This window comes from Ostrea edulis, chromosome 6 (genome assembly GCF_947568905.1).
Source record: "Ostrea edulis chromosome 6, xbOstEdul1.1, whole genome shotgun sequence".
NCBI lineage: Eukaryota > Metazoa > Mollusca > Bivalvia > Ostreida > Ostreidae > Ostrea > Ostrea edulis.
The window spans coordinates 45,995,621-46,283,978 of NC_079169.1; the positions used below are offsets into that span (position 1 = coordinate 45,995,621).

Below are 288,358 nucleotides of genomic sequence, written 5' to 3' on the forward strand. Positions count from 1 at the left end.
AAACTTGAAATTTCAGGTTACCAGGAATCAAAAGGTATAAGTAGCTGACTTCGTTAAGTATGATATCCGAAAATTGTTGGCATATCAAGATATCTAATATCACACCACTTCACGTGGGTAGTTGTAAATTAGTCAGATATCTAATACAAATACAGAGTTCCTTAAGATATTTGCGAAAAACTTGAAATTTCAGTTTACCTGCCATCAAAAGGTATATGTAGCTGACTTGATTAAGAGTGATATCTGAAAAATGATGGCATATCAAGATACCTAGTACCACTCCACTTCATATGGATAGTTGTAAACTAGTCAGATATCTAATACAAGCACAGAGTTCTTTAAGATATTTATGAAAAACTTGAAATTTCAGGCTACCTAGAGTCAAAAGGTATAAGTAGCTGACTTCGTTAAACCTGATATCTGAAAATTGATGGCATATCAAGATACCTAATATCACATCTTGTCATGTGTGCATTGGTAAATTAATCAGATATCTAAAACAAACAAGGAGCTCCTTAAACTATCTTCTAACAACTTGAAATTTGAGTTTACCTGCAATCAAAAGGTATAAGTAGCTGACTTCCTTAAGCGTGATATCTAAAATTTGATGGCATATTAAGATACTAAATATCACTCCACTTCACATGGATAGTTGTAAACTAGTCAGATATCTAAAACAAACACAGAGTTCTTTAAGATATTTATGAAAAACGTGAAATTTCAGGTTACCAGGAATCAAAAGGTATAAGTAGCTGACTTCCTTAAGCGTGATATCTGGAAATTTATGGCATGTCAAGATACCTAATATCATTCTTCTTCACTTTGATAATTGTAAATTCGTCAGATATCTAATACAAACAAGGAGTTCCTTAAAATATTGATATAAAACTTGAAATTTCATGTTACCTGCAATTAAAGGGTATAAGTAGCTGACTTCCTTAAGGGTGATATCTGAAAATTGATGGCATATCAAGATATCTAATACCCTTCCACTTCACATGGATAGTTGTAAATTAGTCAGATATCTAATACAAACAAGGCGTTCTTTAAGATATCTACGGAAAACTTGAAATTTCAGGTTACCAGGAATCAAAAGGTATAAGTAGCTGACTTCGTTAAGTATGATATCCGAAAATTGTTGGCATATCAAGATATCTAATATCACACCACTTCACGTGGGTAGTTGTAAATTAGTCAGATATCTAATACAAATACAGAGTTCCTTAAGATATTTGCGAAAAACTTGAAATTTCAGTTTACCTGCCATCAAAAGGTGTATGTAGCTGACTTCCTTAAGCGTGATATCTGAAAAATGATGGCATATCAAGATACCTAGTATCAGATTTTGTCATATGTGCATTGGTAAATTAATCAGATATTTCAAACAAAGACGGAGTTCCTTAATATATTTTCTAAAAACTTTAATTTTCAGGTTACCTGCAATCAAAAGGTATAAGTAGTTGACTTCCTTAAGCGTGGTATCTCAAAATTAATGGCATATCAAGATACCTAGTACCACTCCACTTCACATGGATAGTTGTAAACTCGTCAGATATCTAATACAAGCACAGGGTTCTTTAAGATATTTATGAAAAACGTGAAATTTCAGGATACCAGGAATCAAAAGGTATAAGTAGCTGACTTCCTTAAGCGTGATATCTGGAAATTTATGGCATGTCAAGATACCTAATATCACTCTTCTTCACTTTGATAATTGTAAATTCGTCAGATATCTAATACAAACTCAGAGTTCCTTAAGATATTTGCGAAAAACTTGAAATTTCAGTTTACCTGCCATCAAAAGGTATATGTAGCTGACTTCCTTAAGCGTGATATCTGAAAATTGATGACATATCACGATACCCAATATCACTACTTGCCATACGTATCGTTGTAAGTTAGTTAAATTTATGATATAAAGACGGAGTTCCTTAAGGTATTCACACGGATCTTGAAATTTCATTGTACCGATAATCAAAATGTATAAGTAACTGATTTCCTAAAGAGCGATATCTGAAAATTCGTGGAGTACCAAAACACCATCTATCACTTCTTGCCATATGTATAGTCGTAAATTCGTCAGATATCTAATACAAACATAAAGTCAAACATAAAGTTTCTTACGGTATTCACACTTATGTTGAAATTTCAGGGTAACTCGAATCAAATTGTAAAAGTAGCAGATATCTCAAAATGGATGGTGTATCAAATGATTGAAGGTCTGAATTCAATCCGTATCACTTTTAAAGTAAACACTCAGTTGAAAAAGTTTATTCATATTTTGCATTGCAATGTTATGTAATTGGGGATAATTGAGCATGAAATTTCATACGACTCCTCGTCCTCTTTAGAAATAAATCTGATAGATAATAATTTTCAAACTCATTAACTTTTATCTGGTAGCGAGCTATCAGTAATTATAACTTTTATATTTTGTAGTAGCTGGCTACGAGTAGCTAACTTTTCATACTTTTAGTAGCTGGCTACTAGTAACTGGCTACTAGTAGCTAACTTTTCCTGGTTCAAGTAGCTGGCTACTAGTAGCCAACTTTTCTCTTTTTAAGTAGCCAGTTACTAGTAGCTGGTTACTAGTAGCCAACTTTACCGATCTGCGCGCTAGACCGCTCGACCATCTACTCGAAGGCAAGTAAAAAAAAAAAACTTGCTTTGATCACAATGGAATTCGTGACACGCTACACGATCATTGAGAATGGAAATGAATGAGAGAGAGAGAGAGAGAGAGAGAGAGAGAGAGAGAGAGAGAGAGATATCAATGTTTAGACATGTGACGAAGCAACATCGTAATGTTCTTTTGTTGAATCAGGAAGATGCTGGGACTGTCAATTGTGAACGCACAGACGGTCCTCGTTGCTTTTGTCGTTGGGCTCTTGGTATACTACATGAGAAAATGGTTCCTCTATCGACTACCCCCGGGACCGTGGTCTTTCCCTCTAGTCGGCAACTATGAAGGTACTTGATCGAATATTCAATTCTTGGAATTTTACGCAACGTATACATTTAGAAACACTATAATTGTATGTACAATACTATTAAGGTAATTCCACCCTTCTAGAATTATAGGTTCATTGAATTGATAAATGCTGTGAAGGTGTGCATAATTATTAGTACACTTCGATTCTCTTGTACTGAAAATCAAACTTTCACTGAAAGATTCAAGTTGTAATGATGAATGTACATGTTTATACTACAATTGGTCCGGTTTTTATTTTCTGAGGCTTTCATTACTTCACATTACAATTCAATGAACTCGTGAAATTGAAGTTTTGAGATACTTTATATTGAATCTGTTATAAGTACAATATGTGTTTTATATTGAATCTGTTATAAGTACAATATACGTGTATCTATCCGCACACAATTTGTTTTTAAAACACACAACACAGATCGTGCGGAATTCTTTTTCAAGAAATGTTTACGGAACCTACAGTACCCTATGAAACGCTGAAAATCCCACTTCGTATGCTCTTACTCTCGTGGTTTTTTTGTTTTTTTTTTGGTCACAGTGTATTCCAAACCGTTATTGCACAGAGTACTTCTCAAACTGTCCAAGAAATACGGCCCAGTATTTCGCTTGTCGTTTGGTAAGTCTTTTTTAAAAGAATGAAATAAATGATATTGTACTGTCAAAATCCTTATACTCTGTTATAATATATGCTACTGTGTTATAGATGTAGGATATGGATCCTGTCATTTTAGTTATTTTTATTACACATTCGTAAAATCTGGATGGGATGTCTTCCATATTTTCAATATAATGTATTTTAATTACATAGGTCACGTTCCGTTTGTGATTTTAAACAATTATGAAGTTGTGATGGAGGCAATAGTAAAGAAGAAAGCTGATTTTGCAGGAAGGCCATCCTCCACAACGTGTAAGTACTTACTATTGTCAAAACAAGAGCGAAAGACCTTCTACACTTCTAATTTTTATCCTGCATGTTCATGAGGTCCATATTTTTACATTTTGTGGGTGAATGTTCAGTGTAAAACTTCAGACAGATGTAGAGTTATTGCCTGTGATGTAGAGTATTGAGAATTCTGTAGAATCAATGCTTTATCTATTGACTTTCAGTTTCTCTCCTCTCTGAGGGATATAAGGACATTGCTCTGGCTACGTACTCCCCCATGTGGCAGTATCACAGACGGATAGCTACGAAAGCTCTCAGGTACATGCATCATTTATATGTAGGCCACTCAAAGACCTATTTTCAACAATATAATAATGTTGCTGAGACCATGCCATTTACCTAATTTATACTAATTCATTAATAATTTTTGATGAAACGTAATTTCACTGATAATTTCATGTACCAATCAACTCAATATAATTAAAATTAGATCTTCCATCCGCTCCCCAGTCTTCGATCACGCGTGATCGAAAACTGGGGAGCGGATGGAAGATCTAATTTTGATTAGATTGCAATCAACTTTGTCTTGGAGAAAGAAAACAGCATTATAGCAATTTCTGTATTGTTTTGACTAAAGAAAAATGGAATAGTGTGATTTTTGTGCATACATAGATATAACTATCTTCTATCTATTTACTTCTGCTACAACCCTGTCAGTGTATTCAACTCGCTACCTGCAGATCCGTGTGAGAGAGAGAACGTTCGCAAAACTCGATATGTTTTGCAGATAAATTCGAAAAAGAAAAGGTCGCTGAATCAAAGTCTTTCGAGATATACGTGATTTACAGTAATGTCTATCTATGTCAGAAATACGTGATTTACAGTAATGGCCATCTATTTCACAAATACGTGATTTACATTAATGTCTATCTATTTCAGAAATACGTGATTTACAGTAATGTCTATCTATTTCAGAAATACGTGATTTACAGTCATGTCTATCTATTTCAGAAATACGTGATTTACAGTAATGTCTATCTATTTCAGAAATACGTGATTTACAGTAATGTCCATCTATTTCAGAAATACGTGATTTACAGTCATGTCTATCTATTTCAGAAATACGTGATTTACAGTAATGTCTATCTATTCCAGAAATACGTGATTTACAGTAATGTCTATCTATTTTTAGTAATACGTGATTTACAGTCATGTCTATCTATTTCAGAAATACGTGATTTACAGTAATGTGTATCTATTTCGGAAATACGTGATTTACAGCAATGTCTATCTATTTCAGAAATACGTGATTTACAGTAATGTCTATCTATTTCGGAAATACGTGATTTACAGTAATGTCTATCTATTCCAGAAATACGTGATTTACAGTAATGTCTATCTATTCCAGAAATTACCTACAAGGCGACCTTTTGGAGAAACTCACACAAGATAACATGACAAAAGTGATGAACATGATGGCAGCAGAGAAAGGGCCATTTGAACCCAAGTCTCACCTAGACAACATAGTCTTCTACCAACTATACACACTCTGCTTTGGAGAAAAGTAAGTTTTAATCTACATGGTTTTAAATTAATGATTAAGTGTGTTTTTGACATACTGCTTTCCAGTGGAATTACTATTAAATCTTCATAACCTTAGGAATGTCGGTGAATTCGCTGCTGTACCGCATGGAGTTATTAGAATTAGAAGACTATTCGTATATACCTGTATATTTACAAAGATCCTTCATTGTATGTACTCCTATTTCAAAGTCTACATCAAAGTCTACAGCTTTTAAAAACACTTTGTACCTAATAGATATTATTTCAAAGCTGTTCAGGAATTCTTTATCCTATCAGTTTTAGAATATGCTTTAAGAGTTGGTGTAATATGGGTTTAAGAGTAAAGTAGCATCCATTCATATTAAAACCTATAACCTCTGATATGACAAAACTATCCCGCGATATCCCTCTGATCACGCTAACGGTTCGAAAGTCATAATGGATAGAAAAAAGGATGGGTTTGTATACAAAAATCGAGGTACAGAACTCTTGGGAGTTGAACTTCTTTGAAACATTTATTTTCACTGACTTTGCGCATTTAACATTAGTTACTTTATGCAGAGACTCGGGTATGTTACAGAGTTTGTCTTAACCTTCATCCTCTCTCTAATCAACAATAAATTCGTCTATATAGCGCCTAGCGTGCAACCTCTCTCTAATCAACAATAAACTGGTCTATATAGCGCCTAGCGTGCAACCTCTCTCTAATCAACAATAAACTCGTCTATATAGCGCCTAGCTTGCAACCTCTCTCTAATCAACAATAAACTCGTCTATATAGCGCCTAGCTTGCAACCTCTCTCTAATCAACAATAAATTCGTCTATATAGCGCATAGCGTGCAACCTCTCTCTAATCAACAATAAACTCGTCTAAATAGCGCCTAGCATGCAACCTCTCTAATCAACAATAAACTCGTCTATATAGCGCCTAGCTTGTAACCTCTCTCTAATCAACAATAAACTCGTCTATATAGCGCCTAGCTTGCAACCTCTCTAATCAACAATAAACTCGTCTATATAGCGCCTACCTTGCAACCTCTCTCTAATCAACAATAAACTCGTCTATATAGCGCCTAGCATGCAACCTCTCTAATCAACAATAAACTCGTCTATATAGCGCCTAGCGTGCAACCTCTCTTTAATCAACAATAAACTCGTCTATATAGCGTCTAGCGTGCAACCTCTCTCTAATCAACAATAAACTCGTCTTTATAGCGCCTAGCGTGCAACCTCTCTCTAATCAACAATAAACTCGTCTATATAGCGCCTAGCATCCAATCTCTCTAATCAACAATAAACTCGTTTATATAGCGCCTAGCATGCGATGCTCGTTTACAAATATAAAAAAAAACCTCATGTGAATCTTTTCCCTATCATTTTGTAAAACGAACATATATATTTATATTGTGCTCATAGTTTGAAAGAAGCTCTTTTTCCTTTAAGTTTTAGTTTTTGAATTAGGATTATATTGTTTGGAGAACATTCTCTGGGACATGCGTTCTTTCACATAAAACGATTACAATATATTAATGCATGCAGTGCGTGATGGCCTAGGAAAGTTGAACAAAATTCAACTCCCAAAAAGGAAAGACGCAGCATTTAGCAAACGTATGGGATCTTACTACATTCTGTGTTCATAAAACGACTAGTATATTGTTATTCGTGTTTGTAAATAATGGAATAAAATGCTTTTGTTTCTTAAAAGGAAGGACATAGGTGATCCAGAAGTTGAGTTTCTGATAAGAGAGAAAGACTTGGTGAACAAAACTATGGAAAATGGTATCCGAGAGGATTTGTTGCCATTCCTAAAGGATGTATATCCGTCTAAACGTTACACCATCATAAAGAAAGCAGTCGACAAAGCTTTTGATTTTCTCTACAGGAAGTTAGAGGAACACAAGGAGACATTTGATGCCAGTAAGTTATGTAAAATCACTTATTTTCGTGGGCTTTTTGGCGTGTTTTGTTGCATTGTCGTTTTGTATTGTCGTGTTTTCGCGAATGACTTAATTTCACAGTCATAAAATAAATAATGAACAATTTTAAAACCCCACAAAACTGCTTGATTTCATATTTACAATAATTAGAATATAATTTGTTTTTGTTAAAAACAAAGGTCTCCCCAGCTTCCCAAATTGAAAGTGTTCCAAATTACACCCTCCTCCCCTTAATGTACCGCATGGTATGGAGGAGAAAGCATGAGCAGGAACATAGGCATTATGATGTGCACTTTATGCATTGAAGAAAACGACAGAGAAAGGATTCAACTTTGATGTGATCAATATCATTGCTGTATATGCTCTCTCTCTCTCTCTCTCTCTCTCTCTCTCTCTCTCTCTCTCTCTCTATATATATATATATATATATTTATTATATACTTTCAATTTCATCTCTTCTTTTTTCTTTAAAAGTTTGCGGGCATATATCACACGATATATGCCCGGAAACATTCCGGCCCGCAAACATTACGTCACAATCAAATTTCTACGCCGTTAATTTTCAATTTTTTTGGTGTTTTTCCATATTTTACTCAGTTAAACCGATAAAGTTATTGTTAAAAATAAAATTATTGTTGGTTTCTAAATGAAATTGAAAGTATATAATAAAAAGGTTATAGACTTTGTATGGGAAATATGACGACCTCGTTTTTTGTCGCGAACGGACCTCGCAAGCTCGGTCCGTGTACGCGCCAAAAAAACTCGGTCGTCATATTTTCCCATACAAAGTCTATAACCTATAAATATATTTCTCTCATATCTACGTATGTAAGATATATAGAATATCACACTCTAATGTTGATCTCGGACCTGGAATTGGCCCCGAGAGTTGATCTCGGCCCGATATTGTTTATATCATATACTTAAAACACAACAAGTTGATAAACATTTTTTTTAAAATGAGGGGGGGGGGGGTATTGACCCAAACATAAATACATGGTATACTGTACAACGATATTTGACTATTTCATTCCTTCAGTGAGTTTACTTTAATGATTATGTTTCCAGTACTATTGGCATTGTGAAACATGCTAAAGTCTGGGTTTTGTAGCTTTATTCCATTGCTGGTCACAATAATCATGGACATCCCCTCATGTGGTCTAGAATCTGGACGTTTCAATTAACTGAACTGCTTGACTGAGAAACTCGTCATATCTATCGCTGTGCTGTTCATGTACATGTATATACTATTAAGCAGCTCCTAGGGGCTTGCTAATGAATACTAAAATTGGAAATAAGTGAATTATTTTTATTTCTTTTTTCGGATTTACCAAACTCGCCCGTTTTCATTATTTCATATAATTTGTAAGAGTTGTAGAACTTTGTTTACGTGGCGTCATCGTATGAAAGGGAATGTTTACAGATTTGATGCTGCTATTTATTTGCTTAGGGAATGTTACCTTATACTGAAGTAAGTTTTTTTTTTTTACCGTTTCCCATCTGTTTAGCATCTATAAGTCGTTGAAAAACGTCGGAAGATATTGGTTTTGCTTTTCTCGTTTTATTGCCAATTAATTCCTCGGGATTTTAGATTTCAGAAATCGTTCATTAGGACCGGGAATTTCTGAAAATGCTTCAGTATCACCCTCCATAATCCTCCTACTGTTATCTGTCGCCTAGAACGTTGATTGTTTTGAAATGAAGTTAAACGTGTTATTGTTCTAAATAAACAATTGTTACTTGGGTTACCCCCCTTTGCTTAGATACTCGCTACAATTTAGCGCTGTTTTTGAAAACGTTTTTATTTAATTTTTCTGCTTAAATTAAAATTTTGTCGTGGAAGAAAGTATTATATTTGAAAAAAAAATTGTGTCTAACATCATTTTTTCATGTAGTTATGTTAGATTTCAAAAGATTAAAGAAGAAATAGCCATTTGAAATTTGAGGGCGAGACAGCCCCTTGACAACGGGCCGAGACAGATATATATCATATACTTAGTAGTGTATCAGCCCTGATACACCTATCTTGGCTAGGGTGAGACAGCTGCAAGTAGGTAGGGCTGTCTCGCCCTAAGGGCCGAGATATCTCTGTCTCGGCCCGTTGTCAAGGGGCTGTCTCGCCCTCAAATTTCAAATGGCTATTTCTTCTTTAATCTTTTGAAATCTAACATAACTACATGAAAAAATGATGTTAGACACAATTTTTTTCATATATAATACTTTCTTCCACGACAAAATTTAATTTAAGCAGAAAAATTAAATAAAAACGTTTTTGAAAACAGCGCTAAATTGTAGCGAGTATCTAAGCAAAGGGGGGTAACCCAAGTAACAATTGTTTATTTAGAACAATAACACGTTTAACTTCATTTCAACACAATCAACGTTCTAGGTGACAGAAAACAGTAGGAGGATTATGGAGGGTGATACTGAAGCATTTTCAGAAATCCCCGGTCCTAATGGAGATAAAATGTTAATTTACAGCAATTTTGATGTAGAAAACTGTTTTAAAACGATTTCTGAAATCTAAAATCCCGAGGACTTGGCAATAAAACGAGAAAAGTAGAACCATTATCTTCCGACGTATTTCAACGACTTATAGATGCTAAACAGATGGGAAACGGTAAAAAAAAAACTTACTTCAGTATAAGGTAACATTCCTTAAGCAAAGAAATAGCAGCATCAGATCTGTAAACATTCCCGTTCATACGATGACGCCACGTAAACAAAGTTCTACAACTCTTACAAATTATATGAAATATTGAAAACGGGCGAGTTTGGTAAATCCGAAAAAATAAATAAAAATCAGCAATGGAATAAAGCTACAAAACCCAGACTTTAGCATGTTTCACAATGTCAATAGTACTGGAAACGTAACCATTAAAGTAAACTCTCTGAAGGAATGAAATAGTCAAATATCGTTGTACAGTATACCATGTATTTATGTTTGGGTTAATGACCCCCCCCCCCCACCCCCCCCCCCCCACCCCCATTTAAAAAAAAATGTTTATCAACTTGTTGTGTTTTAGGTATATGATATAAACAATATCACACTCTAATGTTGATCTCGGACCTGGGATTGCCCCTCGAGTGATCTCGGGGCCAATCCCAGGTCCGAGATCAACATTAGAGTGTGATATTCTATATATCTCGGCCCTTAGGGCGAGACAGCCCTACCTACTTGCAGCTGTCTCACCCTAGCCAAGATAGGTGTATCAGGGCTGATATACTACTAGGTATATGATATACAGATATTCTATGAAAGAAAGGTATGTAAGATATTTCTATCTTTCATATCACGTGACGTTTATCTTACATATCCCGTGACGTCATAATCAATACACAACTAGCTTGCAACTTACCTCGCCTCGATTGACGAACACTAGCGTCTGCAAAGCTCTTGTACAAAAAATGACAGATTGTAATGTCCCTGATAATCTCCAGGTGTATGTGAACGGACACAAAAATACACATTCCTTGAACAATTACCACACACTCAACAATAGTCACAAATTCCCCATACACCTATGTCATCCTGTGCATTAGGCCAGTTCACAGAAACCCAGCCCACACGGTCTATTACTTCTAGGCCTACCTCCACATTCACTCTGTCAACGTCTACTGTCCGTGTCTCAGGTGAAATAAGTGTCTTCAATGTCCATGAGACTCGAGTTCTTGCATGCGTGGAAAACGAAAGTCTATCCATGTCCATAATTATATCCATCAACAAAAACCACTTGGAATCTCTCTTCACACACTCGTCATTAAATAACTGCTCAATTAATATCAATATCAATGCTTCTCTAAGAAAAAATCGTGCAGTTGTGGATTCGTATTCTGATTAGGTCTGTCAAAATGTTTCGCGCTGATGGACTGTCGAGTTAACGTCACGCATCACCCTGATTATTGATTTATTCAAAGAGGAATAACTCTAATACAATTCACATACACTCGTTGGCCGATTTTTTGTCGGCAACGTAGTTGCCAAAATGAGAGTCGTAGAATTATTTTTAATGTACAACGAAAAATTAATTAATTGGGAATTTCTCAAAATGGCGTCGCTAGGCACAAGGAAAACGGAAAATCTAGAAATATGAGAGAAAAATACTCTCTTATGAGTTGCCATGAAATATTAAGGTGATTCCACCCTCGGGGTTGCAAAAAAGCAGTAAAACCCTCGGCAAAGCCTCGGGTTTCACAGCTTTTTTTGCAACCCTTGGGTGGAATCACCTTATATTTCATGGCTACTCATAAGAGAGTCTTATAATATATAATGTCAAAAATGAATAGAAGAAATCGGCACAGTTGTTAAATAGTTTAAAAGAATAAAATCCAAAATGATCACATAATAATCAATGATCAGTTCCTTTGTGTGTATATATATATATATATATATATATATATATATATATATATATATATATATACACATGTAGGACTCCAAAGTGCGATGGTCATGCCAAAGTGCGATGTCTTGCCAAACCCCGATGGTGTGACACGCCAAAGTGCGATGGTCCACACTCATGCGCCAAAGGCCGATGGACTGAGCGCCTTTGAAGTGCGATGGTGTGATACGAATGCGTCATAATGCGATGGTGTCGACACGACAAAGTCTGATGGTGCATACTAATGCGCCAAAGTGGGATGGAGTGACACGCCGAAGTCCTTGGGTTGTAAACGACAGTGTTTTGGTATAGACTGTACCAACCGTGTGTTGTTTCACCAAAATATCAGTGCAAAATCCATGCACAAAAAATAAGGATAAGGACTTATTTCATTACCATTTAGTTGTCGTGTTATTAAACACGACATTTTCCAACGCGAAATCATATAGAATTTTGCATACTCCCAGGAATTTATTACGTGTACATCACAAGTAATAAATGATCGTGAATTAACGAATGTCTGGATGAAGTAGATAGATCGACAACAAATGTACAAGTTTGCCGTTCTTACAATCCTCAACAGTGTAAACCTTGCCGTTGCTGTCGTCCATGTCAATCTTAATCACCCTCGCCTTCCTCGAATACATCCCGAAGAAGTTGGTGTCAGCACTTTAAGGCAAACTGATGTTGCATTTCTTTTGTTTTATTTTGAAAGACGTTAAGAATGACGTCACAATGATGTGCCGTCACAAATGTTACTGAACCCTGCACCATCGGACTTTGGTGTGACCATCGCACTTCAGCGTCCGTAACGTTAACAAACCATCGCACTTTGGCGCAGATCATCGCACTTTGGCGTGACCATCGCACTTTGGAGCGACCATCGCACTTAAGAGTCTTACAAATGTATATATATATATATATATATATATATATATATTTATATATATATATATAAAGTCAAAAAATAAAATCCAATACTCAAACTTTTATCTATAGGGTTCGTCAGTAGAATTTTAACAAATTAAGCGCTTTCATTTTTAAGATAATTTGTTTTCATAATGTAAAACGTCTGAAGAATTTTAAAAATGATAGCGCTTAGGTTTTACAACGTGTTGTCATATTTTATTTAATATTTTACCTATTGATTACCGGATACTGAGGCAATTTTTCACACACACACACACACACACACACACACACACACACACACACACACACACACACACACACACATATATATATATATAAAATGCATGTATTGTCCTTGTTTGTATGTAAGGCTCATTATTATCATGTGTGTAAGGTGAAGATAACGAACAGTGATCAATCTCAACCCCTACAAGCAATACAAAATAGATAGTTGGGCAAACACGGACCCCTGGACACACCAGAGGTGGGATCAGGTGCCTAGGAGGAGTAAGCATCCCCTGTTGACCGGTCACACCCGCCGTGAGCCCCATATCCTGATCAGGTAAACGGAGTTATCCGCAGTCAAATCAGTGTGCCAAGAACGGCTTAACAATCGGTATGAAACACGTCAGACAGCATTTGACCCAATGCGAGGTTGTATTGACGAACTAGATCGTTATAACGACCACATAATTTGCGAAATGCTGACTTCAATCGAGACTGTTGAAATCTCTGTACCATCAACTTGTTTGTCAGTAGCTTACCTCGATTTAAAAACTGACTATACCCAGAACAAGCTCTTGCATATCGAATCAGTTGAGATATATAAACACCATATGCAGGTGATAATTGTATTTTAAACGAACTTGGTTTTAATTCCACTTTTGGTAATCGTACTCATATTCCAACCTCCTTTTCAAAAGATGAAATTCTTCAAAACTGCTTCGGTTTTAGACACATTTAATATCCCAGTCAATGGGTCAGATTAATAGGAGTTACCGCACATATACTGGATTCCTAAACTACATAAAAAAACCTACAAACAAAGATACATTGTTGGATCCAGTAAGTGCTCTACCAAGCCCCTATCTTTGCTCCTCACGAAATTATTAACATCTGTGAAGGAGAAACTTTAAATTCACTGTGCGACTACATATGCCATAAGTGGTGTAAATCAAATATTGATTCTAAAAAACTCTAAAGAACTTTTAGTAAACCTGAAATCGCAACACCTTTTTTCAAATCAACAACATCAAAACGTATGACTTTTCAACACTTTACACGACCATTCCTCACGATAAATTGTGTCCGGTTGACGGAATATGCTTACTCCTCCTAGGCACCTGATCCCGCCTCTGGTATATCCAGGGTTCGCGTTTGCCCAACTCTCTATCTTGTATTGCTTATAGAAGTTATGAGATTGATCACTGTTCGTTATCTTCACCTTTCAACGAAAAGGAAAACGGAAATATTCATATCTAGTGATCAGTCATCCAAAATATTACTTTGTTAACCAACACTCTGATTCCATGCACAAGTACTCTGGAGTTGAAATAAACAATATGCTGGAGTTCCTCATTGACAATATCTTCGTGGTCTTTGGTGATCAGGTCTTCCAACAGTCTGTTGGAATTTCCATGGGCACGAATTATGCTCCTTTGTTAGCTGACTTGTATTCCTATGAATCAGAATTTATTCAAAAACTTCTACGTGAGAAGAAAATATCTCTTGCTGCGGCCTTTAATTCGACATTTAAATATATCAACGATGTTTTACCTATCACCAATAATAGCTTTCACTCGTATGTCCATTCGATATATCCATGTGAACTCGAAATAAAAGACACCACAGAGTCGTCCACTTCTGCTTTATACTTAGATATTTTATTGAAAGTAGATACTAACAGCCAACTAACAACTCAACTTTATAACAAACGGGATGATTTCAGCCTCTCCATTGTCAACTTCCCATTTTTATTGAGCAAAATTCCTTTATCACCTGCATATGGTGTTTATATCTATCAACTGATTCGATACGCAAGCGCTTATTCTGCGTATGGTCAGTTTTTAAATCGAGGCAGGCTACTGAGAAACATGTTGATGGTGCAAGGGGATTCAAGGTTTATAGTCAGCATTTCACAACTTCTATGGTCGTTATAACAATATAGTTTGCCAATACAACCTATCATTGGGTCAAATGCTGTTTGACGTGTTTCATATCGATTTTTAGACCATTCTTGGCACACTGAGTTTGACTAGGGATAACCCCTGATCAAGATCTGGGCTCATGGCGGGTGTGACCGGTCGACGGAGGATGCGTACTGCTCCTAACCACCTGATCCCACCTCTGGTGTGTCCAGGGGTCAGTGTTTGCCCAACTCTCTGTTTTGTGTTGCTTGTGAGAGTTATGAGATTGATCGCTGTTCGTTATCTTCACCTTTCATGCTACAAAATAATTACTGTTATGCTGAAATACCAGTAGGAAAGTGAACATGAAAAAAGTGAGCTACAAATCACTCTTCTTTGATCCACTGTAAATTGTAGGAAAATATTTTAGATCTCTTGTTCAAAACACTGTCAATATTTCATGATAATGAAGTATTGTTCAAACCGATAAGTAATATTGGAGAAGTGATCACAAGTTATTCTACATCCTTCACCCCTCTTAGATCCACTATATTTTGTTTGCTTCGTAACCGGAAGGTCGTGACTTAGAGCCCCTCTCGTGCCATGGCCGCGTCAAACGTAAGACTTTAAAATAGGTAATGACTGCTCCTTCACCAAATGTTCGGCATTTAGAAGTTAGAATCACGGGTCTTTTGGATATGACCTTAAAACGGAGGTCCTATGTCGCGACAGGCGTTGGCGCGATAAAGAACCCTCACTGGTACGTCCCTGAGAGCTAAGCATAGGTCTGTGTGGTACTTCACCTACAGCTGGTGACGTCTCAATATGAGTGAACAATTCTCGACGGGATGTAAAAACAGTCAATCAATAGATTCACTATAACTTTTAGGAAAATAATTAGATCCTCACGTTCCGACGATATGCAAATTTACAAATGGCATTGAAGCATTGTACAAAGTTTCAAGTCTATCGGATAAGCTATATTGGAGAAGTGTTCACAAGCTATCTTACATCCTCCACCCCCTTAGATCCACGATAACTTTTATGAAAATAATTGGATCCTCACATCTTGACAATGTTCACATCTACAAATGGCAATGAAGTATTGTACAAAGTATCAAGTCTATCCGAGAAACCACATTAAAAGAGAAGAAGCGTTCACAAGATTTTGTTACAAAGAGATGGTTGGACAGACTGACAGATGGACAGAAAGTAGAAAAACAATATGTCTCCCCATGAAGAGGATGGATATAAATACATATAATGACATTTCCTTGGTACATGCATACCGTTATATAAATATATTTTATCAGGAAGGATTTTATCCGTATCATGTAAAGAAGAATTCTTCAAATAAAATGTAATAATGAAGTGTACGTAATAAATCATGATCAATAAATCAATTAATCAAATAATCTTTTCTTTTATTTTAAAAGACAACATCCGTGACCTGACTGACCATCTGCTGATGGCGAGATCTGAGGTAGAACGGACAGGCGATGAAGAATCCCTGCAGAAGTTAACAGACACCTACCTGTTACAGACTATATCCGACATATTTTTTGGTAAGTTACAATTAACATATGTAAATATACAGGAATGTAATACTACTTTTTTATTTCTGAAATATTATTCATAAATTGACCATCTACAATGTACGCTTATTGTGTATTAGCATATTTTGAAATAGAGATAAAAAGTTGTATCAGAAATTCAGATTTCGATTAGCCATACGTTGTTAGAATGAATTCGATATTGAAAATATTTTTATCATTAACATTTCAAGTATAATTGCATACATACAGGTTTCAGTTCTGTGAATAGAATTGTTAATGTCATCTCTGTATGTTGTTGCAGCCGGTGTAGACACAACCAGAATAACACTAGAGTGGTTCCTATGTTTCATATCTGGACTTCCAGAAATACAGGCCAAATGCCAAAAGGAAATCGAACAAAATATAGGTATAAAATGCATTTATTTCTCTATTAAATCAATATCTAAAATTCTTAATGTATAATTACCTGTATTCATTTCACAAGTCGTTAGTTTTCATCAGTTCTTGAATAAATAACTGACCCCACAGATCCGGGTGAACACTCTGCAGCTCAAAGGAACGAGAAATCCACCCAAATGTGAAATACGTAAAATCCGAGGTTGTTTTGTACACATGCTTTGTTATACAAAATGTTATTGGACAATGGTTCGTGGAAAATGACCAATGACGTGCCAAAAGACAAAATGCTTGATTAAAAGAAGCCTCGGACTGTGAAGATTCTTATGGGTCAGTTCTACGGTGGATTACTCGCTTTTATTGACTAAAAATATATTCCTTAGATTGCTTTATCAGGATCAGAAGGGTTTGTTGAATGCACAAGTTTAGACAGCTCAAAATATATCAGGCTAGAAAAGTTCAAAATGAATGCGACTTCATTTCACATATTCTATACTGTCATAACACAGTAGCGAGAGCGAGAGAGAGAGAGAGTATATCGCGCGCACATCTGGCAACTATACGCTCATTTCTGGTGAACTGTTTAAAGTCAGAAAGAGGGCCATCTGCTTTAAGAATACCGCGGTTATGATACTTAATGCATGGCAAGATTATTACCCCAAAATGATTAACTTCCCCTAATATACTACAAGGATTTCAAGAGGTTCCTTTGAAGTCAGCTTTTCGCAAATTTTATTATCCTTATAACGATCTAATTCACCATTATAACCTGTCATTGGGTTCATACCAATTGATAGACCGGTCTTTGCACACTGAGTTTGACTACAGATTACTCCTTTTACCCGATGGAGATATAGTGCTCACGACGGGTGTAACCAATCAACAGGGGGTGCTCACTCAGTTTCTTTTAGGCACTTTTTTCCCACCCCTGGTGTGTTCATGGGTCCTGCTCACTCAGCTCATTTTAGACACTTTTTCCCACCCCTGGTATGTCCATGGGTCCGTGTTTGCCCTAAGCTTACTCCTAATGTTGTATTCTTTGTGAGAGTTATCATGAGATTGATCACTGTTTGTTATGTTCACCGTTTCATATTTCAAAATCTATCCACACAATTTTTAGCTCTTCTGAGCCGAAGGCTCAAAGAGCTAATCATATGGCCATATGTCTGGCGTGCGGTGTGCGTCAACCTTTTGGAAAAAGGGCTACATGTATATCTTAAAAACCTCTTCGCCAATTTTTGTCAAATTTGTCACAGGGTATCCTTGGCCCAAGGGTTTTCATTTGTACTAAAACTAGGGTTGTGACCCTTTAACAAGGGGATATAATTAGGAAAATGCAAATAAAAGTAGTGGTTGCTAAAAAATCTTCTTCTGAAGAACCACTGGGCAAATTATCACCAAACTTATGCATACGGATGAGGATAGGTTGTAGATAAAATATTGTTCAAGGCATTATCATGGGGCAAAGGGTGTAGTCTCAAGGTCACTTCAAAGTTGACCTTAAATTTTGTTTTGTTAAAACTTTGATATTTTGCTTAGTATAAGGACTAGGATCATCAAATTTTGTCAGTTGATGCATCTTAGGACCTAATATGATGTTGTCTCAAAAGTAGGTCATGGTGACCTACTTTTTGAATTTCGCAGGTAATTATTATTAAATGGATTTTGATGCATATCTTGGACACTTTTGAGCCTATGATAATCAATGGTTGTCAGTTGATGGATCATGGAACCCTAGAAGTGCGTCATGTGAAAAGTATGTCACCATCACCTACTTTCTGAATTTTATGGCTAATCATTTATGAATACATTTTAGGTTGTTATTTCAGATACCGAGAGGTTTAGAATCATCAAACCTTGTAAGATAGTGCGTCTAGAGGCCTCAAAACATATTTATAAAAAAAAAAGGAGGTCACAATGACCTACTCTTTGAATTTTGCAGACATTCAATTTTCACATTTTCAAATTTAGATGCATATTTTGGACACTATGAAAGCTAGGATCATCAAACTTTGTCAGTTGATGCATCTTGAGTCTTCATAGTTTTTTTTTATCAAAAAGTAGGTCACCGTGACCTACTTTAGGAATTTGACAGCTATATTTTAATATTTCAGATACTATTTGACTTACAATTATCAAACTTTGTCAGTTGATGTATGTTGAGTCTTCAGAGTGTGTTGACTAAAAAGTAGGTCACCGTGACCTATTTTTGGATTTTGATGGCTATATTTGAATATTTCAGATACTATTTGACTTACAATCATCAAACTTTGTCAGTTGATGGGTCTTGAGTCTTCAGAGTGTGTTGACATAAAAAGTAGGTCACTGTGACCTACTTTTGGAATTTGACGTTTATATCTGAATATTTCAGATACTATTTGACTTCAATTATCAAACTTTGTCAGTTGATGCATCTTGAGTCTTTGGAGTGTATCGACCAAAAGTAGGTCACCGTGACCTACTTTTGGACAGTTACATTTAAATTTTCAGGTACTATTTGACTTAACATCATCAAACTTTGTTAATTGATGAATCTTGGATAGTGAGAATTTTTGCCTGTTCTACAATGTATCAGAAGAACGATTCTAGGCCCATGGGCCTCTTGTTTATTTTGGAATTAACCGCATTTTCCTTAAAGGGAGACGTTGTCCATCAATAGCGGACAGACAGAGTTTACCTTACACTGAGGCGTGTATATACGAAACAATGAGAGCAGGAGTGATAGCGGCATTAGGTCTTCCTCATCTTACCATATGCGATACCAACGTTGGTATGTATAGTCGATAACGTCAATTCATAGACGTGTCTCTGGTGTATTTTAGATATATATATTTAAATCGATTTTGATATTTCTATATACATGTAGATCAAAGAATTGATTTGATACTAACATGCTTTCATAGTAAACTGAATTCATTATATTAAGTTTTATTGGGAGTAAGAAGTAGATTCTTTCGATTTGTAACAGGTGGATATGACGTTCCCAAAGGCACAGTAGTTTTAATCAACCATTATGCTCTGCATCAGGATACGAATTACTGGAAAGATCCAGAGAAATTTAATCCACTTCGATACCTAGACGAGAACGGCAAAATGGATCCCAAAAAACTTGACAGTTGGCTGCCTTTTTCTGCCGGAAGAAGGGTATGTCTAGGAGAGTCTGTGGCTAAACCGGAAATCCTGATGATGTGTGTGCATCTTCTACAACGCTTCCACATTTCATTACCAGAGGGTGTAAAACCGAATTTCGTCGGTGAACATCGTAATGTATTCGGAACAGAAAGTCCTGCTGACTTGGAAATTGTAGTTACAGAACGTTCTTAGATTTAAACAAATTGTTCCTGTTAGAACTTTCTTAAACTGGCTGTTTAATATCAGCTGTAAATTGATAGTTTTCTTGACTTCTTTTTAAAAGTACATTGTATATTTTATGAATTTCTCTCTTCTCCCTCAAATACATGTATGCATGTATACATTAAAGCATTGACTGAAATTTTCATCACTTTTTATTGTAAAAATTGTGGATCAGTTGATACAGCTCTTTGATTCTTAATAATGTAAAACTTATACGGTATAAATTTTGATGCACCAGATGCGCATTTCGACAAATAATATCTCTTCAGTGATGCTCAACCGAAATGTTTGAAATCCGAAATAACTATGAAGTTTTACAGCTATTATAGGGGAAAACAGTGTGCCAAAAAGTGGAGTCAAATTCGTCTAAGGATAAGAGCTATGCGTGAAGGAGATAATCCTTGATTTTGAAATGAATTTCTAAATTTTATCACAACAATTAAATATATATCCGTATTTTCAAGCTAGTAACGAAGTACTTAGCTACTGGGCTATAGAGACCCTCGGGGACTAACAGTCCACCAGCAGAGGCCTCGACCCAAGGGTCATAATTTAAAACTTATACGGTACCAATTTTGATGCACCAGATGCGCATTTCGACAAATAATGTCTCTTCAGTGATGCTCAACCGAAATGTTTAAAATCCGAAATAACAATGAAGTTTTAGAGCTATTATAGGGAAAAACAGTGTGCCAAAAAAGTGGAGTCAAATTCGTCTAAGGATAAGAGCTATGCGTGAGGGTATATATAAGTCTGATTATAAAGGATAATTTGATTTTAATAAACCTAGTGCAATTTTACATTTGAGCAAATTCATGGAATATTTTGAGTGATGAATTACAATGTATCCCATTAGTTTGAAAGATGTGGTTTTGTTTTTAAGATCTGCGCACAACCGCGCTGTATATCTTCGGTCACTCATGGACTCGATGAATTGAACAGTAATCAACATTGATAAATGGTAACATTGAAAGAAAATTCAGGTTTTTTTTTTTATTTTGAGAAGGATGAAAAAGAGACAATGAACTATCACATATCTAACATGCTGAAGTAATATCATGTGTTCATAAAATATTTTCAGTTTGGACCAACACTTTTCCAAATGATTTCATTACATTTAAAAGAGGAAAAATATCCAGCCAAGGCTTGTGTTACTTTAGTCACAATATAAGTCAATATTATAATCCAATGGAGGTGTTTCGTTATTATATCATTTGTTCATAGAATATTTTCAATTTGGACCAACACATTTCCAAACCATTTAATTCCATTTAAAACAAGAACATTACCTTGTATATTTCTACTTACAAAATCGTATTTCAATCCAGCTGGTGTTTCCCGGAGGTACCCACTTCCTTTCATGACACCGAATGGTGTACCAATGATAGAGTATTTATCGCAAATGTTTTCATAGCAATACTGGGTCTGGTGATTTTATTTGATATTCATTTTATTTATATTTCTGCAATTTTTTAAAGTCTAGATATCAAGGACCTGGGCCTTTCCTATTGGGAAAAATAACAATATTTGATTGAAATTGGAAAAAGCATTTCATACAAAGAAATGGGAAAATATCAAACCAGTGCATTAAGGTACACCCTGTACATGTATAATAGTGGACTCCTTGTGGCTTTGAACTTACCCCATTTACATAATTAGAGAAATACATTGCGATTACTTGGAGATTTTGAGGCAAAACCTTTACTGTGTGGGCCTCTGAAGGAGATTTATAAACAATAAGGCTACCCTGCTTTGATATGTTTGCATTATTTGGGAATATTTGAGCAAAAATTGGGGGGGAAATACCTGCATTTTAGCATTGGGAATGGACCTTATTTCGCCCTGCAAACTCTAAAAAACGTTGTTCTGACAACTATTCTGTCATAGTGTATGCAAAATGTAACATTACTGTAATTATATTATTGGCTATCAATATATTTTTACCAAAATTTCAAAGTTTGGCTGCCGTTAAATGGCTGAAATATTGCCAAAGCGGCGTAAAACCGCAATCAATAAATCAATCAAAGTTTGGTATTTGACGTTTCCACGGAGCAAGGGGCAAGTACTCCAAATTTGTTAAACTTTTCAAAGTTGATTAATGCGGTTATTTTAGACGAGATATCGATTATTTTGTTATTTTACTTGTGCATATCATCAAAATGGCTATTTCTGTGTTAGCTGAATGTTAGAACAAGTTTTCTTTATAACGGAGTTATATTCATTGGTAGCAAACTTTAGCTGAAATAAATAATTCATCTTAAAGCTGTGTAGAGGTTCAGTGGACAAATGAGCAGCATGTTCGCTGGAATTGAACATCGTACTGTGATCAAGACGAGACTTGGGCGACTATTTTTCTGCATTTGCTTTGATTTACTTTAAATGAAAAGTTTTAACAAGACAAAAAGTAAAGACACACAAAATAAATAGCAATACTAGTAATAAATAGCAATACTAGTAATAATACAGAACACTGTACTATGCGAAAATAGTAAGTATCGAAAATGTACAAAAAAGCTAACAGAAAGTATAATGATTTACATTATTACAGTGTATATGATCGAATGATATCATGCTTTTTGATACAGCAACCTAGAAAAATAAAACATTATGTTCACCTGCCCGTACCTTTGAGGTATATATAATATTTGATTTCTTCATCATCGTGCCAAAAATAAATTTGGGCATTCCAAAATTGATATCATGAATCAATGAATGTTTTCTTCTCTATTCACTTCCGACTATCTTACACTACAGTTTTGAAAAATGATCAATCTCGTTTACTAGTTTACTATAAATAACATCGAACCCAATCTAAATATCGTTAGGTAAGGTCTAGTGATGGTAATGTAATGCATTACATTACTATGCAATTGACCCAAGGCCTGGCAGGTGCATGTATCGGTTCATAGACTGTTTTAAATTATTCAATCAAATAATGAAACAAGTAATCGATGTCATTTTCCGTCAAAGCTAAATCATTAAGTATACAAATGATTATAACTTTCTTCTGGTGTCTGATGTTCAGGTTGTGGTATTGCAGGTTTTTTGGTTGTGGATGTGTTAGTGACGTATACACTAATATAGTCTCAGTGAACTTGAAATAAAAGACACCACAGTGTTCCATATCTGCTTCACATTTTGGATATTTAATTAATCATAAACATTGACAACAAATTAAACTAAGAACTCAATTTTATGACAAACGGTATGACTTCGGCTTGTCTACTGTAACCTTTCTTTATTTATGGAACAATATTCCATTATCACCTGCATACCGTGTTTATGTCTCTCAACTGATTCGATAAGTGGGGACATGGTTTGCGTATGATCAATTTTTAAATTCAGACAAGTTAATGACAAATAAGTTGATGTTACAGGTATGTGAACAGCATTTCGCAAATGTTAAGATCATTATAATGATTCAATTAGCAAATATCCGTCAATGGGTTGAATGTTGTCTGGTGTTTTTCTTAACAATTGTTAGACCATTCTTTACATACAATTTCGAGTAAGTATTACTCCGTTTACCAGATCAAGATATTGGACTCACGGCGGATATGACTGGTCAACAGGGGATGTTAACTCTTCCTATACACTCGATCCCACATCTGTTGTGCACAGGTGTCCGTGTTTGTCCTAGTATTAATTTTGTATAGCATACTTCGATTTTTCAACATCAGAATATAGACTGAATTAAATGATTATGGATGCTGTCCATCAAAAGCTCTTTAAACTACCGCGCATTATTAACAATAATCATATTTCATTCATATGTCAATTCGATATATCTCAGTGAACTCGAAATAAAAGACATCATAGAGTCCTCCACATCTGCTTCATACTTAGATATTTTATTGAAAATTGTAAATAGATAAATCGTCGTCCATACATCAAAATGTCGAGTTGAAGGCCGCAGCAAGAGATTTTTTCTTCTCAAGTAGAAGTTTTTACTTGTTACAAGCTCTTGCGTATCGAATTATTGAGAGTTGAGAGATATAAGCACACTAATGGGATATTGCAACATAAATACTCGTATGGTAAGTTGACGATGGAGAAGCTGAAATGATCCTGTTTGTCATAAAGTTGAGTTGATTTGCCGTTAACATGAAGGTGGTGTCCTTTAGATGTGCAATAATGTTTGAGAATTTTCAATTTTACTCTGACGGCAAAATGGGGGTAATAATGATGATTGTTTTAGAACTCCTCATTCATTTTACACAATAGGCAAGTCATATTTTGGAAGATGATTTGTGGTGTACGGTAGATGTGAAAGAAGGTTTTGGAATTTCATTTTCATTCTGGAGACAGAAAACGACGTATTTTCCTAAAAGAAAACCTTTGGTTCCCAGAATTCCTCTTACAATTTACGCTGTAGCCAAATAATCTTTTGTGAGATGATACGTGATGTCCTTTAGATGTGCATTAAGTTTTCGGGCATTTATTTGTCACGTAGAGGGGTAAATGGGGTGGGGAAATGACGAATAAAAACCTGGTGCTCGTTGCATAGTGTCATGTGCAACAGGAATACTTTTACATTTAACCATTTTAAACTTTTATCAAACAAACAAAAAAATGATGGGTGTTGGGTTGACCCTGAGGCACTTGCCCATCATAATACTTAATGCATCTTGATATGTGCAGCAGGACTATATATATTTGACTTGATGTATATTTTAGCTCATATGGAGACGTCACCATTGCTGGTGAAGGGTTGAAAAAATTAGACCTATTCTGATGGTTACGGCCTTTGATTAGAGAGAGATGTTTATCGTGTCACATCTGCTGTGACACGGGACCTCGGTTTTTACGCCTCAGTTGCTTTTTAATATATATTTTAAAATATCATGGGATAGGGTTTGGGGTGATCCCACGTCACTACTCAATGTGCCTTGATGTATATGCAACAAGAATATATGTGGTAATGGGTGAGGATTTCATCTGTTTTGAAGATATTTGAGCATTCTTAGAATAAGGGAGGGGTGACCTAGGGGCGCTTGCTGAACAGAATAATCAATGCATCTTGATGTCTACATTGCGAATATATATTTCTGGCAGTGTACCTGTAATACATCTACTTTAACAATTTTAACCATCTCATGCCGAAAAATAAGATTGTGTTATAAACATCATAATAGTAAATCTAAAAATATTTCAATAATATATGTTGCTATATAATTTGCAATATCTAGGCATCATTGAACGCCAACTTTTCGTGAAATGATCGGATCCGCGCCGAAACGTTCAGTTAAGGTTATTGCATTCTAGTTTTAAACAAAGAAGCGGACCAGACGCTCTGGAACATGTAACCGGTTTCGATGTTTAAATATATTCAACTATCTCATTTATCAATGCAATTACTACATGTATGATATTGCACCCATTAAAATTCTTGTGCCAATAATATATTATTTTTTTTTACAATGAATACGTTATACTCATAAAACAACATGAAATATATTTTAGCTATATGCTAAAAGAGTTATTGAACTTTTATTAGTGAATTTTAGCTCTCTTTGGGTGAAAACATTCAAGAACATATATGCATCTAACAACTCAAATATCGTGAAAATGTATGAACAGGTTTTTGACGATTGATATTAATTACACAGTGCTATCAATCGATATAACAAGCACGATAATGTGCGACTACGTGAGGGACAGCTACATATACGATAAGTCTGTAGGGGATACAATCTTTAATCAAAGTTGCATCGAGATATTTCGACTAACGTTTTATAAGTAGCAATACTCTCATTCATATGTCGATTCGATATATTCCAGGGAACTCCAAATATAAGACACAGCAGAGTCTATCATATATCTGCTTTGTATTTGGATATTTCATCATACGCTGTAGACATTGGCAAACTAACAACACAACTTTATGACAAACGGGATGACGTCAACCTCTCCATCGTCAACTTCTCATATCTATGAAGCAATACTCTATTATCATCTGCACGTGGTAGTTACATCTTTCAATTGATTCGATTGATTAATTGACGGTTTCTTTTACTTCACTAATATTGAGACGTCACCAGCTGTAGGTAAAGTATCATAAATTTAGACCTTTGGTGATGAGGGTTCTTTAACGTGTCAACGCTTGCCGCGACCTCCGTTTTTAAGGTCATGTCCAAAAGACCCGCGATTCTCACTTCTCACTACCGATGTTAACGTCTTAGGTTTGACGTAACCATGGCATAAGCGGGTTCGAACTCATGACCTCCTGGTTACGAAGCGAACGCTCTGCCACTGAGCTACCGCGACAGATCACTGATTCTATAATTATGCAATAGTATAGACCAATCTTTAAATCGAGACAGGCTACTGACAATTAAGTTGGTATTACAGAAATTTCAACAGTCTCGTTTGAATTTCGAATTTTAAAAATTTTATGGCCGATATAGACCCTATGATCTAATTTATCAATACAACCTGTTATAAGTCGAATGATGTCTGACACATTTCATGCAAATTGTTCATTACATACCGATTTGACTGCGACGCATTCTGTTTACCTTATCAAGGCGCCTGATACAATCTCTGGTGTGTCCAGGGGTCCGTGCTTACCTTACTCTGAATTTGTATTCTTTATTGAATTTATGAGATTGGTGTTAGCTCGTTATTTTGAAAAAGTGAAGATGAAAAGGTGAAGATAAAGGAAACAGGAATTGGAATGTGAAAAACCCTGGTTTGTCGTGAATCTGTTCTTAAATGCACCGTGTAATGGAATTTTGAGATGGGATATTTTTGTCTGAAGAGATTGAGATCACATACATGTACATTCATTGGGACTTTCAATATTTAGGTTATCAACTAAGAACTTTAACGGTGCAAGGTTAAGAACAAGTAGATGAGTCTACTTATCGCATAACGAAGTATGATATATCTGATATATGGGTCATGTTTCAGTCTTAAGTACATAAGCTTTAACGTGTCGACTCCTGATAATTCCCATCTAGTACTAAGGTGTATGCATGAACCTTCACAATGTGCCACAATTTAAAAAAACAACAACACGGATTTCCGTCGTATATTGTTGCATATATTACAAATGCACTGCGTATGGAATCGAAAATTTGTCGTCATGGAGACGTCAACCTCAAACATTTCCAAAAGAATGAATAGATTGGATTTCAAAAACGTCGTAAATTTACACCCTATGACACTAAATATGTCCTATATGAGAAAACATACTTTAGTTTCTTCGCTTTAAAAATATGCACAGTAATCTGGCTTCTAAATTTGTCACTCGAAACTTTTTTAGATGCTAAAAAAGTTATCGTTGGACTTAAGAGATTTGGTGAAATATATTTAGACCATCCTTTTATCACTTCGTAGAAATAAATGTCTACAGTTGCATAAGAGGTGAAAGTACACCAATTACATCCCGAGCAACGAGACGCTGTAGAAGAAATCTTGTGACTGACATAATTTCCGACACCAAGCTGTCTATATTGATATCTAATATGACATGGACGATCCAAGTCGTATATATAGTGTAAAATAAGTTTTAAAAATCACTTCCTGTAATATTGCATCTTAAAACAGCTGCATTTGCGACTGTCAGTGCTGATTTAGCGGTCGCTTAGTGATTTTTACATAGAAACAGCCATGTATTAAAAATGTGGTTTTCCTTGAATACCACATTAAGAAGCTGATCATAAAAATTCACTTTTGTGGAAAAAAAACTGAAATCTCAAAGAATTTTCACATGTTGGAGGAAAATTAGGCGTTCATTCATAGCTTTTCTGCAAAGTTTGTCCTTGTAGTGCAGTTCACATACAATGTACACACAATGACAAACAGGCGAACATAGACATACAATAATGTATCATGACATACAAAAATGTATCATGACCTTCAAAATAATCATCACATGAGCTAATTTGTAATGACTTACGTCAGAGGTAAACCTATGTGACGTTAGTAATAACACATCATGTTTATGTACTCGAAAGGACGTAATGATTAAATTATAAAGGTGTGGTTGCAAATATTTTGTTCTATTCTTGAACGTGGATAAAAATTTTCATTGCATCTTTTCAATATTCAAAATTTATGATGCGGTGACCTACTGTTTCGGTGGAATTTACATGGATATGTAATGGGAAAACATTTCTTTCAGATTGGAATTGAAAATTAAAATTATTAATCTGTCAAAATGGAATGCATGTTTTCCTAACACGGAATTATGATAAATTAGATTGTCCCCGATGCGAGCGCAGCGCCATTTGTTTTCGTAGTTAAGTGGAAAATGTTCATAACGTTAACAGTTGCCAACAGAACTTCTTCAACTACTGATAACCAAGCTGTATACACGGTACTGATTGTGTGTAAACAATACACACATATCCCCTTTATCGCTGTCATTCATGGGTACAAACAATTAAGGAACAACAGCAAAATCTCCAAATAACTATCACTATCACCGCACAATACAAATTCAGTCAAGGGGGTCCTGAGGAAAAGATATGAGACTGAAAGCTGTTAAAGTGGATGACTCAAAATAAGATTTTATTAAGATTGTTCTGGAGTAAAGTTAATGATTTCACTTTCATTAATTTATCATTCATTTTAGCAAGTGTTGGATTTATAAGCAAACGCCTTTCGTATTTGCAAAAGATTAAGTAAAGGCGACCCACCCCTACTCACGTGAAGACCTTTGATAATTTGGTGAATTTGACCTCATTAATTAGTTGATATAGAGCGAATTACACCACGCATTTATCATCATAATTAACAATATGTATGTTCACTTTCATGATCTTATTTTTTCCGAGACAAACTCGTAACACATTGGAATTTAAGTAAAAGCACTGCAACGATTTTCACTAAACAGATGGATTGTAGTAATTGTAAGCCCCCTCCCCTAATAAAATCCAACCTTATCATCGTTTTCATAGACCAGGTGGATTTAAGAATTGGAAAATCAAGATTAACATAACTGCAAGAGAAAATAGTTCAAAGATTTTTAAAATTATGAATCGAATATTGATATTTGATAATAATTAATTTCCCATCACCCTGTTACTATGATGCCATATCGTGTGCATACTTTCGTCATAAAATCTTTCTTATGGTGTTAAATATATGAAACTTTACAAAGTTAGAATTAACGGAATTGCAGTACTGTGTGGCTATATAGAAAGTACCTATCGTTCAAGAACGCAGAGTCTAAAGGCTCGGAAAATAGCCTTTTATAGAAGTCTATTTTTGTAAAAGGAATTAGAAAATGGAGATTTTAATTAAACAGATAGTAACTAGATTCAAAATGGGTGAAACTCCCACTCCAAACAATTAAACTCGCATATATTACAGGTACTTCCTATAAAGTAAATACCTCATATACACGGAGATTTGACTGCATTACTGAAACAGAAAGGTTCAAAGCAAAAGTGTTTTAAGAATCACAGACATTTGACCTGCTACACTATATTAATCTTTTCTTCTACTTTTTGTCGACACAGTAAATAGTTCATTATTCTTTATAATATCTAATTAATTATTCTGTATACATGAATATCGTGATATTTTCAAATTGTCGGGAAAAGTGAAATCAATAAATTGTCCTTGTTTCCATAGTAAATTGTTTTTGTAGATAACTTGTAATACTGAACGGAAAACATGCATCTCACAAAACGGAATCGAAAATAGTTTGTTCAGTGCATTTAGTTTACTTTGTGGCTTTTTACGTGAACGACAAACCCCACTGCCATCAAGGGTAGGGTGTTTACAAATACAAATAGTTTTATGTTGACATACCTCGACCACAACACAAATTGGAGAGGAATTATTGTTTGTTCATCGACTAGATAAGACATGTTTATCAATATCTACTTGTAACATTTTAGAACAATAACCAACCAGGGAGAAATGACGTAAATAAACCGTGTCTTCGCTCACCTCTGAAGGTGCAGATTGTGACAAAATGTTGTCAACAAGTACACTTTCAGTCGTCATAAAGACTGTGTACCTTAAATGTTTAGGTACTAAGCAAAAGATGTCATTGACATCTGTTAAAAATTCTAAAGATTGGATAATGAACAAAATGTAAAGGAAGCCGTATGCTGTCTTCGTAATTCAAATACTTTTTTAGACAGTTACATATACTATTATATATTCTTATTCTTTTCAATTCCAGATATCATTCACCCTAAGTTTAATGACGTAAATCCTAATCAAAATGCTTCTTTACTGTGGGATATCTATCAAATATTATGATAATGACACAGGAAAGCTTTCTGAGAAATAATTTTCTCAAAGGATAGATTTTGCTCACATGGTTAGGGTAGTGGAAAACGCACTTGCTTATAACCGTTGCGGCCCTGGTTCGATCCCCGTGATCGGCAGTGGTTGTATTTAAGAGGGCACTGTGGTCGCTCACTTCCTCCAGGTCCCCCACCCCACCCCCAAATCAATAACCCCTTTGCTCCAATATCTGAGGCGACGATAAACATTAATATACATGTAGTTTAAAAACTTGATTGTTCATCATTGTAAAATGAATAAATTTTTAAAAAAAAAACAACACCTTAATGCAACAGTAATGAGTGAGTTGCTACTGCGTTTTGTACCATAGATATGAATTAATGGTGGAATAGAAGAGAAGGAAGAGTTGAAACAAGAATTTGTCGCAAAATACTTGATGTCAATTATACCGAAAATCTATACAATTCATTGAATGACATTATTATAATTAGAAAATAACAGTAGAGTTACTTACACACTCACTTTTGTCTATGGCAAATTTTGTACTGAAATTGCCTGTTTTAAAAAATTGAAAGAAAATCAGGTCGTCTTAGTTACAAATGTCATAGATCGTGGTAGGATTAATTGAAAGTGCATTTTACTCTTTCATTTGATAGTAAATTTAGTTAGTCTTAATAAACCAATTTGCATATCATGATGAAAGAATCAACAATTGGATTTTGAAAGGTGTTACAGTTATCTTCGTAACAGCACTTCGTCAGTCTTTCGTAAAGAATGCTTTGTTATTTCAGATACATGTCAACTTTATAATAAACAGGGTGAGTTCAGCTTCTCCGTCGTCAACTTCCGATATTTATGTAGCAATACTCCATTACCACATGCATATGGTGTTTATATATCTCAACTGATTCGATACACAATAGCTTGTTCTGCGTATAATCAGTTTTTAAATCGAGGCAGGCTACTGACAAACAAGCTGATGGTACAGGGCTTTCAACCGTCTCGTTTAAAGTCAGCATTTCGCAAATTCTATGGTCGTTATAACAATCTAGTTTGCCAATACAACCTATCATTGGGTCAAATGCTGTCTGACGTGTTTCATACCGATTGTTAGGACGTTGTTGGCACACTACTTTTGACTACGGATAATTCCGTTTACTTGATCAAGATATAGGGCTCACAGCGGGTGTGTCCGGTCAACAGGAGATGCTTACTCCTCCTAGGCACCTGATCCCACCTCTGGTACGTCCAGGAGTTCGTGTTTGCCCAACTCTCCATTTTTGCATTGCTGATAGGAGTTATGAGATTGATTACTGTTCGTTATCTTCACCTTCCATGTACATGTATTATTGCTATCAATAGACATATTTATACAATTCTTATTGCATATTCTAGACAAGGCTTTATTTCATAGATAATCAATATTCTTGATTAAACTTATTCTCACATAAGATAATAGCACAGCTACTCTGGAGAGCTATTTGGTGTTTAAACTTCAAAATTATTCACCACCAAAGTCTAAACTCCTTCCTTTGTAGTGCAATGGTATATTCTTTAAATCTTCAATATATGTTTTAAATATGTTAGTAGCAATATTTTGTGAATGTATCGATGATAATTTAAAAGGCAAATATGGTGCTATGGTCGCCATAGTAACCATCATCCTTGTCATCCTTCCTTGAAACAGATATCTGGACCCAGTTGCATTTTAATGAACGTCTAGGTATTACAAATGTAAGAGTTCTTGACAAGTTAACAGTCAAAGTTATGTTATAAGTGAGAATGAATACATATCTAGTTTCCCCATAAGAAAGATCTAAGATTTGGTTATATGATATACATGTTTATTATATACTCATCAATGTATCGTTCGTTGATACTGTGGATTTCACAGCGTGTGATCCGGTTTTCCGGATCACCACACTGTGGTTTTCTGATTCCGTATCAGTATCCTCTGAAACTGATGCCGTCACAATGACGTCACAATGCATCAACGCAACGTTATTTGTGGAAAATATTGACCGTGTCACAAAACAAAACTACGTACACAAAACATAATTTCATGGTATGTCTGTTTTTGATAATTTGGATTACATTTATCATCTTATAAATGTGGATTTAAAATGCAGAAGGGGGTATATAATAAATTTATCATTACTACAGTAACTTGATCCGAAGAGTTGGATCACGTCTCGTTGACAGGCGCGGATCATCAGATCAAACTCGACGCTTCGCGTCTCGTGTGATCTGATGATCCACGCCTGTCAACTCGACGTGATCCGACTCTTCGGATCAAGTTACTGTAGTAATAATATATATATATATAGATCATATCAATATATACTTTGATGTCAAATTAATTACATGTACAATTAGAATCACAGCCCTGTTGTTTGGGAAAGTATTGCATTGATTTACTTTTAAACTATTCTCCTCTAAATGTAATAAACATCCAGTATTTGCTATCCTGTTTGTCGTTTTGCTGGACTTTGACAATACACAAGTAAATCACATTTTGAGGTGTAGTTGCATGAATCTATGTACGGAAAGACAATGCGAAAGTGCAAATATCTTCAATACCAAATAACAAATGAGTTTAAATCGATTCTAACTGCATGATAACATAATGTAACTAGTCCTTGACGGTACATCTAAAGTGTACTAAGTAACATGTACTAAACCAAACTGTATCTAATGCACGATATGACATGTAACATATATTGCAATGACAAATAATCTATTACATAATATTTTGACATCTTTACGTAAAGATACCTTTCTTTAAAAAAACCAAAAACAAGTCTTTACTCTTATTATAGTTCGCTAGAAAATGGACTTCAGAATGCATTATTTTCTTTCTGAAAGTGTTCGATTGCAAGCACAACACTATATTCAAATGTGACCCAGACATAAATATGTCCGAGTTAATTCGTTCGTCATAACCTCGGTTACCCCCAGTTCGAATATTTCTATCACACGAGATAAGAGAGAGTAACCTCTGATAAAATGATTTCCATTCCAATATAAATACCGTCTCTCTAGATACGGTACCGGTAAATTAATTGTGTCTTCTGAATGCGCATGTGCCTTGAAGACTTATAAAAGGGTAAAGTTCTTGAGACTTAGTGCCACATCGTCATCATGCTGTCCACTACTAACCTCGCTCTTGTCTTCGTTGCCGTCGTGGGTGTTTATGCTGTACCCGGGGTAGGTCTACTTTTAGTGGCAATATGACTGTAACTTTGCATTAATGTATAAAGGCAGCATTTTTGTTTAATCGTATTCATCTTAATACTGTTTCTCGTATCCGCATTTTACATTGCTTTGAATGGTATACATTCGAGATCATTTGGGATTCATCTATTGTAGAACTTTTGGACGGTTTCACCAAAATGATCAAATGCTCACTGTTGCACCTTACTATCGTTTAATGTTACTTGTAAACTTTAGCTATTTAAAAGTCAAAGATCTTTCAAGATTTTTTGACGTTACTTGTTAAACATCGTGGAACTCAAAGATACCAGTCTCCGTCGTCCTATCGGACATTAGTTCTTGTCCCACCCTAAAAATTTTAAATTCTAAAAGACAGGTGTTTGGTATTTTGCTTGTATATTCCATGTGTCGGGGTACTTTGATATATACATTTAATAATGTTTATTGAATCTAACGCTTAATATAGCATATATAATTACCATTTTTACATAGTTTACTATATTCATTCACGCATTTTGCCCTTCAAAGTTGTATACTTTCGACGTAGCCGAATTGTGACCCATATATTTCTGCTGAATGCAAGGTTTCTTAATATAGACAGAAAGGTTAAGTTTAGAACAACGCACACCGTTTTGGTGGGTACGTAGTAACGAACCGAGTACGTAATAGTCAAGCCACTACCTGGTTGTTAATGTAAAGATCAAACGCGCTTAGTTAGATACACAAAAATTGGACAAATTGACATGCCATTTAAAGCTCTAATATTTCGATCGCTTTACGTCTTGAAAGATAGAATCTAGGTCACGTAAAGGCAGCGTGTTCTGACTGACCTAGACGCTTAGTCACTCTGCCTTATCACTTTAAGACTTTTTTGACCTAGAAAGGATTACAATCGTACTTGTTGTAGGAAATGTTGATGAAATTATATTTGAAATAATCAAGGAAAAAAACTTTAGCAAAATAGTAGATTTTACGCTGACGTCTATATCGGGTGATATTCTAAAAACTAAAAACTTTTCTGCACATTTTGATAGATCCGTACTGAATATATAGGTACCTTGAGAGAGCAATTTTATCACAAATCTAATTCTTAAATGGATATTTTAAGAACGCAATCAAAGTAAGACTATTTGCTAAATGTATTTTAAAATAAGTCAAATGCAAAAGAATTTTAAAAGATGAATTTGTAATTAAGAAACTACATGTACATTATTGCCATCTACATGTAGCTTTAATTTCTCTTCAAATCAGCAAAAAAGAAACATCATAACAGACAGTAGCAGGCTATGGTCAAACAAAATAATTCCTGTGGGATTCGACTCTAGTGTTGGTAAGTATATCGTTAGAATGACAATCTCGACGATGTAAAGCTGTGGCTTGGCATCTTTGCAAATAAATCTGACTTCGGTTAGTATCTCCTATTTCATAAAGTACAAATAAATATAATAATCTGCTTTTGGACGTAATAAAGAATACAAGGAATAAGTTTTTCAGATGTATTTTGTCCGAATATCTTACTTCAGTTAGGTGTCTCCTATTTCATAAAGTACAATGACTATAATAATATGATTCTATACATAATAGGGAATACAGGGAATAGGTTTCTCAAATGTATTTCGTTAGAATATGGCGAATTATCTCTTTATAACATATTTTAGATGGCTCAATGAAAGAGAAAGTTTTAGCCGCCATGCAGGAGATTGCTTTTTCAACACACGCCCAAGGACAGAGTTGTATCCAATTCGTACCTAGAACAAACGAAAAAGACTACGTAGTGTTTACCTCGGTAGTATAGTAAGCACCCACATTTTCTCTGAAAAACTTTGTTATGTAATCAAATCTATACTGTTATCATTCATTGACTATATACGTTGCTGAAGTTAAAGTACTGACTGGTATGGTAGTTTACAATTACTAGTTATTGCCAAAAGAATCATAATGTCTCTTTAAGGATTTCGTCATTTGTTATAACCCACCCATAGAATGCACTGCATATGTATATTCAATAAGAATGTGTTATACATTAACACGTGTTTGTGTAAAAATAGGTGTATGTACATGCTTGTTGATATATAAGCCAAATATTTTATGATTTTAGTGGATCAGGAGACAGTTTGCCTGGCCGTCTGGGCGGGGTTCAATATGTGCATTTGTACCGTGATGCAGCTAAAGCTGATATCATGCAGCTCATCATGTACCTGTTAGGATTCTTCAATGAATTCCGCCGACCTGATAGAGACAGCCAGGTTGTTGTTCATTATGACAACATTGCCCCAGGTGAGAAATTTCTTATTAAAATAAATTCTTGTCAGGAAATAATGAAAGAAGCAAAGGTGTTTTTTGCAACTATCCTTTTACAATAAAATGCATCTGTTCAAGCCGAAATTTACAAACTTATATTGACGATTTTGTATATTTTCAGAATACCAAGGATTTTTCGAAATTACCAATGATACCACATTCTTCAACTATCCATTCGACTTCGAATCTATCACTTTCTTTTTCCCATACGCCTGGGCCATTGATCCTTCCAGACCAACAATTACCCCTAAATATGACGCTGTCACTATCCCATACAAACTATCTCTCAGCAAATACGATATCCTTAACATCCAGAGGGAATACAAATGTGGAATTGGTATGCATGTCTTGTCAAATAAAGAAATGAGCAAATAATTTGAAACTCCAACGTAATTATGAAAAATTTTCGTCAGGAAGTAAACTTTTTCTTTATTTCAGATAACGGAAACCAGATTGACCTCTTGGATGGTATGTCGTCTATATTCCATCTTCATCCATTTTCTAATTGATGTTTGGTGTCAATTTACGTCAAATGAACAATTATCATCAACAATAATTTCGTTCACAATGATATATATATATATATATATATATATATATATATATATATATATATATATATAATTTCTGTTTTCGAATTTTTTAACTGATTATGAATTCTATTTTCGTTTCAGGAACTGTCTCTTATTGTAACTTTGAGTTTGATCTTTGCGAGTGGACTCAGTTGACCGATGACGATTTCGACTTCCAAAGAAGGAAGGGACCCTCTCCTCGTAGTAATGTGACAGGACCAATGGCCGATTACAGCAGTGGCAATGGTAAGAATTGACCAAAACAAAAGAGCTAGCTCTATTAAGGGATACATTGATTAATGATAATGTAATGGATTAGACATTTTAAGAATCTAAAGATGATTGTTTTTATAGGTTTCTATGTATATGCTGATGCACAGGGCGAACATAACGAAGAAGCACGAGTTATTTCTCCTACTTTGAAAGCTGGCGAATACTGTCTCCGATTTTACTACTTCCTTTATGGCCAAGATATCCACAAATTCAGGGTTAACACGAGAGTTGGTGCAGTGGATACCGTCCTTGATTCCTTGGAAGGCAACCAGGGAGGCAGTTGGCACACGTACACACAAGCAATTAGCATGAACGTTGATTTCCAGGTTTGTTTGAGTCGCAGAATTTTTAAAAAGTAACAGTCCGCAATACGGAAAATAAAGATAATCCAGCAACTAAAGATACTCCAGAACGAATAAAAAACACAAGCAAAATACATCTCTCGGTTTATAAAATGAATATTTATTCTCCTCATGAGTGATGCAATTTCTTGAAAATACATGATTATGATTTCTTTTATTTAAGATCTTCTTGGAGGCCATCATTGGAGGTACAGACAACGGCGACATGGCTTTTGATGACGTTTACATCTTCCGTGGGCGTTGTATAGCTTAAACTTTATTACACTCAATAGTGTTTTGGGATTTCTAAATATTTGAAATTACATAGACTTCCTTAAAATGATCAAAGTATCTACTTTTCACTAACTATCATAGAATGCTTGAATCTTTGTGTTAAGGTTTATCTGCACTACTGTGATAGTATAGGGTTGTAATACGTCATTATATCGTGTACATTTTCATCAAATACTATTTTGTACATACCTTTGTTTTAATAAATGAAAGTGAAATAGAAGTGATGTTTGTTTTTTTTCATTTGCCTTTTGACTGTGGATTAAGATGGATACTATATATATATATATATATATATATATATATATATATACTGTAGGAATGGAACACGAAAATGTCCATAATTAGTGCTCAGTCATCCAGTGAATTATTTCGTTAGATAACACTCTGGTTCATTGCAGATATAATCTGAGGTTATGTTAAAAAGATGATGTAATCTTCATTAACAATATCTGCGTCTGGTTTAGCGATTGGCCTTCAACCGGTGTATTTTATCATACCGGCTGAAGACCCGGGACAATCTCTAAAGCTTACAAAAAGCGTTAAATGATTTACGGAAATTAAAATTCGGATGAAATAAACAGGGAATCTACACTATTCGGAGACATTATAGCCGGACCCCCCACCCCAGAAAAACAATATAAAAGCAACAAAACAATCAGAAGGAGGGTGGTGGTAGTATTCATACTTCAGGTGCCTGTGGTATAACTCGCATACCATCAATGAACTTTATCATCATTGTTATTATTGTTTAGGCATGGTACGTTTTCCAAAGTCATGGGGTGGGGGTTACTTCCATCTTCAACTCGCAATTACTTGGTCCTATACTGCTATAAGATGGGGTCGGGTTCGGGATGTCAAAATGTAAAGACGTGTAAAAATGCTTGTGGAGAAAAACCATGTAAATTGTAAATTTGTACGTATACCCACGAAGCGAGGGACCAAATCGAGTGGCGAGGGAAAAGTTTAACAACACACTTAGTTTATGTTTCACACGAGAAATTAAAAGTCTTAAAGGACACAACGCATGTTTCTAAACTTTTTCATTTTTTCAGCAAAATTAACTCTTTTTATGCCTAAAACTACTTTAAATGTGTTTTAAATGAAATATTTTGCGTAGTTTTCGAGTTTGAAAGCGATGAAATTCAAATCAAGCGATATGCATATTTTCTTTCGCTAGTTTACGCGCCATTTTGTGTGACGTCATAAACAGATTAGATTTAATCGACAAAAAACCAATTGTCACGTTAACGGCTTGTAAATAATAATGCATTAAGATGTTTTGTGCCGTGCTCGGGTGTACTAGTTGTCGGTAGAAAGGATTTAGACTGAGTATTTTTCAATTTTTCGAAGGAAGGTACGAGAAAAAAGACGTGGATAATTTTTTTGTTGGAGCAAGAACTTTACCTTAAAAAACACACCCAGTCACCTTTTCAAACATCGCTTGGACAGAGACCCTGATAAACTGCGAGAAAATGGATATATCGAAGCTATAAGCACTGGTAGGCCTATAGCATACATTCTGTTTTGCTCTTCAAATTCAATACACACTCGAATCAACTGACCTTCACCTTGTAACAACATATATCGACGATACAATGTAACTTCTACCAACTGGTAGATTTACAACAACAAAAAATAAAGATACAAAATAATTGAACTTTAAATTATACAAATAATAGAATATTGTATTTCCTAACTTTAAATTGAATTATAAAATTATTTCTTTATTGAACTCGTAGCATCTTGAGTGCGTCAGTAGGCTATAACGCCGTGCTCCCACTTCGTACTTCCTAAAGACGTGCAGATCACAATTCAAAAATAGTAATAAGATTGCTTTATCAAAATAAAATAATGTGATTACCACTTTAAATTTGAATATTTTTATTGATTTGTGTGTGTGTTGTCTTTTTCTTTCTTTCCGAAATGCACGCGTGACAATAGCTTGGCATAGGGCCTAGTTGTCAACAATTTAACGTATCATAATTTGTCTAATCCAAAAATAAATAATGATTGCACTGTTTATTTTAGAAAAACAGCGCCAATTACAGATGTATAAAGGAATAACATCCCCAAACAGTTTGTAGACAGCGACCCATATAAACATTATTTACTCACAATTTTGCCGATTTCATACACGCTTTACTCGCTATATTTGGGTATTTACATAGATCGGTAAAGTTGGCTACTAGTAACTGGCTACTTAAAAAGAGAAAAGTTGGCTACTAGTAGCCAGCTACTTGAACCAGGAAAAGTTAGTTACTAGTAGCCAGCTACTAAAAGTAAGAAAAGTTAGCTACTCGTAGCCAGCTACTACAAAATATAAAAGTTATAATTACTGATAGCTCGCTACCAGATAAAGGTTAATGAGTTTGAAAATTATTATCTATCAGATTTATTTCTAAAGAGGACGAGGAGTCGTATGAAATTTCATGCTCAATTATCCCCAATTACATAGCGTTGCAATGCAAAATACGAATAAACTTTTTCAACTGAGTGTTTACTTTAAAAGTGAAAAGGATTTAATTCAGACCTTCAATCATTTGATATACCATCCATTTTGAGATATCTACTACTTTTACAATTTGATTCGAGTTACCCTGAAATTTCAACATAAGTGTGAATACCGTAAGAAATTTTATGTTTGACTTTATGTTTGTATTAGATATCTGATGAATTTACGACTATACATATGGCAAGAAGTGATAGATGGTGTTCTGGTACGCCATGAATTTTCAGATATCGCTCTTTAGGAAATCCGTTACTTATACATTTTGATTATCGGTACAATCAAATTTCAAGATCCGTGTGAATACCTTAAGGAACTCCGTGTTCATACCATATATTTAACTAACTTACAACGATACGTATGGCGAGTAGTGATATTGGGTATCGTAATATGTCATCAATTTTCAGATATCACGCTTAAGGAAGTCAACTACATATACCTTTTGATAGCAGGTAAACTGAAATTTCAAGATTTTCATAAATATCTTAAGGAACTCTGACTAATTTATAACTACCCACGTGAAGAGGTGTGATATTAGGTATCTTGATATGCCAACAATTTTCGGATATCATACTTAACGAAGTCAGCTACTTATACCTTTTGATTCCAGCTAACCTGAAATTTCAAGTTTTTCATAAATATCTTAAAGAACTCTGTGTTTGTATTAGATATCTGACAAATTTACAATTATCCATGTGAAGTGGAATGGTATTAGGTATCTTGACATGCCATCAATTTTAAGATATCACCCTTAAGGAAGTCAGCTACTTATACCTTTTGATTGCAGGTACCATGAAATTTGAAGTTTTCTACCAATATTTTAAGGAACTCTGAGTTTGTATTAGATATCTGACTACTTTACAATTATCAAAGTGAAGAAGAGTGATATTTGGTATCTTGACATGCCATAAATTTCCAGATATCACCCTTAAGGAAGTCAGCTACTTATACCTTTTGATTCCTGGTAACCTGAAATTTCAAGTTTTTCATAAATATCTTAAAGAACTCCTTGTTTGTATTAGATATCTGACAAATTTACAACTATCCATGTGAAGTGGAATGGTATTAGGTATCTTGATATGCCATCAATTTTCAGATATCACCCTTAAGGAAGTCAGCTACTTATACCTTTTGATTCCTGGTAACCTGAAATTTCAAGTTTTTCATAAATATCTTAAAGAACTCCTTGTTTGTATTAGATATCTGACAAATTTACAACTATCCATGTGAAGTGGAGTGGTACTAGGTATCTTGATATGCCATCAATTTTAAAATATCACCCTTAAGGAAGTCAGCTACTTATACCTTTTGATTGCAGGTACCATGAAATTTGAAGTTTTCTACCAATATTTAAGGAACTCTGAGTTTGTATTAGATATCTGACTACTTTACAATTATCAAAGTGAAGAAGAGTGATATTTGGTATCTTGACATGCCATAAATTTCCAGATATCACCCTTAAGGAAGTCAGCTACTTATACCTTTTGATTCCTGGTAACCTGAAATTTCAAGTTTTTCATAAATATCTTAAAGAACTCCTTGTTTATATTAGATATCTGACAAATTTACAACTATCCATGTGAAGTGGAATGGTATTAGGTATCTTGATATGCCATAAATTTTCAGATATCACCCTTAAGGAAGTCAGCTACTTATACCTTTTGATTCCAGCTAACCTGAAATTTCAAGTTTTTCATAAATATCTTAAAGAACGCCTTGTTTGTATTAGATATCTGACTAGTTAACAACTATCCATGTGAAGTGGAGTGGTACTAGGTATTTTGACATGCCATCAATTTTCAGATATCACCCTTAAGGAAGTCAACTACTTATACCTTTTGGTTGCAGGTAACCTGAAATTTCAAGTTTTTCATAAATATCTCCAGGAACTCTGTGTTTGTACTAAAAATCTGACTAATTTACAATTATCCACGTGAAGAAGACTGATATTAGGTGTCTTGATATACCATTAATTTTCAGATATCGTGTTTAAGGAAGTTAGCTACTTATACCTTTTGATTCCAGGTAAACTGAAATTTCAAGTTTTATCAAATATTTTAATGAACTGCATGTTTGTTTTAAATATCTGATTAATTTACCAATGCACATATGACGAAATCTGATATTAGGTATCTTGATATGCCATCAATTTTCAGATATCACGCTTAAGGAAGTCAGCTACTTATACCTTTTGATTCCTCGACACATGAAATTTCAACTTTTTTGATAAATATCTTAAGTACCTCTGCTTTTCTATTAGATATCGGACTAACTTACAACTATCCACATGAAGAGGAGTGATATTAGGTATCTTAATATACAATTAATTTTCAGATATCACCCTTAAGGAAGTCAGCTACTTGTACATTTTGATTGCAGGTAAACTGAAATTTCAACTGTTTAGTATATATTTTGAGGATTTCCGTTTTTGTTTTAGATATCTGATGAAATTACTAATGCACATATGACAAGGAGTTATATTAGGTATCTTGATATGCCTTCAATTTTCAGATATCACGCTTAAGGAAGTCAGCTACTTGTACATTTTGATTACATGTAACCTGAAATTTCAAGTTTTCAGAAAACATTTTAAGGAGCTCCCTGTTTGTTTTAGATATCTGATTAATTTACCAATGCACACATGACAAGATGTGATATTAGGTATTTTGATATGCCATCAATTTTCAGATATCACGTTTAAGGAAGTCAGCTACTTATGCCATTTGATTCTAGGTAGCCTGAAAAAGTTTTCCGTACATATCTTAAGTAACTCTGCGTTTGTATTAGCTATATCATTAATTTACCATCTCACACATGACAAGGAGTGATATTAAGTGTCTTATTATGCCATCAATTTTCAGATATCACGCTTAAGGAAGTTAGCTAGCTACTTAGAACTTTTGATTCCTGGTTACCTGAAATTTCAAATGTTTTGTAGATATCTTTTAAGGAACTGTGTGTTTATATTAGATATCAGACTAATTATATACTATCAACCTGAAGAGAAGTGATATTAGGTATCTTGATATGCCATCGATTTTCAGATAGATATGTTAGATATCTGACGAATTTATCTTTGCCGATATTACAGGGCTTTATATGAAGTGTCTTGATATGCAATCAATTTTGATATATCGCGTTCGACGAAGTCAGCTACTTATACCTTTTGATTCCAGACATCCTGAAATTTTAAGTGTTTTGTATATAGCTTAGGGAACTCTGTGTTTCTGTTAGATCTCTGACTAGTAAACTACTATTCACGTGAAGAGGTATGATAATCGGTATAAAGATACCTAATATCACTCCACTTCACGTGGATGGTTGTAAGTTAGTCAGATATCTAATACAAATGCAGAGTTCCTCAAGATATTTACGGAAAACTTCAAATTTCAGGTTACTTAGAATCAAAAAGTATAAGTAGCTGACTTCCTTAAGGGTGATATTTGAAAATTAATTGTCTATCAAGATACCTAATATCACTCCTCTTTATGTGGATAGTTGTAAGTTAGACAGATATCTAATACAAACACAGACTTCTTAGAATATTTGCTAAAAGCTTTAAATTTTAAGCTTCTTGGAATCAAAAGATATAAGTAACTGACTTCTTTAAGCATGATATCTGAAAATTGATGGCATATTAAGATCCCTAATATCACTCCTCTTCACGTGGATAGTTGGAACTTAGTCAGATATCGAATATAAACGCATAGTTACTTAAGATATATACGGAAAACTTGAAATTTTAGGTTAAATGCAATCAAAAGGTATAAGTAGCTGACTTCCTTAAACGTAATATCTCAGAATTGATGCATATCAAGATACCTAATATAACTCCTTGTCATATGTTTACTGGTAAATTAATACGATATCTAATACAAACACAGACTTCTTAGAATATTTGCTAAAAGCTTTAAATTTTAAGTTTCTTGGAATCAAAATATATAAGTAACTTACTTCTTTAAGCGTGATATCTGAAAATTGGTGACATATTAAGAGACTTAATCTCACTCCTTGTCGTATGTAAGATGGTAAATTAATAATATTTATAATACAAAGACAGAGTTCCTTTAGATATTTGCGAAAAGCCTGAAATTTTAGGCTACATGGAATCAAAAGCTATAAGTAGCTGACTTCCTTACTCGTGATATCTGAAAATTGATGGAATATTAAGATATTTAATATCACTCCTTGTCATATGTGAGATGGTAAATGAATGATATATTTATTACAAACGCAGAGTTTCTTAAGATATGTACGGGAAACTTGAAATTTTAGATTACTGGAAATAAAAAGGTATAAGTAGCTGACTTCCTTAAGGGTGATATCTGAAAATTGATGGCATATCAAGATACCTAGTACCACTCCACTTCACATGGATAGTTGTAAATTTGTCAGATATCTAATACAAACAAGGCGTTCTTTAAGATATTTATGAAAAACTTGAAATTTCAGGTTACCAGGAATCAAAAGGTATAAGTAGCTGACTTCCTTAAGCGTGATATCTGGAAATTTATGGTAAGTCATGATACCTAATATCAGTCTTCTTTACTTTGATAATTGTAAATTAGTCAGATATCTAATACAAACGCAGAGTTCCTTAAAATATTGGTAGAAAACTTCAAATTTCGTGTTACCTGCAATCAAAAGGTATAAGTAGCTGACTTCCTTAAGGGTGATATCTGAAAATTTATGGCATTTTTAAGATACCTAATACCATTCCACTTCACATGGATAGTTGTAAATTTGTCAGATATCTAATACAAACAAGTTCTTTAATATATTTATGAAAAACTTGAAATTTCAGGTTACCAGGAATCAAAAGGTATAAGTAGCTGACTTCCTTAAGTGTGATATCTGGAAATTTATGGCATGTCAAGATACCAAATATCACTCTTCTTCACTTTGATAATTGTAAATTTTTCAGATATCTAATACAAACTCAGAGTTCCTTAAAATATTGGTAGAAAACTTCAAATTTCATGGTACCTGCAATCAAAAGGTATAAGTAGCTGACTTCCTTAAGGGTGATATCTGAAAATTTATGGCATATCAAGATACCTAATACCATTCCACTTCACATGGATAGTTGTAAATTAGTCAGATATCTAATACAAACACAGAGTTCTTTAAGATATTTATGAAAAACTTGAAATTTCAGGTTAGCTGGAATCAAAAGGTATAAGTAGCTGACTTCGTTAAGTATGATATCCGAAAATTGTTGGCATATCAAGATACCTAATATCACACCTCTTCACGTGGGTAGTTATAAATTAGTCAGATATCTAATACAAACTCAGAGTTCCTTAAGATATTTATGAAAAACTTCAAATTTCAGTTTACCTGCCATCAAAAAGTATATGTGGCTGACTTCCTTAAGCGTGATATCTGAAAATTGATGGCATATCAAGATACCTAATATCACATCTTGTCATATGTGCATTGGTAAATTAATCAGATATTTAAAACAAACATGCAGTTCATTAAAATATTTGATAAAACTTGAAATTTCAGTTTACCTGGAATCAAAAGGTATAAGTAGCTAACTTCCTTAAACACGATATCTGAAAATTAATGGTATATCAAGACACCTAATATCAGTCTTCTTCACGTGGATAATTGTAAATTAGTCAGATTTTTAGTACAAACACAGAGTTCCTGGAGATATTTATGAAAAACTTGAAATTTCAGGTTACCTGCAACCAAAAGGTATAAGTAGTTGACTTCCTTAAGGGTGATATCTGAAAATTGATGGCATATCAAGATACCTAGTACCACTCCACTTCACATGGATAGTTGTTAACTAGTCAGATATCTAATACAAACAAGGCGTTCTTTAAGATATTTATGAAAAACTTGAAATTTCAGGTTAGCTGGAATCAAAAGGTATAAGTAGCTGACTTCCTTAAGGGTGATATCTGAAAATTTATGGCATATCAAGATACCTAATACCATTCCACTTCACATGGATAGTTGTAAATTTGTCAGATATCTAATACAAACAAGGAGTTCTTTAAGATATTTATGAAAAACTTGAAATTTCAGGTTACCAGGAATCAAAAGGTATACGTAGCTGACTTCGTTAAGTATGATATCCGAAAATTGTTGGCATATCAAGATACCTAATATCACACCTCTTCACGTGGGTAGTTATAAATTAGTCAGAGTTCCTTAAGATATTTATGAAAAACTTGAAATTTCAGTTTACCTGCTATCAAAAGGTATATGTAGTTGACTTCCTTAAGCGTGATATCTGAAAATTGATGACATATTACGATACCCAATATCACTACTCGCCATACGTATCGTTGTAAGTTAGTTAAATATATGATATGAACACGGAGTTCCTTAAGGTATTCACACGGATCTTGAAATTTGATTGTACCGATAATCAAAATGTTTAAGTAACTGATTTCCTAAAGAGCGATATCTGAAAATTCATGGCGTACCAGAACACCATCTATCACTTCTTGCCATATGTATAGTCGTAAATTCATCAGATATCTAATACAAACATAAAGTCAAACATAAAATTTCTTACGGTATTCACACTTATGTTGAAATTTCAGGGTAACTCGAATCAAATTGTAAAAGTAGCAGATATCTCAAAATGGATGGTATATCAAATGATTGAAGGTCTGAATTAAATCCTTTTCACTTTTAAAGTAAACACTCAGTTGAAAAAGTTTATTCGTATTTTGCATTGCAACGCTATGTAATTGGGGATAATTGAGCATGAAATTTCATACGACTCCTCGTCCTCTTTAGAAATAAATCTGATAGATAATAATTTTCAAACTCATTAACCTTTATCTGGTAGCGAGCTATCAGTAATTATAACTTTTATATTTTGTAGTAGCTGGCTACGAGTAGCTAACTTTTCTTACTTTTAGTAGCTGGCTACTAGTAACTGGCTACTAGTAGCTAACTTTTCCTGGTTCAAGTAACTGGCTACTAGTAGCCAACTTTTCTCTTTTTAAGTAGCCAGTTACTAGTAGCTGGTTACTAGTAGCCAACTTCACCGATCTTATTTACATCGTTATATGTGTGCACTGGTGGCGAACACATATAAAACTCGGACAATTTATCAACATCGATTTAAATGTTGCCCATGGTAAATTAATTAGGCCCCTAAAAGTTGAGTTTTTAATAATATCTCGCAGTACTTTCACAATCCGAAGGGCGCATGTGACGTCACTGTACCACGTGACTACCTACCTAATTAACTTGACTTTTTGAAATCGGGGCTTAGATTTAAGTCTGTATTGTGGTTAATTATCGCAAAATTTCGGCGAACGAACTATTAGAATCAATTACTATAAGCATAAAGAAGACAAAATGCATGTAATATTGTATACTTTGAAAACACGAGATATGTCCTTTAATGATCAGCATTTCTCTTCACGACGGATGTGACCGGTTAGATAGAATGTTCTATCGTTAAAATGATAATGTCCTACGGACCCGATTTGACCTTTTGTACTCTTTTGGACATTTTTGTGTATGTTAGAAAATATTTCCATACGTTTCCTAGATATCATATGTGAAAATAATCTTGAAAACAGACTATTTGGGTGACCAACAAAAACGGATTAAATAGGCTGATAGAGTGATATAAAACTGTCCCTGTGTCATTTGTTTCAAATGATAGATTGTTGGATGTATCGCTTTGTGACCGAAGATCATGAGTACACATCCTATACTGCTTTCCTAAAGTGTCAATTATGGGGCATAACAGATAACAGAGAGAGAGAGAGAGAGAGAGAGAGAGAGAGAGAGAGAGTAAATATATCTTAAATAGAAAATGTCAGATCTCTTGTTTCTGTTGGTCTCCCAAGCCATCAACCTCTTTGTGTTTTTGCTTTAATATTCAATGCTCCATACCAAGTCTGGTAACTGACATACCGTATTTGGAGATCGCGACGCCCTTCCTTGATTGTTACCAATCATTGGTAATTATCGGTTTACTAATTAGAAATACAATGTCACGGTTACCCAACCATGAGTCTTGGACTTGGGGTATACCAAGTTATTTGGTACACGCAAAAATCGTTTGTTCGAGGTGTGAAACATGTACCAAAACTTACTTAAAACTTAATTCGCATTTCCTTTGACTCATCCCTATTTTTATTTATGTAAAAGCAGGGGGCAAGTGTCAAAGGACTACATTTTTCACCAGCCTTGGTGAAAATTAAAAATACCGATCACTGATCAGTATTTTAAATTTATACCAGAATTAATGATGCATGCTAATACAAATTTATTTTGTGACTGTTTATTATAGTAAGTAATGGCAATATTATCTTTACTTTGGAGAAAATAATTCATCACAGTGAACTTTGTGGAAGATTATTATTGTTACTATTATATTTTTTCATCAATTTTTAAAGGATTTTAAATAAATGTCACATGATCATTTGTACAAATGAAATTGAAGGGATGATCATGAAAATAATTCGGAATAGAATAATTTCTACTACAAACAATAATGATTATCTATCCCATCACACCGATATTACATAGAAGTAATCATGTTAATCATATATGACATTGTGTTGGAGTTATCATCCTATATAATGCACACACGGGATATTTTCTCCCATTCTGGGTTACATTATTAGCTTAATAATTAGCTGACCTGTTTTTGTATTCTTGTGGGGCAGGGTTTGTTTAGATGAAATGGTGACGATAACGAAAAGTGATCAATCTCATAAATCCTATAAGAAATACAAAATTAGGTGTTGGACAAACGTGGACCCTCCCCCCCCCCCCCCTCTCTCTCTCTCTCTCTCTATATATATATATATATATAAGTGTGATTAGGTGCCTAGGTGGAGAAAGCATTCCCTGTTGACCAGTCACACCCACAGTGAGCCCTGCATTTTGATCAGGTAGATGGAATAATCCGTAGTCAAAATTAAAATGTAAAGAACGTCTTACTTAATAACACACGCCAGACAGCATGTGACCTAATTACAAGTTGTATTGGCAAACTAGATCGTTATAATGACCATAGAATTTGTGAAATTCTGATTTTAAACGACACTGTTGAAACCCCTATAATATCTACTTGTTTGTCGGTAGCCTTCCTCGATTTAAAAACTGAGTCATATGCTGAATAAGCTCTTGCGCATCGAATTAGTCGCGAGACATAAACACCATACGCTTCATACTTAGATATTTTATTGAAAGTAGACATTAACGGCAAACTGACAACTCAACTGTATGACAAACGGGATGATTTCAGCTTCTCCATCGTTAACTTCCCATATTTATGTAGCAATATTCCATTATCACCTGCATATGGTGTTTATATATCTCAACTGATTCGATATGCAAGAGTTTGTTCTGCGTATAGTCAGTTTTTAAATCGAGGTAAGCTACTGACAAACAAGTTGATGGTACATGGCTTTCAACAGTCTCGATTGAAGTCAGCATTTCGCAAATTCTATGGTCGTTATAACGATCTAGTTCGTCAATACAACCTCGCATTGGGTCAAATGCTGTCTGACGTGTTTCATACCGATTGTTAAGCCGTTCTTGGCACACTGATTTTGACTGAGGATAACTCCGTTTACCTGATCAGGATATAGGGCTCACGGCGGGTGTGACAGGTCGACAGGGGATGCTTACTCCTCAGAGGCACCTGATCCCACCTCTGGTGTGTCCAGGGGTCCGTGTTTGTCCAACTATCTATTTTGTATTGTTTATAGGAGTTATGAGATTGATCACTGTTCGTTATCTTCACCTTGCATGCAGATGATAGTGGAATATTGGTACATAAACATGGGAAGTTGACGTACAAATGATAACCGATATTCAGATATTAATACAAAGGTTTACACCATGTATATGTCGTATTGTTGAATGTTTTGAAAAGCTTCAAAGTCTTCTTTATAAGCATGAAATATTATATCCACACAACTAAATTCTGTAGCCATGCTATTAAATACACCTACCAGTCATTATGATACTACTTCACTTGTTATCTTTAAAAAACAATGTTCGCAGTAAAAAAAATATCATATATTTGCTTGTATGAGGATTTTACGGTTTTCTGTTGATATGATTTACGTAAAAGATAGAATTAAATCACACATATATATTTTACTACTAGTCATCCTCCTCATAAGCTTCCTATTCATTTCGTGTACAGTATTAAAACCACTGGCATCACTCAAATTTTATCAACAGCTTTATTGAATAAAACAGCTCGTATTTCACTTGCACTCGTGTAAATAATACACTCTACAAACTACCCAATATTACACATAGTATTAACTATTTTGTAATATACAATTACTGTTATTTAGGCTTTATATATGAAATCTATAGTGCCATTTGATATTTGCATCATCCAAGAAGTTGAAATGTTGTATAGAATTCATATTCACAAGGTTTTTTTCATGGCAAATAGAGAAATGATTGCGGTGGTTTTAATTTCGCTATGTTCGCGGTCGGGGATTTTCCCGTGAAATTAAAACAACCGCAATCATTTTGCAAGTGCGACACTATACGTTTTGAACAGTTACCAGTTATCAAAATAAAATTAGAATTCTGCGAAAATAAAGCCACCGCAATTAGACCAATATGAAAAGCCGCGAACTTTTAGCACCGCGAAATTAAAACCACTTACAGTATATAGACCATTTCAATAAGTTGGATAAACAAATACAAAATCATACTACTATTAACAATAGAAATTATATTTATCACACTCGAATTACGCAAGGTTCCGTGGTACTTTTGCTTGCCTGCAAAATTTTCCATCAAGTTTAGAATAAAACTATTGTTATTCACATATATATATATATATATATATATATATATATCCAAAGTCTTCAAAGGGTTCAACGTCAGTTGCTATGCATTTTAATAAACACGACTGATGAAGTCTGGTGAAAAATATTTCGAAAAGTGTATTAATGTTTTTTTTAGTATATATATATATATATAATGTCAAGAAATGAATAATAAAAATCGGCACATGTGTTAAATAATTTAAAAGAATAAAATCCAAAATGATCACATATAAACAACGATCAGTATATATATATGTCTGTGTGTGCAGAATGAAATAAACGAATTAAAGACATTCTGATTATACAGTCAATCAAGTTGGTGCAGACCTGGATCGGTTTATAATTTTAAAACTGTTCATTTGTGAGCGGTAACTTTTATTTCATCCGATGTTTGATTAGTTCCAGGAAAATAATTAAAGGAAACATGTGCATATCAAAGTTTCATTTTAATTAAATACAGTCGTACATATTATACATTTTCACCGTGTTCTAAATACCGGTAAGTAAAAACTATTCCTGTGACAAATATCAAAATACATCTCTCTAGTTTACTTACTTCAATGTTAAAGTTTTTCTCCCTAAAATTATCACTGCCAGGAATATATATTATACAGAGTAGTCAATTATTCGCTTCATAAATGTACCAACAGGAACATGTAAACTGTTTATATATATATATATATATATATATATATATATATATATATATACACTACATACTGTATTATCAGCAATCATTGCTTAAAGTATTGAAAAACGTTAGTAACAAGCATTTCAAAATATCTATTCTGAAAACATCAATAATAAACGATCACGATATGACTTTCTATTTCAAATACTTACAGAACAAAAACAACAAAATTCCAGCATGCTACATAGCAATAATTGTAAATGTTTCATCAGATGTTGAAAGAAAACTTTGAACAAGCATTTTGTTTAGATTCTCGTTGGTTGATTTGGGGTATGCATTGGGAAAAGTGATATTCAAACATAACAATGTACCAAAATTGAAAATAACAATTACAAACATCACGGTCACACATTGTGTATACAACCGATGTCTCCGTAGTATATCAAGGCCTCTTGTGCGACGCGAAATGTAAGGATCGAAAATGTCAATCAAGAGGAATAGATAGAATTTCAAACTTTACTTATTGCCAATAGCATAAATCCAAGTAAACTTTGAATTTTCTATCAAAATTAACACACACACTTTGTAATTACTGCAAACACAAGTAGAAATAATAAAAATCAATGTTCTGAAGGATGTAAATTGAGATTACTGTAACAAACAACGTGCATCAGCAAAAGATACCGCAGCATGCATGTCTTATCGCTTAGATCATTTTCAGATCCACTACACCTACTTTATAGATGATGGAATGGAACGTCACTAATAGAATTCAAACAAAAATTTTCAATACAAATTTTAAAACATGTATTCAAACGGATGTTTCACTGAAAGGGGAATGAGAAAGGGGCGTGGCGAGATCCTCATGGAAAACAACATCCTGTAATAAGGAGGCAGGTCCACTTTTGGCTCGTTCTGCTGACTTTGAACGGAATTTTTTCTTCTTTTCATTTTTCTTCCTTCGACTTTTGCGCTCGTCATCATCTTCATGTAACTCTTGAAGCTATAATACATTATTCAAAAATATATATTTCTAAAATATTCCTGTCTGTAAATTATTTTTAAAAAAAGAAAATTCTTAAATTCAGTCATGAAATTTTCAAAAAATGAAAGCTTACTTTTGGTAATATTCTTCTGTTCATCATCGATATTGGAGGTGTATGTGGTGGAATGAGTGACTCTGAATCTGGTGTCTGTATTTCATATGTCGTCGGGGTTGATATAGGCGATTCTTGCAAGCTCTGATCCCTGGATGAATACGACGAACTGGCATACGCATCGATATGACTAACATGCTTCGACCTGTCTCCTTCATCGTAACAGTGTCCCTTGCGGCCTTCTGTAAGTGAAGACGATCGTTTTAATGACGGCTTCAATCTGCGTTTCACAGCAGCAAACAGTTCAAAAGGAGACAAGGACGACGGAGCGCCGGGAGATATAGCGGAAACCCCAGCATCTGCTAGCGTGCTATGCACTGGAGAGCTATCCATGCTAACAGATTTTTTAAATAGTTTCCTTTTCTTTTTCGGCTGTGCTGACTTTGAATGCAATTCATCATTTCCACTTCTATTTAATCTCGGTTCGCTGTCACTTGAAGAACATCCATGTTTCTTGCTTACTTCTGCTGTATATTCCATACCTTCATGTTTGTTCGAATCTTCAAGTATTACAACTCTGTTGTTTCCTATCGACAAATTGTTCTCACTCATTGATTTACTATCTGAAGATTTTCCATTGACGTCCTCCAAATTTTCAAAGAATTTTCGACGAGCTTCTTCTTTTGATACCCGTGTACTATTGGACGAAATATTGATATCAGACTTATATTTCGGATTGGGAACGTCAAAATTATTTTGCGTGTGTGTTGGTGAAACACTTGGAAAGGAGGATGTTCCATCAGAGCTGTCGCTTAACACATTCAAAGATAAACTGTTTGGCAATTGCCTCGCAGAAGTAGTCGTTACCGTTGTTGCAAGTGATTTTGAGCTATGTGAGGTAACAGATACCATGTATTGCGATTTTGGTACCAAGAAAGATGGCGGGGGAACAGGGAATTTTGAAGAGACCCCCTCCTCGTGATGTACATCTATCATAATCCTTTGATGGCGATCACTCACAGTTCCAGGTTCCGGGTCAATGACCATCTCTGTATCTGAATCATCCGTCCTCACATCTATAAGATCACCAGGTCCATGGGAACATATATTCTTTCGCAATCTATTACTGACTAAATCATGATGTTTTGTTGGTGTGTTCCGCCTGGAGTCTTTCAGGGTCTCTATTTGGTGATCAACAACTGCTTCATCTTTTAATAGGAAGTCCAATTCTGAACTGGAAATACTCCTAAAATGGTACAAAAGATATAAGTTATAATCATTTGCCTTTTAAGCATGAAGTATGCTTTAAAACTGGAAAAAAGAAACAATTTTAAAGAATTGTGAAAAAGATATTTTCATATACTGAAACCATATGACTGTAAATGTAATGTACTACACAATTACACGGATGATACTTTAGGTGCATCCCTCCCTTCTCCCAAACAAACAAAAAACCCGAAAACTTTGCACAAATCTCGATTTTCATTGTGAATTATATTGGCTTTCTATTGACAAGGCCTTTTGTGAAGAGACAAATGATATATTACATATTCTACATGTGACATGTGGAATAATGGTTTATGTAAACAAGTACATTATAATATGCCTTAGCAAGTACAATTTGAAAGCTCCCAATTACGGCTCTTTATTCCGATATAGTGCAGTTTCAACACAGAGCCCTTTATTTTTTGTGATTTTCAAATTCCAGGATATGAAAATGTAAATTACATAATTTCTAAACAAGAAGCCTGTATTCCATGAGTCGACTTATTCATACAAAGACACTTGCTGTAATTTGTATGCAAAATAGAGGTAAATCCTGATTGATATTTTGTTAACAAATTACCGCGCCGGGTATTTCTATACAAAGTAAACGCATTAGGACACGCATTCTTCTATATGTACAAATGAAGATAATGAGCACTGTTTAACCTCATAAATCCTAAAAAAAAATTTTTTTTAAAAATACAAAATTAAGCGAAAGGTAAAAACGGACACCTTGGACATACCAGGGGTGGGATGAGGTGCTAAAAAGAAGTAAGCATTCCCTGTTGACTTGCCACTCCCGTCGTGAGCCTATATATTAATCAGGTAAACGGAGTAATCCGTAGTCAAATCAGTATGTAAATAATGGTCTTGCAGTTGATATGAAACATGCCAGACGGCATTCGACCTAGTGATGACTTTCATATGATTAAATGTACTTTCTCTCTCTTTATTCATATTTTACATGTATAACCTATTCTAATTCACATACGGTGCAACCTAGACTCTTATATTTTACTATGTGCAAGGTGCCGGATGTTCCAAATGTATTGTATACATTTGAATTGTATTATATATATTGCTTACTCCTCCCAGGCACCTGATCCCACCTCTGGTGTGTCCAGGGGTCCGTGTTTGCCCGACTATCTATTTTGTATTGCTTATAGGAGTTTAGATTGATCACTGTTCGTTATCTTCGCCTTTCAATGATGTTTGTAGGTCACCATATACATAATACACAAATTTGGAACTTTAAAAATTTTAAAATAATTTTAGAAATTGTGAACACATGGTTCTGGAAATTAACTTTTTCCCCTGTGTACCATATGAATATATTCCTCTTATTGTGGCCCATCCCTCTTCCTGGGTGGGGTGTTATGTTTTGCGCAAATTTAACTGTACATTGCATGTAGATAATTGCATATTGATTTGACAAATTGAGAAGAAACATTTACAAAACTTTCTCTATGGGAAACTTTAAAACCAATTGTGGACCACCTTGGCACTGTTGGTCATGGTTTGGACATGGTAGAGTCTTGAATATAAAAAGACATTTTCAGCTATTCTGGTCAAGTGGTTTTTGAAAATGTTTTAAACACCAAACCCTAGTTCAAATTTTCACATTAATTTCCCCTTGGAAAAAGCATAGTCCTTCATTTGAAGATATTTTAATCCTCATCTTACAAAGACATTTTCTGACAAAGTAAATGTGATAAGACAGTTAAAGTGAAATCTTTGAATTTTCTCAATTCCTGTAATGAAACTATCTATTTACTAACAAGTGATAAAGATTAGCAACTAAATCTAACAATAATACAAAGAAGCTTTTTAGTTATGGAAAATGCAGATTAAATATTTTACATTATCAACTAAGAAAGCAAGCTGCTGATTTTTTCATCATTTTCTTATTGATAACCCATCATGTAATCTGTGTGCACGTGTTGATGGTTATGCGGATAGTATTCATTACTTTCTGCAATGTCCTGCTTTTATTTCTGAAAGCAATTGGCTGTTAAATTGTTTACACGCACCTACTGATGTACCGACAACATTTCAAATTCAAAGTGGTTTATAATTTGTCAATAGATGTCAATGAAAATCTGTTTGATACTGTACATATATCTACCAAAGAAAGGGCTTTAATTAAACAATATTATTACTAGTACTCACATACTACCTTACTATTTTTGTTGTATGCATACAATATGTAGTTCGTAACCCCTTTGAAGGGCTACGAGTATTAAGCATTTTCTTCTCTCTTTATTAGTACATTTATCTCTTCATTATCATTAAAAATTATTTTATCTTTTGCTTTTTTGTGTGTCTTGTACAAAATATGTACCTTCCCTTTAAAGCTTTGTAATTATACATGGAGAGGACGTTTCAAAGCTCATAACCTGTTATTGAACCCTTTTCTATATTGAATAAAATATTCATTAAAATTCCAAGTGACATAGCAAATCCGAAACATCTGCGTTCACCTTTTATCTAACAAAATTGAAAGTAATTTTAGGGGGCCAAATAAATATAAGGCCCCAATAAGATACATTTTTTCGTTGAAAACCAGATCCGGGTTAGAAGAGGTGCTCAGTACCCCTTGCTTGTCGTATGAGGTGACTAAACGGGGCGGACAGTAGATATGACCGCAAAAACCGAGACCTTGTGTCATAGCAGGTGTGGCACGATAAAAATCCCTCCCTGCTTAAAGGCCGTAAGCGCCGAGCATAGACCTAACTTTTACAGCCCTATGAAAAATCCTCTAGAGGGACGTTAAACAGTAAAAAAAAATATCTATCAATCAGTTTGAAAAATAAGTCGACAGTATGTAAAATTTACAGGCGACATACACAGACGACGGATATGTTTTGCTCAAAGAAGCTCAACTCCTTACGCTGAAACAAGCCAAGAAGTTGCAAAAACGTCACAGTGACTACCTATACTCTATGTATGGCGATGCTGATATTAAAAAATATTTCATTCTTCGTCTACTTAAATCATTCAATTACTCTGGTATATTGAAAGGGGGGATTATATTAGTGTTTCGATTGCCCGATCAACACAATAATAAACGTAAGAAGGTCTGCAATAATTTCCAAATATATTTAATTATTTTTACTTCAGCTGTCTATCGATATACATATTAATAAACCGGGGTTGCTTGATGAAAGTGCTATTTTGAATATATTGTTATCTACCGCCGTAAGATGGCTGAAATATTGCCAAAAAGGCGTAAAACCGTAATCAATCAATCAATGAACATACTGGTCTAATATCTAATCACGACATGCTGTATTCATTTAATAATCCATACCTCCTAAGCCTTCGCCTTTCATCTTCAGAGGAACCACGAGAACTTGGCCTTGACAAATTATCCGCCGCAAAGTGAATTTCTTTCAAAGACTAAAAATTAGAAATAATTTTTTCATAAAAAGCTAAGCGGATTAAATAAAAACAATGAATGCAGATAGTTCTCGTTAAAAGGACGGCAAGTTTGACACTCAAAAATTGTTTAACCGTTATTAATTTACATAAGTGATAAAACAAAATGTAAAATTATATTCATATTATATCTTTTATTAATACCTCTTTCATATACTGCATCACAATCTACAAACAAAAATGCAAAATACTTATTTTCACATGGAAAATGTAGTATTTTAAAAACTAAATATATGAATAATTTACGTACAAATGTAGATTGAAATAAAGGCAAAAATGGATTTTAGCTAGTATGAAGGCTTAGAAAATGAATATCGTCCAAATCACCCACCTGACCGCCTGTATTTCCTGTGTTAGATTAAAAGCCAACTATGATCCCAATATCGCCCACAGTGTGAACAATATTGAAACTACACACATCATTCCTATGCCGTGGGGATCCGGGTTAGAAGAGATCCTCAGTACCCCTTTGCTTGTCGTAAGAGGCGACTAAATGGGGCGGTCCTTCGGATGAGACCGCAAAAACCGAGGTCCCGTGTCACAGCAGGTATGACACGATAAAGATCCCTTCCTGTTCAATGGCCATAAGCGCTGAGCATAGGCTTAAATTTTGCATCCGTTCACCGGCAGTGGTGACGTCTCCATATGAGTGAAATATTCTCTAGGGACGTTAAACGCTATTTAACCAATCAATCATATCACTCCTATATGTTCCTTTGTAAACTTAGAACTTTCTTGTGGTCGCGCTCAGACACCAAAATTCGATAGGTGAACTAAAATCAACACTACGTCATGATGCTTGCATATTCCTATGACAATTTTCCGCTTACATTGAGAAGTTTGTTATTATGCTCAAATATTCATTTCACATATTACATTATTTGGTTCTTGAGAAGTTTCAATATATTCCTATGTAAAATTTGGAATCCCTCACCCTGTTGGTCCCTAGTGTCAAACCAAACCGTCAATATATAAGGAAACTTTAACTTTCCTGGTTCTGTGATTCTACAGAAGATTTTTAACATCCTTACCCACTTAAACAACCATATCATAAGCATCTCTGGTCGCAAGGAAAATATACATGTACATTTGTTTGTATGAAAGGCGAATATAACGAACAGTTATCAATCTCATAATTCCCACAGGGAAAAGAAAATAAAGAGTTGAGCAAACACGGACCCTTAGGCATACCAGAGGCGGGATCTGGTGTCCAAGAGGAGTAAGCATCCCCTGTCGACCGGTCACACCCGCCATGAGCGCTATGTCTTAATCAGGTAAAGTGCCATGAACGGCCTAACAATGGGCATGAAACACATCAAACAGCAATTGACCCAAAAATATGATTTGTGCGTTATTTAGCTGAAATAGGTCAAGCGGTTCTTGAGAAGGGGAAAAACACGAGAAACGTTTAGACCAGATAGACACTGGACAGAAGTTGATAAAAAATCCCACTCAAGCCTTTGGTTCAGGTGAGCTGATATAATTTGTTATTTTACCATGAACATAAAATAATTTTTGCTATAATAAACACCAATAATGACCTCATTTATTTTATGCTTTAGATCTGTACTGGCATGGATGGACAGCCTTTTGGATTCCGAGGACGGTTTAGACAACTGCTCTAATCTGGAAATAATATCCTTCTCCATGTCTGGATGTTCAGAATCAACTACTATCGAGGCAAGCTCCCGCAGGCGTGTCAGCTGTTGGATACAATGTCAATAGATCATATGATGTACAGTCAAATCTTTGAGATATTTCATCCATTCGTAATTTTTCATTAAAACATGTATCTCATACTATCATTTTTCAAATGATAGACAATTAACGTTTATTTGACAGTAAAGCATTGTTTTTACCTCTGATAACACATCTTCAATTCGTCGCTGGTCTCTTTTGTGAATTCGTCGAAATTCTGCCAGGCGACGCACCAAATCAACTTTTTCTTTCATGGTTGAATCTTGATCTTTCTCAGAGCGACAACACATGTCCTTCAATTTCTTCTTTAATTCTTCAATTTCTTTCTTACTAGATTCAATCTAGAGAAATCTATTTTCATTGAATGTTTATCTTTAAGAAATAATTATCATCAACTTAGATATTGTACTTATCTTCATGATAATCTAAACTCAATCGTGAACACTCGGTTGCTTTTCGAGATGTAGGACTGGCAGCCGTTGTAATACAGAGAGAGGTTAAAATCAATGCAAAACGTATCGATATTAGTACTTGATAGGATCTTTGTTTAACTCACTAAATAGCTGAACAAACCTGAGTAAGTCTCTTTTCCCTCAACAGCTGTTCTTCATCAAGTTCCTTCCTAAGTTTTTTCAGCTGTTCTAGCAAAGCTTTCCGTTCTCGAGAATGCTCGTCGTCCCGGCATTTCAGTTGCCTTTGCAGGTCCATCGCCAATTCGTGTGCTTCATTAAGTAGTCTTTTTTGTTCTGCTCTCTCGGATTCCCATGCAACTTCCATTCGACTCTGCATATCTTTAGTTTTATATTGTGAGTATGCGATAGTATCCAGTTTCTCTTCCAGCTGAAATATAGTGTACAACGCTATGTATTATAAGTACTAAAATACAGTGTACAACGCTATGTATTATAAGTACTATAATATAGTGTACACCGCTATGTATTATAAGCACTAAAACATAGTGTACAACGCTATGTATTATAAGTACTAAAATATAGTGTACAAAGCTATGCATTATAAGTACTAAAATATAGTGTACAAGGCTATGCATTATAAGTACTAAAATACAGTGTACAACGCTATGTATTATAAGTACTAAAATATAGTGTACAACGCTATGTATTATAAGTACTAAAATATAGTGTACAAAGCTATGTATTATAAGTACTAAAATATAGTGTACAAAGCTATGCATTATAAGTACTAAGATATAGTGTACAAGGCTATGCATTATAAGTACTAAAATACAGTGTACAACGCTATGTATTATAAGTACTAAAATATAGTGTACAAAGCTATGTATTATAAGTACTAAGATATAGTGTACAACGCTATGTATTATAAGTACTAAAATATAGTGTACAAAGCTATGTATTATAAGTACTAAAATATAGTGTACAACGCTATGTATTATAAGTACTAAAATATAGTGTACAAAGCTATGCATTATAAGTACTAAAATATAGTGCACCACGCTATACATTATAAGTGCTGAAATATAGTGTACAACGCTATGCATTATAAGTACTAAAATATAGTGCACAACGCTATGCATTATAAGTACTGAAATATAGTGCACAACGCTATGCATTATAAGTACTAAAATATAGTGTACAAAGCTATACATTATAAGTACTCAAACGCCGATTAAGACATCAGATGATTAATATAACATTGAATGTTTTCTGCTTTTTTGTTTTATTTCCTCTTGAGCACACATGTTAATCGAATGATATTGGGCTTAAATTGTGAAAAGAGTGCGAACTTTATAGATTAAACAATTCATTGTACCTGATTTATACAACTTTGCATTCCTGATCGTTCCACTTCCCATTTTGAGCGTTCTGTAGTCATTCTGTTAACAATTTCGGCCCGTTCATATTCCTGGTCAGCCAGTTGTTGCTTCAATTCTTCTACTTTACCCTCAAGATCCATGGCCAGCCTCCGACTAGATTCTATCTGCATTAAAAATTTATGTTTCAAATCTTAATCCTAAGGCACTTGTACATGTAGCTTTAACATGTTATTTTGTGTCGTATTAACACTTTGTTGACAGTGCGTGATTTAAGAAGTTAAGGAAACATCAATTGAGCTTTTATTTTGTCTGAAGGTACGAGCGCAAAATGATTTTGGGAGAAAGTAGATGTTGCCTTTACCTCTTTGATGTGTTTTTCAAGTACATTTCTCTCTTCCTTCCAATGTTCCAGGTCTTTGGTGTATGTTTCCTTCATATTCCCCATTCCTTTTTGTACACCTTTTATCATTTCTTGATTCAGGACTTTTTCACGCTGCAGTTTATCTAAAACGCCAAGAAGTTTCATGTGCTCCTTTTGAAGGTTCTCTAATCTTGTTTCGTATCTGACTTTCATTGCCAGATATTCTGCACGGAGAACCTTTTCATGGTATTGAATTTGATAAGCCACTTCCTCCTACAAAGAGAATATTCAAATTTAGATAGTTTATATACTGTTATAATACATGTAACATTGTTGCATTGACTATGAAAAAAGAAAAGAAAAGAGAAGCATAATTTATCTACTGAATCACCCAACTTACGTGATTGACAAAATTATAAATGTAAATCTATTTCCATAAAACTCAATTCTGATTTACAACTCACTTGTGCTCTTAATCTTTCAAGTTCTTCTTTCATTTTATCATTTGATGTCATTTCAGCTGTGAGCTGACGTATTTTCTGTGTAAGCTCGTCCTGTAATTTAAGTTTTTCGCTCTTCAAAGTCCTCATATTTGCTTCATGTTCAATTTTTGAGACCCTAAATTCTGTCGAAGTCTTTTCCTTACTTTCTAACAACTTATGAGTCTCCTTACGTAGAAGAGCGACAATCTGACTTTCTTTCTTTGCTGCGGTCTCTTCATACATTCTTAACTTTTCCTTCGCTACATTGTAAGCTATTTCAATCTGTGATCGATCCTTGTTCCACAGGACCATCGCCTCACTTAGAGCTTGCTTGGTTTTCTCCAACTCTTCTTGTAATGTACAATTATCGGTGTGAAGTTTACCAAGATTGGACGCCATTGTTTCCAAATCACCTTTAAGTTGTTTGTTGTCCTGCTCCCATTCCGCTTTAGTAACATTCTTGACTTTTGAATTCCCTGACAGTTCGTCAATTTCGTTTTGTTTTAATTCAATTGTCTCATTAAGTTCTGAAATTTCTTCAGTTTGATAATTGATTTCATCTTGCTTTGATTCTATTATGTCCTTTAATGATTTTATTATATCATCCTTATCCTTTAATTTTTCATCTACTGGATGCAATTTCTCGCGCAAATCTCGAATTTCAATTTCCTTGTGCGAGATTTGATCGAGAAGTAATTGTAAGTCTTCCTCTCTTTGTTTGATAATCTCTTCTTGTTCGTTAATTATCTCTTCTTTCCGTTTTAATATATCTGAATTAACTGTAATTTTTTCTTCAATCTCCCTCAGTTGTTTTTGTTTGTTGCACACATCTTCTTTGAATCCCCTAAGCGACCCTCTTAGTGTCTCAGAATCTTCAGTTAACTCTCGTAGTCGCTGTTGGGACTCATTCTTTTCTTTTTCGATGGTGGTGCATTTTGATCTCCAGTGTGTTCCTACCTAGGCAAATATTCATGAAGCAATGATCTAAGTTAAATATGTATATATATATATATATATATATATATATATATATATATATAATTCAATAAAAAAAAAGCAGGAAAATATACAGTTCCAAAATATATTATGGAACTGTATATTTTCCTGCTTTTTTTATTGAATAATTTGACTGTGTGATATCAACTCTTTCTATTTGGATTATATATATATATATATATATATATATATATATATATATATATATATACATTCAATCAATAAATTATTTTTTCTTGGTATCGGGGTAGAATAAAGGTCAAAAAATCCAATCCAATCCAATATACTCAAACTTTTTATGAGTGTCTTGGATTTTATTTTATTTTTCGACTATATATATATATAATACTAATTATTAACTTTATTAATAGACATCTGTCCTGATAACTTCAGAAATGATTTTCTTTGTAACATATTGTATTGGACCTGTATGTATGTATGTATGTACATGTATGTATGTATGTATGTATATGTATATATAAGCTATATCCGTTCATTATTGTATTGGGCTTTAATGTGTGTATGTATAAGCTATATCCGTTCATTATTGTATTGGGCCTTAATGTGTGTATGTATAAGCTATATCCGTTCATTATTGTATTGGGCCTTAATGTGTGTATGTATAAGCTATATCCGTTCATTATTGTTTTGAGCTTTAACGTGTGTATGTATAAGCTATATCTGTTCATTATTGGATTGGGCCTTAATATGTGTATGTATAAGCTATATCCGTTCAAGATGGTCCTGTTTCATTATAGATGTATTTTCTCAATCGAGATATATAAGATGGGTCAAATTTATAAATTTATTAAATGGATTACCGGAGATGCCAAAATAATTTTGTGAAAGCGCATGGTATGTATTATTATTGGTGAGTAATTTATTACTGAACATAAATGTTAACTTGCTTACTTCATTCAATTGCTTTTCCAAACTTGCAATCCTCTCTCTGTAATTGGATATATCTGACGTGGTTTGGGTTTTAGACGCATCTTTCTGCAATAAACATATACAAACAATTATCTGCTACATATATAACCTCTCTAATTCCATAGTTCAATTATCTTATCGGCAGTAAAGACGCACTACTAATACAAGAAAATTAATTGAAATGTTTGTAAAAGCATGGCAAGATAATTAGTTAGAGACCATGTGCTTAGTAGAAAAACAGAAATGAGCGTATGCATTGCATTGTTCATTGATAAATATAAAGACTTTGTTTATAATTCTTATCAAAGGAGAAATGTTTTAATGAGATGATATCGTTAATTCTCAATTCATGAAAGACATATTATAAACACATTAATGAGTTCGTTTGGCAAATATTCAAATTCTAAAGATACAAAAACTCTGAACAACCAAAATTACATCATTATTAAATCATGCCAACAGTAAATTAGACATATCCATTCTATTGATTGTATTCTACCAATACATGACAATATTTATTGTTGAGAGTTGTAAAATGACTTATTCTATTTGGTACACATTTTTAAAAAAAATCACCACATACCACTGCCACGTCAAAGCTAGGTTTTTCGTCAATGTGGTAGGATGGTGTCTTTTCATTTTCTGACTCCTCACTTTCAACCTATGATAAATACAGTAAATTTTGATTAACAATGAATTACATTAAACATATATATATATATATATATATATATATATACGCTATAATTATTACCTACTTTGCCACTATATTACAACTGCATTTCAAAAACAAAAAATATCGGTTTATCAAAAGAGAAAATATGTCAATTATTTTTTGAAGGGGTTTCTTTTAGTGAAATATTTCATATCAATTCTGACACAATTTTGTTTAATTTCATCAATATCCATAGAAGTACATGCATTCATGTAAATGTAACATTTATTTCCCAAATTAATCAACCCAGTCAAGAAGACCATTGCTGTCTTATTGCTTGAGGTAGACAAAATCAAACACTAATTGAATAGAAAAGTTGTCATTTATTATGTAAATGGCCCAATAAAATATCATAAAGACGTATATTCCAAAATACAGAAAAAGTATATGTATGGAGAGCAGGAGACTAGTAAACATTACACATATCAATTTGGCAACATGAGAATATGCAAGCTGACCCCTTATTCCAACAAAATACAAAATATTCAAAAAAGTAATAAAAACATGTCACATGACACAAAATATCTGTCTGCCGACAAAAAAGTGGATAAAAACCAATAACAAGGTCCACTACAAGGCGTATTCAACAGGAATGGTGCCAGAAAGGGGTGGATGATGGGTCAATAAATGCAGGCAACATATCTATAGTGGCTCCTCTTTTGTGTTAACAAATCGATAATGGTCACATGATCTAATAAATACAACTGGTTGGTTGCAACCCACATCAAAATTGGTACCGTATAAGTTTTACATTAAGGACTAGTGTAAAACTAGGCTCCTTATTAATTCAAATTTCTGATCTGAATAACAGGTCAACATGCATTGTCGGACATCTGAATATTATTGAGTACTATACTAGTTATAAGTATCACTAGCCCCAAGTGCTATGAAATCTATAATAATTTTCCTGTTTAGCATATCTAAGCTAAATTCTGATATTCAGCAACAGTATAGTACAATATGTCTTCTTACAACACAAATGTATCCGCAAGTGATCATACTTATGAAATAATTACATAATATATACTATAATAACACTATACGACTATTTTGGACCCACCCTAGAGTCAGAACCCTTACCTAAGGGATCCTGAAATTTACAATTTTGGTAAAGACCTTCACACTCTTGCTGAATAATTATACATTCAACATGAGCGCAAGTTAAGAAGAAAATATTCAAACATTTTACAAATTTTGATATGGTCTTACAGATCTTTTTTTAAAATGCATTCAGAATTATGCAATATCAGGGACCAAGCGTGAGAAACATGACTACGGAGAAAGAAAGCCCTAAAAGCAGAAAAATACTGGCGTCCCGCTGAACAATATAAAGGTGTGTAACCAGTTGCTTTACAAACAGTACCAATTTCAAAAATCTATTTTCTATAACCTGTTAGATGTTTTGAATATATACCCTTCTGTCAGAACAAAAGTGATGTTTAGTAACATGACTGAAGATCCCTATCCAATGAATACACCCCCGTAAAATACAGTATGCCAAAGTATTTGATATCAATGTACATTATTACACACAAAATAGTTTGTTGATTCGACAACCTTGCTTCTGTCACACTTCACATGGATTTCTCGTAGACAAGCTGTTAAATTTATTAAGCATTAACATAATATGACTATATTTACCCTGTCCTTCACTAGATACCTCTACCCCTGGAGTTGCTAAATTCACAATTTTAGTATACCCCTCTCTCATTTTCCTAAAATGCATTTAGTTTTTGTTTTGTAGAATATCAGCAAAATTAAAAACTGGGTTCATGAAATTTAATTTTTTGGTAAAAGGCTACCTGTTCCTTCTAAATATCCATTTAGTATCAATAGCATAAAAGGATGTCATTTAAGGTGGATTGATCCTCATGTGACTTATCAATATTAATGGTTGAAAGTGGAAAAACTGTATTAATTTCCACTCAGTATAGTTTAATTTAATCAATAACCAAAGAAAATCTGTATGTTGCCACCTTTTTAAAGATGTCAGACATACAAAAACAGAAGTATATATCAACATAAAAAATCGCACATTTTCGTTAAACAGAATAATAAAAATTGATTAAAACTTGTTGAAATTACTAATTTTAAATGGCAACAGTTGAAGAAAACTGCTAATTCATAGATATATCAAAATTAATTGTGGATATTAGGGAAAGCATTGTGTCATAGACATGAAGTAGAGGAAAATCCAGCATAGGAGTTATTGCCCTTGACAACATTTTTAAAATTATAAATAATTGATTATCTATGGAAAATAAAAGCTTTTTCAGTATCAAAAGTTTACCAAATTTTTTATTTTATTCAGTGTACAAAATTCCTCTGAGAGATATATTTCTATCATGTGCAAAATTTAATTAAATAAAGGTTTTGCAAAAACCTATGACATCACACGGGGATCGATCGACCTTAAATGTTCTACAAATAAATACTATATGCCATGTTTAGGGTCGACATGGAATCAGAACATCTACCTCAGGGATCATGAAATAAACGATTCAAATTATCAAATTCCCTACCCCTGAGGTAAGGAAATTTACAATTTAGTAAAGGGCTATCCGCTCCATCTAAATATCCATTCAGTTTCAATTTGGTATCAATACACGTAGCATTAAAGAAGATGGTATTTAAATATTTTACATATATACACTATATACAAAGGTTGGCCCCGCCCTGGAGTCTGAACCTCTATCTCGGGGATCGTGAAATTTACAATATTGGTTGAGGCCTGCCTGCTTTATATGAGTATGCATTTAATTTTTCTAATAGATGTGCAGTTGTAGAGAAGATTTTTGAAAATTTACAAATATTTTGCAGTTTTGTTTTTATTTTACCTCGCCCCTGAGGCCTCAGGAGTGCAGGAATCCTGAAATTTACAGTTTAACCCCCCCCCCCCCGTACCAGATTTGAAAAGAATTAGAAGGGTAGTTATTACATGTACATGTAAGAAATTAAAAATGTTTAATTGTTAATGCATGGTGTACGACGGACGACGATAGACGCAGACCAATAGCAATACGTCACACGAGTGACTCAGGTGACCTAAAAAGACGTGGAAAAACGCACATGTAACTGTATCAATAAGAAAATTAAAATGAACCTACCTGTTCAGAGGCAAAGTTAGCTCGAAGACATCGGTTCTCTTCTTCAAGAGTGAACATTCTTTCTCGTAACCCTTTTATCTGGTCTGTTGCTATCTTCAAAAGTTTCTTTCCCTCTAAAATCTGTAAAATATACCATATATTTACCGAGCCGCAAAATACGTTTGTATTATGTCAACGATGCTGAAAATCTATACTAAGTACACGGATCATCGTTAGGCCACACGCACTACATAGGGCTGCTTTCATCATCCTGTTCTATTTACGTTTTCCCTCTCTGATATCTGTATTAAAGAGTTGAAAATGTTCCTGTTGTGATACGTTAACAAGACATCTACAGTAGCGGTACAGTGTGTGGAATTCAGAAGAAATACGACACAATTGATATTTAATATCAAAATGATATGAAAACACTTGAGCTTTAAAGTTTTTATTAAGAAACGCATAAAATGGCTTCTTTTAACATACTGTGGAATCATTAGAATTCGTGGTGGCTCAATTTTCGTGGAATTCGTGGGTACCCCATACCCAGTAATTTACATCCTCAACGAATATACAATATATATTACATATATACAATATATATTACAAATATATAAATCCAGGAAATTACGTCCCCACGAACCGTGAAAATTCAGCAATGCACGAAAATTAGCCCCTACGAATTTAAATGATTCTACAGTATACTTGAGAATATATCGTTAAATATCAGTACAGTTTTCATGATAGTACATGTATATCAGACAATGGTCAAGGTACGTACAAAACACAACATACCTCTGCTTGAAGGAGTTCCTTCTCCCGTGCGAAAAGTTTGGCGTCGTCTGACATGGCGGTGGAAATAGTCTCTGTCGAAACTAATGCTAATTTCTTTTCTGTTGCTGCAAGTTTTTGTCTCTCCTCCGCCAGTAGACGTTCCAAGCAATCAATCCTTTTGCGAAACTGGCTCTAAAACAAATAAGGATCCCGTTCTCTATATATTTAGAAACTGTCTCTACTTGTAAAACAAATAAGGATTCCGATCTCTATATATTTAGAAACTTGATAACATTGAAGTGGAATTAAGCATCCACATTTCAAAACCGCATAAAAATACTTTGAAACTAAACATGATAAACGAATAAAGGAATTTGTCTTTAACTCAAATGATAAAGTGTTCATTCTTGATATCTGATCATACTGGTGAATAGCGAGGAAAAGGAAATCATCTTTACAATAACTCCAGACATATCGAAAAACAAATGATCAAAAGCATAAATCATACAAAATAGAAGGTTACAAATTGTTGCTGTTTTTTCTTATTTCTGTACCAAACTGCACTCAAAATAGTTTCAAAAATCAAAAGATGACAGTGCCAGCTTTTAAGAAAAAATTGCTACGATGAAGATTATTACGGTTTTAGCCAGACCTTACCCTTTGCTTCACTGTGAATGTATAACAGGTTTTCACATTGGAATTTATACATGTGAATATCATTTGCAATATATTTTGTCATTCATTAGTTCAATCAATATAAAACAATATCATAATAACTTTCCTACTCTGAAAATGCACATTACAGCCTATTTCCAGGAGAGAGAAAACGGCGATGATTATGGGTGTTTACCGTTTAATTGAACATGACATTATAATTAAGGCAGATGAACCCTTCTCTATCGTCTGCCAGATATCAAGACCAGAAAAAAAAGAGTTCAAAGAATCAGAGCTTAAAAACTACAGAAGTATAAATATATCCACATGGGGAAAATAACTTCATTATTACTAAACAATCCTGAAAGCACGTTACAGATATCCGGTATTGTTGTTTTTTCTTTGTAAAAGCACTGCAAATTTGATTAATAAGATGCTGAAAAACGTGCTATGATAAAAGGTATGAAAGCGATATAATTACAGCCATACATTAAGAACTGCAAGCGAGAGAGGGATCTGTTAGTAGAGCTGACATGTTTTCAATAGGAAAAATATACATTCTAAGTTCACAAGTGTTTAAGCTTGATAATTGTTGGAGTTCATATTTTGTATTATCTAAACTGATTTTCATTCATATCTTTGTCTGCCTGCAACTTTAACCTTCGTCATAACTACTTAAGTATACAACAGAGAAACTTCGTACTTTGTGAACTGAAAGGTCAGAGCTATGTGAATGATACAAGTCAAGGTCATGCTTCGAGGTCAAGATATTTGTCAAATTGAACTTAGCCATGCTAGAGTGTAAATTGTTTCCAATCTTATTACTCTCACTACAATATACTTTATCTAGCCGCATCAAATACATGTAAACACAAAAGAAATTAATCTCCAAGCATTTAAACAAAGTGAATAGATACAAGTACTCATTTATCAACTGAAATATTGACTCACATCCCAATCTCTCTGGATAACTTGTCGCTTTAGTGGTGATTCTGGACTGCCGGGTAGTACAGGAGACAAACCGGGAGACACCCCTGGAGATGTCCCATCAAACACTTCGTCACTTCCGATGCTGACGTCACTGCAGGTGCTGATTACTCTTGCACTGCGTCCACTAATATCGCTAGCTACCGAAAATGAGGCTGCTATACGCTCCAATTCACGTTCTGCTGTGTCTGCTCGTTCTTTCACAATATCCAGTAGATTAGTGAGAATCTACAAGTTTAACAACAGTCAATCGGTAAGTGTAAGTCCCGCCGAAGCCTTACATCTAGCATACCCCCTAGTTAATGGAGATAACGTCATCAGCTATCAATGAAATCGACATCGCTTACTTCAAGATATCATACATTAATCAGAAACTAAGAAATGCTACATATATACAGTTCGCAACTTTCCCCAGAGTAACAGACGTACAATGCCGATACACTTTACTACAGGTGGTTCTTCATCGGTATGATCCAATTATTTTCTATTTTCTAATCTTCACGTTAGTGATACTGTGACTGAAGATCGAGACGATATTCAAGAAAAGTAAACAGTCAATAAGAATATTCCCTCTACTACAAGCAAATATCAATGATAACAAAGAGAACTCGAGTTGTCTTTGGCACTGTATCAGAAGTACTTTAAAACTGCACCATTGCTTTCTGGAATTAGTGAACTCCTATTTGATGTTAGAATTTCATGGACTTGGGTGCTTATCATTACTTCTAAGTTCTTGAAAATATTCCAAAAATAATTCTAGCAGAAAATTGTATATCTATTAGATACAAGATAGTAACTTCATGAGATCCCAATGTAGGAATTATTTGTAAACATTTACATTCATCCAAAGTTCTGGCCTTCTAAGAAACAAAACCTATCTGCGTTATGTTCTTGCAGAAAAATTCATGTTCTTTATAGATGTACATACAATGTAATTATAGCAATTATATGCTATTGTAATTGGTTAATCCATATGAAGGTTAGTTATAGGAAGAAAAAATACTTTTTAACAAGATATGTAAACTATGTAATACTTGTATAGGAATGTACGATAAGGGAAAGTTTTGCCAGCAATGTGGACAAAGTCTTGTTTCTATTTCAGTTTTCCAATTTTGCTTGCTATAACAGTTGCAAAACTGACTAAATGCCTTCTCTACAATTGGTTTCTTCTTTACTGTTTTTAGCTTCAATACAATGTCTGATATTTTTTAAATGAGCTAAATCTATGATTCTAATAAAAATGAAGTTGCTTTATTTGTTTTAAAAATAATGTTTCTATTCCCAGTTTCACTATAACGTACCGGTTAAACTTTTTGATGTATGATCGGTGACGAAAATACCTACAAAAGATTTCCAAGCTATGGCCATCTGTGAAATCTCTCATAAATGCACATACCTCATTTTTGTCTTGCGCAAAGTCCAAATCGTTGAGAAGATCGAGTTCCTTCTTGCGGTAGTCGTCTTCAATGTTCTCAATTTGTCTCCGATATTCTTTTTCTTTCTTTAAAAGACTGGCAGTCTCTTCGCCTCTCTGTTTTAGTTTTTCTGATAGAGACTCTGAAATGTACACACAGTTGAAAATGCATATTCCTCCTAGCTTCTGTTTGCTCTGTCATATGGTATACAATGTTTAATACAGCGCTATCTTCCTATTTCATATCTTCCATGGCTTTATAGTATATTAGTATTGTGCATAAAGGGTTTAGCGAAACCTCCTAATTCCTTTTTTCGCTTATGAAAATTGTTTCTATATGGTTGTACCAGATCGAATAAATACAGTGCGATGATGAATCAGTTAATAAAACTCTACTTTTCAAAATATTGATTCACTTCTAACAAGACTAATTGATAAAAGAAGATGGTTTTAACTAAATCCACCTTCCCCTTTTCCAGTGGCACAATGTCATTCAGAGACGTATAGATGAGATTATGGCTTTATGACGAGAAGTTTGAACAAATGATAACATGAATGTTACCCGTTATAGGTTGCTATACCTTACACTCTACTATATTATGTAATACTGTAATAATTTTCTATCGTTCTCCAACAACCCACCAGGAGACCGTCTGTACAATATAAATATCAAACTTTAAACAACTTGTTGATATTCAAAAGATATCAAACATTTTCTTGTCACAAATGCTCTGGATATTTGCTCATCTCAATATCAAATTCCTATATTCCAAACAACAACAAAAACCGCATACACTATCTACATGTATATCTTTGCAATTGGAATTTCCAAAATACATTTGATATAGAGTTTTAAATGGTTTCTTTTTTTGAATGAATGTTTATCCGCGTGTATTCTTTAAAAGTAGATAAAAACTTCAGTTTAAAGAACATTTACTCATTAGAAAAAAATTCAGTAGAGTACTTCAAACTATATTCAGAATTACTCACCAATACGCTTGACAAAAGAAAACGCTATAACTATGAAAATATCAGACACATAGCAGATCTATACAGTATACACAAATACACGCAAACAACCACGTTCTGACTATTGTTGTCAAAAATAATCATATTTGACGATTTGCCACAGCACAAGGAAACCATTTTCCACTGACATCATTGGTTATGAATTCCATGCACGAACACTAAAATGTTTTCAAGGTTAATGTCCCCATTGTTTCAATAGTTACTGTCTACTTTCGACAGAACGTGTGTTTCATTTCGACCTACCGATTTACAATCTACCTATTCTTAGAAGCAGCTGAGTACCTGGTCTGATGAGTACAGTTTGGAGTGAATAAAGAATGATCACTTGCTATCAACATTTCCTGATGGGCTTCCGAGATAGGAACTTAGATTATCATAAATCATTTCAAAATATGGCATCAGATTCACACATTTTGAAATTGAGAATCTCTTTAGTATCTTTTTTTAAGAAAGGAAATCAAGGTAGACTCGTAGTAAGACTTCACCATAAAAACACGTTAAAAAATTTTTTAAAAGAAGGAGATAATAATTGTTGTGTCGATAAATGTCGAGAAAAGACAACTAATACCACCTTTACCAGAGAGAAAAATTCTGATATTATACATCTAATATCGACAAGCAGTTCACGATGACGGTACAATATAATGGAGAGCAAGCTTTACCCTAATATCATAGTCATCACTGTTGAACCCTACCTTCCTCCCGACTTATCCGCGGCAAGATCACGAATAAACACTTTCTGCCAAAGTAGCATTAAGTAAAGGAATTTGCTAAAGACATGGTGAGCCAGCATCACGGCCACAGCCGCATATTTTTCTAACCTTAATTACTTCGTGATTAGGTTTGCATTTCAAGGATATCTCATCGAAGCATTATTCGAGTTTGCATACAGCATGCAACGTAACATATTATACTAAGTTGATTTAGTAATATATTGTATTTCTTTTTATTACTTTAATTCTGAATAGATTGGGTAGTCCATTTCTATTCTTTGCAGATGTCTATTTGACGTGCAAGATCTTTATAGTATTTTTAAGCTAGAATTTACTCAGGCGAAATCTTAAAATAAAACATATCATTTACAAGTATTTTTGTGTGAAGTGATAAGAGACACATACAATGTATAGCGAAATACATTGAAGATTTATCTATTCAAAACTATAATACACCAAAATGATTAATTCATTTACTGCATATACATGCTTATGTACCTTCGGTGTGATTTGAACATATCTTAGTGACAAATACATATGTATGTTTTCTTACAATTTTTTGTAAATTGAATATAATTGTTGAAGTTCCTGTACTATATCACAATGGAGAATGTTTAGATATCTTATCTCAGCGGTTACCAAGAGGGGTGTCAAAATGATACATGTAATCCTCTGGTTAAATATTCCTTATCAAAGTTCAAAGTTTCATTGATGCCTGATGAAATAGCTAATTCTTTTATATATAACTAAAAGTGTATACAAAATATGTATTTGAACAGAAGAACTTACATGTAGTACAGAGATACATGAAAATACTAGGATTAATATTTGATGAGGAAAAGTACTGGTCAACATGTTTGGAAATTTTTCTCATTTGTAAACAGGAAAAATACATGTAACTTATGGGAGTACAAAAGTCAAGTCACTGTTTTACAAATTGTGAGTTCATGGTGCATGGATCATACATGTTAGGTAGAATGCCTGAAAATATCTAAAAGATATTTCTTATTTTTCTTCCTTGAAATTCAATCAGCATATCGTATACATGCCGTATCTCGTCATGTTTACAGAAAAAAATGAACACCTCATAATTATTGATAAATAACCATTAACTATCTAATAAAACACCAAGCAATGGAATACCTGACCGGTCACGATTCTGACACTTATAAACGACCCGAACAATCGCTGCAAGCATGAGGTGGTGAAAGATACAGTCATTGTTATGATTATAGAATGATCTCTAGAATCACCCATAGAGGAGGTGAAAAATCTTTAATCTGAAATGGAGCTTATTAAATCATTACATTCGTAACCGATATGTTAGTCCCGCAGTTCTGTATACTTCTGTGAATAACATAAACAGGTGGAGAAAGGTCAGGGGTCATCACCGTGCCACCTCCAACTGCAATATAGGACATCGGCATCATCTGAAGAACACGCCCTGTTCACTTCGCGAAAGAACGGTCGCTACTAACATGTACATCTTACGGAAGTACACTAAGTCGTCACAATGGCTGACTTCCTTTAGAAACAGGAATGAAAATATAAATATCAGCAATATTTGCATGTTCCTTATAGAATTTCTTTCCTAGATGGGTAATTCGGTCGGTTAACGCGTCAAATACTGATATGTAGATGCGGGTTCGGGTCCAGCAGGAGTTAAAATTTATTTTAAAGACTACTTTCTATCAAAACTGCATTTTTTCAATGAATAAAGTAAATTTGAAAGTTTTCAATTTCAAAATGTTATTATACATTTCCTCCGGTTTCATCCATATTGATTCTCTGGTGTGTCGTTCATCCTTAGTGATTCGCGTCTGCTGCGGCCGGGGCTCGAATTTACCTTACAAAGACAAAGTGAGTGATATACCACTACATGTATAAAATACCGAGACCTCTGGGAGATTCGTGACTTTCACTTCTAAGGCCGAGCGCAGAATCGAGAAATGACTGAGGAAATTACCATGGTAGGGGGTGTTTGAAATGAAGGATGTAATTCACTGCAGATCGTTATGTGTTGTAAAAAGTACAAATATGACCTATAAAAGCAACGGGGTCCTATATAATTTTTGTCGTTTGTTGTTAACACTTGAAATGAACTTTCAAATGTTGCCGGTCATTTGCCTAAAATTAATATAGTTTATTAGTGAGAGGGCTAAATGTTAGTATTATGGTCTATAGGAAATAAATTGGTTTTCACCTGCCAAAGATACACGTACCCAGCACGATATACGTACCCAGCACGATGCTGCATCATTTACGGGGCATAAAATATATATAGCAAAACGATAACGCCAATGCATTATTGATTTTAACAAACTGTAATGGCATTACATCCAAAAATTCTTATTTTTTGGGCAATTAAACCTTAAATGGCCCAGGACCTCCATTTTATCATATATGTACATCAATTTGATGGACATGACTTCGGTAACATGCATCGTAAGATGTTTTTGGGTGGGGTGTATTGGGGGATTGTATGTTGGTATTTTAGCATATCATGGTCACGTAATACTGTCTATCTGATCATACCAAACTAGGATAATTCACAAAACAACCATATAAAATAATGAGATGAGCGTTTTCGAGGTCATTTATTTCGAAAGATCATTCCACAACTCCTATTAAAAATTTGATGTCCTCGATCTGCAAATTCTTATTTACATGCCGGTGGCCTATTGTATCCTGTGTAATATTTACATATCCAATGTTTTTGCCTTTAATATCTTTACAAATTGTAATGATAGCCATTTTATCATGAATGCGCCGCAATTGTGAACGCTTTGTGAAGTTTACGGGCGTGAAGCATCGCAGTTCATGCCCTCGTGTATTTTCAGAATTGAATTTTTTTCTACATTTACATTGAATCTACTTTCATTTCTTTCGGAATTCCCGTTCGTCAAAACAAATGTACTCTATTTATCAAAATCCACGCTTTCATTGAAGAAATGGCTATCATTACAATTTGTAAACGCAAACACATAGACACATTTTGACGTTACTTTCTTTTAGCAGGATCTTTCGTTACGTCATATTGCAATTGTTCCTCGAGTGCTGGTTCACAGGACCAGCAGACATAAATGAGAGAACAGGTCACTGCTTATCTTTAATTCTCAGAGTAACTGTTTTCATGAAGATACCCAAAGATACCAGTATTTCAGTTCTATTTTATATCAGTTTTTTGTTGCCATTTCAATTTATTTTGTTGTAAACGCTGCCATAAATATGATAAATTCATGAAATTGCTGGGAATTGTTTTGGGTGTAACTCCTCTATTCCTTAATGATGTGTATTCAATATAACAACACTATCGTGACTTCCGATACGTAAACCCACGGAATCGTTCGAACAAATACTTTCTTATCTTCTAGAAATGATGAACGGAACGTTTCATACTCTTTACATCTTACTGAACATAAACTGCAGATCGAGAAACGTCAACAGCGCAACACCTGTTGGAAGGAAAGTATCACTTTGTAAAAATGAGGAACAAGTCGGATGTTTGGGGGTTTTGTTTAGTCTTAATGAAAGAAACATCTATCTCCTGGAGATTCGGTTCAAGGAATCGTGATTAAATGTATTTGTCTTTCCCATTGATAAGACCTATGGTAGAATGTGTTGATGTAATGAAATAGAAATAATTTCATATTCTTTATCACCTCAGCTTAATACTGCGCAAATCTTTTTTTAAAAAAAGCTTGCTGGAGCAAAACATAAAAATGAAATAGTCTTTTACATGTTGCTGTCCTCTAAAAATGGACTGCAATGCGCAGACCATTCGCAAGTGAAGGAGTATAAACCCAGATTTTGTTGGGGTTTTTTGGGGGGGGGGGGGGGGGGAGTGTCTTTTTCTCGACTTGACGAAAAATTCTGAGAAATGTTCCGATTAATTCCGGTCAAAACGTACATGCGCAAACTGACTTTCCCCACCCATAGCACCTGCTTTAACCTCGCTTATACATGTATATGTATATTGTCTATATGGACTTCAGGGACCACACAATAAAATGAAAGAGTAATGCTTTAAAGATACATGTATCTAAAGTTATATCACCATTCAGATAACTTAAACCATCGATATTGCTTGTTTCATGTACACTTACATGTAACTATGTATTACAGAGCCCAATACTTTGAAACTGAGAGTGGATGTTTTGTCCGTATGCATGCAAATGTAACAAGAAGAATTTCAACACGAGAATTGTGCCGTGACAATTAAATCTCCAGTTGGGTACTCTATCAACTCCACCGAATGACCGCCACAACCAGGATCTCTAGAATTTTCCCCAATAATTGTGTGATATTGAACACAATACACAACATAGTCCAAACCTCTGCCCACCTTTTGTACATGTAATATTGATATTTGTATCGAGAAGTATGCAAATGCACATGGTCGGATTTTTTTAACCTATCTCGAAGCTCACATACTTGTAGGTTATGATTATGAACCTTCAAAGATAAACAGACTTACTAAAATCTTATTATTTTCCTACAGGAGAAAATGCCTTCAGGCCTTTTCCTGTATGATGGAAATCCATAGGTGATTTACATATTAGGATAATTATTTTCGCTTAATAGGAAGTAGAAGTAGGAAAAGAAGTTGAGGAAACGTTAAAGACCAAACCAAAAAAATAGTTCAAAAACAGTACCAATCAATAAAATGAAAGGGCTTACAATTGTCAATATGGAGTATTTAATACTAACACTTTTCATAACCCTACGATTATCTATTGTACATATAGAAAATTCCATCGTTTTCATTTTTTTCTCAGTACTATTATATGTATAAAAAAGGTAGCAAAAAGTATGGTCCAGAATTAAATGTCGCACGGTTATGCAAGTTCAACGGACAAGTCATGGCACCAGATGGTAAGGACAACGGACACCTAATGGCACCAGATGGTAAGGACAACGGACACCTCATGGCACCAGATGGTAAGGACAACGGACACCTCATGGCACCAGATGGTAAGGACAACGGACAAGTCATGGCACCAGATGGTAAGGAGGAGGACCAGACTCGGTGACCTTAAACTGAGAATTCAGTCGAAAATGCCAAAGTCATAGAATTCTACACCTTTCATATTTCTGTACAAATTTAGTCCGTGGCGCATTGATATTTCAATACCATTCAATGTTTCAATGACTTCTGCATGCGAGTCCCAAAAGATTGAGAATCTAATACTAGATAGAATGCTTGATTTAGCGTGCTCTTCGTCTATATAGTCTCCAGGTCAGGTTGTTGTTGGGGTGGGTGGTCAATGACGTTTAAGGATAGAAATGTAGAGGTCAAGCAAGGTCAATCTTCAGTGACCAGATGCTTCGGTATCTGGCACATGACTGGAGATCAAATGGTCCCGGGTTCGAATCCCGGATTAGTCAGTCGCATTTTCTCTTAAACACCCAATAAACAAATTATATTCAAATTATTATTATAGTATTTTACTATCATTGTCGTCTCACACCAATGCTTAATATAAGACATACACTCTACCTTGTATTTCAAGCACAAAATGAGTTGATTTTATACTAACGAATGAAATTTCAAAGAAGTTGTGCTTGTTTTAACCACCACATGCTCCATTGAATTTCAGATCGAATTCTGTATGTTGCCATGAAACAAAACTGCACCAAATAATTTGTTTAACTAGTTGCTTGATTCTTAAGAATGACCTTACCAAAAACGTTTGGTATTTCGGAATTTAAAACTTTACTTTCAAATTGGCATGAACGGCTCATTACATAACAGATGTGAGCTCACAGTTTCAGACACACACACACATAGTGCTTTCTTAATAAGATTAGGTTTGACATTTGTACAAGGAAAACAATTAGAATTTCATCTGTCTCTGTGTATTATAAACGCTATGCAAGTTTCTTTGAAGAGATGTATATATTGGGTTTAGGCAGTTTTCAATGACTGAATGTACATTTTCGTATATCTGACTCACCTCTCCCCATATTTTTGACTGATACCGTTTTTGACAGCTTCAGTCTAAAGAGTAGTTCTACATCAAGTACGAAAAAAGCACTTCACAAAATTGTGTATATTTAACGCTGTCCTTGGGCGCTTGTCTACAATGTTTGGGGTTTTTTTCGCTTTAGTTTACAGAGAAATGTTTAGTTTGCAAACATGATTTTTAAGTTGATAAACAAGTGCAAATTCTATAACTTGTTTTCGAATGTTTTGTCTGGATTATGGTAATTTTTTATGAATTGATTTTCAACATTTATGTATAAAATATTGTTTAATTAAGCATTAAGTGATAATCACGTTAATCCTCTACTCGACACGTACGTTTCGCAATCTACCAGGACCCTGGTTACTTGAGAAGAAAATGAATCTATATTTCGATGTAAAACCTTTATAATTTCAAATCGAATTTTTCAATAGAAAATAACTTTTAAAAAAATGCATTGACTTGCTTTCTCTCAATGTATTTTTTTCTTGATATTTGGCTGAAGAATTGCTTTAATTGTGAAACGCAATAGAATTGATGTTTTTTAACACCGGTCCCACTGCATGTTACACCTGTTCAGAGAATACACGCTTTATGCTTGAAATCCTCGCATTTGTTGATTGCCAAGAAATACTCTACCACCTATATTTTTGTTCAGATAGTTTATGACTGATGGTTCTGATTTTTTGTTTTGGCAAAAAAAAGATAAAGCAATTTCAAAGAGTTAACAGTGGGTTATCAGCGATAGTATTTCGCCACCTTTGCTCTTTATCTTTATTGCTAGGTGTGCATAACATTAGTATATTCCTTTTCCTCCTTTTTGTCTTGAGCCGTTGATCATATCTTATTTAACTATCATTGCCGGACTTGTATTTGCAGGTATACATTCATCATAATCTAGGGTACTAAAATTCTTTCAATGCTTAAATATTTTCGATAATTTTCCACTCAAGCTTTTAAGCCTGTCTGCTTCTATAAATCTATGAACTAATCCATATTGGAGATCTATTTCATGACCCACTGACCTAAAAGCAGTAACTTTACAATTATTTCAGTAAACAGAGATAAGATATCCTGAACGCGTGCCCGTCCAAGATCTCCTGAACTGATGCTTCTACAGACAATTTGTTTTTGAAAAATATGATTTCTTGGAACGGTTTCACTCAACCTGTGGCGATAATTTGCCAGAATGGTTGGTGCAGGGTAATAATGTAATGAAAAACCCAACCAACAAAATATAGAAGACAGCTTCACTCACCAATCTCTTCTTCCAGGTCCAAGATGGTGTCCATCAATTCTTCGCGACTCTCTCCTTCTGAATACGTTGCATCCTTCTTCGGCGCGTTTTCTTGTGTGCTGTTTACATTCTTCTGCTGTAGAATTTCGTTTTCTTTTATTAGTTCCGACACTTTCAATTGCAGATTTTGGTTTTCCAATTCAACAGCATTCAATTTTTGGTCAAAACTTTTGGTATTGTCATTTTGTTTTGCCATCTCCTCCTTTGAGATTCCTGAAACTGTGGAATCTTGCGAGTTCTTGTCAGTAATAATACTTATACTTGTTTGATCCGAAGAAGTAGGCAAATAATTTCCATCTTTTGAGTTTACAAACATTACATTAGCATCACTTAAAGATGTTTTTCCAATCATTTCAACATTGCTCTTTGCAGGCGATTGGCGGCTGCTCTCAAAAACCTGACTTTCAATTCGTATAGGACTTTTGCTTTTATGCAACCACTGACTTCGGTTTTCCTCCAACTCTTTTAATTTGTATTTGAGATCAGCGTTTTCATGAGTTAAATATTCTACGTGCTTTTTGAGATCCACAACCTGTGAATACTCACTATCAAAAGAATCCGTTTTTCTCAATTTGCTTGATTGCTTTGTTTGATAATTGCTTATTTGTACATATAAGCAGTTAATTTCCCGTTCTTTTTCTATAATCCTCCATCTCAGGTCATCTGTTTCTAGATTCATCTCTTTCAGTTTGTCTTCATAATAAGCATTGGGTGAAGACGGTTCGGGCATTACATGAAGCAATTGATCTTTTTCTTTAATCAATTTCTTCAGATTTGCTATTTCTTCTTTCAGTTTCTCATTTTCATTTCCATAATCTTGAATTTTCTTCTTGGATAAGAGCAGATCTTGTTCATTTAAATCCAGTTGAACCTTAAGTTCCACTTCCGTTTCAGTAACTGCACCTTGCGCGGGCTCTTCCCGTCTTGTGACATGAGCGGTTGACATTTTTTTCAATTGTTGACTAAGGGTGTCGTTTTCTTCTTCCAGTTCCTCTAGTTTCTTTCGCATGGATTTTGTCTCTTCTTCGGCAAACTTTAGTTGATCTTTGAGATCCGTCTCTCGTTCCATACTGTCGTACAAATCTTTCATCAACTGGGATATATCTTGTTCCTGGCTGCCCTGTTTTCCTATTCTTCCTAGAAGTTGCTAAGAAATAAAAATAATTGATTTAAAATTATAGTATGACATTTTGTGCTGTACGTACTGCATTTAAAACAGTATGGAAGTTTTGCCAAGCTTCAAGAGAAGTAACTCTATTAAATCTCCAATTCGAGTTTGGTACGTGAAAAAAAAATCGATATTGCATGAATTATGTCAAATCATTGGTCCATCATCACAGTAGACTGGTGAAGGCAGTGTGCACATTGTAACAGGTGTTACTACAGGTGTAATTTCATATCACAGAAACCAGTACTTTCATCTGGAAAAGCCAGTCATTCCGTACATTGTCTAGACGTCTATCAAATGTTCTCTAGCATGTTCATTGGGATTGTTGAAACCTTACCAAAATACTATAAGTTATTGTATCAAAACTTTGATTCACTATAAAAAAAATTATGCTCTTATCTACAATAACAAGAACTTTGTTTCTATGATTTACCATAATTAATACTTTTATACGTTGATTCACTAGTGAAAATGTTATGCTATCGTGTTCGATAATAAAAACTTTGATTTACTATAGCAAAACTTTCACAAATAACATTACTATAGAAATATTGTTACCTAGACTTATCTGAGTATGATGTCGTTGATATCTTGAATAAGTTTGTTAATATCATGATAGTTAATCTTAGTAAATATGTCAACAAAATTAACATTTACTGTAAGTATTGAATACCAAAAACAAAAATTGATACTTTGAGTTATATTAGCAAATATGTTGATTTACTATAATAAAAAGTTTGATTTGCAATATCAAAAACCACAGTAAAAACTTGAATACCACACTATGTTATATTATAGTAATTCTTGTTAGGGAAGCACCGAAGTGGATTCAAGGTATCATAAGAAACGGTCATGTCAAAGCTTTTTGGCCTTTTTGGAAAAACGACACTGAAAAATTAAAGTCATTCTATTTCAAATTCCTGCACGTGTTCGAGATGAAAGTGTTATCAAATAAGAATATATACTCCATTTTTTCACCCACCATCACAGTAGACTGGGGATGTATAAGTACATGTATTGATATTTCGTGTGTATCTTAAAAATACATCGGACTTGTGGCCTCTCTATCCATTAAAAATATATTAAAACAATTCTTTGGACTCTGTTTCATTAACCATCTACATGTATGATGATCAAGTTTTTTTATGCCATTGCCCTCTTATGGTTAGGATCTTGTTTACTCAAGATCAGTTATAGAATATAGAATCGGCGTTGTTTTGGTTTGTTATAAGAATGAGCAAATAAAGGACCCGAGTCCTTCCTCTCGTTAAAACTTTTATAATGTCTTCGAACACCACTAAGATTGTAGAACGTACACTGCATTGGACGTCCCAGAAAGGGTTATGAGAGTTGAAATTTCTAAACACACCATTGGTTGGAAACGGCTCTGTGCTATAAATAGAGTCTGAAATCAATCTGCGATATATATCTCTGGATGTTGAAAATTAAAAAACAAAAATTAAAATCAACCTTATCATTCTTTTACATATGTTAAAATAGAAGCTGAATTGATATGGAGGTGGCGGAAGGGGAGGGTCAGTGGTCAGCAAACTCATCTTCGTTCACTCCGCTCTCCACAAACACCTTGGCTTGGGAAGATGAGCAAAATTGGTGATAACTGGATACCCACTTCCGCCCCTATACCCGAGGTTGAACTCACGCCCTGCAGAACCAAATATCCTAGCAGCGCGTGACCAGCGCGATAGACCGCTCGACCATCTAGGAAATGGGATACCGGTTTGTTTTTTTACGTAAGACATATGCTTCAAAGTCAGACGAATGAAATTTTACTGCTTTTGAACACCTGTATCAACACTTCGTGCAAGTTACGTCCCTTGTCCGCCATCTCTCAGTGAAGAAATCGTACTTTTGTAATTTTATGATCAGCAGCTTTGACATCTGTTATTCTTCCATCATCGATAATCAACTACAATAATGTTCCTGGGTGGGGCAACCCATCAACTTGTATGAAAACTTAATTAGCTATTGACAGCTGTAACCTCTTACATTTGGTAGGGTAAAGAAGAAAACTAGGCTTTTCGTCGACTGACCTTTGGCAAATGGATGAATAAATAGAAAGATAAATAAATAAAAAGATAATCAAATGCATCTTGGGGGGGGGGGGGGTGTCCTGATGCTTGCTGTTTTATTTTGATGCTAACTATGCCTAGTCAAACCAAGTAAAAAGTGTCTACAGAGTGCAGAAGTTCTCCTCGAATCTTTGCAATTTTCTTCTTGTATTGTCAGCGATCGTAGAATACAACAGTTCTAAGCCTTTCTTGATAACACGATGTACAGTCGTGTAATGTATACTGCCAGACTGCCTTGTGAAATAAGGGTTGTCTATTTCACTTGCGTCAGACATAACCTTTGCTGACTGATTCCAGCGTTATCTCTCTTGCCATGTGTGTTCTAAGTCGAAAATCGTACAATGTAAATACATGATAGTCACACATCAGATGATATGGATGCAAATGAGGGACAATGACGTTTTTAATTTGTAAAAGAACGTCAAAGACGAACACGACTAGCAGATAACTTTACATAAGAAATAAATAATAAGGTTGTTATTTAAATATCGAAAGAATGGGATTGATAAAGCCGATTCTGCAGAAATTACCACATGATTTTATCGTGTATATATCTCTACAATACACGTATTAGATAACTTATACATTTATTCCTTATACATGTATTCATATTTTGTAATATATACTTGAACTGAAATCCATGACCATATGGACAATGTAAGAAACTTAAAAACACCTGACTGTCACCAGGCAGATGTGTGACACTGCCCAGCAATGCATCCATGGTTAGAAAAATAAATCTCTCAATCTCTCTCCCTCTCTCTCTCTCTCTCTCTCTCTCTCTCTCTCTCTCTCTCTCTCTGAGAAAGAGAGCTATAGCTATGAAGGACTGTAAACTCTTGCTGATGAAGTGCTGTAAAGGACAGACAACTCTTCTTGGTGCAGAACTGTGAAGGACAGATAACTCCTGATGCGCTGTTGTGACTGATTGAATGTTTGCTTGTTTTTCGTTCCGTCGAGAATTTTTACTTATGCTGAGACGTTGAGAGATTGAGATGTTTTAAAAATATTTTCCGTTGATTCCTTTGGTGAATTATGTGATTTTAACCCAAATTATAGAGTCATCTCTCTTTGTTTTGTCAAATAAATCAACTTTTATGAAAATTCATATAAATATCTATATTGGCATAAAAAATAATTTTAAAATTATAACTTTTAAAAATTAAGCTGAAGGTACGTGGTGAAACAATACTATCGTTCGCAATTCTTTAGACCTATGCATGCTTAGTGCTTAGGTCCGTAGCAGTGAGGGTTCTTTAACGTGTCACGATACGTACGGGACATCCGAAAGACCCGTGATTCTCACTTCATTTGGCGAAGGAATTTCAACGTCTTCTAGGTTTCATGACACGAGCGGGGCTCGAACTCACGACCTCCCTGTTACGAAGCGAACGCTCTACCACGGAGTTACCGTGAGCGGTGCAATACTGTAAAGGGCCGATAATTCTTGATGAGTACTATGAAGGGCCGACGATCTTTGCTGTGTACTATGAAGACAGATAAACCTTGCTGTATACTATGAAGGGCAGATAACTCTTGCTGGTGCAGTGAGGGACAAATAACTCTTGCTGGTGCACTGCTGTGAAAGGCAGATAACTCCTGCTAATGCAGTGCTGTGGAGGATGGACATTTTTTGGTGGATGCGCCACTAAGAAGAACATACAACTATAATATGGCAAAGTTAGACACCCCTCCCCCAAAGTCTCCACTTACATGACCATTAAGGCCATGAATATTGTCATTATGTAGTCATTACACACAAAAATAATTGTCACAATACGATTAATATTTGATATATTTTCACTGAACATTAGCTATATATAGTATATAGCCATATTGGCCCCGCCCTAAGTCTAAACCCCTGACCCGTCAAGGGGCAATGCATTTCACAATTTAAGTACATGCAGATTAAGGCTTCGTGGACACAATAAATATGCATTCAGTTTATCTTCCACTACTATGGAAGTAAAAAAAAAAATCTATGATTCAATACATTTTAACTAGCTGTATATGGCCACATTGGTCCAACCCTATGGCCTAAACCTTCAATCCAGGTGTCATGGTTTTCACATCTTATGTAGAGGGCCTCAGGGACATTATATATATCTATGCATTTAGTTTTTCTCATACATCTGTAGGAGGAGAGAAAATTTCATAAGCTTTAAGACATCTCACTATATGGCCATATTAGCCCCATCCCAGGGTGTGAATCCCTGACCCAGAGGTTATGAAATTCACAATAGCTTTATGGACATCATAACCATGCAATTGATTTTTTAAGAGTAAAGAAAAAAAAATTGTAAGATTTATTTTTTTTCACATATGTCTGAGAGTAGAGAAGAAGATTTCTAAAATCTAATATATATTTACTATATGGCCATATTGGTCCCATCCTAGCGACTGAACCCTGACCAAGGGGTCATGCATTTCACAATTTTGGTAAAGGGCTTTGAACATGGACATCATAACCATGCCTTTGGTATTTTCCACATGTGTGGGAGTAGAGAAGAATATTTCTTTAAAATTTGGCATTTTTTGCAGCTTTGGCCCAACCACGATTTACATTCCACTTATCCTAAAGAACTTTCACACCAAAATTGGTAACAATTGGCCTTGTAGTTTTCAAAAAGTTAATAATGTAAAATTGTTAACGGGCGACGCACGGCGACAGGCGAAGACCTACGGCACAGGTGACCTAAAAGGACAAAACCTGCAATCTTTTAGAGTATGCCAAATCTCAATATCAAAATCAGAATATCCAATACTAGGTATTATACGATGAGCGCTCTTATTCTAAAGACTGAACAGTTGTTATTGGGAAGTCTAGTTTAAACTCGCATTTTCAAAGTTAAGGACAATACATTGTAATCAAGTTCTGGATCAGGATTCGTTATCAAAGTCACGATGTCAAATACCTTAGTATATGTAACAATGGATAGGACTTGTTCACTATATAGAAAATATGTAAAGGGTATAAGCCAAAAACTGTCCATTCTGTGAGAGAAAGAACTGAGGTCCGCCGAGATCAGTTTTTTCTCTCAGAATGGACAGTTTGAGGCTTATATCCTACTTAAAACATTACATCTTTTGTTCTAAGAATGGACAGGCTCGGGTAAACCTATTGACAATGATAATTATGAATAAAGCTATTTTTGAATAGTCTGACAATATAACCAGTCTTGAGTGGAGGTCTGTTTCTTTTGTTCACTTATTGGACAGTGTCAGGTATAAGTAATCTTGTTCTGCAGGTTTTATATTTACAAACTCTGTAGTACTGAGCCATATCAACATGTCGTCCTCTGATGGGGAGAGCATTTTCATTGCACAATCAAAATTTAAGGATTTTAATGAAAGTACTGCGAATATTATCTTAATGAGTGTTATATTCTGGATAGTTATGGAGCCAAATTTGATCTGAAAAGCATTGTGTTTTCGAATATTTGGATGAGGAAATAATTAACGCCAGTCAAAAGAACCCAATACGCCCATCTCGTGAAGTGAAATGAAATCATTCATGAAAGCGATAAAAATAATTCAGAATTAGGATATGCTAATAAAGAAAACATTTGAAAAAGCGTTGTGAAGAAGTTTTGGAATGTGCCTCTGGATCTAGCGAAATTTAAATACAACATGGAAATATGTCTTTGAAATTTAAGTTTTGATGCGATATATTAATGGCCAATGGAATTTAAAAAATTGTGAATCTTAAAGTTGGAGCAGAGAATTATACTAAGGGGAAATATCGTTTAAGTGTTTCAGTGATTTTTCCGATATCTGTGTTGATTCTTACTTGTAGGGAATTTAAAATTAAATTTGTATATCTTTGACAAATGTATTGTCTTTCTCTTATTATCAACCTACCTGTAGACATGTAATAAGTTATTGGGTTTACCTGGCACTGTCCAATAAGTTGACAATTACTGTCCATTATTTTTAAGAACGGACAGTATCTGTCCTTTCTTAAAAATAATGGACAGCAATTGTCAACATTTTGGACACCTACAGGTAACCTTTTCACTACAAGTGGACTTTCTTCTATATAAAAGCCTTTAAAAAACCCAAAGGATTGCGTAACAAAAAGTTTTAAATGAGGGTATGAACGAAGGCGTTAGCGCTTCATGAAAGGTATGTCGACCTGAAGCGTTGCAGTTCACAACCTCTTGTATTTTTAAAAATTGAAATTTATCTTAATTCACATTCTGATAGACGTACTATATTATCAAGATTCAACGCGCATTATTCAAATCTGCAAAGCATTCGTGAGGAATTGACTATCATTACAATTTGAAAAGATATCAAAGCAAAAACATGTACATGTATATACATGTACCAGTAAAAATGAAACATTAATTTCGTCCTCAAGAGATTTAAGAATTCAAATGATTGGCACTTTTAAAAGTTGGTCAAAGGTAAAATTTTAAGGCCAAGATGTTAGTAGTATCAATAAGCTAAGAAAGGTTTTATCAAAATAGTATCAATGTTATAAAAGGTATTCACAAAAGAAATACACAAGTGAAATATAAAGCCGTTCTTCTAATAGTTCATCATATATAGCCAATTATAATGTTTTTAAGGTCACGCTCTTTATCAGGGTGATGCCTTGAACAAGTATAGATCTAATTCATATTGTGATTTTCATTTGCAAGGCTGATCAGTGACTGACAGAAGGGGGGGGGGGAATAATTTGTAACACATATAAATAAGCTGTAGTCTCTAAAAGATTTTGTCTCGGACTATCCCCTTTATTTTAGCATATGCTCAAACCTTTACATAATGAAGACTTTGGACCAAAATTCCAAAATTGAAGATATATATATATATTATAGACTAGTTTGAATTGCATCGTTGCCTCAGTGTGTGTGCAGGGAGGGGGTGGGGTCACCGACGGCCAAAACGCCATACAATGTGGATGAAACCAACCTCAACAGTCTAAATATATGCATGTACATGAAAAAAATATACATAGTATTTTATGGATATAGCAACTAATTTCGATTTCTACTTTTCGCATTTCCGGATAACCGCCACCTAATGCATGCAAAGTCTATCTCTCTTCTATCTCCCGATGAGACATCAGGTAAGAGACCACTCTAGCTTGATATCTTACGGGGATGTCGGGGAGGGGGTTTGCAGTTGTAGTAATTACCGTTAACCATTACCGACTAAACTCAATCTTACAGAAATCGGTTTCAAAACCCTGCGTCCGCATAAACGTACATGGTCTAGTATTTTTTATCATGTTTGTAATGACATGGGTTGCACACTTACATGTAGAACTGCTGGTAAAAAATACAGATATTGTCAGAGGAAAGCCATATTTCATAGCACTATTCAGAACTTCCAAATAGTTTTTATTACTTTTTCATACTGAAAAATACTAATATATTGCGAAATTCCAGGGCCCGGGTTTTGTACACCCTACCCCTCCCTCTTTCCCGCTGCTTCCGCTAAAGTATCTGGTAGAGTTTTACAGTTCTAACATTACCAAAGCTTATTGAAAATTTATCATCTATATATACCTGTTTAAGAGTTTATGAATTTACAAAAAACAGTTTATAAGTTTACGAAAATATGAGTGGTGCCTAGTCAAATCAAACATCGCTTGCATTCCACAAACTTATCTATCAACGAAAGCTGACCGAACATCTTTTCATTAGGCAGGAAGAATTGTTTACATCTTTTACGTTTCTTGCGTTTCTATGACAACCGAGTATGTACCTATATTTAGCACACTCAGAACTCGGTGTGTGTACGTGTGTTATTTATTAGATAGCACAGCACATATGTTTCGGATCTGTTTTGTTTTTGCGTGTTATGAGTATAATCAAAAGATGACGTTATCAGAACATCGTAGTGACAGTTTTACAGTGTATGTACAGCAGAGCGGAAAAATACTCTGGTCGCAGACCCCTTTATCTGATTTATTTATGTATCAGTTTACTACTTTTCTCATATATATATATATATATATATATATATATATATATATATATATATATACATACAAAGCACTAAAATGACCAACGGCACGAACAACTAGATTGTCAAATTTTCGGGATTATGTAATTCTTTTCGTTTGTCCTGAAGAAGGGACGGGTCGTCCCGAAAATTTGACAATCTGGTTGTTCGTGTCGTTGCTCATTTTAGTGCTTTGTATAATTTTTTGTATTTCACCTTGTATCCATGTTGTCGATCCGACACTTTTAGGTATCGGGTGTTGTTGGAACTTAGTGCTTTTATAAATAGTGCTTTTATATAAATACATATATGTATATATATATATATATATATATATATATATATATATATATAAAGCACTAAATAATCACAACTAGGTACTGACAATTTTCGCCCCAGCCCGGGGTCCAACCAGCGACGTACGGCACCCACCGCCTAGCAAGATTGTCAAACCAGTGCATAAGTCCACTCGGCCACAACGGAGGGAAGTCGTTGTGGCCGAGTGGACTTACGCACTGGTTTGACAATCTTGCTAGGCGGTGGTAAGTCGTTGTGGCCGAGTGGACTTACGCACTGGTTTGACAATCTTGCTAGGCGGTGGGTGCCGTACGTCGCTGGTTCGACCCCGTGCTGGGGCGAAAATTTTCAGTACCTAGTTGTGATTATTTAGTGCTTTATATATTAATTAATTGATTATCACATGTATCGTTTAGATCCTAGGGGTAAACGTAAGGTTGGGTGTTATAATTGTTTGTTTGTGCTTTATATGTATATATATATATATATACATGTATATATATCTGTGTGTGTGTGTGTGTAATCATATTCCTACTTATGTCATACAATAATTTCATGTATATAATATTCCTACTATTATTTATCAAGATACCTGGTGGCAGTAACAAACAAATTTTAGAAATTACACCATATGTATATATATATATATATATATATATATATATATATATATAACACTTCTTATATATATTACAAATTTAGGTGCGCGCCTACCATAGGTAAGAAGTTTAATGATATCTAAATAATATTTCTGTAATATTTCTGTCATGCCCACTGGCTTTAATTTGTAATATCGATCTATTATCATCATCTTTAAAATATACCAGGACGGTTTAATTCCTAGGTTTATTATTTACATTCATCCAATAAATTCAAACCCCACAATATTTACATTGTAGAATCAAAATGAAGATTTGCTATTATATCTCCTGCATTCTTAAGAGTCGAGGTTGATGTTTTGAGTTAGAAAGTGATTACACTTTCGCATCTTTAGTTGATGTTTAAGTTTGAATTAACTCTCAGATATTATCTTAGTCGATGTTTAAGTTTTGAGGCAGAATTTAGATTATCTCTCACTTATATTAGTCGATGTTTCAATTATTTTTAGTCAAAATGTAGATATCCATGCACATAATTTAGTCGATGTTTAAGTTTTGAATCAGAATTTAGATATTCGATCATATATTTTAGTAAATGTTTAAAGTTTGAGTCAGATATTCGATCACATACCGGATATTTTAGTCGATGTTCAAGTTTTGAATCAGAATTTAGATATTCTCTTATTTATTTTTTTGGCCTACATAAAATTTCCCAAAATCGTCAGTTAATCACTACCGGTAGACAAATGAAAACTTTCTAATATATTGAATAAAGAAACACGAATTAATGCGACAGTCTGTTTAATAAGATAGCAGTATTTGTTTTCTTTTTCTATTCAATCATAATCAACAAATTCTAAAACGTTATTAAATGCAATCCAGACCACCCTATCTTTATATTATGTACAAGATGATGCTGAATTGTGATAAGCTAGCGCTATCTCCCTAATGACCTTGACAGGGGTGAAGTAAACGGTTCGTTCTGATTTATCAAAACAAAAACCTCGACAAATCGTTACAGCTTAAGGTCAATCCTCAGAATACGCATAGTTAATGCCCGTTACCTTAGAGCCATCTTACTGTTTTACCATCAGGATCATATATTGCAAACATATGGTGGAGTATTTACTGGTATTATAACAGTTTTTCCCCTTGAACATCGCATCAATCTGATATTCAGATATATTTTAAATGTTAAAATATAAATCATGAGTTATGATAAATGTACACATTTGGTGCTTAATCAGATCACTCTCCTTGTAAATCATAAAAAGTAATCCGAAGTTGAGTCAAACACAACGTCTTTATTAACCAAATGGAATTTTCAAAACATCAGTTGAGATACATATAATAACACACACGCAAGCTTTGCTTGTTGCAAATGATGCTACGAAAGTACACCCTACCTATATGATTGCATGCATGAAACCACATTAAATGTCATGCATGTATTTATTGATGAAAGGAAGTGGCCCTTTGGGCCCGAAACATGCAAATCGTTCCGAGCATCCAAATTTTACTTACTTTTAAGTTGATCTAACAATGACAATAACGAAAGCAAATGGAAGTAAACAATTTTATTACACAACAGCTTCGGTTAATAGGCATTAAATAAAAGCGTTTTCTTAAAATTTGGCAAATTATCGCGAAAGCTGCTGAGCAAGAAAACACACGAAAAATATGAATTAAAAAGAGGTGCCATGCGTAAAATATAAACCAGCGTGAAAAATATCTTTAATTTAAATCATAGTCATTCACAATTACTTTCAGGAGAGAAAAATGGCTCTGATTTAAGGGTGTTAGACATTGTCCTAGAAAAAGCTCTTTCGAGATCGTTGTTCGGAACGATTAGCACTTTCGGATCCACTCTTGGCTCTACCTTCCTGGTGTGTATAGACTGGATGCAAGACAATGGAATGATTTGCGGAATCCCTCTATCCTTATCCTGAACTCCCCACTCTACTCCATTCTATAGTTCTCATTCGTCAATGTAAACTGTATAAATTGACTGAAAATTGATAAACACGTAAATACAGAAAATAGCTTTCTTTTTGACTTTACACATCCAAAGTTACATATAATAACTGCCATATAAATTAAGCAATCTTACATCGCAAAAGTGGTTTGAAGCTGATTCTCGTATTCATACTATGTACTAGCCTTTAAATATCTTCTTACTATAATATCTGTTCTTATCTTATTGTTGACTAACTAATTAAACCCCTTTCCCCTATGTATAAATTTACTGTTATTTGGAAATGAAATGAAGTATCTGCGTGCATGGATTATCTACATGAATCGATGAAGCAGTGAAACGTGTCAAATTAACACAGTCAATGTAATTACCTTGCGATCATTAGCTTCTTCGGTGGCTGGGGTGCCAGCTTGCGATCTTTCTGCCACTTGCCTCCGTAAATCCGCCATCTGGAAGTAGAAAAGTTTTAATCTAATATTTATTTCTCTTCACTGTCAGTTTATGTGCATTTTCAAAAGTTTTGCAATCAATAAGTAAAGAAATCAAAATTTTTGTAAAATATGTGAAAAGAGTAAAGATGTAAAATTAAAATGCTAACAGATAGAATTAGATAAGTTTCCTTTAAGAATAATTCTTAGTAGTGATTTTGATAATAAGGACACGCATGTACAGCTATGGCGCTTGCTTTTATCATGTATATGTACTCAGCTTGAGCTCTATATCTAACGGAAGCAGTTTGCGTACATACACAAAGTGCCCGTTTTCTTTACACACGGTCAGATAGAAAGATAAACTTCTCCTTCACGTATTATTCTGATTTCCTGTTACTTGGATAATTGAGTTTAGCGTTACGGTTATATTTCTCTTGGATTGCGGGCTTTTGTAATGGACACTTATCTTATAGATACTATAAACAGTTTTTAAACACTGCCAGTCCGAAGGTTTTGTCCATTTTGAATTTAACAACCCTTATACAAACCCTTTTCCAAGCGAAAAACACATTTTATTTTCTTGATGTCATGAAATCGATATTGGTTATGATTAAATCTTTTCTATACGCTATATTACCGCCGTGGTGGTCTAGAGGTAAAGCGTTCTCCCCGCATGCGGAAGCTCGGGGTTCGAATCCCGGCCGCGACAGACCTAAGTCGTTAAAACAGGTAGTGACAGTTCCATCGCCAAAGTGTGAATGTCTTGGGTCCTCGGAGATGACCTTAAAAACGGATGTCCCGTGTCACATGTAACACAGTAGGTGTAGCACCCTCACTGCTCAAAGGCCGTAAGCGCCGAGCGTAGGCCTAAATTTGAAGCCCTTCACCGTTCTTGGTGACGTCTCCATATGAGTAAAATATTCTCCAGAGGGAGGTTAAACAAGATACAGTCAATCAATCTATATATACGCTATTTGCAAAGTCTGTAATACTACATGTAGTTCTACTAATGTTTGTCATTTTCAAAGTGAAAATAGTCCCGATCTACCATATACTTGCGTTATTTTTGCGTTAAACATTTTTTTGCCAATAAACATGCACTTATGTTGGGCATACAAACAAAACGATCTTTGGTTTTATCATCAATATGTCAATGGCTTGCTGCTTTATGGCAAGTTCATTTAGAGCATGGAACAATATTGGTTTGCTATGAGTGACTATGTGGATCTATTTTGTAGCTGTTTTAAGACGAAAAACAAAAGAAATTACATAAATTGTACGTTTGTACAGAGTAGTTTGAGGATAATTGGAAGGGGTCTGTCATTAAGCATGCAATAAATACCTGGTCACGAAGTTTGTCGACCTCCATTTCTAGACGGAACTGTTTCTTGTCGGACTGTTCCAGGAGCCGAGTAAGATGGCTGTTATCTTCTTCTACTTTCTGTCGTTTGTCGTCCAAAATGTCAAGTTCATCATGGAGTCTGACTGAAACCTCTTTTGCCATTCGTAACTCCTCCTCGATGCTCCTAATGTGTGCACGAGCATCTGCGTCCTCAAACTGATTTTGCAACAAATGAAGTTTCTCCTCATATGATTGACGATCAATTTCTACCTGTTCACTTCGTCTTTCAGCCTTACGTAGCTTGAATTGTAAAACGCGACAATTTTTTGCGGTCATTTCAAGTTCTCTTTGGAGTTCTCGGAACTCTTCGGCTTCCTGATCTCGAAAACTGTCATACATTTCTTCCATTTCTACCTTAAGGTCATTAATTTCTTGTTTAAGATCTTCATTTTCAGTCCTAATGTCTTCAATGTCATTTTCACTTTCCGATAATTTGACCTCCATATCTTCGATTTCAGTTTTATTAGCATCTGTCATGGCTTCTTGTTGCTCTTTTTGTTGTATCTTTACCTTATCAAGTAATGTCGAATTGTCTCCTTCAAGTTTGTTGCATCTGTTCTCCATAGATTGCAACGTGTCGTGCAAACTTTTAATAGCATTTTCGACTTCTGTTTTTTGTGTCTTTAAGCTACTTTCAACAACTTCTTTCTCTTTCAGTCCAGTTTTTAGGTTATCGTTTTCTTGTTCTAATGACTTGCATTTTATTTCCAGAACACTTAGTTGCTTTTTTACTGTTTCGAGGTCTGCATCAATCCTCCGCCCGGCTTCAGCAGAAGATTCATTGTCACCACTTTTGTCCTCGGACTGTCTTCTTCTATCCAAAGATCCAGACGATTTATCATTTTTATCAACTTTCTTTAATCCAGATTGGGTGAATCTACTGATTTTCTCATAAAGAGCAGACGACTCTTTCTCCTTACCATCCGTTGAGATGGTTCCTTTCTGGGTTGGCTCGGAAGTCGACTGATTTTTTATTCCCGATTTACATTGATCATTAGCAAGCGTTTTGGTAGCTGATTTCTCCTTCTTCTGGCGCTCCAAGCTATTAAATCGGCTCTCTTCCAAGTCAGATCCGAATGTTTTGGCGAATTGTCGAACTTTGCTCGTATCATCTGTCTTTGATTTGGGCGTGTTGTCTTCCTTAGTTAACGATGACGCGACTGGTGTCTTTACATTTTGTTCTTTCTTATCCTTATCAGTTTTGCTTTGAAATTTACTTGCTTTTTCTTCTACTTTATTTTTATTATCAGGCTTCGATAGCTGTTGTTTACAAGTTTGTTTGTTTTCCTCTCCAGATGGCCCTTTATCTTTTGATACTGATCTATTTTCATTTTGCTTCCATTTCGATAATGTGCTGGGCGCAGAGGCTACCTGTTTTTCATTATCTTTCGAACTTTCCGTTCGTTTGGTCTCCAACTTATTTTGGTAAACATTCTTTGGAGATGTAGAGGAGGAAATGTTTCCTTTAGATTTTAATTCCGCTGTCACCTTTGTTGGCGATAGAGGGGAATTAGTTTTGACATCTTTCACTTCTGGTGATTTGATTAATGAAGATCCTGGTTTCTTTAACGGACTAACTGGACTATAACCAATACTACTACTTGTATCTTTCTTGGAAATATCAACAGATAAATTCGGATTTTTGGATTTTGGTAATGTTTTTGGAGGCTCACCTTTCTTTTTGGATGTGTCCGTCTCAAATTTCTTTTTCTGCATATCATTAACTTTGTCATTCTCCAGCTTTTTGTCCTTTGTCGTCTTGCTGTCAACAGTTTCTTCGGAATTGGCCCCATGTTCATCTAGACCATGAAAACAGTTTCTACACATGTTCTTCCGCCATGCTTGAGGTTCAAAATTGGAGCACACTGGACATATCACTTCCTCTTTTGATTCCAAGGTTTCTTTTTTCCCCTCTACGTCTGTCATTTTGGCCAACAAAGTATCAGTTACTTAGTAAGTATGTTAAAGATGCGTCTGTATTTCTCAAAGCAATGCGTACGTAATTTATACTTCCCAAGATGGCGGATTTTTCACTCGTGTAGGGTTTAGATCATTTCGCAGTATTCTTATTTCGTATCCTCCTTTAACATGTGTTATCTTCATCTGTATGTGTATTTGCGCTCTACGTCATCGGATTTTGAGTTCCGATTTTCCAAATTCGGCTCTTGGGTGACGTAAACCCCAGTTAATGTAAACTGATCATGTGCCAGAATTTACAGCGAGTGTAAGAATGGGGGGCCGACGGGAGTATGTAATCAGAAATTCCTGGTTAGTGATTCCTGCTATTCGTCAAGACAATACGATTTACCAGGCTGTAGCCAACGCACAGTTTTACGTGGTGATCAATGAAATCTACACTACTCTTCTAATGAAGATACAATTATCTTAATTACCCACAGAGAATGTAGATGTATGTCATATCGTTCGATCGCATTCTAAAGCACCAGATTCATCAATGGGACAATAACACGTACATTCATCCAGTATATGTTTACTAAGAATCAAAATTTGATAAACTTCTATGCAAATATTTAAATAGAATTAACGAGAAAGATTTTCGTTTAGATGATATACACATCTGGAAACAGTTATCGCCGCAGAAATTACGCACGCCTCTATATTTAAAGCAGTATGCATGTATGTGCAGTGTAGCTTATTATTGCCTTTTTTCCTTCAAAAACACATAATAAAATAGTGAGCAGATGTAGAGTGATTACAAGTGAGAATAAATATGATCGTCAAAAAGTATATTTCTGGAGTTGACGAGATCTCCGAGTGCAGTCTTACTATGTATGCATTACGTGTACCTGTGTATTGTCTACTCCGTGGTAGAAAAATACCGTAGTAGTAATGTGTGATGTGTTCTTTCTAGAAACATACATCATGACACAGATGAATCGAATCGTAGCAGTCGTTCTAGAAAGGAATTGGGCTACTCGATGCATATTTCATTACATACAATGGGTGCTGTATGAATAGTGGAATTTACATTTCACCCAGAACAAATTTAGCTATTCTTATAAATGTACATTCCCAGAATTATAATGTTCAAAATCGAATGATAAATTAATGCATTGTAAACATTTTTGTATTTTGTTGTTTAGGAGATGCTGTTCTAAGTTTTAAAGAACTTGTGCCCAATCCTTTTGTCTTTATCATCTTGACAATAGAATATGTTCAATTCAATTCATAAATTACGCGGTTCATTTTCATTTTGAAATACTTTGCAACACGCCGGTGAAGATAATATGAATTAACACAAACTCATACTGTCAGATAGGGACACGAATTCACACAGGTAGGCCTCCAATGATTTCAAAGAATCAATTCATCTATATGTACATGAACAATGTGTATACTGATTAAGACAGCCTTGACACCACCCACCCCCCCCCCCTTTAATCATTCCTTTCTATCATACTTCCCATATGTACATGTGTCTTTTCCCTTCGCCACTACATATGATTTGCTACGTGTACCAGAAATGAGTAATTGAAATAAGATATTTTAATTAGCTGCAATGATTGACTTTTCTCAAACGAATGTGGTGTGAATTTATTTTCAATTACAAGTGATTTAATTTATTGAATACATTTTGCAATTGTTGGTAACTGCAGTTGTTTTCAATCACATACACTGTTTTTTGACTTTGTGTAATCCTTTTGATTTTTGTCAATAAAATTTGTTCAATTCAACATTCTTCTGTCGACAACACTTCAAGAAACTGCTGACCGGCGGGCGGTCAACAGAACAGTAGTTGAAGGAATTTGGGAAATATTTCTATTATATAGGGGGGCCTAACAGTCAAAATGACGTTTTGTTTTAAAATATAATGATTTTGTATTTGGAAAATATGAAGGTATGTGACAATGGCAGGATTGTGTGCAAAAATCTGGAAGCATGGGTTCTAGCACGCTGGTGGTATTTTTCGCAAAATATTTCGGGAAATTTTAAGGTGAAAAAGATACCTCACAGATGCTGCTCGAGTGATAGGACTTTTATAATATAATGAAAATTCATCAGCTTATTTCATAACCAGTATTCACACTCATTGCTTTCTTTAAATTCTCTATAACATCAGTAACATTAGACTCTTCACCTAAAATAGGTGGGTATATTGGGATGTAGGCTTTCTAACGCATATAACAATTATAGTTTTCCAATCCTCCCGATTATTTGTCGATCTCTAGCAGACGGACAGGCGTTAAGGTCGAGCTGGACCTACATGTACATATACGATACCCCTCCACATATATATGGGACCTACATGTACGCTAACCCGTCACTAAGTTGGACCTACGTGCGTGCTGATCAATCACAAGGCTAAACCTACATGCGTGCGAATCAATCACCAGAACAGACTTGCTTGTATGCTAATCAATCTCCAGGTTAGACTTACATGTGTTCTAATCAATCACCAGGTTAGGCCTTCATGTGTGCTAATCAATCACCAGGCTAAACCTACATGTGTGCAAATCAATCACCAGGTTAGACCTTCATGTGTGCTAATCAATATCCTAGGTAGACCTACACGTGTGCTAATCAATCTCCAAGCTAGACTTACAGGTGTGCTAATTAATCTCTTGGCTAGACCTATAGGTGTGCTAATCAATCACCAGGTTAGACCTACATGTGTGCGAATCAACTTCCTGGCTAGACCTACATAGATGTGTGCTAATCAATCTCCAAGCCAGACCTACACATGTGTTAATCAATCTCGAGCCCTAGGCTAGATCGACAAGTATACATTTCCCTTTTCTGAATTGAATCTCTATTTTATCTATGCCAAGCCTGTACCTACATGACTGAACGTTTACCCCTTACCAAACTGGAACTACACCTACGCTTACCACTCAGTTCGTCTGGTTGGACTACATTTACGCCTACCTATCCCCCAAGGCTTTACATCAATGTGCACATGTGTGCGTCCTTCCTTATGCTGGACAATACATGTACAATTACCCCTACGCAGGCTTAATTAACCTACATCTACGCTTACCTTTCATAAGAGCTACACACTACAATGCGATCACATTAAAACGTGTATAAAATGTATGAAAATTGAACTCTAAAATCCAGAGTTAAATTATTGAAAATTGATTTCATTGATTGATTCCATAATGTTTAACGTCCCACTCGAGAATGTTTCACTCACATGGAGACGTCACCATTGCCGATAAAGGGCTGTAAAATTTAGGCCTATGCTCGGCGCTTACGGCCTTTGAGCAGGGAGGGATCTTTATCGTGCCACATCTGCTGTGACACATGTTCAGGGCCTCGGTTTTTGCGGTCTCATCCGAAGGACCGCCCCATTTAAGCACCTCTTACGACAAGCAATGGGTAGAGAAGGACCAATTTTAACCCGGTGAAAATTACACACACACACACATACACACATGCAATATTGGTTTAAGACTCAAAGTGCAGGAGCATGCTAATTGACCAAATCCAGAATACGGTCGTTAACAAGGTTAAGTTGTTGTGGATGGTACAAGCCGCTTAACGCTGACCAAATGCGATAATATGAAAGATGACTGTAGTTTGGGAACAAAACTTAGAGATTGCCAATTGCTTGCGAATGACATTGCACATTATACAATTAGGATAATTACAATGCTAGGGGATAGCTGAGAGAGAGAGAGATCCAAGTAATGTTGACCCAATTGATACAAAAAAATCAATTATTGAAACTTACATTGAAATTAATTTATTAGTCCTATGGTCTGTTGTCACTGTCATTTGTCATCGAAAATTCTAATTTCGCTTCACCCTGGGTAAAATCCATCATAGGTATTGCTAACAATTTGATCATTATTATCATATGCATGTCAAGATGAATGTGAAGATGAATGACGTTTAGCAGAGTGCTACATGCAGTTTACGTTGATTTGCCGTTGCATCAATAACCAATCACATGTTACATGTAAGTAAGATATTTAGCAATAAACGAATTTGAGGTACAAAAACCTTAAATGCGGTCATATCGTACCCTCAAATAGACTTGAACACTGCGAATGATGGCAGCAAGCTCACATGTATTAATAGTCATGAAGACTGTGGCAATGGTCACTCACTAACATCCTTGATGTGAAAAAGTTGGCAATATAAGGATGACTCATGTGCTCATACGAGCTTGCCGTTACTTAATCTCTATCATTGTTATGAGATATTAGTTACTCTAAACACAAATAAATAAAGTGAGTAAAGAACTGTATACGATACGGGCTCTTTGTTGCCCATCAAAACTGACAGTCGCTCTATTGCTTTAAAAGTCCAAGAATTCCATTAAGATTCACCTGCTATTCTGAATGAAAAAGAGAAAATAACGAATAGCGATCAGTCTCATGGGTAGGGCAAATACGGACTCCTGGACGCACCGGAAGTGAGATCTAACCTCACGAACATCAACTGAGAAATCTATAGGCTTTTGAATTAATTGTCATAAACGATAAATTTCCAATATATGTTTACATTTATTTATACTTTATAAACCAGTTTTTTTTCTTCAAAAACACCTGTGCTAAATAAATATCAAGGTACCGGTAATAACAATTTTGACTTAAGTCTATTCTCAGTTTTTAAGGTCAGGTGCTTAAGGGCAGTAGGCATCCCCTACTGACCGTTCACACTCACCGTGAGCCCTATTTCTTCATAAGATAAATTAAACTGAGTAATTCTCAGTTAAAGTTAATATTTGTATAAAAAAAAGAAGGAAAAAAAAGAATGGCCTATATTCATACGCAGAACATGTTCTTGCGTATCGAATCGAATGAGTTGCTCAGATATTTAACACCATACCCTGGTGCTAGTGGAATATAGAATTTTAACATATTCGTTTAAGTGTTTGAAAATAAAATATATAGGATTTTTATTTCTATAAAGGAATTTTCATTCCCTTAGAAGAAAAAAGTTTCTGTACAAAGTCTTTCCATATCAAAATGTTGAAATCCCAAAGACATCTATTTTCTTTTTAGGAAACTAGGTGAATTCCCGCTCAAGCGCAGGAAATCACAATTGAATAATATTGCATAGAGACTTTTTTAATGCATGTTTGAATTCTTGCGCACATGAATTTGAATGTCAATAAAACTTGATTATTAGGAAGTCACTTGGAGCTCTGAATCAAATGTTCCTTGTGTAACATACATGATCTCTCTCCGTATTGAAAATTAAATAATGAACTTACGAATGCAACTGTACATGTAATCCGTTTGCCGATAGTTGACCAAAGACAAAATGAAAATAAACGGTCGTTCATAATTTGAGACTCAGTATTGCAAATGTGTTTATAATGGTACTTTTTGTCCAGTGCGACAATTTAAGGGCAAAATTATGAATACACGTCGTTTCTTCTCGTCAAACGCAATAATCATAAACATAATGCATTATATAAATGCAGGGGCGGATCCAGGATTTTTTTTAAGGGTGGGGGGTTGGGGCTACCATTAATTTTGGTTTTAAGAGGGGGGTGTCCATCCTTAAAATGTGTGACTATACTCTTTTTAAACAAAATTTTCGGACGGAAGAGGGGGGGGGGGGGAGTCTGACGCCCGAAACCCACTCTGGATCCGCCACTGGAATGACAAACAGAAAAACTCCTATATTGTAAGGAGTGGCCTGATTTCTTGGACATTGTTAGGTAGTGTACAACCTAATTTCGGTAAAATGTTTTAAGTTGTACGGCGCAAACTTCCAAGAACAGTCCCGGCCGATATCTGACATATTGGAGAGTTTTCGACTTATTACTTTCAAGATTTGTGTCTTCACAAAACATGTTCAATCAAAATATACATAATATATATTCATCAAAAACCAATCTTTTTAAATGGTGTTCTAGCCTAGGTCCACTCTTTCTCCCGACTTGATAGCAGAACAAAGTGAGATAATATAGGGTTATTGAACTTATATTGGTGAATATTGGCACGAGTGTGAAAATGCACGAGCTTGCGAGTGCATTTTGACAGCCAACGAGTACCAATATTCACCTATATAAGTTCAATAACCCTTTTATTATATAGCTACAGTATTTAGTTGTTATATTATATCCCTTTTCACTCAAAATACTCCAAAATAGACGAGAATTCATCAATATTGGCATCTAAGGTGAAGGTGTGCAATATCGGCATGCATTTCTTAACTGTTCAATATTCAACCCGTCATTAATGCATGAAGCAAAGTGATTTTGTGAATGGGGACATTATAATTTATGTACAGTAAAAATGACCATATTTCATATCTAATAAATGGATGGTGGAATATTTGTAATCATGGTATCATTTTGAAGGGTTCGTCAAATAAAAATAATAATCCACCATAGGAATTTTCAAAATTTTGTTTACTGCTTGATTTATTTCACTTAGAATTTAACATTGAAGTATATGGGAAAAGCATGTTTTATTACAATATTTTAAAAACAAATTATATATTCATACTAATCTCTTGGTAGAAAGTTGCATACACTTTCTTTTTATGAATTTATGAAATAAAATTAATCATTGACCTCACACATTTTTAGAAAATTAGATTTTTCTTATTTTTACAAAGGGCAGACAACTCTTCCAAAAAGTCTTAAGTGCAAAAAGGTCAGATTCTAATCATTTACCAGTCATGTGAATTTCATCTGCTTCATTTTCATCATTATTTAACAATAAACTTTTTTATTATATAGCTAATAAATAGTCTAATATAAAATCTGCGTAAAATCTAGAGAATGTTAGCGTTCAATATCCTGAGAATTTATTGAACGCTAACTTTGCATTGCGTAAATTGTATGCGCCCGAAACATTCCGAGTATGAGCGTTCAATATTGACGTTACCGTAACAACGTAAACAAGGCAAAATGGCAGACGACGGTCCTCCGAATTTGACAGAGCCGGTATTTAATATTTACTTAAGCAAAATGTTTTATTGTACATAAATTATGATGTCCCCATTTACAAAATCAGTTTGCTTCATGCATTAATGACGGGTTAAATATTGAACAGTTAGGAAATGCATGTTGTTATTGCACACTGCCAATATTGATGAATCCTCGTCTATTTTGGATAATTTAACAACTAAATACTTTAGCTATATAATAAAAGGGTTATTGAACTTATATAGATATACTTATATAGGCCCCTTCTGTCGAGTACGTCTAAACCGTGACTTGCGACGATGCATGTATATCATACTTTATGCAGTTAGATAGCTGAGTAAATGCTCCCATACTTATATAGATGTAAATCTTTCAACCAATCATTGTTTTATTTTCTTGCAATACAAAGAAGCAAAGCACTGAAAAGAATATTAATACAAATATTACAAAACAAAACAAAAGCACACATGCGTGAAAAAGTTACTAAAGAATAAAAATGAATTCCAGACCATACAGCCCATTATAGCTACATGTAACTGTATCAATGAAGAATATCTGTAGTACTTTGGAATTCTGATACGCTTCAAATAGCAGTTCAGGGTATGCAATACGATATGGTATATCTTCTTTCACACGTGTTTCAAATAGACTAAAGAGCATTTAATTTTAATTTTTAAAACAATCTTTCCATTGTGAAATACAAAAACGTAGAACTTTATTGATTTTCTGAAAATGAGCTAGCTATCCGGAGAAGAAAGATCTATGGTGTTATTTCAAAACCTACCATGAACTGATTGTGTAAACAACATTACTTTCAACCTAATTACGGTAAATATAATATCGTTGTATTTCCTCATTGTTTGATACTTACTTATGTAAACTATTTAGACATAAAGCTATACATGTATCTTCAAACTTTTCACAGGTTCTCGAAATGATTAGTAGCGCAATATTTCCTCATTAAGTGAAATAATTGATTTCATTATCCAATTTTGTTTATGGAATAGCAGTGACAAATCGTCAAGACGAGAATGGCATCCTCTTTTAATGTGGAGAAAATGAAAGAATTCTTGAAGTGTTCATTGTGTCAAAATACTTTCGATGACATCAAGCACAGTCCTCGATTTCTAGACTGTCTACATACATTCTGTGTACAGTGCTTAGAACAGAGATTTGTAGATGAGTCCATAGAGTGTCCAGCTTGTAATGCAAAGTACCAGGTAAACAGATCTGACGTTTCCAATTTACAAGTAGATCCACGAAGGGAAATATTTAAAAGATATGTTGAAGTCATTTCAGACCGACAGGAGATGTTGTGTGGAAATTGCAAATGTAACAATGTGGTGCTATTTTGCAAACAATGTTCTTACTTTCTTTGTAAGGAATGCGAGAAAGCCCACAATGTTTGGACTGATTTTCAAAAGCACTCAGCAATTGACATCGAAAATTTGAAAGGTGATGGGTCAGATCTTAACGTCTTTGCCAGATTCTCAAAATGTAAAGTAATAAATCATCGAAATTATGAGCAGAAATTTTACTGCACAAATGAGAGCTGTTGCAAGCCTATTTGTGCCGAATGTTGTCTCGCAGAACACCAGAGCCACGCTGTTATAAGTCTACAGGAACACATAAACTTGTGTCAAAGCCAACTAAAAGAGCAGTTAGAAATATTCGAGAAAAATGTCCACCAATATCAGAAAGAACGAATAGCACACACGGAGGAAGATGAAAAACTATCAAACTTGGAGTCCAAGTTATACAAGGAGATAGATGATGCATTTTACATATTCATTAAGCTGCTACAAGGAAGGCGGGAATACATAAAGGCCAATGTGAGAAAAATAGTGGAATCAAAGAAATCAGTTCTCCAGAATGCTATTGAGGAATGTGATAAAATTCGAAAATGTTACCTGCATATAAAGCATTTTGTGAGCACCATGAATAGTACAGGAGATCCTAGATGTCTAACTGACACCACCCCAATTGTCACTAGGAGGTTGATGACCTTGAATAAGTCTCAGTTGACTTTTCAATCTCCGAGCACTACCATTATTCAGTTTGATGCCGATATTTTCTTTAGTTCGATGAAAGCATTCATCAAAACTCTTGGAAACATAACAGAATTCTCAATTTCTTCAGAGTATTCTACAATGCAAATTCCAAAGAGGGTTTTTCAGAATGAAACTATTGATATATTCATTCAACTCAAAGATGTTTCAGGCACGCCTCTCTCCAACAAAATCAATGGAGTGACCTTAGATATCAATTACAATGACGACAAGAATACCAAGCTACCGATGGAATGGTTAGAAGACGGGAGGTATGTTGGAAAATGGAAACCTGGTGTCCCTGGACAGTATATCTTAAAAGTTCTGACACAGGAATTTGATTTAGACGTCAGTTCCGAAATTCTCATTGTGAAAGAGAGGACAGATCAAGTTTCACAGTCAGAAGATGACGAGCAATCAGAAGATGCAAATCCTAAAGAGTTCCATATTACAAAAACAGGTATCAGACATAATAGCAATTTCAATTTAAAATCAAATACGATATACAGTTTTCAATTACATCAGTGATTAAATTTGCACTGCTGCATGAGCAATGTACACGTACATGCAAATTCACCAAGAAATTTATATGCACCAATCAGAAAATCAGAATTATATATCCTCTAAATATTTGTTTAAGCGGTCATCCATAACATTTATATTTTCCTTTGCTAATACACTGTATATTATTTCTAAATAGTATTCAGTTATTACAAAACACTAGTTACATATAGTACTGAACCAGTGTCAATGATTGTGCACTGTATTGCGTGCAGTAGTTTATCATCCAGAAAAGTGTGTGACTAGAGAAGACTTTATTCACTGCTACTTTATTACATTCAAAGAAACCATTGAAATAGCAAATACTTAGAGAGACAAAAAAAAAAATGCAAGTCTGCAAATCACTTTATGGTATTATCCAAACACAGATTACCCTAACCACAAAAACTACATTGATATTTCTCTTTTTTTCCGGAAAAATGTATCTGTCTCAAAACGCTTTGTATTTCATTTTTTAGAATGATAAATATTTCAAGATTGGTCAACATTTTCATAAAGCAGGGGTACTTTTGATTACAACTTATCTGATAAAAACATTCACATACTGGAACTCTTCAATGTGCATTGTGTACAGGTTCCGTAAGAGATCACAGCTCTTTGTGAAATTTCAACGCCGTCTTGATACCTACAACTGTATTTATACTGCTTTCTTTCTAGAAGGGTGTTCAAACAAAGAAGAGAAACGGGGTAAAAATATGAAGATCGTCAGTATGCAGAAAGTTACACTACCAGCGAAACCAAAGGAACGGGGAACACATAAACCCACAACACAGTTAGAACCGATAACACAGTTAGAACCGGAGACACAGCTAGAACCGGGAACACAGTTAGAACCAGGAACACGGTTAGAACCGGGAACACAGTTAGAACCGGGAACACGGTTAGACCCGGAAACACAGTTAGAACCAGGAACACGGTTAGAACCGGAGACACAGCTAGAACCGGGAACACGGTTAGACCCGGAAACACAGTTAGAACCGGGAACACGGTTAGACCCGGTAACACAGTTAGAACCGGGAACACGGTTGAAGTATTCTAAGGAACTTGAAAGAGGACTTCGCCTCACAGACACAAATGTAGCAAATGGGAAAAAACTAGGACAAATAGGATGGAAACCTTTACCAAAAATTCAAGGTACACATTCTTCGAATGTAACATTCCTTTTTACAATGAAATTTTATAAACACTATGATTCAGTGAAATTACTTCCCTAAGAAAAGATCTATCTTACCGTATCTGAATCTGATTGTGAATGTGACCAAATTACTACAAAGGAACGGTTACCACACATGCCTAGAGACAACATGTATAAAACGAACATGTAATGCAAGCATATGGGTTGCTGTCACGTAATTCTATTTCAGTTTTCTATAATGAATTGTCATAATTATATATATATATTTCATCATTATCATATCAACAGGACCAGATTTAATCAATGCATGGGAAGCTGTTGGCCCAAAGAAACCTCTTCCTCCACTGGAATGGTTAAATCTTCCCTCGAGTCCTGAGGGAAAGGTTACTGAAAATACAGTAAGAAATAGCAGACCCAGTACCGCTACCGGTCTCATCCCACCTCGACAAGCACCTGCTGAAAAATCTCTGCCCGTTTTAAGACGGTCAAACTCTGATACGTTCCTCAAGTCTTTTGGACATCAAGACGCAATAAAATTACCTGTCACCAACAGAGAAGTTGTTCGCTTTCGTAAGAATTCTTCCTTTTTGATTATTGATAATGTTACGTTGAATTTCATGAAGTAATGTTTAGATATATTGATGTCAGTACGGCACGATTATCATCATGGTGCCCATGCACAAACGAATGTGTGCGCCACTTACAACTTCATTTCGTGGTACTCCAATTTCAAGGATTGAGTGGTTTACTTGATAACCATACTCCACAAATTCCAAACTACAACAAACACACAATCTATATGATGTCTCAATGTACGGAAACCATATCCACCACCTCCCATCTCGGTAACCTAGTGCTTAGGGCGCCCTCTGTGGGCTGGGAGACCTGGGTTCGATTCACGATCCCGGCGCCTCACGATTAACATACGACGTAGGTCCCCTGGGCCAAAACCTCGAGCGAGACGTTAAACAATATACAACCAACCTTGGCCAAGCGCCGGGTATTAGCAATGAAAATCACGGTTTATCGGATATGACCTTAAAAACGGAGGTTCCGTGTCACGATAAAAACCCTCACTGTTGCATCCCAAAGAGTCATCCATGGGTCAAAATGTGAGGGATTTCACATAAAACTGGTAAAGTCTCTGAATGAGTGAATAATTTTCGAATGGGACGTAAAACAACATAGCAATACCCCCCCCCCCCCCAATAAAAATCCCTGTAAAATCTTGACAATCCATGAAAATGCTACAACACGAATATGAAGTTTATATTATGAATCATTTTATTGAATCAGTTATTTAAGATAAGCTAATATATTTAAAAGTGTGATCAACTTTCATACGAATATTGTTGTTTTTTTCACAGGTCCTGCCGTTTTCTTTGATGTCACATCTTTGCACAGGGATAGGTGCATGTCTAATGATCACCGTGTTTTGAGTAACAAAGAAATGTGGGATATACCAAGGCATCTCTTGGCTGGAAAACATTTGAAAAATTACACTGGTTCCCTACTTGATTTAAAACTGAACAGAGACACAATTGTTTACTTCCATTTCCACGTAGAATACAAGATATTCAGGGACCTGAAATCTTCCAATTTAATTTTTGAAAGTGCCATCAGCAGTCGGCGACAGATTGACATTTCCGACAGTACGTTCTTTCGAAGTAGTGGTTGGTCTCTCCAACTCTGTCGCTGTATCGATTGTTATGATGTATGTCTTTTCTCCCATCACGATTCAACTTACGTTCACAAAAAAATATCTAGCGATAAAGCTGGCACTTCGCAGCTGTGTTCGTTTGGTCTTTGTATAAACGCTCAAAGAAGAATTATTCAACTCGTAGACATTAGTAGGAACCGGCTTTTGGGTACATTCATTGATGTCAACATTTCGGATGACGACGTGATTGCTTTCGGTGTTTACAATCCAAACCGTCTAGATGTGACCGTCACCTTGGAATCTGGTGGTGACATAAGGAAAATGCCATCTGGGATTCTAGATGTTGCGTAAAATGTGTAAATGAACGTAGCGGTCAAAGTCACTGTCACTTGCAAATACGTTTATGAAAAAATTATCATAGTACTAATTAGCATATGTGCATTTACCTTCCACGTCAAAACTTTTTAATGCATTGAAACGCCATAGCTGTCTTATGCGGTGTAATTTTTAAAATTGTATGTTTTCATAATTATATGCACATATATGATTTCATAATTATGTGGTTCATAATTTTATGTTGTGGTTTCATTGTATGTGTTGTTGATCAGTACCCGCATTGTTATTCTTGACATGATAAACGATAGAACACGATACACGCATGACAGGATAGGATACACGCACGATACGATAGGATACACGATAAACCTGATAAACGCAAAACCTGATAAACGATCTTTACGATAAACCCGATAAACGCAAAACACGATAAACGATCTTCACGATAAACGGAAAACTTGATAGAAATTTTGTAAATTTAGAAACAATTTAGACAGAACGAAATTTTGATACCTACAACATAATTGCATTATGTTGATAATAATATTGAAGGATTTCAATGTTCATTATATACCTAACACATATAATTTCTTTAATCCACGGTCGTACTTTCTTTTTAAAAAATTCTATTTATGTTTTTACGCCATCAAAGCTAAAATCAGAAAACTAAAATATACATGTATACGGTATTAAATTCATTATTTGATATTTATAAGAATTTTCTCAGCCAATGATTCTAAAACTTATATTGTCACCTAATGTTTAATATATAAATTATACAGAGAATTAACTAAATGTAATATAATGTAGTGATATAATGCTTCAGTAGCTCTCTTATTCTAATGTCTATTATTCTTGAATATGAAATGAAACCAAGTAATATTTTGTGTGTAGCGAGGAGGGGGTTATTTTGCATCAAGCTCTAAGTTCACCGCTCATTCAACAACTAGTTATTTTCATAACGACCGTTTTAAAAAAAATCAACTGCACTACACCATATGCTCATATGTTAGATATTTCTACACTTTGGGTGATAATTGATAGTCATGAGTAATTGAAAAAATTTATTTGAACTGATATTTTGTTAACAAAAAAATAGATAAACTATTTTTTTTAAAAATAAACAAACCCGGCTTGTTTTAAATTTGCAATTTTGAAACGCTTAAAAAAATTTGTGTTTAGTGTATATAAAAAAAAAAATAAAAACTTCAAATAATCATCAAAACCAGCATAAATTTCCAAGATCTACATGTATGACTATTGGTACATCATGTGTACGTGTACAAGTAAAAATAAACCAACGATGACAGCTGAATCGTGCCCAGTTGAGCAGAATTTTGGGCGATGCAACACCCTTGCACCCTTTTCAAATTTCATCTTCTAAATGTGTGAAATACAATGTCCCTGAGAATGTTTGCTGTCAAAACACGGGTAATACACAAAATCAGATATAACTGAGGACGCACACAAGTTCAGTAGTTGGTATATAAGTAGAATACAGGTGAAACAAGAGGTACTGTGAGCAATGCTCACTAAGAATACCCCCTGCTTACCCCAATCTCCCAAAGGGTGTTGGTAATAGGTATAAACTACCTCTTTTCTGAGTGTAAAAAACAAATGGCATGACAAACCGAACCATATTGCTACTTCGATGTCCAGTGCGCGTGATCTTTGACCTTTTGACCCCAAAATCGATAGGGAACATCTTCATCCCATGGGTAGTCCATATGTATGATATGGTGACTGTAGGTGGAAAGGATAACGCTTTAGAGCCCAGAAACCATATTGCTACTTCGATGTCCAGTGCGCTTGACCTTTGACCCCAAAATCGATAGGGAACATCTTCATCCCATGGGTAGTCCATATGTATGATATGGTGACGGTAGGTGGAAAGGATAATGCTTTAGAACCCGGAAACCATTGCGTCTACAGACGGACGGACGGACAGACAGACGGACAACCCGATTCCAGTATACCCCCTCCCCCCCACAACTTGTTGCGGGGGGTATAAAAATCGGAAGAAAAAGAACCCATTATCAATATATATGTAATAAACATTGTAATTTACTGATTTTTCCTTTCAAATCAAAACTTATTTCTCTGTTAGTGTTAATTACAAATAATTGTTTCTAGACATTAAGGAAATGTTTCTGAACTCCAGATAAAGGAGCTTTCAGATTTACTGTCCTCGACTTGCTCGGCAAACCACTGCCTACTTCCCAGACTACTTAGAATGAAATTGTGATAAATGTTCACCCGCTCTGGACAGACAAATAGCTCTTCTTCTGTCTTAAAATCGACAGCTTTATGCTCTCCTTCAAATATACTGTCTTTCCTCGATTCCTAAAAATAGTTTCTTTCACAAAACGAATTAAGCTAATTTCGGAAAGTATCGTACTTTTTCATTAGATTTGATATACGATCCCGATAGTTTCCGAAGCTACACGATAAACGATTTTAACGATAAACGGAAAACCTGATACACGCAAAACATGATACACGATAGACCTGATAAACGCAAAACACGATAGAAAACGGAAAATCTGATACACGATAGGATAGGATGCACCCACGATACGATAGGATACACGCACGATAAAGCACGATAGGAATGTCAAGAATAACGAATCTGTCTTATTTGGTATAATTAAAAATTGTATATGTTTTAATAATTATATGCACATATATGATTTCATAATTATGGGGTTTCATAATTATATGATGTGGTTTCATTATATGTGTTGTTAATATGATATGACGTGGTTTCATAATTATATTTTATATGATGTGGTTTCATAATAAAATGATATGGTTTCATAATTATGTGCTGTGGTTTTATTATTATATGTTGTGGTTTTATAATTATATGTGGTTTCATAATTATGTGCGGAGGTTTCAGAAAAGCTTGGGGGAAAACAGCAGATAAATTATCAGCATATGTGCGAGCTTCAGGAATCTCAAATACAACAAACATCACGAGACTAAAAAATGCGTGTATGAGGTACATGTATAAATAATCCTCTAATTGCTCAAAGGCATGGGGGTCCCGTTGGTAAGACATGCTTCCCGCCATTATTTCTAAGGGACCTTTTTCGGTTGCCATAACTTTCATATAATGACGAACTTCACAATGACAGACCTCGCAATAACGAACATTACAATGATAAAACCACATCATATAGGAATAAAACTACGACATATAAATACGAAACCACCATACAAAGCAACAGCGTATATCAACAGAACCACAGCACATAAATCTACACCACATAATATCGAAACTGTGTATAATAAGAGATTAACAGCATATAATATCTAAACTGTGTATAATAACAGATCAACAGCATATAATATCTAAACTGTGTATAATAACAGATCAACAGCATATAATATCAAAACTGTGTATAATAACAGCTCAACAGCATATAATATCTAAACTGTGTATAATAACAGATCAACAGCATATAATATCTAAACTGTGTATAATAAGAGATCAACAGCATATAATATCTAAACTGTGTATAATAATAGATCAACAGCATATAATATCTAAACTGTGTATAATAACAGATCAACAGCATATAATATCTAAACTGTGTATAATAATAGATCAACAGCATATAATATCAAAACTGTGTATAATAACAGCTCAACAGCATATAATATCTAAACTGTGTATAATAACAGCTCAACAGCATATAATATCTAAACTGTGTATAATAATAGATCAACAGCATATAATATCTAAACTGTGTATAATAACAGCTCAACAGCATATAATATCAAAACTGTGTAAACTAATAGATCAACAGCATATAATATCTAAACTGTGTATAATAAGAGATCAACAGCATATAATATCTAAACTGTGTATAATAATAGATCAACAGCATATAATATCAAAACTGTGTAAACTAATAGATCAACAGCATATAATATCAAAACTGTGTATAATAACAGATCAACAGCATATAATATCTAAACTGTGTATAATAACAGCTCAACAGCATATAATATCAAAACTGTGTAAACTAATAGATCAACAGCATATAATATCTAAACTGTGTATAATAACAGATCAACAGAATATAATATCTAAACTGTGTATAATAAGAGATCAACAGCATATAATATCTAAACTGTGTATAATAATAGATCAACAGCATATAATATCAAAACTGTGTATAATAAGAGAACAACAGCATATAATATCAAAACTGTGTAAACTAATAGATCAACAGCATATAATATCAAAACTGTGTAAACTAATAGATCAACAGCATATAATATCTAAACTGTATATAATAACAGATCAACATCATATAATATCTAAATTGTGTATAATAATAGATCAACAGCATATAATATCTAAATTGTGTATAATAGATCAACAGCATATAATATCTAAACTGTGTATAATAACAGATCAACATCATATAATATCTAAACTGTGTATGATAATAGATCAACATCATATAATATCTAAACTGTATATAATAATAGATTCACAACATATAATGAAATATCAACACCATAGTTAAAAAGAGAACCACAAAATCAACATTATATAATGCTATAAGCACAGTATGTGATTGATTGTTTGTATTTCGTTTAACGTCCCTCTCGAGGATCTTTCATCCATATGGAGACGATGCATATGAAACTAATTATAAACCAACAGCACATAATTACATAACAACAGCACATAATTATGAAACCACATCATATAATCATAAAACCACAGAATATAATTATAAAACCACAGCACAAGATTATTAAATAACTTAACACAAGACAGCTATGGCTTTCCATATATTTGTGTTAATTATATATACATGCAAGACTATGTTTAATTTATCATTATGAATAAACTGGAGTATTTTATTCAAATTGTACACGTACATCTACAGACCCACACATGTGAACTGATACTCCATTGAATTTTGGTTTCAATTAATATGATTCATAAACTAAATTTTCACATATTTCAGATTACTTTATTAACAGCTGACTTGGTACATTACGTAACCCCCAAACAATATGGAAGATATGACAAAATATCCTAGCATGGTTTCATTCATGATCAGTTGCGAGATACATGAAATTTTCATATCACGAAAGCAAATTGTAGATTGACGCGCGCCTGTTACATCGCTGCAACTCAGCGGAATAGGGGCGTGTCCTCTTTCTGTATTCCCAGGAGAATCGTTATATCTGTACATATAGGTGATAAGCTACACTGGGGAGATCCTGTGTCTGAACTACATCAGATGTTGGCTCAAACTGGACGGCGTATTCATGTAAAGAGTCGAGTGATAACCGTATCGTGTATTTCACACAGATTACTTATACATTGCATAAGAAGCTGTTTAGTAAACGGAGAAAACAGCAGTAGCATTCAAGGCCTATTAAATCCCTCGCTGAGAACTACAACTAAGATTTCATGATATTTCAATTATATTGAGATATAGAATAATAGGAAAATTCTCCATATACATATCTATACCACATATCAATTATATATATATGAAATATATTATAAATCGACTTTAATTTGGGGATCAATTCAAAGTTAAGGCATTTTTTAAAATTATCATTATTATTTTACATTAAAGGAAATAACTGATATTCTGAAGGATGATTCTCGGCAAAATATGTAAAAAGGACTTTGATCAAACTGTTGATGTATTGTACCCAGTGTTTCTTGGAAGATTAATTTTAAAAGAATTTTCCTAGAAATAAAGAGTCCGACGGTGCTTCGCCTTGACCCCGGGGCCATGATGAGAACAAACTCAAATCAGCACTAAACGAAAACACCTGCATGTTAATTTGACAAAATTGTACCTCACTGGTTCTTGAGAATACTTTCAAAGAATCGTTCTCAGTTTCTATCTATTCCTACATGAATATGTAAAACCTTAAAACCCCATTCTGAAATAAGAACCAACCTTTGAAAACATTAAAACTTGAATCTTCACCATATAAGCAGACTTACAGGTAAATTATGGATTTTCTAGTCTGATGATTTATATTTTTTTTAATATTACCAGTGGCGGATTTAGAGGGGGCGCAGCCGGCGCCCCCCCCCCCCCCCCCTAAAATTTTCAAATTTAAGGTAAATCGCGGCATCTTGTTTCGGAAAATGTACTAAACGATAAAAGCAATAATTTCTTCCACTCCCGGAGAAATAATTGACAAAATCCTTTGATTTCTTGAATTGCTTTATTGGGAGTACTTAATTTTTTCCAAACACCCCTTAAAATTTGGGTCATTTTATTAATTTCACTTTATTAAAATGATAGAAAATAGTACAAATGACTTAATAGGAGAAATATTTCAAGCCCCATAAAATATGTAAAATCCAGGAACTTCGCCCCCTTGACCCCACCAGGGCTTCGCCCTGGACCCACTGCCTCATAAAGTGGTGCCCCCGTAACCACAACTCCTGGATCCGCCCCTGATTACACGTTACCCTATTTTTATTTTTTAACTATGATAATCTCCTACTTGGGAGGTACACAAGGCATAAGTCCCTTAATTTTAATAAACCTGTATTATGTTTACCCAAGTTTGGATGAAATTGGTCTTGCATGGTTTTTAACAGCTTACAGAAGGTATAAACTGACGGACTATTCAGAATGACATAAACTGACGGACTGTTCAAAATGACTTATGTAGGTGATCGGTGGAGAAATCACATAATCTGGAACATGAATTGATTCTATATTGTTTTTCATTGGGTAAGGGGAAGGGGTATACACATAAGATCTATACACGCTATCAACACTTCAGGTGCCTGTGGTAAAAGGTGGTTGTGTACTGTTTCATATGGAAGACAGTTTCTCTGGTCAAACTTAACCTGATCCGCTTTACATACAGTAAATTGCACTGTTTTATGTATGCAAGTATGGGACAGAATAAGGGTACAGCCCTACTACCACTGTTACACATCGACACATCAGCTTCGCTCTCGCCCTATTTGGAATTTTCTGACCACATATAAACCATACCGGGTAATGGGTCAACGACAAACCATGTACATATACATTTTGTAACTAAATAATATAGGGACACACTTCATCTAACACATCCCCCTATTGTCTTTCATGCAGTTACAAGAATCTGGTCATTTTTGTCTGATATTTTGAAAGTCTGACTAGAGAGTATATCATTTATCGAACTGCAATACCGAGTTTCCCAGAGAAAGGAAACACAAGCAGGGCAGTTAATTCTAAATCAATGATCACGCTAGAGGAAAGACATTTTTAACAAATAGTCTAACATCATAGCGATATGTGTAATTTGAACATCCCAGAATAACATCATAGTGATAAATGTAATTTGAACATCCCAGAATAACATCATAGTGATAAATGTAATTTGAATATCCCAGAATAACATCATAGTGTTAAATGTAATTTGAGCATCCCAAAATAACATCATAGTGTTAAATGTAATTTGATCATCCCAAAATAACATCACAGGGTTAAATGTAATTTGAACATTACAGAATAACATCATAGTGTTAAATGTAATTTGAACATCCCAGAATAACATCATAGTGATAAATGTAATTTGAACATCCCAGAATAACATCATAGTGATAAATGTAATTTGATCATCCCAAAATAACATCATAGCGATACATGTAATATAAACATACCAGAATTATTTTACGCATTACAAAAAACAATAACTGAAAATGAGTTACTACATTCATGTAGTACTTCAGAAAAAGATGGTCAAAATAGAACTGTCTTTTTCACACACAGTGTGTCTTTTTACTTTGACATTTCCCTACTTTTTATTCTGTAATATTGCACATTTATCACAATGAATTTTGATTATCATGTTATTCCACACATGAGGATGTGTTGTGTGTGTTAGAGACAGGGGTATACAATCTGTATATAATTATGAAAAGCTGGAAAATATCTAGTATGCTGCAGCATATTGTGTTTCTACAGCATGTTTCAATTGATCACCGACCTAGACCTTGATCTACAACAATTTCATAGGTATACAATGTAAATGAATCTCAATATCTTCCTTTTTTTATATGTTGTCAAGGCAGCCAGCATCACTGTATGAAATTAATACTATGGTGTCCAAACCATTTTACTAGATGCACACAAGCACACTACCATACATATACCCACACATGGACATTTAGAATTTATAGTGATATCATTACAAAATTGTTGTAAGGAATAATTAGCTAATCATAGATATGGCTTGCATCAGACTGCATTTACCAAATTTTTTATTAATGTAACAAATCAAATGCGTATATCGAGAAAATTTAACAAGCAGTAACATAACTACATAAAGCATGGAGCATGGATCAGTCAAATGTATGTTGCACTAGACAATCTTTCATCCAATCTTCATAGGTGTATTTTTTGCTATGAAAATTTTCATTAGTTCATAGTTATCAAACAACAAACATGTGACCATCCAGAAGCACTCACAGGATTTATAACATATGTGTTTGATATACATATATTAATGCTTTCTATCAGTTGATTTATCAAAATCAGGTAAACTGCATCATGAAATCTTGTTTTTGTACATGCAAGCTACATTCAGTAAGTCCTCTGGCAAACAGTTTTAATTTTTGCTTTCTGATTGAAGAGGAAATCTCGTTGCTGCAATTTCGAACATTCTGATAAATGTCTGGGGATCTTGAGCCCCTGAGAACATCTTCTGGCCATTCATATAAAAAGTAGGAACACCTGTTGAAAAATTTTTAAAAATCTTAAATGCCACATTACTTGTTATATGAGTTCTATAATTTAGTAAGGTATGGATTATAATTATGAGTTAAGTACAAAGAAAACTATTAACATTATATACAGTTAGAAATTATTAACATTATATACAGTTAGAAACTATTAACACTATATACAGTTAGAATACAGTTAGAAATTATTAACATTATATACAGTTAGAAATTATTAACATTATATACAGTTAGAAACTATTAACATTATATACAGTTAGAAATTATTAACATTATATACAGTTAGAAATTATTAACATTATATACAGTTAGAAATTATTAACATTATATACAGTTAGAAACTATTAACATTATATACAGTTAGAAATTATTAACATTATATACAGTTAGAATACAGTTAGAAACTATTAACATTATATACAGTTAGAAATTATTAACATTATATACAGTTAGAAACTATTAACATTATATACAGTTAAAAACTATTAACATTATATACAGTTAGAAATTATTAACATTATATACAGTTAGAAACTATTAACATTATATACAGTTAGAAATTATTAACATTATATACAGTTAGAAATTATTAACATTATATACAGTTAGAAACTATTAACATTATATACAGTTAGAAACTATTAACATTATATACAGTTAGAAACTATTAACATTATATACAGTTAGAAATTATTAACATTATATACAGTTAGAAACTATTAGCATTATATACAGTTAGAAACTATTAGCATTATATACAGTTAGAAATTGCATGATAACGGGCTTTCACACGTGATGTAATGTCATTTCTCCTTCAAGTTATAAAAGGTTGTTGGTTGAAAATTTGTCTCTGACTGTAGTAATATAGATGTCATTCAGCAAATTAAGCAGCCCCCCCCCCCCTTCACCTCATTTATTATTAATTTTTTATTTTGTGGCTTCCTCAATTAAATGCATGTCAGCAACAGTAATGCTTTTCACAGCCATGCAATACTATGCAGAATTTTCCTATTATTATTACAAATTCCAGTCTAGTGTCAAAGAGTAATCTGCCCTTAACAATAGTGATTTTCACATTAGGATCAATGTTGTTTGTAAATTAATGTATAAAAACAATGGATAGAGGGGTAATTTACATATAAACAGCTATCCATCAGAAATTAGTATTACCCTGTGTTCCCATTGTTTTTATATTCCCATAATACAAATAGACCATTATTCCTTATACATTACATGTATTCATATCAAGTAGAAAAGTCAGTGTTAAAACATGAAATTAGAAATACATTGAAAGGCATAGTTTTATGTATGTTTTATTTTGTTTCTTGTCCCTTCACGAATTTGTCACTGATATCAAGACATCACCAGCTGTATGTGAAGCATCACATTTAGACCTATGCATGGTGCTCAGGACGGTCGTAGTGAGGGTTCATTATCATGACAATGCCAGCTGTGACAATAGACCTCAGTCTCTAAAGTCTCATTTGAAAGACGTATGACACCCCCCCTCCCCCCCCCCCCCCCCCCTCCCATGTCAATTCTAATTCCTGAGCAAGTAATACCAATTTCTACATCTTAGGTTCGACACGACAAAGGCACAATAGCAAGGCTCAAACCTCCAACCTCCTAGTCATGAAATGAATGCTCTAAGTCCCTAACCAATGAGCCAACTCAATAAGCATAGGTTTATCACGGTCAAAATATTGGTAAATGTAAATATCAAATTTAAAAATCAATTGCATATATCATATATGAGTATGTAATTCCAAATCAATTAAAACCAATTAATATTGTGGATTCCAGAAATTTGACGTGTCGTTCCCTGACTAATTTTCAATGGTTTTTCAGAAAACCTCGTAATACTTTTAAAAATTAATATTCTTTCTGCACTGATGGTTATCTATATTGATATGATCATGTCTATGATTGAAATATTCACTAGATGCCTTCATGTTCCAGTACCAAATAGATGATAATTTTATTCATGAAGTAGGCTACATGTACATGGGTCACAATGTCATATATGTTGCTATCATCATTCATCAGTACTAACCTGATATCCCTTTAGCTGACCAACTGGCAGCCTTGGTAACCACTTTCTCCAAGTTGTCAGGAGTAGTCACATAGTTCAAAAAGTTTTCTTTATTCAGACCAGCATCATTCACCACTTCAAGCAAAGTCTCATCGGCAAGTTTTTCTCCATCTGTGAAATATTTCTGTGTAAAGGGAAATTTTCAGATATATGTGAATTGTTTAATAAAAATGATACTGTAATACATTACTCTTCATCTACAGGCTGATCAACACCATATTTGATATTGAAAGGGGAATAACCTGTACATACTACTTCAATAGCATGCTAAAATGTGTCACAATCAGATCTTCTTTAATACTGATTATCATACATGTATGATATATTATATATATATATATATATACATACATTATAATATTCATTTATCCAATTTACAGTAAAATTCTATATTTCCATACTAGCTGTTGCATGTAAGTTATATTTTGGACATAGTTTTCAAATATGCAACTCCAGATTTTACCTTAAATAGTTTTTCTGCCACATCATTTTGCTTCACTCCATTTTCAACATCTTTTGCATATTCCATCAAGGCATGTGCTTTCAGTGTATTGGGAAATACTGGACACTTGTTCGTAAACTGCAGTCCTATTTCTGCTCCACTTTGGATCAGCGCTGCAACTCTAATTATTCAATTTTTATTGGTGAAAATATGGATCTAGAAACTTTCAAAGAATTCCTTAAAACTACATTTCTACAAGATAAGTCCACATCACAAACTGTCGACAATTTCATGCAAGTGTTAGATAAAAATTTTTACATACCATTTTAAAACAGAATCAAAACAAAGAGTTCCGCAAGACGGAACGTTGCAATATCTCCTCGAAACAATGTGTCTACTAGCTTTTTCTATTAAGTCCCATAGTGACCTTGACCTTTATGATCCCAAAATCAATAGGGTTCTACTTCTTTTGATAACAAAGCTACACGTGAAACCAGAAATATCAATTAAATAGAGCAACAAATATGACCTGCAGGATGTCTACAAGCTTTTTCTATGAAGCCCCATAGTGACCTTGACCTTTGACTTCATGACATCAAAAGGAGTCTTCCTCTCTTGATAATAAGTTAACATGTGAAGTATCAAATCAATCAAACACAAAATATGACCAGTAGAGTGTCTACAATTTAGTTACACTCACCCACGCACGACAAGTCCCGTTAAACCTACTACATGTACTATATGAAAGAATTGCGAGTGGATAAACACGCACACACGTGCGTTACACATCCACACCAAAAACACAAATACAATAATGTAAATGATATATATACATTACCGTGGGTTACTTGAATCTGTGTACGCCGCGGGTTTTGGGATTCCCTCTGGTGGAGTGTTGGGTTTGAGGAAGAAAGGCTCCCATCGCACATGGAAATCAAACTTGTCTTTCAAGGACTCCATGGCGAGTTCCATCTTCCTCTTCCCAACCCAACACCAGGGTCAGATGACATCGCTCACCACATCGATATTTATCCGTGGTTTTGATGCCATATTGAAATGCCTTCGACAGCTACGATACAAGGAAGGAAGATGCCGATTTGCCACTTTCGCTTTATAAGATTTAAAGTCCTAAATTTTGCACTCAAGTTGAAGCTGCAAAAAGAAGCGGGGAGAACCAGTTTAAATCAGTTACAGCAATCAGTTAGTAAACAAAAAGTAAATTTGCCATTTTATGAGAAACTTGCATCTAATCTAAAATCAAAGTGCCTTTATTCCAGAAAAGTAAAGTAAGTAAATATTTACAACGGAAATGTGAATATAACAGTAATTTAGGAGATCCGCTGAGACAGACTGATAAGTTCCGGAATGAAATTATTACTCGTTGGCGTTTTCAAGGCTTCCAGTGAGTTCCACATACGCTTTCCCACGCACGCACCCCACCCCCGACATACATACCAAAGAAAAGAGACCAAACATTCGAGGAAGGGGATGACCCATTCCCGTCAGGTTGACTTAATTACGGGTAAAATTTTGAATTTATTGAGGTGACATACGCAATATTCTGAGAAATGCACTAAATTCAAAGTAAGAAAATATATGATTTTATCGTTATCAATCTCGTTTCATTACTTGGATGACGTGTGGGTCTATAATCTTGCAATACACACCCAGCAACTCAGTTACATGTAGCAATGTGAAGAGGAGGGGATCAGAACCCCTTGCTTGACTTGGGAAGATGATACCACTTCTGTAGTTAACAGGTGGTAATGCTAAATCGCGGAACAGAACCAAAATTCGTCCAAATATGCTTTATTTTAATTAAACTAAGAATAATGAAGATTTCTTTACCAGCGGTCAAACGATTTTATATTAACATTCTGCACCATAAATTGACTTAAGCTAAGTTTAAAATATTTGTAAAGAGCTTATATTGTACACAGGTGCTTGGGTCCCTCCCCCTCCTCCGAATAAGCTACATGAGTTGATTTAATTATTGTTTTGTTGAAAATATTTCTAATACATGTCAACAACGTCTTGCATACTTAATTCTTAATGATGCTTTTTGCCATTTCGACTGAAATTAACATTGGAAAATGAAAAGTTTACAAGTAGACCAACAAACAGATGGTACAAGGGTTTTTAAAAAAATTGGTTTAAAGTATGCATTTCACAAATTCTATTTTCGCTATAACAATCTTATTTGCAAAATAAGATTTTGTCACTGGGTCAAATGCTGTCTGATTTCATGGCAATTGTTAGACCGTTCTTTGAATATTTATTTCGACTAAGGATTACTCCGTTTACATCATCAAGATATAGGGTTCACAATAGGTGTGACCTGTCAACAGCTAGGGAATGCTTACTCCTCCCTGCCACCTGATTCCACCTCTGGTGCATGGCCAGGGGTCCGTATTTGCCTTTCTCTTAATTTTGTATTCCTTGTGGGATTTATTGAATTAATAACTTTTTTTTATCTTCACTTATTCATTTAAACGTTGAGTTGAAGGTCACGGCAAAACATATCTTCAAACTATCTTTCTTATCAAAATATCGCATTTTAGTTAGAATCATGAATATGTATGTGTATGACCATTGAACGCGCACTGACCTGTCCTATCATAGTTATGATAAAGATGATAAACATCTTGCAATTTGTTTACATGGGAGAAAAGAAAAATGTGATGATATTTTGATAAAGACTATTTATTGTATTTCCCCTACATCACATGAAATATAGGAAACGCGTACCAATCCACAATCAGTTAAAGATAAATGAGTTGACGTAGGTGAAAAGTGGAATTCTAAAAATGATAAATGGAAAACACCAGTTCATGAAAGCGGTTTCAATACATTTTATCTATCAAGGATCTCTTTGTAAGTTCATGTGGGGTAATATATTGAATATTTATACAAAACCAACGTTCCCTTGGGTTTGAGAGAAAACGACTCTTATTGTGGACGTAACTGGCGAGGTCCACCTCACTGATATATTAACAAAAACTTGATATAATCGCAGAGAGACATTTTCACGCTTTTCAATGTCAAATGTCATATCACCGATCATAATGATTTTTAAAAACGGTTTCTATGCGAGATTTGTGTATTCCATTGAAATATATAAACTCTGAAGTTACATATTTTATCAAAAATACGTCCGAAATACCCAAGGAATTGAACATTTAAAAATACAAGAAGGGGGGTACCGGAAGTCCTGTCCATAAGCACCTGTGAAATGAAGGTGTGCAATATCAGCATGCATTTCTTAACAGTTCAATATTAAACCCGTTATTAATGCATGAAGCAAACTGATTTTGTGAATGGGGATATCATAATTTATATACAGTACAACATTTTGTTTAAATAAATGAATATGATATCAAAAACCGGCTCTGTCAGATTCGGAGGACCTTCGTTTGCCATTTTGGCTTGTTCACGTCGTTACGTTAAATTTACTCAATGCAAAGTTAGCGTTCAATAAATTCTCAGGATGTTGAACGCTAACATTCTCTAGATTTTACGCAAATTTTATAATAGACTATTTATTAGATATATAATAAAACATATTATTGCAACATTTTCATGCGACCACTGCACGATTATCACATGATAATCGCCGGAAGCAATTTTATGAAAAGGTGATAATAACGAACAGTGACCAATCTCATAACTCCTATCAGGAATACAGAATTAAGAGGTGGGCAAACATGGACCCCTGGATATACCAGATCAGGTGCCTAGGAGGAGTAACCATCTCCTGTCGACCGGTCACACCCGCCATGAGTCCAATATTTTGATTAGATAAACAGAGTAATCCGTAGTCAAAATCAGTACGTAAAGAACGACCTAGCAATAGGTATGAAACACGTCAGACAGCAATTGAAAAAAATTATATATGATGAAATATTATCCAAAAATTGCATGATTTTTGCGTGAATACTATTCGAATCAATTGGCATGATATACGTATGCGTAAATTTTCCTTGGGTAAATACCATTTTTAAAATAATATGCGCATTGGTCTTAGTTACCGTTGGGTAAAAGAAAAAGTGAAGACAGCGAACAGTGATAAATCTCACAAATCCTATAAAGAATACAACATTAAGAGTAGGGTAAACAAGTAGGTCTGGACACACCAGAGGAGTAAGAACCCCCTGTTGACCGGTTACAACCGCCGTGTACCCTGTATTTTGATCAGGTAAACGGAATAATCGGTCAGAATCAATATGTAAAGATGGGTCTAACTATTGGTATGAAACGTGTCAGACAGCACTCAATCTAATGACAGGTTGTATTCGTATTAGATCATTATAACGACAATAGAATTACTTATTTACCCGTAGCAAAACCTGAAAACTTCAAGCGATCATACAGTTATTCATCTGCATCTTTACGGATCAAATTGTCTCAAAATGTAAGAAAATGTCTTTTGAAAGCAACATATTTGAGGAAATATTTGAAAGAGTCAATGATTAAGCAAGCTACAACCACGTTGTAACCGAGAGTATCATTTTCTTTCGTGTTTCATTTGATGTATCTGATTGATTTTATCTTGTTTAACGTCTGACCCTCTCGTGAATTTTTCACTCATATTGAGACGTCACCAACACTGGTGAAGGGCTTCAAATTTAGGCCTGTGCCCGGTGCTTACGGCCATTGAGCAGTGAGGGTTCTTTAGCGTGCCGCGTGCTGCGGGACATCCGTTTTTAAGGTCAAATCTGTGGACCCGTGACATTCACACCTGATGCCGAGCGTTTGTCGATGGAACCGTCACTACCTGTTTTAACGACTTAGGTCTGTCGCGGCCAGGATTGGAACCCCGACCTTCCACTTGCGGGGTGAGCGCTCTACCTCTAGACCACCGCGGCGGTTTGATGTACATGTATCTGAGTGCAATTGTATTTTTTTCAATACCTTTTATTGTACTTCCTCATAATAAACATGCACACATGTCTGAAAAGTACATATACTGCGTTTTTATGACGTGTTTGATACCAATTGTTAGGCCGTTCTTGGCACACTGATTTTGACGACGGATTACTCCGTTTACCTGATCAAGATATGGGGCTCACGGCGGGTGTGACCGGTCGACAGAGGATGCTTACTCCTCCTACATGTAGGTACCTGATCCCTCCTATATGATATATCCTGGGGTCCGGGTTTGCCCAACTCTCTATTTCGTATTCCTTATAGGAGTTATGAGATTGATCACTGTTCTTTATCGTTATTTTTTATGTAGAATCAATGTAAAGTAGACTTTTGGTAAGTCCGTCATCCTGGGTAAATGAAGGTCATTACTTAATTTATCATCGTCATTATAGGGCTGGAGAAATTTTAGCATTCTTTTACATTAGAACATCTGTAATTTTTAAAAATGATATTTTGAGGCCAAGGTGTATGTAACTAATACTAACGATCATGTTTTTGAATTGTTATTAGCTTAATTCCGTTCAGTTCAGCTACAAATGCATATTCCTATATCAATGCTCACGCAATTAGTATGCTTTATGAAGTTTGTTTGCGACTCATTTCTGTTGTTACTAATGTTCACATAGGTTTTACTCCTTTACTAAACATTTCGGACGATAATTGTATGATCGTATCTAAATGTTTTTGAAAGAATGAATTATGGGCAAGTATTTCTTTTGGTCACAGTTGAAATGATTGGTCGGTGGTGAAATGAAAAACGAATTTTCATACCGTGATTGGGTACCATTATGAGCCGTTGAACCAGAGCGATACATGTATATAAATACCGACATACAGAACAATTGGCACCTTCGTTTTCTTGTTGTTGTCAGGATGAGACATTTGGTGATTCTGATAACCGTCATCGGCGCAGCACATTCAGTGACGTCAGCATATAGTATCAGGAAGGTAATACATGTTTATATATTACTTATTGCGGGAGGAAATACGAGACATGAAACATGATGTATTCTTAATTTTCGTATTGATTAATAACTGTTTAATCAGACGATTAAAACCCGACATGGATAAATTTGGAATGTGTCAGTGGATTGACGAAGCAATGTATTACATTTAGCAATAACTTTCATGCGCATATACATGTTAATGGATTTTGAAATTTACCATAAATAAAGGTTTTCGATTGGATGATCAAGGATGTGATACTGAATAAGTAAATAACCAAAATCAAAGTGTAAAAATGTTGATGTAGAATTTCATAAAATGTACGTTATGATAGCAATAATATCAAGAGAAAAAAAGTCAGGGAAATTTTTTGGTTATTTCGAGGTTTGTTAGAAGCTGGAAAAAACATAGACTAATAATAAAATGATTTAAAACCCCTTATTGACAATACCGACTTCAAGAATCCTTATAAATGCCATTGTGTAAGAAATCTTCAAATATGAATAGATGATTTCTTAATACAGGACTTAGGGTGATCAGACAGTACCCCGTGGGTGTCCGTTTACTGACCGGTACTACGTTATACAAACTATATACTTGTTTGAGATGGAAATTCGAGATACCAATTTGTAAACCGTACATGTAACAAAGGGCTATTTAAATCAGACGAGTTCACATACATAAAATCGACTGGTATCCTCCGACACGACAGATGGAACTATTAATCATATACAGTTATCAAAACTTTGAGCGTGTGATGGGTGTTCGTGCAGATAATTAAGCGACTTCTCCTTTCTTTAATAATTTTATCACGTACCCGTACATGATAAATTCTAATAGGAAAACATAATATATCACGGATCTGTAGCAATATACCACAATTACGATGACGGCAATTAAATCCAAATGCATGTAGATATCCAGATGAAAAATATACTTAACTTTTCCTACCTTTCCTAAACGATAGACAATTCAAAAACCACATATTCGAGTATTTTTTAGACCTTTTGATGTTTTATTTATCACAAAATTAAGCCAGTGATTTTTAATGAACGAAAAATAGCTACATCAAGAAGTATTTGTCATTAAATTCCATAACATTTTACAAATTCTTGTAACTAAGAGTGCATGAAGACAGTCAATGTCATATACTTAGTATCCAGATGGAACAGCATTTTCAACCCCTTTAAGGGATACGAAATTAGAGCTGGGCAAACACGGAGACTCATGGACATACAAGAGGTGGAACTGGATGCCTAGGAGTAGTCATCCCCTGTTGACCGATCACACCCGCCATGAGCCTATATCTGGATAAATACTACTTGCAGAACTAAGCTCTTTTGAGAGATTATTCAGTATTCTTTTGCATGCTTGCATAGGCACAGGTTGAATGCGTATATTAAATTATGGTCATAAATAACGATAAAATTTATGAAAGCGCGAATTGTATGTCTATAAGCCTGTGGTACGTGTATAAAATAAACTGACCACATCAAAAAGTTCTTTGAATTAGAATATTAAATTAAATGTGTATAATTATTATTTACTTCCTCTTCAACACGACATATATGATTGACAACAAAAGATAGCACACTGTAAATTGGGTCTAATTTTTTTGGGCTTTTTTTTTTAAATCTCCGATATACATGTACTTACTAAATTTTCTGTTTCTCTGAAATTCGAGTAGTTGCATATTAGCTCATCATTTAGACAATTTATGAACGCGTCGATGAGTATTTGTACCCATTGTGCGTGTCACTATAAGCAAGAGTTAAACAATGGGAAACAACTATTGGGCGACTCGGAAATTGCATATTGGTATAAAACACGTCAAACAGCATTCGATTTAACGACAAGTTGTATTTGCAAATGATATCATTCCAAGGACCATAGGATTTATGAAATGCTGATGTTAAACGAGACTATTAAAACCCCTGTAACATCAACGTGTCAGTAGTTTGCTTACGTTTAAAAATTCATCATACACAAAACATGCTCTCGCGTATCGAATCATGTGGGAGATGTAAACACCATACGCAGAAATAATGGTATATTGCCACATAAATATGGGAAGTAGATGATAGAAAAGCTGCAGTCTTCCTATTTGGCACAAAGTTGAGTGTTTAGTGGGGGTAAGAGTTCGTAATATTTTTTTTAGAATGGAGATTTTAGCCTCAAGAAAATACCGACAGATATTGTTGCAAAGTTTTGTTTGTATGTATGTAGTTTTTCACTCTGTATGTCATCAGGTGAATTGCCACAAGTTTTGATCTATGTGTGATGCCCAGGGCCGTAACAGTGAGGGTTCTTATTCATGCCAATACCTACCGTTACATGGGAGCCCGATGCTTTCACTTCTAATGGTGAGCACTTGTAAAAGGAAGAGTCATTATCTACATGAAATGTATTCAGTTTAAACACGACGCCGGGATCGAACCCGTGTCTCCCGGGTACGAAGCGAACGCCCTAACCACTACACTATCACGAGTTTTGCAAAGGATAAAAACAGCACAACTTTACGTCAATGTAGGTATTAGGATATTGCGTTGTTGAACATTTAACAATTTAAATTGTCTTGGGTAGATGACAATACTTCAATAGCTATTTTTTCAACAGTAGAGGGACCATATTAAATCACATCGATCAAAACGCAAACATTAATCCTAAGTTGGGTGGATTCAAGTTATTTACCCAGGGTAAGGGTGGATCACATTGGTGAGCTAAAATCAGGTGAGCTAAATCAGCCAATACAGATCACTTAATTTGTGTGTAAAAGTAAATATTAAAAAGCACTCTCATAAAAAGCGGGGGACAGTGTTCCAGCCACCCCGCTCCCTCGGTTCTACATGCGATTATTGCCTGTTAAACCGAATGTAAATAATGTATGAAATAAAATTATTGTGTTAGATAAAAGTGAAGACATACATTTGCAATAAGTTTACTCAAAACAACATTGATTAAATAATTATCATGTTATAACAATGCAACATACAACCTATTCTCCTATATTTAGCTGGCAACATGTAGGTTGTGTGTTTTACAAACCTAAATGATACATTACATCACACACTTCCATCATAATATTCAATTGCTACTCTGAATGTAAGTGCATCTACATTTCAACACAGATTGAACAATATTCATCGCGAGAATTGGGTCAAGGTAGATTTTTGGCTTTAAATTAGCACGAAACAGATTTATCACAATGCACATATACAATGTGATACATTTAAACAAAGAAATGCTGTCTTTGTTGTTTTATAGGGTGATGAAGGTAGCTAGCATAGCATGTAAATCAATAATGTAATTATAGTATTTTTATAATAACATGTGCATCTCATAATGCGATTACATATATATTATTTTTATTTGTAATTTCTTCTCCTCCTATCTTCCCCTGTCCACTTACCTGCTGTTTATCTTATACAATTAGATATATTGTGTATACAAATGTACATGTACTAGATGTATTCCGACGAGTTGTATAACTCAAGGACAATAAAGAATTGAATTGAAATGAATAAGCATTTCATAGCCCGTGTAAGCGGGTTATGCAAATTTTAATGCAATGATTGCTACCCTCATCACCCTATAAAACAACAAAGAAAGACATTTTATCGTTTTTACTTTTCTTTAGTTTTATAATATAGACTAGATTTAAATATTAGAATATAGCGTTCATCATTTCGTTACTTTAAACTGAACAGCCAATACCAATACCCCCTCCCCCAACCTTGGCAACGCTCCATATTTGGTAATGATTACGCGGACAGGTGGTACCAAAAAAAAAAAAAAAAAAGAGGATGAACTAGTTTGCAACAAACATGTATTCATTGTCTATGATGACAGCAATGTGTTATTGAGATGATTTGAAAACTGCCCATCTACATGTACCGCCACCTGCAATGGTCACTATTGCCATTATTTTTTATTTTGTTAATAATGCGCTGTAATCGAATATTATACGATTTTTTTCTGTATAGAAGATTTAGAAAACGAAGTCATTTTACATGTACATCAACAAACGTAAATCACGTGTTACACGTGCGCATATCACAATTAATTATTGATGGAAAGTTGTGACCAGAAATAAAATACAATGTCGTGTTACACCGTAGAGTGTCCAACACAACCACATAGACAAGTATATGTACATCACACAATAGAAATAGCACATACAATAAAAATAGCCTATACTATACAAAAAATAACATATACCGTAAATAGTACACACAATAAACTCCATACATTGTATGTAAAAATACCGAGAGAGAAATTCACATCATCTGTGCTTTTTAATGCAAAATGTGAATTACATAGAGGAATGACTGTAAAATGTGTAAATCTGATAATAAAAAAATAAAATAAAATCCCATCTGACCTAGACTAACAAATTCAATATTCCTCTCAAAAAACTTATTAGATAAAAATAAAAAGTACAAGATCATCAAATTGAGCAGAGAGAGAGAGAGAAAGAAATAGAGAGTTTAATAAACACTGACGAAAGATACACACCTGTACATGTAAATGTATTAGGCCTGCAAAAAATAGATCCCCGATAAGTGTGTGTGTGCGCGCGCTTCATTGATATTTTAGATAATTGCAAACGCAAAGACAATTTATCAAATAATTGTAAACTCAGTACTACTACATGTATTTGTTATCTCCAAAATAAAAAAAAGTTTTTGAAAATTCAAATTTCAGTATCCTCCAAGATATCTTTAATTCTTCAACTCATGATTTTTTTTTTTTATGTTTCCCCCTTAAACCGTGTAATAACATTAATAGTTTTCGAGAACTTCCTCATTTGAAGCTGTCTATTGGCTCTTGATTTTTAACTATAATGGCTTCAAATGTAAGACTGAAACTTAAAACTTCAAATTCTTCCTCAATCAATAATCACATTTAGTTAAGGCACATCATGACTAAGAATGACTTCAAATTTGCATAATTTGTGTAAATTTACACAAATATAATTGACATATTTCTGGATGGCATTTCGCGATTAGACCACCTTGTCGCCAGTCTTCCGTTGTAAAACATCCTCTCCATTAACAAATACTTTCTGGATATTTCTGCTGTCACCTACAAGAAATAGTGTTGGAGACAATTTCAAAAATACACAGTTTATGTACAGAGCCAAAAACAGTCTGTTAATTTTATGAGGCATAATTAAAACATTGCCATTCAAATTTCGAGAGTAAACTGTAAGAGCCCATAACAACTGATGATATAATATTACTGGACTGGTAAGTACTGTGTGTCCTAAATATACCACCGTATAATAGGACTGCAACAAGTATACAATAAAGGCATGACGTCACAACAACGCCTTTTAAAAAAGAAAAAAAATACCAGACAACAAAGTCCAAACTGCCGCAGTGGTCTAGAGGTTAGAGCGTTCGCCCCGCATGCGGAAGACCGGGGTTCGAATCTTGACCTAAGTCGTTAAAACAGGTAGTGAGTGTTCCATCGCCAAACGCTCGGCATCGGGTGTGAATGTCACGCGGGTCCTCTGAGATGACCATAAATACGGATGTCACAGTAGGTGTGGCACGCTAAAGAACCCTCACTGCTCAATGGCCGTAAGCGTCGAGCATACAGGCCTAAATTTGAAGCCCTTCACCGGTCTTGGTGACGTCTCCATTTGAGTGAAAAATTCTCCAGAGAGACGTTAAACAAGATATAATACAATACATAGTCCAACAGTATGGAAAGCCAACAGGGTCAAAATTATTTTCCTGTAACTACACTATCTGTACCATTTGCTCAATGTAAATGTAGCGATTTGATGTTAAATGTAAATGTAGAAATGTAAAATAAAACTTGACAGTTGCAGTACTTATCACCAGTGCAGTGTCATTTGGATTTGGACCCCGTTGGCTTTCTATACGTTAGGGTTGATTTGATTCTTTTTCTTTAAATATTGCTATGACGTCATACATGAGGGTATGACAGCAATTCTTCATGCCAGTATACTTTTCGGGAAGCGCTTCCGCGCTTGTGGAAGTTTCATTTGTATCACTGTTCTGATAATCGTTTGATTAATCGGTATATATTGGGGAATAATGGACGCGGCGTTTCTTTGATCTTTGCAATAGACAATAGTCGTGGTTATGAATGCAATATCAGACTGTTTCAGTATTGGTTTCCTTCAAAATCGGATTGTCTCAAATAAATCAATTATCGATTTAATAATTTCTTCCTCTTTGTTCTGAAATGAGCCACTACTTATATAAATGTGCAAGGGTTAGAAATATATTATTGTTTTATGGTGGTAAACATTTCATAAACTCTGAAACACAATAACACACTGTAAATGCAATGTAACATAAGTAAAAGAAGAAAATCACCTTTATTAGATTCCTTTTAAAAATTATATGTCAAATGATTAGCGTGTTGTTTACTAAATTGAAATTTTTCTGAATATTGAATAAATGAGATAATGTACAGACCTGTAACTTTAAGTGTTCTGAGTATCTGTTTAAACAGTTTTGTTCTTAACATATCGCGGTACACAATACAAATTATATAAACAATTTTCGTACCGGGATACGGTACCATTTTTCTTGTATTGCGGTGTATCGGTATATAGTTACACTCCTACATCCATTGTATAAACAGAATTTCAAATTTTCGCACGGAATGATTTTGATTGTATTAATGGCACGTGGTGAGCAGATCGACGCATTAGCTGTCAACCATGATACATCCATACCAACGTGGTTTAAAACATCAATAACACCACTGCTCAAACCAACTTTTATAAACTAATTTTTCTTTTCTTTACAACCATTAGTGGAGATAAATGTTTAGATACATATTTTAACTCACCGAGAAAGATGAACTTTTGTATGAGGTCTTCTGGGGTATCCTCCTTGAAGACATCGATCTGCGAGCCTGGACTATCGACTTTAATTAGGAGAGCGTCAAACTCCTTCCCAACCTCAAAGTTCCCCACCACGTGATCGATGGCTAAAGCTATAGAGTAGAAGCAGGGTAAAGATATTCTAATATCAACAAAATTGATTGTTATCACATAATCCTGACCTACCCTATGTCATATATAGAGTAAATATTTTGAATGCAATTTTGGCACTAAACAACTCCCATAAATATTTCGACCACAATAAATGATTTAATCACAGATTTTCCTATTAAAGGATATGTTTGTTTAAACTGAACAAAAAGCTTGCTTATACATATGTACATGTACACATACTTTAAAATACATTGTAACAAGGAAACAATGTTTCTCCACACATACACAGCATATGTATGGTTTTCAAGTCTAATTTGCAAATTACGTGTTGGTATCCTTTGTTCAGATTAAGTGCAATATCTTATTTTGAAAATGTAGAGAAAATCTAAAATTTGTTATTATAAAAACAGGTTTATAGCGTGCATCAATGTTTCCGACAGGCAAAGAATCCCGGAATTTCTGTTTGTGATTTCAATTTTACTGTCAACAAAATTACACTTTGTTATGCCCCCTTTATCAATTAGCAAGCATAAGGTTGGGTTTTTTTTCAATGTATACCCTGACTTCCTCCATACGTGGCCATCATAAAGGCTTCTCTGTGAGTGATGGCTTTATGGGCGGGGTCCTTAATTGACCACATGTTGGATGTATGTATAGCTGTCCTCATCGCATCCAGCATCGAGGGGCTGTATCCTCCAGACACATCTAGATATATATAATCATAAACAGTTTAGTATTGTGTGTTTGTGGGTGGGTGGGTGTGTGTGTGTGTGTGCGTGCGTATGTAATAAGACAAAGTAGAAATATCCATGGATCAATTCATATTCCATGTGTATCTCTGAACATGCACTCTAGTTTCAGTAAACCAGCTCACAACATACCTGTACCAAGTCCTATTTTGATCCCTTCTGAAAGACATTGGCGGGCATTCAAAATTCCACTTCTTATCCTACAAAAGTACATTTTCAAACTGATTTGTTCCCCCAAATTTAAGATGCATTTTGAGTAATGACTATTGATTCGGACACTTACGATAAATTGGAGTTAGGACAATGCGATATAGATGCCCCTTTCTCCTTTATTTTCTTTCTTTCTTTATCAGACAAATAGATTCCGTGGCCTAGTACAGTCTGTTTCAAGTAAAAGAAAGTTGGGACTTTGAAAGTCACAATAATGATGGTAAACGATCTGAATTGGGTGTATGGGAGAAGGAGAGAGAGAAAGTGAGTGAGTGAAAGAGTTTCTTTTCTGGGACTTTTTGCACAAACCTTGTTATGGATGAGCCCGGCTTTGTCATAGACATCTAAATAGCTTTCATAATCAGGAAACATTTTCCGCACAGCTTCACATTCGTCCTTTGTTTCAGATATGTGTGTCTATGAAAAATCGTAAAAATGTTTAAAGTACTGTTTCAACTATATATTAATTGCTATTTACCAAATCCTACATTATATACTCAGCACATTGGTGTAAGAATGAATTTCGAAGGTTGTTGATCTACAACCAACGTCGTGTGTTCCTTTAATTATGTTCGTCTTCTTCACTTTTTTCATGATAACGTTTATATTACTGCTTCAAACATTAAACAGATGGTTTACCAGTATATAATCAACGTGTGAACCCAAATAACGAAAATCTCATGTTACCATCGATCCACTCCTACGTTGAACACCTAAGGTTTCTGAACTATACATGTATAATGCCTACCTGTACATGCAAGTCCATCTCAATGGAGAGAAGTCCTAGGGCATCCAATAACTGTTGGCTGCAACTGAGGGCAAAGCGTGGCGTAATAATCGGCAACACACGGGAATACTGGAATAAATTAATTATTTAGTAATTAGCGATATGATTAAATAAATGATGGGTACATCAAATTATTTCATAATGGCAATCAGGAATGTAGAGCGTTTTGATGTTGTGGGGTGGGTTAATGCGTGGAGCTGAGATATGGGCCATTTTGAACTAGAATTACAGGTGTTCTTCACTTGTCACCGTTTTGTTAAAGAAAACAATATGGCTATTCATCAACATAATAAATTCACATGACTGTACAAACATAGCAATATTTCCTATCCCCTCACCCACTGAATTAAATCGTGCTCATACGATGAATTCACATCATGAAACTCTCTGATATGTAGATCTATATGATACATAAGATATAAACTTTTCAAGATGGCAATATCAAATCTGTTAAAGACCTCCTCTTTCTCTCCATCCGAGGGGACAAATCTTACCCGGGTCATCTCACCATCCAAGGGGCCGGTTTGAATAATTTTGAATTTTGTATATAAATAAGCATTCGAAGACACAACCAAAATACATGCAGTGTTGATTAAAATAAATGATATATGCATGTAGCGACGAACAGGCGTCAGAATATAACTTGCAATATTGTCTACATGTACATACAAATATCCTCATCATTTGAAATTACATTTTTTAAACAAATGACAAAATCTATATCTTTTTTTATTACCTTTTTATGTGAAACTGCATCAACGAACCTGAAAGTAATCATTTATCTATTTAATCTCATGCACGATAAATACGAGGGTCGTTCAATTAAATAAGTAAGAAATCCTATGTTAATTTTCTTTTATTTTTCTCACTTCAAATTACTACAAAACTTTGGCAGGAACGCTTTCCAAAATAAATCAAGCACACAACCAAGGTAATTGAAATACATGATAATAAAATTCTGTTACAAATTCAATACATGTATATTGTAAGGTACTGATCACGTCAAGTAGTTTGCATATTTTTAATCAATGGACTATGTTCTGGGTATGGACTATGTTCTGGGTATAGACCGTGGGTATGGACTATGTTCTGGGTATGGACCGTGGGTATGGACTATGTTCTGGGTATGGACTATGTTCTGGCTATAGACCGTGGGTATGGACTATGTTCTGGGTATGGACTATGTTCTGGGTATAGACTATGTTCTGGGTATAGACCGTGGGTATGGACTATGTTCTGGGTATGGACCGTGGGTATGGACTATGTTCTGGGTATGGATTATGTTCTGGGTATGGACTGTGTTATGGGTATGGACTATGTTATGGATATGGACTGGTGATGCAATTTCATGACAGCAAGAAAAGTAACATTTTTTCCTGCAATTTATTATGACCATCATGTAATTGATTATGTCATACAATCATTTAAAAGTTCTTAACTGTTTACAGAGAAAAATACATGTATCATCGCTTGCAGCAGAAACCAGGATCGGCGCTCAATGCATTATTTTGTTTTGTACACAATGATACGTCCATCTGAATCTAAAATGAGGTTGGACATAATGGGTTTTAAACTACATGTAAGTGTTTGTCGGGCATTGGTCTACGAATAGTACAATTCATTTTCGGAAGAATTCACTTACGAGGTTTCAACGTATTGAATAAATTCCATATGTATAATGCTTTCATTACTTGATAATTCTAAATTTACATTCTGTGTATATAAGGGTTTTCTAACAGTTATGTACAACAGACGAATTAAAAAAGATCGAAATAGGACAATTTTAATCAGGAATGATGTATCGGGGTGTCTTTGTAAGGTGAATTCATTGACGTAGGCTGTATCAGACAGATGTGAAACACCTTTCTCTAATGGTCCTGGAGACAATGAATCAAACATCTGGAATTGTGAAAATACCGAAGCTTGCTCTATCTTATATCAGATGCTTATGCTTTTATAGCAGTGTGGGTTGGCGTAACAACGTGGAAAAGAATGGGAGGGAGAAAACCCGTAAAAATAAACAATGTTAAAAGGGTAAGGGGTCGTCATACCATCACCAGGTATGACTGTTGTGAGTAGTTCCTACTGTTATGAGTAGTTCGTACTTAAAGAATACATCGTCATAATGGTTGATTTCCTTTTGAAACTTAAAATAAAATAGAAACATTTGACAGCATTTCGCCATGTATATTCCTTTTAAATCTAATTGCCTTGCATGGTAACTCAGTAGGTTAACGAATGTCGACTGCTGATCGTTCGTGCGTAAGAGTCTAGCAGGGGTTTTATTTCTATTCTGCATTTTTTAACTGAAGATGAGATGGGGGGGGGGGGGGGTCGAGCCATTAGAGGTCCGGAACTCTAAATCATTGAGACAAACTTCTACAATAAAGCAAACTACACTGTACCTGGAATCTAATATACACTGTACCTGGAATCTAATATACACTGTACACATTAATGTCTGTAAAAGTTTAATGTCCAGGTAACACTTCAATAAAAAAAGGAGGGGAGACATCCACCCACACTTCTGATAGCGAGCATACATCCCTATCTCTTTAGTTATGTCCATATATAGCTTATCTACGTATGTGTTTTAACGGTGCACTATACTTGTATCGTGGGATTACTTTATAAATACAACTGTACATATAATCAAATTAATTGCTTTTCAATTTTCAGACGAGACAAAAAATATTTGAAGCCTCACTTCCGTGTCTCGGAAACAGATTTATCCACAGACTCTTCTATATAGTAGTCCGGGGAGTTGGTATTCATGTTCACTTTCCCAACCAGTGCCCTCTGACCCCTCTCATCTGAAAATATCAACCATAGTTCATTAAAACAGAGAATACTCAAACATTGTGAAACGAAAACCGTCAGATGCATATATGCAGTAATCTAGATCTGACTGGAAAATGTGATTTGTATATAAAGAGAAACAAGAACAATGTATTAGTTCACATTCGTTGCTATGCCAATAAATGTACTGAATATACAGTACGAAAGCAACAATCTAATGAACCTTCCTTTCCTTAAAGGGGCATTTTCTGTCATTTTGTCACCAAAATTAAATTCAATGAAAATTGCTCTATATTATACATTTCAGTAATAACACCAGTATTTAATCATTTCAAACCCTTTTTAACCTAAAAGAGGCACATGAATGTGTAATTTTGGTGATTAAATAATTATTGTCTTACAAGCCAATAATTCATCCTTATATATTTCTTTACACTAAAGGCGGTTTCTGCTGTTTATTGTACAAAACAAATGTTTTTATCAGTCATAAATATATATTCTTATGATATTAAGAGAATTTGAGAAAAAATGGTTGCCATCACTTTCACAGGTAATGTCCCTTTAAATAGATCACTGTCTAACTTGAATATATATTCTACCAGGGTTATTGCAAAGATCAAAGGATTGCCGCGGTCATTATTATTCCTTCACACGTATTAATTGATAATGAGAAAATTGATACACATCTCGCTTGAACTTTGAGTTATGCTAATGCAACAATAAAGTCGATGACTGATAATACAATTTTAAAAATCATAAAAATCAATCAATATATGTTATTAAAAAAAATCATAAATGACTGAAGAACATTTGTCATTTAGTAAATGTCTGCATTCCAAGAGCGATATACATGTAAACATGGCAATGCACACACAAGTTTTTCTTGGACTGTATTCAAAGCAATTATGATTGATATATTAATTAATTCGTTAACATCAAACTAAATACTTGAAATATTTTTTTTTAAATAGATTTAGAATACCCCTACCATCTCAAATTTTTCATCAGCAAAAAAACAATGTAGGCCGTTTCGGAAACTGCCATGACGTCACAGAGACCTAATTCGTAGCTATGTAAGAAAATGATCGGTTGTATATATCTGTGCCGTAGTAGAATAGAAATGAAGTTCTTGTTTCGTGTATATTGCAGGATAACCTCTGTTGTTTGAAATATATAAAAGCCTCGGCTAACGCCTCGGCTATTATATTTCAAAACAATATTTATCGACCTTGGAGGTTATCCTGCAACATACATGAAAACGCAACCATTATTTCTTAAATATTTACACACTTTGCTCAAAGTTACTGCATGTATTTTGCATTGCTAAACTGATGAGGTTAATTAATATTTTTGTAGTGTTTTACTGGTGCGAAATTTACAGTATATTAGTACATTTTAAAGAAGGTGTTGTACGTTTATTGTCATTTCCCCTAAAAGTGAGGTAGATAATTAAGTTCCCTGAAATAGCGTTTAAACTCGTGTTAAGGCTTGCCTATAAGTAAGATCATATGAAAAATAATGCATTATACGAATTTACAGTGAAAAGTACAATTAAAATACATGAAGCGTATACAATAAACGCTAATTGGTGAATTCCAGTATAACCATTACATACTGTATGTACATGTAGAATTTTTCTTTTACATTGTACTTGGAATTTGCTATCTCTACAATTCTTCGGACACTCTGGCCTCACTCTGTAAGTTTGTAATTCTCTATTCGTCGGACACTCTGTAAGTTTGTAATTCTCTATTCGTCGGACACTCTGGCCTCACTCTGTGATTATGTTTGTAATTCTCTATTCGTCGGACACTCTGACCTCACTCTGTAAGTTTGTAATTCTCTATTCGTTGTCCATTCTGGCCCCACTCTGTGAGTATGTTTGTAATTCTCTATTCGTTGTCCATTCTGGCCCCACTCTGTGAGTATGTTTGTAATTCTCTATTCGTTGTCCATTCTGGCCCCACTCTGTGAGTATGTTTGTAATTCTCTATTCGTTGTCCATTCTGGCCCCACTCTGTGAGTATGTTTGTAATTCTCTATTCGTCGGTCACTCAGGCCTCACTCTGTGAGTAAGTTTGTAAACACCTTCTCGCTGAATGTATTTTAAATCTTTTTAATGTATAAGTATTAAAGTCAACACTTTTATCATTATGAATGTGCCAAAAACTTAGCAAATTTCATACACGTGTATATTCTCAAACGTTAGACAAGAGGTCCATGGGCCACATTGCTCACCTGAGTCACCTTAGTCCATATTCAAAGGTTTTCCCTATATATTTGCATGCAAAACTTTGATTTCTATTGTGGCCCAATGCTACCCCCAGGGGTCATGATTTTTACAAACTTGAATCGACACTCACTATGTCAGGAAGCTTTCATGTAAACTTCTATGGCTTAATGGTTCTTGAAAAGAAGATTTTTAAAGATTTTCTCAATATAGTTGTATGTAAAACTTTGATCCCCTATTGTGGACCCATCCTATCCCCGGGGGAGGATGATTTGAACAAACTTGAATCCGCACTATGTCAGGAAGTTTTCATCTAATTGTAAACTTTTCAGACCAAGTGATTCTTCAGAAGAAGACTTTTAATGATTTTCCCTACATATTTGCATGTAAAACTTTGATCCCTTATTGTGGCCCCATCCTACCCCCGGGGGCCATGATTTTAACAAACTTGAATCTGGCTTTCATGTAAATTTGTACTTTCCTAGCCCAATGGTTCTTGAGAGAAAGATTTTTAAAGATTTTCTCTATATATTTGTATGTAAAACTTTGGCCCCCCATTGTGGCCTCATCCTATCCCCGGGGGCCATGATTTGAACAAATTTGAATATGCACTATGGCAGGAAGCTTTCATGTAAATTTCAGCTCTTGTGGCCTAGTGTTTCTTGAGAAGAAGAATTTTTAAAGATTTTTCCTATATAACTTTGATCCTCCTATTATGGGCCCAATCCTATCCCTGGGGGCCATGATTTGAACAAACTTGAATCTGCTCTATATCAGGAAGCTGGGAGGGGGGGGGGAGGGGGCATGATTTTTAACAAACTTGAATCTGCTCTATATCAGGAAGCTGGGGGGGGGGGGGGGGGGGGCAGGATTTTAACAAACTTGAATCTGCACTATATCAGGAAGCTTTCATGTAAATTTGTAATTTCCTAGCCCAGTGGTTCTTGAGAAGAGTTTTAAAGATTTTATTAATTTATTTGTATGTAAAAAATTGATCCCCTATTGTGGCCCCTTACCCCCCCCCCCCCCAGGTCATTATTTTAACAAACTTGAATCTCCACCATGTCAGGAAGCTTTCATGTAAATATCAGCTCTTCTGGTTCAGTGGTTCTTGAGAAGATTTTTGAATGACTCCACCTTATTTTTGCATTTTTGTGATTACTTCCCCTTTGAAGGGGGCATGGCCCTTTATTTAAACAAACTTGAAAGCCCTTTACCCAAGGAAGCTTTTTGTTATGTTTGGTTGAAATTGGTCCATTGGTTCTGGAGAAGAAGTCGAAAATGTGAAAAGTTTACAGACAGATGACAGACAACAGGCAATCAGAAAAGCTCACTTGAACTTTCAGCTCAGGTGAGCTAAAAAACTATTTCTTTAAAGGCAGAACAGATGTTTTCCTTTAAAACCCATTCACCCCCACTAAAACAGTAATAAACAACACATTGCATAATGGAATTAGAACCGATACACAACACCTTTAATGTAGTAATAAAAATAAATATTGCTTAAATAATGTATACATACTTTTAAAGAAAACTAAGAGTTTACTGGTGTACAAGACTGAACAAAGAAACAGGATTTCAAATGGAAAACCCTGAATATCTAATATAATACCAAGAAATTGATTTCTGTCAAATGTTTTCCTCTGTATAGAAAATCAGAGTCTAGAAGGATGCAGTCTTAAGTTTAGAGCACATGTATCATGAATAAACGTATAGCACTTATTTATGTATTGAAACTCTCATGGAGACATGGCATTGCATATTTTGATATTTACATTTCCAAAGTATCTCTGCAAATTTTAAAGATGAATGCGTTGCACTTTTAAACAATGTGCGTATGAATACTGATAAATATACATGAAGCGCATCTGTTTGCACGCCTGGAAATTCCCACAGAAAGGAAAGAACGTCTGTAGAATGTAAACAATGAGGATATGAAATACAACGCTTTACGTTGGCATGCTTTTCATGAAGTACTAACGCGCTACGTGAAGTTAAATTGGCGTGAAGCGTCGCAGTTCATACCCAAAATGAAAATCAGACACTAATGGTTGAAATGTATTTTTAGATGAGGGACCCAGAGACTTTTAAGGATGTAACACATACATGAATGAAAAATATAGAATATATGTAATAAAGCTGTGATGTTAGAAATTAAGAATTTTGCCTCATGTAGCATTAAGAATAAGATACACGTATACTTCCTGTGGAACTCGAACGTACGATATTAATATACATGTAATATAGAATGCCATCTGAACACCCTTGTCTGCTGAGCTAATCAGACGCACCATGAATTTAGATGGGGTGTACATATATATTTTTTTTTAATTTCGCATTACCCGGTAATCAATGGAGTACTTATCTTTAAAAAATTGTGACATACACATGTATGTCATTCATTCTTAGTGAAATAATGAACAGTATTGGGAAATATCTCGCCCCTGTGCAACACCCTCTTTTGCACCATCCCTGTAAATTAAAATTTACAGACATTTCTACTGGTTAAGTGCCCTTTGCTTAGAAATTGATTTTGCGTTCCCGTACATCAAATGACTTACATGCATAAGAAAAGCCTCACCTATGATGTCACACAATGCCAGACATGCTTCTAGATGGATCGTCCCGTAATAACTGGCCATTGTTGTCCCATTCTCTAAAGTTCGCCCCTGTTAAAAGCGTGATTACCAATTACGGATTTCAGCAAGAGAAACATCAAAATCTATTGATCTCAAGTATTCCAGTCAAAGAATATACTTGTAAAATTAAGGAGTTGTTGAGCCAGTGGGCCGATTCACAAATATCACCACTAATTAATAGTTATTGGACCACTGTCATTTCTTTATAAATGCGATGAAGACCCCTGAGTGAGCAAAATACATCCACATGTATGTATTAACAATAGCTGCCAAACTGTAGCTTTCTGAGAAAATACTGGGAGAGAGAGAGAGAGAGAGAGAGAGAGAGAGAGAGAGAGAGAGAGAGAGAGAATTTAAATACATGTGACACCTAGCCTAATGAAAGATCTACTAAATTTGACTTTTGTTATGATTTTGCCTTTTACATCTTTACAAATTGTAATAATGGTCATTTCTTCATGAGAGGCTGCAATTGTAAACAACAAGTGTAAGGATCTTGATGAAAATACATGTAGTAGGCTGAAAATTTCGACAGAAATGAAAGTAGAATGTAAATGTAAGATTCAAATTATATGAGGGTATGTCTGGAAATATGCAACGCTTCAATTTTCAAAAAATTCAATTTATTTCTTAATTAACGGTATTGTCTTAAAAGCTTGGAAACGTACATCAGAATGTATATTTCTGTACATCTTTCGCTTTCCGTATAATAATTATTGTTCAAAATCCATGTGAACTGTATGGTATGTTACGGTATACATGTAGATGTACTTGCATTTAAAAAAAGAATGAAATTGGGGTGTAAATGGAGAACATATATCGATGGGTCTGTCTTTGCGGTCAATATTCACCGTATAATGACATTTCACAGTGATTTTGTTTCATTCAGTTAATTGTATATACATGTATGCATATTTCTGGAAGTAAATGCTACAATTATATATTTACTGGTCTGCTCATGAAACATAATGACGATAATGATATCCATAAACCTGTCGGCGGACAAACTACTGTGAAAAGTTAATGTAAACGGCGAGTATTGACTGCTAATATTGACCTCGATGTAAAATTACATTTGATATTCCACTCTCTTACGTGTCATACACAATTGTACCAAAAGTCCCTGGCACAATATAAATGGCAGTCACTTGCTATACAGTTGGCCAATTGTCCAGTTTTAAAACCAGTAGAGATTGTAACAACAGCTGAATCAACAGGTGGTCGGCAAAATGACCTTAATAACTTTAAAATTACATGTACTGCACGGAATGGAAGCTAAATATCAGTAGAAATAAGGCTTAAATAATGACCTCTTTAAAAAGTCGCTCCATGTACTATTCTATTCAATGACACGTTAGAGAAACAAACACTTGAAAATATTCTTTTGGGGAAGGGGGGGGGGGGCGTCAGCTTAATTGTAAAACAAAGAAATGTGTGTCTGTGATCATGTATATATGAAGTGGAAAGATTTTTAAAATAGACAAGTTACATATGGTTTGAAAATCTCGATATAAGAGAACGAGTCCATCTTAGATTTTATATTTGTATATGCATGGTTTAAGAGAGTACAGTGAACTGAAGTAAACATATTGACAGATGTACTCAGCATGGATTGAAATGCACAACTGAACATGCCTATAAGTAGAGTGTATGCATAGATGGTTTCATCAAGAATTTTGCTATAATCACACCACCTACATGTAGCTAGCAGAATACACAAATATCTACATTTTGATACAGAATATGTTGCAATTCTAATATCCTATTAAACACACTTAATGAATATAATTCAGTATTAGTATGCACTCTAACGAAGGTTGTTTTTTTTTTAAATTCAATCCTTTGCATTCTGAGCAAGTACAAATCCTTTAATATATGTACATGTATACTTTTCTTTTTATACCCACCGATATGGTGTGAGATGGTGTAAAATTTACAAAGGGCGACTATCATCGACTATAACATGATCTTACCACAACCCTTTTGTAGACAGTTTTAGCAAATTCAAGTTCCTGGAATTTGGCTTCCGTGGGGAATGTGTAAGACTTGAGCCATTCCAACAGGCCCCTATCCAGGCCCTTACCAGCGTTTGGATATTGAGGGGCATGGATATGAGTGTCAATCATCCCCGGCATAAGAAACGCACTGAAATAGGATACGATATTACATCGATATGTAGTTATCAGGATAATTAATAGGATACGATATTACATCGATATGTAGTTATCAGGATAATTAATAGGATACGATATTACATCGATATGTAGTTATCAGGATAATTAATAGGATACGATATTACATCGATATGTAGTTATCAGGATAATTAATAGGATACGATATTACATCGATATGTAGTTATCAGGATAATTAATAGGATACGATATTACATCGATATGTTGTTATCAGGATAATTAATAGGATACGATATTACATCGATATGTTGTTATCAGGATAATTAATAGGATACGATATTACATCGATATGTAGTTATCAGGATAATTAATAGGATACGATATTACATCGATATGTAGTTATCAGGATAATTAATAGGATACGATATTACATCGATATGTAGTTATCAGGATAATTAATAGGATACGATATTACATCGATATGTAGTTATCAGGATAATTAATAGGATACGATATTACATCGATATGTAGTTATCAGGATAATTAATAGGATACGATATTACATCGATATGTAGTTATCAGGATAATTAATAGGATACGATATTACATCGATATGTAGTTATCAGGATAATTAATAGGATACGATATTACATCGATATGTAGTTATCAGGATAATTAATAGGATACGATATTACATCGATATGTAGTTATCAGGATAATTAATAGGATACGATATTACATCGATATGTAGTTATCAGGATAATTAATAGGATACGATATTACATCGATATGTAGTTATCAGGATAATTAATAGGATACGATATTACATCGATATGTAGTTATCAGGATAATTAATAGGATACGATATTACATCGATAGGTAGTTATCAGGATAATTAATAGGATACGATATTACATAGATAGGTAGTTATCAGTATAAATAATATTCATGAATTCTCATTCGAATGGAACAGAAAACATTCTATTTTAATGCGATGAGTTGCATTGTTTAGCCTTGAAATACAGAATGACCAGTACTGAACATACCACACCTCTATAACTTTGAGTGATGTAAATGCTGTCAATTTTCATAGATTTTGATATCAATAATGCCCATAATGCTTGGGTATTATACCTACTTTTCACCAATTTCTATAATTTCATGCTCCTTTTCATTCGTTCTCTGTTGAAATTTCTCTATGTCTTCCACAAAAACAATCTGAAAAGCAATAAGAGAAAGTGTAAACAATTTTCATGGGTTATTTATGACATAGCAGTACACTACGATGTAAAACCTCCAGGACCATCAAATATCTACAGATAGATTAGATAACAATTAGCGGCCAATATTGAAAATTACATCATACATTATATAATCATTTATAAACATACAATAACGTTAACTCCAGTGTCTGTAATATTGTACAATACAAAGTCATAGTTAGTGAACTTGTACGTTAATTCATAGCAAACTTTCAGAAATAATTGAACTTTATAATACAAGGCAAGTGTTTAAATATTTGAACAAGAGGCCGACAATCCTTACATGTATCAACTGAGTATTAGTTCAATGTATCACTAGCCCGGTGGGCTACGAAGATGTTTTCTTGAAACCTATCTAAGCTATATTCTAAAATTCAGCAGCAGTATAGAACAAGATGTGTTCTTGAAACTTCAATGCCTCCGGGAATTGCCCTATTGATGATGATGATGATGATGATTACATAATACATGTATATGTTATATCCACACTGTATGACTATTTTGGACCCGTCCTAGAGTCAGAATCCTGGACTTGTGAAACTCACTATGTTGGTGCATCCTTTTTTTTCTTTTCCTTCATGTAAATAAACATTTAGTTTTTATACAGTCTCAGCAAAATTAAAGAATTTTTTCAAATGATAAGGGACATTAATTATGATAATTTTAACTCCACCCTGGTACTAAAAACCTCTACCCCAAGGATCATGAAATTTACAATTTTGGTAAAGGGTCACCTGGTCTTTCTAAATACCTATCTAGGTTCAATTTAGTATCAATAGCATTAAAGAAGTGTTATATACTTGTTTTACACATAAACACTATTTGCAAAGCTTGACCTCGCCTTGGTGTCAGAACCTCTACCCTGGGGATTATGAAATTTTAAAATTGTGGTGAAGGCCTTATTGCTCGATATGACGATGTATTTAGTTTTGCTTACAGATTCGTGGTTATAAAGAAGAAAAATTGGTCATTTTTTGGCAGTTTTTGTCCTGCTACTAAGGCTCTGAAGGTACAGAAGTTCTGAAATTTACAATTTATATCCCCTTTGTCCAAAAGATGCTCGTTAACAAATTTGAAAAGAATTGCATGGAAAGGTAGTTATCAAGAAGTTTAAAATATTTAATGACGGTTAACACGACGCCCGACAGACGATGGACGCAAACCAATAGCGATAGGTCACCTGAGTGACTAAGGTGGCCTAAAAAGCAACAAGAGTTGGTGAAACTACACAAATATCAATACATTTCTGTTTAATGATGTATTAATCATACAGATATATTCAAGAAATAAATAACGCAAAGCAACACAGTTTATGCCCCCGCGTATTTTCAAAACTGAAATTTACTTCTTATATTTACATCCTACTTTCATTTCTGTCGGAATTCCCACCCGTTAAAATGGAGGAACTATAATCATCAATATTCGTACGCCGCGTTGAAATTCCCACCCGTTGAAATGGACGGACTATATTAATTAATATTCATACGCCGCGCGTTGCTTACAACTGCAGTGCGTTGAAGAGGAAACGTCTATCATTACAATGTGTAAAGATATCAATGACAAAAACATTAGAAATGTAAATATATTAAAAGAATTTACATAACTGTGCACATGATATAACCACTATAGTAATGTAACAGCAATGTTCAGTATATATTATACATTTATACATGCATGCACTATCCACAAAAATCAGCAAGAAATGCTACAGAAGAATTATTGATCCTATTGATCCACTTCTGCTGAAAGTAGATCATGCACATTACATATGTACATACTGACATTTATAAATCAAATTTACAATCAGGTTGACAGATATAGAAGCGTTGATACAGGCATGCAAATGATACATTTGTACATGTAACGTTTCCGACATGCTGCACAAAATGTCTCTAAATTCACAATTCATCAACCACAGAAGTTATCCAAGGACACACAATCTTTAATCAAAGAATTAACATTGAAAAGCAATATCAAAGAACATATTTTTCCTCAAATCAAAAATGAAACGTATCTCTTCAATCTCATTTAATGAGCATTTGGGACAATTTTTTTTGGTGTGGATTTCTCAATCATGAGATTTGAATAATAACATTAGGGTATGAACAGCGACGCTTTACGCAAGCAGACTTCATGGAGCACGTTAGCTATCATTATGATTCATAAAGATATCAAAGGCAACAAGAGGTAATGTGAGCAATGCTCACTAAGAATACCCCCCGCTTACCCCAATCTCCCAAAGGGTGTTGGTAATAGGTAAAACTTCAGTATTATGATCCAAAAGGTATCTAGGAACACAGCATCTCCATGCGATGAAAAAAGCCATTAAAGAATTTAAATGGAAACCATATTGCTACTTCGATGTCCAGTGCGCTTGACCTTTGACCTTTTGACCCCAAAATCGATAGGGGACATCTTCACCCCATGGGTAGTCCATATATATGATATGGTGACGGTAGGTGGAAAGGATAATGCTTTAGAGCCCGGAAACCATTGCGTCTACAGACGGACGGACGGACAGACGGACAACCCGATTCCAGTATAACCCCCCCCCCCCCCACACACACACACACAACTTGTTGCGGGGGGGGTGGGGTATAAAAACAATGAAAATTTAAATAATAATGGACAAAAGACAGGCAAAAGGAAATAACTAAATACTAGTACTTCCTTAAAAGATGGTACATGAACATATTACATATATACATGTGTATAGTTACTAAAGCTATATGAAGACAATCGTCACATCCTCTTGTCCCCATCAAGCAGTTTGTAATATCTTCCATGTACATGTATATCTAAAGCTTATACATGTATATAATTGTATATGATTCGTCATATATAATAAAAGATAGACTTTGTAAAATAAACAATTAATGCATACCTCGAACTCGGAGTATCACTTTTGAAATTGTAGCTAATGAGCCCACCCCCTCCCTATACCACTGAAATATCAATTTTATTAAAAGTATATATCATGTATTATTATACACGAATAATCTTACTACAAATACACTTTAAACAATTCTGTACATACATCAAGTTTATCTCTAGAGTGTATAAAAACTTGTTTAAGGAAAATCGATTGCAATGATTTCATGACAGGTACGCTTTAAAACTTTTAACTATTTCTAAAAACATCTATTCCGTGTAAATATTAAAATTGATTTCTCAATGGAATCATCTGATGGCTGTACATGTATTATATGCATATTAAGTGTCCGAGACGTATATTGAATAGTGTTATATTTGACATACCAGAATCTTGAAATGTTTGTCAATTACATAAATGTGTTACACAATAATTACATTATATACATGTTCATCTGAATTTTTGTGTGGTTATTGAATGAGTAGATTATTGAATGAGTAGATATACTTTAAGTTCACGTTCGTTACAGCTAATGAAAATTGTCAAACTTTTCTCTGACAGGGTTAACTTAAATTAGAAATACCAATGTACTGTATAAGCACAATTTCTATTCTTTCTTGACCTTTATATGTTTTTAGATGGATTACATTGTGTATTATGTCTATAAGCTGTATTTGATTTTGACTAATAAACAACAACTGAAATAATTCTTGTATGCACGTAGCCTACATGTCATGACATCCTTCAAATAAATATGGGGCGCCAGTAGGGGACATACATTGCTTTTGCAATACTCTCCGAGAGAACACTTGCTTCAATGGACGTCTGAGATGGGATATAAAATATGTGTGGGTATTATGGTTTAAAAATGATTTTAAATTGAAATTATATTTAATATATTTACGTAAACATTAGTTTCCTGACTTTTGACGAGAGTTTTGAAAATTTAGAATTTACACGTATCTATAAGATATGTTTACTCTCTATCTATTTTAGTTTGATTTAAACATGTTCCACATCTTATATCTGTGATGTCTGTCGAAGGCTCAGAAACTTTGGTGTGGGAGGAAACGACTCCGAATATTCGGTGTAAACCAACGTGTCCGAGTGGGCGACCCATTCAATCCCGGATCGCCGCGGTGTATGAAAGAAGCTGCACTGTATATAGTGCGTTATTCTGTCATAGAGATCCAGGAAATGCGGGGCTAACTATAGGTGTAATTCTGCATCCTTACGATTCAAGACAAGTACCGGGATCCGTCTCATACAAGACATTTATATTTGTTAATTCTATCATAAATATCCAATCACCACCTAAAATACCACTAATTTTAGATATTCCAAACAAATCGAATTTTCGTCCCTCCTGTAGCGCAGGTATACAAAATCCTGCACCGACACGTGACTGTTAATTTCGTTTGTACAATACAACCCCGTATACAAGGTGCATGTATGTATATATATATATATATATATATTTGACAATCTTGCTAGGCGGTGGGTGCCGTACGTCGCTGGTTCGACCCCGGGCTGGGGCGAAAATTTTCAGTACCTAGTTGTGATTATTTAGTGCTTTATATATATATATATATATATATATATATATATATATATATATATATATACACACACTATTGTACTTCACAGTAAGAACAATCATTGTGTAGCATTTTATTCTAGTCATTTTCTGTCAAATCACAAGTGCGGACGATCGATTTAGTTACCTTGGTTGTATATATATACAAGATATAGGAGATTTGCAGATACTGCATGTACACTGTGTATATATTTTTAAATCTATTTGACAAGAAGGCATGGTATTGCACGCTTGTCCTTCGCCTTCGTGACAACGCCGAAATCCCGTTGGTTTCGCGATCTCGCTTCTCTTGGAAGTTTCTGACGATGCTGGGGACACGAGTCTTAAGACTACCAGTTAGTCCATCAGCCTGTCTGACGACACAGTAATATAAATGTATAGACAATCACTCTGCATGCATTTCCATCTTTGCAAACCACGGAACTCAACGAACAAATTCGAAATTCATTTATATTGACAAGATTAATCATCATATACTATGAGAACAAACACCAAACACATGAAGTGCATTATGTAGGTACAGCGTAACAGGGTTATACTACATATGTAAGAAAATCTTACATCATCGCTGGTTTAGTGGGCATTCTGTTTTCAATTGACCCCTAGAGAGTATATAAAAATTATCAGTGCATGTACACTCAGGCTTGATAAAAGCCTCGATCAATAAGTTTTAATACTTTTTTATCAACCAGGGCATATAACGAGGTACATGTAGTCGGTTGAAGCAAGATTAAAACTTATCGCTCTAGCTGTTATTTTATATTTGCACTTATTCAACCAAACTAAGCTATTTTATTTTGAACTTACTACAACCAAACTAAGCCAAAACAATATATATATAATGTTTTTCGCGCAATATCAACTTTGACGTTTATAATACTTACTGTTACGTCATAGTACTTTTGTGTATGTAGTCGTGCGTTACGTTGCACACGACTGAAGAAGACCGGTAACACGGTCGAAATATTTCTACAAAGTGTTTAGAGTTTTTTTCTATATTTATTTCTACAAAGTGTTTAGAGTTTTTTTTCTTTCTATATTTTACTCAATCGGAACTCCTCGAATGTCTCGCGCACTCGACATAGATCTCGGATGTAATACGATGGCATCCATGAGCGAATTTGATGCATTGTCAATTGTGACGTCACAGCAATGCATCAAATTCGCTCATGGATGCCATCGTATTACATCCGAGATCTATGTCGAGTGTGCGAGACATTCGATGAGTTCCGATTGATATTTTACTTCCAAAACATGTATACATCTCAACCCATGCTTAATTCTAATTTTGTATCAAGTACGTGTTCTTAACCCTCACTTGTGTCTGTGATAATAACAGTAGAGGTCTATACCATACCACCCTCTAATGAAAATTAGACCCCTATTATTATTACAGACACAATCACCGGTTCCTGAGATTGACCACGAGGTGTGTAAATACCTACGTCATGGACGTGGACGACCGGAATAGCGCCTATATTTTGATATAAATTTTGATAATTGTATTCTATGACAATGTAACTAGAATGTGGTATACACGAAGCACACTTCAATGCCTTATCTTAGAATGGTAACATCATCCACTTTACTTTTAATCTCTTACCTTTCCGTCTTTCACAGCGATTGCATGTTTCTGCAAGATTTGCATGCACTCGTCCTTTGTAGCATGTACGAGCACTCCACAATAAACCTGTACTTTCCCCATCTTCTGGTAATGGCGATTACTTTAAAAATGGTGATAAGGTCTCCTTGATAAAGCTGCCCACGATCAAATAAGGTGCTAATGAATGTTCTTGATCTTGTCAGCCTTGCCTGTCTATGCATAGATGCAATTATATTAATGTCACGTTCAAATTTGTGTTTACACTTTAGAGTTATCTGCCCTTGCTCGACGAAATTGCAAAGTGGTGGATCCTACAGACGCGTAAACAATAAATCAATACGCTCTCTCTCTCTCATTTATCTATCGTTATATCTACCTCTTTCTCCTCTCTTTTTTTTCTCTCTCCCATTAAAGTGCATAAACAATATATATATATATATATATATATATATATATATATATATATATAATTTAGCTGCGAGTTTTTGTTTATCATGGGTTTATAATGATTGTTTATTTTAAAGCAAGTGTAGTGGGAAAATATGCTAAATATTTTTAAGCGATGATGAAAGATTACAGCGTCAATCAGACATAAATCGTGACCCCCCCCCCCCCCTCTCCACCAAGCAAATATGCTTAAATAGAAGATGTGTTACACAAAATAAACATATACTGTACATATGTATTTAATCTTTATTTTTTAGCTTCATTCTTTTTAAGTACATTGAGCCACGTTGAAGTCTACCGTATTTAGTTAAGAATTCACAACGTGTTGCTGATAACGGGATAACAATAGTTACTATGATCTGCTAGGTAGTTAGAAAAATTAGAGGGGGGTGGGTGGGGTGGGGGGGGGGTGACAAAATCAATCAAAATGTAAAATAGTATAGCAGACATTGAACATTCCAGAAGTATTCAATTTTCATAATGATAAATGCTCATAGAGAGAGAGAGAGAGTGAATATGAAAATTTGAGTCAACTCGCACAAGAAAAAAAAAATCTGGAAAAGATTTATACCTTTTAAAAACGAAGGCTGAAATTTCCTTGAGAGAAAAAAAGCACTTTAAACCAACAACTTTATACATATACTCAAGGGTATCGGGTGAAAAATTATATAAAACACTACAGAATGACTAACGACACGAACAATGGTGCGAAACAATGTGGCCGTTGTCAGCAAGTCTATACCCGTGACTTTGTGCTGTAATAGACTTGACTACGTGGGACTGGGTCCTAATTATATGGAGTTGATAATGGCGATAATTTATGTACCGGAGTGTAGTTATTGCTAATGTAACTTATGCATGTAATTTTTCACGCTACATACAATCCACCCACAGACATTATGCAAAGGAATAACACGCGAATCATTTTTCTGGCACTACCTTTATATTTCAAAGAGGTTAGAAACTGAGTTTTGTAGTATTGTTAATTTTTTTAAAGAGATAGTTTTACTTTGAAGGGGATATATAAAGACAGAAAGAAAACTGAGCAGCGTGGTAATGTTGACGTAGAGCTAATCAATCACACTGCCTGGGGGGAAAACTGTGTTTAATAAAATTAGATTTCATCAAATCTACATTTTACATCAACTTCCACGTTTAATTCAGATTTAAATCATACTCGGAAGTATCACGGCAATAAAATCTCAACTTTACTTCATATCTAAAAATAAAATAAACGCCAATAAACTTGAAGTTGCAAGTATGGAATTTAAGTTTCAGGTAAAATAAATACGACAACTTGTTTGTGCACTGACAATGCAACGTTGAAGTGTTCATGCAAAGAACCAAACCAAATGCAATGCATTGAAAGGACAGCACAAACATTTTTTGTTGTTGCTTTTTTCACCTCACTAAAGTCCCAGCTTATTTTAGGTAATTGTTCATAGATTTTCAAAGAGGGGCGAAACCCATGTTTGTATCTTGACCATTCAGAAAGGAGTTGCTGAAGAGCCCAAATTGACTATTTCGATTAAAATGATTTACCAAAAAGAGAGGGGGTGCAATTACTGTAACCCTTCTAAATCTGCCACTATTCAGCAAATGAAACTTGTCCTGTTATGTCAAAGGTTTAATCGGTTTCAGTATGAAACCAGTCCTGCATGGTTCTACATTGCTCGAGATGTCACAATTGTCGATGAAAGGGTGCAAATTTTAGGCCTGGCTCAGGGATTACTGCTTTGAGCAAGAATGGATCTTTATCGTGCCACACCTGCTGTGACACGGACCTCGGTTTTTGTGGTTTCATCCGAAGGACCACCCCATTTAGTCGCCTCGGGCAAGCAAGGGGTACTGAGAATCTATTGTAATCCTGATCCCCACTGTTATAATCAAAGAAAGAATCATATTTCTTCAACCAATGATTGGATTGGAAAACAAGTTTTAATTTTTATTATTGCCTATGTCTCTTTTAAGCATAAATAATTAACAATATGATTTTGTCTTCAACATTTTGGGAAAGCATTTCTATATACATCTACACGATAAATACATGTATATGGTACATCCGGGAGATATATAATAGACAGCTGATCAGCTGCATGGTGATTTTTACGGGGTACATGTAACTGGGGAGTTGCCCATTGCACCAATTCAACTTAACTATTTTAAAATGTAACGCCTGAGGATTATAAAATGAAAGCGCTTGCGTTAAATTTTTAACTTTGTGTACTGTTTATTCTATTTCTTTATATATATATATATATATATATATATATATATATATATATATATATATATACACACACACACACATATATATATATATATATATATATATACATATACACATACATACATATAGATATACATACATACATACACACACACACATACATATACACACATACATACACATCATATCTATATATCACTTATTTGAGAAATAATGCTGCAAATATGCTGATTTAAAAGATGTAATAGAACCACAGCTTCTGACAGACTTGGGCAACTGATTCCATAAAATTGTGGAGGATACCTTAAAAGACCGTTTATAATATTCAGTTCGAACTTTTGGTAAATATAAAATGCCACTATCGCTACTTCTTGTTGTTCTGGAACTAACTTGGCTGACAAAATTAAAAACGTTCATATATTCTGGTTTCATGTTATTAAGAACCTTAAAAGCAAGCACTAGTTTTCTATATACAAAATAATCATGAACAGGCATCCATTTAAGAACACTAAGAATATCAGCTGTAGAAGTCTGAGTTACTTTCACCTTCAATATAATTCTGGCTGCCCTTTTCTGTAACTTAAAGAGTCTGTCAATAAAAACCCTGTTTTTGGTTGAGCACCAAACTGTGCAACAATAATTAAAATGAGGAAATATAACAGTGTTATAAATTTTCAATAATGCTGCATTTGACATAAAAGTTTGCAGACGACGTAAAATGCCTATTTTCTGTGAAAGTTTCTTGCATAAAGAATCAATGTGTACAGACCAGGTTAGACATTCATCTATTTGTACACCAAGAAGTTTGGCCGTTTTAACAGTATCTAAAACAATATCTCCTACTTTGATACACATTTTTCTACACTTTGAGAGTTTTTGTGCAGTGCCAATCAACATACATTGTGTTTTCGCTAAATTCATCGTACGTTTATTACTTTCCATCCATTTCATAGAGATTAAAAGATCATCATGTAACCTTTGCTCAATAACATCAATAGATTGATGTGAAACATCCTGAGATGTATCATCTGCATATATAGAGACATTTGAGTGCTTTATATAAAGGAATAAATTCAAATAATTTTCTGACATTACTTTTTTTAATGAGTTTTGTAGTATTGATATTTTTTGTTGTTTCTGAAAGTATAACATTTGATGTTTAATCGGAAGGGGATATAAAGAGAGAAAGAAAACAGGGACAGTGTGGATCTACTAACGGTTATATCTTCATTGTCTACTTTTGATTTTTTTTAAAGCATTGACCAAGTAATTAAAGTTTCATACAAACTTTCGACTGAATTTGATAAAGACTTTTTGAAAGACAGGGCCGTAAGTAGGGTTCTAAATCAGGGGAGGCAGGGGATTGGGGGCCGCCGATTGACTTTACGACTGAAAATGACACTTTTTAAATCCCAATTTATCATGTTTGTGTTTCATTTGTACTATGTAAAGAATCGTAATATGGTGTCAAAGACAAAGGTGCTTGTCTTCATTTTAAACATATATCCTATAATATAACATTTATATAATTTTATTTTCTTTTTTGCCAAAAAATCAGACGAGGCAGTTGCCTCGTCTGCCTCATCGGCAGTTACGGCCCTGAAAGAAGTGTTCAATTTGGGAAAACATATCAACCGATGTTGGTCCATTCGTGTGTAGGTAGGTGGTTTGGGAGGCATGCATTAGTGTGTAGGTAGGTGGTTTGGGAGGCATACATTCGTGTGTAGGTAGGTGGTTTGGGGGGCATGCATTCATGTACAGGGTGTTTCATAATATATGTTACATTTTTAACTTTAAATATCTTTGTTACTTATCATACTTTTTACACACACCATATCTTATCTTAAACATCAAATCTTACATTTTTATTCTTGTGAAAAAGTTCGGGAAATTATTGCGTCATTAAGCTTAATCGTGACATGAACGATGATGTCACAATTTTAATGCCTTTCAAAATGGATTTAACCGATCAACAGAAGGCTGAAATTGTAAAACTCTATTACCAATATAAATCACCAAAAATCGTTCAGAAGTTAATGAAGGAAAATATGCTAAAGGAGAAGAAGCTCTCTAGAATGCTCATCAGGGGGTTAGTGACAAAGTTTGAGAAGACAGGGACAGTATGTGATACAAGACATGGCAACTCGGGAAGACCAAGGACTTCAAGAACCGATGAATTTATCAGGGAAGTGAAGACTTTAGTTACAGAAACTCCCCAGAAAAGTGTCAGACAGGTGTTTACGGAAATTAATGCTGAAAACACAAGTATTTCCAGTGTTTACAGAACTTTGAAATATGACATGAAGTTGACACCTTACAAGCTTTCAGTAATGCAGCACCTCAAGGAATCAGATATCCAACACCGACTTGAATTCGCAAGGTGTTTGCTTCAGCAAGGAAATGACATTTTCCAGAAAATTTGGTTTTCGGACGAGGCACATGTTTACTTAGACTGTGAAGTGAATAAGCAAAATGCGATACTGGTCAACAGAAAAGCCAGACTTTCACCAAGAAAAACCTCTTCATTCACAAAAGGTGACAGTATGGGCTGCATTGAGTAGTCAGGGAGTCATTGGACCCTTCTTTTTTTAAGAAAATGGTGAAACAGCAACAGTAAACTCAGAACGCTACCTCCATTTATTGAGAACCAAATTTCTCCCTATCTTGTGAAGAAAATATGGATCTACAGACTGTTTGGTTTCAACAGGATGGAGCTGCACCCCACACTTCTTTTGCAGTTTTAAACTGGTTGAGGAAACATTTGTGAACAGATTTGTGAACATTATTTGTCGAAATGCGCATCTGGTGCATCAAAATTGGTACCGTATAAGTTTTACATTGATATCATACAGAACACAAAGAGTATGACCTCCGCATTCACCCGATCTAAACCCTTTGGACTTTTTTCTATGGGGATTCTTAAAAGATAGGGTATACATCTCAACACAACAGACACTGGACGAACTCAAAAGGAACATTAAATTTTATATAAGGACTGTCTCGGTAGAAATGTGTGACAATGTTGTAATTTTTTTCCCCAAAAACGGCTTTAACTTGTTGTTGAAAGAGACAGTGGTCATTTAGAACATTTAATGTAAAATTTGACGTTATGAGATTGAACATGATAAAAATGACGTAATTCAGAAATTTAATAAATTTCAGTTCAATGATTCAGATGTCCTCTTAAATTTGAAAGTAAGGTTCAGCATTAATCACACTGAGTTTAATGAATACATGTAGTTATATGATATAAACTTTTTTATTTATCTATTTCCTGTGTTTGTTCAATTATAGATTGAAAACGTAACATATATTATGAAACACCCTGTATGTACGTAAAGAAACGCCTTTATTCTGTAAACTCTGTTCAAACCCCATGCTTGATATTAACTGCATGGATAATTGAAAAAATTTAAACACAAATTATCATTAAGCACATGTAAACTAATTTTGTCAATCTGTTCATTGACTGTATCAGTAATTGTAATATCCACCATCTGTTTCGAATATTTCATTCATCATACGTTTGTCAGACAATGGGGATGCTATACATGCTGAAAATGAAGCCGAGTTTGATTTACTTGAACTTTGTCATTGGAATAGCCTTTTCTGCGGTGGGTATATTAATCAAGATTTTATAAAACTGTAATTATATCAACCCTTGCGCAACAGCATCCAAAATTATCAGGATTTTGTTTTGCATTTATAGATGAGCTTATAGAATTTCTTACTCTCAATCATTCCTCCAATTCTTTCAACGGTATATTTTTTAAAGGTAGAATGAAAAGTCAACAAGTTGTATTTCTTCGTTCATCGACAGAACTCTTTGTTCTTACGTGTTCGTTTATTATAGCTATGGTAAACTGGCACCCTTGCCATTCTGGGTAATACTCTCTCTGTTGTCAGGTGACTTATAATAGGGCTGAAGTACAAGAAAGGGACACATGCTATGCGCGAATAAGTAGCTAAGCTATCGCAAATTTAAGGTCCTGCGTCCAAGTCAAACTGGCCGAATACAGTTTCAGACCTTCTGAAACATCATATGCTACATGTATACTAAAACGTCTGTCATTTCATAAATTCAAAATGACTGCCAACTGGGTCAAGATCATGCGTTCAGTTCAGTTTCTTTCGCTCAAACCATGGAATGGTACATGAGATACACGAAACATATTTACATATATACAGGAATAGGGGTCAAACAGACGAAAAATCAGGATGCGCCAGCCTCCAATGAATGGAGACTATACTTGCAAACACTGACAAATATTCAAGAAATAGCAGCAGCGTTTACGATTATACTGACCATACTGCAATGCAGTGTCGACATGCAGCCACACCCTCACCATTCATCTTAGGGGTATTCTTCTTCACGTGCACCCAACAGGACTATTTGCAGGAGTTGTATGTATTCTGGCTAATTGTCTCCTATTCTCTTTTTTCATGCATGGTCCTACAATTCACCAAGACTGCTTGTACTTTGGTCCATTACAATCGAATACATGAGTACCTGTACATGCAAAGAATGATACCCTTATAGACGCATCCTGTTATCTCAAACAATCTCCTTTAATCACCATGTAGACTCTTGCAACGCCACTAACAGTTTAGCTACGTAAAATAATAAGTACATGTAGTAGTATTACGATACAACTGCGAAAGTACCGAAGCATACACTAAGGTATTTCAACGAAAGAAAAAGACGCCATTACCACGTGCATGCATCTCATATGCAGTGAATACGAAAATACCATAAACATCAATGGAGGTCATTTCAAACTTACTTTTCAACATGATTGTACATATATGTTTATTCAAGCAAAATGACTGAAAACGGAAGCAAAACTAACTACTTTAAACCTACATTAATTGTATACAGTGAGAAAGATTTGTTACACTTACAGACCTGTTGGCAATGCATCTTTAAGAACAGGTGAATCGAAACAAAAGGATGAACACTTTTGTATTGGCACTGACTTTTTTGTGAAAATACACATATCTATTGTTTTATTTCAGATTCATGTCGACGATGAGACCTTGCCTGCCGAGTTTTCTATTCAAATCAAAGAGGCATCTACCGAAGTGTGGATGGGTGAAACGACGTACCAAGTTGAATTCGAAACCAGAATTGAGCTTAAGTCTAAGGTCGCGTGGTTTTTGCATCATATGAATCAGAAATATCCTGTCGTTTGTAAGTACTTTTACCTAACTGATCTTTTGCACTGTAATGTAAGTCATCCAGATGTCATCTACTGCATCAGGCATATGCAATTCTAAACATACACAGACATTAGAAATGTCAGCATAGGAAACACCCCTAACAAGCATTATCTGAAAACAAACTACACACATTTTAAAACATGATGTGCATTATCCATAATGAAACTTGACAATGTACCGTCTGCAGGACAGACTTAAGGATGTTTTGCATGCTCCTCTATAAAATATTCATGCGAAAACGTTTGTTGAAGGTGTGCAGTTGTGTTTTATTTCCGGATTATGTTTGTAGTATGCACAACGTTTAGCTGGTAAGTTATCATCATATCTTATAATGATGATAAATAAAAAAAATTGCTGTCATGTCGGATTTTAAGTTATTCCAAAACATGCCAGATAAATAAATAAAATTCAGCGTGAGAGAAGAAGGATCAAACTACTTTAAGAAGTAGGGTTTTTCTGCGGTCAATTGCTACCAGTGTGCAGGGATGTGATTGAATTCCTCAGAAATCAGAGGCAAACTGGTCAAAAAGGGAGGAAAACACCTCACCCTACCTGGAAAAATATCATTTTCTGCCACTTTAAATCAAATTCAGAGTGTTTCATTTTTTCGAAAAGCATATCAGAGAATTTCCTCTGAAAAGAGGAAAAATCACACCCCTGAATGTGCTATTATGTTATTAATATTATTTGTAATACAACGGTAAATATTAGATGTTTACAGTAGATTGAGCTTGAAGTATTTATTGATGAAACCTCTCTTGTGCAGTTGGCGATCCAAATTTTTCTTCCTCAATGTCCTACCGTTGGCCGTACAAGAATCGGTATATCGCCAGACTGAGGGCCAGAGAACACATCGACACACTTGAGAAAAAGACAATAGAATTTGCAGTTAGTCTAGATCAATCTACAGTCATGATAACATTCGACGAACTGAGGAATAAAAACACCACAACATCTCAGACCTTTGATTTAGAACCTATGGTATACATGCGAATACAATATCTCCATGTAGTGCTATTTTGATTTTTGTTTAGGCTGTGTATAAAACGGGGAAATTATTTTATAATGTCAATATTGCATCAAAGTGAAGCTGTTTGTACTTTTCAGTTGCTATATTGAAAAGTTTTGACATATGTCATGTAATGAGCATGATGCTCTAGCCTTTAATTAATGAAAGGTGAAGATAACGAACAGTGATCAATCTCATAACTCCTACAAGCAATACAAAATAGATAGTTGGGCAAACATGGACCCCTGGACACACCAAAGGTGGGATCAGGTGCCTAGGATGAGTAAGCATCCCCTGTCGACAGGTCACACCTGCTGTCAGCCCTATATCCTGATCAGGTAAACAGAGTTATCCGTAGTCTAAATCAGTGTGGCAAGAACGGCTTAACAATCGGTATGAAACACGTCAGACAGCATTTGACCCAATGATAGGTTGTATTGACGAACTAGATCGTTATAACAACCATAGAATTAGCGAAATGCTGACTTCAATCGAGACTGTTGAAACCCCTGTACCATCAACTTGTTTGTCAGTAGCTTGCCTCGATTTAAAAACTGATTATACGCAGAACAAGCTCTTGCGTATCGAATCAGTTGAGAGATATAAACACCATATGCAGGTGATAATGGAAAATTGCTACATAAATATGGGAAGTTGACGATGGAGAAGCTGGAATTATCCCGTTTGTCATTCAGTTGAGTTGTCAGTTTGCCGTTAATGTCTACTTTCAATAAAATATCTAAGTATGAAGCAGAAGTGGACGACTCTGTGGTATCTTTTATTTCGAGCTCACAGGGATATATCGAATGGACACATGATTGAAAGTTATTATTGTTATTAGACAAAACGTCATCAATATATCGAAATGTCGAATTGAAGGCCACAGCGAGATATTTTTTCTTCTCCCGTATAAGTTTTTGAATAAATTTTGCTTCATATGAATATAGAAACAGGTCAGCTAACAAAGGAGCACAATTCGTGCCGATGGGAATTCTAACAGACTGTTGGAAGACCTGATCACCGAAGATTGAATAAGATTTAATGCTTTATTTCAGAATTCAAAATGTTTTAAAGTTATGTGAATTATAGTGTATTATACCTTTACCATTATAAAGTGTGTAATTTAACCATACATCCCTTTCAGTTCAAGGTTTCTGTTCACAACAAGACAGAAATGAATGAAACAACATACATTGAATATGAAGCAGGATACGATGTGCGAGGCAGCGGTGCAGAAGATCAACAGTTAGTCATGTAAGTAGAGAATATGCAATACAGTATTCATTTATCAGTAAACTTGCAATATATTTACTGTATAATTCACATCCACAAGGGACCTAGATCCTGTAACTCCCTCCCAAATTATTTATTTAGGCAAAACAAAACAAAATGGGTGTGTTTACGGCCACCCGACCGATCCTATTTTTTCGCCCTGACCCTTAACTATCTTATCGGAAAATATAAAATTTTCTGAAAATTTCGTCTCCTTCCGGAACCGAACCTGCAATTACTCCACTTCTAAAACAAATGGCGACTTCCGCCACTGGGGGTTCAGTGAAAACGGCGAGTGTCTTATCTCTGACCTTCAAAGAGTGTGCCCACATTATTGTTTTACCTATAAAATACCCCATATCCACTAGTTAGGTTGGAATGTAGGGGTTTGTAAATTCCTAACCCGATAGATAACATTTACTCACAATAAAAAAAGAATGCGCCCACCTGAAAGAGTCGATACATGTTATTGCACCATTTCAAAAAATCCACGGCATTTATATGTATTTTCAACCAATATCATGACTTCGATATAATGAACCCATAATAGGGATCCGGGTTAGAATAGGTCCTTAGTACTACTTGCTTGTTGTAATAGGCGACTAGATGGGGCAGTAGGATGAGACAGCAGAATCTGAGACTCCGTGTCACAGCAGGTGTGGCACGATAAAGATCCCTCCCTGCTCAACGTCTGTAAGCGCCGAGCATAGGCACCATTCACCGGCAATGGTGACGTCTCCATATGAGTGAAAAATTCTCGGGCGAGACGTTAAACGTAACCAAGTAACCAACTGAAGAACAATGAATGTAAGGTTGTTGGGAAATTGTTCGAGATAACAACACCCCTAGCAGTTGGTGAGGTTGTTTTAAACTGTCAAGATTAAGAGAAGTACACAAATAATAATCAACTGAATAGCAAAAAATATATATATAAAAATAATAAAAATCCGATCTACCGACCCTATTTTTTCCCAGCTAGTTACCGCAAACACACATATTCTTTTGGCCTAATCAAATTGCACATTTTTTAAAAGTATTTCTCTGCGGTTTCATACAATTGTTTTACAACCTACATGTACATGTATGTGTTTTAGTATAATCAGTCGTTTTTGTAAATCTATAAATCACAGCTATATGTTTGTGAAACACATTGGTCGTAGTAACAAACAAAAATACGGGGATGTAATTTGACAAACAATATACAAAATACATATGTTTGTAGAATGATTTAGAAGTTTAGAATAGTGAAGAATTACACTGTAAGTGATGGTAATGTTTGATTAAAACCTAGTTTCTTTATTTATCACCATCCCCCGAAAGTATCCCTGTATACGTTGCAAGATTTCTTCAAGCATTTGTGTACGACTGTATAATGCAATCAAATAAAGCAGAGTTATTATATACTTTCAATTTCATCTCTTCTTTTTTCTTTAAAAGTTTGCGGGCATATATCACACGATATATGCCCGGAAACATTCCGGCCCGCAAACATTACGTCACAATCAAATTTCTACGCCGTTAATTTTCAATTTTTTCGTGTTTTTCATCCTTTACTTAGTTAAACCGATAAAGTTATTGTTAAAAATAAAATTATTGTTAGTTTCTAAATGAAATTGAAAGTATATAATAAAAAGGTTATAGACTTTGTATGGGAAATATGACGACCTCGTTTTTTGTCGCGAACGGACCGAGCTATAATTATTGATGTATTGAATATTGATGAGGATGATTCTGTCATAAAGGATAACAGTGAGCTTTATGAATTGTTTCAATAGGTCCAGATATATTGTGAAGAAGAGCAACGATAGCGATGAAAATGAGGTGGAATTCATTAGTAAATCCATCAAGAATATCCCTAGTGACGAAATTTTATTTTTCGACTGGGAGGACAATAATGCTGCTCTATTTGTTGACGTCACAGAAATCAAGATGTCATATGGTGAGTTACGTAATGCTGCTCTATTTTTTGACATCACAGAAATCAAGATGTCATATGGCGAGTTACGTTTGGTTCAAAGTAATGTCAGAGAAAACAATTTCGAATTAAGATAGTACACTAGACTGTGATAACAACTGGCCTCTTTTCAAATTGTATTGCGTAATTAAATATCTGCCATGTACAAGTATTTCTTGTCCGTTTAAGTTTCGTGAATTAGGCGATAATCCTAGTGGATTAAGGTGTTAGTCAAGGTACTAAGGGTTGTCTCAGTGACATGTAGTTAAACTGCACTGTAGTATATATGTTATTGTAAATTGAATGTAGATCTACATATTGTGCTATTTAGAAGCAGAAAAAATATAACGTTTATTCTTACTTAAAAAGGACCTGCTGAAGTCATCAAGACGATGGTTTTGAGAACTGAAAATCATTTCTGGAACGGAGATCAAATGAAACCATTGTATGGCAAAGCCCTTTTCCAGGAATATGACATCATCAAGGACGATCAACGACCAATCAAAATTGCTCATTGCGAAGCCATTGGGGACGTTATCATTAGTATTGGTCTGCGTGGAAAAAACGGTATGGCGGATATACCGTCACATCAGATACCAGCGGTGCAAGTTAATTACGGTTACTTCCGGGAGGCGTTTGCTTTACTGAGATATTACCGAGGAAAATTGGGAGATTATGAAGCGTACTGCAGCCTTCAATAATTGTCGGTTGATATAAAGTACGTTCACACTGTGTCAAAATAAATGATGACAAAACTCTGGTTTAGTATTTTTTCTCTCTCCTTATACATAACTGATGTGATATCAAGAAAAAAACTGAAAACTTTTAGAGCTCCGCTATAATGTGCACTAGCCGCTACATGTTATGGTAATGTTAATGAAAAAGCAAGTAAAAGATGAAGTTTGAAGAAGTTCTAAAACATTCTGCTTTTATGATTTGAACCAGGCCTCGACATCAATTTCTCACTGCGGGGGTACATGTATTAGTGCCATTAGGACATATCTAGTTTATATTAACTGAAATGTGGGATTTATTGTTTGTTTTACGTCTTGTCGAGAATTTTTCGCTCATTTTGAGACGTCACCAGCTGGGTATTTGTGGAATTAACACAAATTTAGACCTATGATTTGCGCTCAGGGCCGTAGCAGTAAGGGTTCTTTAACGTGCCAACGCCTGCCGCGACACAGGACCTCTGTTTTAAGGTCATATACGAAAGACCCGTGATTCTCGCTTATAAAAGCCGAACGTCTGGCGAATGAGCAATTACAATGTACTACCTAATTTTCACGTCTTAAAGCTGACATGAATTAATAAATACGTACACATTTCTCATCTTATCCATGTATTTATTGAAGATACCTAAACACGTGTACGTGGTTATCATTTCCTAACATCTATTGGTTGTTAGCATTGTCACGTAGTCAGGTGACATTAATATTCATAGCACGGGCTGTTAGGGCCCGTGTAAGGTATTTCATACGGTTAAAATCCACCTATGACGTCATTCTTTTGTTCGAACACTCCATTATTTTTCAGGAATGGAGTGTTCGGAAAGTAGGTTAACCTTTATACAAGTAGATATAAATGCATGCAACAAAAGAATGAAAACCGTAAGACATGATGAAAATGCACAAAGTTTAGTTTTTATTAATGTGGATTTTAAGTGGGTCAATGTACTCGTATCACTCCATTCCTTAAAAGCAATGGACCTCAGCCCCTTCGGGGCCTCGGTCCATTACTTTTAAGGAATGGAGCGATACTCGTACATTAACCCTTACGTAAAGCCATTCGAAGGCTCTTTCTCGTGCAGTCCGGACGCTTTTACTAGTCTACCTGACATGGGCGATTCTGGAGATGAAATGTCCTTATTGGAGAACAACGACAGCAACACAGTGCCTAAAGAAACTCTTGGTAACCCTTCATTAGAAATTTCAGACGTTGTCAAGCTCGTTACGGGGGTGTTACACACTCAATTTCAAAATCTGTCAGGCCAGCTTAAATTAGAGCAGACCGAAATTATCGCAAAGAAATTTAAAGAAAATTCGGCACTTAAAATCAAATCCGAAGGGAATCGCGCACAATACGACTTCAACGCAGAAATACTCGACAGATTGGACAAATTAGAATTGAGAGCGTTCGATAATAAAGACAGCGAGTCGGTGACTATTATAGGCGATTTAAGAAGGAAACTGAAAACCCGCCAGAAATAGCCGATTCCTCGTCAGCAGGCTGGAGAACGGTTAACGAGTATCAATCAAGAGAAATAGCGGATAATTCGGATGACGAAAAGAAAATCCGAAGTGCTGAAAACCGGCCCTCAAACAAAAGCAGGGACAGAACAAGCGCTTCCATCCGTATGGAAACTACAAAACCCCACCAGCGGCAGCAGTAGGCTCGGCAGCCCAACTTGCTTCTTCTGATCCTTATTCTACTGCAGCGTTTCAGTCATTTCCATACCAGCAACAGCCCTTTCGTGGCAAACCTACAAGGCGTCAACCACAACCCAGTGACGTTTGCTTCAGCTGTTTCGCTACTGGACACTGGAAAACAAACTGTCCAAAAAACAAACCACAAAGTCAATGAAAAGTATACAGGTTGTACTGGTTATTTTACCCTTGTTGGCCAGGTTAAATTCTGTCAGAAACATTATACAAAAATATCAATGATAAAAAACAATTTACAAAAAAATATTGGCAAATGGAGAGAAATTGGTACAAATTCATTTATTTTGAAAGTTATTGAATCTGGCTATGAAATTCCATTTGTTTCAAATCCACCTCAAATGTTATTTCAAAATAATAGGTCTGCTATTCATAGTACTGAATTTGTTACATCCGAAATTTCGGACTTATTGAATAAAGGTTGTATAATAGAAGTTCCATTTCAGCCATTTATTTGCAGACCTTTGAGTGTTGCCGAAAACAGGACCAAAAAGAGGTTGATTTGTGATCTTAGTAGGTTAAAATAAATATGTAAAGTATGATAAGATCAAGTTTGAAGACTGGAACACAGCACTAGATTACTTCGAAAAAGATTGTTTTTGCATCAAATTCGATCTAAAATCTGGATATCATCACATAGACATAGCTAAAAATTATCAGACTTATTTGAGATTTCAGTGGAATAACAAATATTATTGCTATACTGTTCTTCCTTTTGGCCTTTCATCTGCTCCGTTTATTTTTACTAAATGCTTAAGACCAGTTGTAAAGTTCTTGAGGAAAAGTGGCATCAGGATCGTATTATATTTAGATGATGGTTTGGCGTTTGCTTCTACGGAGAGTCAATGTATTTTAGACTCTACTTTCATCCAAGAAACGTTGTCAGATACTTGACTCTTGGTCAATTTCGAAAAATCAGAATTTAAACCAACTCAAGTCATTGAATGGTTAGGTATTACATGGAATTCAAGGCTTTTTTCCATTTCAGTTCCAGATAGACGAATAGACGACACCTTTAGTTGTTTACAAAGAACAATCGGTCAATTTCCCAACATAACTGCAAGGGAACTGGCAAAAGTGGTGGGGAAAATTTTTTCCATGACGCCCGTGATGGGTAATATATGCAATATAATGACTAGATTTTCTTCTATCGAAATTGCCAAAAGGGAATCGTGGGATTCCAGATTATTATTTGATTATCAAGACCAAGTTCTTGATGAACTTCATTTTTGGATAAAATGTATTCATAGTGAAAATATAAGATTTCTACAATCTGTTAAAAAGAAAGAATGTTATCATTTATTCAGATGCCAGTGATTTGGCATGAAGTGCTTACACTGTTGGGGTCAATTCAAAAGTGTTTCATTTGATGTGGAAAGAACATGAGAAAAATAAGAGTTCGACTTGGAGAGAACTGAAGGCCATAGAGTTGGCATTAGTTTCTTTTCAGAAAGAATTACAAAATATGACAGTGAAGTGGTTTATAGACAATCAAAATTGCACAAAGATAGTACATTCCGGTAGCATGAAACATGACTTACAAGTTTTGGCATACAATATTTTCAGAATACGTGTCAAAAACAAAATTTCTTTGGATGTTCAATGGGTTCCGCGAAAGGAAAACGATAAAGCAGACTATATTAGCAAATTTATTGATCATGGCGATTGGGAGATTACTATAGAATTTTTCGAATTTGTAAGTTCCATGTTTGGCCTTTTCTCCGTTGATAGATTTGCTAACTTTAACAATCGTAAAATTGTTAGATACAAATCAAAATTTTGGAACCCTTAATCGGAAGCAGTGGATTGTTTTACACAAGATTGGATAGGTGAAAATAACTGGTTGGTTCCTCCCATTCATTTAATAGTTTCAACAGTAAAACATTTACAAGAATGCAAAGCACATGGTACACTGATCATACCCAACTGGCCTTCCACCGCTTTTTGGCCAATGTTGTTCGATTAAGATCTTTATTATAAGGTTTATGTGAAAGACGTGCTTTTGTTTAGAGATACTCGAGATATACTCATTCATGGTGAGAACAAAAACTGTATATTTGGTTCCATATATTTTGATTCTGGAATACTTGTTGTGCGCTTGGATGCGATCATATCGTGAGGGGGGTTGGTGTATTGCAGATGATTAGGTCCTGGTGCACCCTAGAGAATTATTAGCAGTGGCATAAGTGAGGGGTGTATTGCAGAAGACAAGTGGTCCTGGTCATACATAAGTGTATTGCAGACGATGAAGGTCCTGGTACACCTTATATAAATATATTTCTAGATTATACGTTAATGTTTTGTTTTAAAAAACACATTTTTCAGATATATTCAAGGTGGGCAGATGGAAGGAAATCGGCCGAAAGTTACAAGATTATCGTCTATCGGAACTTGTTTCTGAACTACCTAAATACTGTCTGGCATCTAAGGCGAAGAATACAACAATACATGTATGCGTTTAACACCTTTTGCAAATGGTGCAACGGCTTCAGTCCTGCAATTCATTCTCTTCCTGCTTCGGAGACCAACGTAGCACTTTACATTATTCACTTAGCAAAGGAATATAGGTCGTCCGCCAAGATACATTCAGCTACTCATGCTATTAGTTGGGCACATTCTCTAGCAGGTTATGTTGATCCTTGTGACTCTGATCTTGTGAAAACTATTAAGGAAGGGACAATAAGGGAAACATCAAAACCAGTTACCAAAAAGGAACCGCTTACACCTGAACACTTGAGGACTCTTGTGTCTACGTTGGGAAGAGATTTAAATTTGTACAATTTGAAAACATTGTGTATGTGTTTATTAGGTTTTGCAGGTTTTTTCAAATTCTCGGAAATAGTTAATATTCGCTTTTCAGATGTTCATTTACAAACTAGTTGTGTCGAAATCAACATAGTTAAAAGCAAGACAGATGTGTATAAAACTGGTCACAAGGTGTATATTTCTAGAACATTTTCTGATACCTGTCCTGTAATTATGTTAGAAAAGTACTTAGAATTGTCAAATGCTGATATGCAATCTTCTCAGTACTTGTTTAGATCCTTGTCCTTTTGTAAGAAATCCAATACTTATAAACTCAGATCAGACAATCGTCCGATTTCGTACATAAGGGCTAGAGAGATCATCTTGGATGCACATCAAAAGATTGGTTTAGACAAGGCTAAATTTGGCGTTCACAGTCTGAGATCAGGTGGCGCTACTTCAGCCGCAGCTTCAGATGCTTGCGATCGACTGTTTAAAAAGCATGGGCGGTGGCGGTCGGACAAAGCTAAAGATGGCTATGTCAAAGAAAATTTATTAGAAAAAGTATCAGTCACAAAAAATTTGGGTATTTTAGTATATATACATACTGTTCTTCTTGATCATCGAAATAACTAAAACTGCACATAAGAGCGCTTCATATCCTATCTAACGTGTTTGTGTTTATTTTATAAATGTTTTATGTTCGTTTGAGTGAAACGAATAAGAACATGAGCCATATTTCTCTCAGGTAGCCTAATTTACTCTACCCGGATATACCCCAAATGTGATTGTCACACCTGAGTGATTTTTCTAGGTGGACTCGACCAGTGCACATCTCCGATAGTAATATATAGGGAATGAGAAACAAATAAAATCACATTTTAAAACATTATGCTTTGCTCAAAATTACCAAATATTTATTGTATACCAATGCAACATTCTGAAAGTTTAGATAATTTAAACAAAAATGCAAACAAACAAAAAAAAAAAAAAAAAAAAACCAAACAAAATGTGTTTGTGAAACACAAATGCCGCTGATAATGGCCAATTCCGAAGATGGCCAAGGTCACAAGGGCAAATATCTTGGTACCAGTAGAAAGATCTTGTCAACAGAAATGCTCATGTACAATATGAAAGCTCTAATATTTACCATTTAGAAGTTATGACCAATGTAATAAAAAAAAAAAAGTAGGTCAAATGTCAAGGTCAAAAGGTTCAATACCAACGGAAAGGTCTTGTAACAAGGAATACTCATGTGAAGTATCAAACCTCTATCTCTTACTGTTCAAAAGTTATTTGCAAGGTTAAAGTTTTCAAAAAGTAGGTCAAACTCCAAGGTCACGGGGTCAAAGATGTTGGTACCCACGGAAAGGTCTTGTCACAAGGAATACTCATGTGAAATATCAAAGCTCTATCACTTACTGTTCAAAAGTTATTAGCAAGGTTAAAGTTTCAGACAGAATGACAGACAGGACAAAAACAATATGCCCCCCGATTCTTCGATCTCGGGGGCATAAAAACCCTTTTCTTGCATACTTGTAAGTATTTGCAGTTTCTTATGAAATAAATGCGGAGAAATCATTTGTCCTTACCATTAATTTGAAGACAAATGCACTAGCATTACATAACAAACAATTGTGATATCTGTAACACGCATGTAAATTGAACCTGTCATTTAGAGTTTAAATGACTCTTGGAAATATCGAATTACAATGCAGTGATTTGTTTTGGTTTTTCAAACTACCACCCCTCCTTTTGAATGGGGAAAAATTAGCGACATTTTCCTCAAATTGGGAAAAATCACTCATAGTAAATTAAAATGGTAAAGATGCATAAAATAATCAAATTTTTGTTTGAGGTTTATTTCAGATCTGATTTAAAATCATAAAATAAATATGTATTGGAAGTCACACCTTCTATAAATATCATTAACTTTTTCTAAGAAGCACTTATTGTCTAATATCATAAAGAAAATAATAAATTATTAATTCACCAGCAATTGTACCCATAATCTTGTAAATATTATATTAATAATCAAGTTTCCAGAATGTCTCTCCTGTTTGTATTTTTCGGATTTTAGTAAAACCCTATACTGTTGGCCACTTCCTGTTATTGGCCTGACCCTACATATAATGGCAGTCAAACATGAAAGTGTCAACAATATGGCTTAATGTGTATCTGGAAACTATATACTTCGCTGCATATCTGCTTATATGGATGCCTTCATTGTTTTACATATTCTTTACAAAAGCTTTTTGCATGTGCAGTGGTTTGGAGAATAAAACTGAAGAAGAAAACGTATTTACTCTTTGTCAGCAATATACGGTAACCTTTTTTTTTAAATGGCCAAATTTCCCTAGATTAAAAATTGGGGAAAACACATAGATATAATTGGGGAAAACTAGCTAATTTTTGTGAGGGGAAACAGCCGAATATCGGTGGCATTTTGGCCCAAAAAAATCACTGCAATGCATTTTGAACATTGGCATTCAAAATCAAAGAAATGTTTATCAAAGTGTAGCTATGATTAACTATGTTCCTTTCAGTAAGCAAATTATCCCGCAGCCTGAGTGACCGAAAACAACATCGTATATTAAACAAGAGGCCGCTGGGCCACGTCGCTCGCTTGAGTCACATTGGCCCATATTTAAACATTTTCCCTATATATTCGCATGTAAAACTTTGATCCCTATTGTTGCCCTAACCAACCCTCAGGGACCATGATTTTGACCAACTTGAATCTGCACTATGTCAGGAAGCTTTCATTTAAATGTAAACTTCTGTGGCCCAATGATTCTTCCGAAGAAGATTTTAATTATGTTCCCTATATATTTGTATGTAAAACTTTGATCCCTATTGTTGCCCTAACCAACCCTCGGGGACCATGATTTTGACCAACTTGAATCTGCACTATGTCAGGAAGCTTTCATTTAAACGTGAACTTCTTTGGCCCAATGATTCTTCCGAAGAAGATTTTAATTATGTTCCCTATATATTTGTATGTAAAACTTTGATACCCTATTGTGGCTCCACCTTACCCCTGGGGGCCATGATTTTAACAAACCTGAATCTGCACTGTGTCAGGAAACTTTCATGTAAATGTAAACTTTTCTGGTTCGGTAGTTCTTGAGAAGATTTTTAAAGAATTTCCCTATATATTTCTATGTAAAACTTTGATCCCCTATTGTGGTCTCATCCTACCCCCAGGGGTCATGATTTTAACAAACCTCAATCTGCACTATGCCAGACAACAGGCAATCAGAGAAGCGAACTTGAACTTTCAGCTCAGGTGAGTTAAATAGTAAACAAAATAGCGTTTTACATTTTCAACTGTTTTCTCCAATATAACACTATTACGAGCAATACGTATTTATCACTGTATAAATATCTATACGGAGTCAACAGAGGTCATAGCTGTGTGTATGAACATCTGTTAAAAGTAGGTTACCGGCACTACTTTTACTAAGGCAATACACATCTACATGTACCTATCTGTCTGTCAATAGATGAAATCAACATCACAAAATGTATTTATAATTGTATTTGTATTCCAAGCAGTGGGATTTCATCAATATTAGAAATATTTCTGTAAAATAAAAAAAAAAATCATCTGCGACACTGACCCCTAGTCACCGTTATGTTAACAATGGGTGTATTTGGCAACTTTGATATGGGTGATGCGGAATTATACCCTCTGCTAGACGATGACATTTGACCTTTAGCAAAAAGGTCATTCACAGGATTTATGGCCGATAAGTCGTCAAAGTGCATTAAGACCTACACACTGCACTACCTGCTTGCCACAGCAGCCATGAGTGGTGCCGGTTTCCAAGCACCCCAAATCATGTTTATGTCGGGGCATCGATCCGAGGCGTCGTTGAAAACCTATAACAGAATTTATCGAGTCAACAGAAGCGTTCAGTGAGCTCATCTTTACAAATCCAAATCAAAACCGTTCCTTACCTTCGTGCACTTTCACATCCTTTCCAGAGATTCATCTGCGTCCTATATCCTGTCTATAAATGATTTGCCTACACCGGACGACTGCTGCCCTTTCTTCATGTTCCTCCACCTCAATCTCCTGTTACCGTAATGTCCACAAAATATCTTCAAAGTCGGTCTTCGACAACTGCGTCTTCAACTTTCAAATATGAAAGGGCGCACCAAAACTGTAACGTTGCACATCCCCTTTCGCAGTACGTTTTTATAATCCCCCCCCCCCCCCCAATTATCAATTTAGACATAAGGAAGAGTTCTCAATTATATACTCTTGAGTTGATGTATGTTTTTGCTGATATACCTGCTTTTCAGCGTCTTAATAATTGATACAGTTCTTAATTTGATGGAACTTAGTTTTGTGTACGGCAACAATGTGAAATGTATGGAAACGTGTTGTTAACACAATTCAGCAATGGTTATCGATCAAAAATGTAAATATAAGTAATTAGTAATAATCTTTAAAATATCTATCGAGATATAAATACGCATACGGGTTGGTATGTAATAAAAAATTTATTACGTGCTTTTTACGTAAGCCTTTATGAAAGCCTTTATGGGCTTTATGAAATTTGATCACGTGACCAATCCGTATTTATATCCCGATAGATATTTCAAAATAATACCATATTTCTTTTTTAAAAAAAAAGATATTTTTATACTTTAATAAATCGAATATTTACTTGCTCTAAAACTACAAGCAGGGGTGTTTAAATGATTTAAATGCTGAAAAATGTGCATTTACCAGTTCTAACATGTTCATTAACCGCGTATCTACTATCCTACCCATGAACGGTGCAGGTGTTATGATTATTTTATCGTCCTCATTGGATATATTACATTCACTGAATCTTTTCTCTTCTATTTCTATCGAAATTGACATTGCTTTCAAATAAATGAATGTATGTTTGTTGCAAACTAATTCGATCCGGTTTTAAGTACCACCTGTCTGTGTAATCATTACCAAATTTGGAGCGTCATCAAGGTCAAAGGGTGCATTGGCTGTTCGAAGATCCGTTTAACGTACCAAATGGGTCAAAATATATGATATTTTAACACTTAAATTTACTTTATATTTTACAACGATGCATATTCATGTAAACATAAACAACAAAATGTCTTTCTTTTTGTTTCTTTTTGTTTCATCGGGTGATGAGGGTACATGTAGCATCATTGCAGATTTTTGTTTTTACATAGGGTAACCCGCGTAATCTGGTTATGAATTTTAATTTCTGCAATCACCCGATGAAACAACAAAGAAAGCATTTTATTGTTTAATTGAAGATAATGTTTACTTCCTTCTTGTGTATTTGAATGTCTAATACTGTTTTACATTGAGGCATTGACAGCCAAGATGAATCGATCACCCAGAGAAAATTGAGTCACCGATGTTTTTATGTCTTGGTAATATGTCAGGCAATACGACTATGAAAATCCATTTTAACACAAACGAATTAGTAAAGTCAGCTGTACAGTTAATGGGTATGTGGTGTAGATTTAACATGTAGTTTTAGTTGTTAAGTATATTCAGCTTTTTTTTAGCCTGGTGTGCAAACGCTGCAGTTTATCCCGAGGATGTTTATTTCTTGAATAAGCAAAGGCGGATGTTTACCAGTTATGCTAAAGATTAAAAGACAGATAACCTCTTTCCTCTCAAATTTGCCAAATTCATGGCAAATCAAGAATTAAGGTAGGTAAATACTATTAGAAATTTCTGTCAATCAAATTTTTTTTCCATTTAAATAACTTTAATAACTCATAAACTAACTAGAAAGCCCATATAAGACATACCTTTGCAGGTTTATTTTTATACTATGTGCTACAGAGCACATATACCCCCAAATGCAAAAGCCAAATTCTAACACAAGAATGCATTATCTCATGTTTTATTAAAAATATGCACCAAAGCACATCATATTAAGCTATAATATATAAAAACCAATAGCTATTCATTTACTGAGGGAATTTTTAAAGATATTCAATTGAAAACATACACAATTGCTGTTTAATCTGCTCACATCCTTCAGAAAAAAATCACAGAATATCGCAATTTTGAAAAATTCTCAAAATCTAAATTGTTTACATGTCAGTTTTTCTTTAAAAATATTTAGAATTATATCTAAGGTTAACAAAAAAACATATTTTACCATAGTTGACCAGAGATATTTTGCAAAATGGTCTCTTGAATATGTAAACCCCCATTTTTAAATTTAAGTTTTACAATTATTCTTTGCACACTTTGAAAATAGTAAATTGTAACAGCAAATACAGTCTTAAAATCAAGATTAACAGAATATGACAATATATATATGTAAAACATACTGAAATTTTTTTCCTACCAGACAATTAGAACACAAGGAGTGGGGGGGGGGGGGGGTGCACCCCCTCCCCTTCCTTTTTCTCACAATTTTTTTTGGTGTGTGTGTTATTCTTTTTTTGTTTGGCTATCAATCATATAATGCATAAAATTACATACATGTTATCTCATACTTATAGAAAAAATAAGTATAGTGTAACATATATGTAGATTCTAGCAACTACAGCTCATGTACAAATAATTTTGTTTCTTGAAAGTACTTGTGAAGAAGAGTTCAAATATTCAACAACTTTGCTGATGATTTTCTGAGGATTTATGATTCTGGGTTTCTTTGAACCAAACACACTCCCTAAAATTCAGTGTGAATTCCACTGTGAGGATCACGCCTATGTATGATTTTTAACTTGTTCAGGCTTAGATTGCAAGCTATGAGCCTTTTAAGCCTATGAGCCTTTCAATGTAGATATTACATTGCTTTGTACCATTGGAGCTAGTGATGACTGCACACTATAATAATTCATGGTAAATATATCTAAGATTCACATTTGAATGCTAAATTTGACTCGTACAGTTCTCGTAAACTACAAACATCAAACAAAGAAGTTATAACTGGAACTTTCTAGTCGGTGTTTAAAATTTAAAACCGGATACGTAAAAGCACGGCCTTTCCTTAAAGTGCAATACAGTGTTTTAATGATTGAAATTTTCAATTTATCAAGGAGTGGATTCATAGCGCACCATATGACTTCTGTACCGTTAATAATACATGTAAGTGGACGATATTGACATTTAATTGGTAAAAATGCTTTTTATTCAAAGAAATCAATTTCATACATGTATAATTTTAATGTATTTAAATGATAGCCGTATATAATGGCATTACCCAGTAAAAGTAACCATACAAGATCGACATCGTTCAAAAGATGTGTTCAGCACATCGATCGGTGCTTTTACTTGCGATTGGAATTACGTATTTTTCAAAATATGGAAATGGTAAGATGAAAACGTGGATTACTATTATGAGTAATGTTATGGATTTATATTCAGACTATCATTTAATCAACTCAACATGTTAAGAGAAACAAGTTATATAACCTTTACAAAACATTTTATAGGACAATTCTCGATCAATTTACCCAGCAAGGTAATCTTGCCTGAAAATACAGCTACAGGAACAACAGTATTTACTGTTGAAAGTGCCATTCTTCAGGAGGGTGGCTTTATTCGGGTCGTGAGCATGTTTCCTTCAGATACCGAGAAAGTATTTCAGTTCGATACGAAAAGTATGTCTCTTTCTTTTAATTAATGTATTTCATCATAATCTTTATAAAACTCACTACGTTATTTTCTTGAGGTATTTGTATCTAAATATAGAAATATGTATTTACAGATAACAGGGTTGTGGTAAAGAATGGCAGTCTGTTGAACTTTGAAGGATTGAATAAAGCCTACGTAATCCGGCTAGAGGAGCAAATACAGGTCCGAAGAAAACGTCAAGTACCGATTGATTTAACGTTACTCATAGAACTACAAGATGTAAGGGAGGTGTCCGACCTTATGCCGTGGTCGTCTTCTGGTACTTGTTGTGATGACGTCAGAAAGATAATTTGGCTGACTCCCGTCTGCTCTGTTCTAGAACTTCTTGCAGTTGTGATTTGTTCCGTCATTGTTGCAATATGGTATGTTTCGTTTAGATTAATAACGATATTTGGTTTCTTTTCTATCGATCTACACACACACACACACACACACACACACACACACACACACACACACATATATATATCCAATAATAAGAGTTAACACAAAACTCGTTATAGTTATAAATCAAAGTACTGAAAGTACTGTAAAGCGCTAAGCTGACTTCATGAATTCTGTATGTAATGTTAATGAGCAGGAACAACATTAAAAAAAGGTTTATGCATTATTCTTTATTTTCGCATAACTAAGTAGTACATTTTCTGTAAGAAAATAACAAATATGGATTGGAAGCAATGTCCTGAAACTTTTCAACACGTTGAAATATAAATTTTATATGATGTTGTTAAAACAATGGTCACTATGATAATTTTGATCCCACACTAAACTAAAACCCTGTCCTTGGATCATGAAATTTACAATTTTGGTAAAGGACACCTGTTCTTATTAAATATCTATAATCAGAATTTAGTATCAATATAGCATTACCACCACTGCGGTGGTCCAGAGGTAAAGTATTCGCTCTGTATGCGGGCGGTCGGGGTTCGAATTCCGGCCGCGACAGACCTAGTTCGTTAAACAGGTAGTGACAGTTCCATCACCAAACTCTCGGCATCAAGTGTGAATGTCACGGGTCCTCGGAGATGGCCTTTAAAACGGATGTCCCGTGTCACAGTAGGTGTGGCACGCTAAAGAACCCTCATTGATCAATGGCCGTAAGCGCCGAGCATAGGCCTAAATTTGAAGTCCTTCACCGGTCTTGGTGACGTCTCCATATGAATTAAAAATTATTGAGAAGAACGTTAAACAAGATACAATCAATCAATAGCATTTAAGGCTATGTTATTCAAATATTTGACAAATGAACACTTTATACCCTGTTTAGCTCCCACCCATCTTCCCAAGGCAAGGGTTTCTGATCCGCTCTGCTCCGGTCCCTGGATCATTAAATGCTCTACATGACTATGCATTGTTTTCTCTTACAGGTGGGATGTTATAGAGAAGAACATTTTTAGTAGAAAATGTGAAAACAGTTGTAATGGTAGTTTTCGGTATTTAAAGTGTTCAATTATTGTTATTACGCAACTAATTTACTGTTGTGTTCCAGTTAAATAGTGTATGAAATATTTTTAGAATACAACTGAAATGAAGCAAATCAATAGTTTGATACATATATGTAAGTCACTTATAATAGAAAGGAACAAACAAACTGGACAAAAAAGAAAATTACACATAACCACATACACTAACAAATGCCACATGTCAAAACACACCAATAATGCAGGATTATGAAACGCTTTACATCCATTTCATTACCTTACCAGAAATCATTTAAATACACACATAAACATGCATCTGTATGACTTGTACTACAGAATCCAGTGCATAATTATCTGTAAATAGCAATCAAACCATGAAAGTGGAATTATTTTTTGTAATCAATAATGAAGTTATTTTCAATTCAAAATCAGGTTGGAGAGAATCTGAATCCAAATAAGTCCGATAAATACATGTATAACTGAAAACAAAATCTAGGAAGTTATTTAGAAAAGATGTTCATCATACATGTGCAATATTACTTTGAAACTGAATACTGCGTCATCAACAAAAGTGGAAATAGCTCATTTTTAACATGAAAGTTAGTGCAAGAGGATATACTAATTCAAATATGATGATGAATTAGACTAACATATAAGCATGGATTTACATTTAGCAATTGTAGTGATTGTTTGTTATACGTAAATCTAAAAAAAAAAAAAAAAAAAAAAAAAAAAAAAAAAAAAAAAAACTCCAAGAGTTTGTACACAGGTACATTAAACGCTGTACTCATCAACTTGTGTGTATTACACTTCTTGTGTAAAAGCTAATATTTATATTGCAAAGGAGACTCATCCGTTTGTCTGAATGAGACATAATACACATTGCTATTGTTTTAATTTTATAAAACAGTTCTTTATATGAAAATGCTAATAACCTTAGCAAAAAACCATAAGATTCGAAGCTTGTGTAGGAGTTCTAATATGAAGAAAAAAAACGTAACAGAAGTGACTCGCAATAAATATGCAAAATTTACAACATGTAAATGTAGCTAAATGAGAATCCCAAACTAGGCACTGAAAAGTTACAAAAGTAATTTTCAAACGGTAATGTTCAAACCGCTGTTAGAAATAATGAAGAGGCATGTCACCAAAAAACTAAATGCATCTTTTTTATATATGAAAAGATCGTTCAGCGAAAACAAAATGTGGGAACAGGGAACAACGACAGTACATCCATGCCCCTCCCCCTTCTTCATCATTTGTACGTTCTGAAATACATGTAGCATATGCTTGTCATTGTCAATTGTTTGTTTGAAGTACAAAGAAATTGAAAACACGATTACTTTTCGTTGTATGTAGCGTGATGTGGACCGCAAACCATTTCACATTCATGCTTGACACAATGGCAATGTTTATCTAACACATATGTATTTCAGTATACAACCCTCGTAAAATTCCACGCAGTGTTTAGAATACTTGAAACCGGGGTATTGTCTTCCATAATATAATATAATGTTGTACCTTTTATCTTTTCCTTGTCCCAAGACTATTATTTTTAGTCTCATTTTTGAAACTAAATCACGAAATCAACTTTGATTGTGTTGACGATGATTCTGAAGAATATCTTGGTCGTTTAGAAATAATAAAGTAAGCTTAAGTTACACCGTTGCATCCTCTAAATTTCTGCATGACCGACTTGCATAATTATATGATCGGGGAAGGTGTAAGCAGTTACGCAATATCATCCTTCTGAGACACCGATCTCTGTCCTTCGCTGTCAAAGCATAATCGTGCACAAATTCTTTCTCGTTCACAATGGACGCGGATCAGTTAATTTTTTACTGTGTTGCACACATTTTTCCTGCGTCGGATAAAAATTTTACTGAGTCGGAACAGCAGCCAAAACACACGTGGAAAACCCTCCTGATTCGTGTATAGCTTAATGACGTGGCTTCTAATTATAGATTGCACCATGCAAATTGATTTTCCTGGCCTCTAAGCGCCATGCGAAGGTAACAATGCAAAGGCACCCTAGCTAAAACGATTTCATATACATATTCTTATTCAATTTTAGATTTTGAATCACTTTAATTATTACAGACGCAGATTCAAATGGGAATTTTAACTGAAGAATGACCTGCATCTGTGTCTCACCTTCCCCAAGAATGAGGACAAAAATATCACCCTTTTTATACATATTTTATTCACTGTTCAACGAACTGTATTTCCAGGGGGAAAATGCAACTGCAGATATGAATGTTATCCCCGTGCTAGATCGGTTGCAAAATTACGACTACTTTAAACACGACTTGACTACAGCGATGCATAAATTCGCCTATAGGTGGCGATAAACCGGAAACATGATGACGAAAGCAAAATCCAACTGACGGCAATAAGCGCTTAAGCTACGCTTAGCGCTTAAAAAGGACTTTTTGAATGGATGATGCTGATGAAATTATATAGCAGGACTATATAACGCAGTTATTTTCAGGCACAAATATGTTTTATAACTGTCTGAAGAGGCACTCTAACAGTGAAATATTATTCGAGTTTTGTGTTTCTTGACTTTTATTACTGTATCAAATACTGAATTCTTTTTACAATGTATATATATATATATATATATATATAGGAGGTTGATTATTTAGATTGTGTACATCATGTTATATGAAGAGGTAAAAAAAAAACAACAACCAAATATATGACTAATGTCTTCATGAGAGAACTTTATATTACTGTACATTTATTTTTCAGCTTCATTAAAAAGGGGAACCGTACAACAGTAGAGCCTTTCAATCCTGGAAAATGAGGCGCGTCCTGTCTTCTCTTTTTTTGGGCCGTATTCTAATCAAGAACAAAGTTGCATAGTCCATGTATATTTTGAAAGAAAACTTACCTTTATATGAATTATATGTTGTTGTTTTTAGCATTATAAACGATATGTCAAATACATGAACATGTACATGTATATGCTATTCACGGACAGAAAAACAAAAGTAAAATTTGTTTTTACCTTTTATTAATTACGTTCATCAAATTATTGAAGAAACATTTATATACGGTGCCATTTTCTCGGACACCACTGGTAGCCATGTGTTTTGTAATTTTTTGATAGGTGCTCGGGTCATGGATACTATAGAGGAAAATCGAACTATCATTGTGACATTATCTTTCTCTGCAATCAATTTTGCTTAATGTATACTAGTATGTTATAAATGAATTTGATATATGTTTATTGTTTGTTTGACGTCCCGTCGAGTCGAATAATATTTCACTAATATCGAGACGTCAACAGCGGTAGGTGAAGTTCCACAAATTTAGACCTATACTTAGCGCTCACGCCCGATACAGTGAGGGTTCTTTAATGTGCCAACGCCTACTGTGACACGGAATCTCCATTTTTAAGGTCACATCCGAAAGGGTCGACCCGTCAATCTCACTTCTAATTGCCCAGCATTTGGCGACGGAACAATCCCTACCTATATTTACGTCTTAGGTTTGACGCGGCCATGATACGAGCGGGGCTCGAACGAAGCGAAAACTCTACCACTGAGCAACTGCGACTGGTTAATGATCCATAACTACTATATTCTAAAAGGAAACGTGGATGAGTTATGAAGGAGATACATGTACGCACGTATTCTCTTTAGAGAAGAGGATATGCCTAGTTTTATCCACTTCTCTTCGCAAACCTTTATGTTTTTATTCTGGAAAATGTGTAAATATTGGAACCAGTGGCGGTTTACAATTCAACCGACAATTCCACTGAAATATGCTTGGATTTGCATTACAATCTAGTTATTTCCATAATTTTGACATTAATGTACGAAAGCCCATTGAGCTCATTTTTGTAGCTGAAAAAGACATTTTTTTTTTTGCGTGATACGAAACTTTCGCGAGTTCACGTTATAAAGCGATTTTTTCCACTTTCCTTTAACTTGGTTTTATCTAGCATACAAACAAAAATGCGATTAGTGTCCCATTACGGCGCTTTTGTCATTCTCCTTCATTTGCTGAGAAAAGACTGCGCATTTTGTTTACAGAAAAGGTGAAGATAACGAACAGTGATTAATCTATAAGGAATACAAAACTCCTATAAGGAATACAAAATATAGAGTTGGGCAATTAGTAAATCCATCAAGAATATCCCTAGTGACGACATTTTATTTTTCGACTGGGAGTACAATAATGCTGGCCCCGCCGTCACCAAAATTTCCTTTTCCTCAACCTCAACCCTCAACTCAAATCCTTGAGGTTTCCTTAACTGAGATTTTCCTCAATTCGCCGTCACCAAACAGTCTGAGGAGTACCTCAGTTGAGGCTGAAAATTCACACTCAACTCAGTTGAGAAAGTACACGATTAATTTCGGGTGATTTCGCGCAATATTTTATGTAATGATTTTACGTAATAAAATTTCTCTCGTCTGCATTTGTGTTTTGTAAACATGGCTGAAAAAGATATTTTAAGTTTGATTTCGAGTGCAAAGAGGAAGCGTGGGACTAACCGGCCCCGCCGTCACCAACATCACTCAACTCATTCCTCAGCCTCAACTCTGAGGTTTTCCCTCAAATACTTAACTTCACACTCAAGTCACCGTCACCACATAAATTTGAGGTTTCCTCAAGTGATAATCTTGAGGAAATCCTCAAATATTTAAAGTTAGCTTCATAGCAACCTTAAAATTTTCCTCAAGCATATTCAATATGGCAGGTAGACATCGCAGACGACGTAGGTTTCTGAGATATCGGAATCGACCATCAAAAAGGGTTATTCGGGACCGACTGAACCCTTTAGAAGCCTACACGGACGATGAGCTTTTCGAGCGGTATAGATTTCGGCAGGCATCAGTCGTGTATCTACTGGACTTGATAGGCGGGGCTTTGATAGACAGCACAAAAAACAATGCCTTACCTCCGCTCTTGCAGCTGTTTGTATGCCTCAGGTTCTTTGCGACAGGCGCATACCACAAACTTATAGGTGATAGTATCAATGTTTCCGAGTCCACCGTCGGTAGATGCTGTAGATCGGTCACGGATGCCATCCTTAGAGTTCGACAACAATTCATTGTATTTCCCAGAGACGCACAAGCACGAAAGACTAAGCAAGAGTTCATCAAAATAGCCGGTATGTTGTCAGTCGTTCTGTTTTCTTTTCTACTTTCTTTTCAAAATTCAGGGAGGATAACTCGTGCTAAGGGGTCGTGCGTAAATTATTCGATTCTAAATATTACATAGTAGGGGTGTAATATTTGTATTCTAGGCTATATTTATCATTTATAACCCAACCAATAGTAACCGTATTCTCTCTCTCTCTCTCTCTCTCTCTCTCTCTCTCTCTCTCTCTCTCATATTATTTTCATTGGTTTCCTTAATGAAAAGTCCCGTGGGGATCCGGGTTAAAATATCTGTCTTTTTTATATGCATTGGGGTTTTTTTTAAAAATAAACTTTGAATTTATAAATTAACACAGGATTCCCAAACACACTAGGCTGCGTTGATGGAACGTTTATAAGAATCATAGCTCCATCTGAAAACGAACCGGATTTCGTGAATAGAAAGGGGTTTCATTCTTTGAATGTTCAGGTCAGTATTTTATTACTTTCTCCTTTGGTATAAATTTCACAGAAAAATGCAGAACATTCGAAATGCACATATTATTTTTTGTGACCCCCCCCCCCCCTTTTATGAAACGGAAGTCTGCGATCTGCATCTTACATTAGAAGCATCAAATGTTGAAGTGCCAAAACTAGAAAATATTCAATATCATATATGTATGTAATAAATTTGCAACTTATCAGTCCCCTTGAAAAGTTTGAGTTTCAAATTATGAATAGATGGTTTGTGATACCAACTTCAAATTTACGAGTGTGTGTGCCAGCTGGGCCTGTTCACGACAGTAGAATTTGGCGGGAATCCTCCCTTTGTCGGCAGTTTGAAAGAGGTAAACATTTTTATTTTTTCGTAATAGTTATTTGATAAAATAAATTGAAAATATTTAAATTATAATTAAATTTAATTATGAAACACTTGTACATTCAGGTGAACACAATGGTATTTTGTTGGGCGATTCTGGATACCCCTGCAGACGTTTTTTAATGACACTCAGGGCCGTAACTGCCGATGAGGCAGACGAGGCAACTGCCTCGTCTGATTTTTTGGCAAAAAAGAAAATAAAATTATATAAATGTTATATTATAGGATATATGTTTAAAATGAAGACAAGCACCTTTGTCTTTGACACCATATTACGATTCTTTACATAGTACAAATGAAACACAAACATGATAAATTGGGATTTAAAAAGTGTCATTTTCAGTCGTAAAGTCAATCGGCGGCCCCCAATCCCCTGCCTCCCCTGATTTAGAACCCTACTTACGGCCCTGGACACCATACCTAAACCCACAGACAAACACTCATCAAAGATTTAATGCATCCCTGTGTCGAACGAGAGTGCTCATTGAACAAAGTTTTGGCATTTTGAAACGAAGGTTTTCCTGCCTTCATGGAACACTGAGGCAAGTGAGCTTACATAACACACAGACACACACCAATCTAATTAAAATTAGATGTTAGATCCGCTCGCGTACGTATGCGAGTACGCGAGCGGATCTAACATGTAATTTTAATTAGATTGACACACACACACACACACACACACACACACACACACACACACACACACACACATATATATGTATAATATAATGTATGTAATTTCTAAAGTAACTTCAGTCATTATGTGAAACTGTAAATTTTAGAACTACCCCGGAACAGGCAGTGGCGTACGTCGTGGCCTATGTCATTCTTCACAATCTCAGCATTGAGACTGGTGATGTGATGGACAGACAAGACCAGCCAATGGGCGCATTTGACCAGACCGCTCGCCAAGTTGCGTGCAATTCTCCAGAGGGAAGTCGCATGCGCGATTATATCGCACAGACGTACTTCGGGTAGAGGTACGTATTGCATTTAAAATTTTACCAAACTTATCTGTAACACCTATACGTTTAAATTAATTTCCCCCCAAACTGTCAGTGTAATTCATCAAGAGGGGGGGGGGGGTGTCCCCATTTTTATGGATCAAAATGTTCAAGAGCTATTCAATTTTAACGAGCCTTTGAGTCAAAATCATATGAGAGGTGGATACTTACATCACTTAAATTCATCAACAACAGTATATCATTTAATTCTAGGATAAATAAGACCACTGATATACATTTACGATATTTTTGTCGCATTCAAGTATCACTTAAGAATTCTTAAAAAGTGCATGTATATATGTAACAGAACAGTTTTGTTTAAGACGTAGACAATTTGAAAGTGAAAAAAGGAGTGCCAAGGGAAGCTCAGAATGCAGAATTTTGCATCATTTACCCCAAAGCTCAATCAGTATATACAAATGTATATTCAATATTACAGTTGTAGACTAGTGATATATATATATATTTTCATTTCAGGTCGTGGACAGACTTTGGAATTACATGTACATGTTAAAGAAGAATCTCATTTGAAATGTTAAATAATGTTCGAAAAATGAATAGCTGTGTAACCTTTACTGTTTCTTATACTTTTCTTGTTTACTTCCCGGATCAAGGGTTTAAGATTTTTCAAAGGTAATTCATTGACACATTGGGTTTATGATGGATTCTGGAAATTCAGAATTCAATATACAGATATGAATTAATAGATGGATAGGTCGGTAAGAAGATATTGCCACTTGGCAATTTAGCTGAAGTATGTCCTATATATCTGATAAAAACAATGACAATGACATTAGTGATCAAATTATTTTTCATTTCTGGTCGTTTTTTTTCTTTTGAGAAGATGTGTTTGGTCTTTCCTGACTACATACAAGCTGGGTTTACATGTAACATGCACTCAGGAAATTCCGCATTTAGATTACAAATCAAATAGGATTTCTTTAATTCAATTAAATGATTTTCATTTTGAAATTTCTTTTCCTCTGCCTCTAATTTTCTCTGTTCCAGTTCAAGCTTCTTCATTTCTAGAACAAGTTTTGCGTTTTCTAGCTTAATGTTTTCTATTTCCAAATCCTCGACAATATCTCTCTTTGTCTTCCTGTTCTTCTTCTCCATAGATCGTCTAACTGTATATTAAAATATCAGCATGACTATAACATTTTGTTTCGTATTATATCAATTCAAGTCATTGTTTACTTGTCTCCAATTCCATTACGTTTTCACCCATCTTGCTAAATCGTTAAACTTACCACTAAATGAGCTTGAGGCGTCACCGCTCCCACTTGCTACACAACTCGATACACCTGTCACCGCGGCTGAAGCACATACTTCCTCTTGAGGTTCAGAAAAACATATCAGTGGTTCTACAATCAGTATAGAATTATGACTATTTTCATCTTACCATATGAATCTTAAAATTAGAAGAAAAAAAATCTTTTTTTTAACAGTCCTAACCATTTTTTTTTAACACAGTCCTAACCAATGAAATAAAACAAATTTATTACCATCTGAATCAATTCCGCCAATCACGCCTACAATGTTGGGTCTAGAGTCCATAGCTTGATAGAGGACCTCCTCAGCTTGGGTCAGTGGTGGCATTGGTGGACCTCCCCCTGTCTTGGGACGGCGTATTCCGTCAATCTTATCCTTGGCTATAAATCATATAGATAAATTATTATTATCATTATTAATATATTAAAATTTCTCCCCCCAAAAAAAAAGTTATCAATTTGTATATTTACCTCTCTGTTTTACGTTGTCGTACTTTTTAGAAATTGATTCTGAGGTTCTTTCATTTCTAAATTGCCTATATGAATTAGAAAATAAATCTAATGTTAGATTATTTAAAATGAACAGCGCTAATTATCATCAAATATTTATGCAAAAATTGAAGGTACTTTTAAAAAAAAATCTCATTTCATCTTTCAGTTTGTAATTTATATAAATCAATAAAATGATGGTGATGATGGTGTATATTTATAGTGCAGACTGCCCAGTAGGGGCCCTGCTACACTAATCAATAAAAAGGGTGATGCCATGGTGAATTTTAAGCAGGCACCGATATTTTTAAGAGGGGGGGGGGGTGACAAGCAAACAAATTAATTATAAAACATAAAAATAATTTTCAAGCCCTTAAGAGGGGGTGGCAACATTCACCCTTCACAACATGGGTTCATTTCATCAGTTTATCTTTACATTTACTAATCAATAAAAAGGGTGATGCCATGGTGAATTTTAAGCAGGCGCCGATATTTTTTAAGAGGGGGGGGGGTGACAAGCAAACAAATTAATTATAAAACATAAAAATAATTTTCAAACCTTTAAGAGGGGGTGACAACATTCACCCTTCACAACATTTCATCAGTTTATCTTTACATTTTCATATCATTCATTACGTCTACAAAAAAAAAGGGGGGGGCACCCAATTTGTCGTACTGTGCGTGTGAAAGTAACAGACACTGATAGATGTGAAAAAAGTAAATGGGATTGTCCCACATCCCCTAATTCTACTTGCTAATTACGAAAGAAGAGAGATGGACGTAGCGCATAGTGCTTCCTTTTAACCAGTCATAATGACACAGAACAAATTGAATAACACGATAAATTATTTTCCAAGATACGTAAATCGTGAAATGTGAATCATGTAAAGTGTAAGTGTTAAGTTAGGCTGAACAATTAATCAAGTATTTGGTACAAAGAGGGTTTGAAGAATTTTAGAATTCAATAGAGTAAGAATACGGTAGGTTCTAATTTTGGTGTAGGAGTGAAATACACTAGGATAAATTTTGTGTATACACCTTCTAAGGGAGGCAATGCTGCGGAATCGTCTGATCATCAAAATAGCATCAGCAGCAAGGGGTAAGTGGAAGGCAGATATAGAATACTTACGAATTCAATGTGTCTGTTATAGACTGCCATGTCTCTTCTTTCAGTTTTACATGTTTCCCCTTCATCCCCGCCCCTTTCATTTTTCCAAATAACTTCTCTTCGTTCTTCAAAACTTCCTCGATCAACACGATCTCATCCTCAGTGGACCAGTTAGCCCCCCGCTTCCTCTTTGCACTCGAAATCAATCTTAAAATATCTTTTTCAGCCATGTTTACAAAACACAAATGCAAACGAGAGAAATTTTATTACGTAAAATAATTACATAAAATATTCCGCGAAATCACCCGAAATTAATCGTGTACTTTCTCAACTGAGTTGAGTGTGCATTTTCAGCCTCAACTGAGGTACTCCTCAGACTGTTTGGTGACGGCGAATTGAGGAAAATCTCAGTTAAGGAAACCTCAAGGATTTGAGTTGAGGGTTGAGGTTGAGGAAAAGGAAATGTTGGTGACGGCGGGGCCCGTACTGCACTGTAGTATATATGTTATTGTAAATTGAATGTAGATCTACATATTGTGCTATTTAGAAGCAGAAAAAATATAACGTTTATTCTTACTTAGCGTGCTGAAGTCATCAAGACGATGGTTTTGAGAACTGAAAATCATTTCTGGAACGGAGATCAAATGAAACCATTGTATGGCAAAGCCCTTTTCCAGGAATATGACATCATCAAGGACGATCAACGACCAATCAAAATTGCTCATTGCTAAGCCATTGGGGACGTTATCATTAGCATTGGTCTGCGTGGAAAAAACGGTATGGCGGATATACCGTCACATCAGATACCAGCGGTGCAAGTCAATTACGGTTACTTCCGGGAGGCGTTTGCTTTACTGAGATATTACCGAGGAAAATTGGGAGATTATGAAGCGTACTGCAGCCTTCAATAATTGTCGGTTGATATAAAGTACGTTCACACTGTGTCAAAATAAATGATGACCAAACTCAGGTTTAGTATTTTTTCTCTCTCCTTATACATAACTGAGGTGATAATATGTTTTACGGCGTGACCGTGTTTGAGGGCGAAGCAAAAAAGTTTTGGCATTAGCATCTATATCCAACACAGGGCAAAAATAACCCGAAGTTAGCACGAGGACAGAGCTGTATCAAAGCATCCTTTTGGATATTTGATCCGCCTATATATTGAACGCGGGAAATATAACGCAATCGATGTAAACAATACATTGTGATGTCATATTCAGCGTCGTTATTTCGCAAATTTACAAACATAGCGTTTGAACCACAACAAAAACATGGCAATAATCGTGGAGTGATTATATATGATTAAGAAAATAAGGTTTACATGCTTTTAAGGATTTTATGTAACATCTCAGAACGACGTGAACTAGGGCAAACTTCCACCAGAGTTCGTTTGCTCACAAACCAAACTCTTCCACTTAGGCATTATGGGATAGCGATTTCTGAGGCCGCGTATACTGTGACGTCACTGTAGAATGACGAAAAAACATAACGTCAAACGTAAACAACTTTCAAAACAAGAACGTAAGCATCAAGTTCATTACTTTACACAATAATTTGAACAGAGTCTTTCTACTTTTTAATGATCTTTTGATCATTTTATGTTTAAAATAAAATCCATACTTTTATATTAATGCTCTTAATATTAATATCTTCAAACTTTTAACTGCGAACTACTTCTTTAGTGTAATTTGTTTGCGTGATAATCGCGGACTCACAATATACAAATCTGTATATTGTGGTGCGTCACATAGGAGAGGTCTATTCGTAGGTGACGTAATGAGGCCTCGACGGGGAGTTTGGAACTAGGGTAGACGAGATTCAAAATGGAGGAATACATGTCCACGCGCTAATATTCGAATCGACGCCATTGGTACCAAACTTTTCAAGTTCCATAGGTATGGTTTAATTTTTCATTATTTTCCTATATTTTCCTTTTAAACATGTATATACGTGTTACCTATAGGGAGAGCTCCGCTCTCACGGCCCTTCGGGCCGTGAGAGGGCTTCGCCCTCTATCAAGAAAAAAACTGAAAACCTTTAGAGCTCCGCTATAATGTGCACTAGCCGCTACATGTTATGGTAATTTTAATGAAAAAGCAAGTAAAAGATGAAGTTTGAAGAAGTTCTAAAACATTCTGCTTTTATGATTTGAACCAGGCCTCGACATCAATTTCTCACTGCGAGGGTATTAGTCCCATTAGGACAGATCTATTTTATATTAACTGAAATGTAGGATTTATTGTTTGTTTTACGTCTTGTCGAGAATTTTTCGCTCATATCGAGACGTAACCAGCTGGGTATTTGTGAGATTAACACAAATTTAGACCTATGATTTGCGCTCAGGGCCGTAGCAGTAAGGGTTCTTTAACGTGTCAACGCCTGCCGCGACACAGGACCTCTGTTTTAAGGTCATATACGAAAGACTCGTGATTCTCGCTTATAAAAGCCGAGCGTCTGGCAAATGAGCAATTACAATGTACTATCTATTTTCACGTCTTAAGTTTGACGCAGTACCGGTAATCAAATCTAGTTTATATTTTTTTGAAAAATACACAAAAATATAAAAATAAGCAATAAAATTCTTTCTTTCTTGATTTATCGGGTGGTGAAGGTGACAATCATTACAGAAAAAATCATAACCTGCTTGTAATGCATCTTCGCTAGCCAAGGGTTTACGATCCGCTCCACTTATCTACATGTAGAAGATTACGGTTATGAATTTTTTCTGCAGTGCTAGCTACCTTCATCACCCGATAAATGAACTAGCTTAAAAAGCATTTAATTGTTTAAATGTCGATCATCACAATTTTTAAAGATTCCAAGAATAAAAGCATTGAAAATGTACATATTTACAGATCTCACAATTTTTTATGTAAACAAAGCGCACCCCTTGTTTTTATTTACGTAATTATAAGTTATATAACCTAAAATATTTGATAAGAATTTCTTTTTCTGTTATATAAGTACTGATATTGTAAGTTTGTTATGACCACAATTATTATATTGTTTATGCTGTTACTAGTATTGTAAAGCACCTTTGAGCGTACAGTGTATGAAAAGGGTGCTGTATAAATATGGTATTATTATTTATCATTATTAGTCACTTTGTTGATTCAAAATCAAAGAAATTTTTTATCAAAGCGTGGCTATGAATAACTATGTTCCTTTCAGTAAGCAAATTATCCAGCAGCCCGAGTGACCGAAAACAACATCGTATACTAAACAAGAGGTCCATGAGCCACGTCGCTCACTTGAGTCACATTGGCCCATATCTAAAGATTTTTCCTATATATTCGCATGTAAAACGTTGATCCCTATTGTTACCTTAACCAACCTCCGAGGACCATGATTTTGACCAACTTGAATCTGCACTACAACTGTATGTCAGGAAGCTTTCATTTAAATGTAAACTTCTTTGGCCCAATGATTCTTCCGAAGAAGATTTTAATTATATTCCCTATATATTTGTATGTAAAACTTTGATCCCCTATTGTGGCCCCATCTTACCCCTGGGGGCCATACTTTTAACAAACTTGAATCTACATTGTGTCAGGAAACTTTCATGCAAATGTAAACTTTTCTGGCTCGGTAGTTCTTGAGAAGATTTTTAAAGAATTTCCCTACATATTTGTATGTAAAACTCTGATCCCCTATTGTGGTCCCATCCTACCCCAGGGGTTATGATTTTAACAAACCTCAATCTGCACTATGTCAGAAAGCTTTCGTGTAAATTTGTACTTTCCTGGGCCAGTGGTTCTTGAGAAAAATATTTTCAAAGAGTTCACCTATCGGTATATATTCGCATGTAAAACTTTGATCCCCTATTGTGGCCGCAACCTACACCCGGGGTCATGGTTTTAACAAACGTGAATCTGCACTATGTCAGTAAGCTTTCATGTAAATTTCAGCTCTTCGGGCCGAGTGGTTCTTGAGAAGAATTTTTTATAAATGACTCCACCCTATTTTTGCATTTTTTGATTATCTCCGCTTTGAAGGGGGATGACCCTTCATTTCAACAAACTTGAACATCCTTCACCCCAAGGATATGTTTTGCCAAGTTTGGTTGAAATTAGTTCCGTGGTTCTGGAGAAGAAGTCGAAAATGTAAAAAGTTTACAGACGTCGGACAACAGCAATCAGAAAAGCGAACTTGAGCTTTCAGCTCAGGTGAGCTAAATAGTAAACAAAATAGCTTTTTACATTTCTTTTATATAACACTATTACGAGCAATACGTATTTATCACTGTATAAATATCTATACGGGGTCAACAGAGGTCATGGCTGTGCGTATGAACATTTGTTAAAAGTAGGTTACCGGTGTTGTAGCATAGACTCCCCCCCCCCCCCAAAAAAAAAACTGGGCATATAATTTCCCCCTATGTACAAAGTCAGTATAGAATTTCCCCCATGGCGGAAAAACCGCCCCAGTATAGAATTTTCCCCCTCCTGTTTCCCGATTTCATCGACCGGAATCTTTTTATTCTCAAGTAGAAGCTTTTGAATAAATGTAGAATGAAGCAAACCCATGCAATTGAAGATAACTATGTGCTGTTAAATTGTTATAGTTTAATGAAATAGATATGCGCTCATCGATATTACGATATTCATAAAAAAAAAAATGAGATGTTGAAGTTGGGTTTACACGCTGAAAACTTTGAATTGCATATAGTAAATACAATTTGTTTCCCAAATGACTTTAAAAAATGATCGTCAATATCATTAGGGGTTTTCGTAAAAAATCGACTAAAAGATATACAATTAAAATATCTAAAAAGTAAATTAGATGCACTGTATAAATAAAAGTAATTTATAAACGGGAAAATTAAATTACTTTTACTTAGCAAAAAGGTCATTCACAGGATTTATGGCCGATATTTGTAAGTCGTCAAAGTGCATTAAAATCTGCACACCGCACTACCTGAGTGCCACAAAAGCACGCCAAATCATGTTTATGTCGGGGCATCGAAGCGAGGCGTCATTGAAAACCTATAACAGAATTTCGACTTGTTAAACTTAAAAAAATATCTTCTTTTTTTTTTAAAGAAATGAGGTATCATTTTGAAATATCTATCGGGATATAAATACGGATTGGTCACGTGATCAAATTCCGGTATTTACTTGCTCTAAAACTACAAGCAGGGGTGTTGCTGAAAAATGTGCATGTACCAGTTCTAACATGATCATTAACCACGCATCTACTACCCTTCCCATGAACGGTGCTGGCGTTATGATTATTTTATCGTCCAATGTTAATTTCATTGGATATATTATGATATTTACATTCACTGAATCTTTTCTCTTATAATTTTATTGAAATTGCTTTCAAATAAATGAATGAATGTTTGTTGCAAACTAATTCGATCCCGTTTTTAGTACCGCCTGTCTGTAATCATTACCAAATTTGGAGCGTCATCAAGGTCAAAGGGTGCATTGGCTGTTCCGTTTAACGTAACAAATGGGTCAACTATATGATATTTTAGCACTTAAATCTACTTTTATTATATTTTACAACAATGCATATAAATATAAACAATAAAATGTCTTTCTTTTTGTTTCAGCGGGTGATGAAGATACATGTAGCATCATTGCAGATTTTTTTTTTTAACATAACCCGCGTAATCTGGTTATGAATTTTAATTTCTGCAATCACCCGATGAAACAAATAAGACAGCATTTTCTTGTTTAATTGAAGAGAATGTTTACTTCCTTCTTGTGTATTTGAATGTCTAATACTGTTTTACATTGAGGCATTGACAGCCAAGATGAATCGATCACCTATAGAAAATTGAGTCACCGATGTTTTTATGTCTTGGTAATATGTCAGGCAATACGACTATGAAAAATCCATTTTAACACAAACGAATTAGTAAAGTCAGCCGTACAGTTAATGGGTATCTGGTGTAAATTGAACATGTAGTTTTAGTTGTCAAGTATATTAAGGTTTTTAGCCTGGTGTGCAAAAGCTGCAGCTCAGCCCCAGGATGTTTATTTCTTGAACAAGCAAAGCTGGATGTTTACCAATTATGCAAAAGATTAAAAGACAGATGGCCTCTTTCCTCTCAAATTTACCCAATGCATGGCAAATCAAGAATTAAAGTAAGTGCAATACAGTGTTTTAATGATTGAAATTTTCAATTTATCAAGGAGTGGATTCATGGCGTACCATGACTTCTGTACCGTTAATAATACATGTAAGTGGACGATATTGACATTTAATTGGTAAAAATGCTTTTCATTCAAAGAAATCAATTTCATACATGTATAATTTTAATGTATTTAAATGATAGCCGTGTATAATGTCGTTACCCGGTAAAAGTAACCATACAAGATCGACATCTTTCAAAAGATGTGTTCAGTACATCGATCGGTGCTTTTACTTGCGATTGGAATTACGTATTTTTCAAAATATGGAAATGGTAAGATGAAACCGTAGATTACTACTATTGAAAATTTGATAAGGATCACTAGGTTATATGTGTGTAATTTACCACTAACATAACAAAAGACATAAAGACTCAGAAACGTTTTTACTCAGGTTATGAATGAAAATTCATGAACGGCATGAAGTTTTATCAATACGGAATGCTTGAAATCTGATAACAACACCAAAAGACATTTCATTACAAAAAGTTAATAGCAAACCAGAGAAAGAATTACAGTTTTGGGGGATAGTCCATAATTACACTTAGTCGATGAAGTGTCAATACCGGGTATGGCCTCCCCTTGCATCAATGACGGCTTGACAACGTCGAGCCATGCTGTCAATAAGCACCCGGATGTTTCCAATGGGAAGGTTGTTCCACTCTTCCACGAGGGCGTTTCCAAGCTCTGCCAAAGTCGTGGGTTGTGCTCTACGGCGTGAAAGGGCAACCTGCAGCATGTTCCATACATACTCAATCGGGTTCAAGTCCGGTGAGCGCGCTGGCCAGTCCATACGGACAATTGTCTCCTGCTGAAGGTACTGCTCCACCACCCTGGCGCGATGAGGACGGGCGTTATCATCCATCAGGATGAACTCAGGGCCAACAGCACCAGCGTAGGGTCTGACGTAAACATCGAGGATCTCATCCCGGTACCGCACCCCCGTCATTGTTCCTCTCTCCAGGACATGAAGATCTGTTCTTCCATCCCTGCTGATTTCACCCCAGACCATGATGGAACCACCACCATAACGGTCATGTTCACTGATGTTGGCATCATGGAAACGTTCACGTTGTCGTCGCCACACTCGGTGCCTCTTGTCTGTAAAGTCCAAACAATACCTGTACTCATCGGTGAACAGAACTTGAACCCAATCGTTCTGTGTCCAAGTGACATGATCTTCAGCCCAGTCCAATCGCTCCCACCGGTGTCGAACAGTCAGAGGGACTCGAACACATGCCCTTCTCGAGTTGAGACCTGCATTGTGAAGCCGATTCCGTATCGTCTGAGTGGACACATTCACCCCTGAGGCGTTCAGGAGGTCGTTACTTAGGCTGGTTGCTGTCCAGAAGGGATGGCGTCGTGCCTGAAGAGCCACAAAATGGTCTTGGTGTTGGGTTGTCGACCTCTGACGACCACCCCATGTCGGTGTGCTGCTGTACCAAAAGTTTCCTGTCGGTTCCAGGCCCTGTTTACAACGCTCTGGCTGATGTTTAGTGCATTTGCAACGTCACGTTGTGAATAGCCAGCGTCAAGCATTCCAAAACATCTGCCCAGTTGTTCTGTCGTCAGGCGACGCCTTACACGTTGAGGGGGCATTGCGTTGATAAACGTAGTGTAAACACTCAAGTGAGTTTGAAAGTTTAGAAAGAATCAGACACCGATGCCTGAGTGAAAATCGTGCAATGGTAGCAAAAGCATAAACTGTGATGAGAAACGCATTTCCCATGGCATGAAATGCACGTGCAAGTTTGTTGAAGACGTTCTTGATTTCACTTGGACACAACATTGCCAGTTATGCAGTTATTAATTTTTAAAACAGAAAAATATCTATTATCCTTATCACATTTTGAGTAGTATATTATGAGTAATGTTATGGATTTATATTCAGACTATCATTTAATCAACTCAACATGTTAAGAGAAATAAGTTATATAACCTTTACAAAACATTTTATAGGACAATGGTCGGGCAATGTACACAGCAAGGTAATCTTGCCTGAAAATACAGCTACAGGAACAACAGTATTTACTGTTGAAGGTGCCATTCTTCAGGAGGGTGGCTTTATTCGGGTCGTGAGCATGTTTCCTTCAGATACCGAGAACGTATTTCAGTTCGATACGAAAAGTATGTCTCTTTCTTTCAATTAATGTATTTCATCATAATCTTTATAAAACTCACTACGTTATTTTCTTGAGGTATTTGTATCTAAATATAGAAATATGTATTTATAGATAACAGGGTTGTGGTAAAGAATGGCAGTCTGTTGAACTTTGAAGGATTGAATAAAGCCTACGTAATCCGGCTAGAGCCGGTCCGAAGTAAAGTACTGATTGATTTAACGTTACTCATAGAACTACAAGATGTAAGGGAGGTGTCCGACCTTATGCCGTGGTCGTCTTCTGGTACTTGTTGTGATGACGTCAGAAAGATAATTTGGCTGACTCCCGTCTGCTCTGTTCTAGAACTTATTGCAGTTGTGATTTGTTCCGTCATTGTTGTAATATGGTATGCTTCGTTTAGATTAATAACGATATTTGGTTTCTTTTCTATCGATGTGACCTTCAATTCGACTTTTAGATATATCGATGACGTTTTGTCTATTAACAATGATAGCTTTCATTCATATGTCGATTTGATATATCCCTGTGAGATCGAAATAAAGGACACCACAGAGTCGTCCACTTCTGCTTCATACTTAGATATTTTATTGAAAGTAGACATTAACGGCAAACTAACAACTCAACTGTATGACAAACGGGATGATTTCAGCTTCTCCATCGTCAACTTCCCACATTTATGTAGCAATATTCCATTATCACCTGCATATGGTGTTTATATATCTCAACTGATTCGATATGCAAGAGCTTGTTCTGGGTATAGTCAGTTTTTAAATCGAGGTAAGCTACTGACAAACAAGTTGATGGTACAGTGATTTCAACAGTCTCGATTGAAGTCAGCATTTCGCAAATTCTATGGTCGTTATAACGATCTAGGTCGTCAATACAACCTCGCATTGGGTCAAATGCTGTCTGACGTGTTTCATACCGATTGTTAAGCCGTTCTTGGCACACTGATTTTGACTGCGGATAACTCCGTTTACCTGATCAGGATATGGGGCTCACGGCGGGTGTGACCGGTCAACAGGGGATGCTTACTCCTCCTAGGCACCTGATCCCACCTCTGGTGTGTCCAGGGGTCCGTGTTTGCCCAACTATCTAATTTGTATTGCTTGTAGGAGTTATGAGATTGATCACTGTTCGTTATCTTCACCTTGCATCTACATGTATATGTATATATATATATATATATATATATATATATATATATATAAAATAATAATAATAATAATAAGAGTTAAGAAACACAAAACTCGTTACAGTTATAAAAAAGGACTTTTTGATTGAATGGATGATGCTGATGAAATTATATAGCAGGACTATATAACGCAGTTATTTTCAGGCATAAATATTTTTCATAACTGTCTGAAGAGGCACTCTAACAGTGAAATATTATTTTTGAGTTTTATAAACTCTAAACACTTTGTAGAAATATTTCGACCGTGTTACCGGTCCTCTTCAGTCGTGTTTACTTCCAAAAAATAGATTCTTTATATATATATATATATATATATATATATATATATATATATATATATATATATATATAGGAGGTTGATTATTTAGATTGTGTACATCATGTTATATGAAGAGGTAAAAAAAAACCCCAAATATATGACTAATGTCTTCATGAGAGAACTTTATATTACTGTACATTTATTTTTCAGCTTCATTAAAAAGGGGAACCGTACAACAGTAGAGCCTTTCAATCCTGGAAAATGAGGCGCGTCCTGTCATCTTCTTTTTTTGGCCGTATTCTAATCAAGAACAAAGTTGCATAGTCCATGTATATTTTGAAAGAAAACTTATCTTTATATGAATTATATATTGTTGTTTGTACATGTAGCATTATAAACGATATGTCAAATACATGAACATGTACATGTATATGCTATTCACGGACAGAAAAACAAAAGTAAAATTCCTGTTTACCCTTTATTAATTACGGTCATCAAATTGTAGAAGAAACATTTATATACGGTGCCATTTTCTCGGACACCACTGGTAGCCATGTGTTTTGTAATTTTTTGATAGGTGCTCGGGTCATGGATAATGTAGATAAAGACTATAGAGGAAAATCGAACTATCATTGTGACATTATCTTTCTCTGCAATCAATTTTGTTTAATGTATACTAGTATGTTATAAATGAATTTGATATATGTTTATTGTTGTTTGTTTGACGTCCCGTCGCGTCGAATAATATTTCACTAATATCGAGACGTCAACAGCGGTAGGTGAAGTTCCACAAATTTAGACCTATACTAAGCGCTCATGCCCGATACAGTGAGGGTTCTTTAATGTGCCAACGCCTACCGTGACACGGAATCTCCATTTTTAAGGTCACATCCGAAAGGGTCGACCTGTCAGTCTCACTTTTAATTGCCCAGCATTTGGCGACGGAACAATCCCTACCTATATTTACGTCCTAGGTTTGACGCGGCCATGATACGAGCGGGGCTCGAACTCATAACTTCCCGGTTACGAAGCGAAAACTCTACCACTGAGCAACTGCGACTGGTTAATGATCCATAACTACTGTATTCTAAAAGGTAACGTGGATGATTCATGAAGGAGATACATGTACGCACGTACTCTCTTTAGAGAAGAGGGTATGCCTAGTTTTATCCACTTCTCTTCGCAAATCTTTATGTTTTGATTCTAATTTGACTGAAATATGCTTGGATTTGCATTACAATCCAGTTATTTCCGTAATTTTGACATTAACGTACGAAAGCCTATTGAGCTCATTTTTATAGCTGAAAAAGATTTTTTTTTTTTTTTTGCGTTATACGAAAGTTTCGCGAGTTCACGTTATAACGCGATTTTTTCCACTTTCCTTTAACTTGGTTTAATCTAGCATGCAAACAAAATTGCGATTAGTGTCCCATTACGGCACTTTTGTCATTCTTCGTCATTTGCTGAGAAAAGACTGCACATTTTGTTTACAGAAAAGGTGAAGATAACGAACAGTGATCAATCTATAAGGAATACAAAACTCCTATAAGGAATACAAAATATAGAGTTGGGCAATCACGGATCTCTGGATATACCAGAGATGGGAACAGGTGCCTAGGAGCAGTAAGCATCCCCTGTCGACCGGTCACACCCGCCTTTAGCCCTATATCTTGATCAGGTAAACGGAGTTATCCGTAGTTAAAATATGTGTGCCAAGAACGGCCTAACAATCGGTATGAAACAAGTCAGACAGCATTTGACCCAATGATAGGTTGTATTGACGGACTAGATCGTTATAACGACCATAGAATTTGCGAAATGCTGATTTTAAACGAGACTGTCGGAACTCCTGCACCATCAACTTGTTTGTCAGTAGCCTGCTTCGATTTAAAAACTGACCATACGCAGAACAAGCTCTTACATATTAAATCAGTTGAAAGATGTAAACACCATATGCAGGTGATAATGGAATATTGCTACATAAATATGGAAAGTTGACGACGGAGAATCTGAAATCATCCCGTTTTTCATAAAGTTGAGTTGTTACTTTGCTGTTGATATCTACTTTCAATACTTGCCATTCTCCTCTATATCATCCTTTGTAATGCTTACGGTATATGTCGGTATGACGGCCCGATTTATTTGCAAACCCACCTTATTTAATTGCAGGGAACTCTTATCTTAATATTTCATTATGTATTTTAGGGGTAGAATCACATAATAATTACTATTTGATTCATGTTTTATGGGTTTTCTTCTTACTAGGCATCCTGATCTTCTACCGATGCAATATCGAATTGCAAAAAGGCCCAAATTTTAGTACTCGAAAGGCATAACTCAAAGTACAACCTCACCAAAACATTAGCGGACATTTCTATAACACTAGTTACGACCTGTTTAAAGAGAGCACTTTGCCAAAAGTTTCACATTAAATTAAGCGAAAATCACCTCTTTGATTAAAAAATTGTCCTACGAATATGAGCTCAATAGGCTTTCAAAATTATTTGATTTTGTAATTACATGTACAGTGACATTAATTTAGAAACGTGATTAGTGTTTGATAAGCATCGTTATAAAACATTAAAACAAAACTCTCTTTAAGAAATACCTTTGGTGCATTTCCTTATGAGAACACTCATTACTGATTCTGCGATGATAATATAGTACCTTACAATGATGTTGTTCCTTTATATTTGTTATTTCAAAGTGAATGGAAAGCAAACCAGATACTGTCAATTTAATACTTTCTGTAGTCTTTCGAATCTGTGTAAAACACGATACAGTAGAGCAGTCTCGATTTGTGCTCGCACATATATACATGTATATACATGTACTTATTGGTTGGTGAAACCATGGCCATGATCCGAACGTCACAGACGAAATATATATATATATATATCGCCTTAATTGCGTGAATAGAATGCAGTCACTTAGATATCAAAGGTTAACTTAAACTAATGGATAAAAATGGAGAGAAACTTTGACATCACAGGTGTTGCTTCTATTCGATTAAAAGGATGATAAAAACAATGTTCTAGCTGAATATTAAACACTTGCAAGAATAAGTTCTACGAGACAACGTTATCTGTTAATATCATTCTTTAGATTTATTACAACCACAATGCGAATTCATTTTTCATTTGGAAGGTATCTATTGCCCATTCTACATTTGATAATTAATGAAATTGGTGTTACAAGGGAAGACGGTAAGTGTTTTATTAATCTTGTTTTATAGTTATGAAGGAAAATGAGGCGGATGATGTAAAATACTACAAATATACATGTAACATCGTGAAGACTGAAGGTAATGTTTAAGATTCAGTAGTACATGTACCGCCGCGGTGGTCAAGAGGTTAGAGCGTTCGCCCCGCATCCAAAAGGCCGGGGTTCGGATCCCGGCCGCGACAAACCTAAGTAGTTAAAACAGGTAGTGACAGTTCCATCGCCATACGCTCGGCATCAGGTGTGAATGTCACGGGTCCTCGGAGATGACCTTAAAACAGACGTCCCGTGTCACAATATGTGTGGCACGCTAAAGAACCCACACTGTTCAATGGCCGTAAGCGCCGAGCAAAGACCTAAATTTGAAGCCCTTCACCGTTCTTGCTGACGTCTCCATATGAGTGAAAAATTCTCGAGAAAGACGGTGAACAAGATACAATCAATCAATCAGTAACGCGCAATCTAATTTCGTGTAATATTAACTGATTTATCAGTGGCGTAGAAAAAGGCAATTGTCTACACATGTATCTCTTAAGTTTAGTTTTGTTTATTGAAACCTTGAGAGGCATCTCTTTGGTATATAACAATTATATGACAAAAAGTAATCATGTAAATATATTTGTGTGACCAAATTTGGACTACTATACAGTATAAACTGTATGACATTTCTAAAAATGATTTTTTTTTTTTCGGGAATGGGGGTGTTGGGGAAATTAATGATATTCAGTTACAAAATATGGTATCTAAATTGATATCCAATTCTACGACACAGATCAAAGGAATGCCGCAGTATTATTTAACGATATACTTTCATACGAATAACTGATTATGTAAAAAAAAAATCGAGACATTAATATACATGTATTTCGCTGGCACTTTGTGTTATGCTGATACCACAATAAAGTCGAGAACTGATCATTCAATTTTAAAGTCATGAAAAGTAACCAATATATGTTGCAAAACAAATTTATAAATGACTACAGAACACTTGTCATTCAATATAAACCAATCGTTTGCATTCCGAGATCGATACACATGCATGTAAACATGTCGATGCAGACAAGTTATATTTAGTAATTGGACTGTGGATATAATCCCTCAACACTAAACTAAATAATTGAAATATTTTTCAAAATAGGTTTAGTATTATACCTTTTTCGTCAGCAAAACCATGTAGGCCTAGTCCGTTTCGGAAACTCATGATGTCACGGCGATCTAATTCGAAGCTGTATAGGTAATATTTTGAGCCGTACTAGAATACAGAAATAAAGTTCTTGTTTCCGATGCAGGATAACCTTCGCGAATGTTGTTTGAAATATAAAAGCCGAGTTAGCCACGGATTTTATATTTCTCGATCTCGGAGATTTTAAATTTTCTCCCTTTCGTAAGGAGTAGGGGTATTTAAATATATCCAGGAATAGTCAAATTGTATCGTAGTAATCATTGAAATGAATTATATTGGAATGAAAACACGATAAATAACAAGCAATTTACAGTTTCCGATGAGGCTAAGGTTGTTATAGTTATTAGCTGTATATTACAGCACTGTTAACAAAGTGAGCAGTTTGTACATTTGAACGTTACATGTATTTAACAGGGTTTCTTTCAGCAGGAATAGCGAAACGAAACGGTTCGGGTCTCAATATTTATTTAGACACAGTGATGGAATCAAAAGACAATGTATACATATCTATCTCTATATCCCTGAAATAATATAAAACAACGATATAATTAATTTAATCAGCTAGGGGAGATAACCTTTAGATATATTATGTCGCAAAAATAGTATTTCTCCTGTAAATAGTCATAAAAGTAATTGATTAGATAAAACAACAATATTGTCTCACATACCTTTCTATAAGCTTCCTTCAGAAAATTACAGCTAGGACAATAATCTAGTAGGATTGACTCTATCAGTCAACAAAGTACCATGTATGTAAAATCACTATTTCATAAATCAAACTAATATTAAAATTGCTCATTTTGAACAAAGTCATCAAATACTTTTCATAATCACAAAATCTATGTAAACTTATTTACATCACCTTGCAAAATAGTAATATATAGATTATTGATTTCTATAATCAATATAATGAATAAATTTGTCTCATTCAATCATCATTTAGTAAACGTGCATATGGGAAATTTATATTGCAGGTATAGTAAAAAGACTTTTAATTGACTAATAGCAATAGGAATTAGTACAAGAAATCAAGGATTTACAGTCTGCTTGTCAGTCTTAAACTGTCTCAAATTCACGTCAGGTCAAATGTTTCCAAAGCTTCTTACTAGCAGTGCTCAGAACTGACGGTAAAACTATAGAACTGAGAAACTCAAACAAAATATAACTTTGACAAATACTGACCAATAAAAACTCTTCATACAAAATGACAACACTCATACCTATGACCAAAGCCTCCAAGGTATATACATGTAAATTGTAAGTGTACCTTTGTGTAGTGGTTTAAATAAATAGGTGGATCTAAGATCTAAATAAATGTATGTATGAATGTAAAAACATAATAATATATTATATTTGTCAGTGATCGATTGTTCAAAACGTAGCTCTATCACAATTAAAAGTTGCCTGCTTTCATTTAAAACCTGCTCATACGCAGAACAAGCTCTTGCGTATCGAATCAGTTGAGAAATAAAACACCATATGTAGTTGATAATGGGACACTACTATGGAAAATTGACGATGGAGAAGCTGAAATAATTCCGTTTGCCATAAAGTTGAGTTATTAGTTTTCCGTTAATATTCATTTTCAAAATAATTAAGTATGGTGCAGATGTGAAGGACTCTGTGGTGTCTTTTATCTTGAGTTTACAGGGATATATCGAATCGACATATAAATGAAAATCATTATTATTATTAATTAGATCAAACGTAGTCGATATATCTAAATGTCGAGTTGAAGGCCACAGCAAGATATTTTTTCTTCTAATGTAAAAACTTTTGAATAAATTGCTTCGTAAGAATATAAACAGGTCAGCTAACAAAAGGCACAATTCGTGCCCATGGGAATTCCAACAGACTGTTGGAATATCTGATCATGTGATTTAAGATGCCATTTTAATTTTTATTCCACGAAATATATTATCAAAAATATGTCTGTGTGTGTGGATAGAGAGAGAGAGAGAGAGAGAGACCCCATACTTGGACAGGAGGTGGCTGAACGATCTAGAACGCTAGTCACGCGCTGCTATAGCATGCATGTTTTGGTTCCACACGTCACGAGTACAACACCGGGCTGGGGTGGAAGTAGGTATTCATGTACATATAGTGAATTGAATTGATTGTAATATCCGTGCTTAATAAAAATATTTCAAAAGCAATGTGCATCACATATAATACTCATTAAATTTACATCATATACCTTTCTCAATCACTGTGTAGCATGTGATTCCATCGACATCGAAAGCATTTTTTTAAAAAGTTGCTTAGATGGTCAAATGGTCTAGCGCGCTGGTCACACGCTGCTAGGAGGTTTGGTTCCGCATGTCGTGAGTTCAACATTAATACTCAACAAAAGTATATTCCCTCAGATTATAGAATTTGTTTTCTCTCTCCATTTTTAGGGCTTATTGAAAACCTTCCAGCTACTATAACAATTTCTGAGCATGCGTCAGGAGGATGCGCTATTTATAGATTGAAACTCTTCGAAGATGTATTTTCAGCTGTTAACGTCTTCACCTTTAATGCCTATCCACAGGAATCGGAACAACTGTTCTTTTATGACGCAAACGGTAATGTCACTACAACACCAAAGCTCTATAAATTTAATATAATACCTAAAATGATTCTGGAATACGCGAATCTGTAGTGGATAACACCTTCAGTAGCTGCAGATGAATATAACCGTTTCGCCGTAACCAGTTGATAGATATGCAAGGATATGATAGGCCAATATATCTAGATTGATTGAACATTGTTTTACGTCCCTCTCGAGAATATTTCACTGAATATGGAGACGTCACCACAGCCGGCGAAGGGTTGCAAAATTTAGACCTATTTTCGGCGCCCACGGCCATTGAGCAGGGAGGGTTCTTTATCGTGCCACACCTGCTGCGACACGGGACATCGGATTTTGCGGTCTCATCCGAAGGAGCGCCCTATTAAGTCGCCTCTTACGACAAGCAAGGGGGTACTGAGAACCTATTTTAACCCGGGAGCCAATGTATGTGCAGAGATGTTTTTGTTTTTAGATTGAAGGGATAAGGGTACATTTTGGGGGATCAAATGGGGGTGGGGCTTAACATAGAACTCTATGGGGAAAACTTAATTCCATAATTCAACAGATATAACTTTACAAATATGATGGAGTCCCGGGGTCTTCAGAAATGAATAGAGAATGACAGGGCCTACAAATCCGTATCAAGGTCAAGTGACTCCAGTGACCTTGACCTCTCACCACGAATATAAAAAAAATCATATAACTTTAAAACCGGGACTAGTAATGACATGGAAGCTTCAGAAATGGCAAGAGGATTACAGGACCTACAAACTAGTATCACGGTCAAATGACTCCAGTGACCTTGACCTCTGACCTTAGAACATAAAATTGGTATTACTTAGGAAACAGGTCTGATAGAGACATGGGGTCTTCAGAAAGGATGATGGGATCTACAAATTGGTATCAAGGTCAAGTGACTCCAGTGACCTTGAACATACAAACTCGTATAATTTTGGAACTGGAATTGATAGAGACATGATACCTTCAGAAATGATAAGAAGAAAAGGTCTACTAACTAGTATCAAGGTTAAGTGACTCCAGTGACTTTGACCCCTGACCTTAGAACATAAAATTGGTAGTACGTATAAGAACCAGGTCTGATAGAGATATAGGATCTTCAGAATTGATGAAAGGATGATGAGATCTACAAATTGGTATCAAGGTTAAAGGGACTGATTCACGATTTTCCTCCATATTTTGTTTTTCACATTAACTGATCAAAATCTACATTCTAATATGTTTAGAAGGTTTCACACAAAAAAAAAAAAAAAAATTAAGGTTATTCATCTTGACAGAAGCTCATTATAGAGTTTATTATTTGTTTTGAAAACAAAGATTGAGGTGTGTTATTGTTTACGGGGTTTTCAAAATACATGGATATTGGCTAAATTTATTATACATGTATAGCAAAATGTGTCATTTAAAAGTTAAAATTTGTGATTGTACAAAATGAAGATGCTTTAAATTACAAAATTAACATTTCACCGGTTTGTTTGTTTACATAAAAAGACTCGAGTCTTTGTTTACATAACACAGAATCAAAGCTAAAATATTGCTCTTACCCTTGCATCCAGACGGTCCAAATTTTGGTTGTCAACATTAATTGAGCTATATCTTTAATTTTTAACATCAAAAATGAAAAACATTTCTTTCGAAAAACGTGAACCATGAATGATAAGAGGATGTTAGGGTCTACAAACTATAATCAAGTTCAAGTGACCTTGACCTCTGATCATAAACTTTATTATTTAAGAACTAGGTCTGATAAAGAGATGGAAGCTTCAGAAGTAATAAGAGGATGATGGGATCTACAAATTGGTATCAAGGTCAAGTTACTCCAGTGACCTTGACCTTAACCATAAGTCTGGTATAACTTAAGAACTGGGACTGATAAAGTCATGGAATCTTCAGAAATGATAAAAGGGTGTAGTGACCTACAAACTAGGATCAAGGTCAAGTGACACCAGTTTTACTGAAGGAAAAGGTTTTTTTTTAAAAACAATATCAGTCTTCGTAATGTAGATTTTTCAAAGGAAGTTAAGATCGGCATGGATTTTTTTTTCAAGGGAGGAAGATATAGTAGTACTCAGAAAAAACCACTTTTATACAGCCAGTACTTCGTTTCGGAGACTTTATAATCGGTAGATTATAATCACATCTTGTTTCATTTGAAATTCAAGAATTGAAAATAGCTATGTGATGAGGATATCTTGTGTAGACTGGCTGATTTTATAATTTGGTTGTAGATTTCACCGTTCATACCAGTGAAAGTGCTGCTCTTGATTTTGAAACACAGAACATTCATATTTTGGAATTTCCAGTTCATTTCTCGAGAAGCACAGAGTATTTTAATTTGACAATCCGACTCAGCGATGTCAACGAAGCGCCATTTTTCCCGCAATATTTGTACGTTTTAGACTTCAAAGAAAATAAAAAGGTAAACATTTATGATTGATTGATTCTATATTGGGACACTCGAGAATATTTTACTCATATGGAGACGTCACCACTGCCGGTGAAGGGCTGCAAAATTTAGGCCTATGCATAGGCCTAACAATTGCTGCCCTCACCGGTAATGGTGACAAGCAAGGAGTACTGACGACCTATTCTAACTCAGATTCCCACTATACAATTATACAAACAAAATACTGGAAATATGTACCGGTATATAAAGGTTTAGGAGACTAGTAAACATTGGGCATGATATCAATTTGGCATCATACCATGCAAGCTGATTTCCCTATTCCCGGGAGATACAAAATATTGATAATAGGAATCAAAACATGTAAAATGTCTGTCCTCAGAAAGGTGTGAAACAACCAACCCAAGGCCGTAAATATTCTACACAAAAACAGCTGGTGGCAGAAGGGATGGTTGGTTGATTTGAAGGTGGTCACGTGACATGGGAAAGGTGGTCAATTTTTAGCTTCGGGATTAGGTTTGTTACCAATGAAATAAGAGATGTTGATAAAACATATGCCCCCCCCCCCCCCCCCCCCCGGTGAAAAATTGAAAAGGATTATACACACACATCATTTAATTGATAATAGCATCATCAATTCAAAATGTTGAGCAGACAATATCTTCCTATGCCAAGAGTGGATTCATCATGTGACCTAAAGGTCAATAGGGGTCATCTACTCCTTATGCTGTACTAATGTATCAAGTTTGGTGTCTATCAAGCATATGATTCTTAAAATATAGGAGACAATATATTACTATGTCCAGTTAAACCCTTGACCTTTGACCATGTGACCTCAAAATCAATAGTGGTCAACCTTTCCTGAAGATGTACCAGTGTACCAAATGTGATGTCTGTCAAGCAAAGGGTTCTCCAGATATTAAGCGGACAGTATATTCCTATGTCCAGAGTAGATTGACTTTTGACCTGAAAAACAATAGGGGTCCTCTTCTACTCACAACCAGCCCACATATGGAATATCTTTACGATCAAGCGAATGGTTCTCAAGATATTGAGCGGACATGTGGTCTACCGACCGACAGGTGCAACCCAATATGCCCCTCTTCTTTGAAGGGGGCATAATATAGACGACGTATGACTATTATTAAGTATTGGCTCACTTTGTTGAGGACTGACAACTGCATTTTGAAAGAAATATATAAGAATATGTTATTAACATGTAATAAGTGTACAAACAGGACTGCAAATGTTAAGAACTTATTAGAAAGAAATGGATTCTCCTATGTATGGGCAACACAGGATGTTTTGAATGAAACAACCTTTTGAAAAGAATTTAGCACTAGGTTAAAATACATTTTTCACAAGAAATAAGGAGCCCTTCACCGGCAATGGTGACGTCTCCATATGGGTGAAATATTCGGGACGTTAAACAATATTCAATCAATCAATCTAAATGCTATATCTATACATTTCTGACTGATAATTTTACACTTCAGTTTTATCTAACAAAGAAACTTTCTATAAAACAAAGAAAAAATATTAGCAGGCTAAGACTATCTGCACACTTGTAAAATTGAAAAGGTAGGCTCTGGAATAGTATATACCAAAATCTGAACTAGTATGTAAATGAATTAGAAGATGAATATCAAATTGTTTTGACGTGTCCTTTATATTCAGATTTGAGAAAAGAATTTATCAAAAAATATTACTGGTTCAAACCCCCAACTTTCAAACGTACACAATTATTAAGTACCAATAATGTAAAAGAATTACGATACTTAGGGAATTGTTTGACAAATGCATTTAAGAGAAATGGTAATTGATTTAGTAGAAATAGTTAGGTATGTTTATGTATTTTTTTTCGATGATATAAAAACTGTCCATCCACCACCATCTGCTACAGTCACTGTTGCCACATATTTGTATTTTGTAAATCACATGTTGTAAACAGATATAACATGATTGTTTTTCTGAAGAAACATACAAGTCATATATTGTTTAACGTTCCCCTCGAGAACTTTTCCATTATATGGAGACGTCGCCATTGGTTGATGGGTCAATAAGATCCAGGCAGCAGATCCTTTGTGACTTCAAATCGATAATGGTCACATGACCAAAATAAGCACAACCGATTGGTTACAGACCAAATCAAAGAATAACGTAAAACTAGTAATTACATGATTGTAGAGAACAAAACGCAATAGTTGCTGTAAAATAAGTTACATATAGCCAAATAGGAATAATATATGGATGCAAGGAAAAATTAATAGTAAAATTAGTAACATATGATTGTACAGAAAATAATTAATCACCAGAAAAAATAGCCTTGTAAGAAAAATGAATCTCATAATATATCATATACTTTGTCATATACAAATTATGATTTGTGAATAAAAACTAATTAACTTTTTAAATGAAAGTTTTATCTTTGTAATGAATATTTGGAAAACATACTCGGTAATTTATCCTGATGCACTAATGAATGAAACATCTACTGATACAGTTCTTCTGTTTCAAGGAACAAAGCACCACTGTCGAAGCCGAAGACAGGGACGCGGGAGATATCATGACATACTCGCTGCAAAATGTCGAGTCTTCAGAAAATCTTGTAGTTCCTTTTCTGATGAACCAAACAACAGGGGAATTAATCTTAGAGGCGAACTACGACGTCGACCATGGTCAGCAATCAACGTTTTATTTGAAATTGACTGCAACGGATTCAGGAAATTTAAACGCGTCTACGATTGTTTTTGTTAGCATTCAGAATATTAACGACAACTCCCCTACGTGTAGACATCAAACGATTTATTGCCCTTTGTGCGTGCCACTCGGAGTTCCAATTCTGAACTTGACAGCAGACGACGTGGATGGGTCTTTGGTCTCGTTTGCATTATCATCTTATAATTCATCTACGAATGTTAAGCAGGGGAAAATGGAGACAGATTACGAAAGTAACATTTTCTCATTATCAGTAAACGGCAGTCTTTTCCAGAACCGCAACACGTCTAGTGGAAGCTATCATTTAAATATAAGTGTGGTGGACCCAGATGGTCTAAGAGGTCGTTGTGTTGTCACTGTTCACGTCCTTCAGTGTGATGTCAGTAATTCTTCTGACAAAGGACAATCTTTATTTGAATCTACTGAGACCGACAGACCGGACTGTAAACATGACGTCACCCTGATGTGGGCGCTTCCCCTTTGCATTGTTATTTCCGTCGGTGTCACTTTGACGCTTACTTCCTATGTCTGGTATGTAATGCATCATCATTGTAATGCATGCATCATTAGACAAACATTTTGAATTTTGGCTCTGGTTAAAATGAATTTTACTATCCTTATTCAAAAGGAAAGGTAGATTATTTTCTTTGATGGCACAGAACTTTAGGTTGTTTCCTTTTTTTTTTCAGGAAAACCAAACACAACCAGAGTGCTAAGGTTCATCCCCAGAAGGACTAATTTCTGTCCTTTACGTGAAGACTATCACATTCAGTTTGAGTGTAAATGAATTGTCGGTGAACGCTAGAAATGATGTTAGATCATTCCTTAAGTAAATATAATTCTTATAAATGAGTTACATTTAGCAATTCTTAAGCGTTCTAGATAAGGAAGCACACTTCAACTAACGCTTCCCCCAATCTATCTTTGTTTACAATTGTTATTAATAATAAGCTCCCAAAATGCAATCAGCAATATTATCACCAAAAACGTCTTCAATAAGTTGTACTATAGTCCATAGAATAAATTGACAAGTATGTTGCTTTATTGAAACAATACAATGCCATAGTAAATGAAAATATCAGAAACGTTGTTTTTCTTTATAGTAAATAAATAATAATTTTTTTTAAAAATCAAAACTAATTTTTCAACAAATTCTCAACGCGTTTAGAAAAGCCTTTGTTGTGTACTCACTTGGAAAGAACATATCGGCAATATCTGCTGGTTTTACAAACGACCGAGAGACACCCTTGCTTTATGTACAGTACACGACACGAGTTTTAAGCGTGTTCCACGCAACGCGGTGGAACAAATTTGCCCCAAACACGGTGGACCTTTAAAATTGTCGGCACCTTTGAAGTCCTATTTTTCCGCGCGAGCTAGACATTGAAGTCCACGGAGGATCTCCGTGGATGCCACCGCGCATATCCGTGGTGTCACCTGTACCTCCGTCGATGCCACCGTGTACCTCCGTGTGATAAAACAAAGAAATAATTTCCGAAATGATTCACCCAAAAAACCTTTTCGCTTGGTCAGCATGCATGCCCCCACCCCATTACTTATTTAGAAATTAGCTATAAATCATTCAATTCTTGTAATTGTTGTTTAATGATACGTTGGTGTTTTCGGTACATATCCGTATGTAGACTTCCCAGCAGACGTTCACACCTTTTTATGAAACGCCCAAATTCTCGACATCCTGTATATAAACACCTGTGTTATACCTACCACTCGTCGGTACATTGTTTCACAGCACGTGCATGCAGCACAATTTCACCAAATAAAAGAAGGGTCATGAACAACGACAATCACATGCCAGTAATTTCAATTTGATAAACAGCAGTTCAAAGAAATGTGTACCATAAGCAATAGTTTATTTTTACGTAAATTTTTCATTGTAATTAGGAATATGTGATTAAGGTCAGCTATATACAAGTACATGTTTACATTGGATATGAATTTCATTATGTACTCAACTGTGAAGCAATGTGAGCAAAGAATCAAATTTTTATCACCTAAACAAATAAATACATATTAAAAATATCTTTACTTTTAAACAAACCTTTAGAAAACTCCGTACTTTCATTAAGAAAATAATAAAATAAAATGTACTCCCCTACCTAGAATACCCATACTTCACATTAATAATAACACAGTTTTTTAAGTTTTTTTTTTCTAACTTGATAAATACTTTATTACACGCATGTATTATTTACTAAATGTATATATAACAGCTTTTTGTCTTATATTTTTGTATACCATTGCATAATGGTGATGAGATCCAATAAATTGAATTGAGTACATGTAGTCTTGAAATATCACAAAGTAAAGAGTTGACAACGATTGAAATAAAAATGCAGACGTTTTCTCGTTTATTCAGTAACTCAATAACTTGCGCATCTTCTGAATGACAGTTGTAAAACAAACGTACTAGGTTTTGGTCAGTTATAATATAATACGGGGGTAAAAATTTTCTAATCTCCGCTAACAATGGGTTTTGAGTCAACTGTGCCTTCGTGGACGAATAATCTCGGCTAGCGAAGATGGGAAAAAAAAGCCTAGATAGTCCGCTTGCATTAACATGTATTATGAAGGTGCAATCGAAGAATTATCCAGTAAATCCAATGATGTTGCAGTATATATAGCATGTATTTATTTCATTTTTGACTGAGAGGGAGATAGACAGCTAAGCACGTAACATCGTTTTAGAAGGGGGGGGGGGGCTCATTCATTAGTCCTAACCCGGACCAGCCAAAAAATTTAACATTGAAAGAAAACAAAATGGGAAATAAAAAAAAATATCAGAATGAAAGGGGATGGATAATTAATCAGAAAGAAATTGTACTTTCAAGATTTATACTGAACGTATTAAACTTCCCGTATCTGCATACATTCATGAATATTATAATCAATGATTACCAATGCTCTCTCTCTCTCTCTCATTATCTAATGCATCTAAAGATTAAATTAAAGATTTTAATAATCGATAGCGTATATGAACAAAAGCAAATAATCGTTAAGTCATTTCTGTTTATATGTATATTAGTTTTTTTTCATGAAGTAGTTGCATTTGACACCGAGGATTTACATCCTTAAATATTGATTACAAGCACGGAGAGGGTGTACTTTGAAAACTGGAAAGGTTTTCGTAATCGGACAATTTAAGCACCATTTTTGTTGTTATTTTATTGCTTATCAAGAAATTTACACAACTTAACCGGCAACATACCCCTTCTGATACATTGAAAAATATAAGTAATGTTAGCACGGGGCTCTATAAAGTCCAATCTGCAGTTTGGTCATACTTCGTCATTCAATAACTTATTCAAAATAAAAAAAAATGTTTGTCGGGTTAGCAGTACTACGATGTATGACTATAACAATGACCTGTGTATAACTTGTACATTCCTTGCAAATTCGAAGGGGTTTTCGCCTCAGTAGAACAATGGGGGTCAGCTAATCCGTGTATTTGAAATCAACAGAAGTGCTTAGCTTCTTGCGGAAAGTGTGAAATATATTGGGTCGGCGTAAGATACCCGTGATCTTAGACTAGAACTGATATCGCGCCGACCCAATATATTTCACACTTTTCATGAGAAGTCAAAACCCAAACTAGTTAACCGTAATTTAGTTATACTGTGACAAGACCCTAGGAATTTGCATGGTATATACAGAACTGTACTTATTATACAAAAATCATTGCATTATCCAGACACTCCCGATGAACATTTTTTTTAATGAAAACCTCTATCAAAGTACATCGAACATAAGTCTCGGTCAAATGTAATTAACTCGGGATTTTAAAAATAAATCATTCGATGGTTTGTATTTTTGCTTCTAGTAATTACGTAATAAATTAATTCCAATTTGTTAATCATCGACAATGCTCTAATTTCTATATTGGATCAAGTTATATTTGTCAAGATGCATATCAACACAATATGATGGAGGTAATTATGTTAAACAGGCATTTGTCAGAGAGAGAGAGAGAGAGAGAGAGAGAGCACATTGGTAATTATTAAATATCCCTATCACATGTTGTACATGTATGTTTTTCATTTACTGAATATACTAATTCGCATTCAAAACAGGAATTGCCTGCAAGTACGCATTATTTAAACATAGAATTTAAGAATATTTTAATGAAGAAAGAAGATTAAAAGAAAAAAATTCAAAACCAGGTTTTCTTAAAAACATAATATGTAGTGTTTGGTATCGTTGGAATCGGTTCAATATGCTGAAAAACAATATAAGTATCAGGGGGGAAATTATTGACATTTTTTCTTTTTCTTAAAATTCCACCCTTATTTTGATTATTTGGCCTGCGGCACATTTTCACATCTCCCGCAAGGCGCCCGTGGCCAGAACAAAGCTCTTAGCAGCTGTGTGTATTCGCAAATAACACACACCGTGGAACACGGAGGACACGGTGTATCTCCGTGGATTTTCCACCGTGGTCTTTCCACGGTGGGGTGTATAAAACTCGTGTCGTGTACTGTATTCTTACATATGTAAATCGTGGTCTACATTCTAACTAAAATAGTGGATACTCTGAATGCTATATAAATTTGAGTATATGAGAAAGATATGTGACACTGTACTCTGGTTAGGGCACCTGTTTGACTTCGTTATTGTATAGGTCTAGATCTAGAACTATCTCAGAATTTCTGTATAATAGTTTTCTTCTATGAATTTTTGTATTAATAGTACATGTAGTTTCATAACATTATGCAGAAAATGTCTCCAGGCAAACAAATGACAATATATTGTGATGCTTATATCTGATCAAGTTATAGGAGAAGGGTTGTTGAAAAGTTTGACACGGCGGCGGGATGGAGAATCGAACCCGATGCAAATAAAGTGTCCTAACCACTAGACCACCGCCACCGCAATTCATTTAGTAATTCCTAACCACTAGACCACCGGTACCGCCACCGTAATTCATTTAGTAGTTTTTAACCACTAGACCACCGCAATTCATTTAGTAATATCTAACCACTAGACCACCGCAATTCATTTAGTAATTTCCTACGGATAATTGAGATAATGAATTATTTAAAGAAATATTTGCGCCATTCGCCAATTTAAAAAGCAAAACAATAACTATTAGAATGCAGACCTTGTAATTAAAAATCTTAAAAGTTTGTTGATATTTCATAATCCTCGACAATTAACTCACAAAATTGGAGAGACGCGTTTAAATATAGCCCTGGAGTTCTACCTGGAATGGGAAGAAAATAATAGAAGAAATAAAGACAAGGTGAGCATTACTTTACTATGCATTTTGAATTGTTACATGTATGTGAAATCCTAAATGGACATAACTTGTATGGCTATATTAATTAATGAATTAGTATACCAGCAAATGAAATATGGTATATTAAAGTACAGCAACTAGAAATTAATATGGTATTGAATAATGCATATTTTTTCTTTCACATTACTCCACGATTTTAAATCTAAGATTGATTCCCTAACTGCGTGTCAATTGTCAAATTAAGTCAAATTTCATGTATTTTGAATAACCTTGTACATGTAATATTTATTATTATTTGGGGTGAACAAAGTTCTATTTTCGTGTTATAATTTTGAGGCCAATAATCTTAGTTATATTGTATAAATATAAAAGAAACTGGAACATTGACCATATGCAAAATAATTGCATTGCCGAACATTTGATCCCACAAGAAGCTGCATTGTATGTATATGTGTAGAACGGTTCCTTTTAAACGTTGTCATATTCAGATCAATTAATAGCTTCAATCTATCTAGCCTTGCCGTTTGAATGAATTAATTTTAATTAACTCTTCATAACTTTATTCCTGATGTCTGATACATTTATGTGGGATTTATAATTGATTTTACAATATGCTAATTAGATGTAATAAATCAATAGTTTAAGAGAAGTTTATGACATATTCGTGATTTTACGTTATCTGTAGTGACTGTAATTCAACCGACAAAGTTACATCGGGAGAAATAGATCCAGAACTAAGGATCTCCAATCTATATACATTGTAGTTATACATACTTGTATATGTACATGTAACATATTGCTACATGTATCAAACTGGTATATGTCCTTGAAATCCTTTGATTTTGGTTTGATTTGAACATATTTTATTGAATAAATATACTAAGGGATTGGTTACAAGTTCTAGCAAATTAGAAAAACTCCCCCATATACAAAATATATTATGTTATACATGTACAAATCAAGATTTCGTCCCACAAAATATAATAATCGTTATAATATGTGTATGCATGTAAATTTATGTATATCGGTATGGGCTGAGTGGTTAGAGCATCGCACTCAAAATCACACGGCCTCTCACCTTTGTCGGCGCGGGTTCGAATCCCGCTTGCGCCGGTAAGTGAGAAAGTTTCCCACTTTACTTTCAGAAGGTTCGGAACCGCCGCGGTGGCCGAGAGGTTAGAGCGTTCGCCCCGCATGCGGAAGGCCGGGATTCGAATCCCGGCCGCGTCAGACCGAAGTCGTTAAAACAGGTAGTGACAGTTCCATCGCCAAACGCTCGGTATCAGGTGTGAAAGTCATGGGTCCTCGGTGGTCTCTTCCACCAATAAAAACTGGACGCCACCAGATAACTGAAAAATTGTTTGAGTGTGGCGGAAAACACCAAACAATCAATCAATCATATACCGGTATGCATAAGTACATATTACGAAATAAAGAAAACTTTATAATTTCATAAAACTTTCACAAAATATCATATTAAAAAGGAAATGAAAGTATTTGAAAATGTACGAGGTTATTAAATGCAACGCTTTACGCCAGCATACTTTTCAGGTTGTATCAACCTATGATACATGTACCGCGCTTCATGAAATTATGCTGGCGTGAAGCGTTGCAGTTCAGTACCCTCGTGTATTTTCGTAAACGAAATATCTTAAATGTTATTACATGAACTACTTGAACTTTAAAGCATTTCAAGCAATCACCACAAACGTTACCCCGTATATACTTCTGTACACTACCTATAAATCGTTTGTGATAGGGAGAGAGAAAAACCCACCGCGTTTATGTAAAATATTTATCATTCCCAGAAAGCATACAGTAAAACGTTTCTAAGGCAATACTTTATATTAATGTAATAAGTTTTGATAGCCCAGCAACCCAATGAATTGCTTATTTTTTCCATCACTAAAATCACCATGACGTATCCTCCTTCAATGAATAATAAGCCTGTAAAACAGTTTGTCGTGTGTTGCCACCTTATGACGTTTAATAATTTGTTTGAAAGTCTCAAAAGTATTATTAACAATGTCATATTAATGTTACAGACACAACATATAAATATGAGAAATATACCAATTTTGTAAAGGGAGATAATCCACCGAAAAATCATGAAAATGGGTCTGAAACGCTTGGATGATACCAGTAAGCGCGGTGGAAAGAGTGTAAAACATTTCAACTTGTGGGATGGGGTTTATCAAATGATAATGTGTCATGTTCCAGCGTTGTCGAACTTTTTTTCTCTCGATTTTAAGCTGCTTTGAAAAACTTTAAATTTACATTTCTTTTGACTCGGCATGACATTTGTTGGAGACCGTATTATCTTTTGTGATGCTGCTGACATATTCGCTCTAATGAGTCCACAGAAACAACGTGAAACACCTCATCGGCAGACTCACCTTGGTCACACAAGAAGTGAACTACTAATCTTGCTTTCATCGGTATATCCTAGCTGGGTCGTGTGCACCATATCATTGTTAGATACAAATATATCGGCACCATAGGCGGGCTAAGATATTAGATAACCCAATAATTAAGACAACAAATTGCATGCATCTATTTCTTTTCCATAATTTGATTTAAAATAAATCAGCAAGAAGATAAAAGCTCTTGGCAGTTTGATAAACATAACGCGTTAATTTGTTAGGGTAGACGAATGTTAGGTTGACACGACCGTAGGCCTTTAACATTTATCAAAGATTTAACGCTCGATGCACGTGAAGAATAACACTTTAATCTTAAACATCCTGACGATAATATTTTAGAAGTGACTATGAATTTATTGAAGTTTCTCCACCCATTACAATATGAGGCCTACATTGATATCATATTGAGAAGATAAACCGGCTTTATTACTTGCAGATATTTCACCACATTCTTGCTCTATCATATTTAATGTCACAGTACAGATTCCGCCCTGGAAGGTATAAATCTTTCATATGCACATATGATTTCATATAGATCCGCGTTCAGACTCTTAAAAGCGTTTTTGAGGATATTTTTTACACTGTTCAGACTACGTTTTGTGCGACCACATGCTCATTTTGTCGATTTCCAATTCTATGAAATTATGTTCAGCCGACTTGAGGTAAAGGTATACGGCGTGGATCTGGTGGACATTGTAACAGGTAAAGCTTATCAAAATGAAATTATCCACCTACATACATGTATTTCTATGTCATCCATTATTCCTGAATTATCCCTGTAGTTTGTCTTGTTTATTCTTCCAAAACTGTGTAAATAATACATCGTAAAATCTAAATATTTTCCCAACTTGCAAATATTAATGGTACATTAGCTTTACAAACATATAATACTCTAAATACATGTAATTTGTATATCTACATGCATCTTGACGTTGTGTGAATCATAATGACAATCGCAGCCAAACCTTAATAGTCGCCATCCAATTCACAGTGTGATGTCGGTGATTCTTATGGATATTTCTATAGGAAAACAAGACAAATGCAGTAGGTATAAAGTGTATCAGATAGATCCTAACATCTGGTTTGGTTTATTGAAGTTCAGGAAGGATGCACCGGGAATTGGTATATCTTGCAATGTGAACATTTCTAGGGCTATCGAATATTTACGTCGGACAGTGGAAGAGCATCAATTACAATGTTACAAACATGTATATTAATTATCCCAAGTAAATTGAGTGCATTTTCTTGAGCATTTGAAAGAATACCCTTTTGTACAAGCAGCTGGATTTAGAAAAAAGCTTTATGTGAATGTTGTACACTGTAACTATTAACGCAATATGAACAAACAAGGATCAAAAGAAATACCTTTGCAACAATGTAAACATGAGTCGTGTGATTTGAGATATTCAATAAATGGTAAAAACTAAATATCTGAGCACAACTTCTTATTTTGAAGGAAAGTTGTGCATTTTCTCATCATTTGTCATCAAGTAATTGTTGGGTTTTTTTCTTTCTAATACTTATTACTTGACGGCAAGCATTTTGTAAGAAATATAATTGGTGCCTGGTATACTAAATCATACAATGTATGTACAATTCCTTCCCATTCACAACGTTATATTTTTCATGTCCGCGTAATCGGAGATTCGGGGGCATACAGTTTTTGGTTTGTCCGTTAATGTGCCTGTTTGTTCGCAAAAACATTAACCTTAGCTATGTTTGAATGGATGGTGATGTGGCTTTCATACTTCACATGTGTATTCCTTGTGACAAAACCTTTCTTTTTGACTTCTTGATTTTGCTATGCTCTATGGTATAATGAGTAAAACAAACAACTCTAGGATATAAGAGTTTTGGTGCATCAAAACAGATTTTTTAACCATTGCATTCCTAAGTTAATTCAGACATACTACATAAAAGCCATTGCCTATAAAAAAAAAATTACATTGGTTTACCTATTTGATTTAAGATATACACTCTATACATTTTTCAAAGTGAACGTGTCCTTAAATTATTGACTTTTAAGTATTTTATAGCATGCGATTTAATATAGAGAGACATTGTCTGTGTGATAATATGGCTACCGTATTATATAACACTTGCTCAGAGGAAAAACCATCAGATCTTGTAAGTTAAAACAAAATCAAAGACTTCTTTAACCACTGTTCAAGGAAAGGTAACATGCATAAATCATAAGAGAGTTTATTTTAAGCTAGAGCGTAACGATATTGAGTTGACCGTTGACATCAAACCCACATAACGAACAATAAACTGTATCATATATGTCAAATTTCAAATGATCTTCACCAGGTAATTGCCGCTTATGTCAATGTATGAATGTATTTATTCTTCGCTGAAATTAATGATAATCCTATTGGACGATTTAAAATATTTACATCTAACACGAAATATAAATATACTACAAGAGCCCTTTAAAAGTTATATTTGCTAAACGTGGAGAACTTGACTTCTATTGGAGTAGTTCTTTGAATGATAAGAATAAGACAAATTGATTTTTCGAAGGAGACTTGTGACCAATGAAGGTATATGCAGATTTTTAAACGTTTCTTTTGCTTGATTTAGTTCTACATGTATAATTGAATCTCAATTTTTGTATTATTAAGTTGGATGTCTGTGTTGCACATTTAAAATTGCACCAGTACCAGCTTATATAGGATGACGTATTTAGAGAAATAAAACCAGTGATAAATAAATATGGTTTAACAACAAAGATAGTAAAATTGAAAGAAGAAACAACTCTGGAAATATCAACGTTGATTAATGAATCCTTCAAACGTAGCAATTTGGAAAAATATTCATGTACGTAATCAAATGAAGATATTGAACACTGTTATTCTATTGTTTGTTTGTTTGCTTTATGTCCTTTCTAGAAGATTTTACTCATATTAAGACGTGACATCATTTTGTAAACACTTACTAACGAGAACCTTGTGGCAAAGTTTTTAAAGCAATACGAGCAAAATATCAGTTTCTTTTGCAATACAAAGACTTACAATTAGTTAATTGTCATCCTTATCGAAACGAATCGCACTTCTTTTTTGAATTTTAAGATAATTACCTCAAGTTCCAAAAGTAAGTAATCCGTGTGTCGTGAGTTTCTCAAAATAGTTGAGACTTGTATCTAGATGTGCTTTTATCTAACTATTAACATTTGTCTTGAAACATTTGCAGAAAATGCTTTTTCATAAGATACATGGTAAGTTGATATCTTGAATAACCGGTCGAGAAGTTCTCAGGTGTTTCAAATCAAAGTCTATTGTAGAAAGAAAAAGTAGGTATCATAAGAAATAATCTTATTTTTTTCAATTAACTTGTTACGAAGGAATTTTCAAAGTATGCCTAAGTTAAATTCCGAAAATCTTTTGTTATTAATAGCCCTTTAACTAATTGGTCGTTCAGAAGATAGTTTTGGACCTTAAGCCGAAAAAACATTTTAAGTGTTTTGCAAAATGATTTACACTAAGTTTTGGATTATAGGTTTTCATTTGTTGTAATGTAAATGGACACATACAGGTAGGTAAGCAAATGATGTAATTAACAATAAACACCAATTATTTTAATTTAGAATATCATAAAAAAAACACATGAAGTCGTTACACGGTAATTGTACACTATATCAAATTCTGCTTACCGTATAATACATGTGTAAAGCATTGCAATAATTTGCCAATAGTAAGTGTACGCGCAAGTTAACCTTAGATGCCACATCAAAGTATATGGAGCACGAAATGTAGGCATTCCAAATAAAAGACCAATTATCGACAAAACCCCATCGATGATAGGGATAACCCCCGTAACCTTGTTGTTATTTATCCCTATTGTTTTACACAAATGATTGATGGGTCACAGGGTTTCATGGATGGTGTGCAAATTAGATTATGATCTGGAATATTATCTTTTTTGACATTTGTACGAACATTAATTTACATGCTTCTACGTTGTTTAAATGACTTTAAAAATTCCTGTGGATAAACTATAACACTATAACAAAAGATTTCAAAAGTAATTTGATGCCCTGATTTGTCGGGACGATTCTATAATTATCTTAATTTATTGTCCATTAGTCCACACGATACATTTATAATCGTGGATATGGCGGAAATGTTTACATAGTGTTTTTATAATCTCTTTATTTTTATTTTTCTACAGGAACACAAAGGACAGATTTAAAAAACAGAGTGCAAGATTCAAAGTTACAAGTTGCGTGAACGTGAATGACAGTGAAACATATTTTTTGCAGTGGGAAGACATTTAAAGTTCTAAATGATACACGGTTCGTTTATATAGATGAATTAAGCTACAAATAAGTATCAATGTTTCATCTTTCTCCATTGAATAAAGACATAAATGAAAGTAGATTGGAACATTCTCTTACCATGAAGGAATACAGACGCCCGTCGCTGTCCGTTATTGACGAAACCAACAACAACGACGGGGAGAAATCCATTCTACTGCCATCAATAACTGTGACAAATTGTGAGGATGTGCAGCCACTCAGTGATGACGAAGTATCGTCTGTTACGTCATCCAGGAGTGGAAGTGAAACTGATTTGGCTCATTTAAAAGTGACTGCCACGAGACTTCGATTAGCCACTAGAAGGTCGAGTATAGTGGAATGGAAAGAACAATATCTTGAAAGACCTCGACGGAGATCAAAACCCGATTTAAAAGTGGATTTTGATCAAAATAAGAATGACATTTTAACCGAGGATAGGAAAGATAGAATAAATGAAGCTTTGGTGTGGATAAAAGACGAATTGGTGAGTATACACGTACATATATGTATATAAATAAGATCCTTGATTTCAAAACAGAATATACATACATGTATATGTTACAATGCAACCCCCACTACACAATGCTGAAGTGCCTCAGTCCACTTAAGAATCATGCAGTATTAAAAATATCCGGTAATGGATTTCTCCAGTAAGACCCTACAAGTATTTTCATTCTTTATAATACAATGGGTGTATATCATCTAAACCAGGACCATTTTATATAGCCCTTATGCTTGAAAGATAAATTGACAAACATTTTCTTCTGTTTCTCATGTGTACTGGTATATACAGTTATCAGACCTTTGTGTAATAAAACAAGTGCAAGGATCATGCTTATACTGCATACAACAGTCTTATTTGTGATACTGAAGCATTTGACTACTCTTAAAAATATACATGTATAAACGATGTTACATGTACATGCATAAAGGTTTAATGCCATTGTATCTAATTTCGTTACGCATGCCGTGCATTTAAGGCAAATGCATTCTTGATAATTGTTTTCATCATCCTTAACACGATTTCAAAAATGACAAAATATTATGTACCGGTAAGGTATAGACCTAATAAGTTTCTTTCATGAGTTTTAAAAAAACAGACTTGATGTATAAACGGTTTTTCAATGAGGGAATTATATATTAAACATATAATAATGTGTTTATTTTGATTTTGATCGTGAATTTAGCCAGAGTAAAAAATTGTAATGGTCGTCATGGAGAATTATTAAATTACATCTTCCTCCTTTCTCTACTAAATCTCCAACAATTATAGGGAGTGTCTAATGAACAATCATTGAAGCATAAAGACCTCAAGTAAACAAAGTCTAACACCTATCACAACAAAACGAGGAAACAGGTGTAAAATCCCAGATGTTAAAAAGATAATAAGTTTTGTTTTGTATAGGCATTACTGAAGTGCAAAAACGTAAATCCCCTAAGTATGAAGTGGCCAGCTAAGCATGATTTTTAGTGTGTATATTGATATTACCACTTCTACATGTATTCAATCTTTTATCACTGTATTTATTTTTATGTTTGCAGCAAGCGATGAGAATACAGGACCAGACATTAGCTAGAACACTTTTGTCTTTACGTCAGGATATCCATCAGCTTAAACTAAATCGGAGTTGTCAAGAGCACAGAGAAATGCTGGATGGTGTTACAAAAGATATGGAAGAAATACAACAACTTAAAGACATAAGCGACCTTCATGTGGATACGGTGGAAAATCCTCTGAAACACTTAGGGGTTACGTCATACAATTTAACTGCCAGACGTTTCTCAACATGTTGAATTAATAATGTTTTTGTGTTGAATTAGAAATTGTTTTGTACATTAATGACGCGTATCGTTGATTTGTATTTTTATAAGCTAATGGAAAGTGTATGTTGAAACGGGACACCTGCAATAACTACAGTACTAAAACTGTAAAACGATTAGTGAAAATACCCATGAAATCCTTACGATCACGATTGTTCATGGTCAAATAAATACATTTATGTTAAAATTTGCTCTTACTCCAAGGCAACATTGCAGCTCTGTTTGTTTCCATATAAATCATAACAGAAAAACGTGTTAGGTGTAAAAGATTGTCATTTATATGAAATGACGAAAACTGTGAGTCCTAAAAATACAGAATGAAATTGGATGGGAGACATACCCGAATCTTGACTAGAAATGCAATATATAAAAGTAATACACAGCAGCATTCTCCCAGCCACAGCCACAATATTGTTACAAAAAACAAATGCGATAAAATACAATTATATCATGAATCTTTACTGGAAACAAAAGTGGTGCATGTGGTAGATGGAGTGGAGGTTGAGGTTGCTATTCCTTCTTAAAATTTTCCGTGGCAGCACCCCAACTAACAAAGAAAAGGACGCCTTGCGCGACAATCTGATTGGCTGAAAAAGATTTCGTTAACTAAAAACAAAGGACCGGATAAAAACGGCAGATGAATAAAACGGTTCATGAAAATTAGGATAGAGGGGATTTAGTTTACCCAGGGTAATACAAAGCATCTTGGTAGAAACACACAATTTTTCAATCTAATAGGCACGGATTGAAAAATACAATTACACAATAGCATACAAGTGATTACAGCCTTCAACAAAATTTTAAATACCAATTTTTAACACAAATTGCTTAATTAAAAATAAACCTTGTTGTATGTGAAAATCAAAATTTTTATCAGTGTGCTAGAGCACACCCGATGAAATTGAAATTTTATGAGTAACTGAAGTATGATTTAATTAAGCATTCTTCCCGACTTCCGGTGCATGGATCACCAACCGATCTCCTTTCTGCAGACTAGAATTAATGCAACACATATTTATGAGTATACAGCAATATAAATGAAACATTACAAAATAAAAATGACAAGTAAAAGTTAAAAAAGACTTTTTATTACTTTTTTTTTCAAAGCCAGTGTGATAATTGTATACCGATACAAGTAACCAACTTTTTTTAATAAGTTAATCCAATCAATATGAAGCCTTCTATGAATATGCAACACGTGTACAGTGAGAGTACGTGCACTGAAAAGTTAAAAAAAAAACTTTCATAAAATGTAAGTCTACACACATCCAAAAGGGCACTTCGTTTGGTACTCCTAGTCTAAAATTCAAGTAACTATGGCAACCATTTACTTCCTAGGATTTTCCACCTCTGCAATGATAAAAATGTTGCGTTTCATTAGTTATATGTCTTGGATAGGAAGTGGTGGGTTTACATCTCGCATATGTACTTTAGTTCCACATAAAATTAAAATTTTAATGCACGTGCTTTAGTACAATGCTAAAAGTTTTAATTCTATTTCGGAACTGAAGATATAATTATTCACGTTTAAAGTCTACTCGATTTACACTTTATTTTATTGACAAAACATTTGACCAAATAAATCTTCACCAATTACTGGTTTATTGTTAAAAGAAATGAAAAAGGTGTAGCAGAATTCATTGGCTTTTAAGGTACTACATTTAGCTCCTTTGGTTGAGTAAGCGTAAAACATTAGTATCTATCCCTGCAACAGTTAGCAATATACTTAACCATCTAGCCATTGTACAAGGTTTAGAGCCTTATGGGGTTTTATGTAGCTGACCCAGTAACTTGGAGGTCTGTCTGATAGATTCTAAACGTACAAGATAATAACAAACAAGTTGACGATACAGGGGTTTCAACAATCTCGTTTAAAGTCAATATTTCGCAAATTCTATGGTCGTTATCTAGTTTACCAATACAACCTATCATTGGACAAATGTTGTCTGACGTGTTTCATACCGATTGTTAGACCGTTCGTGGTACACTGATTTTGACTACGAATAACTCCGTTTACCTGATCAAGATATAGGGCTCACCAGTGGCGGATTTAAGGGGGGGGGCGCAGCCGGCACCCCCTCCCCCTAAAATTTTCAAATTTAGGTAAATCTTGGTATTTTGTTTAGAACAAGAGGCCCAAGGGCCTAGAATCGCTCTTCTGATAAATTGTACAACCCCACCATTTCTATTCTTAGCCTCTTAGTATTCTAAATCTTTAGTTAAATCCTAAGAATTCAAAAAAAGTAGGTCAATGTGACCTACTTTTTGGTCTACACATTTTGAGAACCCAAGAAATATCAACTGACAAAGTTTGATGATTTTAAGCCAATTAGTATCTGAATATTGAAATATAGCTGTCAAATTCCAATCGTAGGTCATGGTGACCTACTTTTTGGTCAGTGAACTCCGAACATGCAAGACCCATCAACTGACAAAGTTTGATGACTGTAGGTCAAATAGTATCTGAAATATATAAATATAGCCGTCCAATTCCAAAAGTAGGTCAAGGTGACCTATTTTTTTCGTCAACACCCTTCAAACATGCAAGACCCAACAACTGACAAAGTTTGATGACTGTAGGTCAAATAGTATCTGAAATATATAAATATAGGTGTCCAATTCCAAAAGTAGGTCAAGTTGACCTACTTTTTGGTCGAAACCCTTCGAACATGCAAGACCTATCAACTGACAAAGTTTGATGACTGTAGGTCAAATCGTATTTGAAATATATAAATATAGCCGTCAAATTCCAAAAGTAGGTCAAGGTGACCTACTTTTTGGTCGACACACTCCGAAAACTCAAGATGCATCAACTGTCAAAGTTTGATGATTGTAGGTCAATTAGTGACTGAAATATATAAATATAACTGTCAAATGCCAAAAGTAGGTCACAGTGACCTACTTTTTGGTCAATACACTCCGAAAACTCAAGATGCATCAACTGACAAAGTTTGATGATTGTAGGTCAAATAGTGTCTGAAATATAGTAATTTAGCTGTCAAATACCAAAAGTAGGTCACAGTGACCTACTTTTTGGTCGACACAAACCGAAGACTGAAGACGCATCAACTGACAAAGTTTGATGATCCTAGGTTTTACAGTGCCCAAAATATGCATCTAAAATTGAAAATGTGAAATTTGAATATCTGCAAAATTCAAAAAGTAGGTCACTGTGACCTACTTTTCTTATAAATATGTTTCAAGGCCTCAAGATGCATTAACTTACAAGATTTGATGATTCTAAACCTCTCGGTATTTGAAATAACAACTTAAAATATATCTATAAATGATAAGCCATAAAATTCAGAAAGTAGGTCACGGTGACCTATTTTTCAGTTGACGCATTTCAAGGTCCCATGATCCACCAACTGACAAGTTTTGATGATCATAGGCTTCAAAGTGTCCAAGATATGCATCAAAATTAATTTTTAAATAAATACCTGCAAAATTCAAAATGTAGGTCACCGTGACCTACTTTTGAGACAACTTGACACAAGGTCCTAAGATGCATCAACTGTCAAAATTTGATGATCCTAGTCCTTATAATGACTAAAATATCTAAGATTTAAGGAATTTAAAAAAATTTTAAATTTAGGTCAACTTTGAAGTGACCTTGAGACCACGCCCTTTGCCCCAGGGTAATGCCTTGAACAATTTTTTATCTACAACATATCCTCATCCTTATGTGTAAGTTTGGTTATAATCTGCCCTGTGGTTCTTGAGAAGAAGATTTTTTAGCAACCACTATTTTTTTTGTATTTTCCTGATTATCTCCCCTTGTTAAAGGGTCACATCCCTCTATTTAGTATGTATGAAAGCCCTTGGGCCAATGATACCCTGTAACAAATTTGAAAAAAATTGGCCAAGGGGTTCTTGAGTTATAGCCCTTTTTCTAAAAAGTTTACGCACACCGCACAAATGGCCATAGCATTAGCTCTTTGAGCCTTTGGCTCAGAAGAGCTAAAAATGTACTAAACGATAAAAGTAGCAATAATCTCTTCCACTCCCGGAGAAATAAATGACAAAATCTTTTGATTTCTTGAATTACTTAATTGGGAGAACTTATTTTTTTTCCAAAACCCCTTAAAATTTGCATCATTTTACTAAATTCACTTTATTAAAAATGATAGAAAATAGTACAAATGACTTAAATAGGAGACATATTCCAAGCCCTATAAAATCTGTAAAACCCCAGACCCCCTGCCTCATAAAGTGGTGTCCCCCCCCCTTAACCGCAATTCCTGGATCCGCCCCTGCTCACGGCGGGTGTGACCAGTCGACAGGGGATGTTTGCTCCTTCTAGACAACTGATCCCACCTCTGGTGTGCCCAGGGGTCCGTGTTTGCCCAACTATCTATTTTGTATTCCTTGGAGGAGTTATGAGATTGATCACTGTTCGTTATCTTCACCTTTCATTCTGTAGCGTTAAAAATAGTGAGGAACTCATGACCTCGCATCAATTTGTTCATCTTTGTAGATGTTTAGTGTGACCGGGACACAGTCATCGTTTACTTTTTGTCTTAGTTAAATCTGTTATAATAAATTAAAAAAATAATTAATTTACATATCTCAGATGTAATCATTGCAGTGGTTAAAGAAGTCCTTTGATGCTAATTTTCTCATTTGGGCTATACCCAGTATGCGATGCAACACAACATCAACATCCCAAGTACTCGTGTATCTAGGTAATGAGAGGATTTATTAAATATACCTGTCATGACTTGCCTTATTGTGTATTTTTGTCATAACCCACCCACCCCCCTCAATCTCGGGGTGTACGGCAGATATGGCCGAACTGTAGTTATTGATACATGTAGTTCAATACTCATAGCCTTGATCAAACAAGTGCGAAAGAAGGCTACATTTTCCACAGTGGCCTGAAATGAATCACTTTGTTGGTTAGGACACCAGCTAGTTCATTTTCTCTGGCAGCTGTTGTAAGCTATTTGGGTGCCTGCAGGCCAGACTGGTATTCATAATTCTACAGCACTTACTGAAAGTCCTTGCACCTGTTTGGCTTACCTGAGATCTTCCATGTCGCTAATTCCATTTAGTTGTTATAACTTAGTGGATAGAAGTTTTCCTCGGCAGACAGGAGCAAGTTCCTCTGGAGAGGCAGTAGCACAGGGTTCTCGAGTGAGCCAGGTTGGCGCAATCAGAACTATTCCGCTCTTTCTTTTCTTACTTTTGCTAATGTGTGAGGAATTGGGAATAATGGGAATGGGGGGGGGGGCATACGCTTTCTTCCCATCCATGTTGCTGTGAAGGCATCTTTTGCTACTGCTAGCGGGTCCGGTTTCTTGCTTATATAACTATTGAGCTTGAATTCACTCATTCTGCCAAGACATCTAACTCGAGAGGCCCCAGTAACTTGTTCGAACATGTCTGGGTTCAGTTTCCAGTTGTTGGTGCTGGAGATGAATACATGTATGTTCTCCCAATCTGCAATTTGAATGAGAGCTCCCGGCAGGTGGTCTGCAGTAAGTGTAATATCCTTTGTTAAGACAGTATTCCCATGTTTGCTTTGCTATTTGAGTGGGTTTTGTGGACCTGGTGCCTACGATTTTCGTTATGTGTCGCAAAGTCGTCATATTGTCTACCTTTACACGTGCATGTACATTTTTTGTCTTTGAATACCGATTCCACTGCTATTTTACTACTCTCGTTTCTAGTGGATTTTTATGCATCTGTCTTTTCTGGGCACCCCGTGCCCCTCTCATGCGTATCTCTAGTTGGGGACAATAAAAAACCCACCATTCCAGAGAGGCGTCTGTCTCGAGAACTATATCTGACTCTTGTAACAGTATTTGCTTTCCCTTCCAATGAAAGAGGCTTTGGATCCACCACCAAATTTCCTCTTTATAATGGTCAGGGAACACAATCTCTGCATTGTATGTCTGAGATTTCAGCGGGCATTTTGTTTTGTAATTCTCTTACGTACAATGCTGCTGGATCCTATTACACTTGCTAGAATTTGAATCGCAGTATTGTTTGATGGAGCAATGTTTTAGCACTTTCTCAGAGATTGGTTCAACTTGGTTGTTTTACGTCCCGTCGAGAATTGTTCACCCATGCTGAGACTTCACCAGCTGTAGAGATTTATACATGAGCTGAACGCTTACAGGTGACGTGGGGATCCGGGTTAGAATAGATCCTCAGTACCCCCTTGCTTGGCGTAAGTGGCGACTAAATGGGGCGATCCTTAAGACAAGACCAGAAAAACCGAGCCAACGTGCCAAAGCAGGTGTGGCACGATAAAGATCCCTCACTGCTCAAAGGCCGTAAGCGCCGAGCATAGGCCTAACTTTTACAGCCCTTTACCGGCAATGGTGACGTCTCCATATGAGTGAAAGATTCTCGAGAGGGACGTTTAACAATATAAAATCAATCAATCAATCTCTACCACTCTGCTACCGCCACCGGTCGTGAGGTAATGACACCATACACACTGAAAGCATGACAAGTCCCATCATTTGTGTTGGTTGTAGAACTGATTTTTCCAGTTTATCAGCCAGCCCAAATAATAGAGACGGAGTAGTAAAGTATACCGATCTTTTCTTTACCCTTCCAGTGATTGATTCATGAGAAGGATATCGTCGAAGTAAATTATTATTCGGACACGTATCCTCCTCAGAATTTAAATCATGGGTTTCATTATTTTTATGAATGTCCGTAGCCCCGAGGCCAGTCCGAAAGAAAGTTAGAGGCACTCTGGTCATGATCAGATTGAAATAAAGAATCGATATGACACTCATAAAGGTCGGTACCGTTATACTCGGAGTCTCTTGACCCCGCTCTTTTGGGGAATATGTACTTCCTCAAAAAATCTGTGACCGATCCATAAGAAGCCAAACATTGTGTGCAAAGACAACGTCTTTCTTTGCACTTTTCTGATTACAGGTGCCCTCTGGTCTACTGGTGCACTCCTTGTTACTATCAGATGTGCATGCGTGCTGGTTTAGAAGATTAAGTGGATAAAACATGTCGCATTATGTAAATTCAGTCGTAAAAGGAAAAAGATGTTAGATGACAGACCTTTCATGTGTATACACATGATGGAAGGTATACCTTATTTCTTGAGAAGATGATCTTTTCGAAACACAATAATGCATTGTTGTTCATTTGAAGAGCTTCTCTACATGTACTAAAATTTATAAAGCCACCTTGTACATGGTGTGAGTTTGTATCGTATATGATATTAGAATATCGACTTTCAAGTACACATCATGTTTGAACAAGAATCTAAATTGATCCTCCAATTTTTAAAATTCCTGACGTATAGTATAATTTTGCACCTGGCATCAGAAAAAAAATCACAATGTATATAGAAAATAAATTTCCTATTTGATATATACATGTGCATGAGGGTATGAACTGCGACGATTATACGCCTGGATACTTCATGAAGTACATGTACGTTAGCGCTTCGTGAAAAGTATGACGGAGTGAAGCGTTGCAGTTCATACTCTAATGTATATTTCAAAAATGAAATTAATTAAGGAATGACTTTAATTCTGGGGCAAGTTATACTCGTATAACTTGCCCCAGAATTAAAGTCATTCCTTATAATTTAATGCAAGAGAAAAAGATGCTAACCTTCGTTTATCAAAATGTACATAAACCCGGAAAAATACAAGTCAACTGAGCCGCGCAATGATTCACTTAGCAACAACGACACGAAACGTCTAGCTGTGAAGATCGCCATCTTTAATCTTAGTTCTACGGAGTATAGCCATTTATCAAAATATTGTATCGAAAGTAAAGTTTGTCATGATAGAAAATATGTGTAGACTATCCATGCAATGCATATTTCTCTGTCCCTTAGAGATAGAGATCGACTTTGAAGTTGCTCATCTCCGACAGGCTGAGAAAATACGGGAAACTGCATTGTTTAGGCCTACCCAAAATAAATATTCAAGTATCAGAAAATGCAATAATTTGCGGCTTTCAACTCTGTGAAAACTTATACTAGATGAAAACTTACCCTTGTATGCAATGTTGTCGCTAATAGTAAGTACGACACAAGAAAATATGTAAGCAAATGACAAATCACGATCCAGTGTACATGTCAACGTGTCTGACGTCATGTAATAAAATGTGACGTATGGATTTCTGTTTGCTTTGTTGAAAGACGGATCAAGCAATCAAATAACACTCACCCCCCCCCCCCCCCTTTTCCCCAGTGAGAAATATATTTCAAAATGAACAGGGTAATGTTTACTTGGCAAATCATTAATTCGAATATAATATCTTTGTTTTAATCTATTGATAGTATTATTCGACCATACATACAGAGAAAGATATGTTTTACAAAAGTGATATGCATACAAGTATATGCTACTATTGACAACGAGAAAACAACATGTGTATCAAACCGAAGTATCTTATTGTGCACGTTGATTTTCTATTCCAAAGAAAGCTGAAAACAGTGCTTCGATGTAAATTTAGAGAGAGAGAAAAAAATAGTTCCGACATCTGGTTGTCAAGGGGGTGTGTCCCCATACCTAACCAAGTTATACAAAAATAACTTGCGTTCCTCAATTGGAATTTGACCAATCAGAGACAAGGATACAATAAGAATTAAATTATTTTTTTATATTTACATTTTCTTTTCATTTCTGTCGGAGATTTTCCAGTCGTTATTAAAGTCGTACTATATTTATCAAAATTCATACTTATACGCACATCGTTCACTTTCATGAGGAAATGGCTACCATCTCAATTGGTAAAGATATCGAAGACAACAACATTGGAAATGTAAACATTTGTATATATTTCTAAAGGTCTAATAGTATAGTACAAATATTTACTAATTCTTTAAGAGAATATCTACATGTACATGTAATACATCACGCAAAAGATATCCAAAACATACTTAAGCTTTCATTTACAACACACTATATATAATACATAATAATATATATAGATGTATGACATCAAAAATAGTATTACATGAAAACCAATGACATATACAGTGAACATTCATAAAAGGTCACTTTAAATTGTGTTCAAGCTTTAGAACACAATGTAGGGAGCAGATGGACATTTTTCTTTTAAATTCATTGTTTCAACTAGGGTGAACTGAAGTGAAACTAACGATACTTTCACTTCTGTGTTTACCCCCTGCTGCATGTTACGCTTGTCAACATGTACAACAAAGCCATGGTTTACATTTGTATAATCAAATGCGATCAAACATAAACACAGGAATTAATCAGACTGCAAAGTTAATGTACATTCAACGAATTAGGAAATTCATGCTACACGAATTTACGCAGGTGTTGTAGTTAATCCCATGTTACCGAAATTTCCTTAGTTGTGAAAGGACATAAATTGGTATTGATTATAAAGTGGAATAGAATCGCAGCAGTAGAAAACATGAAGAAGAACTATTCAACTGCAGATATGCAACTTGTTAGTAATACTACTGGTCTGTCACCGAGTCCAGTGGAAACATTAACGGCTCTGAAAACCAAGAGGGCTATACGACAGTCATATTCAGCCAGTGACCTCAATTCTATGGACACCTTACCTTCTATAGACTTATGCATGTACCTATTAAGACTAAAATGTAAAACTAGGAAACTAAATTTGGATACTAGGCGTCCTAGTTATATGGAATGGCGAGCGGATTTAAAAAGATACCGTTCGGAATCAATGTATGATCAGGACAGCAACAGAGGTGTTCCAAATGATGAAGATTTCAAGAAAATTAACACATCTCTAAACTGGATTCGTGAAGAATTGGTAAGAAACGTATATGTACAGGACTTGAATGGGTTGACTGCTACACTTAGATGATCAAAGTGCGGTGTAAAACAGATATTACAGAATACATGTTTAGGCATAATGTGAAAGCTGTCCCGACGTTTTCCTTTCAAAACTAATGAAAAATGGGTTTCTTTTTCGAGGAAGCAAATGATTGTCATTATTTCTCAACATGCTTAAAATGAAAATCATGTATGTCTTACTTTAGAACAATCATTGTCAGTTTCACCAAAACATAATTATGAACTTTTTCTAAAATATTAATAACATTTGAAATGTATTTCATGTTTTTAAGATCTATTGTGGTAATATTTTACTTGTGTTATGATCATCAATTACTATGTGCTGTTCCTCGCATACATGTTGAGTTAATTTGTCAAACGTATCTTCCCATCATGTGACACGTTCATTTGCTGTGCACTTCACATTCAAGTTTCTCTAAATTCACTATCGGAAGCATCTGCTTGCAAGAGATGTACATACCCTATAACAGATGATTTTAGCGTTGAGAAAATTTGGTAACCTTTACTTTGAAATATCGGTGCTTCTGTCTGATGGCGAATTATCATTTTACGTCATCTCAATGTCTAGGAATGGGAGATTTAGCGCACTTCTCAGCCCAGTGTCAACATTTAAAAAAAACACAAATAAGAAAAGAAAAAAATACATTCCCCCAAATCACCCAATATGTTGTAGCTTCGAAGTTAATAAATGTTTTCGTCATACCCTACAATAGTTTCATTAACAAATAGAAACTCGTTGCAAAATAAAATGTGTATGCACACCACAATGTATTTTATGAATAATCACGCATTATGTATATTTACATGTACATTTAGATTCCTGAAATTTCGAAATTTAGTATTTTCCATGTCATGTCGTTCTTATAAATGCAATATCATGAAATATACATGTACATGCTAGAGGCTTGCTCGCGTTAAAACAATTTTATATTTAAACAAAGTATGACGTCGGTGCGCGATGAAAAAGAAATTTCATGTTTTTCACCAAAGACGACCAATTCCTAAATAAAACGTCTTACTAAGTCGTAATTTTTGGTGGGTTAAGAGTGTAGGTCCGTTCTTAAAGCAACGGACACACCTCACCGGATAAAGCTAACGAATAATAAAATTGTTAATCTGTTCTCCTCCGTTCCTTTGCGCTTCTTGTCCGTTTCTCTTTCAGCCAACACGTTTCTTGTCCATCGAAGTCCGGTCCGGTCTATCCGCATTTTCAAAACTTGAAATGGCACCACTGCACTCTGGAGTCCGCTTAGATTACGGTAGCTATAAGTCATGCGTTTCTTTTCCAGTACTTGTTCAGTTCGCATCAGTTAATGTCTGGTGGACATGAGTCACGGCCGGACTACTACCGGACACGCAGCGGATCAACCACAGATGTAAAGAAAACCAACCGCATATTTACGGACAAAAACCCCGCATGGAATTAGCGAATAATGGTTGTTAAACGGGGGTCCATGGGACTGGTGCAAGTCCGTTCGTTGAACGTTGAACGAACATAATACCAGTTTTTCATGTACCGGCCCCCATTCGTTTAACCTGGTGATTATCCGTTATTTGGACGGTAATATCCGTTTGTAGAGCCTTCGAAAATCTCTAGATTGAGACAGGGTTTCTACCTGGGAATTTTTGGACGATCTGCTCTATTTTTAGCATTGTCAATGACAGAGGGGGGTGAGGATCTTGTAGCCTTTCCCCGTGCCCTGCCGTAACCCTTCCCAACACCGATAGACCTTCCTTTTGGAGGCATCATGAAAATATGTCAGCGAGAGTGATAAGTCTGAAAAGATATATATCCACTTTTAAACACGTATTGCCGGTCACATGAACGACACAAGTCCGTTCGTCTAACGTTGTAAAAACGTCATTTCAGTTTCTCATTTGTCCCACGTTCGTTTAATCCGGTTCTTGTCCATTATACAGACGCTGATATCCGTTTTTAATTGCCCGGTACATGTCTAGTAACCGTGCGGTTATTATACGTTTCATATATCGATCGCAGAAACTCCGGGCAGCGGTAGGAACGACTTTCATCAACGGACAGCATTATGTTATTTACGTCACAATTATTTTTATCCGTGCGACGTCCGTTTATGCTACATTGAACTGGTAAGGTGTGACTGTTCCTCTGAATTAGTATATAGAGATTTAGTGTATATTCACATATAAGCAGTTTTAAAAATGAAATGTGTCTCTTATCTGTTTCGCATGCCCTTATTTCTTGAAGTTTTCCGGTGCAAAATTTTAATGTATAGCCTTGAAAGTTATCAGACGATACAATACCACCACAGCTAAAGATTGATTGAATATTGTTTAACGTCTCTCACTCGGGAATCTTTCAATCATATGGAGACGTCACCACTGCTGGTGAAGGGCTGCAAAATCTAGGTATATGCTCGGCGCTTACGGTCATTGAGCAGAAATGGATTTTTATCGTGCCACACCTGCTGTGATACGGGACCTCGGTTTTTACGATCCCCACAGGAAAGAAAAGGTGCTGACAAGTCTGTGAATAAGAACGTAACATATTTACATGTAGCTGATGTGCAAATCCAAATTTCCCCTGTCACATTTAATCGCATCGAATGACCTCTTTCTATATGCAAGAGAAATCCTGGACTTTATTTTCCATTTGAAAAGAATACTACATGTATAAAGACCAAATCGAAATTACTATTATGACGAAATTATTGCAACAATTTGAAAATGGTTTCATATAATTAGTCTAAGATCGTGTTGAACTTTTGGGCTTAATAATAAGTTCGTGTTTCAAAAAGCGCTCACCTATGCACTGCATTATCACATTTACCAGTGCGTAAACATGAACTACATTGTAGATTGATATGTTATTAGTAACCATTCCAACAGATATTTTTGTGGTTTGTTTTTCAATTAATATAAGTACATTTAACGTCGTTTGTATGAATATGAACTATTGTATGACACATTGCTTCAGCTGTTTATGCTCTTTGTGTCTCGCAGGTAAAGATGAGAAAACAGGACCAAGACTTAGCACGTCAGTTCCTTTCAATCCACAGCGACATACAGGAACTGAGATTAGAATGGAGCTGGAGATGTCATGAACTGACGCTACAAAATGCCGTCATGGATTTCCAGGAAGTGGACGAAATCAAGCGAATTTCTGATCTGCCACTCGTTACGGATACGGAAATGGCACTATTAGATATAGGACTTACTAAAATGAACTTATGTCACCGAAAATACTCAGTGATGTAGCAAATGAATTGTGTGCCACTTAGAACACATCCGCTCTTACGGGTCATAAGATAATCTGTGTTCATTTCCAATGGCATTGTTAAACTCTGGGGGAATACTCCGTAAGCGATGTAACACGTATCAAGGAATTCCAGGTGTACTAAAAGATGCAACAGCCCCGTCCCTATTCAATATAAGGTTCAAGGGATCCAAAGTGTACTAAAAGATTAAAAAAAAAAAACGTCCCTATTCATAATAAGTTTCAAGGGTAGAAGATTAAAAAACACGTCCCTATTCATTATAAGTTTCAAGGCCCGGGTATGGATTGACAATTATTCAGCCACGTCCGAAGCTCTGGTCAGCTCAATGAATTGTTTCATGTACATTACAACTCTAATATCATTATTTGAAGGAAGACTGTAAAAGGTTCCACGATTCAGAAACGTCACTTCGTCTAGTAGTATATAGTTGTCGACTGCGTTCGAGGGCAATAGGGAATTTGTTTGACCCAAGGGACAAACAAAACAGCTATTGTCCAAGGGCACAGGCCTGCTTGTTTTTGTTATACACTTTCATTCTTTTAGGTTGTTTTTTATTTCTAGATGCACATATTTTGTTGACATTGACCTTTTAACAGGACAGTGTATTTGCATACATTTATCCCCGTATACACTTGGAAAAGAAAACATACATGCACCCAAAATGTATATTTTTCGTGTTTCTGCTCGCTTCTTATCTAAGGAATTCTGTATTTCATTTCGTAAACGTAGAGAACTTTATTAAGGTATGAGGAAGTAAGTAGCGTATAATTGATGTGAAATTTTAATTGACAGGTCCGAAATCTTCCACACTAGTCTGAATTTCGCTGCTGTCATAGGCGAGAAACGACTCCGTGACCTGGACCGGTAAATGTCCTAGTAAAAATAAACAGGTGAAATCAAGAGAACGATGACGTATATCTTTATTATGTTTAGAACCTGTGACTTGAAATTTGGCATGCAAGTAGTTAAAACATTAATCTATGCAAGGAGATCGGCAAATTACGATATCGCACCTAGTTTAAGATTTTTTAGGCATTTGAAGCGAGTGGTTAGTTTTTTATCTGGGTCAGAGTTAGACCCCTTTCTATATTTATGGTATCACAGGGTTCGGGCCCAAAACGGGCTTAGCCCCTGTGAATCTACTGGATGGATTATGTATTACGATGAACAGTTTCGACTGAGAATGGCGTAAACCCTTCTCAAGATTGGTGAACGGTAAATAGTGATCTCTATGTACTATACATGACACCCCCCCCCCCTTCCAATAAACCGGCCATCAATGTTTCTCAACACAAATGCTTTGACTACAATTTCAAGGGTGCATGTTGCAAGTGGCATTGCGGGAATGCTCACCGCTGACTGAAATGTAACGGCAAGCACCTATCCATATCATGTATAAACTCCAATGCACCTGGTTAGAATAGGTCCTCAGTACCCCTTGCTTTTCGTCAAAGACGACTGAATGGGGCGGTCTTTCGCAAGAGACCGCAAAAATCAAGGTTCCGTGTTACAGCAGGTATGGCACGATATAGATTCCTTCCTGGTCAAAGTCCGTAAGCGCCGAGCATGGGTCTAAATTTTGCAGCCCTTCACCGGCAATGGTGACGTCTCCATATGAGTGAAAAGTTCTCGAGAGGGACGTTAAACAAGATACAACCAACCGATGCACCTCCGAGCCAACCGTTAGCTATATTTCAAACTACTCCTTTCGGCACTCACCTCGAACTACAATAACGTATTTCACACCACAGTTGAACCCTTACACAAACTCACAAAGCAGGCGTAATCAAACGGCTTCGAACCCTGGCCAACACCAAAAACACATGCTTCATTGGTCATTCCCCCATAATTATTGATGCCTTGGATACATATTTAACTCAATATCTAGATCGCGTCTCGACTGATGTATTAAAAAGGGGTCTATATCACGGTTTTCGAATGGAATATTTGGGTTCACGAATCGCGGTATTTTCAATAACAAAAAATATCGTGGTACCGTCAGTCTCTGATCATGAGCAGGTCCTTCTGGACAATATTCTCAGTGAAGTGAATGCTGGCCGTATGCCCTGTTTAAGTCCATAAAATGTACATTGTACATGCATCATCAAACGGTGACCACATAAATCAAGCATGACCATGAGTGCATCAAGCCAAAGTCGACATCAAAAATGACGCCCGCTTACTTATAATAGCTTTTAGGAATATACATTGACAAAGTCCTAAAACTCAAACTATTACACCATGGGGCCTGCCATAAACAAATTCCGTCTCTCGGAGCTAGAGGCTTTAGTTGGTAAGCTCAATTATTTTGCAGGACAATGCCAGGAAGTCGGGCATTCAATAGAAGGTTTTACAATGCCATGTCAGGGTTATACAGACATTACCACCATATCAGACTTACGAAATACTTGCGTCCAGACGTGTATACTTGGCTTGAGTTTTTAGACTATTTTAATTGTATCGTATACTTTCCGGACAACGAATGGGCTACACCAGACACCTTAAAACTCTTTACAGCTAGCGCATGATCAGCCAACCTTGTATGTTGTGGGAGTTACTTTCAGAGGCAATGGGTTCGTGTATCGTGGTCATTTGCATGGTCAAACAACCCAGTTTTGCGGTAGTTAACATTTAAGAACTGGTATCAATTAATTTGACGTTTATGGTATGCTAAAAGGCATATTACATGTTGACATCAATGTACTCGTACACATCGTAAGTAAACAGTCTGCAAATTCACTTAGTGTTGTGGAATTTATTAGGTCATTGGTTAAAATGACTTTAGAGCACAATATTCAATTTAAAGCAGAGCACATCTCAGGTAAATCGATGATCGTTATTTCTGATGCCATATTTCGTAAACAGTGGGACGTCCTGTGTATAGTGGTACCACAAGCAGAACTACACCCTCAGTCCATCCCCGTCCAATTCCAGACGATGCTCTCAGAAGTCATATCCATAAATTAATAAACGCGCCATTAGCAACCAATACCAAACTATCATATGATGTAGGCATTCAGACTTGTGAAACATTCCACAGCCTACATAACCTACAACAGTCATGTCCGCCACCTGATACGCACATTACACGATTCATTGCTTATCTGTCCCTTACCGGTGACAAATACTCAACTGCTCAATTATGTATTGCAGCCATAAGTTGTTTACGTTAAAACATTTCACTATGTCGTTCCTACTGATCCCTTTCTCATGAAATAAGCAACTACAGGGTATACAAAGAACACTTAAACATAAAGATACTCGGCTGCCCATAACATTACAATTCCAACATTATAAACTGCATGTTGTAGTACGTATGAAACCAAGTTGTTTACACCTGTCTTTACACTAGCGTTTTATGTCAAGTATATTACAGTTCCATGACATTTGTTACATCAGACCGAACTCCAACTCATTATCAAACGTTCTAAGACAGACCAGTCGAGCGTTGGAACAATCCTTTACATTCTGACATCTAACGGCGTAACATAAACATATCCTTTTGCAGCTACATGTATACAAAAGTACATGAAATACATCCTTCCAAAACAGGCCCTTTGTTTATTCATTTTGAGGGACAGCCTCTGACTCGCTATCAATTTATTGCATCATTAACTCGATGTCTTGATATCTTTGGGATTTGCAGCACCAGTTATGACCCTCACTGCAGCAACTATATCCTTGTTATGCAAGGTGTTTACGGTGATGTCATTCAAGCACGTGGGCGATGGCGTTCACATGTTTCGTACATATATTCGTTAATTTATTTGTGTGTGTGTGTTCACGTGAAATTGTAATATATTTACCTAGCTAACGCAGACCAGCATACTTAGGGTATATCCTGATTTTGAATTGTTGGATCTTCCATCTTCAAAAGAGCAGCCATGTGTGCGGTTTCAAAAGAAAACTCGGGGTGGGATGGGATAGGGTTGGTCTCAATCTACAAAATGTTTCCATTTGTTGGCAGGAATATAGCGGCATGAAACTAAAATACCATATCCCAAAACTGTCAGCATTGTTAGATTAGACGATCCTCCTCAATTTCTCATAATCGATTTCACTACTCTAATCCAGCCTCAGGTAAAGAGACAATCTGTCGCGTTCTTTTCTGATGCATAAAAGGTCAGTGACAAAATAAAACATGCATTATAAATGGCAATGTTGATGAACTCCAATCCCTGAATTGGCAAAATTGCCAGTCATTTACTTTAGGACTAAACCTTTAAATCTTCATTGAAAAAAGCACTGGTTAGTCTCATGTACATATTATACATGTTTACTGTTTATATTGAGTCGTTATTGTATTCAGTGAAGCAAATATTAGTTTAAAGTATTTTATTTTGGTTTGTGTTGGTGGATGTGGTTGGATCTAACATTTCAAATAAAATTACAGGCATATCTAGACATTTTGAAACATTAATCCTGGTAACCTTATAATCCTTAAAAATTTGATGTACGGTATACAAATTTCGTGTCAGTGCACTGGTTGAACGTAATATTCAAAAGAACATGTCAGAATATCGTGGTTTCAATAAAAAATCATCCTCAATTAGCGCATGTACATGTGACAACTTCTGATGATGTTATCTTAGTAGTATTCTTTAATATAACAATAATTAGTTAACTTAATATTTACGTCTTGTCTTTATATCGCATTATGTTTTTTTAAAGAACGAATTGAAATCTTCCGCTTCCAATGGGTAGTTGAAGCAAGTTTCAAGTTTCTTTATTTCCGTGAGCCATGCGGCTCATTGGACTTAATTACATACAATACAGTTTTAAAATATAACAACATACAGTATATGGAGAGTGCATAAACTTAAATAACATTCCAAAGTGATATTGTTTAACATGCAATCATAAGCAAAACCCTAGAATCGAGATTCTGTTGCCGAATACTGAATACCGCGTGACTATATCAACTTTAGACTGATTATTTAGAAACAAGTCAATGTCTACCTCACATGTTACACGACTGAAAAAAGATGATGTATAATATTTGTAAACAAATTACTTTGTTGACTTTGGTTTCTAAGCTGTGATTTTTGTGTACATATACGTAATATGTACCTACTCAAAACCCTGCTTTATCAACGTTACATTTCTGTGATTTAGACGTATTGTACTGTTTATTCCTGATAGAACTACCCCGGTATGTCCTGAATATGAGAACGTTCACATAAACAAAAAAATTAGTTTGTATATTGTTTCATGTCCTATTCCAGAATTTTTCAGTCATGTAGGGACGTCACCAGTTTTATGTTTAAGTGCCACAAATGTTTACCATTGCATAGCGCTCAAGACTGTAGCAGTACGCCAACGCCTCTATCAGAAATACCCGTGACTTTCGCTTCTTATTCGGGGTGCTTGGCGAAAACTCAAACTCCGTGCTCTAAATTAAACTCATACTCAAACGAGAAGGTTATAAAACTTGTATCGAATCATTCTCGTACTCAAATGGAGTACATGCTCAAGATTTTCAAATACGCTTCGGAGATTGCTCAGAGTTGTACTTAAAACAAACATGGCTTGAGTATGTGTACGGTGAAAGTTTTACAATCTCCAGGCCAGTAGTGTTTGTTATGCCATAAGTAGTTCTATTCATATGCATGTACAAGTGCCTAATGGCGTTGGTTTGTCCGTATCTCCCTGTATGATTGTGGAGAGCTAGCGCCTAATGGCGTTGGTTTGTCTGGAGAGCTAGCGCCTAATGGTGTTGGTTTGTCCGTATCTCCCTGTATGATCGCAGAGAGCTAGCGCCTAATGGCGTTGGTTTGTCTGGAGAGCTAGCGCCTAATGGTGTTGGTTTGTCCGTATCTCCCTGTATGATCGCGGAGAGCTAGCGCCTAATGGTGTTGGTTTATCTGTATCTCCCTGTATGATCGCGGAGAGCTAGCGCCTAATGACGTTGGTTTGTCTGGAGAGCTAGCGCCTAATGACGTTGGTTTGTCCGTATATCCCTGTATGATCGCGGAGAGCTAGCGCCTAATGGCGTTGGTTTATCAGTATCTCCCTGTATGATCGGGGCCGTCTATATGATGTTATCTGTAACTATGCGCTCTATGGACAGGTTACTAGTATCTAAACATGCCTTTTCATTGCATCATACAACTGAGTACCGGTGATATACTTTCTCTACTATGAAAACTACATGTACTAACCAGTGAATTAATATTTTACAACACATCGACTGATTTCAGGTACATGTATGATTTGTCAAAATATAGAAATAAATTATGTTGTCATGAAAGAAATTGAACATTCACGATAACATTTGAAATTTCCTTCAATTACCTGCTATTTTTAGATTAAAAGAAAACTGACGATTACTACCGGGCATTAACATGCAATCGTGAATTGATGATTAACTTCTGCGTGCATACATGGACCTATCTCTCTCTATAATGAAATAAATGTGCTTGTATTTAACATTGTTTGTATACTAAATGCACTGGAGAAATGTTTACTCCCATTTCTAAAACTGAGTTCATTGACATTGCATTTCAATGGATTGCTGTGAGAAACATAGCAGGCTCCTAGCTTTGGATAGACTAGCATTTAGTGAATGTAAAGACAGCATATCTAATTACCTGAAACGCAGAGAGTGACAGACACAAAATGGATTCGCTTAAATTTTGCTATTCACCATTGATCACTGTTTCATCAATTACACTCTTTATCTTTGCGATATAGCACATTATGCCCCCAACAAATTCTGACAATTTACTACAGATGTAAAAGCAATTGAAAAGGGAGAGAACTGTAATTCAAAACGCCGTTCAAATGCAATTTAGTTCTCCTTTCAAAAGATTACATTCTAAAAGTTTATACTTTCTACAATCATTTCATGTATGTAAGGAAGATGTGAATTAACGAATCATGATATAATATAACTGTTTCTTTTCAATAAAGATATCACTTCAACACTTCTGAGGTTACACCAACTTAGATTGTACTTTGATAAATCGTCCGTTCGCTTTCCGCCTATGTTTTTGAAGCCTAGGTCTGTAGTCTATGTAGTCAGAATATTCCCACGGATCATCATATTCATAAATCTGCTTGTACTCATGATACGATCGATAGCCACGTGGTGAATAGTCTCTGGTTATTGGTTGGTATTGATGAATTTTCTCGTAACCATGGTATCTGGCCTCGTGACCATGATTGTAGAAATGAACGCGATGATTTGGACCAATCCCATAAGACCTTCTGTGCTCTGCGCTCTGTCCTGATTTGCTTACGTGACCTCGAAATTCTGGTACCATAATCTGCTTGACTTCCTCTGAAATCTGAGGTTTGCTTTCAGATTTGAACAATTTGGAAAGAGGTTGTAAATCGTTTATGCTAAAAGTAAATCGAGGGATTTTATTTTATTTAATGCTAATCAAAGTCAAACTTCTACTGCCGTTAATTTCCCTCAATTGAATTTCTTCATAGAATGAATGATACATTATCAATATTAATCAATGATATATTGTGGAAAATACGGATAAAAAATTCAAACTTACATCTTCGTGTCCTTCTTACATGTATTGAGGTATTTCAATGCCTGAAGTCTCGTGTACATTGACATTGAATTGTAAACTCAATATTCAGTTTTGAGAAATGAATGTCGTGTGCTGAAGATTGCTGAAAAGAATCGTTCAGGCGTTTGAATAACTACAACATAAGTAAAGAGATTGTCTACAAAGATTCGTGGTAACCATTCATATCAAAGAGTGACTGTGATGTAATGTTCAAGTATTTAATGACCCATTCATATTTTTGTCTGTATTTAAATTGCAAGAGATCAGAGATTGAACATTTTCACTACCTGTATGATGTGTTATGACATTTGTTTTACATAGTTTGCTAACTTGTGTAATTGAAATTACATTGCAAAATGTTCGCTACATTTATGAAGAAAGACCGACCACTCGTACACTGAACTGAAACTTGATCAGAACCAGACACACGCCGACATTCAGAACAATGAAAAGTAAGGGTATACGGAACGTAGCAATGTTTTCCAAAGTGAAAGGGGGTGGGCAGTCGTCGGAGAAGTTGATCTCACAAAAAAGGGATTCGTAATTCTGCCCAAACTTCGTAATCCTAAACAATGGGGGTGGGGTGCAGGCGTTCACCCCTCAGTCATCATCGCTAGCCAAAGGTTTTCGGTCCACTTCGCTCCCCATATTGGGAGTGGACCGAAAACCCTTGGCTAGCGAAGATGCCCTTTCAGTACACGTGTTCATTTCACCGATTCAAGCTTACATTTCCACAACCATTCAATACTATTTCTTCTTCTTTTAAAAGAAAGGGGGGGGGGGACCATCCAGTGAATCAAATTTTGCATGTAAAAATAACGGGAAAAGCACTTTGTCAACAAGAATGGAACAGGATATCATTATATATATATTCTATATATGAATGAATAAATCGATACTTTCCTGACTATATTTGACCACGGAGTACAAACACTGCGCAATCAGCCCAAATCCTTTATTTACATACTTGTATCCCGTGTGTACCCTTACATGCCTTCCTTGGAATCGTCATGACTACCTTCATTACATATTATAGTCCTGAGATTTAGAACATTCCCCTAATTTAACTTTTCAAATTCACACCTTGTTAATAAATATTACTAACATAGTCGCTGGAAAAGTACACTGTACGTGTATGTTACTGAGGGGGGGGGGGGGGGGTTAGAAAAATTTAAGAAAGCACTTCAGGGTTACACATGTACCAACTTTCAAAAATAGATTGAAATAGATTTGGTATTTATATTTACTTAATTTGAAATAAAGATATTTCCTAGACTAATCCTTTAATTGAAATCCAAGTCAGAAAGCCATTGTTTTTACAGAAGGGTGTAAAGTATTACTTATTTCTTACACGCCATTTCCAATAAAATACATTTTGAACATATGTTCTTCTTGACAAAATGTATGTGTATATATTTGGATAAGATGGTTTGAATTTTATAACAAGGAAATCTGTACATGCATAAATGAATGCCTCGAAACAAAATACATGTATGTCCAAATATGTCCAGTGCAAAGGCTTGGGATTTTCTCCGAGGCAAACGTGCATTAAGATTAAGATAAAAAAGCAGATAAAACTTTGTACATGTAGCTTATACTTGTTTCAGATCATCTTTGTAAGAAGTAAAAATCTTTAATGACCTTGCAAAGATTATTCTATAAGAGCATAGATTCAGATAAATGATTGTAGTCAAAAGGTTTATGAAGTGGCTCATTTTAGGTGAAGTGTCACGTACAACCCCCGTTTCACTGCTTAAGGTCTTATAACAGCAATTAATGATAATCTATTTGCGTTTTTGGAGTCGTTGAGATTAACGAGAATTAGGTATAGGAATAAGCCGATTTGTTATATTGTACATTTAGTAACGACGCTGAATTTATGTATAAAAAATCTAGATTCCATATGTTCAAATGATTAATTATATTGTAACAAAGCAGGTAGGTAAAATGATTTTCATATTATTCAGCAAGAGGTTTTCCAATATTTTTACTAGATAGAACTGTGCATCATTTATAATTGCTAGCGGACCGAGCTGGCAAGGTCCATATATTTCATAATGTTTAATAACCGTTTTGTTATACAATATGCATTTTCTAATTCTAAAGTCCGCGTAAAAGCCGATACATGTTTCTTCATTTTCCGTCAATAACTATTTTGGGGACATGTTTTTTAATTCATGTTCATTTCTAATGCTAGAAGTGCGTATTTGTTCCTCATTTTGTAGCAGACCAATTGTTTACGTCCGTCATTATTACTTATGAACAATCATATTAAAATTAGATCCGTTGGATCAACGTACATCGCCTTATGTAGCGATATACGTGAGCGGATCAAAGGATATAATTTTAATTAGATTGACTTATGAACAGATTCAGAAATGTGTATAGTGCGGGCAATCAGAACACCGTCGCCATTTTTCGCAAAAATAGACCGAGTCTTATTTGTGACGGAAGTGGCCGAGTAGTTGACGATTGTACACTGTAATGCGGGAAGACTCAATGGAGACCATAGTGCTCTTTAAACTCTTGGGGGGAAATATATCAAAATATCTAATAGTCTAATGAAACTAATTCAGTAATTGTCAAGTTGCGATAAAGGCCTACGACAATTTTTTGACAATACGCATTTTTTTTTATTACTCAGGCTCACTTACCGTAATTTCAATTCTATCAGATTACTTCCTATGATATAACATTGCATTTCTCCAACAATCCAGATATAAATATGATAATTATATCATTGAAAACTATATTCAAATATTATATTTAGATACCAAAGTATTCCAAAATACATGGTTACTGTCTTGAAATACCCGGTATACATGTACATGATATTTTGGCCAAGGTATTGAGTTCGTGATAGAGGGCGGGGCTTGTCGAAACTTCTTCACGTGTTCGCCTCGCAAACCCAAATGTTGCTTTATTTTCTTGGCATTGTTCAAAAGATTTATGTATTTCATTTATCTAGCAACACAATATAAAGTCAACTAAAGTTTTATTAACACAATATAATGTCAACTAAGATTTTACTTACCCAAAATAGCTAATTTTACGTTAGAAATTAACATAAAAGCACCCATACTACAACAGAGAAAGTTGATATGGATGAAAGTGGGTGATATGTACAGTACAATAATATTTTGAAATTGAAAACTTTCAAATTCACTTTATTTAGTAAAAAAAAAAATGCAGTTTTAGTAGATAGTAATGATTAAAAATCAAAATCCCTGCTGGACTTGATCCCGCAATCTACAGATTAGCAGTCAAGGCACTAACCTACTAAGCGACTCATATAGGCAATAAAATCCCAAGCAATAGACAAATATTGCTGATATTTATATTTTCACTAATGTTTTCAAAGAAAAGTCAGCCATCATGACGATGCAGTATACATCCTTAACAGAACGCACGGATTTATATTGGAGCATGTTTCGATTACTTGTTTAATTGTATATTGTTTAACTCCATTCCGAGAATTTTAACTCATATGGAGACATCACCATTGCCAATGAAGGGCTGCAAAATTTAGGCCTATGATCGGCGCTTACGGCCTATGACCAGGGAGGGACACCTGATGTGACACGGGGTCTGCGTTTTTGCGGTCTCGTCCGAAGGACCGCCCAATTTAATCGTCTCTTACGACAAGCAAGGGGTAGTGAGGACCTATTCTAACCCGGATCCCCACAGAATCTCGATTACAGGTATCACATTAGTTCACTTGGTTACCTTGGCTGGATCAGTAACTGGATAAACTGTTACTATCAGTGTCGAGTTAGATATTTTTGATATTTCATTCATGATCGTGGTAGAGGGTTCGCTTCGTAAAGAGGAGGCTGTGAGTTCAGACCCCGCTCGTGACATGTCTGCGTCAACATAGGTGGTGTTTGCTCCTTCACCAAACGCTCGGCATTTAGCAGTCTTTTGGATATGTCCTTAAAAACTGAGGTCTCTGTCGCACCAGGCGCTGGCACGTCCTCACTGCTACGGCCATGAGTCTTACAAATGTAAGTTTGTGATACTTCACGCACAACTAGCGAACTCCCTATGATGTGAGTGTACAATTCTATGATCGTGTTTTATGAGAATAAACCAATCAAACAAGGTTCCTTTCGTAATCATATCCTCGAAATTTTGATTAAATAGATATTTTATGATTAATCGAAAACTATACCCCAAAACAGCGAAATATAGATACATGCATTAAGGTTTTAAAAACTATTCATAGTACCAATATTGTCACTTGAGTGCTTGGCCACATTCAGGTTCCAGCACGACGGAGCCAGAACTAGAAACATGATTAAGCCATTCAAAGACACTGCTGTAAGTGCATGTCAACACATACAATTGCTGTTAGACTTGACCTTTATCTTTGATCTTGTGATTCAAGTCCTGCCTTCGAGCTACATGTATATGTCTGCCAAATAGGACATTTCCAGACTGAACATTAACTGATTGACTTATAATTTCATAAAATCAAAATACATGTGACTTTCTATTTGTTGCCTTCATTGACTTGTTCTTCGTATTAACTCAATCATTATGTTTATTAGGAATATTTGTCAGACGACTGTCCACTGAAGTCTTTTAGTCAAGTTTTCGTGTCGCATTTAATTCCAAAAGGAAATGTATTACCACTGCCGTGGTTATTATGACCTTTGAATCTTAGAAGCTCTGGCCTTCTGATTTGAAAACCTATACTATAGGCGTCTTTACCTGACCATGACCATTGCCTACTGACATACACATCATAGAGTCTGTAGATTAAGACGTGCTAATAACATCTTGTCAGGTAAAATTTGATGAACAGACGGATAGTCATTACTCCGGGTTTCCGTGTCCTTTATTCCGGGCCTTACCACCCCTTTCCTTCACAATACTTTAAAGAATCAATCATGACTATCAGCTTTCTAAAAAGCCAACAGTTTAAATACTGAATGTCTTAAAGGTATATGTGTCGTATTAAACAGTATTTTGTCTGATGTTTAAAACTAGACCAAAGTTTTGTCAGTGTGATAAACTATGAAAAACAACACGATTTGACTATTTCGAAAAATTATATACGGGTATTAAAGAAGTACTGGTTTACTCAATGTAAAGAGAAAAGGATGATTTTCTAGTGCATATTTATGAAGAAGTAACGTTTATGGTGACGGTATGTAGTCGTACTGAATGATGATTTCATGTAAAACATAAAATCTAACCTCCTTCTATTGCTCATAGTGGTTTTCTCCACCCTGCTTTCCGTCTGTCTGTATTGCTTAATGTGTCCCGTCTACAGCCTGCAGGCCGTATACGCTCTCACGTCGCCTTGTTGTTTACTTTGGAAATTCAGCATGAAACGTCACGTGATCATAAACATCTCGAAATGGGACGTTCCCTATCCGACTTGGAGAATACATAATTAAATAGGAAATCAACCTGATTACTTCTTAATCCGATTGAGTTAAATTGCATGATTTACATAAAATGTATCACTTATGTAGCTTGATATGAAATACATGTTTTTATCTCTACTGTGATATGCAAGAAATACGGAATACATAGCTTTAAGGAAATCAAATTACGCTGCACAAGAATAATGACAAGTTAAGAAATAGCTATATACTATGGGTAAATTTGTTTTAAAATATATCGCATTTTTTAAATATGACAATGCTACATGTATAGTAAAAGAATTATTTTAAAAACAATTGAATGAAAGGTGAAGATAACGAACAGTGATCAATCTCATAACTCCTATAAGCAATACAAAATAGAAAGTTGGTCAAACACGAACCCCTGGACACACCAAAGGTGGGACTAGGTGCCTAGGAGTAGTAAGCATCCCCTGTTGACCGGTCACACGGAAGTTTAAACTACGAAGTCAATCCGAGTTACATGTACAAGTGTAACTCGGGGGGGGGGGAGTGGGTTACCTCGTTATAATGCATTAAAACTGGGTTATTTTTACCCACTTCCAAAGAACATTGAGTTAACCCTCATCGGATGTTGTTTGTTTTACGTTTCGTTGAGAATTTTTTCACTCATATTGAGACGTTACCAGCTATTTGGATCAAGTGCAGTGTAAACACGAAATAGGTATAAAGTAAAAATTACGTCATAATGAAACTAATGTCAGATTCTAAAAGGTGAAATTAAAGTATCAAGGAATTTCTTATTTCATTATTTTCTAGTGCATAATTTTAGTTAATCATTTTTGGTAATTTTTTTAAATGAATTTATATAGCCCACTTCACGTTTACCCTCGAAGCATGTTAAGGTAACCGACATCATGTCGTAATCGGCACTTTAGAATATCGTAGATTAAATCAGTCCGGGTTTAAGTCATTTGCTTTAACTGAAATGAGTGTGAATCAGCCTGAATATAGGCAAATCATTAACATCTCTGAAAGGTTAAAATTTCGTGAAGATTTCTAATTCTACATATGAAATACATATTTTGAATCTTGAAACTATAGTCGGTGTGAAAGTTACCCTCCCCCGTTCCCCACTCCTCCCCATGGTGATACATGTATCATTGACCTGAAAATTATCTAAACGTAACAGTTGAAAATCACCTGACCTTGATGCGTCTCCATATTTGGTAATGATTTCCTTATTTGAACGATGGTACATGTAAAGGGAAATTGTTCAAGATTGGCAGCCTCAAAACTCATAAAATAAACCATCGTACAGTGTATGATATGATTATGTAAACGTTATTTACTATACATAAAAAAAATAATTAATAAATCAGAAAACATATTTTCCAACAAGTCCATCGGTGCCGCGGAGTTGGGGGACTCTATATATTCATATGTGGATAGACTGAAACAAAACGTGTCTTCATAGTAATAAATTTCAATATTGCCATATTTTTATGCTTTGATATTACATGAGATAAAGATTTTAATGTTCATGTCAGCATCAAAATGAAATTCTCTCGGACATGTATTCTACCCCGAATTCTTAATGTATTATATTTACATGCAATACACCCTCATGTACACGAAAAGATAAATATAAGTAAAGAAAATTAACTCTATCCACAATTTTTTAATTTAAGAAAAATGTATTCAAAACCAGCTAGCCTGGGGATTTAAATTAATTATCAGTTTGTAATATTGTTTGGTGACACTAACACTATATAAGTGAAAATCTGCTTATCAATATTCATAGTCTATTTGTCATTTTGTACATTGCACGGCGGTATCGGTAACCACCTATATTTAACTCGCGCTCTATTACCTCTTGTATAAGGATTTAATCAACTTAGAAAGAGATTTTGTAAATTCAATTTCAGAATATTCTCGATTTTCTCCCCACAAACCTGTTGTGGGTTTTCTTATGAATTTATAAAGATAATGTATTACTGATGATAAAAGACCCCCTCACCACCCCATATTAGATACATGTATCTAATGATAGACTGCACTCACTTTTAGCTTCGGTGTCCTTAGATTCAAGCAGCCATTAATCAACTAAGACCCATGTATTGATTTTTAGCACGATTGCGGACTTCAATAGAAGCGATTTAAACATACTGTTAAATACTGTACTTTGAAACTGTTTTTTAAAACAACTTCGACTGTACACTGATATTGAAAAAAAATTTTCAGCTTTAGCAGTAGTTGTGGAAACATTGTAAAATGGCAGAGCCTACAAAAGAAGAGAAAGACGCAAAAGGTAACTCTCTCTCTCTCTCTCTCTCTCTCTCTCTCTCTCTCTCTCTCTCTCTCCTCTAATAATACATACTATGTGAATGAAATCATGCACAAGGGAAATGCAGAACTAAAATTCAGACTACCAGGTGTTATTGCAGAAATTAAACGATCTTTTGAACTCCTCGATGTCAATAATGATGGGCGAATATCAGTGTCTGAAGTTATCAGGGGGACCCAGGTTCATGGACTGAATCCAACGAGCAAAGAGGCCGATGAAATGATATCTGAACTAGACATCAGTGGTATCGTTTTTTTATTCAGAAATTTTAGAAAATACTTTTTTTAAATTCAAAATGAATACAGTAATCAATCAATCCTGTGTGAAAGATTGCATCTTTTTTGTACATTATTTGGTTTTGTATGAAATGTGTAGAGAAAATTTTCTTTGAGAAATAACTCTTGACATGTGTCTGTATATAATGAAAAAATAAGACATGGGGAATATTCAATTTCAGGAAATGGCTATGTTGAATTCGAAGAATACGAAAAGTTTATGAAAAAGGAACTTAAAAAACTGGATTATGAGGAAACCCTGTTTTTGAACGCTTTTAAAAAATTTGACAAAGACGGCAATGGATTTGTGTCATTTGAAGAATTGAAGAAAGCTCTCTGTGGTTCGGGTGACAGGATGTCAGACGATGACGTCAGGTATTTCTTTGAGGAAGCAGATCTCAACAACGACGGGAAAATAGACTACAAAGGTAAGAAAATTACTTCAACGTATCCATGGTAATATGGCGGCTAACAGTGTTCGAACTCGATTCGCTGGTGTTCATATATCTGACCGAAGTCTATTCTCAGTTTATTGTCAAGGTCTTGTCCGTCATATTATCTGTTATGTCGTGACATTGATCTGATTAAGTTCGAGTTCTGCATTGAATAAGGAGTTTGGGTGCAAAATGTGTGCGTGATGGTAACGATATCCATGTACATGAACTTAACACAAATTCTGATACACGACGGTAAAATGAAACATGTGAATCAAGCGAATGTTTTCCTTAATGTTTATATGTAGCAAATCTGAATGCCTGTGTGTGTGAAAAATTATACAATACGTATATTTATGCCTTCACTCTTCCAGTGGGAGACATGTTGTTTTTGTACCTTCTGTCCGTCTGTCACAAAATCTTGTGAACTCCTCCTGAAATGCTTATCGGATACACTCGAAACTTTGTACGATGCTTTATTGCCATGTGTAGATGTGCATATTTCGGGATGCAAGGGTCCAGTTATTCTCGAAAAAGTTATTATGGATCTAAGAAGGGTGGGGATGTAAAATTGTGAACATTTCTCCTCCTACATGGCTAACCCAATAGACCTGAAACTTTGTACAATGCTTCATTGTCATTTGCAGATGTGCATATTGTCGGAACAGGAGGATCCAATGCTATCCTTAAAGTTATAGTGCATCTAAGGGGGTGGAAGGTGTTAAACAGGTGCGAACATTTCCCCTCCTACAAATGTATATACTGCCTCATCGGATTGCATTGAAATTTTGTACAATACTGCATTATCATTTAATGATGTTCACATTGTTCTGACCAGGGATCTAATATTTTCCTACAATTTACAGTAGATCAAGGAGGAGAGTTTTATAGCTCTGTTTTTCATGTACAAGGGTGTGTTCACTTTGCTACTGGTATTTCAGCGTGAAAGTCATTTTTCTAATACCATATACAACAATGACATTGTTCATATTGATGTTGAATCTTTTCTCCATCTTCTTCCTCAATGCACATAGTGTAGTTTTCTATATCCCTGCTTTCTCTTCCATACATCACCTGTACCATGCAGTACTTTAAGGGGAGGGGGTGTAATTTGGAGCACTTTTAATTTGAGGAACTGGGGAGACATTTGCTTTTAACAAAAACAAAGTATACTCTTTCGTAAAAACATTTCTATTAGTGATTTAAATAAAATACAATTTTCAATGTCATATAGTATTTGCTTCTTTAAAGAGACACTACAGCTATTTTGCGCAAAAATCATTAAATGACAATTTTCCCTGCGCTTTTTCAATTTTTGTTGCATTGTTGAATGTATGAACTTTGCGAAAATAACACTTATCTAAAGTCAAAAATTCTCGTTTTAACGTAAAATTTAATACTTTTTGATGGCCTATACAAAAATATCGAGTCTCCTCCTTTCGGTCTTCAGACGCATGCGCACAGACAGTAAACAGTGCAGCATGTCGTCCAGTGAGAGGAAGTGTAGTGGATAGATAGATCCAGAATTTTGACAGATTCTGTAAGAAAAGAGGTAAAAATAAAATGAGATAAAACTAATATGTGAAATAAAATTGACCTTGCGATCAGTATGACTGTTGGAAAACAAATGGCTAGGAGAAACGATTATAACTCAGTGTCGGATCTAGCTAGGATTTCCGAAGGGGAATGAGAAAGTCAAATATTAGCCAAAGTAATCGGCTTTCTGGGTGCAAAATTTGGATTTTCACTCACAATTTGTGGCGAGAGGGAGGGGGATCCCTCCCCTCCCTAAATCTGCCATTGGGACTAGCCGCGAAGACACTGCTTTTTAAAAGTAAACTTGTGCTATTTTTATCTGAACACACACGTGTTAGTTGTAAAAACATCGGTCAATTGGAACATGGGAGAGCTTCTGTTGAAACAATGATTTATATAATTACTTATTACAAGGAGCAGGAATAGTCTTATACTTGAAAGGTGAGTGTGGACCCCCTTGAAGGGGAATTTAAATAATTTCCTACACAACACCTTTGCTGTCATTCAAAACCACGTGATGTAAATAAGCATTCAATAGTCCGAGTCAGCATGAAGAAACCTTTGAATTCCGGACGATCTTCAAAGCGCATTTGAGAGTAAATTGATGCACCCAATTGTTCAAAATTGTCAGTATCGACATGTCATTTATCATTTTATCAACACGTGTTTTAAAAAACACTTTATTAAAATGTGGAAAATGAGCTGTAGTGTCTCTTTAATTATGTTTCTTTAAAATTTCAGAATTCGTAAAATGGTTTTCAACCATGTAAATATCAGACAGTGGCGCTTCAAGATCCATCAAAGCGAATGTGGGCCTATGGAATTTACGTGTGCGCGGTATTCTTTGTAAAACATCTTGAATATATATTCAATGTAATATATGAATTGTATGTGTAATGTATTGTTCTCGGTCTCTCTCAATTGTTGTTGAATATTTTCTTGTACATCTTCCATTATCAGTACAGCTACATGACCATTAAATTGTTTCTATTTACCAAAAATGTTTTGTCAATATTTAAACCCTTCAAGAGGCCTGTTATCTGATTAGAGACTATCTTGTGACTTAAAGATAAGGTGCTTTGTTTAGCATTACATGCATGATTCCAGTTATTGATAACATTTGTATTACATGCTGATATAGCTACAAGTATGTGCAGTATGTAGCGCAATATATTTTTGGAAATATCGTCAAATGTAGAAGTGTGGGGGAAGGGGGGGGGGGGTCGTCGCATGCTAGAGGTGTAAATGAGAGTACCGCCTGAGTACGGAATCAAAACTCTGGATATTGTTGTACAGGTGTCAGTGAGAGTAAGGAATGAGAACTCTGTATAATATTGTACAGGTGTCAGTGAGAGTAAGGAATGAGAACTCTGGATAATATTGTACAGATGTCAGTGAGAGTAAGGAATGAGAACTCTGTATATTATTGTACAGGTGTAAGTGAGAGTAAGGATGATAACTGGATAATATTGTACAGGTGTCAGTGAGAGTAAGGAATGATAACTCTGTATATTATTGTACAGGTGTCAGTGAGAGTAAGGAATGAGAACTCTGGATAATATTGTACAGATGTAAATGAGAGTAGGGAATGAGAACTCTGGATATTATTGTACAGGTGTCAGTGAAAGTAAGGGATGATAACTCTGTATATTTTTGTAGAGGTGTAAGTGAGAGTAAGGAATTATAACTCTGGATATTACTGGTAGACTAGTACACCTGGGATACTGTATATTTTGTATATCCTGCTGCACCTTTTTCATTTTTTTTAAATCTTAAAAACATTATACTTTTCCATATGTCAAGAAATTATTTCCAAAATCCTAACGACTGTCGATTTTTTTATATCGCATAGTCACATCTCGTGGATCTGAGTGGATGGACGTACGTGGATTATCTCATCCTAGTCTTATGATCCCCTGCAAAATGCAGTACGCTGAGTAGGCCTTTACATATATTGAATTGACAGAGCTTCCGTTAGGCGAGTACGATTATATACCTACACTCTCAAACGTTAAATTACACTCCTGCTTATCTGATACATGTATGTCAACATTTCAATTTTCTAAATTTAGTGGTGGGTGTTTGTCTTCATTCGATTGTATGCTCCACGTGTGTGTATTTTCTTCAGTTATGAACCTTGTGGATCATGGAACCACATTTGACAGCTAAAATGGGTCTGGGGAACTTGAACTATAGGGGACTATATTTTCCGTGAATCAACGTCGTAGTAAAATATCACTTTATTCCTTCATTTGAAAAAAAAAATTGAAAGTGCTGATTTTTGTCTCTAGTAAAACAAAATCAAAGCATGGAAATATTTTCAAAACTATGGGAAGAAGTCGCAGATGACGAAAGTACAAAAATGTAACAGTAAATTTGTATGGTATCTTGAACATGCTAGCCTTCTAAAAATCATTTTAAATGCTAGACTCCAAATATTTTCTTAAGGTATTAAGGATATAATAGTCAATACTTCAGATATAGCCAAATGCATTAGAAGAACATCTAATCAAACAGGTCTCAATTTTAGTTTTTATCCACACAAAATGTATACATCTTCATGTACCTTGTATAACTTGGATCACTCGAATAAACAAGGGAGGTTCCATAAAAAGAACGATGCTTTTTTTATTTACATATATCAAATCAATTAATATCAACAACATTTTTTTAAATTGTATAATCAAAAGGAATTACAGTGACCTGCATCCTAAACATTGAGGAAATGATAACATCTAAAGCGTCAATACCCGCACACCAAATAGCATTTAGGAATTAAAAAGAATGATTTATTTTATCTCTTGGAAAAAAAAGAAGTAAAAAACCATTAAAACAGATATAATTTTCAAGATAATATTTGCTGATCAATCTTATTCCATCCACACATTTTTTTGTGATTAGTATATTGATACAAATGGAGATGTTGTGACGTAGGAAAACCTGCTGCGATACATGTAGTGCTGACCATGTCATGTTCCTCGTCACTGTCACAATTAATTCAGGCATCTCAATGTTCCGCGTCACTGTCACAATTAATTCAGGCATCTCAATGTTTCTAAGTTATATTCTCAAATGATTGAAAAAACATATTCCTTAGTAATATTCTGCTTTAAATGAACCCAATTATCATGCTTTCATTTTACTTGAATGGCAATGTGGATAAATTTCTAAAATAATATTATACATAACCAAACAATGGTAAATTTCTAAAATAATATTATAAATAACCAAACAATGCACACATATATTTCCGGCAAAGGCAAGGCCTCGTTATTCCAAAGACAACATTTGTGCGGTATTCACATGAACAAAGAAATTACAAAACGTTATGTATGCACTGCAAATATAATATGCAATAGAATGATCAAAATTTCAGAAGAAATAATTCAAATAATTACCGGTATTTTGCAAAGATTTACTTTATGTGTATTGCGACATTTCTGTTAGGAAAGGTGAAGATAACGAAGAGTGATCGGAGCTCTTGGATACCACATTTGTTACATTCGCGACACTTTTTATATATTTTTCTTTGGGGTGGTGTTTTTTGTTTTCTGGCTGCTCCAACCTTTGAAAAACAAAACTATGTGCCTGCTAAAGCAAGTGAAATATGTTTATGTACATATTATTTATATAATCTATGGTCTCATATTCTAATACATATACACGTGTATTTCTACAGGTAACGAAATATAAGTTTCCAGAGAGTACAACTCATGTAGAAGAGTTCTATAACTGCTGTAGAAAACTTTCCTTCATTTAACCGGGATATGCTGATACTGTTACATCATCGTTAATATCAACACTTACACACATTTAAAACCGTGCCGTCTCTAATCACGCCAGCCAAATTAATACACTGTAAGTTCATAGTCCGTGTTTATAATAAAACCATGACGCGTGAAAGGAATGCCCTACCTTAGGTAAGAGATTTGTTATCTTATTGTGCGTCCTTCATTAAGCTACACCCCCTCTCACATGAGCTTGGTAGAATAGAATCATATTTGCCGATTCACTTCCAGTCGTAAAATACATGCATTAATTTAGTGTTAGTCCCTAGTAAAGGTTTGGTCCCCTGAAATATACTGCATGGAATGGAACCCACTCCACTGGGAGAGAATTCTGGATCCGTGCATGTACAATGTATCAATGAAGCTGCGCTTGCCCTAATGGTAGTAGCTGTCATCATAATTATAGCAATATAATTTTATTTACATAAAAATAGCATGATTATAACGATATAAAAAAGATCACAAAATAACAACGATGGATCATCTAATGCAAAACAAGATTATAAAAATTTTCGAAAATTCCGAGTTTTCCCCTCAAATCTCTCCATCTTCAAAACTCTGAAAAAAGAAAACTATAGTTAAAAACCTTACTAAGCTCTAAAATAAAATGAGATGTCCGAAAAATCATTTTGATACCTTAATCGGTATATTTAAGATGTAAAATTATACACGAATACGAATACTTAATTACACGCAAGCATATCCCTAAATGAATTGCAATTGCCGTAATAAACCACATTTTTAAACCCAACTTACGATACGTCTCTCGAAATAATTGCGGAACTACGTCATCATAAGTTGGAGGTGGGCTGTCATTTGTGGGGGCGGGCACTGAAAAGACAGACATGCAATTTGAGGAAAATTGTTGAATCGCGGTTACATATTCTCATTCAAAACAATTGGGCTTGTAAAACTGCAAAAATCAGGAGTTAAATTTATGATATAAAATATATTCAATAAATAGCATTTCTTAATGAGAAAGCATAAATATTTCAGAGCACTGTTGGAAGATTGTAAGGTATGTTATGCAAGTTTTCAGTTTACCAAAATGCAGGAAATAAAAATGAAACTTTACAGCGTGGCAATTAGCCGTGAATGCTGTTACCCGGTGTAAATTCATATTGACTGCATGACAAATCGAGATCATTAAATTCTTAAGAACTATATATTTCCAAAGTTTTTGCCTTTGATATCTTTACCAATTGCAATGATAGCCATTTCCTTGTGGACGCTATACAGATGTGAACACTGTGTGTATGCATAGGAATATTACGTTTATATAAAATTTTCAAACGCAGGGAATTCCGAAAGAAATGAAAGTAGAATGTAAATATACATTGTAAACAAATAAGGCACTTCATGAAGTAGCAGTTCATACCCTCATGAATTTTCAAAAATAAAATTTACTTCTTAATTGTACACCAATTTTTGCTTGTTTGCATTACACTTGTACGTACACCAGTTTACACAAACATGTACTTCACTTATATACGATATGAATTATTGGGATAAATAACATGCAGACCGATCAGAGTGCAGCTCCCTTTGTGATGTTACATTAGTTGTAAACAGACTAAACTTGTACATCTATATCTAAACTAAAATACGATGTGTTTCTCCATCACTTTCTAGATTACACTTACAGGACTGTTCTGGAGGTCTCGGAGCCTTGGGTTTTGCTGCAGGTTTGTGACGGTTGAACTCGGGCTCGTCTGGTGTACTGACTGGCGCTTTCTTACACTTTGAGGCAATGCTGCTGAATCCATTGCTTTTAAGAGACCCACATAAATCAAATTAGCTACATGTGTGAAGAAATGGTGGACATACATGTACATATAATTGATTCATTCCAAGTAGTGTCACACAACGGTAACGCCAATGTGGCCAGCAGTGAATATAAAACTGTTGTGTGAAGCAGGTGTAGAATGTTAATTACCTAATTTTGCCTCCAATTGTGGACACGGCTGACTTGATTCCGCCCGGTAAATAGTAAAATAGCATCCCAAACATGAGCAATACAAAAGCTACGGATGCTGTGGCCAGAGGAAGCATTACGTACATGTTCTCGGGGTTGGTAAATATAGACACCATTTTCTCTGTTGTAGTCGTCGTGCTCGTTGTGGTTGTCAACACAACATTCACGGTCACTTGCATAGTGGAATTTCTTCCTGCTCGGTCTGAAGCAATGACTTGAAAATTGAGGGTACTTCCACTGCACAGCGACGTCAAAAGGTCTTTCGTGTAGATGACACCGTTTTCTTTGATTCCAAAGTATTCTTTTGTCAGACTACTCTGGTCTAGAAGGAAGTATATGGTGCCGTGATCAGTATCGGATCCGTCATACTCATATGCAGATACCTGTGCTACAGTTGTCAACATCTGTAGAAGTAAAACATATGATGTAAACTTGAAAAAAGGTGAACATACGAACAGTGATTAATCTCATAAATCTTATACAGAATGTGAAATCGAGAGTAGAACAAACACGGCTCCGTGGAAACACCAGAGGTAGGATCAGGTACCTAGGAAGAATAAGCATTCCATATATCTTCCAACTACATCGATTGACATCTCTAGTAATGTAATACTATTTAATAAAATTGCATCTTCGTTTACTACCCCCATCGAGCTTACACAGTATACTGTATGTACATGCGGAGACCCGAGTTCGAATCTAGATCAGTTATCTATATCTCATGTCGCTGACAGTTCATATGTAAAACATAATCACGCTGATTGTCATACATATTGTAACATATAAAACATAATCACGCTGATTGTCATACATATTGTAACAGATAAAACATAATCATGCTGATTGTCATATATTTTGTAACATATAAAACATAATCACGCTGATTGTCATACATATTGTAACATATAAAACATAATTATGCTGATTGTTATACATATTGTAACAGATAAAACATAATCACGCTGATTGTCATACATATTGTAACAGATAAAACATAATTATGCTGATTGTCATACATATTGTAACATATAAAACATAATTATGCTGATTGTCATACATATTGTAACATATAAAACATAATCATGCTGATTGTCATATATTTTGTAACATATAAAACATAATTATGCTGATTGTCATACATATTGTAACAGATAAACATAATCACGCTGATTGTCATACATATTGTAACATATAAAACATAATCATGCTGATTGTCATACATATTGTAACATATAAAAGATAATCACGCTGATTGTCATACATATTGTAACAGATAAAACATAATCATGCTGATTGTCATATATTTTGTAACATATAAAACATAATCACGCTGATTGTCATACATATTGTAACATATAAAACATAATCACGCTGATTGTCATACATATTGTAACATATAAACATAATCATACTGATTGTCATACATATTGTAACATATAAAACATAATCATGCTGATTGTCATACATATTGTAACATATAAAACATAATCATGCTGATTATCATACATATTGTAACATATAAACATAATCATACTGATTGTCATACATATTGTAACATAAAACATAATCACGCTGATTGTCATACATATTGTAACATATAAACATAATCATACTGATTGTCATACATATTGTAACATATAAAACATAATCACGCTGATTGTCATACATATTGTAACATATAAAACATAATCACGCTGATTGTCATACATATTGTAACAGATAAACATAATCATGCTGATTGTCATACATATTGTAACATATAAAACATAATCACGCTGATTGTCATACATATTGTAACAGATAAAACATAATCATGCTGATTGTCATACATATTGTAACAGATAAAATATAACGTTGATAAGGTAAAATGTTGAATAAATCCAAGTCAAGGAAGCTTAAAAATCTCAGTACATAAAGAATTGATGAACTGATGAAGAACATTGCAAGTAAAGTTACATATACTTAGTATTCTATTTATTGGATTGATAAAAATGATGTCATTAGAAAGTAATAGCCACACGCAGGTGTTTGCCTCTCTATATACTCCCTGTCGTATTTTTGTAACTAGAAAAAGAGCCACCATAGTTACCATATAACACATCTTATACCGTATCCTTGTCGCACAAACATGTATCAAGATGTATCGAGTATTCTGATGGGCAGGTGCCCTGGAGTCATCCCAAACCATATGTCATAATTGTTGAAATATATTTTTAAAAGACCTGACCCCACATATTTCTGGTTCACATATCAAGATGTATCAAGTATTCTGATGGGCAAGTGCCCCGGGGTCATCACAATCACTATCATTTTTTGATTGTTGAAATATCTTTAAAATGCTTGCGATTCCAACTCGTGAAGTAAATATATTTTTGTTGCTCATGACAATGCATTGAACACCAGGTCATTGTTCGCCGTTTTTGTACCTCCATTTACCCTTCAAGGGGAAAAAAAATTCCGAAAACGTATTGTCCATCTAAGGACCCCACCGATTACCTCTCAGAAGATTATTTAGCTACTGCATAAAATGTAAAAGGAGTTTGGGGAACCATGTCTTTCTATAGAAAAACGTCGTTTTTCAACCCCCAATTGGCCCCAAGGTGAAAAAGAAAATTCTGAAACCTTAATGTACATCTTTAGGACTCCTACAAAAAGATGATTTGGCTACTGTGTAAAACGCAAGAGAAGTTCTGGGAACCAGAGGGGTGTGTGTGCCGAAAAACAATCATTTCTGCACCACCATTTGCCCCTATCCCCACCCCCGGATGAAAATTCCATAAACTTATTGCACATCTCCAGGACTCCACCACCTCATCTTCCATAAGATGATTTGGCTGTAAGAGTTCTGAAACGCAGGTTTTTTTTAACGTTGTTTTTCAACCCCAATTTGAGCTCTTGGATGAAAATGAAAATTCTTAAACCTTATTGCACATCTATAGGACATCATCAACCCTCTTCCAAAAGACCAATGGGGAGGCGAATTTCAGTTACATGTGACAACTTTCACAGAGGCCCCGAGATGCTCACTCATATTACCATTTTTATCATAATTAAAAGACTTCGGTTATTCTGTCTGTTTCGTTCAGTTCTGTTTCGTTAGATTTCGTTTCAATTTATTTCGTTTCATTGAGTTTCGTTTCGCATTTTACAGGTACCCATATACAGATGTACAAGGTCAAAACTTTTACAGTTTATTTTTACATTTAACAACAATGGCTTTCCTTTTGATAATATATCCAAGCTGGAAGGTACATTTATATTAGCAAGGTTGTTTATTAGTGGGTTTTTTCCTTTCTTTCTTTCTTATTTGTAATGTTTACCTTCAGACAAGATGTTTTCAAATAATTCATAATCATTTTTGTTATATTCATAAATACACTAGTATAATATCATACCTTAAGGTGTTATCTTTATACATGATATTTATAACTTTGTCTTGACAATAAGTAGAGGGTAGTTATAGGTTATAAAATATCAAGGGTATTTATAGGCTATAATAAGTAAAAAGTATTTATAGGCTATAATAAGTAGAGGGTATCTATAGGCTATAATAAGTAGAGAGTATTTATAGGCTATAATAAGTAAAGGGTATCTATAGGCTATAATAAGTAGAGGCTTTTTATAGGCTATAATAAGCAGAGGGTATTTATAGGCTATAATAAGTAGAGGGTATCTATAGGCTATAATAAGTAGAGGCTATTTATAGGCTATGCCTGGTGTCTATCCTATTCAATTATTCGTTGACTAAAATATTGTTTAAACTATGCACGCTATTGAATACAGATATTAAAGTTGCTTTTTTTGTATGAAAATTGTATAATAGTTGTAAGGTCAACTACAGGAAACCAAAAATAAGGAAAGATTTTCAGTGAAAACCTGCTGGTGATATTACATTGTACGTTCAGCCACGGTTCTTGTTTGGTCTGTCTGAAACCATATTACTACTTCGATGTCCAGTGCGCATGACCTTTGACCTTTTGACCCCAAAATCGATAGGGAACATCTTCATCCCATGGGTAGTCCATATATATGATATGGTGACGGTAGGTGGAAAGGATAATGCTTTAGAGTCCGGAAACCATTGCGTCTACAGACGGACGGACGGACAGACAGACAGACGGACAACCCGATTCCAGTATACCCCCCCCCCCCCCACAACTTGTTGCGGGGGGTATAATTACATTGGTAACACCACTTATAGCACCATGGTGACCGGAATTTGTTGATTGTCCAAATCTTCCGTTATTCCATAAGTGAACTTGTAAAACATAATGTAAAGCGTTCAACTGCTGTTAGTCTGCACGTTTTTGACACGTGGGTTTGTTTGCAATCCTATGGAATTTGGTGTCTATCCATAGATGATGTAGTCCAAAGTTTAGTCAAAGGGTTTAATTAAAATAACTACAATATTAATTGAATACTAGTACTTTATTTTTTGTTGTTGTCGAAAAACGAAATAAAAATTCGTTGAATTCATAATTTAAAAGAATATATTACTATTAATGCAAAGTCTGAGTCCGAGCTCAAAGTGGCTATCATCTAAAATAATACTCTATTACAATGTCATGCCATCATTACACCTTGTTAATGTTTCCAATCTATAGTCATATTCCATAAACAGACCTAAACTAACACTCTGTATTCAGTACTAACAGTGCTTTATATAGTGTTGCAATGAGAGTTGTCAATCCTCATCACTTTTTATTGAAAGTCAAATAATTCAATTACAATAAAGATGCATGTACAACAGACTATAGCAAGTCACTTTAATATTACCATTTCTAATTTTAAAATATATATCTTGCTTTAAAGAGAAATCTCTTTTTAAGTTTAAGGGATATCTCTCAAAGTTAAAGAGACATCTTCTTTTTTGAATAAATAGTAAAACTTGCCATAATTGACTCACCTCAGCAATGCATTCCACGTACACAGAAATGGACGACTGAGAAAATATTGGTGCTGCCTCGTTTTTGTGTTCAACGGATATGGACAATTCTGCAGAGTCTCTCAAGCTTCCGTCGGAAACGTACACTGTACACATAACATTGGTAGGAACCCCACTAGTGTCCAGGTCATAAGCATTCTTAAACTGTATGGTGCCTGTTGAAGATCCAAACGTAAAACGACCAGTGTCAGCACCGCAGTCAAACTCAAACGTCACCGAATCTCCGTCAGGATCAGTATACTTCCACTGAGGTGTAGGTAAATTATGTCCTGCCTGTAAGACGAAACCAAACCTGTTGAGTATGTTATTGAATGATCTATCAATATGTGCTTAATTGAGATGAAAAGATCATACCACCATCATCACATGTACAACCACTATATTTGATGTTCGTCACTACCACCTATCGTCACCAGAATCTCCGCCACCATTTGCCGTTATTGGTCAACACAACTATCACTACTCGCTATCAGCAATTTTACATGTATATTTCACCATTATGAATTTGCTATATGTACAAATGTAAAATGTTTTACAGATCACAAATATCAAAACCAACACCACCAGCATAATTATCAATTTATCATACGAGTCCTTCTGTCGTAGAGATGGAGTAGTATTTCTGCCAGAACACCGGAGTCTCGTTTTCATTGACGATGTCAATATAAAGCGTCTCTTCATCGTAGAACTTTCCATCACACACTGATATATCCATTCGGTATCGCTTGTTGGAGTCTTCCAAGTTTTCTCTGTCGATTGTATACCAAGAAGTGGTTCTCAGTTCTCCAGCTTAATGAAACAAGAAACAGTTTAAAAAGTTAATACTCCTCATTGAGTTTTCTTTCTCATTAGCTTTATATCTGCTTCATCTGATCTACTAGCATTTAGTTTTTATATTCTGGCACTGATTACTTGTTTTGTCCAGTTCGAACAAGCTGCTTCCTTCTCCATGTGAAAACGAGGCAGCAAAGGTCAAAGTGTCCAATGGATCGGGATCGCTTGCAGAAAATGTGTAGATAGACGTTGATGGTGCCGTATTCTCCATCACTGTTAGACTCTTCACATTAGTCAAGACAGGCTTATTGTTGATATCTGTAGAAAATGACAGGGATTGTAGGTTAGGAAAATAGCAATATTATCCCCCAAAATAAGTTATTGAAGTTAGATTCCTAGGTAATTAAGTGTTTCCAAATAAAAAAGAAAATATATGCGAAATATGTTTCATGCTAGTTAGTCAGAATAATTAAGGAAAGCAGTACAATGCTATACAAATTTAATGACTGTCAATAAGTTTATATCAAACATCCTATTGTGTATCAATGCTAACAAAAGTAAATACGAACATATCTTCAGAATTACAAAACGTGCATATGCATTTAGCTGCAGCATGTTTGAATTCAACTTCACTAAATAAAAAAGATAAACTTTTTGCACCCTGTCTGATACATAAACTTCATGTAAATAATTTTGATATACTGTCTGTTTCGATTTAATGTTGCTGTTGTTCGTTCTTGGCATTTAACATTTTCAAATCGATTGCAGTGTGAAATTTTGAAAATTTACATCTACATTTATAGCAAATGCCGGCGAGCTTTAATTCAGAATGAACGTTTCTAATCCGAACACGACGCTGCCGACCGTGCAGAAAGAAGCAATTAAAAAGTTTAATGTCATATTTGAGCTACAGTAATACACAACTTGGACGGGCAGTGTGGCAAAACCCCATTGTTATTGCATCTATATGGAGAAAGTGAGCAAGCTGATCTGCAGGGATCCGCAAGGAATCGTATGATTCACGAACACTGCAGGAAGATTTAAATAATATCTATTTTTCTGTGGTTCGCTGCGTTCCTGGAGCATTGTAGGAAGAAAAAAAATCTAAATCGTGAGGCCAAAAACACCAAAGGCATTTTCACAACTCTTCTCGTTCTGAAAATTCTATAATTGAAGATCATTTCCTGATTTGACGTGTTATTGATGGGCAGCGGCTTCATTATTCAGGTATTTCGTGTAAAGGCATCATTGCCAACGAGGTTGTGGGTAATAGACTCATACATGCCAACTTTCCCGATTTCTGCGGGATTTTCCCGATTTGAAGCAACTGAAAAGGCAAATCCCGATCGGGATTGCAAAAATACCCCGAAATCCCGATTTTCTAAAAATATCTCCCATTTTACGACAACAAACCCCCATTTGCAACCAGAATTGAAAATCCCGCGTCATTTCTGAACTGACCAATCAGAAATCGGGACAATAGTCAGCCATTGCTGTTTACCTGTGTCGCATGGTGTCGGGTTGGTCTGCCTGTGTCGGGGTGTTTATTGGACAGTACGAAGCATGTTTTGATAGTAATTAATCGGGAAGACGGATTTCAAATTGACATATCCTTTACACAATCGTGAATGACAACGATGATAGTGTCACCACCAAACAATCGGACATTCCGCCTCTCGCTGACAGCATCCAAAATTTGCAATAAGGTACGTCAAATATATATTTTTTCCAACTATAATAATATAGGCTATCCAAATCTATCCGTCTATAGCGATGTATTATGTAGTGTAGTATTAAATATACTTTGTGATGCGTAATTCGCACAAGTCTGTACTGAATTTTATATTTAGCAAGTAGCCTTAATTTACAAGTAAAACGGAATATTTTGATGTGGGTTTTTTTCCTGGTAATTATTTCAGATGTCATGGGTGCAAAGGTTTTGTTCGCAAACTTCATAGCAGGGCAGATCACTCCTTTTCTGGTTGCAATGCAGATTATTCCACCAGTCTCTGCAAGCCCATGTTTACAGACAAGCAAGATCGCCTTTGCAGTCGTACCTAAATGCATGTGCTTTAATTTAAATTTTGATATATAGACCGGCCAGTATTTATTGTATGGTGTAAAGGGATGCAACCTTAAATATTATTTGATAATATGTATGTGACTTTTTGGAGAAGATTTTTTGCTGAATAGATGATTTTAATAAAATATTTATGTATATCTTTTAAAGTTTTTTTTTTAATATAGTTAATGGTCAAACACATTTGATGTTGTGTTAATACATGTATATGATACATTAACAATGATTTGATTGATATTTTATTTGAAAGGACAAATATTTATTTTCATGCTAAAATGTCGTGAAGGTCGTCGCGCGCAAAATCCCCCATGGGGATTTTTAAAAGTTGGCATGTATGTAGACTTTCGTCGTTGGGTGAGGGTCAGGTTGAGGTAATCTAATTGTACCATTTTCAATGCTGCTTTCAAATATGTGTCATTGAAGATCCCTGCATCAGACCCAGTTATTGCCTCCAATATCCACATGAAACCTATACGGCACATCATATTTCTTTGAATTCATAAAGCGAAAGTACAAAGAAGTAGAAGGAACGACCTTATCATATATTTAAGTTTCAATCGCAGTAGTCCGAGATGCCTCAGCCATCCACCAACCAAAATCGTGAACTGTGATAATCACGTGAATACCACGTACATGTACCATTCGTATTATCTGCATTGTATCCGTACAGCCACCGACTACATCGTCATCACTCAGTGAACCATCAGATCCGTTGTAATATCGCTACACTTCCTAGAGACGTTCAGACAACGCCACTCTTCGTAAAGACTCCGTAGTCAATCAGTCTCTACTCTGCTGCAATCTAGACAACCACGTGTTGCAGCGAGTCTTATCCGCCATACTGGTACTGAAACCGTCCTTATACGGACTGGAAGCCCATTATGTAATAAAATATTGCTGTGCCCCGTACACAATGACACCGCTTCAAAACCGAATAGATGAGAATTTCATTTCATCATGTACGTACTCTTCATGAAGACCATGCTTTGCACGTTTTTAAAGGTGCAGTCCAGACACAGCCGGTCACGCAGTGAAAGTACTTTTAAAATATGACTTACTAACTATGGTAACAGCAATAGACTGGCCGGTGACTGTGTTGTGACCCGAGGAGTCTTCTAGTGTCAGCGCAAGAGTGTAAGCACTATTCGAATCATGAAGTAAATTGGCATTCACCACCAACTCTCCACCTATATAAATAGAATATATATACAATCCTGACTAAGACAATTGTTAAATTTTCAGGACGGGACCGGGGATGATCCGTGTATTCTTCAAGACAATGACGTTGATTACAAATGTAAAAGCCAACAAAGCAACAACAAAATAACCACTCTCTCAACATTAAAGAAAGTAGCTGAAATCACTCTCTACCATAAACAATATATGATTATTATTAACGGATTGGAAACATGGGCGCGCATGTGTATAAACACATATTTACAACGTGTGCAATTTGCATACAAATAGCTCATCGGTATATACAGACCGGCTCGCTGTCATTGGATTGATAATAAACCTACTGTTCAGCAGCAAAAATGGGCAGTTTGAGGGAGAACAAGACATTGTCATCCACACTTCGTCATTTTCCGGATCAGACGTTGATACCGTGAAGATGACGTCTCCGATACTCGCTTGTTCTGCGTCCACCGTCACTTGCCCTGAAAAAAAAATGGTATGTCAAATCAACACCAATTGGTTTTCAGTTAAGTGCACTCACAACTGAAAAGTGTATCACCGTGAAGAAGACTATTTACAGAATACGTTGTGGAACTGCGGGGGCTCGTTCCGTTTGATGCTGACTGTGTAGGTTCCTGTAGCCGTGTTCGTATCATCGGAACATTCTATTTGTAAGTTGTAGGTATTTTTTCTTTCATATTCCAACTGAGGCCAGTCATAGGAAAGTATGTCGTAAGCTGAAAAAGATTTCCAGATTGAAAAGACTCTCTCTCTCTCTCTCTCTCTCTCTCTCTCTCTCTCTCTGCGCAAAACATATTATATATCTAAGAAAATCTTTCAGGGTGAAGGAGCGAAAACACGAAAGTGATGGAACTCCTTCGTGGTCGCCTTTGCAACTTCACAATTTTGCCTTCGCAGTTTCTTTTCATCGTCCCCGTACTTTCGCGAATTCATATCGTCTCATAAGTTTAAAAGAGCAAAAAAGCAAATGACCTGATCAAAATACCATATATCTATGGTAAAAGCTTTACTTTTGACGGCACTGGATGTCTGTCTACAATGAAACGGACCCACAGTGGGGTTAGCGATATCACAGTACACCGGGTCGTTAGTGGACAGGTCACTGGTCTGAATAGTGTACAGAGACACCTGGCTCTCTGTACTTTCTGCAAGGTCTCTGTACTGGGCCCCGAGGTTTGTGATGGAAATCGGCTATATAAAACAAAACAAAAGGATAGAATGCATACGCTGAACATTGGTGATGTAGAATACAATGTCTTGATTCCATATACATGTACAGTATAATAGCCCTGCATGATAAATTACAGATGGGTTGAAAGCAAATTTCATTTATAGCATTCTTGAATTGCTAATTTTACATAAGAAAAGGACTCTTGATGAAATTAAGTAATTTTACCGCATTTGTTACGGTGATGGTCAGCGTTCTAGTGGACTGGAGCATGCATGCATTCATGATGTAAAATGCCATTGTGTACGAACCCTCTGGTATGTAAGATGTGTCAGCTTTAACCTCGACTAAATCAAATAATTCAATTTGCACATACTGAAAATCTTCTGTTATATATCTAAGAATCTGACATCAATGTATCGTAAAAATTACATTTATACTACATGCAAGGTGAAGATAACGAACAGTGATCAATCTCATAACTCCCACAAGCAATACAAAATAGATAGTTGGGCAAACACGGACCCCTGGACACACCAGAGGTGGGATCAGGTGCCTAGGAGGAGTAAGCATCCCCTGATGTAAAACATGCACTTTCCGCGGAATAAGGGTTGAATTTCAACTTATTGCAGTTCCGCTTAGAATTAAAAGGGGGTAATTATGGTAATGACTTTCGCATCATAAGCGGATCCAGGAATTTGTGAAAGAGGAGTCTTGCACCAGCTGTACGTGAAGTACCACAAATTTAGACCTGTTTAGCGCTCATGGCCATAGCAGTGAGAGGTTTTTTTTAGCGTGCCAACGCATGCAGCGACACGGGACCTCAGTTTTAAGGTCATATCCGAAAGACCTGTGATTCTCACTTCTAAATGCCGAGCGTTGGCGAAGGAACAATCACTACCTACATTAACGTCTTAGGTTTGACGCGACCATGACACAACCTCCCGGTTACGAAGCGAACGCTCTACCAATGAGCTACCGCGACCGGTCTATTAGAAAAGTAGTATGATACAATTTGTTCATTACAGTGAAGAGAAATAACGATCGACTTGTCCAGCTGTACTTAGTAATTTTGTAGATACATCTTGACTGCTTTATTTAAGAAGATCATCAAAGTATTGACCTCTGATTCAGCTGTACTTAGATTTTAGAACATATTTTGTGTTATTAATTGTCACATAGGAGAGGTCTTTCTAAACGATAGTTTAAACCAAACAAAAAGCATATCAAATGACAAAGTTATAATTCAGTATGTTACGAAGGTTGCTGTGAGAGTTCTTTTTGTTTTCCAAAAGATGACAGCCAAGGATCAATTACACATTATTCCCATAGTTCTCAAAGTTTCTTCTCGTTGGGAGTTTGTTCTACTGAAGATGAAAGTAAGACCTTTCAGATTTTCAAAAGAAGGAATAAAGTAATTAATATTTTACTACGCCATCGACTCTACTGAAAACGTTGTCCCCTATAAATCAAACTCCAAAAAAAACCTCAACTTAACATTTAATGTTACAAAACTCAACTTAACATTTAATGTTACAACTCGGTTTCTTTTACTCAACCCTCTATCACTACATGGGTTCACTTCAACAGTTCATTTTACATTTTTACATGTACATGTAACTTTAAATACTATTATAAAAACGTGGGGGGGGGGGGGGGGGCAGTTACAAAATATAATTAAGTTCTTTGCTTGTGAAAAATAACGGAAATCGAATATTGTCAACAAAAGTACCCACCCACCCCCCGACCCTCTTGATTCTACGTGCTTGGTACATGTAAGTAAGAAAGAGTAATGTGGGTTTCATAATTTACAAAAATGTATGCAATATATGGGCAGGAATACACATGTAAAATATGAAAGCTACTTCACCATTTATTCATAAGTTGTGGCCACAGTTAAAGTTTTTGAGGGCAAACAGACCAACAGACCGAAAACTACATGTATAATCATGTTCCTGAATTTCCGATTACAGAGGCATAAAAAGCAACAAACGAACTCACTATCGCAATTCTAGTGGACCGAATGTCTAACACAGGCACGTGCAGGGTAGATGCTATTTGATACACATTGGGCCTAACGTAGACTAATGTTTGTTTTCCACTATTTGACCTACCGGTTGAACCTATTGGCAGGTTGGTTGGAAAAATATTTCATTCATGTTATTCATTTTGTTTAACAATAATAAAACAAAGATACATCATAATGATATTCTATAAAGAATACACCGGTATATTCTTTTTCCACATTTTGACATATGAAAGTGACATATTTTTCAAGGAACGCATTTCTTTCATTGAACCCGTTTTTCCATATTGAAAGATGGAATCAACTCGCACAGAAAAAGAAAAACTTAGTCATTCAAAATTTAGCAGAAAAAAATCGTGAGAAAAATAAACTTTTTTTTTTTTCACGGATCGGTCGAAAAAGGGGAATAAACATATATATTTTTAGGTCTAGCAGTAACTATACTGTATGATATATGTAAACTTACGGGTAGAGGAGTCAAGCACAAAGTACTTGCTGGAATACAATTTCTCTTCAATAAACAAATCTGTACTTAGCGTCGTTTGATCTAGATAAGAGTAGGTGACATCCACGACCTTCGTTCCGCTAGAGAGGGAGTCTGTGATCGTGACTGACGTCGGGAAGGTGAGTGTTGGCGTGGTTGCTAGAAGGGAAAACAAACAAAAAATCGCGATACACGTGCGTCTCTTGAAACACTGATCATTAACTTTTACTGTTGAATAGAACAGGTGCAAACCACACTTAGATTTTGGAATATATACGAGATTCGAGATTAACATTGCCTTGATCTTCAACAACGATAGGTGAAACAATACATAATATGTACTACATGTAGTAGTAAAAAAAGAAGATAAAACTAACATGCTACAATATTTGCTCTGACGCCAAACAAGATGTTGTACTCGGCACCAGTGGCGCTGGACCAGTCTATGACTTCTCCTTTCTTTATTAGTTCGGGTGTAATACCAGTCTTATATTTCGCCATAATGTAGCTCGAGTCCGATCCATAACCCAAAACTGTGTCACCGCTAAAATACCTAGATTATATTCAAACAAATGTAAACTCATTTTGGATTATGAAAACGAGATACGGACAAACTCTAAGCAGTTCCTTTCAAATTGATTGTGAGAAATTTTCATATATTTAATATGGGAATTATTTTTCTCACTCAGCTGACAAGATCGCCCTATTCACTGTATATACCATCCAATGAAATCGCCGTTTTGAACCTGCAATGTACATACCATCCAATGAAATCGCCGTTTTGAACCTGCAATGTACATACCATCCAATGAAATCGCCGTTTTGAACCTGCAATGTCGGGTTAGACGGTTGAGTAACAGCTGATCCTAAAATAGATTTGAAAACAGCCATGTTACATTAATAATTTGATCGCCACTTGGATAAACATATTTGTTACTCCCGCTTAATCTCGGCTGAGATTCGGCTTGGCTGAATATTTGGACTGACGCCTTCCAGGGCCGTAAATTACATGGAGGCGGAGGAGGCAGCTGCCTCCTCCAACTTTTAAGCCAAAAAAAATTAAAATTTAAAGTTCATTAGAATTTATGTTGTTTCCAATATTAAACTAAGAACATGATACCTCCTTTAAAAAGCATTCCAAATCTTTCTTTTAGAATGAGTTAGTCAAGTAACATCTTAGAAGGCCCTAGAATCAAGGATTTTGCACGAAACGTGTTCAGTGTGCACAAAATGTGCTCAGCGTCTGGGGGCCTGGGCGGCCCCCAGACCCCCGCCTAATTTCCTGCCTCCTCCAAATTGAAGGTTAATTTACGGCCCTGCCTTCACCGAATCTCTTGGGGATCTGGGTTAGAATAGGTCCTCAGTACCCCTTGCTTGTCGTAAGAGACGACTAAATGGGGCGGTCCTTCGGATGAGACCGCAAAAACCGAGATCCTGTGTCACAGCAGGTGTGGCACGATAAAGATCCCTCCCTGCTCAAAGGCCATAAGCGCCGAGCATAGGCTTAAATTTTGCAGCCCTTCACCGGCAGTGGTGACGTCTTCATATGAGTGAAATATTCTCGAGAGGGACGTAAAACAATATACAATCAATCAATTCACCGAATCTCGGAGCAGTCCTTCATAATTCATGTCTGGAAATTTACTCTCAGCTTCGGCCGGTTCTAGCAATTAATGTGCACTTACATGTAGGTGACACTGCTGTTCGCTTCAAATAAGTGATTTGACTGTTCAACTAACTGTCTATCATTATTAATGTTCAATTTCATCATTTTGGATGTACAAATTCCCTTCATACCCATCTGTCACTCTACAAAATGTCTAAATGAAAAATTAAACAATAGATGTTTTATACGCCAAAACTCTATACTAGTACGTGTACATTTATGACATTTATTTATATTTTTATGATTAATTAAAACAATTATACTAGAGGTGGGTTTAAGTAAGTCAATATCCTCGTCCCTCTCCATTCCTAAAAGCACTGGTCCTCCACCCCTTCGGAACCTCCACTCCATTGCCTTCAAGGAATGAAAGGGTACTCTAACATTAACCTATACGTCAATCAAGATCTTACCGACATCGGCCACTTTGATATGATGCTCACTGACGCCGGAAATCCTGAATGTGTTGTCAGGTAATCTGTGAAAGACGACGAATTTGATGCCTCCTGTTGTTTTCGGAATAAAGTACCAGCTGCTAATATGGCCACAGCATGAGGATGCAAAATAACTGGATTCCACCATCCACAGCGATCCTATGGGACAGTGTACAGCCCGTGAAGAATACTGTCATTTTATGCACAGACATTTTTGAGCATGCTTATTAATTAAATCATATCGTATCTACATCGTGTCTTGGACATAACTTGATAGTCTTCGATATTCATAATATTTCGAAATAATGGTCATTTTATCAATTTAAAAAAAAGAAAGAAATATGCATGCTCAAAAAGTCTGAAGTTCGTGCTATATTGTCGATATCTTCATGAAGATTATGATACCATTGTAGTATGGTGTGTGCTATTTTATTATTAATCACGTGGTATCATTTCAACCAGTATATTTTTCTCAATTGCAATGCAGGATTGTAAATGTTATAAATGTACCCCCCAAAAAAGTTCACGTTCGTGTGTTCTAATCGTTTAACAAACTTTCGCCCTATGCATTCCGCATGTACTTACAGTATGACTGAACGTTATAACGTACTGGAAACCTCTATGCATCATACTTACGCGTGTGTGTTGTGCTAGATGTGAAGTCGGAGGAGCTGTAGCTCGCTGGGTTGACTCCTACTGTAGTTGAGGCGCACTGTGGTCTTGCTGTAATGGACAGCATATATACATTCTACACACGGATTAGGAATCACTATTGTAAGAGATATGGTTTACATGCAGAATAAACTGTGTCTCAGACCCCTCACCACAAAACAAACTACATGTAGTATTTGCTCATGAATTCTGCTAGCGTATTTTCGGCGTTGTACTTTTTATTTGTTATACTATTACCTGTGTGAATATTTACTTAACACGAACAATATGAAATTGTAAAATTTTCGGAACGACCTGTCCATTCTTCAGGACGATAGAACATTATTAGAAATGAAAACTAAAAAGATAAAATAAAAATGCAAACTAGCACCAAAACTAAACCACAAAAGCCGAGAACAAACAGAAAATCTACATATTGAAGTAGTCGGGCGTAATATGGGGAATGAAAGAACTTCTGTTCTAAACGAGGGTCAAAATATCAAAACTGATATTATTTCACGAAACTGTCACAGTCGTTATTCTAAAGACAAAACAGCATGTGTTTACAAACTCTTTGGACAGCCCTCGTATGTGCATAACATTTATTTAACCCTAATTTAAAACCTTCTTTAGTTTTCAAAGTTCAAATTGTAAAATTGAACTAAAAGTACTGTGCAATTGTTTTCTTTCACTTACCCCCTAAATTCTCAAAAGACTGGACAGTAGAAAAGACAGAAAAGTTGATTAAAACGCACAGTTTGATAAACTCCATTCTGTGGCGTACTTTGATTCAGTGGACTATTTCCCCACAATTATATTACACATTTCCGGCTCGTCAAAAGTTTTTGAGTGACAAAGTATTAAATGGCTGGTTTAAAGTTATCGCTAGCAAAAAATAGAAACCCTAAAACAAAAGCTTTCAATCATGCTAAATTGATTCTAAACAACGATTTATCGTGTGAAGTGACCGATTGTTCAAACACTTGTCAGGTTTTTGTCATTTTTTTTAAAACTCTTGTCTCCAGAAGGAAGATTTTGTGAGTGGAGTTCCATACAAGAGAATATAAGAATACGACATTTTCAAAACCTGCTAAGTTCATTTGCCAGAATGAACTAAATTCAAGACAGACAACGCATGACTGACGTATTATCGCAATTTCTATACAGTATATAAAACAAGGAGGAACCGTTCGAACTTTAATTTACATGTATAAAACATTTTAAGAGATACATGCATCAGTTGTTATTAACAAAATAGGTGTACAATACTTTAAAGCATATAATGTATGCTCAGAGAATGAGAATAATACATTTGAATATTACAAAAACTATAATAAACTGGTTAGAATCGCTAGACACTTTTATATAGACACTTTCAATTCCCATGAAACCAGTTTCCCAAGATGCCTGCCGGAGTATGTACTTGGTGGGTACATTGTAGTTTGTATTGCTGCATGGAACTAAGGTATACATGTACATGTATATAATTATCAAAAACTGAAAGTCGGTCAATATAATTACAACCAAGTTAATTATGATAAAGTGTTCTATAACAAATCTGACATGTGGACAAACTATGAGATTATAAAAGAAATATTATGACTGTAACAAGAAAAATAAATAAAACGCAATGCCTATGGAGTAATGTTTCATAGAAATAGTTTTAGTTGAATATATACTAGTATAATGTGTGTGTGTCCGAAATACATTTATTTTTGGAACACACAGTGTAAAAATGCAAGTCAACTAAAATACAGATCTAGTAAAGGAGAATAGAAAACATTTTCAGACATTTTCTTTAATTGCTCATCTAGGTGGGTTTTTTTTAATTTTACTTCTGATTTAAATTTTGTTTTATTTTCAATTCCGTTGAAAATCTGACAGTGAATTCAAATCGTTGATTGCATCATAGTATAGATGCTGTCATAAGACACTAATGCTTACAAGCCTTACAGGCCTTTGAATATACTCTATACCATATATACATGTATATTCTTGTTGCATATGTCAAGATGCATTGATCGAGTATTCTGTTGGGCAAGTGACCTGGGGTCATCCCAACCCCCCCTCATATTTTGATTGTTCAAATATTTTTAAAATGGTTGAGCATGGCACCCAGCAAGCAAATGATTTCTTGTTGCACATGACACAATGCACTGAGCACTAGCTTTTACACCCTGAGGGCCAATTAAGGGTTGAAAACGATGTTTTTCTACAAAAACCTGGTTCCCATAACTCCTCTTACAATTTATGCAATAGTCAAATCATCTTTTAGAAAATGATTGGTGGTGTTCTGTTCATGTGCAATGAGGATTCACCTTAAGGGCAATTGAGGTGGGAGAAAAACGACGATCAAAAACTAGTATTCAGTGCATTGCGTCATGTGCAACAAGAATATATTTGGTTTAAGGATTGGAATCTCAACCATTTTAAAGATATTTAAACAATCAGAAAATCTTTATATGTACATCAGGAATATATATGGTTTAACGGTCAGGACCTATTATGAAATAGGGTTTGGATGACCCCAGGACACTTGCCACTCAATGCATCTTGACATATGCAGCAAGTATATATATGGTATAAGGTATGTTATGTTGTATCTAGTGTGGCTTCTTTGCTAGTAACACAAGTACGACATTGAGTATATTAAATGCGGGTATCACCGTCTTGTGACAGCAATGGTTTTAGGCTTGCCAATCAATGTTAAGTATGGAGCGAATTAGGACATGTCCTATTCGTCCAAAGAGCTGATCCACAATTGCATTGCAATATTTGTTTTGTTATTCTCTGTTAATGCATTAACCATATTACATGTATGTAAACATTTTCGTTTGTCCCGAAGAAGAGACAGGTCGTCCCAAAAATTTGACATACAATAAAAAAAGAATCACGGAAACTTTTAGTAAAGCTGTTTTTTTATTTTTTATTTAGATACTGTACATGTAGATCTATCGACCGATCGATCGATCGATAGATAGATAATTTAAAGATAATCGGATATCGTAAGAACGATTTTTGAGAAATAAAATGTTAGAAAAATTGTTAGAGCGATTGAAAAAACACACCTCATTGCAATGATTTAAAACAAAATCGTTAGAACTATTACTATAAAACCGTTGTAACGATCAAGGGGATTTAGAAGACTGAGGTTTGTGGAATGTATTTTGTTAAGTTGTGTTTTTCAGAGTCGTTATTAGCTCGATTGAAAACTGAACTTGCCACAAAGCATACAAGTTTTGGATATGATATTTTCAAAAAGGTTTGCTAGAACAAAATGACATGTACTCTCCAAAAGGGGAGATAAACATATTACATGTAGATCATGACTTAATTAATTTATTTAGGTGTGGATCAAATAGAAAATATGGTGGTATAATATGAAATGAAATTATTATCCGCTAACGCACCTCTGACAGTAGCTGGTCAAATCATCGGATTTAAATCAGATTATCATATGCTATATGATATTGAGTGAGGATTGGCATCTGGTGCGGTGTCATATTGTATTTTGTGAGTTTACACCTACCCAGTGAATTCCAAAAATTACAATAGGTTGTGGTATGCGAAGAGCCGCTTTTATAAATAAGATTTGGGTTTATTTGTCAATATTTGATATAACAAACTATTGACCTTAAATGATTAAGCATTTCCAAATTACCACATTAAGCATTCAAACTCACAATACTAGAAGTTTCTATGAGCCATTTAAGAATGATATATAGTGTGTGCTATTGCAGTTGACCTTTTCGCACTCACAATGATTGCCTAAATATTTAGTTATTTTTCATACAATTTCTTGTAATAACTGGACCAAATCTATTGCCTATACATATTTTTTGATAGAAATTTATATCACTATACAGTATAATACACCAAATATGTTTAAATAACCATTTCATATTTCAATAAATAATTAATAGCAATGGAAAGAGACCCATGGACTGCCCATGGATCACTACATGTAAGTCCATCTGAGTCATCTTGCCCTCACAGATAGGTGTGTCTTTCATAAGTTTAAGATTTCTAATTGTAGTTTCACAATGAACCAAAAACTCACTATTGGATAACTGAGAATGCATGTACATGTATATTGCATTAACTAACTGTGGTTTTCCCCAGGTGAAGGTCTATGTTCACTGTATGTATAAGGGGTGGGGGGTGGGGGGGGGGGGGGGGGGGTGAATTAGTTCCATTATGAAACTTTTCTAAAAATTTGATATACATTAATGTATCAATGATGTATGTTTCAACTAAATTTTGAATTACAAGGAAAATTCAAACACATTGATTGAAGTTATAAAATTGATATTCTATCATGTGCACATTTTTTACTAATATATCTAAGAAAGAATAATCAACATTGAAATTTCCTTTACATCTATGCAATATCATTGTCTTTCAAAAGGCATGTACATGTAATACACGAGTACATGTACTTGTTTTCCCTCAAATTCACAATTTAGTTTAAAGTATGTTGTACAACATCCACTGCTCTGAGCTCATATAAGTGAATTAATGTTTTTCATCCAAGTCCCAAATTTTGCAGTAGTTCTTTAATCTTTTGATCAAACATTTTTAAATTTGTGGAGTTGTGGGGGTCCAGGGGATATGTCATCATCACTGTAAATGGAGTACCTGTTCAAAATATAGATAAATATATTTAAATATAGCAAAAAAGATGAATATCTGATATACTCAGAATTGTCTTTACAAATGTTTATCAAAAGAAAATATAGTACCTCTCTTGCTGTTATACTTGTTGACTCAAAATCCACTTCAACCTGCACTGGTCCTATCTAACCTCCCTTGGTCTTCAGGCTGATGTCTAGAAAAAAGATCATCATAATTGATATTTGCACAGTTAAGTCTATATTATACCATTGAGTAATTAGACTACGTCAGACAATGTGAATTTTAAAATTGTGTCTCAACACATATTCAGTGAAAATTTAAATACTGATGTTTCAAAATATGAGATGACATGTATATATGTTTTCATAAACTGCCATAGACTTATCATATCTGTTTTATTTACAAAATGTGGGTCAAGAGAAGGGCATACATGTAGTATACATATCTTACTTATACATACAGTGCATACATTTGCCTATGAGAGGGCATATGCAGACTTGTGATTAATTTACATTATTTTTAAAAAGGTTTTGCCAACCTACATGTTTGTGTGAAACACGAAACCTCAGGTTTGATATATTTCTTAGGTCACTGAAATTTCAAAGTAATAGTATATGTATACTATAGTCTAGGGAATTATAATTCAACACATGCCCCCCCCCCCCCCCCCCCCCCTCCACTTTCTATCCGGTTCCCTCATACCCCTAGATAGTAGGTCTATACAGATATTTGTTTTTCATTACTTTTATACATGTAGTTCAAGGTATGTTATTTTCGTAACGGTTATTTTCATAACGATATTTTCTTAATAAAAGAGTTGTGAGAGCCCATGTTTACAAATGTGGTATACATTTACGTGACATCCGTTCGTTTACAATCACATGCACAGGTGGGAGTTATATTTTAAGCACACATGGAATACATACAAAATAATACATCTACTGTATGTCGTGTGTTTAAACTTACAGATGTTATTATAAATCGCGTTGTGAAATAGCAGAGGAAATGTGAGTTGAACTTTTGAATACAAATTTATGGCATTTTTTTTTCACTCACCAAACGAAACTATGATTTCGTTGTCCAAGTTGAATGCATCCACCAACTTCCTCTTCTTGCAAGAAACTTTGTTTAGCCTCTCAATGACTGTATAAACAGTATTCAATCTCGCAGCATGCTGCACTCGGACATTACGATGTATCAACCAACAACTTTGTTTACGTAGCGCATCTATGTACATGGATTGGTGGTTGGTTTAACATTTCGATTAGCAAAAAGTTTCACACAGATGAAACATTTGATCTACCATTATTACAGATATTGACGTATACTAATATGTGATATGTGCATATTTTCTCTTGGCGAGTCAGTCACAGCAACAAAAAACTTTCGGAACCCCTTTTTGTTTTTCGACTATTCTATGACGGAGTAAGGAATTCCGGAAAATGAATTCACGTGAAAATACACAATTTTTACTGATCACGTGGTTGCTATCCGTCGCTACCTTAATGTCGGCTAATCGGGAGAAATCTGTCATAAACATTGTACCTTACTGTACTTTTCATATTTGAACTGATATGAATAATTCGTCAAAGACCTTGAATCTATATATATATATATATATATATATATATATATATATATATAAAAGAGCTAAACTTTGGCTTCGAGAAATACTTAAACATTCTTTCGAGAAAAAAAAAATATCTTCATGTTGGAGTAATCATCAGGTCTATGTTTATTTCACATGGGCGGGGTAGGTCTATTTTTACTTCACATGGGCGGGGTAGGTCTATTTTTATTTCACATGGGCGGGGTAGGTCTATTTTTATTTCACATGGGCGGGGTAGGTCTATTTTTATTTCACATGGGCGGGGTAGGTCTATTTTTATTTCACATGGGCGGGGTAGGTTTATTTTTATTTCCATGGGGATTTCACATGGGAAGGGGTACGTCTATTTCTAATTCACATATAGGGGTGGGGTGGGGACGCAAGATCTCTATATATATGCTAGCTATCCACACTGTATATCTTTACGGTAATTCTCTTCAGTAGTCTAATTATGATAGTTCAACACATTAATCAAAATGCACATCATAGAAACTGTCATGGTTTTACATGTTAAACGCTTAAAAAATAATTTAAAGTCTTGATACATGTATTAATTTAAGATAGATTTAAAAAAAAAAAAAAAAAAATCTTTTGTGGAGACCTTATCTTGAACAATGTATTTACGTATTATTCAGTGTACAATTTAACTCCCACTTTCAAACAAAAATCAATCACCACCCCCACACCCACCCCTATGTCTATACTTTCTACTTTTCTTCAATTTAAAGGGCTTCAAAACCCCAATGTCTGATCTCATGCACGGGTTTAATCTAAAACATTTTATGGTAGTGCGCTCAATTATACATAAAAACCACATAATATGCCTTTGGGATTATCAATTACTTTTAAAAAGAACAAAACATTTACCATACTATTGTCTACATATAAATATATTTGTATACAATATATGCTTTAGGGTCATATCTTAACAACTGTTTCCACATTCTCTCACCAGAGGGCGCGTTACGCAAGCTTAATATTTGCCCTCTGGTGAGAAAATATCGTTTCCGGTTCACAATAAAGGGAATTAACCCACGACTATGGTTTGAAGTGAAAACATAAGTAAGATATTCCCCCTCTCGTTCACTTGATTTGGCTCAGACTGGGTAAAAATGCCAGCTAAACAAAGAAGAGTAGCTCTGATGGGCTTTAGGTCGGTTGGTAAGTAAATGTTTTACTCTTTATGTTGTTTTATGGATATAGCATTTCAAGCATGCATCGTTCCAATGTTTGTAAACAATCACGCGTCTCATCACCATGTTTTATTTCGTTTAAAGAAATATAGTGTAGTGTATATTGTAGCTCTGAAATATTTTTACAATTAATCCTTGTTAGATAATTAATTCAGTAACATCCATGATGGATGATAATGATATCGACTCTTTGTAAACACGAGTTCACGGTGGCGATACAATGTACTTCACACAGCTTGGCTTTGGTAGCGTCGCGTCAGCAGTGCCAGAGGTCAACGGGAGTAAAACCATTTCCCCATTCTTAGCACAACTGCGATTTGTGTAAATTTGAATAATATTTAATTTAATGGATAATTATAACACAGTTTTGCAATTTAAGAGCGATTTCTAAAATAAAAATTGTTCTACCTGAGGTCTGACTGCAAGTACCATATAGCAAGTACAATGGTTGCACATTCCATTCAATAAATAATGATTTTGTGAATTGTTTTTTCTTCTTCTCATTTTCAGGAAAATCATCGGTTACAATCCAGTTTGTAGAAAATCATTTTGTGGACTCATATGACCCAACAATTGAAAACAGTAAGTACATTGTATGAAGGGATTTTACTTTCTCATCACATCTTTATCCTATGTTGTTGTTTTTTTAATGTTCATTAATAAAAGTGACATGTTTATCAGTAAAAGAGAGAAAAATGCAATGAAAAGATCTCAAATTTTTCGAAGATGATCAATTATTTGGGTCTGTAGAGGGTTAAAATTCTTACCTATTCCCAATGCTGAAAAAGTTACATGTTTTTCCCAAAATGACAACTAAAATTTCCCAAAAATCTGCAGTCTATAATGTGTTTAAAAGGTTTCATAAAAAAATAAGGCTGTATGTGTCATGACAGAAGCTCATTAGAGAGAGTTTATTTGTTTTGATTAAGGTACATGTTATTGTTTACAAAGTTTTTAAAATAAATGGATATCAATCCAAGTTTATTAAAAATATCACGCTTCAATCATACTTTAGGTAAAATGTGTCATCTAAAAGCTAAATTTGTGACTGTACAAAATTAAGATTAAAGATGCTTAAAATTAACATTTCAATGGTTTGTTTACATAACACAGAGTTAAGGCTAAAATATTGCTCTTATCCTTGCATTCAGAAGGTCCAAATTTTGATTATCAACATTAAATGGGTTATATTTTTATTTTGAACATAAAAAAACAAAACAAAAAAAACATGAACCAGTCCCTTTAAGCTTGGGATCAGTATTCTGTGAGTACGCCAACAGTCATTGTAAAAAAAAATGTCAACTAAATATACTATCGTTTAAAGTTAGATAATGTCCATGAAATAGATTTTAAAGAATCCAATTTCCTCTTTTACTGTTTAAAATCTCCCTTCAGTTGTCATGAAAAAAAAAATGAATTGAAGAAGTTTCTTACATAGATTGTATATGAATTTTAATAAATATCCTTTTTTACGTACATGTATATATTCTGCTTTCATAGTTAATTATTACAGATTTATCAAATTCTAACAACATAAATCGGTTATCGGTTATTTACACTTGTTCTGAGATATATATTGTATTCTGAGAAGGGTTGTCCTTGAACACCCACCGTGGTGGTGGGTGTTCAAGGACAACCCCATTTGGGAGCTCATGCCCACATCCACAAAAAATTCTCCTTGAATGTATCATCTAAAAGTTGGAATATTCAAAGCAGCAATATTGTTAGTCTGTTAGACATGTATATTTAACTGTATCTCATATTTTCTTTTCAGCTTTCCAGAAGACTCTTAAAATCCGTGGACAAGAGTACTCTTTACAGGTGATAGACACAGCTGGTCAGGTTAGTAGAAATCAGCTAATAGCAAAGTTTCAGGGGGTACACCATGTACACAAAAATAATTTGTCTGTGTCTGTATTTTCTCTTGAGATTTTTTTTTAATTTTTGATCACTATTGTTTGATTTCCCCTCAAAATATGTGGAAATGTTACATATATATACACATGTACCATGTAAACTTGTGCAAAGGTATTTTGAGATTGTTTCATCCAATCTTAAAGGTGTTGTAGCTATTGTGATATGTAGTTTCAGGTATGTAGATTTTATGAACACTATCATATTTTTACAATATAGAGAGATAAGATTCTCATGCACAATATAAATCCTGTTTATGACACGAGAGTGTGTCCTGATCCCCTCACAAGGTTATTTGACAGATAATTGAACCCTGTATCTGAAATACCTACCAGGGTATGTGCAGGTCATTTTTCAAAAAACACACAATGTATCCATGTAACAAAGAAAACTAAAATATTTAAACTGATTAAAAGATTGCCTATGGCACAAGAATGCCTTCACAGCCCAAGAGCACAATTTATTTTTGATTATCTTTAATTATGTGGAAAATGTTTTGTTGGTCACAATTGTCACTAATTGCTTCTGATCAGTGGATACAATCTGACCCTATCCCCAGGCTATTTAGACACATTATGTCATATTCACTTGAAGATTAGCTTTAATTAATTGTTGGTTTCATTCTGCATGCATTCATACAGCATGTTTAAAAAACACATGAATGAAATTACATGAAGGAGAGTGAAAAACAGTGCAAGAATACTACTAATAATAATGATTATAGTTATAATTCAAACGATATGGGTATATAAAGATATATACACTGGGTAAAAATTGTGAAGATCAATACACACCTATAATTAACTAACTGCAAGTTTTAATTTTTGTTGCCAATTTTGAAATACTTCAGTTTCCCAGTTTATGTAATTCTTTTACATGTATGTTGATATTCAGTAATTTTACAAGCAGCAGCTTAGCTTGAAAACATTTGGTTTATTGAAATAAATCTTTTTGATGAAATTTTTGTCTTAATTCTTGATAGAGTGGGCAAACAAGAATAAAATGATATTCATCTTCAATATCATTGCCTCTACAACATTTGCATATTTTGCTGCATCTCTCTATGCCACTATAATGACCCTTTTCTATGTACAAATTGTGTACAGATAGGGAGAAATGTAGGGATATATTTTTTACATGTGTATGCATTATTTATCAGTTTTGTTTTTTAAAAGTAGTATTGCAGACAAATATTAACAAGATGTTGATATATTAAGTGCATTTACAGGAGTTCAATAAGTTTGTTAATAAATTTTGGTTTTTTTATACAGTGCTCCTTAGACACATGTATATTGCCAACTTTTGGTCAAGACCAATTTGGACAATAGAGCACAGGTGGCAATATAACAAATTAACCAGTTGACATATCATTGAGCAATCAAAAGTCTGAAAATTTAATTGGGCTCCACTCTGTATAAACCCTTTATAGTTAATATTGAGTGTAATTCAGCAATTATTTGTAATTAACCTGACCACCTGCATGCCATGTCCAACTTATCACTATCACCATACTATTCTCCAAGGACAGTTGTGATTACCTATGAGTCAGTGTTAGGTAATTGGCATTAGTATCAAATAAAATTGGGCCATTTGTTTTTGAAAATTAGTGGCATATAGCATTATGCAGGGTGTTAACAAGGGAAGAAAATTGTTCTTTAGGATTTTCAGACAATAAGCAGGAGCAATCAATGTAAAGTAGTTTATAAAATAGCATAAACTGTCCCAAATTACTTCATATCATATAAAATGAGGAAAATCAACTTTCACTCCTTATAATTTAATTTAGTAAATAGCATTTGAATAATTCTGGGGAAAAAAATGAATTGTATATAATGCTGACCAATATTGTCGTACATGTAGCAACTAATTGGAGACAGAACAGCTAAACGTATTGTGACATCATTCCTAGGATGTCATTTAGCTGGACTAAATGACAACTTTATTTACCTGTATTATATGATATAAAGAAGGTTAATAATATTATTGTACATCAGTATGAGAATTCTGTGTAACACATAATCTTATTGGTCTAGACAGTCACGTGCCAGGGTTGATAAAGCTTCATATCTCCCTCTAAAACATCATATCTCTCCATCATATTTCACCCCTTTGGCAGCCCCGTGCCTTTTTGCATAAATTTAATGTCAAGGTAGACTTCAGTTTATTGTGACGTCACAATAAGTTTGAGTTATTGTACTTTCATAGTTCGTAAGGCACAAAAACTGGTTATCATATCGCTGTATTTCGTTATTTGTACTTTCTAATACGTTGACAGGGCGGTGTTACCGTTAGCTCGATCTCACATACATACAATGTATAGATGAGCGGGCTGCAAAATGCATTTTTGTAGTCTTGCTTTTTTTGGTATAATAAACAATTAATTGCACGATAGTGAGGGAGATATGAAGATTTATTCACCTGAGGAAAATCATATTCCCCTCAGGCATTGTCCTCTGGGAATATGATTTTTCTTGGGTGAATAAATCTTCATATCTCCTTCCGCAATAAATGTATAAAGTCAAATGAATCAATCAAATTGCATGTTACAAGTAAAATTAAATTATTTAATACATGTATTGTTTCTCATCCATCTGTTCATAATATGATTATAAACACAGGTATTCAATATTGGCTTAATTCAAAATTTAAATTTTCTTTTAATGCACAAAGGGAATCTACCAAGTTCTACATACACTATATTATTCATACAGATTTGGTAACACCAAGTTTTTTATTACATTATTTGCTGCATTTCCAACTGCTGCTGAGATTCATCTGAATAATGATGTATTTAATGTTGAATTTGACACTGTATTCTGTGCATTTGTGATATTTATCCTTAAATGTGCATCATAATTTTGTAGGATGAGTATTCCGTTCTGCCACAGTCCTATTTTGTGAATATAGATGGATATGTTTTAGTTTATTCTGTCAATTCTAAAAAGAGGTAAGATTTCTACCTTTACTGGTCACTTTCAGCACCTTACAGTTACATGTGCGAGATTTTATTTGCAGTCTCATGTTTGATTTGCAATTTTCTCTGTATTTATGTCCTATCAATGTTTTTACAGCTATGAATGTTCAACAGGGAAATGAATGCATTAGGCCTTAGATCATGTAGATTAATGAAATAAATATGTATGGCTAATTTGTTCCCCCCCCCCCTTCCCCAATTTTGATAAAAAAAAATTACTTTTGATGATCAAAATCCTTTGTCTAACTAATGTATTTAAAATGTTTCTCTAAAAATTTATGTTATATATCATGACCAAACCAAAAAATTAAGGTTATACATTAAGACAGGAGCTCATTATCAAGAGATTTTTATTTCTTATGTAAACAAAGATTAAAGTAAGTTATTGTTTACAAAGTTTTGAAAATCTATGGTTATCTTAGTTTATGATTTATTATTAGATTCCTTATTTTATACGAGTACTTTTCACAAAATGACTTGTTGAACCCAAATTACGAGAACATGAATTCTCGAGTGGTCTTGATGAAGAGTTTTTACACATACAGATAAAAGCGAATAATTTTATTTCATGAGTGGTTCTTCTCACAAAGCTGCATGAAAGTAATTTCTTTGCGTATATTTAGGAATTTACAATATTCTTTAGGTTAAAGTGTGTCATTTAAAAGATAAAGTTGTGTCTGTGCAGAATGAGGATGCTTGTAAATTTCACTAGTTTGTTTGTAAACATAAACAAGGCTTGAGTCTTGTTTACAAACACTTACTGGAAGTTAAGGCTAAAATGTTGCTCTTAATTCCTTGCATTAAGAAGGTCCAAATTTGGTCGGATGAGTTAAGGATTTAATGTTTAAATGCAGAATTGACAAGGTTGTTTTTATGAGTACACTGAATAAAAGTCTTGAGAATTGGGAGAATGTGACTGTGTTTTACAAATACTTGTGCAACGTGTTACTGATCATCTTCGCTTACCAAGGCAAGGTTCACGATCCACGATGTTTCTATATGGAGAAACGCTGGATCATCGCCCTTGGCTAGTAAAGATG

General features: G+C 35.0%; 17 protein-coding genes, 2 long non-coding RNA genes and 2 pseudogenes across 28 annotated transcripts in view; 14 read left to right on the forward strand and 7 right to left on the reverse strand.

Moving 5' to 3' along the window:
* Nucleotides 1–20,235, forward strand: part of LOC130046804 (steroid 17-alpha-hydroxylase/17,20 lyase-like) — a 33,863-nt gene extending 13,628 nt beyond the window's left edge. Inside the window, exons 2-11 of one of the 2 annotated variants that reach the window (XM_056139764.1) lie at nt 2,621–2,970; nt 3,525–3,602; nt 3,795–3,893; nt 4,094–4,187; nt 5,278–5,433; nt 7,139–7,350; nt 16,227–16,355; nt 16,648–16,752; nt 19,381–19,512; nt 19,711–20,235. In XM_056139764.1, the coding sequence (XP_055995739.1) occupies nt 2,829–2,970; nt 3,525–3,602; nt 3,795–3,893; nt 4,094–4,187; nt 5,278–5,433; nt 7,139–7,350; nt 16,227–16,355; nt 16,648–16,752; nt 19,381–19,512; nt 19,711–20,066 (1,503 nt within the window). In that variant the 5' untranslated portion in view covers nt 2,621–2,828 and the 3' untranslated portion in view covers nt 20,067–20,235. The remainder of the gene's footprint in view (nt 1–2,620; nt 2,971–3,524; nt 3,603–3,794; nt 3,894–4,093; nt 4,188–5,277; nt 5,434–7,138; nt 7,351–16,226; nt 16,356–16,647; nt 16,753–19,380; nt 19,513–19,710) is intronic. The other variant, XM_056139763.1, reaches the window with a different exon arrangement.
* A 12,928-nt stretch (nt 20,236–33,163) lies between these two features.
* On the forward strand, nt 33,164–37,522 carry LOC125646840 (meprin A subunit alpha-like). The gene is made up of 9 exons (XM_048873397.2): nt 33,164–33,515; nt 34,773–34,851; nt 35,180–35,315; nt 35,620–35,798; nt 35,944–36,159; nt 36,261–36,290; nt 36,497–36,640; nt 36,749–36,993; nt 37,193–37,522. Exons 1-9 carry the CDS (start codon nt 33,450–33,452, stop codon nt 37,280–37,282), a joined length of 1,185 nt encoding a protein of 394 aa, XP_048729354.2. The 5' UTR covers nt 33,164–33,449; the 3' UTR covers nt 37,283–37,522.
* Nucleotides 37,523–51,036: 13,514 nt separating this feature from the next.
* On the reverse strand, nt 51,037–100,571 carry LOC125646843 (interaptin-like). The gene is made up of 19 exons (XM_048873400.2): nt 93,794–100,571; nt 92,392–92,469; nt 79,895–81,080; nt 70,911–71,071; nt 69,479–69,742; nt 67,895–68,065; nt 67,121–67,240; nt 63,882–63,959; nt 63,281–63,364; nt 61,355–62,329; nt 60,891–61,163; nt 60,526–60,693; nt 59,311–59,577; nt 58,899–59,078; nt 58,581–58,742; nt 57,184–57,207; nt 56,912–57,000; nt 52,357–53,581; nt 51,037–52,241 (listed from the first exon to the last, which is right to left on the reverse strand). The coding sequence occupies exons 1-19, from the start codon at nt 95,777–95,779 to the stop codon at nt 52,050–52,052; spliced, it is 7,683 nt and encodes a 2,560-aa protein (XP_048729357.1). The 5' UTR covers nt 95,780–100,571; the 3' UTR covers nt 51,037–52,049.
* Nucleotides 100,572–103,637: 3,066 nt separating this feature from the next.
* On the forward strand, nt 103,638–106,616 carry LOC125647205 (tripartite motif-containing protein 45-like). The gene is made up of 3 exons (XM_056141916.1): nt 103,638–105,218; nt 105,977–106,453; nt 106,594–106,616. The coding sequence occupies exons 1-3, from the start codon at nt 103,742–103,744 to the stop codon at nt 106,614–106,616; spliced, it is 1,977 nt and encodes a 658-aa protein (XP_055997891.1). The 5' UTR covers nt 103,638–103,741.
* Nucleotides 106,617–106,745: 129 nt separating this feature from the next.
* LOC130046811 (uncharacterized) lies at nt 106,746–108,703 on the forward strand. Its single transcript, XR_008795819.1, has 2 exons — nt 106,746–107,024; nt 107,822–108,703. It is a non-coding gene; the product is annotated as an uncharacterized LOC130046811 (long non-coding RNA).
* A 7,969-nt stretch (nt 108,704–116,672) lies between these two features.
* Nucleotides 116,673–121,079, reverse strand: LOC125646842 (uncharacterized). Of its 3 annotated transcripts, none has more exons than XM_056139782.1 (5): nt 121,030–121,079; nt 120,566–120,879; nt 119,749–119,908; nt 119,247–119,409; nt 116,673–117,185 (listed from the first exon to the last, which is right to left on the reverse strand). In XM_056139782.1, the coding sequence occupies exons 2-5, from the start codon at nt 120,697–120,699 to the stop codon at nt 117,061–117,063; spliced, it is 582 nt and encodes a 193-aa protein (XP_055995757.1). In that variant the 5' UTR covers nt 120,700–120,879; nt 121,030–121,079; the 3' UTR covers nt 116,673–117,060. The 3 variants fall into 3 exon arrangements, with proteins under 3 accessions (XP_055995757.1, XP_055995756.1, XP_048729356.2); XM_056139781.1 differs by having other exon boundaries at nt 120,972–121,059; XM_048873399.2 differs by having other exon boundaries at nt 120,566–121,066.
* A 7,441-nt stretch (nt 121,080–128,520) lies between these two features.
* Nucleotides 128,521–151,727, reverse strand: LOC125646839 (guanine deaminase-like). The gene is made up of 13 exons (XM_048873395.2): nt 151,461–151,727; nt 145,265–145,344; nt 143,968–144,139; nt 141,937–142,024; nt 137,034–137,139; nt 135,063–135,090; nt 134,288–134,395; nt 133,849–133,956; nt 133,613–133,710; nt 133,462–133,529; nt 133,139–133,285; nt 132,433–132,579; nt 128,521–130,683 (listed from the first exon to the last, which is right to left on the reverse strand). The coding sequence occupies exons 1-13, from the start codon at nt 151,560–151,562 to the stop codon at nt 130,604–130,606; spliced, it is 1,332 nt and encodes a 443-aa protein (XP_048729352.1). The 5' UTR covers nt 151,563–151,727; the 3' UTR covers nt 128,521–130,603.
* Nucleotides 151,728–157,657: 5,930 nt separating this feature from the next.
* Nucleotides 157,658–164,350, forward strand: LOC125646841 (uncharacterized). The gene is made up of 6 exons (XM_056139772.1): nt 157,658–157,751; nt 159,154–159,328; nt 160,124–160,338; nt 161,511–161,620; nt 163,414–163,577; nt 163,962–164,350. The coding sequence occupies exons 1-6, from the start codon at nt 157,674–157,676 to the stop codon at nt 164,291–164,293; spliced, it is 1,074 nt and encodes a 357-aa protein (XP_055995747.1). The 5' UTR covers nt 157,658–157,673; the 3' UTR covers nt 164,294–164,350.
* A 1,080-nt stretch (nt 164,351–165,430) lies between these two features.
* Nucleotides 165,431–168,495, forward strand: LOC125647207 (uncharacterized; annotated as a pseudogene).
* A 7,477-nt stretch (nt 168,496–175,972) lies between these two features.
* On the forward strand, nt 175,973–181,058 carry LOC125647925 (uncharacterized). The gene is made up of 4 exons (XM_048874795.2): nt 175,973–176,084; nt 176,207–176,374; nt 176,482–176,770; nt 180,584–181,058. Exons 1-4 carry the CDS (start codon nt 176,015–176,017, stop codon nt 180,636–180,638), a joined length of 582 nt encoding a protein of 193 aa, XP_048730752.2. The 5' UTR covers nt 175,973–176,014; the 3' UTR covers nt 180,639–181,058.
* A 597-nt stretch (nt 181,059–181,655) lies between these two features.
* Nucleotides 181,656–184,817, forward strand: LOC130046806 (putative nuclease HARBI1; annotated as a pseudogene).
* A 182-nt stretch (nt 184,818–184,999) lies between these two features.
* Nucleotides 185,000–188,160, reverse strand: LOC130046807 (uncharacterized). The gene is made up of 5 exons (XM_056139774.1): nt 187,699–188,160; nt 186,552–186,616; nt 186,315–186,461; nt 186,060–186,173; nt 185,000–185,936 (listed from the first exon to the last, which is right to left on the reverse strand). The coding sequence occupies exons 1-5, from the start codon at nt 187,905–187,907 to the stop codon at nt 185,674–185,676; spliced, it is 798 nt and encodes a 265-aa protein (XP_055995749.1). The 5' UTR covers nt 187,908–188,160; the 3' UTR covers nt 185,000–185,673.
* A 5,428-nt stretch (nt 188,161–193,588) lies between these two features.
* LOC125647926 (uncharacterized) lies at nt 193,589–198,101 on the forward strand. Of its 3 annotated transcripts, none has more exons than XM_048874797.2 (4): nt 193,589–193,775; nt 195,780–195,947; nt 196,055–196,328; nt 197,608–198,101. In XM_048874797.2, exons 2-4 carry the CDS (start codon nt 195,902–195,904, stop codon nt 197,660–197,662), a joined length of 375 nt encoding a protein of 124 aa, XP_048730754.2. In that variant the 5' UTR covers nt 193,589–193,775; nt 195,780–195,901; the 3' UTR covers nt 197,663–198,101. The 3 variants fall into 3 exon arrangements, with proteins under 3 accessions (XP_048730754.2, XP_055995758.1, XP_048730753.2); XM_056139783.1 differs by lacking the exon at nt 193,589–193,775 and adding an exon at nt 193,782–193,870; XM_048874796.2 differs by lacking the exon at nt 193,589–193,775 and adding an exon at nt 193,938–194,095.
* A 2,346-nt stretch (nt 198,102–200,447) lies between these two features.
* On the forward strand, nt 200,448–212,539 carry LOC125682927 (protocadherin beta-18-like). The gene is made up of 4 exons (XM_048923494.2): nt 200,448–200,603; nt 204,202–204,369; nt 209,297–210,027; nt 210,186–212,539. Exons 2-4 carry the CDS (start codon nt 204,289–204,291, stop codon nt 210,232–210,234), a joined length of 861 nt encoding a protein of 286 aa, XP_048779451.2. The 5' UTR covers nt 200,448–200,603; nt 204,202–204,288; the 3' UTR covers nt 210,235–212,539.
* Nucleotides 212,540–216,886: 4,347 nt separating this feature from the next.
* On the forward strand, nt 216,887–223,478 carry LOC125647761 (protein FAM167A-like). Of its 4 annotated transcripts, none has more exons than XM_048874566.2 (3): nt 216,887–217,875; nt 221,344–221,954; nt 223,013–223,478. In XM_048874566.2, exons 2-3 carry the CDS (start codon nt 221,508–221,510, stop codon nt 223,262–223,264), a joined length of 699 nt encoding a protein of 232 aa, XP_048730523.1. In that variant the 5' UTR covers nt 216,887–217,875; nt 221,344–221,507; the 3' UTR covers nt 223,265–223,478. The 4 variants fall into 4 exon arrangements, with proteins under 4 accessions (XP_048730523.1, XP_048730525.1, XP_048730524.1 ...); XM_048874568.2 differs by having other exon boundaries at nt 216,978–218,217; XM_048874567.2 differs by having other exon boundaries at nt 216,978–217,671.
* Nucleotides 223,479–232,434: 8,956 nt separating this feature from the next.
* Nucleotides 232,435–237,231, forward strand: LOC125646957 (protein FAM167A-like). Its single transcript, XM_048873619.2, has 2 exons — nt 232,435–233,038; nt 236,062–237,231. Exons 1-2 carry the CDS (start codon nt 232,670–232,672, stop codon nt 236,314–236,316), a joined length of 624 nt encoding a protein of 207 aa, XP_048729576.2. The 5' UTR covers nt 232,435–232,669; the 3' UTR covers nt 236,317–237,231.
* Nucleotides 237,232–242,802: 5,571 nt separating this feature from the next.
* LOC125648205 (uncharacterized) lies at nt 242,803–243,981 on the reverse strand. Its single transcript, XM_048875169.2, has 2 exons — nt 243,845–243,981; nt 242,803–243,680 (listed from the first exon to the last, which is right to left on the reverse strand). Exons 1-2 carry the CDS (start codon nt 243,907–243,909, stop codon nt 243,272–243,274), a joined length of 474 nt encoding a protein of 157 aa, XP_048731126.1. The 5' UTR covers nt 243,910–243,981; the 3' UTR covers nt 242,803–243,271.
* A 7,359-nt stretch (nt 243,982–251,340) lies between these two features.
* Nucleotides 251,341–254,959, forward strand: LOC125646590 (uncharacterized). Its single transcript, XM_048872973.2, has 4 exons — nt 251,341–251,527; nt 251,664–251,807; nt 252,021–252,266; nt 254,550–254,959. The coding sequence occupies exons 1-4, from the start codon at nt 251,491–251,493 to the stop codon at nt 254,576–254,578; spliced, it is 456 nt and encodes a 151-aa protein (XP_048728930.1). The 5' UTR covers nt 251,341–251,490; the 3' UTR covers nt 254,579–254,959.
* A 1,460-nt stretch (nt 254,960–256,419) lies between these two features.
* LOC125683645 (cadherin EGF LAG seven-pass G-type receptor 2-like) lies at nt 256,420–275,822 on the reverse strand. Its single transcript, XM_048925016.2, has 18 exons — nt 275,690–275,822; nt 274,979–275,065; nt 274,322–274,501; nt 273,048–273,111; nt 272,623–272,798; nt 272,228–272,404; nt 269,964–270,082; nt 269,578–269,758; nt 269,125–269,283; nt 268,891–269,028; nt 268,429–268,557; nt 265,429–265,608; nt 265,106–265,305; nt 264,478–264,789; nt 259,533–259,975; nt 259,240–259,364; nt 258,353–258,427; nt 256,420–258,154 (listed from the first exon to the last, which is right to left on the reverse strand). The coding sequence occupies exons 1-18, from the start codon at nt 275,763–275,765 to the stop codon at nt 258,147–258,149; spliced, it is 2,829 nt and encodes a 942-aa protein (XP_048780973.2). The 5' UTR covers nt 275,766–275,822; the 3' UTR covers nt 256,420–258,146.
* Nucleotides 275,823–276,177: 355 nt separating this feature from the next.
* LOC125683650 (uncharacterized) lies at nt 276,178–281,189 on the reverse strand. The gene is made up of 3 exons (XR_007373042.2): nt 280,685–281,189; nt 279,736–279,821; nt 276,178–279,631 (listed from the first exon to the last, which is right to left on the reverse strand). It is a non-coding gene; the product is annotated as an uncharacterized LOC125683650 (long non-coding RNA).
* A 1,050-nt stretch (nt 281,190–282,239) lies between these two features.
* The window catches only part of LOC125683647 (GTP-binding protein Rheb-like), a 15,701-nt gene continuing 9,582 nt past the window's right edge, over nt 282,240–288,358 (forward strand). For both annotated transcript variants that reach the window (XM_048925020.2, XM_048925021.2), the window contains exons 1-4: nt 282,240–282,398; nt 282,941–283,012; nt 284,205–284,272; nt 287,209–287,291. In XM_048925020.2, the coding sequence (XP_048780977.1) occupies nt 282,350–282,398; nt 282,941–283,012; nt 284,205–284,272; nt 287,209–287,291 (272 nt within the window). In that variant the 5' untranslated portion in view covers nt 282,240–282,349. The remainder of the gene's footprint in view (nt 282,399–282,940; nt 283,013–284,204; nt 284,273–287,208; nt 287,292–288,358) is intronic.

What these genes read in the sequence shown, in the direction of transcription:
- LOC125646840 (XM_048873397.2), top strand. Translation starts at nt 33,450, where the DNA reads ATGCTGTCCACTACTAACCTCGCTCTTGTCTTCGTTGCCGTCGTGGGT. An exon ending in TTATGACAACATTGCCCCAG is followed by an intron (nt 35,799 to 35,943) that starts GTGAGAAATTTC and finishes GTATATTTTCAG; the next exon opens with AATACCAAGGATTTTTCGAA. An exon ending in CCAGATTGACCTCTTGGATG is followed by an intron (nt 36,291 to 36,496) that starts GTATGTCGTCTA and finishes TTTTCGTTTCAG; the next exon opens with GAACTGTCTCTTATTGTAAC.
- LOC125646843 (XM_048873400.2), bottom strand. Translation starts at nt 95,779, where the DNA reads ATGACAGACGTAGAGGGGAAAAAAGAAACCTTGGAATCAAAAGAGGAA. An exon ending in TTGAAAAACACATCAAAGAG is followed by an intron (nt 60,694 to 60,890) that starts GTAAAGGCAACA and finishes TTTTTAATGCAG; the next exon opens with ATAGAATCTAGTCGGAGGCT. An exon ending in GGGAAAAGAGACTTACTCAG is followed by an intron (nt 59,079 to 59,310) that starts GTTTGTTCAGCT and finishes AGATTTCTCTAG; the next exon opens with ATTGAATCTAGTAAGAAAGA.
- LOC125647205 (XM_056141916.1), top strand. Translation starts at nt 103,742, where the DNA reads ATGGCATCCTCTTTTAATGTGGAGAAAATGAAAGAATTCTTGAAGTGT. An exon ending in GTTCCATATTACAAAAACAG is followed by an intron (nt 105,219 to 105,976) that starts GTATCAGACATA and finishes CTTTCTTTCTAG; the next exon opens with AAGGGTGTTCAAACAAAGAA. An exon ending in ACCTTTACCAAAAATTCAAG is followed by an intron (nt 106,454 to 106,593) that starts GTACACATTCTT and finishes ATTACTACAAAG; the next exon opens with GAACGGTTACCACACATGCC.
- LOC125646842 (XM_056139782.1), bottom strand. Translation starts at nt 120,699, where the DNA reads ATGGAACTCGCCATGGAGTCCTTGAAAGACAAGTTTGATTTCCATGTG. An exon ending in TGGCAGAAAAACTATTTAAG is followed by an intron (nt 119,410 to 119,748) that starts GTAAAATCTGGA and finishes CCCTTTACACAG; the next exon opens with AAATATTTCACAGATGGAGA. An exon ending in GTCAGCTAAAGGGATATCAG is followed by an intron (nt 117,186 to 119,246) that starts GTTAGTACTGAT and finishes ATTTTTCAACAG; the next exon opens with GTGTTCCTACTTTTTATATG.
- LOC125646839 (XM_048873395.2), bottom strand. Translation starts at nt 151,562, where the DNA reads ATGGGGAAAGTACAGGTTTATTGTGGAGTGCTCGTACATGCTACAAAG. An exon ending in CAAAATAGGACTTGGTACAG is followed by an intron (nt 133,286 to 133,461) that starts GTATGTTGTGAG and finishes ATATATATCTAG; the next exon opens with ATGTGTCTGGAGGATACAGC. An exon ending in ACAAAAGTTCATCTTTCTCG is followed by an intron (nt 130,684 to 132,432) that starts GTGAGTTAAAAT and finishes TATTTCTTGTAG; the next exon opens with GTGACAGCAGAAATATCCAG.
- LOC125646841 (XM_056139772.1), top strand. Translation starts at nt 157,674, where the DNA reads ATGGGGATGCTATACATGCTGAAAATGAAGCCGAGTTTGATTTACTTG. An exon ending in TTGGAATAGCCTTTTCTGCG is followed by an intron (nt 157,752 to 159,153) that starts GTGGGTATATTA and finishes GTTTTATTTCAG; the next exon opens with ATTCATGTCGACGATGAGAC. An exon ending in TCAGAAATATCCTGTCGTTT is followed by an intron (nt 159,329 to 160,123) that starts GTAAGTACTTTT and finishes TCTCTTGTGCAG; the next exon opens with TTGGCGATCCAAATTTTTCT.
- LOC125647925 (XM_048874795.2), top strand. Translation starts at nt 176,015, where the DNA reads ATGTGTTCAGCACATCGATCGGTGCTTTTACTTGCGATTGGAATTACG. An exon ending in TTTTTCAAAATATGGAAATG is followed by an intron (nt 176,085 to 176,206) that starts GTAAGATGAAAA and finishes AACATTTTATAG; the next exon opens with GACAATTCTCGATCAATTTA. An exon ending in TCCGTCATTGTTGCAATATG is followed by an intron (nt 176,771 to 180,583) that starts GTATGTTTCGTT and finishes TTTATTTTTCAG; the next exon opens with CTTCATTAAAAAGGGGAACC.
- LOC130046807 (XM_056139774.1), bottom strand. Translation starts at nt 187,907, where the DNA reads ATGGCTGAAAAAGATATTTTAAGATTGATTTCGAGTGCAAAGAGGAAG. An exon ending in TGGCGGAATTGATTCAGATG is followed by an intron (nt 186,174 to 186,314) that starts GTAATAAATTTG and finishes TACTGATTGTAG; the next exon opens with AACCACTGATATGTTTTTCT. An exon ending in CGCCTCAAGCTCATTTAGTG is followed by an intron (nt 185,937 to 186,059) that starts GTAAGTTTAACG and finishes TTTAATATACAG; the next exon opens with TTAGACGATCTATGGAGAAG.
- LOC125647926 (XM_048874796.2), top strand. Translation starts at nt 194,026, where the DNA reads ATGTGTTCAGTACATCGATCGGTGCTTTTACTTGCGATTGGAATTACG. An exon ending in ATTTCAGTTCGATACGAAAA is followed by an intron (nt 195,948 to 196,054) that starts GTATGTCTCTTT and finishes ATGTATTTATAG; the next exon opens with ATAACAGGGTTGTGGTAAAG. An exon ending in TCCGTCATTGTTGTAATATG is followed by an intron (nt 196,329 to 197,607) that starts GTATGCTTCGTT and finishes TTTATTTTTCAG; the next exon opens with CTTCATTAAAAAGGGGAACC.
- LOC125682927 (XM_048923494.2), top strand. Translation starts at nt 204,289, where the DNA reads ATGTATTTTCAGCTGTTAACGTCTTCACCTTTAATGCCTATCCACAGG. An exon ending in GTTCTTTTATGACGCAAACG is followed by an intron (nt 204,370 to 209,296) that starts GTAATGTCACTA and finishes TTCTGTTTCAAG; the next exon opens with GAACAAAGCACCACTGTCGA. An exon ending in ACGCTTACTTCCTATGTCTG is followed by an intron (nt 210,028 to 210,185) that starts GTATGTAATGCA and finishes TTTTTTTTTCAG; the next exon opens with GAAAACCAAACACAACCAGA.
- LOC125647761 (XM_048874566.2), top strand. Translation starts at nt 221,508, where the DNA reads ATGTTTCATCTTTCTCCATTGAATAAAGACATAAATGAAAGTAGATTG. An exon ending in TGTGGATAAAAGACGAATTG is followed by an intron (nt 221,955 to 223,012) that starts GTGAGTATACAC and finishes TTATGTTTGCAG; the next exon opens with CAAGCGATGAGAATACAGGA.
- LOC125646957 (XM_048873619.2), top strand. Translation starts at nt 232,670, where the DNA reads ATGAAGAAGAACTATTCAACTGCAGATATGCAACTTGTTAGTAATACT. An exon ending in ACTGGATTCGTGAAGAATTG is followed by an intron (nt 233,039 to 236,061) that starts GTAAGAAACGTA and finishes TGTGTCTCGCAG; the next exon opens with GTAAAGATGAGAAAACAGGA.
- LOC125648205 (XM_048875169.2), bottom strand. Translation starts at nt 243,909, where the DNA reads ATGTCAATGTACACGAGACTTCAGGCATTGAAATACCTCAATACATGT. An exon ending in TGTAAGAAGGACACGAAGAT is followed by an intron (nt 243,681 to 243,844) that starts GTAAGTTTGAAT and finishes ATTTACTTTTAG; the next exon opens with CATAAACGATTTACAACCTC.
- LOC125646590 (XM_048872973.2), top strand. Translation starts at nt 251,491, where the DNA reads ATGGCAGAGCCTACAAAAGAAGAGAAAGACGCAAAAG. An exon ending in AGAAGAGAAAGACGCAAAAG is followed by an intron (nt 251,528 to 251,663) that starts GTAACTCTCTCT and finishes GTGTTATTGCAG; the next exon opens with AAATTAAACGATCTTTTGAA. An exon ending in CGGGAAAATAGACTACAAAG is followed by an intron (nt 252,267 to 254,549) that starts GTAAGAAAATTA and finishes TTAAAATTTCAG; the next exon opens with AATTCGTAAAATGGTTTTCA.
- LOC125683645 (XM_048925016.2), bottom strand. Translation starts at nt 275,765, where the DNA reads ATGGAGTTTATCAAACTGTGCGTTTTAATCAACTTTTCTGTCTTTTCT. An exon ending in TATCAAAGTGGCCGATGTCG is followed by an intron (nt 273,112 to 274,321) that starts GTAAGATCTTGA and finishes AATCTATTTTAG; the next exon opens with GATCAGCTGTTACTCAACCG. An exon ending in TCTCTACGACAGAAGGACTC is followed by an intron (nt 264,790 to 265,105) that starts GTATGATAAATT and finishes TTCGTCTTACAG; the next exon opens with GCAGGACATAATTTACCTAC.